The sequence below is a fragment of the Pteropus medius genome, unplaced genomic scaffold, assembly GCF_902729225.1.
Source record: "Pteropus medius unplaced genomic scaffold, Ma_sr-lr_union100, whole genome shotgun sequence".
NCBI lineage: Eukaryota > Metazoa > Chordata > Mammalia > Chiroptera > Pteropodidae > Pteropus > Pteropus medius.
This window is the reverse complement of record NW_024353909.1, coordinates 1,319,523-1,548,176: the sequence shown is the minus strand read 5'-3', so window position 1 is coordinate 1,548,176 and position 228,654 is coordinate 1,319,523. Positions and strand designations below refer to the sequence as shown.

Below are 228,654 nucleotides of genomic sequence, written 5' to 3'. Positions count from 1 at the left end.
TCCATCAGCAAAAAGACTACTCACTTTATTTCAGAGGTTTGGAACTGAACCTGCAATATCTCTAAGGTATGCCTGTATACTAATAAGTATTCTTAGTGTTTACTAGAAAATAAATGGCTCAAAGTCTGATCATTCTTTTCCTGTATTCCTAATCAGTGGTCTCAAGTGTGTCCTCCAAGTCAGCAGCAACAGCATCACCTGGAACTTATTAGAAATACAAACACTACGCCCTACCCAGACCTACTAAATCAGAAACTGAAGTGAGGCCCATCAATCTGTTTGCAGGTTCTCCAGATGATTCTGATATACATTCAATTTTGAGAACCACTGATGTAAATCATTCTTCTCCATCCTAGGAAGTAATAACTATCACTGCCGAACCGAGTTCAATAAACCTCTTCTATTATGGAGTCTAGTACCTCTTCCCTTTTTAAGCAAGAGAAGCAATCAATTGAAGGAAAAATTAGACATAGGAATACTAGTATTGAATGGATTATATTTTCTAGACATGAGATAAAAACTTGACTAGAGTAATGAGAATGAAGTAGATGGGACCCAGGTACCCAAAACATTTCAGAAATGACATCAGTAAGGTTTAGCAAGAAAAATACAGGTTGAGAGTGAGGGTGGAAATGAAGATGACTTAGATTCTTACCTCGAATGCCTTTGTTGGTAATACCTTTAATACAAGTAGAAACTCTAAAAAGTGAAGAAAGTTTAAGCTGGGGTGGGAGAGGTAATTACTTCAGTCAATACCTCTCTCCTGGGTGAAGATTCCAAAAGTTTTCAGATTGACATGCCCAGAAGGATAAGCTGGAAAATAAACAGGGATAAGACCTAAAGATTTGGGAGGTGTTCCTATAATGTCATAGCCAAAGCCTTGAGGCTAGATAGTACTGCTAGAGAGAATTTAGAAAGACGAAGGGGCCAAGCCAGTTCTGTGAAGGGTGTCTTATTTGTGAGGCAGCAGAAGGGAGTCCAGTGGGTCAGAAGCCATGAGGGAGGCAGGGGGACCAGGATGGTGAAGTATCACCAAAGTCAGGCAAGGAGAGACGGTCCAGAAAGAGGAGATGGTCAGCAATGTCAAATTCTACTTAGAAGGCAAAAAATAAAAACCAAAGTATTAATATGATGAACTCGAAAATTAGAAAGCCTTCGATCTGGCTATTTCAGGCAGGGCAGGTAGGGCAGGAACCAGAGGCTCTGGAGGTTGAAGAAACTAAATGGTAAGAACACTTGATACAGATGTCTAAGGAAGTGAAAAGGTATTTCGGCAGCTGCTGAAGGGACAGGGCACCGAAAGACTTTTGGAAGTAGGATACATAAATTATAATGAGGGGGGGCGGTTAGATTGGAATGAAGACTTGACAAGGAAGGTTTGGAATAACTCGACATTGCTGAAGATTGATGACTGAAAACTCAAGTCAACATTCAGCTGAAATTCACCAGCATGAATAGGCCAGATCTCATAATGATAGAATCTTAGATTTGAAAGGGAATTCAGAAATCAACTAGTACCCCTTCAGTTCAGCAAGGTATATTTGCTAGTAGATTGTGTCTTGCTTAGGGAAATCGGTCAAGAATACTAAGGTAAATGTCATAGACCGTTGGCCGCAAGTCACTCAAAATGAAGTGGGGATACGTAAGCAGCAGTCGGTATAGCATAATGGATAAAAAAAAAAAAAAAGTGGTTCCGAGTCAGTTTGCCTGAGTGTTAATCATGTTACAGTTACTAGCCATGATAGCTTGGCATAGTCGTCTTGAGTATCCTATTCCTTGACTGTAAAATAGTACCTATCTCATAGGCCTGTGCTCATTAAATTAGGTTATCCGTATTAACTTTTAACAATAAGAATATACACAGGTTTTACATTTAAAGTAAAAAAAAAGGCGCTAAAGAGTGGATGCTGAAGCACATTTCCTCAGGTCTCCAAGGTTTTACCTTGCCCCCATCCTCTGGGAGGGCTGCCGGAGGCGTTGCGCATGCGCGCGCGTAGCCCTGAGCCGGGAGATGCGGGTGCGGCCGCCAGAGGGCGTAGCTAAATCGCGGCTGCTCCTCCCGGCTTCAAAAGGCCGGGTTGGGTCGTAAGGGCGAGCGCAAGTTCCGTGCGCATGCGTGCTCCGGCCTCGTTCAGCCAAGATGGCGCTGGTGGAGCACGTTGTTGCGGATGCAGGTGCTTTCCTGCGGGACGCCGCTCTGCAGGTACTGGGAGCTCTGGTGGAGATGAGCAGGGTCTGGGCTGGCGGGCCCTGCGGGAGCGCGGGAGGTCGGGCGGGTGTGAGCTGGGCCGGTCTCTCTGCAGGACATCGGGAAGAACATCTACACCATCCGGGATGTGGTCAGCGAGATTCGGGACAAGGCCACTCGTAGGCGACTCGCTGTTCTGCCCTACGAGCTGCGTTTCAAGGAGCCCTTCCCGGAATACGTGCGGCTGGGTGAGGACCTCTGCCTTGGTATTGATGGCGAAGCTGGGTCCCAGGGTGCAGATGGGACCGGCTCCTGTGCGAGTTGGGGTCTGGCTACTTTATTAGTAACTGAATTAGAAACTGCATGTTCGAGGAGATCGGGATGGGAGGAGCCTCGGTTCAGGAGTCAATAGGTCTTGCCGGTTACTAGCTATATACTTTTGGGTATATCACTCTCTAGGCCTCAGTTGCCTCATCTGTAAAATGAAAGTAATAATAGTACCTACCTCAGAGGTTGCTGAGAACATCAAACGAGGACTTTGTTTCTCAGCATAGTGTCTAGCATTTTGCAAGCATTCAGTAAGCTTGTTTGGATGAAAAAATAGAAGAACCTAGGTCTCTCCAGCTTTCTTTTATTTGTTTTTAGTAGACCAAAGTAATAATTGTTTTGGAGCTCCATAGGCCAGCTTCAAGTCAGAAAAAGGGATAGCTTTTTGGCTTGTTGACATAAGAAACATTCAAACCTGTGGAGAATTTTATAAGAGTTTATTTGAGCCAAACTGATGACTTATACCATGAGCAATATCTCAAATGCTCTGGAGAATAATAGTTTTGCACCTTTTATACATTTGAAATTAAGGAAGAAACAAGGACAATTACATGGAGGTAAGAAAAGGCAAGGTGGGTATTGGATCACAGGATAGTTAACAGAATTATGTGCTTGTGTTGTCCTAAGGGTGGTTACAGCTTATTCCAAAGGTATGTTAACTTAGATGCATAGAAACAACGGACAGACCTTGCTCTTAAGGTAAACCTTTTACTAAAGAAGTTACAGGCTTGAGACATGACTACCCACCATGATCCACCTAGTTAGGAATTTATGATCAGATCACCCTGTGAGGTCACTTTCCATAGAACCCTTTTTTGTCCACAGGCTTTACATTAGTTCTGAAAGAAAACTAATAATCACTTGGTTTACAAGTCAGCATCGTTCTCTTGTTGGAGATCAAGGCGATGCTGCCCAAGAAAGATTCTAGATGATTGGAAGCGTTTTTAGGGTTTAGAGACTGATAGTGGGGGTGTTGTTAGCTCCACAGTTTGTGATTTCTGCAGCTTTCTCCGCCAACTTATTAGCTCTATGATCTTTTACAAGTTACTTAATCTTTCTGAGGAAATACTAACAGTACTTGATCCATAGGATTTATAACATAGTGCCTGGTACATAGTAAGTGCCCAGTAGCATAGCTGCTGTTACTGCTTCTTAGGATATGTGAGCAGTTTAGTTACCTTTCCATGTGGCAGTGTATCAGAAAACATATAGCAAATGTCAGCTATTACTACTGTTATTCTCCTGAGACATCAACAACATGTTTGTATCAACAACATGTTTGTTGTTGTTGATGTCTCAGGAGAATAACAGTAGTAATAGCTGACATTTGCTATATGTTAAACAGTGTGTGGTTTTTTTTTTTTTAATGCATAAGAACTGTTAGATATTTGTTACAAAGCAGCCGATAATTTGTTCTGTTATAGACTATAACAGTTACTAGTTGGATTAACTTTCCATCCCATTTTGGAATCTGGTCATATGTTTTATTAATCTGGATTGTTAGAATCAAAAAATTTTAGAACTGGGAGAGGAAACCTATTCTGACATCCCAAAGCTAGATAATGAACTTATTATTTGCAAATATTATGGTAACTTTGACTTTCTGTGAAATTTGTTATGTTCCTTCATCGCACTCAATGAGGATGTCACAGTAAACCTAACTAGCATAAATCTTTGTGATAGAGAATACAAATGTCTCAACTGTGATTAGAAAAGGATCAGGAAATAGATGATAGTGTTAAAGAGGTTTTTGTTGGGATATTGATCCTAAGTTCTTTTCATGCTTTCATTAATATCTAAGGTTGTATGGCTTTTTGCTTCTAACTGAGGTTGGGAATGTTTTGTCTACAGTGACTGAGTTTTCAAAAAAAACTGGAGACTATCCCAGCCTCTCTGCCACAGATATCCAAGTACTGGCACTTACCTACCAGTTGGAAGCAGAGTTTGTTGGAGTGTCACACCTAAAACAAGAACCGGAAAAGGTACATCAGGACTGTTTTATTATTTTTTCTCCTAGCTTTTTTTCTTTTCCCCCCTCTTTAATTCCCCCTCCCCGACTTGGGCCTGGCACACCCAGGGTATCATCTCTGACCTTGGCCTGGAGTATTTTGAACTCAGACATTGTATTTCACTGATGGATATTTCTTGATGTCTCTCTTAAAAAAAAAAAAAACCCACAAAACCACTATTACACTGTACAACATTAATAATTTCCTAATATTATGAAATAACCAGTTAGTACTCACCTTTCTCAATTATTTTATGAATTTTGGATCAGGGTCCAAATAAGGGTCATATGTTATGATTAGCAAATGTGTGCCAGTCTCTTGATCTGTAGATTCTTGGTTAAAATATGAAAATGCAGAAATAGAGTAAAACTCAACTATCTTCTCACTATTTTTTTAATAGAATTATTTTCAGAAACAAGAAAAAACATGAATGCTTACCATTTTTTTAACATGTGCTACCTTCAGAATTCTGGGTTCCTATTTTTTTAGGGACTCGCCCACATTGGCTAGGGTGAAGAGATTTAATGGATTCACGCCTGGGCCCCACTGGGTGTTTCAAGGCCAGAGGAGTTTGGAAGCCAAATAATTAACCTTATAATAATTTCAAATAGTGTTGGCAAAGAATCGCATCATCTCCTCTGCCTAAAGTCATCAAAACCATGGTGGACTCATATTCCTATACTCATTGGAACTGCCCTCAACTTGTTTTCAGCTAGGTTTAGAGCCCTCCCATCCAGAACATCTAAAAGTAATGACTAAAATATAGCCTTCTGCGTGTCACTGGAATGTTTTTGCGGGGGTCGAGGGGCCAGGTTTGGATGGAATAGTTGTATGTAAACTGACTGGTAGTCGGGTTTCCATTTGGCATCCATTGATTGCTGAGTCTTAGAAATTGTCTTTTCTAGAAGCCTTTTGGGCAGGAATTAGTAGGTATCAGAAGCTTTAAAACAGCATGTCTTTTTCACCCAGCAATTCCACTGGTAGGCATTTATTCTAAGAATGTAACCAAAGATATTTCCAGGTTTTATAGATGATGGTGTTCATTATAGCTTTATGTGTGAAAACAAAATAAGAAATGTCTCAAAGTAGTTACTTGGAGGTGTAATCACTGAATAATTCTCTGTATACAGTCGTGCGCCACATAACGACATTTCAGCCAACAACGGACCGCATGTACAATACATACCATACAGCCTGGTGTGTCGTAGGCCAGACTGTCTAGGTGTGTAAGTGCACTCTGTGATGTTTGCACAAGGAAATTGCCTGATGACATATTTCTCAACATACCCCTGTTGTTAAGTGGCACATGACTGTGTGTATTTATATTTTCCAGTTTTAAAAACATTGTTTGATTTCAGTAACTGGGGGAAAATATTTTGTTTTCCTGATTCTTAGAAATTGTCTTTTCCTGTAGCCTTTTAGGCAAAAATTAGATATTTTTTTAATTACTCTTTCGTGTTGAATTTTCAAGCTATACTTCTTAGAGCTGTCACTTTTTTATTTTTAAAGGTTAAAGTGAGCTCATCAATTCAGCACCCAGAAACTCCTCTACACATTTCTGGTTTCCATCTGCCCTCGAAGGTAATTCCTTAGATCAGCCATTCTCGTTGTGCCCTTTCTGCCACAAATCATACCTCCACAAATTGACTGTTTACAGTGAACCGAATTTACATAGGCTAACGTCATCATTTGTCCGGCTCTGTCTGATCTGACTTGTGTGTCATATTATTTCGTCCGTAACCCTCTCAATTTTTAGGTTTTAAAATTGTTCTTTTCACCTCAGCCTAAACTCCCACGAGAAACAGTAGAACATGGACACCCAGCTGATGAGCCTGAGGACCTAGAATTCAGTTCCTTCATGTTCTGGAGAAATCCTTTGCCAAATATTGACTATGATCTGCAGGAGCTGATGGTAAGGCCCTGATTTGTGATCTCCTAATGACAACACACTAGCTTCTCCCTGCCACTCCTATGGGTTGGGAGTTTGTGAATTCTATTATGTTTCAGACTGGCAGAGGTGAGAATGTTCCGAGTGAGGAAGACAAGGAAGAGAACAGATTCGAAGAAAGGAAGGACGAAGGTAGTGATGACGATGGGGGGTGGATAACTCCTAGCAACATCAAACAGATCCAGCGGGAGTTAGAACAGTGCACCATCCCAAAGGACGTGCGGGTCGGCTGTGTGACTACAGACTTTGCCATGCAGGTGGGTGGGGTGGAATGGGCCATCGGCTAGTCCCGCGCTTTGTCTCATACCTGTCATGGGCATTGGTCCCTCGAAGATTTGGCGGTGTGTACAGAGCTATTGTGTAATGGGTCGAGAAGCTTTACCTGTATTCTTTGGTAATTTTTAGTTTGTTTGGAGGCCAGAGAATAATAATATAGTGACAAAATGTATATAGTATGTTAGATTTTTAATGTTTACTATTCATGATGTGTTCATGCATTTCTTTCAGTGCGTATAGTATTCTGTGCTCAATTAAGTACTCGGAGAAAGTAGAGGTTTCCAGCTCACAAATGAGTATGTTTACTCTGACAAAATAAGTGTTCCTTTTAGACAGATTGCTAATGAGGGGTCTTGGCAAAATGATGAGCACACACCCCAGCACTTGAGTTAAGAGAAATCAGGGTCTTTGTCTTAGTTTGTGTCCTGAGAGGTATCCTAAGCTTGCTTTTCCTAGCAGAAGCCTTTTATGAGCCCAACCAGTGTTCGTGAAGTCTTTTAATTATAATTATACAGATATTAAAAGAAAATGGAGTTTTGCTCCAAGTTCAGTTCTGCTTTAACTTGTTGGTTGCAGAATGTCCTGCTTCAGATGGGGCTGCACGTGCTGGCAGTGAATGGTATGCTGATCCGTGAGGCCCGGAGCTACATCTTGCGCTGCCATGGCTGTTTCAAGTACGTAGCTGATAATTTGGACCCAGTGCCCTCTGCTGAACATGCTCCTGTTTTCCTGCGTTCTGTAAACTTTTTGAAGGAGAGCCTTGCCTTTCTTTACACCTTATTCCACTAGGGCACTATAATCCTTGGGACAGAGGGTGGCCAGTGACCTCTCACCTGACAAATCAAAGGTGATGTTTTATAGTTCTTATTTTAGTGGCATAGGATTTAGTGTGTGGGATCTGAAGCAAAAAACTCTAATCATTTAACGATAAGTACTGAAATGTGTATGGATGGAGTGATGCCTGAGATTTGCATTTAAATAGTACACGAGTGGAAGGTCCACAATTGAGCCTGAGCTGGTAGGAGAGAGGCAAGGCCTCGGAGTCTGCCCTTAGCACCCACACCCATTCAACCATAACAGCTTTGTAGTATTTTTGTGATTTGTCAATAATACAAATTATTGTATAATAATTTATAATTCTTGTAAATCAAGCAAGCTACCTTACCTTGCCTCAGTATCCCCATTTGTAAAATGGAGATAGTACCAATCTCATAGGATTGTTTTGATAAACTTGTAAAATAATGCCCACAAAGTTCAGTAAGAGTTCATTATTAATGTAACAACAACTTTCACATTGACATACTTGCTACTGGGGTCATTTCCCTTTGCCCTCAGAGAACTGCAGCCACAGTTTGCTCATGCCGTCCCCATGAGGCCGGGTGGCCTTGGTTTATGACACATACAGTATGGTTCAGCCGTTTCCCTGTTTGTTGTCATTCCCCCGGAATCCTGTGATTCACCTTGTGCTCTGGGGACGGGGCTTGCTGCTTGTGGCTCCGGTCAGAGCCTCTCCTTTCGTGTCTCTAGGACAACATCTGACATGAGCCGAGTGTTCTGTTCACATTGTGGAAACAAGACCTTAAAGAAAGTGTCTGTGACTGTCAGCGATGACGGAAGCCTGCACATGCACTTCTCCCGCAACCCAAAGGTGCTGAACCCTCGGGGCCTCCGGGTGAGTGGCGTGTCTCCCACTCCCCTAACAGCAGGGCCTGAGGTGGGAAAGCGAGACCGCTTAGCTCGAGGATTGAAATGACCAGAGGACAAAACAATATCTCATGGTTTTTTCAAGATAGTTACTGAAAGCCTGTAATCTAGGTACCAAGAGAGATGGAGGTGCGTGCACAACAGAGCTTCCGCATGAGATTTTTGAGGAGTTTGCAGTCTAATGAGAAATAACCAGTAATTCCAGACAGTGAATAGTATGGGCCAAATGCGTGGGGGGTCAAAAAAAGGGAGATCGTTTACAGTATGGTGGAGGTTAGATTTGTGCCAGAGTTTGAGGATGGGCAGAATCTCCAGAAGCTTCGTGAACCAGAAGGGAAGGGGTGTGTAAATGCTCCGCACAAAAGAGAGGCCTGGGCTGGGTACTAGCAGCTGTGTATTTGTTTCAAAGACTCAGGAGAGAAGGGTTAAAAGACAAATGAGCATGAGAGTGTAGCCAACCTGGCACTGAGTTCTCTAAGTGTGGTGACTGCCACTAATGTACAAGGTGAATTTTTTTTTAACTTTCTATTTTGAAATAATTTTAGATTTATAGGAAAGTTACAAAAATACAAAAATTCCTGTCTACTCTTCACTTCCCTATGTTAACCTTCTACCACATTGCTTTATTCTTTTATATATAGTAGATCCCCCCTTTGCTGCTGTTTTGTTTACTCCAGTTTGTTTGCCACAGCCCACTGCAGCCTGAAAATATTAAATGGAAAATCCCAGAAATAAACAATACGTAAATCGTGCGCCATTGTCCATGGTGCCATGAAATCTCATGCTTTCTTTGCTCCCTGCCCATTAGTCGGCGGCTCGGTTATCAGATTGGCTGTTGCAGTATCGCGGTGTTTGTGTTCAAGGCCCCCTTACAGTAACCTGACACCACCTCACAATCGTCATTCACCCCACTTCATCACATCACGTAGGCGTTGTCTCATCTCACATCCTCATCACAAGACGGGTGAGCACAGTACAGTAAGATACTTTGAGAGAGACCACATTTACATAACTTACAGTATATTGTTATAGTTCTTAGTTATTGTTCATCTCTTACGGTGCCAAATTTATAAATTAAACTTTATCACAGGTACATACGTATGGGTCTCAGTACTTACAATTTCAGCCTTCTACTGGGGGTCTTAGAACATATCTCCCAATGGTTAAGGGGGGGACTGTGTGTGTGTGTGTATTTTTTTTATTGTACATGATGATGCTTTGCCTTGAGATACTTTAGTATTTCCTGAAACAAGGACATTATCTTACATAACCACAACGTAATTATCACCATTAAAGAAATTAACATTGCTACAATACCATCTAATCTATGGACCATATTCAGACTTTACCACAAATTGCCTTCATAGCAAAAGGAGGAGAGTTTTTTTGGTCCACGATCCAATCTAAGATCACACATTGCTTTGTCATGTCTCTTTAGTCTCTTTTAAACTGAAGTGGTTTCTCAAGTCTTATCGTTCATGACCTTATCATTTTTGAGGTGAGTTACTTTGTAGAATGTCCCTCACCTGAGGTTTGTCCAGTATTTCCTCCTGGTTAGTGTCAGGCTGTGCATTGTAGGCAGGAACGCCAGAGGGGATGATGTGTCCTTAGTGCATTGTGTCGGGGGTTAAATGATAATCAGTTGTATAGTAAATGATAATCAGGTGATAGTAACTGATCACTTGGTTAAGGGTGTTTCTTATGTAACCACAGTATAATTACCAAACCAAGAAATTAACATTGCTATAATACTCTCTGATCTACAGATCATATTCAAACTTTGCCACAAATTTCCTGTAAAGTCATTATTTGTAATAAGTAACTTAATGGAAAGATACTCTAATACTGTGTAAACAGTATTTCTCATTAAAGTTTAATTCATAGTTAAAGTTACCTGAATGAGTTTTTACAATGATGGTTGCCAAACAGTGATTTTCTAATTCCATCATTCTTTTTGTATTCATTACTTGGCATTGGTTAACAAGGAATTTTCCCTCTGTATTTTCCCTCTGTATGTTCATGCTGTAACAAGGAATTTTCCCTCTTTATGTATTTTTCTATATGAGTGAAGTCTTGTGGATTTTTATTTTAGTCTGTAGGCTGTGATCCAATACCATCATTATTGATTTACTCAGACTATTCATGGAAGCTCTTCATGTTGGCCTCTGTGTCCTTTTGACGTGTCTCAATTATTCTTTGAACTTCCTTACTCTCCCACAACAGGATGTTCTGACTCATACTGCCCCCACCCTAGAAGCAGCCATTTCTGTGAGCATCTCTGGGTCGTCTTTTGGAGAATGGTTTTAAGAAGCGAAGTACGCTCATTGTGCTAGGCTGTCAGCCGGCAATGGACAGAGATGGGAAATATATGTATTTGTATATATAAATACATACATGAATATTCTGTATTTCTATATCTGTATTAAACATTGAATTTATAACTTCAGTTTCAGCCCAATACCACAGAGGTCATTCTAGCCCTCTCATTTATAACACCCTATTTAACACCATTTTCCATAATTATTTATTTGCTTAATCCTAGTAAATGTTACTGCTTCAGAATTGCTAACATACCATTGTGAAAATGGCACCTGCTTACTAGAGTTCTGTGTTCATATGTCATTTTTTCTGTCTTTAGCTGAGGGTACGTAGTCAAAGTGCTGCATCAGGTTCTCCATCTGGGAGTTGAGGTGAGGATCAAGTGGGAAGGCTGCATGTCATAGGCCTAGTGCATAGTAGGCAGTGAATGGTAGACCCCACTGATGTCATCTGCATCCAGAGCCATCAGGAAAGCTTGATGTTAACAGGATCTGACATGTGGAAATGGATCTTCATCCTTCTAATGGCCTTTCTTCGTCTTATTTGCAGTATTCACTTCCTTCTCCCAAAGGGGGCAAATACGCCATCAACCCCCATCTGACTGAGGACCAGCGCTTCCCACAGCTGCGACTCTCACGCAAGGCCAGGCAGAAGACTGATGTGTTCGCTCCTGACTACGTAGCTGGGGTATCTCCCTTTGCAGAGAATGACATCTCCAGCCGGTCAGCTACCCTGCAGATCCGAGACAACACCTTGGGAGCCGGGAGGAGACGGTTAAATCCCAATGCTTCCAGAAAGAAATTTGTGAAGAAAAGGTGAAATGCAAGGTCCACAGGAGCTAGGTGGCTGCCACAGCTGCTAGTGACTTAGGGTGTCTCCTTTCCCCAGCCGTGCTGGCTCCAGAGGTGTCTGCATGGGAAGAATACGCCCAGCTTCTGTGCGCTGCTCCGTGGCTCCTGCGGGGGTCACGTTGGGTTGGAGGTTGAACGTGTCATGCATCGGCCTCAGCACACCCAGGGAGCTGGGGTTCTTGCCACCAGGGGCAGAATTTGATGAAAACAGAACAGCGCCCTGGAGCAAGTCTTTGACCTTGAAAGAAGGGAACTTCCAAGGGATATTTTTCTAATAAATGTGGTTGCAAGCTTCTGTTTATTTTTATTAAAATATAGGCCAAATCTTTGCTGCTTAGGTGATTTGAAGGCCAACACTTAAGGTATACAAGATCAAGCATTTAGATTTATCTTTTTTTCAAGAAAATATACCGAGTTTGTTTTAAAGCTAAGAGCTCCCATTTTCTTTTTAACTTAAAAACATTCAGTCATTCAAGAAAGATGAGTGTAGTGAACTCCCATAGAAGCTTTCACCTGGATTCACCCAGTGCTAGCATTTCTGCTTTTTCGCACTGTACCTTTCTGTGTACACAGTGCATCTCCTAGGAAAATTATATTCTTTTATGTAACCACAGGACAATCAAATTCGGGGAATTTGATAACATTACTATTCTCCGATACATAACAATTCAAATTTTAACAAATTATCTCAATGCCATCCTTCATAGCATTTTTCTCTCAATTCTAAAGTTTCTCAGCCTTTGTCTTTTCATGAAATTGATCTTTTTAAATAATACAAGCCAGGTGTTTTAAATGTCCCTCCATTTGGGTTTGACAGATTGTTTCTCGTAATTAGGTGGTGGTTATCACTTTGGGCAGGAATGCTACATGAGTGATTGTTAGGTCCTCACCGTGTTACACTAAGCGATGTTAACTTTGATTACTTGGTAAATGAACCTGCCAAGTCCCCAGGTTTTCTTCTTTACATTGATAGAATGCACACAAAGTTGCTGTCTTCAAAAGTTCCTTAAGTTGGGTTTTTTCCTGTATGGTTATCCATTCAGTATATAGTTAATTTTTTTTGGTTTAAATTTAGTTTAAGATTTTTTTCTCTCTCTTTTTTTTTTTAATATGAAAACAGTTCCAAAAATCAAAAAAAGGTATACTGAGAACTAGGTGCCATTCCCTCCCTGTTCCCTTTTCCCCTTAACCTCTGTAGGTAATCAGTTTCATTTGTTTCTGATTTATCCTTCCATTTTCATTTGCAAAAATGAGTGCGTGTGTGTGTGTGTGACATTTCCACATTTCCTTTTCTACCAACAGCAGTATACTATATTTTCCCCCATTGGAAATCACTCCATATCAGCTCAGAGATCTGTCAACCTCATTCTTTTTATCATCTTCCTGGTACTTAATTGTAAAAACCTACCAATTCAAGCACTCAACCATGTACAGAGTCTATGTTAAGTGCGTAACCTAGGTAACCTGTAGGGACATCATTATGAGCTACTAATTCTGTCACTTCCAGCAGCCTTGGGCTACAAGAGGTTAAATGATTTCCCCAAAGTCACATAGTTTGTGAGTGTTCAGGCCAAGTTCTCAACTTTATTCATGTACCAGTTGAGACATGTACCAGTTGAGACAGAAAACAGGCTGAACACTGTCTTCCCTCACCCACTGTCTTTGTGAAACTCATATTTGGGTGCCAGTTGATGAGCTGATACAACTAGAGCCCAGGGTGCTGGAGGAGAGATGAGTAGGGTCTGGAACCTGGTAACACCACTGCCTTTGCCATTCCTCCTGCTTTTTCCTCAGATTCTATCAAACAAAAGCAAAGGATAACACCCAAGTACCAAATACCCAGGCTTGTCAAGTTAACATTTCACTATGTTTACTTCAAATTAAGAAACATTACAGATAAAAATGTAATGAAAATTTTAAAAATCAATCTCTCTTGCAACTACCCAACTCTGTCGTTGCACAAGAAAATCAATCCCAGACAACACATAAACAAAAGGTCCGTGGTGACAACTATTAAGTGCTCTAATAAAACTTCATTTATTAAAACAGTGGGCTGAGTATGATTCATACACTATAGTTTGCCAACCCCTAGTGATCTGGGTACTTCTGCCCAAACCACATCTCCCCTCCCCACTCTTCCTATCACCATTTGACATTATTTGTTGCCTTCCCATTATGTCTGCATAAATTATTGATGGAAAACAACAGCTTTCACACAAGCTGTCCTTGACCCACATAATTTGTATGCAGAATACTGTCAAGGACAGCTTGTGTGAAAGCCTTGAAATTGGGCTATATTTATCGAAAGACTTATTCACCCAAATGTCTGGAGGTTAACAACTGTAGACTGAGATCTTAGCTGCACTCGCCAGCTGTAATACTACAAGTAGCCTCTTCCTGTAGCATGGGCTTCCTCACAGCGTGGTTGCAGGGTTCCCAGGTCAGGCACCCTGAGAGAGATCTAGGCAGAGTCCTATGATTTCCTGTGACCTAGTGCTGGAATTCATGCAGCATTACTTCTGCTGCATTCTGCAGGTTGAAGCAATTACAAAATCCTCCCATATTAAAGGAAAGGGGAATTCGATTCCACATTTTGTTGAGAGAAACATCAAAGTTTTCGAAGAGCAGGTGAGATCGAAAATACTGCTATGGCAATTTTTGGAAAAGAATCTGCTCCATGGTCCATCTCCTGCTATTAGAATATCAGCTCCTTAGGGACAGGGCCTTATTTTGTCCACTGCTCTGTCCTCACCACATAGAACAGTGCCTGGAACATGGTAGATTCTCAATAAATACTTGTCATATATATTGGGCATTTAATATTAACTTTTTAAAGGGTAATTATAACTCCAGCTGCTGCCTCAAAGCGTTTTGACTAGCTGGTCACAAAGCACAAGTTTCTACCAACCGATTTAAGAACTCGTTTTCAGTTATTAAACCAGAGCCAGAAACTAGAAATTTTAGAGTTGTCTTTAAACTTAGAAGAGATTTTATAAGTAGTAAAGTTGTACTGGCCAAGGTGAAGTAAAAGGGTTCACATTTACCCTCACCTGAAACAACTTAAAAACCACATAAAATACAGCCTTTGGAGGTCAGGCAGTGCAGTAGGGTGATCCCTGAAAGAGGGAGAAACAAATGAGGTGAGTGCCACAATTGCACTAGTTTGAGATCTAGAGAGAATTTCCAGGAGAAGGCGGAGCCCAGGCACCTCCTTCAGTTATAATGCAACAGAGCTGGGAGGCCAAGATGGCTAGAATTCACAGAAGTCTTGGAGACGAGGGAGCATTGTGGAGAGAGGGAGCAGAGAGAGGGAGTGTGCTCTGGAGGGCTGCAGGGGGCCCCGTTACCTCCTCAGCTAAGTACTGATCAGCACATGTGAAGAGCTTCCCGGAGCTGGGGAAAGAAAATACCCCAAAAAAGTGGAGGAAGTACTCCTCAGAGCTCACACAGGCCAGGAGCAGTTCACATACTTTCTGAGCAGAGTGGAAAACTTCATAATTCATAGAGGTACGGTGGGTACTCAGGAGTGGGACACAGTTACCTCTAGAACAAAGGTTGCTCTAGTCCTGCCTCTAAGGGGTCCTGCTCAAAGTTCAGTGGCCAGAACTAGTCCTGTGGCCCCACCCAACCACAAGGGACCAGGAAATGCAATCCCAAAGTCTGGAAGGTGGGGTTCTAGAAATACTTGGTGAACTGCCTAAATTGACAGCCACAGCTATGACGAAACATACATGTGGCCTTGAAATGGACTTGTAAGCACGAACATTAGGATAAAGAGGGATGTAAATGCAGGCATAGCACATTATTAATTCCAGCATTTCAGTTCTTAGGACTAGAAGTTTTAAAAGCTTAGGAACTTCCAAATGATTGCTTTCCTTCACCTGCTGATAGCTTCTACTGTTTAGAAGGCGAGGGAGCTGTCTCCCAGTCCCCCGATTGCTGTATCCCAGAACCAGGATGCAGGGTTCTCTTCTATCGATTAGGCATGAGCTAAGGCGAAGCAAACACCATTCTGATCAAATGCTAGAGAGAATAAGAGCACCCAAAGTAAAGAGAAGCAGAAGAGAACTTCATCGAGAAGATGAGAGAGACAAAGTGGCCTCTGGAGTCTACCCCAGAAACACGGGAAATCAAAAACTCCTTGATTATAGTAACATGGGCCAGGTGATGGTCACACAAGAGACCAATGATCTACATATCCCCAAGCCCATTGACCTAATTCTATTCCTCCACATGACCCATCTGTTTTACTTACATGCAAAGAAACAAAACTCATACTAGAATGGCATATTGTCAAAAAGCAAACTGTAGGGAGCTTTGTTTATACCTATGCCAAAACTGGGCTTGCCTTAACACTAAAGGACACAAGCAAATTCAAGTCCTTGAGCCTACGTGAGACATATATGAGAACTAATAATAAAAAGGTAAATTTTGCTTTATAATGGTATAATAGAAAGATGCTAATCTGCCTCCTCCACCAAAAGACAAAACAAAACAAAACAAACATTAATCGTCCACACAGGAATGACCACACAGAAATAAACAAACAGTTTTATATTTTGTAGCCATATTTGAAAACAAGGACAACCTTTCAACTAAAAAATCTAACTTTCTAGCACACAATTTTTTAATTTTTTTAATTCAGAGTGACAATAGATATTATTTGGCTGAAATAAAATCTTTTATTTGGGATTTAGTAGTAGAGAGAAACTGATCAGATATATTTAACTTATTTTGAAAATACAGACAAAAGGAATGCTTGTTTATATAAGTAAATTGTACTTGAACTTTGATTGCTAGATCAGAATATTTGGGACTCATTTATCCCAAGTCTTACTAACATTTCTTTGGTTATCACTTTTAACAAAGTGATAATTCTGTACTGCTATCTTCTTTAATACAAGATACGGATAATAGTGCAGTGTTTGTTATTGACAATTCTACAACACCCCACATGGAGGCAGCACCACTGTAATTCACAGCCAAGCAGCATATGCAAAACGCTGGGACATCTAGAAAAACAGCCCCTAATCATTACTTATTTTTACCCCAGTACATACAGACAGGAAAAAAATCTAGAGTAGGAATGTTAAACATGTCTATATCACTGTGTTTGTGGTTCATGTTTTTGGAGGTAAAGTCTCATAAATGAAACGCCTTTGTATAATGAAGACAATGATGAGACTGGAATTCTGTGACCCACGATTACGAGGAAGACTGGTATATATTTACGAGGAAGACTGGTATATATTTACTAACAGCTGCTTAGACCTCTTCAAACACTGTGAACTTGGTGTTATCTTTCTATACCCTCATGAAGCTCGGTGACTGGATCTTGAATGATGCTTAAGAAATGTTTGTGGAATTGATTGCGTGACTCAGAGAAAATAGTCATGATGCAGGAAATGCTTTTTCCTTATTTTTCTCTTAGTTTGCTCTTGGAAATTACAAACAGATTCCCCATCCCTGAAGGCGCTCATGTAAAAGTTGAAGTTACTAGAGGGACGAAAATGATCAGGCATTGAAAATGGGGCCCTGGTATATCTTAAATTCTCTGATCTGGCACCAAAACTCAATTTGCTATATCAGATAAAAATCTCCTGTGCAAAAAAGCAGCCACACACGTGGACGTGGTGCCTAAGCAGATGACTAATGAGGTTGTTTGTGTTCTTTCACCAGGAGGAGGAGGGGGGACTCCTGGGGATTCTCCTCCCCCTGCTTCTTGTTGCTAGATAATGAAGGCTATCAACAGAGCTTCTTACTGGTCCTTAGTGCTAGCCTGCTCCCTGAGGACTGGGAGGGATGCCTTGAGGACACTGTTTTCAAAAGACACACAAAGCCTGGGACATAAACACTCCTGAGACAGAGGCCTGATCAGAGAAGACCATGAGAATTGTACCGTCTTAAACTGACAGCATATTAAAAGCCGGAGGGACCTTTAAGACAATGCAGCTCAAACTCATATTTTCAAAAATGAGGCAACCAAGGCTCAGAGAAAAGAGCATTAGCAGCTGAACTGGGGCTAGACTCAAGAATCCTGATAGCGAGTAGGGGCTGAGGGCTTGCTCTGGAGTCTGAGGGCCTGAGTTCAAATTCTGGACTGCACCATTGACTAGCTATACAGCTATGGATAAGTCTCATAGCTACTTGATGCCTCAGTTCTCATATATATAAAGTGATCGTTTTATTCCCTACCACACATCATACACAAAAATTAATTCAAAGTGGATCATAGACCTAAATAGAAGAGTTAAAACTACAACACTCTTAGAAGAAACCATAGGTATAAATCTTCATGACTTTAGGTTAGGCAATGATTTCTTAGATATGACACCAAAAGCATAAGCAATACAGAGAAGTTTGGTAAGTTAGACTTCATCAAAATTTAAAACATATGAGTCCAAAGGCAACACTGGGAAAGTGAAAAGAAACCCCTAAGAATGGGAGAAAATATTTGCAAGTCTGAAAAGGAACTTGTATAAAGAACTTTTATGACTCAATAATAAAAAGATAACCCAATATAAAAAGGTGCAAAGGATTTGAATAAATATTTTTCCAAAGAAGATATTTGTAAATGGCCAATAATCACACAAGTCAGTATCACTAGTCATTAGAGAAATGCAACTCCAAACCACAGTGAGGTACCACGTTGTACTCACTAGGTTGGCCATAACAAATAAGATAGACAATAACAAGTGTTGGTGAAGAGAAATTATAACCTTCATACATTGCTGGTAGGAATGTAAAACAGTACAGCAACCTTGGAAAAGTTTGGCAGTGTCTTAAATGTTAAACATAGAGTTACCAGCAATTCTACTCCTAGATATCTACTTAAGAGGAATGAAAACATACGTCCAAACAAAAACTTGTACACATATGTTCATAGTAGCATCATTCATAATAGCCAAAGTGGAAACAACCCAAATGCATATCAACTGATGAATGGATAAACAAAATGTGGTCCATCCATGCAATGGAATATTATTCCGTCATAAAAAGGAAGAATGTATTTATTCCTGCTACAATATGGATGAACCTTGAAACCATGATGCCAAGTGAAAGGAGACAGTCACAAAAGACCAGATAATGTATGATGCCATTTATACGAGATGCCCAGAGTAGGCAAATCCACAGAAACAGAAAGTAAACTAGTGGTTGCCTGGGGCCAAAGGGTGGGAACAGGCAAGGATAGGGGACAGGCAGTGAGAATGAAAAGCTGGTTAGCTTTAAAAAGTGACTCTTTTAATGGGGTCTTTCTTTGACTTATTTAACTTTGATTACTTTGGGTCTTGATGACCTTGGCTCTGAAATGCACTCCAGACATTGGGAATTAATTATCCTGCTTATAATAATCATAGTGGTTTCCCTGATGTGCTGTATTCTCTCAAAAGCTTTAAATGCATATTTGCAGCCACTAACCACCAAGCAAATGATCTAAGACTAGAACATCAGGAAAGGATCAAAGAGAATGCCTGACTTAAAGAATGTGAACTGCATGTTGTGATGTGTGAACACCACACAGAGATTCAGCAAAAACTTCAAGAACTCCAGAGCATAGCTGGGAAGAGTGTTAAAGCCTTCAATTTTTAATCACAACTCTCAGGCTGAGTGTCTGATCAAAATGGGGGAATTGCTAAAAACAAGACAACAGGCCCAAAATAGAATCACTTATGCCAACCTCCACAGCACCAAATCAAGACTTAATGACAGTTCTGGGTCTCCCAGAAATGGAATCTTAAACCAGTCAATTGGGAATCACCCATCAGCACTAGTTAGGTAATGTGCCTGTTTAGACCCCTGGTGTCCCCTAAAGGAAAGTGACTTTGCAATCATCAAGCAGCTGTTTTTTGCCTGGTATAACTTCTTTGTTCCTGCTCCCTTCTGCTCTAAGTCTCTCATTTTGTACAGCTCCTAAGAGCTCATTCTTGCCTGCTGGATTGGATGCTGCACGATTTGTGAATTGTTAAATAAGGCAAATAAGATCTTTCAAATTTACTCAATTGAATATTCTTTAACAAAATAACCAGTATTAACTGCTTTCTCCTTTTTAGATTCACTATAGCTTGCCTTGGCACTGTTATCCATCCTGTCTTTATTTAACGTTTTCATATTTTGTCTATCATGACTTTTTTCTTGACTATTGATTTTTAAAAACAATGCATTAAATAATGAAGAGATATCTTACCCTAAAGATTCTGTGTACTTCCCACCTCACTTCCCTCTGAAATTGCTCAGTTATCATTAAGCAATTGGTTACACTTTAAAGTTCTATTCTTTTTCCTTCACCTTTGGACATCATGTCTCCTCTCTGTTCCGTAGGATGAAGACTTTACTGTAACTTTTACTTTATAGAGATTTAACTTTGTGCTGTTTTCTGTCCAATTGCTCTAAGTAGGACTTTGTGTAAAGTCATTAAACTTTCATCTGTCTTGGCTATTTGGTAACCTTGGATTAACTCGTGCGGGGCATGTACACACTCTGAACCTTGCTCGTAAAGAAAAAACACACGTTTCGGGAGAACAAGTCCCTCAAGTGTCTCATCTGCCTCAGCCCTCAATTCTAAATCTGCAGTGACGGCGAATCTAAGCCTAGAGGTCCGCAGTCCAATGTACCTACCCTCCTACCATTGTCCCCACATCCGATACTTGGACAATTTCCCGGGATGGGGAAAGGCACGGAAGCCGCGACCAACAGAGCCCGGGGATTACATCAGAAACGCCCTCCTTGTGTCACCTGGTGGTTTCTTGGAGTGAGTCTAGGTGGACATGCCTCCCGCCCCTACCCAAACCCACGAGGCCCCCTCTTAGTGCCCCTGAACCTCAGGGCACCCTTCTTCCACGTCCGGGGGGCCCTACTCCATGCCCCAGACACCGTTTCTTTCTTGAAACTGCAGCCACAGTAAACTCTGCCCTGGACGCCAGGTCCAGGCGGCCGGCTCCGCCTTTGCTGGCCACATGGTTAAAGTGGGCGGGGCTAGGTATAAAGTAGCCGGAACTGTGCCTGCAGCACCCGCAAGTCTCTCAACACCTTGGCTCCGCTAGATTCCTTCACTCTGGCAACAGGCGGCGCAGCCAGCAGCTCAGACAATCAGCACGCCGCTCGAGCCATGGCAGGTGAGTGTCCCCCTGGGGAGCCTGCAGCCCCAGTCCTCATTCCTCTCTGCCGGCGTCTGTACGGGCTCGGCCCTGTTTTCTTCCTTGACTCAAAATTGGAAAAGTGAAAGCATTAGGGTCACAGGACGAGCCCTGACCAGACGCCGGGAGAGGCGCTCCTGTTTCTACCCTACTGCCACAAATTCGGGTGGACGTTTAAGAGCGAGTGATCTTGGAAGCAAAATATTCCCTCTAAAACAGGTCGGAAACCGGCTGTCAGAGGTCAGAGCTGGCCCACTGTCACACTTTAGACTTCATAGTATTTAAATCATTTTGGAATAAATTGATAATATTTAAAATAAAAATATATGTGATTTCACTTAAAGATATGGATTCCCAGCTTCTGAAGGAAAATCGTAAGATCCGACGATGGGTGCGCTGGAGCTGGTGAGGCTGCTCCCTTTAGTTCTTGGACAGAGACTAGACCAGCTCCAGGCTGCCGGGCTCAGGAGACGTTTTCAGTGGTGACCCTTGGACTGGGCAAACCTGATCAGGTATTGCCCATTTCTAGTGGCAGAGCCTCCTCTCTCCACCATCATCCTGAGAGGACCTTAGCGGTCACCACAACTTTATCAGGCACATGACCAGCTGCAACACTTTCAGGGGCTGGGAGCTGTTTTCCAGAGAGCCTCGCTCTGATGAGGTTGGACGGCGCCAAAATGTAGAGAGCTGTTTCTCAACTAGGGCTGAACTTACCTTTTTGAAATTTCCTTCCTTCTACACCTAGTTTTCCTTCCCCCAAAAAAAACACTGGATCTAATCTTGCTAAAAATAGGAGAAAGAGATTACTGTCGCAGTCGAAAGACTACACTCTCTGAAGAAAGGGCGGAGCTGGGGCCTGGAACGCCCTCCTGGCGTTTCCAGGGGCCGGGCGCAAAGGCGCCTGGGAGAGGCTGCAGGGTAGCTCACGAGGCTTCCTGCGTGCATGTTTCCCACCACTCATTCTTCAGCTCTCCGGAGGGCGCCGGCACCCCCACCTGCAATGTCAGGGCAAGAACTTTTTCCGATCCTACACAACGTTCAGTATTTATGTGTCACTTTGACGAAAAGTGGGGTGGGGGGAGTTAATGAGGGAAAACGAGAAGATTTGGAACGTCTATAAGTAACATGAGCTGTACCCAGCTAACCAAATCTTAGATTAAGTGAAGCATCCAAAGCATTTGTTTGCAACCAAAAGATGTCTGACTCTCCCACACATTCCTTGAAGAATCCAGTGAGCCTGGAGGGCAGAAGCAGGATATAGGAAACTGATTTGAGGGCCTGCCCTTATATTTCCAACAGATTTTCCTTGATAGCTTATTCTTTCTGCCCAAACGATCCTGTGGGTAATATCTTTTACTGCTAAAGGTATCTGGACATGCTTTACATTAAAGAGTCGACGTACCACAGTCCCTTCCTTTCTCTGCCAGCTCTGTCTTTATTTTGTCATTAAGTTCTATGTTGGTCATCAATGAAACAGAGGGTTGACAAAAGTACAGTTTAATCTGAAAGGTTAGTGAAAATTCCTAGTTTCAGACTGGCCTGAGGTCAAAGGCAGAGAATTATAGGAATGTCAGAGCAACAGGGCACAGAGGTCAGCTCCCAGGGGACGGTCAGGATGCTTTGGCTACTAGAATGTACTTTCCACAAAGAGAAAGATTTGTGTCTTTTGTGCACTGGAGTCTCTGGAACGCTCAGAGTAGTGCCTGGCACATAGCTCGGTGAACACCACAGTGGCAAGGATGGGTTAGTGTGAATATGAGCATTTCAGGGGGAGAAAGAAAAGTTCGCTGGCATGTACTTGGGTTGGAAATAGAAGACGTGGGATGGTGGGGAAGGAACGAGGGCCCTCAGGACACGGAGAAGTGGAATGAACTGGGAGCAGATTTTGCAGGGACTGAGATCTGAAAATGAGACAGTGCAGAGAGAGAGAAGCATTAACAAAGAGATACTTAGTTCTGTTAGATACAGTCACTTTTATTGGGTAGGCAAATGACATGCATAAGCAGAAATGAATTTTAAACTACAGGTACTGATAATATTCTCATTTGTCTTTCAAGACAAATGGCAGCTCCTTCTGAAAGTCTTTCCTAATCGGCCAGCCCTAATGAAAACAGTTTTCCCCTGTGAACTGTCCTGTGCGTCTCCTATCAGGCTAATGTCATTGGTTATTTGCGTGTTTAATTGCCTCTCTTCAGGTAAATTCTGAGACAGTTTAACGTATTGTGTAGCGAATTAAGTGGCAGAAAGGAAACTGGACACTCCAGGTCTAAAAAACACAGGTTTGTCCATGAAAAATGACCCAGAACTAGTGACTCGGGATTATTGGGTTGGGTATTAAATCTCCTGATTTACCCTTTAGCCCTGGCAAATAAATATGACTGTCTGGTAATTGCAAATGAATGTTCTATTAATTGCCTATTTTTCTTCTGGGTTGTTTGACTATTTTTATACTAGGTTGCTTTAGGAATCTATATATTCCAGATATTAAACTTTGTTGGTTATATTTCTTATTAATATAGTCTTCTTGCTTGTGTCTCATCTTTATTTTTTATTTTTTGAAGGTAATAGGCATGCTTATAGCTAGTAGATGGTGAGTTCCTTGAAAGCAAGGCATAGATAGATATCCTGACTTCCTCATTTTCTGGGAAGCACATTTGTTTTACTACTTAGGAAATGCTTGTTAATATTGATAAGTAAATAATATATATATGTGCATATAAATAACAAGCCAAGAGAATAAAAATCGACAAAGCAGACTTCAGTAAACTTTGATATGATTAATGCAAAGGTAGATCACAAAGAAAATGCATGTTAGAGCTTAATGTACTCACATTTCTCCCAGCAGTGTTAAGTCCGAGAGTTGATCTGATAAGCAAGGGGGTGAGAATTTGACACAGCCTCAGGAATTTCTTTCCCTTTCCCCAGGCCTTCCAAAGCAGATAAATCACTTCTATAGCATTTAGATTCTCATCAAATTTATATTCCACTGAATCCGAGTTCATAGAGCCAGAAACACCAGGAGCGAGCTTGGAAATCCTCTTTTTTGGTGTGCTGGGTCTTGAAACTGAAACCTGGCTGAATTTAACCTAATAGGAGCTGCCTATGCCAGGTGGGGTTAACAAAAAAAGCAGGCAGAGACTTGAAGGCTTAACTGTGCCTTTCTAGTTAATTTTCCTCAAACAAGACAAAAAAGTTGCAGGTGCTTTCTCTTCCAGCTCCACCCACAGTCGCCCCTGTTAAGAGTTAGCAAGGTATGAAATAGTGGCACCAATTATTAGGAGAAATGGTGGTAGTAAACGTCCTGTCTCTGGTACTCCCCGCTTCCCCCCACATTGTTGCATGGATTTATCTATGTCTATATATTTTGAAATTATTCCAGCTTCATCACTTGCTCCATAAATTTGGGTGTAGTAACTTTTCTGTGCCTCAGTTTTCTCATCCATAAAATGGGGATACTCGTCACGTCTACCTCATAGGATTGCCATGACAATCGAAAAAGAATGCAGAGTGCTTGGAGCGGTATGTAGCATGTAGTAAGCAGCCACTAAATGCTGTTATTGCAAAAGGAAGGCATTCTTATTCTAACAACTTTATTAAGACAGAGGAAGTCCAAGAAAAAGTTTATCTTTCCCCTCTGCCTCTACCCCCTTGCCATCTCCTACTTACCTAAGAAAACTATTAATAGTTTCATATGATCATTCCATGTGTTTCCCCCATACCAATATACTGCAAATCTACCTACATATGTGTACTCTCTTTCTTTGTTTTTTATAAAAATGGATTCATATTCACTTCATTTTATCAGTTAACAATATACCATGAATATCTTTCTAGGTCACTTTGTGTAGTTGACTCATATTCTGTAGTATGTGTGTGCCATAATCTATTCAGCTGTTCCCCATAAATACACAATTGGGTAATATTTAATTTTTGCCAATGAAAAGAATGATGCAGTAGACATCCTTGCTCATATGTCCTTATGTCCTGATGCTTTCAGTCTGTAAAACAGATTCCCCTGGGTTGGACAGCTAGATCAAAGATTTATGTGCCTTTAAAATTTTAAGATCTTCAGCCTGATTACTTTCTCCAAACACTGAGGCAGTTTATATTCCCACTGGCAATGTGCCAGTTTTCTGTAATCCTGATAGCCCTCAGCTTGTCTTGAACTGTTTTGCCAGTCTGATAGGTAAATAATATCTCATTTTAATTCGCTTTTTCTGACTGGCCAGGCCACACACTTTCTCATTTGTTTGTCATTTGCATTTTCTCCTCTGCAAAGAGTGTTCATATCCTTGACTTGTTTTTCTATTGCCTTGTCTCTCTTCTAATTACTTGTAGGCATTCTTTGGGATTTTAACTCTTTGTGATAAGAATTGTGGATATCTTCTCCTAATTGATTGTCTTTTGACTTTGTTTAACGGTGCCTTTTAGTAAACACAAGTTTTTAATTTTAACGTGGCTTTATCTGTCAAACATTTCCTTATCCACATTCTCCCTTTCCTCCCATACTATTTTAATAGTTTTATTTTTAAAAATTTAAGTCTGTAATCTGCTAATAAATTATTGCTACATGTGGTATGTCAGTAGGATAGTTAAAAATAAAAACTTATTGTGGGGAGGTAGATGGTAAAAGAGGTCAAATGAGTGGTGACAGAAGGAAATCTAGCTATGGGAGGTGAACATACAATGAAAATATATATATGCCTTACTGTTAAAATGTACTGCTGAAACTTACTGGATTTCGTTAACCAATGTCACCATAAAAAAAAAATTAATTAATTGATTGATTAATTTTAAAAAAAGAAAATGGAAAAAAGAAAAAAAAGGAAAAAAATTGGGTGATTTCTGTTTTGCGTATTTATGTTTAATTCTAAAACGATTAAATTGAGATTTGTCAGAAAATAAAAAAATCTTATTGAATACAATAGACACTGAAAAGTGCACGAGTTCTAAGCATATTTTCACAAACTGAACATACTGTGTGATCACCACCCAAATCAAGATATAGAACATTGCCAGCGCCCCAGAAGCCCCTCTGTGCCCTCCCTGATCAGGGTAGCTACTACATCAACTTAGTCTCTGTTTTCCCACCGAATTCAAATGCCTGTTACTTGCTGGACTTTTAAGGAGAAAATCTATATCTGACTGCAGTGGCTGGGTGGCATAACCTAATGTCTAACAAAGTCACCTCTTCCCTTATAAATCTCGGTTCAGCTCTCATGCAGCTGAAGCTTTGCTGGTTGGTGACTGATTTTCTCCATGTGCCTTGTGTGTGTCTAAATAGTCAGAAAGGCACTAATCATACTGGCTCATGCAGAGAAGACGTCCTTCAACTATGCCATGAAGGATGCTGCTGTAGAGACTTTGAAGAGGAAAGGATGGGAGGTCACTGTGTCGGACCTGTATGCCATGAACTTCAATCCTGTAATCTCCAGAAAGGACATCACAGGTAGGAGCAGCTCCCTGCTTTAATTAGGTCTATGTGGGACTTCTTGCCTGTGGGTTATCTGGCCTCGGCTAGGCCCCATGGCCTCAGCCTCTCTTTTTCCTCTCTGCAGGTAAACCGAAGGACCCTGAGAACTTTCAATATACTGCCGAGACTATCCTAGCTTATAAAGAAGGCTGTCTGAGCCCAGATATTGTGGCTGAACAAAAGAAACTGGAAGCTGCAGACCTTGTGATTTTTCAGGTGTGGTAGGACATCAGAAGGGGTGTCGGGACACTTGAATTCTTATTGGCCTAGACCTGTCACCTAATTAGCTATGTGTGCTTAGATAAGTCACTTACCCCCTGGACTGCATTCTCTATAAAAAAGGGTGATTACTTCAAAGGTGCAGCATTACACGAATTTACAGATATTGTGAATCTGGCTGTATTACTCTTTGAAAATAGGAATGTGACTGCAAAGATGACGTGTGAGTCTGAAGCTTTTTTTCCCCAGTGTATTTAATCTTTTTTTTTTCAATTATTGATTCTCTATGGAAGCTCTCAAAGTCTGTGATTCTCCCCATCTCTGTAAGCATCCTGACCTGTTTGTGGAGTGATGCATGCGATCAGCTTCTCTGCTGTGGGAGCATCCCAGTTGACATGCATTGTCCTGCTTACTGTGTGTGTTCCAGCAGCAAACTGTGGCTTTTCTTCTGGAAGCTGCCTCACCATTTAGCAGTCGGTACTGGGAATGTGTATACTTCTTGTTAGTCATCTTTTTTGAAAATGTCAGACTGTACTCAATGACTTTGCTTCTACTAATTCCAATTAGCTTTTTGATCTTGAACATGCAAAGTATATGACCCTGGAAATGTCCCCAAAAGGGTGATAGTGGCTGTGGTTTTTGCATTTGTTCAATCATCTGCAAAGAATCCAACCTTTGAAGTCTCAGCAGCAGTAGCAGCTTTCAATTATGCATCTCAGAATCACCATATGTATGTTAGAATTAGGAAGGAACCTAGTAGTCTTGAATTTAGTTTCTATTCGATGCCTAAGTTTTCTTTATTGTCAGTACAACCATGCGGGTTGTACACTGCAAAATAGCAACATACTGAAGGGCATTGTACACAACTGGGGATTTGTGTATTTGCTGTAACAGTTTCCTGACAAATGACAGGAAAAGTCTTATTTTAGAAAAATCAGTGTACTATGTAAGATAGTCTCTCAACATGGAAATAAAGTGTCCTGAGGAAGGAGTGCTTTAATTCATACCAAGGTGCCATGTGGGCTAACCTTCTGCTCAGTTTACTTCTCCAAAATTAACTTGAGGGAGAGTAAACTCCTAACGCCCTATAAGCTGCCCAGTTCTATTTTCAACTCTGCCTGCAGAACATGCACAGGGAAGCAAACCTGCTCACCTAAACAATGTACCTACTTTTCCTGAAAGCTGCAGATCCGGCCCCTTGCAACTGGAGGGTCATCGTGTGAGAAGAGAGGAGCTGATTGAGATCCCTCGAGCCCCTCTTTTTACAGATGAGCAAATGAAACTTAGAGAAGGTCTGGGGCTTGTGTGGCAAAGGTATCAAGTTAGTGACAGATTTAGGGTGAGAACACAACTCCCACTTTTAATCCTTTGTCTCTTCTGTTCTAAAACCCTACTTCCTTAGTCCCTTTCCTGCAGGTCAGCAACCCTTCAAAGAAAAAGCTGCCAAGTCCTAATGAGTCCTTCTGTGTCCTTGTTTTTCTCTTCTGAGTGTGTCCCAGTTGTCATTGCCTTTAAATCGTGAATCAAGGAGAAGACATACTGGTTTAGCTCTGGCTCTGCTTTATCAGGACAAAAGGCCCAAGGAGTCATGGGAACTCCTTGCTACACCTTAGTTACACTGATTATTTGTTTATAAACTTGAGTGGTTCTGTTTATTCTAAATGATAAGATTTTATGTCCGTGAGCACAAGGTACATATTTTGTATTTTTGATACCACACCTACTAAAGCAAGCTCTTGAGAAAATATTGATTTAGGCATCACACATCTAAGGACCACTTTGTCTGTGGTCCTTGCTGTTTAGACCTCATTGCTAAACGTGATTTCATAGGAACAAATCTTATTTGCATGTGGCCTTCTTCAGATCCACTTGATATTTCTACCTTTAGGTGAAACAGGAGTGTCAAGTTGACTGACCAAGGGCGATACTTTTCTTTAAATGTACTAACTAACTCCTTCAAAAGGAATGACAGGGCCAGAAGAAAGATGCGCCCCTCAGTGAGGTCATGGGCAGCGGCTAAGGGGCCTGAGCCTTCTCGTGTGCTGTGTGTGTTCCTGATCCTGCCACTCTGTCATCTGTCCCACAGTTCCCACTGCAGTGGTTTGGAGTCCCTGCTATCCTGAAAGGCTGGTTTGAGCGCGTGTTCGTTGGGGAGTTTGCTTACACATACAATGCCATGTATGACAAGGGACCTTTCCAGGTAGGTGAATGATTTTGCTTTTTCTGGGTTCTGGGTAGATTCTGTCCTGAGGCAGAGTTTTGAGCATAAGTAGATACTAAGATCAGGCTCCAAGTCCCTTTGAGAGAGATGCATAATAAAGTTTTAATAGATATTTTGACATGATGTTTAGAATTTGCTTTAAAATACTCCAGGAAAAAAAAAGGGGCAGGGGGATTAAATAAAACCAGAATGGCAAATACCGAGAGCTGAAGCTGGGTAGTGGATGTATCATCACACATTTGACCCTTGAACAACACGGGTTTGAACTGCATGGGTCCACTTACACACGGATTTTTTCATAAGTACTGTAAATGTACTTTTTCTTCCTTATGATTTTCTTAATGATATTTTCTTTAGCTTCCTTTATTGTCAGAATACAGTATATAACACATATAGCATACAAAACATGTTAATCAAACGTTTGTTATTGGTGAGGCTTCTGGTCAACAGATAGCCTATTAGTAAGTAACTTTTTGGAAAGTCACAAGTTATATGTGGATTTTTGACTGGGGGCACCCCAAACCTCTGCATTGTTCAGAGGTCAACTGTATTATTTTTTTATGTTTGAAATTTTCCATCGTAAAATAGTCTGCTTTCGTTTTTCAGAGACCAAAATATTACATGAAAACATGCTGAGACCTTCTAGATTACATGCCTGATTACATGCCTAAATACATGCCTAGCACTATGGGGAGACAGAATTAAACAGTAAACAAATAACTCCCCATAGGCACCAGCAGTCAACACCAATTTTGCATTTCCATGACAACCTTCATCTGATTTGCCACACCCAGGAGTGCCACACAGAGGTTGCCCTTGTTTACCAGTCTGTTGTACCATTCTCCAGGCTAGTATTCTTGCAGAGTCATCCTGCGTGGCTCAGAACATGAATAGCAGATGAGTGGACTTGTCAGTTGTTTTCCCTGGGGCTGTTTCATTAACTCCCTGCCACTAAGGAGATGTGGAGGGTAATGACTTTTCTTTGACAGAATAAGAAGGCAGTACTTTCCATCACCACTGGTGGCAGCAGCTCCATGTACTCTCTGCAGGGTGTTCACGGGGACATGAATATCCTTCTCTGGCCAATTCAGGTACCTCATTTTCAATGAACCTTCCAGGGGATTAATTAGATGAGCTTTCTATAGGGTCCAAATCCTCAAGATAGAAACTGAACACAGCACAGTAATGATTCAGAACTGTCGAGAGCTTCCATTTAAGACTTACCTGTCTTCCCAGGCCCCTGTGCTTACACGTGTCCACGCACCACTCTCTCCCAACCAATGACCAGTGCAGATCACCCCTAGATTTGTATGGCCATGTGGTCTGATTCTCTCCAGATGACTGACATCTCTCCAATCTTCCTGCCATTCTCCAAGTTGCTGTTACAATGTCACAGATATTAGAGCCTCTCCACCCTAAATTTAAGAAATGATTTAGTTCAGCTAGTAAAACTAAAGTCTGAAGTATGCTTTTTGGTGGTCACTTGACTTTCAAGATAATCTCTCCTAAGGAAGAGAGTTGGAGAGAAGAGCCAATGGGGTGGCCACCTATAATATTGGAGAATTAATATTAATATAGGAGAATAAATGGTAAGGCTTATTTATTAAAACTCATCTAGCTATACGGAGAGGCAGAGAAATGCACATCTGCATTCCTTGGCAAGAGTCAGCTGTCAAGAAACCAAAACTCTCCCTTATGTAATAGAACTGTTATTTTTGGCAGAGGATCTCAGGCTGGCACAGCTTCAAGGTTTTATTAATATAAAGGACACAGCTGAATAGGCTAAAATAGGTTAACAGCTAGGTAGAGAGAGCAGAAGGTGAGAGAATACAGCTCTGAACTGATTCTCCAGGAGGCCTCAGGCCTCCACATCAGTGTCATATTGGGAAACCAAGATTAACCTTTGCTGTTTGTATATGGTACAAGCTGTATAGGGTTTGTTCTGTGCCTCACCTCCTTACCTTGTATGTCTCCAGAGTGGAACTTTGCATTTCTGTGGCTTCCAAGTCTTAGAACCTCAACTGATATACGGCATTGGGCACACTCCCGCAGATACCCGAATTCAGATCCTGAAAGAATGGAAGAAACGCCTGGAGAATATTTGGGATGAGACTCCACTGTATTTTGCTCCAAGTAGTTTCTTTGACCTAAATTTCCAGGCAGGATTCTTAATGAAAAAGAAGGTGCAGGAAGAGCAAAAAAACGAGAAATTTGGCCTTTCTGTGGGCCATCACTTGGGCAAGTCCATCCCAACTGACAACCAGATCAAAGCCAAGAAATGATTCACAAGACTTGATTTCCTTCTAAAATGTAGCCAAATTTAGGTTTCTTTTGCAGGTTTGCTTTTGTTTTTGAGATTTGTGTTTTTCTTTCTTTACAAGGAATGAATAGGAGAGACAATAGACTTTATTCATACATTTTGGTATAGTTTTATTAAACATAGCTGTTTCTTGTAATTGCTATTATGGCAAAATCTGATTAGGCTCAAGAGGCCACTTAAGATGTAAAGCAGGGAAAGGTATAGAAAGATGCCAGACAATATTCTCTAAGGCCCTCTACACACTTTAATCCTTCTTTTTAGGGATAAATTTTTAGGGCTGAATCTGGCTCGAAAGCATCCAACTCTTCAATGATCTGTTTTTCTTTTAATTACCTCTCTGTGGTTTATGGCAGAAGGGAATTGCCCAGAGAAAAGAAATGACACTACCTGTCTGATCCAAGGGACTTGTTTAGTAGTGAGTAATCTATGCTCGTTTGTGATATATATTGGTTTTAATTGCTACTCAGTGACTAATATGCCTAATACGTGTTACTCTTCCTTCAACTTTATTTTTTTGTGTATAGTATACAGTAATACCTTGAAATAAAAAGCTAATTGAAGTCTCTTCTTTACCTCAATCTTCTATTTTAATGTCTGCAGAAATAAAACAACACACCTGTATACAACATCTGCTGCAGTGAATGAATTCAAGGAAGGAAATACTTAAAAACCCCCAATACTTGAAAATAGCCTTCCATAACCAATGCTTTATTTATATTTATATAACCATCTGAAAGGTTTTTTTCTATACCATTGCTAAACCGACTACTTTCCTTTTAAGCATGTGTTTTGGTTCTATAATTTTTGGGATAAAATTGTAAGCCTAGAGTTTCATTCGCTTTGGTGAACAATTTTGGCATGATATTCTAACTTTCATTTAAATCGTTGAGGTGCAGCTCTACCCACTGTTGGTATAATTCAGATAGAATATGATGAAAGACTGCCCTCTTGTGGTGCATGGGAAGAAAACACAAGAAATGGTGCAAAAAGCAAGGTTGTCTGAAACTGGGAATAGCTTTGTACCTGCCAAGGAAAAGATGGCGTCGGGCAGGAAACCCTCGCTTACTTGACAGATGCCAACAAACATTGGGTATTTTTCCCGCTACAATACCACAATGGTAGATGGCTTGGTGCTTCAGTTTGAAAATATTTCCTTTTGCCTTCATCCTCACTGCAATTCTGTGTAAATTTCTAAAAGTTCCAAACGAAAGAAAATTCATTTCTACAAAACAAAATCACACTGATTGGTTTCAGTGAAGCTAGTGATAGAGGCATTCAGGCAAAAGCAGAATCTACTGAGGAACACAGAGGGAGAGGATTCAGATTATAATAAATTATAGCCAGACGCTTATAAGGCGACCTGGCTTGAGCGTTTGCCCGAAAGGGCTGCTTCATACCAAATGGTAATGGAACGACTGATTAATATCCTCTCGGAATTTAAAGGACATTTAAAGAAATCGAGAAAAACAGAATGCAGTAAACAAATGCCAAGGGGCAGTATTTATTCTGATTTGCCCGATTTATTCAGATTTATCCTGTCAGTAGGCTAGGCACTCTTCTAAGCACTGGGAACACAGCAATGGACAAAACAAAGTACCTGCACTCATGGGGTTTGCATTCTAGTGAAGAACAATAGATGAACAATTATGTCAAGTAGTGAGAAATGCTAGAAAGAAGCAGCAGAGTAGGAAGGTCAGTGATGGGATGCATTAAGGCTACATCGGAGCAAAGACCAGATAAAGTGAGAGAGTGAGGCATGTAGATAGCTGAAGGAAGAGCATTCTGGGCAGGAGTGATGTGAGTGCACCACTGAGGCAGGGGCATGCTTAGAGTTTGAGGAAGAGAAAGGAAGTTACTAAAGCAGAGAAAGGAAGAGAAGGATAGGTCAGACACATGGCTGGAATCAGATCATATGAGACCTTATCAGCATGGTAACACTGTAAAGATAGGAAGTTGCTGGTGGGTTTTGAGTAGAGGTGTAACAATCTGACTTATGTTTAACTCTGGCTGGTATGTGAGGAATCAAGTATAAGTGGCAACGATGGAAACAGAATTGTTGGGAAGCCGCTGTGACCATCTAGGCAACAAATAGGGATGACAGCAATAGTATGTGTTGCGAAGTGGTTAGATTCTGGATATAGTTCAAAGGTCAAAGTAACCGGACTTGATGATAAATTGGATCTAGGTCAGATTAAAAAAAAAGAACATAAAAGTATTTTGGTGTAAGCCAATTAGAAAATGGAAATTCTATTTGTTAAGGAAGAATCTGGAAACAGAATTAGGAGCAGGAGTTGGAGGGGCGGGGAAAAAAATGTCCGAAGTCAAAATTTGACTTGGGACATTTTGTTTGTCTATTAAGATAGCCAAGCGAAGCTGTCGAACAGGCAGTTGGATAACAGAAACCTGGAGTTAGGAGAAATTATGGCTAGGGATGGACATTTGGGAATTTTCAACATATGGATAACATATAAAGCAACGATACTGGATGAGATCACCTAGGAATTGAGTTATACTAGAGATCTAACGATTGACATCTAGGGCTCTCCAATGTTAGGAGGTCAAGATAAGAATTAAAAAGAGTGGCCAGTGAAGCAAGAGAGCTATGTGGTATCCCGAAAGCCAAGTGAAGAAAACATTTCAAGGAGGGAGTGATCAAGTGCGTCAAATACTGCGACGAAGCCAAGTAAGGTAGGCCTGAGAACTGACTTTTGGATGAGGCCATGGGGAGGCCATCGGTGGTTTTGATAAGAACTATTTCAGTAAAGCGGTGTGATGAAAGCTTGATTGGAATGGGTTCAAGAATAGAAGGAGAGGAAGTAGAAATAGTGTGTGTGTGTGTGTAGGGGGGGTACAGTCAAAGAGTTATTTATTTGATTTTTTTAAGAGATAAGGGCCATTTATATGCCAGTGAGAATGACTCTTAGAAAAGGTTCTGATGTTGGAGAGAAGGGACAATTAAAGGAATATGTCTTTGAAAAATCAAAAGGATATGGGATCCAGTGCATGAGAGAAAGAAGAGTAGAGCAACATCAGGACTAGAAATACTAATACAAAGTAATACTTACTAGGAACTTCACACAGATTAATTTTTGCAACAACTCTAAGAGGAGAGTTCTATTTTCGTTTCCACTTTATAGATAAATTGAGGAATGGAGAGGTTAAATAGTAGGTGTAGGAGCCATAACACTAGGCAGGCAAACTCAAGGGCTACGCTTTTATATACCATATTATATTGCCTCCGTTTAGAAGCAGGAACCATGGCACCATGACACAGAGCACAAGCGTAGCAATCAATGTCTTCCTGAGAGCAAGACTATTAAGTGTTGCTGTTGAGAAACTGTACCTGCTTCATACTTCTAGAGTCCCTGTTGCGTCCTGAGCAGGAATAAATGATGTTCCAGTTCTTACAGGCCTGATTTCATGGCTGCTGAGAATTTGCTTCTTACGAAATGACAGAGTAGTACTCTTACCAGCTTGGAATAAAGCATGACGACGACTTCCCATGTTCTAGACGCTGTAACTTAAGGTATATGACCCAGGATTGCATCAGCTTTTTCTGGCAGCCACTTGTAGTCTGATCTTCAGATCAGTCTTTTGCCCACACAGACTGTTTTTTGGAACAAAATATTTTTGATATTTATACTTAATAAATTCCAGTTGGTTATTACTCCTTTCCAGTGCTGTTGAAGTCAATAAATGTCAAAAGACAACTTTTAAATATATTTTGAACAATGGAAGCATTGTTGAAAAATAAATATGTGCATGTCCCTTCCTAAAGTGACAACTTATTTACACATACGTGTTTGGATGTGTGAAAAATTCAGTCTCTTACATGGTCTATGTTTGATAAGAAGGTATAAACATTCTATCTAAAGCAGTGCTTCTAAAACTTGTTATTTATATATCATATTCATGATATCCATGTTATCTGTATTAGAATTTAATTTTTTTAATTTGACTCACATTCCTCCAAAGTCTAGCAGGTGTGCATATTATATTTTTTTCTAATGCACATTAAAACACATTATATTTAAAAATAATGTTTACCTATGTGTCATTTGAAATCATTTTAAGTACCATTAGTGTTATGAATTACAGTCTGATAAATACTAATGTATATATGTAGAAATAACTGCCTCCCAAATAAAAGAGATTGCCTCTAGAAAAGGGACTAAGGGCTTAGGGAGACTTGGTTTTCATCAAAAGCACCTCCATGCTACATGATTTGCTGCCATGGTCTGTACCATTTTACTAAGCATGAAACATACTAAGTAAAGCAAACAAAAATTCTGTCACACTAAGTCGCTTTGTACACTGCCTGGCAAAACAGTAGGGACAAAGTAACTACTTGAAAATATTTCTATATCTCATACATTTTCCTAATGATTTTATAATTTCAGCCACATTCTCATGCTGCTCAAAATTGACATTTACGGATACAAATTTATTCACAAAGTTTGAGGAAAAGAGACAGTTACCCACTGCAAAATGAAAACTTTCATATTTTATTTTTGACTGCAGCTGTTTACAGAAATATACTTGCGAGTATACAAATGTTCCAATAGAAGCAAAATATCTTTTTAATATTTAACAAGTTATCACAGATAGCTAAAAACATAGATGCAAATGAAATTCCCCCAGAGAACAAACTGAAAATATCTGGTTGTCAGTGCTCTGCAACCCTGACTATGAAAGCCATATGCACAAAAAATGCAACCCTTGTGTCGTTGCAGGACAATGGAAGAAGGCAGTTCAGTGGTTGATCAGTGTGCTCAAGCAAATAAAATAAAATTTAAAAAATTTAAATGGCAGAATGGTAGCTAAACCACTTGAGAACAGGTTAACAAAATACTTGTAATATATTTATTAGAAAGACTAAGTAAAAATTGTCAAAAAAAAGTAGCAACTACTTAGAGCTTATCAACAGAAGGGAACAAAGTGAGCAGATACATTCATTTGATGAAAAGAAATTAGCTCAATGTCACTGGAATAAGTTTGCAGCCACTAAAGTCATAAATACTTCAGTGAGGGACAGCTCTTTACTGTACACATTAGTCTGATTCCAAACCCACTCTCAAACATCTGGGGTGTGTGTGTGTGTGTGTGTGTGTGTGTGTGTGTGTGTGTGTGTTATCCTGAGGTTCATTAGCTAAAACAATAAGTGATCCCTACGAACTATTCAAACCAGGCAAATTACTTCTGGAAAAAAAAAAAAGCAGGAGCAATCTGAGGCTTAAACATGGGGCTTTTAAAGGAGAAACTACAAGTTGAAGTCGAATAGAATTGTGGTAGAATGCTTTGGGTACAGGAATAAATCAAGCAATCAAGTGAGGAAGAGAGGAAAGAGGAGAGGAAAGGGAACAAGAAAGGAGGAATGTAGCTAAAGCATCTCCCAACAGTTTGCCTAAACTTTTGCCAGCACCAAAGTTTGTAGAGTAAGTCACTTACATTTCCACTGCTAGTATTAAGCAGTGGTGATTTTTATAGAGTATACAATTGTTTTTATTTTGAAGTGAGTGCATTTTTCTTTCATGAGTTAATTAACAATTTCTAAACAGTGGAAGATTAGAACAATTATGGAGGTAATGAATTACACAGAGAGATTAAAATGAATGAATAAATCTACTGGTGGTTAGTTTATATTTACCATGATGCATACATTGACAAGAGAGAAATGCCCAAATTATATAATTCATTTTCTTGCTTAATATTTTAGTAAATAACTTTTATCTGAAGCATAAGTTCAAAGGATAGCTCTATCTCTACTGCATCAGTTCTCATACAGAGCAAGAGACTTTTAAAGAAATTTTATATATAAAAAAATTAAATAATGTGCTTTGTTGACCTAGTCAGCCATTTTGTTTAATATCTCAGATACAAATATAAATACAGGAATGACAATTTTGTTCTGAGAGGAGATCGAGCCAAACCAAAATTGTGGTCTGCTGGTAAAGTAAGAGGCAATGAAAAAAAGAAAGCTTGTATTATCACTGCCCATAATGTACACATTTTATGGATAAACAGGAGAATTTAGCACCTATCAATTATATTAGCTACTTAAATGTCATAACAATCAAAAGAAAAATAGAACATTGCACCTGTATCTTTAAATTGGTCACTTATTGTAAACTTTTTAGTAAGTAGGAAAATGCCAAACTAAGTTAACTGAATTATCAATAACTAGACTAATTGTGTATATACATACAATATACTGTATTTCTATAGGTAGTACTGAGAATAAATTATTATTGCCAATAAAGGATTATGGATAACCAGGTTAAGCCGAATTTGTATAAAGAACAATGTATAACTCTGTATCAGTGGGGTAAAGAACACTCTTCCAGATCTTACTGTAAATAGTTTACACCAGTGGCTCTCAAACTTTCAGCGTGCATCAGAATCACCTGGAGGGCTTGTTCAAACAGCGCTGGGCCCTACTCCAGAGTTGCTGATTCAGTATGTCTGGGATAGGGCGCAAGAATTTACATTTCTAACTGGTTCCCAGGTGATGCTGGGGTTGGCTGGTGGGCTGAGGACCATATTTTGAGAACCACTGGTTTATAAATACTGTATACGTAGAAAACAATATACTATAATGTTCCTATGTACATGACACAAAATATATAGGAAGAGGGCTGGTTTTAATTAACTGTCAAACAGATTAGCAAGCTTAACATTCTAATCTTTCTAAAATGATTTTCTGAAGTATAATCATTTCCCCTTATAGTCAATAACATTTCAAAGTCTTAAGTCTTACTATAGTCATTTTAGAAAATATTCACATAACACTCACACCAAGTTGTTATCCAAAGTAAATATTCTTAGTTAAGATGCATTCAATAAGAAGGAATCATCACTATACAGCATTCTCGACTTCTTTGGAATGATTAAAGTGCAGACTATCAATAGGGCATGATGAATATTGCAAAAAGGTTTGCAGTCTTCAGTGCCACAAACAAGCATGGAAATACTCACACAGGAGGAAACTACTACTGTCCTAGCCTGTTGCTGATGGCCCTTTCTTCAGGTACCGTCGCAGTGTTAAGAAGCTGGAACAGGCAGAAGTAACGAAAACCAGAGGGACGCTCAACTCAACCGGATCTGGTTGAAAGGAATTATCTTAGTTCTGGAGGGATTCAGATAGAACTTCTTCATTTCTTTTGATGCTATTTTTCATAGGTAGATATGGGTAGATCACTGAGGTTATGATGGGCAAGAAGTGCACTATTATTAATTACTTGGCCCTGTCGATTAGAAAAACTGACATTACCAGACTTTACTTAAATTATGTGTTTGTGATTTATTTTCATTCATCTAATTAAGATAATAAAAGATGCTTTAAACACTTGTTGAAATTAAACTACACACATTTGTGTGCATGGAGTCTCACAGACAGTAAAATTTTCATTAGCATTTCAGTAAGACCTATTATTAGTTGGTTGAGATGAAGACAAATTTCGTTAATTTATTTGAAAACTAAACAGTGTAATTCTGTAATCTTTTACTTATTCTCCCTTAAAAGAACAATTCTGGTAATCTTATGCCAAAGGGAGTTAGAAACTTATTGTTTCCTATGGTGATCTATAAAATTCTTCCATTTTATACAACCCCTTGTACCCTTCTATTTGCTAGATAGGATGCTGCCTGATTCATGAATTGCTTAATAATGCCAATTAGATCTTCAGGAAAAAAAAAAAAAAGAAAAGAAAGAAAAAGAGAAAGGAACAACTAAATGGAAAAGTTGAAAGTTGGGACCTATTAGAATCATTTGTTCATGTGTTTTTGGCAATAGTGAAAAATGAAATTACAAAAAAGGGCACTATTGTAGTAAAAAGGCACTTTCCATGAAGCTTTTAATCTAGATATAAAATATGAATTTAAAAATTCTCCTGAAAGAGAAAGTAGAGTAAAAAATAGAATTTTATTAATAAATGAGGTTAGAATGGTATGAAAATAAATGGGGATTAAAGAAATAATTAGAGCCCTGGGACAATCCACAAATGATATTGTAGGTATTATTTTGATAAGTTACTGCATTATGAACATTATCTCCACAGTTTAGCTCTAAGTGATACAAACAAGCAGAGGAGAAAACCTCTTTTTATACATGTTATGAGAGTCTACTAAACCACTAACTAGGGTATATATACTCAGTGTTATTTTTCTAATAAAGCTCCTGAACTATATAGTCTCTTTCTTTCATTAAGTCCCTCCATATAACCAAAGACATGCGAATGCAACGTGGCTGTCTTGGTTAGGGATGAAGCCTGTGGTCATGAAGCAGAGTAAAGCTATCAGGTCTTATGTATACATTTTCAGTAAATTTTAAAAATCAACTAGGAAACAGATATTTGAACAGAAAATTTCATCAGAAAGGTAAAAAATTCTCAACTTACTCTTAGTGAATACTTATAAATCATGTTGAATTTGAGACTTTGATTATTAAAGCATTTAATTCTGTTCTTTAATTACTGATGCATCTAAATAGATTTCACTTTTCCAAAACAAGAATCTATAATGGCTTAAATAATGAAAAGGAATTATCATCTTAGTTCTAGAGGGACTCATTTCCGTGGACACTGTTTTTCCTAGGCAGATTAACTGAGGTTCTGATGGGCAAGAAATGTTCTATAATGAAATTCCCAACTATAGGACATACAATACTACAAAAAAAGAGGAAGCGAGGAAAGAAGGAAGTTCCCTCATTAATACTGCTTCAGTAACAACCTATGTTCTATGGAGACTGGTGAAAAAAGACTTGTATTGGCTAAATAACATCACGATACCATAATTACGAAGGTAACATGATATAACTCAGAAGCAAAATATGACTTTTTTTCCTCCCACGTTGGTATGGATATATAATGGAATGACAATAAGGAATACAACACACACAGACACAGAGATAAGCTCCAAGCATTAATGTGAGTTGCTAAAAGCAAGAACAATTGAATGTAATAATATAAAGAAAATAAATGTGGTTCACAATGTATTTAGGTTCTTCTGCCATTAATAAATTTAATAAATTGTTTCTGAGGCCTTTGCTGGCTCAGGGAGTCTCTCTTATATGTAGCTAAAATTTGTAACGGTAATCTGGAAACAGCATTTAGTAGCACAAGTATCAACCACTGACCACTGAGCTAACTCTTCAATAAGAAGACAAATACTTTTTGTAACCAAATTGTATATTCAGAATGCTGTACTTGACATTGACCTTTAGGGGTAAGAAACATTTAACAATGTTAAAAAACACACACACACACACACACACACACATATCATTATTGAATAAGAATATGGTAGCATAGCAAAGCCCTTGTATAAATAACCACAAAATTTATGAAAATAAAAATTGGGTTTTCTGTCTCCATCTAATCAACCATTACAGTTCAGGTGTATGTTCTGTTCTAAACTTAGATATTATATAACAGAAAAATTGGTCCCTGGTGACTTGTCATTGGAATCAGCATTTTGCAATGATAAACCTTTTGATAAACAACAGAAGTCCGCCACCACTGCTAATTAACATTCTAATTAGAACATGGTGAACAAGACTTCCTGAGTCTCCCGTATGATCACTCAGAAAAATATTCAGAAAACCCAGAAATAAACTTATAGTATTTTATGTCTACTTAATTTTTATACCTGCTGGGTAAGCTTTCTGACATTCGTCACCCCTCAGCAGTTAGAGTTTTACATTTTAAAACTGAAGCATTAGATTGTGTGACTGGTCTTTCTCATAACCTGAACTATATTGGGTAATTTTTCACAATAGGGGTGGGGAGAGAAGAGATACATTGAAGAAAATGCTTTCAGTTTGGAGAATTTATAAAGTAGCTCTGGATATTACAAGATGGGGAAAATGTTATTAAAATTACAAACATGGTTTTTTAGTGTCTTTATAAATAAAAGGCATAGAATACAGAAAGCCAATTAATAATAACAATAACAACAATAATAAAATATTAAATATATAGTGAGCAAAGACTGAATGGCTCATTCTTGTGAAACACCATCTGACACAATGCCTAGATGGGTTTCCTTACTCTAACATTTTGCTGAGTGAAGATCCAGCAAACACACAGTAAGCTGCCTTTAGCCCACTAACAACATCAAAGAACTGCCTGATGGAATGGCTACAGATGAACAGGTCATTTGTTTCAAAAGATACTTAAATACTCAATAAAGACATAACAAACCCCCCCTCACTGTTATCAGACGCCACGTTGTGGTAGAACATCAGACAAACTCACAAATTTACCACAAAAATGTGTGGCAAAAAAAGAATAGTTTATATATATGTATATATATAAATTTCTATATTTATGCCAATGTACTCACTTAGTACAAATAGCAAAATAGTATACCATTTCCTAAATACAAAATATAGCTTTCCAAAAAAATGAAACACACATTAGATATAAACCATCCAAAACTTGAACGATTGAAAACTGTATTCAAAATTAAATGACCCATAGTAGGTCTCTTTCTGAAAAGTTCCCTTCATATCGGCAAGAAGCCTGTACTACTGAAAACGTAATTCAATGCCTCTCAATTAGAGAGAGAAAGAAAGAAAGGTTGGGGGTGGAGGAAAGAATATACGAGAACACAGAGAAAAAAAGTTAGAAGAAGGGCACATTCGAAGAACCAAGGAAGATCATCACAAAAAGGGGGAAAAATCTGGCTAGATAAACAAAACCGACACCACAATTCCACTAAGTATAACTAAATGTATAGGATAGAAAAAATAAAAATAAAAAACAAACAGAAAAGTAGCCTTCAACAAACAATTAACAGGCTATTTTTTGTACATTTAAAAAATAAATGAAACAGACAAGAATACCGAAATATCTTATCTACATATAGAAGCCACACATAATTTGGCCTTAAACTGTATTAGTAGCTTTCTACATGCCAAAAGGAAAATAAGACATAAGCATGTGTCCAGACAAGTTGTAGTGAGAAGCAGGCATCCCATGGGTGGTGAGAACACCCAAAACTGTATAACTAATGCTACAACTGCAAGTTCTGGAGTGTGTTATTTTGCTCTCCATAGATGTAACACAAGTTAATTCTTCATTTTAAGTCAATGACATGACCTTGTAAAGCCTAAGGCTTGTGGGAACCATCAGATAAGTGATCACTGCGAACTGTAAAGCACTGAGGTGACAAGTGAATTACACTCACTGCAGCTCAGGGAGAAGTGATGTTTCAAGAAATTTTACTTTGTCTTTTTTTTTTTAATTAAAATTTACAGTTTCCTATTAGAGAGAAAATTTTGAAAATTTTGAAGACTTCAGGACAGCACCGTTCATGAGGGGGGGAAAATGCATTGCTTTTGTTTCTCAGGAATCAGCTCCCCTCATTCCTGAAAGGGTACCCCCAACCTGTGCTGCAGGAGTTGTTGGGTTACCCCAGATCAAAGTGGCCTTTTCCTTTAAGTTGCTACAGGGTCCCAAAGCTAGGAGCATATTACCAATTGTCTAAAATAAAGTGAAAAGAGAGGGGAAGAATAATATAGATGAATATAAAAAGGAACACTGGCCCAAGACTGGGTTAAGAAGAAAACAGACTCAAATTACTGTGTCAGTTTAAACTACTGAAGGATATCAGAACATAATTTACCATATATTATCCCCTTCATTTCTTACAGAGCAAGATAATTATTTTTCTATGCACAGTTATGGCTAAACCCCTTAACAGAAACTCAGAGAATTAACGACTCTCTGAAAAATAAAATCAACAGCATTCCAGCTATTTCCAGTTTGTATATTGTCTGCCTTTGTGATAAAGAGGCCTCTTATCTGTGTAGAGCTCTTAGTACAGCTTCCTTGTCAGAATGTCACCCCTTCAGTTTTTCTCTCTAAAAACTGAAAAAAGATTCACTTTGGCCAATAGCTGTGCTTTTTATATTGAAAAATCACAGCCTTAGGTATTATTTGAATTTTCCTTTTTCAAAAGCTGTTACTTGACTAAAACAATGCAAGAAAGAAAATAATGATGAACAAAAGTAAACATGACAATATGGATTATTTTCTAATAGCAATAACAACTGAGCAGTCCAGCTTTTAAAATTAAACTGTACTTTTAAAGAAACAGTGCCTAGGAAAATAGCAACAATTAATTCTGTCATCTGGAAACTCAGATAGATTCTCAGTCATCACTGATATTAGGAATATAAAATATAAAGATGTTAACAATGGTGGCAATCACTGCAACAGGCAGCATGGGTGTGCTCTTTTGCAGTCAGAGTAAAATCTATCCATTTACTCAATCACAGTTTTTCCTATTTTGTTTTGTTTTTAAAGTAACAGTTCAGTAATCCTCATGGAATCACAAGATCTCAGGACATCCTGGAATCCGGATTTTCTTCACGGAATTTCTAAAAAAAGAAGACATTTAATATAACTCACTAGGGAGAGAAAGCATTTATAAAGTTCCTATTACCCTGAATGATCCCAAAGTATATTACAGTATTACAAATGATACTTTATCATATTTATACTTCTGCAGAGTTTTCTATTTATTTCTTGAGGAAGGGAGAAATGAGACATAATTATATCCAATATATAATACATACATCAGATTTCCTGTTTTTCCAAGGCAAAGAAGTTTAGAACCAGAGGAATGCCCAGTATTAACAGTACGACCATAAGCTACATAAAAAGTACCATCCTGTGAGAAAGCTGTATTTTAAAAGGTCAGAGTCTAAATAATATTACTTAACCCAAATCTGCTAATAATAATAAAAGTTATTGATGCTTTTCGAAAAGAAAGAAGCCAAGATGTAATACTTACATATCCAGTTAAAAGGATCCAGTCAAGTTGTTCCCTTGGTTTTGCAATGAAACAAGCAAATCGATCTTTTCAATGTTCTGGTTGGTGTTTATAGAGGATGCCAGTGGAGAATTCTCTGGCATTTGCTGAGAAAGAAGTGTTGTCACAGGTGGCTGGCCTTCATTTTGTGGTTGGCCTGGCTGACTTATGGCCATCAACTGATCTGGCAATGCAGCTGGTCCAGAAGTTAGAAGCTGATTACAGTCTGCAGAGACATTTAAAATACAGAAGCTACCTGATTAGTTACTTTCTGTAAGATTCATAAGGAGGTATTTATCAGCTGCTGGGAGAAAGTCATTATTGCGTTCACTCAGTAGACAAGTAAGAGTGAGCCACCTGACAGTCTTCCCCCAAAAGTCTTCTCCAAACAGTACTGGTAATCATCTTTGGTTTCCTCTAAGCAGTATAAAAATACAACTTTGCCTACTTATCATAATAAATCCTATATAATTTCCTTGGCATATAAACATTAGAGATGGGTTACTACCTAACTGGAAACTAATTTAATTGGCTGAGATATTTTCTGTCATTCTTAATTCAAGTTCATAGCTTAAAGTGGCACGTACATTTATACGCACTACCACATTTAATCCTCTCAACATCCTTGTCAAGGATGTAACATTACTGTCATTTTAGATATGGAAATTGAGGTTCATGCCAAATAATTTGCTTAAGATCTCACAGTCTGTAAGTGGTCTAGCTGGGACTTGAACTCAGTTCTGTCTTACTACAATCTGTGTTTTTAAAATGACTGTGTTTTGCTTCCTTCTAGTAGTAGTAGTAGTAGTAGTAGTAGTAGTAGTAGTAGTAGTAGTAGTAGTAGTAATAATAATGTGACCATTTCAAGCAATGACATTTAAGAAATGAGAAATTAGAAAGAGTTTCTTACTATTTTGAATGCCAAATAAGAACATTCCTGAAGTCTGTTGAGATGAGCCAGGAGAATTCTGTAGTTGGTTCATTGTGCCTCCTGTAGTGTTGTGAAATAAAGCAGCCTGTGGCTGAGGTGACGATGTGGCTCCCTGGATTCCTGGCATGCTGCTCTGAGGGGAATAAAGAGGAGACTGTTGCATGTCTTGTTGGTTTATACTGGTCTGCAATGCAGACATGGATGCTGGAGAGAGGAAGAGAGTTACTTGCTGCTCTTGAGAACTGGGTGACCCTTGGACCAACTGAATCTGAGGAGAGCTATGGAACAAGGAAGTCTGTGATGATTCAGACTGGGTAGGACCTGGGTTCTGAAGTGAAGAAACTGTGGGCTGGTTCTGAAATTGCATGGGCTGCTGCTCTTGATTCATTGGGGCCAAATTATTTTGTTGGTGAAAAATTGACTGGTTCTGTTGCTCCTGATTGGCCATTGGATTTTGACTGGGGTTGAATATCATGTTTGGTGGTGGTGGTTTCTGAGATGCCATTGTCGCCATGGTATTCTGATTACTGAATAAGATGCTCTGCTGCTGTTGCTGCTGCTGCTGCTGCTGCTGCTGTTGCTGCTGCTGCTGCTGCTGCTGCTCCTGGGATGGAGAGTTACTCTGGATGGCAACTATTGAGTGCTGTGACTGGAAGATTGTTCCTTGTTGGGTTTGAGGCATTGGATTAGGAGGGAGGGAGCCCAGGGACACCTGAGGCTGAAATAGACCTTGTTGGGAGGGTTGTGCCTGTTCTTGGGGAAGCATAGGGGCCTGGATGTGTGATATTGGAGGCTGCTGTTGGAAAGCAGCTTGCTGCTCAGTGTTTGATGTTGGCTGAAGTGAAGAAATTGAGTTCTGAGCTGCAAAAAATGAAATCTGTTCTTCTTGGGTGACTGTGTTAGTTTGAAGATTATTCATTGGACTCTGGGAAAGAAATATGTTGGCTGACTGTTGGTCTTGAGGAACAGAAGAGCCCTGGAGCACAGCCATGGTACTCTGAGAGTGAAACATTGGAGACTGCATTTGTTCAGCAGAGGTCGTAGAAGTCTGGCTGTGGACAATAGGACTTGGACTATGGAAAATAGACCCTTGAGTTTCCTGGGAAAGGTTCTGAGCATCAGCGATAGGATTTTGAGGATGAAAAAGTTGAGCCTGTGAATGAGAAGACTGCTGCAAAAAATTCCCAGACTGGAGTGATATCATTTCATTACCTTGCTGGAATAAACCATTACCTTGTTGCTGGGTACCACTACTTTGAACACTCATCATACTTTTTGTAGATGAAAAAAGGTTAACTTGAGGTTGACTGTCCCCACTGTGCTGCATTTGGACCATGGTCTGAAAGACACTGTTCTGCATCTGTTTTGCTTGTGCTCCAGTTTCTTCTCCATCTCCTGAACTTGATGTCTGAAACATGGTAGTGCCAGGAGTTGCAACCTGTTGTGTGGTGGTTGTAGTAGTTTCGTTTCCAGAAACTGCAGAAGGAGAAGAAAACAATTCACATTGCATTTGTATGTCCTCACTGGCAGATAATGCACTCATCATATGAGAAGTCTGCTGGTAAACTGGAGACTGCTGAAGGTTTCCGTTTGCTGAAGCAGTTGAAGGAAATAACTCAGACTGAATCTGGGCAGCTGCCTGGCAGATACTTTGCTGCATCTCCATCACCATTGCAGCTGATGATTCCATCACTTGCTGTTGCTGTTGTTGCTGTTGCTGCTTAGATAATGTGCTTTCGGTCTGTGGATGAACACCTTCAGCTCTTCCAGCTATTAGATTATCTGCTCTGGTATGGACTGCTGGCTCTGTTGAGGAGAACATTCCAGGGTTTACACTATTTTGAATTTGACTGACTTGTTGAAAAATGTCTGCACTAAGCTGTTCTTGAACATTCTCATTACCATCTGGAGCAGAAAATAAAACTGAAGATAACTGTTGTTGTGCCTCTAAAACTTGTTGGACCAAGTCAACATTTCCACCGCTGCCACTAGTGGCACTGCCTGTGAAGCTTCCTGCTTGCAGCTGCTGAATCGTATTCTGTAGCTGACTCACACTATTTGGTGATGGGAAAATATTTGATGACATCTGCTGCTGTAAAGTCTGTGCTTGTTCTTGTAGTGGTGACTGCTGCTGTTGCTGTGACGCCTCAGTCAGGTGTGACAAATTAACCACTGTACCATCTGACTGTAACACTTCTCTAGATTGAGTTTCTCTTGTCTGAAACTGTGTAGCTGGCTGCAGTAGTGCATCACTATTGGGCAGCTGACTAGATGCAGAAACTGCTGTAAAGGTACCAGGTTGTGAAATGTCCTGTGTTTGGATAGTTGTCAGGGTCTCTGGGTTGTATGCCTTGGGCTGAATCTGCTGCTGCTTTTCATTTTCAGAAGGTAAGTGAGAAGATGATGATGATGAAAAAGATCCATTTCCTGCTATGTTAGACATACTTTCTAGTGTTTGTTGAGTTGATCCAACTGTCTTTGTAGTCTAAAAAAGAAAAATCCCCAAATGATATGTACATAGAAACATTAAATGAGCTCATATACTTCAAAAAGTATTATTCTAAAAACACATGCATACGCAGGGACAATTTTCCACTATATTATTATTTGGAAAACAAGTATAAGATTATGATTCTCAGTGACAGCAGGTCTGATTGTCAATGAGATATTTTAAAAATAAGTATTATAAGCAAAGATAGTCAAACAAGGAAGTAAAAGAATAATCAGCTATTGATATGCTTAGGACAGTACAAACACATTAATTCTATGGTTCATGAATTAATAGCAAGTTGTGGATTACTGGTAACATCATAGAGAGGAAAACAAGTGAAAAAGGGAAAGGGAATTATAGGAGAAGAATGGAGAAGAAAAGGAAATTAAAATGTCTTTAATTTTGCAAATACTAAATCAGTACTTTCATTAATACCTTACATTCCACAGGGTCTAGCTAACATTAATTCCTTTCTTGCCAAAAATGTATATTAGAAGTCACTTTGTAGACTATTTTCCTGGAGTATAAAAGCATTTAGTCTAAAGAGCAAAATTTATTAAGTGCATCCAAAGAGAAACAAATGTGAAATAGGAAAAGTAAAAAGCATAAACACGGAAAAAGAAATCGAACAACTGAATGTTTTATATTTACATTAAGATGTGGAGCACTAGTCAATGTAGCTTACCTTAAAAATAGGGGAAGATCTTTTTTCTGCTGTTACTTCCATCGGAGTAACATCTTCACTCTTAATCATACTGCTTGATATGAGTGGAGTGATCAGAGCATTAGGAAGAATATTTACTTTATCTAAGTTACATCCAGTAGTTTTCATTGCTGCACACGTACACATACACAAAAAAGAAAAGTTTAAAATCATCAATTATTTCATTCTATAGTATGTTAACTATTAGTCATGATTTAAATGTCTATTTTTTGATGCTATGATGGTAGCATGAAACATAAAACTGGTGTATCAAAATGTGCCCTCCCTTTTTTGAAGTAGCAATGGCTTGTGTACTCCTTGTATGAGCCAGAGACTGTGGGTTAAATATCAACAAGCTTAAGCAGTTCTGTTATCAAGCTATATCCCACCTCCGCAGGACTCTTCTATGGTGCTTTGAATTAATCTTCCCAAAACAACCAGGATATTCTGTAGAATATAACTTGGAAATCTCCAGGAGGTTAAAACTACTCAATTACAACTGTTAAACTCTCCTTTTAGTATATGGCTGCCTGGCAGCACAAAAGTCGAAACTTTAAAGGCCAAAGAATTGTCTGAACATTTCTCTCAATAAAACTCAAGCTTCTCATTAGAAAATACCACCAAGTAACCAAATAAAATTTACTTGTCTAAATTAATGTCTTAGAAAACTTGAATTTGTCAAAATGACACATAAACACATCTCTCTTTTAGACAGGACTTAAATTTTTTTCTTTTCATAAATTTAAGGACTATTTTAGTCTATCAATTAAATTTCCAAAGCAAAACCAGTATTTCCCACTTCTTCCAATTCTCGTTTTCAGGAATTAGAGATTTACACCAAGGAGAAGCAATATATAGCAGATTAGGTGTGTTCTATCACTTCATTATATCTACTTTCCCCTTGGATTCTTTTTCTTTTTTGTCTATGAGTCTGCCACTGGCACTCAGTGGAGCCTACTGATATCGCTAATGAGAATCTTCTGAATTGAGCGCATACCCAAGTAATGATCTAAAAATTTCCTGCTACTTTGAGAACCTGTGGAAAGAAATACAGATTCCCCAGAAGACACAGCTGCTAAATTTCTTAAGTTGATACTGAGAAGAAATCTTGGCCACAAAGAGGAATTTTAAACGGTATATGGTATATGAGTAGGATTGCTACCTTTATAAATATTTTGACTTAAAAATACTTGAAACTTTCTGGTCTCAAACTTGTCTTCCTTAAGGTTGTCTCACAGCCAACTGGCTAGAAACAAACTGATTATACTGTGGGAGGAAAAGTACTCATTTAACTTTGGATATTCTATGCTTTATTACTCTGAGAAATGGATCATTGATTCTTGAGTTCTCTGGACCAACTTTCACCTCGATTTTACCAATACCAATACACTTCAACTTACAATCTAATTTTTACAGAGAGAAAACCAGATCATGCACAGGGCAGGCATTTAAAAGTATTCGAGACCCATCTCACAAGACTATTTGAAAGACTGTACTGTTATCTTAAGTTGATCCTGTAATATTCGACTGCTATTCTTGCTTTTGAATTCTATTAGAATGTGAGTTCCATGAAGGTAGAGATTTTGTTGTTGCTGTCTAGTGCACAGTAGGTAATCAATGAATATTTGTTGGATGAATGAAGAAATGAATGAATTAATCTAACTTTACCTTTATTGTAGTCAATTTAGTTTGCTGTGGATTGTTTGGTTAATCTTACAGTGTGGTACTGCAAATTTTCATTAATAGTATTAATGAAAATATATATCTATATCTTAATAGACCTTTAAACAACATTAAATGGCTTAAGAGATGTCACTCTATCTTTTCTTCCTACATTTTTCATTTGGTATTTATTGAACCCTTATAAAGTTTCAGGTAATGTTCTAGGTTCTGGGGATCCAGTAATGAATAAGATAGATAAAGCCCTACTACCTGGAAATTACATTTTCATGGAGGAGGAAAAAAATATAAACAAGTAAAATACAGACAACCTAGGGGTTGGGGGAAACTTTTAAACCAGTTCAGAAAATCCAGACAGTAAATAAGATAGATTTAACCATCCCAGTATCAATCTAAATTTGCGACGAATATTGATATTGATACTTTATACCAAACAACTTTTAAAGTGTTCTCTTCCATCCATGGAAATAATCTATCCAAAAATAATAACAACTTTTGAAATTTAGAACAATCTTTATTAGAAGTCGGTTTTCAGTGATTAGCATTTAGGTCAAGTACAAATATGTATGGTAAAAATCTAAATTAAGATTTATAGAGGAGATAATAGAGTGAAAAAATACTGAGTTTTGAGGGAAACCTAAGTTACAACCTCTGTCTGTTACTAGTTATGTGACCTTGAGCAAATCACTTAACTTCTCTAAGCCTTGGTTTATTCACCTGTAAAATGAGATTGAACTAGATTATCTCTATTGTTCCTCCAAGCTCCTAAACTTTTCCACATAGTAGCAACCAGTTAGAGAAAAGTATACGCTCTCAACTATTTTTCATACTCATCCAATTAACCACTCCTTACAAGCTGGAAGTTATAGAATGCAGATCAATACTTTATTTCTGAGTCCTAAACCTCCATCACAGTCTTTGAACAATCTATCTAGAGCTTATAATCACATCTACCTGTACCTATGCAAATATAAAAAACTTTCTGGAAATATTCTCAAGAAACTGTTAACAAGAGTTTACATTGCATACCTTATCTTATCATTTAATTTATATTACTTTTGTTTTAAGGAGATATATGCAGTTGGGTGAAACTAAAAATAAATCATGGTGTTTTGGCACTAGACTGAATATTTCACTGAGTAGTTGGGCAGTTATCCTCCTTCCTCCTCGCCTCCTACAAACCCTCTCTGAACAATCAGAAACTTACTTCAGAGCAAAAGCTTTCAACATCTGACCATAACATTTTTGGGTATCAAGTTCTAAATCTTATTGTAATTGTGATGGCTATTTATAAGAACGTTATTTAGAGGATTATTGCCATAACACAAATTTAAGTCATTTATGTTACTCAATCTTCATCATTAAAGTATATCTACTTAAATGTGTCAGATGGTACCTTGGTATTATACTAAAGCTCTGAATTTAAAAAATCATAAAATTAAGCCATTTGTCAAGGAAAATTCCTGATTCTGAGAGCTATTATTTTTTTTTAATTGATCAGAAATCTCCAATTGATAATATTGTATTTATAAAAACAAATGAAAATTTTAAATGGATAAGATAGTTGAGTATTCAGTTTTATATCTTCATAAAATTATTTTTATGACTTCAGTTGATAAAATCATTCAAAATAAGGAGGTATGCATTTTGAAAAATAATATGCACATGTGTTTGTTATCCATTTTTTAAGCTTGTAAGATTCTGATCAAATGACTAAATAATTTTGTTATTAAAAATTAAACATAGCATTTAAACAATTTAACCTTCAATTTATAACCTTGTATGGAAAAATTTCACACTGGATTATATTAGTGTTCCATCACCTTCATAGTCTACATGAAAGGAACATCAAAAAATTTTTGTAGAGAAGCACCAATGCTTCAAAGATGGCAAAGGATAGACTACAAATGTTCCTGACCTTAATGATTAATTATGGCATTTATCTAATAAGCATGATTTGAATTACTTTTGCTTAGATGTGGTACTTTATATACGAAGCTTAACTTATCCTTTTCTTAATCCTAGCTAAGTGACTTTAGGCAAATTATTTAACACCTCTGGAATCTTGGTTTCCTCGTCTATGAAATGAGAATAATAAATTACCTACCTCGCAGAGTTTGGAAGATTAAATGAGACAGTAAAGAGTGTGGCATATTGCCTAACACTTAATATATATTCAATACATGTTAGTTATGATTATTCATAGCACATATTTGTTAATTTTCCTGTAGTCGAATCAGATAATCTTGGTAGTTTACTTATCAGTACACATAATTTCTCACTAATCTACTCTGGAAAGTGTTCATGGTTGGAAATCATGGTTACAAGTTATGTCGAAGACATTATATATGTGAACACTAAATTTTACTACTGACAATAGAAGAAAATCCACTGTATTTGATAAAATTTATTAAGCATATTATGTCCCTTAAAAACATAAGTATTTTTAATTTGATTTAACTCATATGAATTTCATGGCAGAAAAATATAAGTAAAAGCTCAAATTATAAGAATAAATCAATGGCCATTATGTAATTGAACCTTCATATATAATGGCACAAAAGCATCATCAAGTATCATAATTATATTAGAAATCTGCTAAGAAGAGAATCAATTCTACCATATTATAAAATCCTGAAGATACCTTTATTATCTCTTGGGATTGGAAGTAAATAAAGAGGCAGAAGAAAGAAAAACAACAAAAAAACCTAAAGCAACTTTTTCAGATGCCTATAGTTCATATTTTGCCCTCTTCAGTCTCAATGTCAACTACTAATCTTATTGGTAGCAAAGAGCTTTATAAACTCGATTTTTAACACTCATTATTGTACTTTATATATACTTTTAAGACGTTTAAAATTGGGGAATGAAAAACAAAATTAAATAAAAAACTCCTCCATTCTAACATATGTTTTAAAAATGCTGTATGGTGAATAAAGGGAAATATCAAGTTGGGAGACGAGTCTCTGCATTCAGGAAAGTTAAATATTTTACCATATGGAAGATATCTCGCTAAGTGTTCCACGGACATAAGAGAAAACAAAACAGTAAGGTTTGCTAGAGAAAATATATAGGATCACCTATTTACAATTTTTGAGAAGAATCAATTTGATACCTTTCATGGCCTCTTCAAAAGAGCAAGGTCTTGCTGGACTAGATATTTCCTTCTTCACATTTACATTCAAAGCACCAGCTGCTGCTATTAAAGAAAAAAGATTAATGCATTTCTTTACTTAAATTTATTCATCTTAACAAAATATGTATTTTAAAATCCTTTAACTGGACTATTTTCTCACAAAGCATCATAAAAGTATTTGTTTAGCAGAAATTGTAAGTTGAAATGAGTTTTTATAATCACCAGTCTAAAATTCCAACTGGGCAGAAGCATGTGCTCACTTATCAAAACAAAAACAACAGCAACTTTAAAAAATCCTTCTTGTAACAGTATACACATTGATAAGATCTGATAAGTAGAAGAGTGATGAGACTTTTTAAACTTATCAAATACACTATGTAACACTAGCATGAAAAAAATTTGCCATTTACCTACATAAATGATTTATTAAAAAATATGAATTCAGAAACATGTCTATTAATGTAGCTAAATTCTAAAAAACTGTGATAAACATATAGAATCTATAGCATTATGATTATTTTTTTTGTAAAGTGTTGGATAAAAAAATCTTTGCTATTATTAATGGAAAATTGGTGGGCTATTACATCTAGTCATATCAACTACATCTATGACCACTTTAAATTTAATGGGCCTAAGAAAAGAGAGCAGCAGAAGGAAATTTACCTTTGGGTGGTGAACACACAATGCAATATACATATGATGTATTTATTACTGAACTGTACACCTGGGACCGATTTGATTTTATTAACCAATGTCACCCCAATAATTTTAATTAAAAAAGAATAGAGATCAGTTCTAAATGATAAATTCCAAATAAAGAGGTTCTTGCTTAAAATTACTATAGAATAATTTTATTTAAGTAGATTAATTTCTATTTTTCAATGTATTTATTTTATATTCCTTAACTTATTCAAAATGAGAATGAGTCGGCTTATTTTCATTTTCTTATTCTTGACATGACAATATGAAATGACAGTTATAAAGAGACTATAAAGAGATAGTTAATTGTGAATAAAGAGACAATATATATCTCTCTCTCCTAAGAATGAAGTTAATTATTTATCTTAGCATGCTGCACATGCTAGGAATTGAATGGAAAAGAAATCCATAGACATTTTTTAAGCATAATATTAATTCTAACAATTACATATTTAAAAACAGAAAACTAATCTTTTTTAAAAAAAGTTTCTATTCTAAAATCAAGTTTTAGTAATTTTATTTTAAAGCAACAAAAATATGAGTAAGTCTTACATCCCCCATTTCTTAAAAGGAATCATCACTGCAGAGTCACTGCAAAAAATACCTAATATGATTTCTATTTGTTAAAAGACGGAAGTAAAAAAAAAAAAAAATTAAGGGTCACTGCAAAAAATACCTAATATGATTTCTCTGTGTTAACAGACTGAAGTAAAAAATAATAATAATAATTAAGCAAATTTCAGTGCTAAGTGGCAATGAAACAAAGATTTTATGACTCTGCAAAGTATCTAAGTGCCTGACAGCATGCACGTGCAATGTATTTTTGGCAGTATAGACCCAGAGGGCTTTAGAGGGCTTGTGACGGGCAGAGTGTGTAGACCCTATTTATGTTCATGTGAGCCTTTGCTCCGATTCTACTTTTAGACCATGTACCCAACTACTCAAGATTCCTAAATTTTCTGCACAACTACTCTAGACTATGTGTGCAGTCTTAGGCCTAAGGGTTAAACAGTGTTTGGAAGCACTGGCTGGTGCCTCAAGGCCCTCCAGGTGTAGAATGGAGCCAGGAGTGGGAAGAGAAGAGTGGCAGGATGGGAATCCCCTTTCCTCACGAGCCATGTTCCAGCTTGGAACTCCAGTCTGAAAATCCTAAATTCATAACTGGTCTTCCAGGTTGTTATGAAGGTATCTCAAGTTAGAAAGATAGGATATATTTTATTTAACGATTTGTTTGTTTTAAATATTTAGACAAATGGTATAAGAGCTGCCATTTCTACTGACTTATGAATACTAGAGTAGGCCTAGTTTTAGCTGTTAAATGTTTAACTATAGTCCTCAAATAAATCACAATACTAATCAATTTATCATAATGGTAGTGCAAATTTTCTATAACCAAGTTTTCCTGAAATCATAGTCCCTGTCTCTCATGTACACCTGAAAAGATGTTCACATTTTATAAAATAAAAGAAGGGAAATTATGGGAAGATTCTTTAATTAGCTATATCATAAAGGCAGAAACTGAACATCAGATCTTATTACAAACTTTGCATACTGTGTATTTATTCAATTAAGAGTTTCTGAGAGTGACTGCTATCTACAATATGTAAAAATGAGTGGGGGGCCCTAAAAGAATAAACATATGTTCATAATTGCTTAAATGTGGCCAAATCAAACCAATTAGTATATGCTTTAAAGCAGAAGACTTAGAAGCTGTTTTATTTGGCAATCTATCAAAGGGAAATTCCTAATAATCAGCACTCATCACTAAGAAATAGAATTCTCAGTGCTGATGCTAAGCACTTCAAAGTCCTAAAATTCTTTAAAATTAATCAATAAAAACAAACAACAACAAAACCTCAGTATTTTCAGGAAGCAAAAACTTTAAGGCTATTCCCTGACATATAGATATACTTCTCTCTGCCCTTCCCACACATGATACAGAAGCTCATTAGGAATAAAGTTCTTTTGTATTAATTATGCCATCTTTCTCCCCACACAAACGAGCTCCTCCTCATACAAAATATTAAAGATCAATATTCAGTAACTAGTAGTTATTAAAATGCTTTAACTACCATTACTTTAAACAAACTTTCTTGGATTTTTGAGGCCTTCCTAGAAAGAAAACAATAAAATATTTGGTCTTTGGGCATACGCCAATTTTCTTTTTCCTATTTTTGTTGAAGCCAGTATATTATTTCTAAACTTGGCTTTGTTCTGTCTGAAATTTCTACTTGTGATCTTTTATTCTGAAACAAATACTAAGATGATTTAATTAATGCTATACTGTAGCATACTTTTATAGCAGACTAGTGAAAAATAACCAATGTTGTGAATTCAGACATGATTTAAAATAAAAAGGAAGCAGATATATTAAGTGATAGAAAGTAATTTATCAATACTAGTTATTACTCTGTCACAGCTGTTTCCATTATTTTTTCTTGCCAGGGCTTTCCTTGCCATCTTTTTTCATTTTGTACCTCACTGAATCCTGAACTATTTGGAAATAACAGATACAGAATCAATAAACTTACAGATACAAAAGAACTGCTAATTCTGTAGTATACCTAATGCCAGAATGAATGGACCAATGGTAAGCATGGCAGAAACCAAGCCTAGATCAATGGAACATGCAAAGAGTTTCCATTTCTAAAATATTCTCCCTACTTCTGCCAGGAAAGGCTTCTCTTCTTCAGGCAACTGAATGAATGCGAGCAAACAACTCATAATAACCAGAGTTCTAAACTTTTAACATTTCAATTGGTCTTACTGCTCTGGTTTCTAAACCATCTGTTTTACCTAATTGCTTAAAATTATATTTAAAATATTCACCAGCAGTCTTTGATATTTTAAAATACAGAAATCAGAAAACGTTAAGGCATATATAAAACTTTGTGATTTTATCACTTATCACTCCAAGCTTATCTCTCACCTCTCCAAAAAGGCATCCTGTAAGCCAGCCAGACTAAACTATTATAAGTTTCCCAAGGTTGTCACTTTCACTTTGCTGCACTTCAGAGGTACTCAATGAGTGGTATTTCTTAGTAAAGAGTAACCTGTAGGATAACTCTGGAAAGTCTAATATCAAAACATTCCTAGCTTTTTTTTTAAATTATTAAAGCATAAGGCGGAAATGATTCTCTTAAATATAAAGAATAAAAGCAGTATCTAGTGACTATCTTCTTAGGAAATAATGCCATCTCCAAAAAATACTAGTATCAATTCATCTCAGTATATAACTTTTTCATTTTGGTTGGCTGGTCTTCCTCATATCCCTCCAAAGTACTAGAAATTAATCATTCATTTTACTTCAGAACCTTTTTATTTTGACATACCTGGGTCTGGAGTGTAAGTGAATGGCTGAACATCATGAGATCTTCCAGCATTGGTCACTACATATATTCCCACTGATACTGGCAAAGTTATGTGTTGATCATGATATGGGGGGACCTTCACAATAAGATGATTCTAATTTAAAAAAAAATTACATGAGTCAGAAAAGAAGCAATACTTAAATTAAAATTAAAATATAATTAAGTACATTTCCTGTTAGCTACAAAGTTTAAGAAGGCTGACTAGAAAATAAAATGTATTTTAATGCTCAGGTTCACAGGTAGCGAGACATTAACCTTAAAACTGCTTTTAAGGTAAAATCCAAATTTTTACAAGGGCTTATATACAAGGTTCCTGCCCTGTCAACTTTATGTCATTCCTATTCTCCCTAGCTTATTACACTCTAACCACACTGGCCTTCTCAGTCCATTCTTTTAGCAACTAAATTCATTTTTACCTCAGAGCCTTTTTCTTATTGTTCTCTCTCACTGGAATACTCTTCCTTCACCCTTTCAAATGACTAGTTCCTTACTCATTTTCAGATCTTATTCAAATGTTATTTCCTCAGAGAAACCTTCTCTAACCATTCTATGTAAAGTAGTATCCTTCCCTGGCCTGATCACATAATCTTGTTTCTAAAACAGTGATTTTTCACCACCTGAAATTACTGTGATTATTTGCTTTTTTTGTGTGTCTCTCTCCAACCTCAAGAATTAAGTTCCCTGAGAATCTAGGCTGATTTGTTTTTCATTCTATCTCCACTATTAAGCACTTTACACAAAATACACACAAAATGTATTTGTTAAATAAAAGAATGAATAAATTTTAAAGAAAAAATTATGCCCACTAAGTACAATATCAGTTATCACATTTTGTGCAGCCTTGAGATGTACTTCACAATGCAGTTCACTGCTACTTAATGACTTTAATATTCATTTAGTTAGGCAACAGGGTTCAGTTTACCCAAACCCCAGTAAATCAGTTATTTTTTTTGTCAGTATAGTGGCAGGAACACCCTTATAAGAAAAGGGAAGAGTTCATAAATGCTTCACCAACTCTTATTCAAGGCTACTATATCTTCTTGAAAGATACTGCGAACCACACTAGACTCATTCTCTTCTCCCCTAGAACATTATAGTAATGGGAAGGGACGTCTAGGGATGGTGTTATGCTTTTGTACCAACGAGGTGATATATAGGAGGCCAATGTTGACAGCTAGGGTGAAGCGTGTTTGATGATATTTTTTATTTTATTAAGACTATATAGTTGGTTGACTCAGTTGAATAGAACATGTGACAAATAAGGCCAAGGTAAAGGTTTCAATTTCTGAGCACTTAATTTGTTTCTAAGTCATCTTAAAAGATTCTCTGAAACAGTCACATTATAAATAAAAAATAGCTTCTGATTTATGATATTAACAGAATGCTAGCCATCTCAGAAAAAATCACACTTTAAAGCCAGGTGGAAAAATACATATACATGTATGTATATACACAGGTATTGGGGGGCAAAAATCTTGAGAGCACATACTCAACTGCACATGAGGTCATCAAAAAATGTACCTGCACTGATCCAACTTCTAAGAAAGTTTTAAAATCTTGTCTACTCTCATTTTAACTCTTTTGTACACTTCAAATACATCACAAAGCAGTCCTACCTACAGTTAAAAAGATGGCTGAATGGATGGATGTGAAGTATCATCCTAGTCTTAAAACTATTTGGCAAACTCTGTATTGAAATTATTCTCAATAAAAACTTATTTCTGGTAATTAATAACAGAATTAGTATCTAAAAGTCAAATGAATATTTAAAGCGAATCTAATTTGAAACCTTTTAAAAAACCAAATGAACTTATTCTGATACTAATTCTTCATATTTCTTCAATCTGAATCTAGACATTCTACAAGCAATTTGAATTAAAAACCAAGTAAACTGTGCATAGTGATATAAAGTTGTTTTAAAATACTACTCGCTCAAATTAAGAGCAGTTAACTACCACTGAGCTAGGAGTGCAATACAGACAAAACATGCAAAAGGTTGGAGGCCTTTGTAGCAGATACAATGCTCTCTGGGGGTAAAAAGAGATTATTTGAATTTTAATTTCTTAGAAAAATCTTCTTGGATTCAAAATAATGATTTTATTTTCCCAGGAGATAATCCTTTTCAGAGCTTATAAGCAGTGGTGTCAGATATTTTTCACTCTCCTAAAGTGACAATTTATCATTCCTAAATAAAACCAATTTGAAAAGACATAACCTCTAAACCCTCGAGCCTTTGTTTAGTCTAGCTGTTCGCACAAATTCTGAGGATCTTTTTGGCAGTTCTTTCAAGAAATTTCTTTCCGTATTTATCTTGAAAATGTCTTCTCCAAAACTTTTCCATTTGTTTTTATTCTTATATTCTAAAAAGTGCAAAAGAAAGAATCCAGAAGACTAAAGATTGAGAAACAACAATTCATAACAATTTTCTATTTTTGGACACACTAATGCCTGTTTCACATTTTGCAAAACAAGTTATTCTTAAATCAAATTGTATACCTCTTCCTAGTTTCTAATATACCTGTTTTTAGCGTCTAGTTCCCTTTTAAAATCTCCTCTACTTTCCAAACTACTAAACTCTCCTGCTTTCTTTCAAAACCAACTTATTCTATCTATATTTATATATAGATATTTTAAATTATATTTTATATATTTAATAGGCCATTAAGGTCCTAAATAATTTATCTAAAGTTAAAATGAGAGTGCTTATAATGACCATGTGCCTACCACATATGGTATACATGAGCATGAGGCAAATTATGGCCTTGACAAGAAGAGCCAAATATTAAAGAACTGTTTTCTTAGATTTTGTTAATTTCAATTTTTACGTATAGAAAAAGTTTGATACCTGATGAACTGATTTTGGGCTCGCAAATGAATAGCTATCACAGTTTTTCATAATTGTAATCTGCAAAGTTATCTTTAAATGGTCTTTTCTGTATACTATCTTTTGGGCATTTTTTAAGATTGTAGAGGTCTTTTCAATTTTTCTGTATTGGCCTGGTATTTCTTTATTGACCACACTCAAAGTTTTGTTTCTCTTAATAGATTTTCTGATCACCCTTCTCTCTAAATGTTTTTTTTTTGTTGTTTTCTCTTTCTTAATATAATCTCTAGGGTCAATTTGTTATATCTCATCTCTGATACCACTCCAAAATACTTCCCAGAAAGCCCCTTAGGAGAGATACTCCAGAAAATTCTCTCTGAAAATGATAAAAATTTAAAAATGAACAGCAGAACCACAGAATTAATGAAAGATCATATTATAATTTAGTTTGTTTACATACTTGTTTGCAAAAACCCCAGGACCTCTAGATATAGCCACCAAATAAGGACATAATTCCTTTCCATTCCACTACATCTAATTTTTATGATTATTATTTAATCTATTGTAGCTGACATAACTGCCCTGAAAAAATGTGTTTTAAAAATTACAACCACCCCAATGCCTCAAAGGTAAAGAAAGAAGGAAGAAAGGAGGGAGAAGGTAGAAGGAGGAGGAGGAAGAAGAAGAGGAGAAAACAATAAAGATTTCTTATTAAGTTCTTATGAAACAGCAAGTTAAGATTATAAAATAACTGGGGCTATTTTATTAATATTTTGTATAATATATAAGGCAAGTCTCTCAGTCTCCAGAACTAGTTATCTTACCTATAAAACTGCATCATAGGATCAGGTAAGAAATAACAACTGTAGTAGAACATCACGAGGAAAGGACTTTACATCACTCTATCAAAACCATCAAAAAAACCCCACAAAACTACAGGCATCTAAGAACCTAGTTGAAATTAGGGGCTGAAGTGCCCTCAGGAGGAAGAACAAGGGACTTCAGATTCCAGAGTCTTCTTTTTCTTCAATGTGAATAAAATGAACTAGGAAAGTTTTTCACGAGTATCTATTAAGTGTTTAACATTATGAGAAACACAAAAGAGTTATAATACATTGCCCCTAACCTCTAAAAGACCTCCAGAGGAAGCCATTGTTGGTTCACAGGCAGTGGGAATGTTCTGACCAATAAATTATATAAGAAACTGTAAAAGGTCAGAGTTAGAAGGAGCCTCAAATAATCTAGTAAAAGCTTATTTTACAGATTAGAAAACAGGGGCACAAAAATGACTTGTCTTATTTAGGAGTAAGACAGATTGTTAGTGACAAAGCAGGTACTGGAACATCAGTTAAGATTAGTCTAGCAGAGATTGTCCAATGGTATATGTGACAAAGGAATGGCTGAGATCTCACTATTACTTTTGACAGCATGTTGTAGCATAAGGCTAGAGGAAAACTTTCTACACAGCATTTGTCTAGGTATATAGGAAGCTCCACTTTACATGAGTAGTGAAGCATTAACTTCACCCAAAGTGAGGTCTCATCTTTGCTGATGGCTATTAGGAGGTTCCTGATAGATCTCCAGGCCTTTGGAATGTCTTGTCTGGAAGGAGTATCTTTGTTTATATCTGGGCAGTCTAACAACATGATTTATGAAGGGTGGTTTGGAGCATGTCATATCAGTTCTGATGGAACTGGAGACTAAAGGTTAGCTGCATAAGCAGTATGTGGAAGAGCCCAAATAAAAATTCTGGACTCAGTGGCTTGAGTGAGCTTCCTGATGGACAATACTCTGTGTACTGTCAAACACCAATGTACTGAGAGGGTAAGGCATTCCTGAGGATGAAAGAAGTCTTGCCTTTAGGACCCTCCCAGACCTTGCTCTAGGCATCTGTCTCTTTGGCTGGTTCTGATTTGTGTCCTTTTGCTCTAATAAAACTAAAATAGTCAAATGTAGTGCTTTACTGAATTCTGTGAACTGTTCTAGCAAATCTGAGCGGGGAGAGGGAACCCTTGAATTTGAAGCCAACTGTTCAAAAGTTAGAGTGGCCAAGAGACCCCTGAACTTGTGGCTGTGCTTGAAGTGAGGGGCATCTTAGGAAGCACTGTGCCCTTAGCTTTGAGTCTAGCAATATATTGTATATAATATAATGGATATATAGTGTTTTAAAATTTTATTAGATTTTTCTTAAAACATGAGAGAGTAAAAAATAAATTTAAAAAACCACAAAGGAATTAGGAACTTTTTAAAACTGGCTTACAGATGCTCTAAATTGTTGCCTCCTCCAACTCTGCTTGCTTTCATGTGCTCTCTTCTACTCTTATCAGCATTTTACGCTAAATTTTAGGCCTTGGGTATTTTACACATTAGTTTGTTCCTGCTTCTTTGTTCTCTATCATCTACTCCTATACATAGTACTCTTCTGCATATGTCTTCTATCTGATTTGCTCATAAGTTTGTCCTTCTCTTCTGCTAGTTTATGAGTATGGTCCTATTTGCTTTACATATTAATTCTTAAGACAGTTCTTTATTCAAACATCTATGAGTTTGGTCCTATTTGCTTTACATATTAATTCTTAAGTCAGTTCTTTATTCTTGTTTTCAAGCTCTTTTTCTTTGTTATCTGAAAAACAACACATGTAAGGTCTTACGAATACACACCTTTTAATATAAGTGTAATAAATTGCACTTCTGAATGCAAAAGGTTAATAAATATAAAACATCTGGCACATAGCAGGTACTCAATAAATAAGTTTCCCTTTGATTTAACTAAATAGTAGGTAAAGATAATCCAAATCTCCAGAGCAAATAAATATTAGGAAAGAAATGTTTTATTTATTAACAATGGTAATTTGCTAATGCTCTTAAACTTTTTATTTTTATTTATTTATTTTTTAATTCCTACAGCACTTGTTATTCCTAGGTGGTCTCCCATCCAAGTACTAACCAGGCCCAACACTGCTTAGCTTCCGAGATCAGACGAGATCAGGCACGTTCAGGGTAGCATGGTCGTAGACTCTTAAACTTTTTAAAAGAGAAATGTCACTTCTAGTATCAGTGGAATAATTCTATTTCACTTAAAGAAACTTGAGAAATAAACTTTAAATAATTTACATCAATCTCATATAAAGAAGAAATTTAATGCTGATTTAGGAAAATTTCAGAACAAAACTATTTCTCGGAGAGTAAACAAACAAACTATTAAAGGGCTTAAATTATACCTGATGAAATAATTCCATGTCAATTTCAGCTTCTGATTTCCAAGAATTTTCATCTGATTGAAATAAAAACACCGATTTAAAATTAAAATTTAAAATTTAAAAGTTTTAAAATTTTTTACTTGTAGTTATGACTATATCTTTATAACAAAGTGAAACATGCGACAATCTCTAATTCAGTATTATGCCTACTTACCAGAAACATTTTCGTGGAAAATCACTTTAGTTCCTTTCAGAAAGTTCTTGCCAATTAAAAATACTTCTTCCTCTCCTTTCACTGAACAGCTATGCAAGCTTTTCTTCAAGATTTCTGGCACTCCTGCTGGTTGAGCTGTGGGTATACATAAGCATTCCATGAAAAGAACCACTAATACTTATTACTTATCTAAAAACAGCTCTCAGTTATCCAGTTCTGTAAGTTTTCTTTGCTGACCTCTGAATTTTGACTACCTTTAATCTATAACTTAACTTTTATCCTAACAGAGAACAGAAAAAATGGAAAAGTCCACATTAATTTTTAATTACTTTTGTAAAATTTTATAGGAATAGATTAATGTCTAAGATGAGGTTTTAATTATGTCATCTTTGTTTTCTCATTACATGAATAAAAAAAGTTTTAAAATATGAACTAGGTCATGTTTTGTCTTAATAATATTTTTTAAAATTTCAGTTAAAAAATATGCTTGTTCCACAATCCTAACCTTAAAAATTTCAGCTAGCTATGCCATTACAAGACTTCTGAGACAACGAGTGCTTCTGGGTGGTATGGGGCTTCTTTGAGGATCTAGATCCAAGACTCAGAGGACCCATACCAAAAGAACACCTGAACACAACTGCATCCAATTCAGAATAAGTCTTTCTACCAGGGAATCTCCCTGAACTGGGATATCCTGAGATTAAAAAATAAAATGACTTGATTTTCAGTTACAAAGACTAACAAACTACTAACAAAATTGAAAAAGAGGTTGACAAGCACTGAGGAGCCAGATCTAATGAATGAACTGTAATCACCCTACCAACTTCTTCACGCCAGGATTTTAAGAAAATTTATAGGTATTGCTTAGCAAAGTAGGTTCCAAAGTAAACTAAATCAGGGAAATACTAGGTTAAGCAAATTAAATGAACAAAAGGATTTCTCCAAGCATTCGTATTTTGATGTACACTAAATATTCAATAAGGAGATACAGTATACAGTTTCCCCAACATATCTGACTCCAGAAACATTCTTCCTTATTGATACCTAAGGGCCAGTTTTTCACCAGAATGCTTTCTAGGATATTAGTATATGTAAATAAATACCTTTTAAAGTACTCAAAGAACTGCTCCCCTTAAGGTCAAGCACTTTGACATAAATTACACTATTGGTTGTTTTAATAAACCCTTACAACATATATATTGCAAAGGTAAACTTAAATATGGCTTACATAACTCATCAACTTCTAAATTAGTGAGATATCCCACTAACTTTTAGGAAAAGCTTAAGTTTTTTCTCCTTAGATACTTACATATTTAATAGTTAATTTTATCTTTACAAGAATGTAACGTGATGCGGGACATTGTTATTATCAAAATACCCACTGCCCTTCTGTCCCTAGGCCTGTCCTTGTGGAAAGGCTGAAATTCTTGCTCCACGCGCATCAGGATTAGCCACGTGACTTGTCTGGATAATGAAATCTGAACTGCTGTAATGTGCCGGTTCCAAGCAAAAGTTTTAAGAGTTTCACATGGTTCCACTTTCTCCTTTTTCCTCCATTACAAAAATGGCAATATCCTAGATAAGAGCAGCTCCTTCAGCCTGGATCCCATAGTGAAGAGAATGGACCTGCTTCCAAACTGCACACAATATTATCATAAAGTGAGGGAGAAGCGAATCTTTGTCATTTTAAGCCACTGAAATTTTTTGTTGTTTTGTTTGTTACTGCAGCATGATTTAGCATCACTTATTGACACTAATAAGTACCTTATCCTTATTAATTATTTAAATGGTAAATGACATTTTCAGCAATATCTGAGAGTTTAAAGAAATTGTGAATGCATATATACACTGCTTGAATCCACAGGGCTAATGTATGAACAGAATGGAAACAGTTATTGGTCATACACTGGCAATTATATGCCCTTTTTACATGAAAAATTAACTGAACTAATTTATAACTTTTTGGGGCAACATTGAAACTAGATATTTGTTTTTAAAGGGCGTTCAGAACTATGGCATTTTTATTAGAAAATAAAAGGTGCAAAATTATATTATATTAACAAAATGAATGGAAAGTCTATAACTTTTCCTCCCATTTTCAAATACTATGTGGAAATTCCACTTCACTGATGGTTATCAAAACTTTTTTTTCCTATCTCATTTTTTCCTTTTATGTACTAAAGGCATAAGATGGCCAAATAAGGCCCCTCTGAAAGTACGATGTGTATTTTTCTTCTATATATATGTATTTACATTATACAAATAGTTTGTTACTGTTCAAGATAATTTAACTTTAAACTTTGACCTTAAAAGGTTTTATTTATTAAAAAAGTTTAATAGTTACCTAACAGAACAGACTTCATACTAACCAGAACGAAAATCAGGATTATTTAAGCATTAACTTTTATTTTAAAGTAATTAGTAAGCTCTTGAAAGTGATCACGATGCTTAAAAATTATAATACAAAAAAGGAGTCACCTTTCCAGTATTATAAAAACAATGTGCTTTTAGATGCTTTCAAAACATGGTCTCAAAAACAAAGCTGAAAAAAAAATTCATAAATATCTGAATACTATAAAACAACACAGCAAATATTTCAACCTTTTAAAAGAATTAGTAAAGATTTTTTAATAATATCTGTCAACAGAAGGTAAGTTTACTCAATGATATTATTTTTTTCCTAAAGTTGGGAGATAGACAGAAATAAGGGAAGTAGAAACTTATTAAATTCAGTCAAATTTAATACAATAAGCATTATAAGTAATAATATACATTATTAAATAAAGCTATTATTTGCTGCATTAAAAAATTACAAAAAAATTCGTATTCTTTTGAATACTAAAAAGTATGAAAATGGATATTCTTAATTTGATATAGTATCACTAAATAATATAAACAATATACCAAAACAAAAACCACGTATACCTTTATTGTTTGGTGAAATCTGAAGATGTTAAGAACGTAAAAGGGGATGATTTGTTTATCCCCTTAAAAAGAAACAAACAAAAAGACAGACAATAGATCCAACGCCGTTGTTAAACCAACAAGTAGAAACAGGACTTTATTTTTAAGGTCACAAGGCATAACATAAATTCTGGCATTAGGCTTTCTTTCCATTGAATGTCTCTAGATGGAATATCAAGTATCTGTTTCCTCTCCTCCCTTCCACCTCTATAGCCTTTTGGCCCCTTTTCCTTTTCTAGCTCCCTTTCATCTTCCTGTTTCCTCCTATCTCCCATTCCAATTCTATCCCTTCTTACTAACCTATTTCCTTTTCACCTCTCAATCTACTCCAATTGTTCAAATCTGCCAAAAAGGTTTTATTTATGGAAATAAACACAAATCAGAAACCTGGAATGGAACAGATATTCTTATTTTTAACTTTTTAAATAAAAACATTTTGGGGGGTCCTTTGTTTCATTATGTATTATTTATATGTTTACTTTTCTTCTCCCCTCATATAGCCCACTCCAAAGCCTAAGTTCAAACCTGAGGCTCCCTAAAGCGGTTACGATAAAAGCCAAATTCTTTAGCTCAACACACAAGTTCTCTTTATAAAAGAGATCTTGCCTAGCTCTACCAGCCTCAAATATAACCACTTCTTCATAAATATCATTTTGTTCCAATCACATTACATCAAACTCTTTTTAATCTTCTTAAAAGAAGCACTCTTTAATGGAGTATATTTATACACTGCTCCCTTTACCCAGAATGATTTTCATCTAAACTCCATTTGGCTTGGTTTACTTCTATTTGTCCTTAAGACATAGCACAAATTTCACCATCTCCCAACAGTCTGGATTAGACGTTCTTTTCTATGTTTCCACTGTACCCTATATTTAAGCATCTACTATAGTCTTTATAACATTTTATAATAGGGCGTTTACTTGTCTTTTTTCCCGCTAGCCTGCCAGACTGTAAGCTCCCTAAGCTATCATGTCTGTTTCCACAGTTGGGCACATCATTAACTATCCATTAAGTTAATTATGAAGCTTTCCCAAAACATTCCTAAGACCCACCTTTGGAGATTCTGATTAAACCGGCATGTTTTTTTTCTTTTCTTTTCTTTCTTTTATTTTTTTAATGCACCAAAAGAGTCTTTAACAGATAACCAGGATTGAGAAGCACTGCATTTATACTGAATAAATGACTGACTGACAGGCAATGAGGCACTATTTTCTTAGAATACAGTACTGTTTCTATGAACTACATTGTAGCCTCAATAAGCACAACTGTTTAAAAACAGAAAAAAACAAAACAGAACAAAAATCTAACCTGAACAATTTTACTGCCTGCCAAAATCTGCTGACTGATCCCACAAATATGAAAAATTTTAGTATATATATCACATTTTGTTTTTAAAAATAGGTCAAATAAAATGGTTGAAGAACAGAGATAAAAATGATCAAATCAAAACAAAGTCAGTTCTCTTAAATATTTCAGAAAAATGATAAGGCAGGAAGTAGAAGTATAGAAAAATGATGGTGTTGTTCTTTTTCTAAAAAACTGTCATCTACGAGTCATAAGATGGATTTTAGATCAACGTTAAACAAGAAACTGTCTACCATACGATCCAGCAATTCCACCAAAGAGAATTGAAAACATAGGTTCACACAAAAACTTTCATTCATATACTCTTAGCAGCATTATTTACAACAGCCAAAAGGTAGGAAAAACCCAAATGCCCATCAACAAATGAATGGATAAACAAAATGTAGTAAATCCAAACAACGGAATATCATGCAGCTATAAAAAGGAATGAAGCACCAATACATGCTACAACATCGATGGCCTTGAAAACATTATTCTAAGTGAAAAAAGCCAGACAAAAAAGGCTACATACTGTATGATTTCATTTACATGAAATGTCCAGAATAGGCAAATCCACATAGACAGAAAGCAGAATAGTGGTTGCCAAGAACAGAGGCGACAGGAGAATGGAGCATGACTGCTAATAGGTACAGGGTTTCTTTTTGAAGTGGTGATAAAATTGTTCTAAAATTAGATAATAGTGATGATTGAATAACACTGTGAAAATAATAAAAACTACTTAATTGTATGCTTTAAAAGGCTGAATTATATGGTATGCAAATTATATCTCAGTAAACTATTATAAAAGAAAAAAGAAGCTTCTATGGGACAGAAACCACAAACCTGATTGTATATAATCAATTATGTGCCTATATGCCAATTCTATGCTAGTAAATTATAAACTATACAATTTAAGAAGTATATCCACTATTACATTACAGTTGATCAAAATTACTATTAAAAATATTTTAAGCTATATATATAATGTTTTAAGAAAATCAGTTTGCATGAAATTCCAGTAAGAAATATGAAAGCTATTTTATCATGTAAACTTATTTGCAAATTAATTATTACTCTAGTACTTTCTCTTCTAAAAGAAATATGGGAAGTACACTGCAAAGGTACCCCTTTCTTTAAAACAAAGTACTACCCAATGTTTATCTAATCCAGTTTCTCTAAAAAGATGTCAAGTACCAAATATTCAACGAAAGGAAGAAAAATATATATCATACACCTCCATAATAAATGACATCTACAAAAGGAAATGGAAGGGATAATATAGGTATTCGAGTAAAATCTAATGTAAACTGAGATTTACTTTCTAAATTCATAAAAAATCTAAATTACATAACATAAATCTCCTAGGTAGTAGAAACAGTTCTCTAACATAATTTAATACTGTATCCATGGTCCTAACCACCCAGAGGCTATGGCTATAATGAAATGAATTGTTCAAACTTGGTTTTTCAGCACTGCAAGTTAAGTGATTGCAGTGGCAATGCAGTACAGTGGTTAAAAGCAGAGGCTTTAAATCCTGGTTTTACTATTTACTAGCTATGTGACCTTGAGGAGATTATTTAATCTCTTTTAAGTCTCAATTTCATCAACTGTAGAATGGAATCTACATATAATGTGATGGTAAGGGTTAAGTAATATACTGCTTATAAAGTGGTTAACAAAATCCCTGGCATATAGACAAGAGTTCCAAACATGGTAACTTTATTAGTATTAGCTCTATGTGCTGCCCATTGGATGTTACTGCTTCTTAGGGCTATCAAATCCACCTCAAAGACTGCCTCCCAAGGACAAATACTTTTTTTGCAATGTGGATATATATTATCATTAATGGTGATGAATTAACAAATGATAATAATTACACATGAGAAATTTCAGAAAATCATGTTTTCTATTTCTTTTGCATTTTGTACCATTTTTAGCTGGATATATTTATACTTTAATGATACCTTAACAAAATAGAAAATGAAGAAATAAATGAACAAACTAATGTAAGCAGGAGAAAAGCTGGCAACCATTTCCCAGTCCCTGCTAATGCAGTATGACTTGAATTATCTAGCATGACTATAATTTCTGAGATGAATTTAAAAAAAGAGAAAAATAAGATTTATAAAAGATAAATAATCTGACAAAACTAAGGTACAATTAAATAACAAAGGCTCTGTAACTCTCCTACAGGTAGCAAGGTCATAATACCTATAATAGCCCAACAAGAAATTCAGCAGAATGGGTCTCTTCTGCTCTTTTGACTTTAGTTATAAATTACAAAGAAGCAATGCCAAAGAAAATCACACGTGATGAAAATCTTAAGCGATGTATAAAGGAAAAATTTTCCTATTTATCACTTGTAATAATACTCATTAAAGGGAAACCAGAATATACGGTGAGGTACATTCAACGACATGGTTGAATTTAAACACAGACATGTCATTTACTTTCTAAGCCAAGGTTAGCAAAATAAAAATTTATTTCTCATTTTGCAACACTATAATACTGTAATTTGTAATCAGAACTCCAATTGCTGTATACTTACAAAATTCTGCTTATCTTCTGGTTTCTTTTTTTTTAAAGTATAGTTGACATACGATATCATATTAGTTTTAGGTGTATAACATAGTGATTTCACATTTCTATAATTTATGATGTGATCACAATATGTCTAGTAACCATCTGTCACTATACAAAGTTATTATGATATTATTTACTATATTCCCTATGCTATACTTTACATTCCTGTGACTTATTTTATAACTAGAAGTTTGTGACTCTTATTCCTTCACCTTTTCACTCATCTCCCCACCCCCTCCTCTCTGGCAACCGTCAGTTTGTTCTCTGTATCTATGATTCTGTTTCTGTATTGTTTCGTTTTAGGTTCTTCATATAAGTAAAATCATACAGTATTTATTGTTTTCTGTCTCACTTACTTTACTTAGTATAATACCCTTTAGGTCAGAAGCCCCTAACCCTTGGGCCTCAGACCAGTACTGGTCTGTGGCCTGTTAGGAACCAGGCAGCACAGCAGGAGGTGAGTGGTGGGCTAGGGAGTGAAGCTTCATCTGTATTTGCAGCCACTCCCCAGCACTAGCATCACTGCCTCAGCTCCATCTCAGATCATCAGGCATTAGACTATCATAGAAGCACTGGTCCCTAGTGCCTAAAAGGTTGGGGAACACTGCTCTAGGTCCATCCATTTTTTCACAAATGACAAGAATTTATTCCTGTTTATTGCTGAGTAATATCCCATTGTGTATGTACACATATATATACACACATACATCCTCTTTATTCATCTATTGATGGAACACCCAGGTTGCTTCCACATCTTGGCCATCGTAAATAATGCTGCAATGAACATAGAGGATGCGTATACCTTTTACCTTACTGTTTCTTATTCTCAACACAAAACAGAGTTAGGATCACAATAATTTATCACACAGTAAAGATGCTGGGAAAATCCTTTGACTTTGCAATTCACTTCCGGTAAACTATTCAAATTATTTCTTAAATCAGTATAGGATGATAATAGAAAACTAAAAAATGCTACATATCTTTTGAATTTTATTTAAAATTGCCTACCTTTAGTCTAGAAAATCTGACTATAGCTTTAAAATGTTTCATATTTTGCATAATCACAAGCTGGAGTATATGAAACATGAAATTTAGAGATGTCTGAAAGCTTAACAGAAAATGAAAAAACTTCCATATATTTAATATCTCTGTGTTTTCTTACTTACTGCATAAAATTGGAGAAGAGGGTGTTTGCAATGTCAAAGTGGAGCCATCTTTCCTTGTGATATTTACTCGAAAAACCAATCTGGCACGAGTGCTTTTTTTCTTGGAACCAGCAATTCCTATTCTGGCTTCAACATCAGCATTCCTCAGTTTCAATATCCCTACACAGTCCACCCTAAAACAGAAAAAATACATTAACTGATATTTTCTGTTGTATGTAGAATACAATATTCTTAAACAAGCTTCTTTAAAACTTTTTTTGCTTCCTTATTAATTTTTGAATATGTAATATAATCATAAGGTTCCAAATTCAAAAGGCATAGAAGGGCAAATTCTGAATATTCATAAATTCTAATCTTGGCAACTTTTCATTTATAATGGAAAAAACAGGAAAAAGGTAAAAACACTTGCAAAATCTGAACATAAGTAATGATTTACAAGAGATACTTTTGTTGTTTTAAAAAATAAATAAATAAATTTTGCCTTTTTTTGGAAGTTAATTTACATATTAAAATAGAAGAAATGAGTTTTATTTTTAAAAATATTAGTAACTGTCCCCAAAAGAATGGAACACTATGTAGCCATTAAACCATATGCTATAATATTTAATGTTATGGGAAAATGATCATGATAAGTGAAAAGGAGGTTAAAAAATAGTAGGTACAGTATTATCTCAATTTTATCAGGAAAAAAGATGAAAAGACAAATATCAAAATAGTGCTTACTTCTGGGAAGTTGGCTTTTGGGGATATGTTTTATTTATTTATTATTTTTTAATTAGTCTGTATTTTTGAATAAAAATGAATAAGTACTATTCTTATAATCAATTATTCCCTTCCTTTCTTCCACTATTTACATTCATTTTTATAATTTTCAGAAACTAAAAAAAATCAATCTTTTTTTATGAGCAGAAACAGATTATTAATTTTTGATAACTATTCTCCTTCCCTCTGTCCCCCAGGTTCTATTGCTGATATTAAAGATTAAAATGTCTAAAGGGCCATCCTCCTTCAGGATGGTGGTAAGCCTGTGATATTTGGTCAGCCTAAACTCTGACCGTAGACAAAAAAATAAATCTTTACTGAATATTTTTCGAAATTTTCTTTTCCAATCAATCTCTTACTAAGTTGTTCAAAATGACTTTCAAAAGGAAACTGAAAACCAAACAGAGAAAAGTCTTTACTTATCCAATACAAATAATTACAACATAAGTCTACTCCATACCAACATGTTTTCTGCTGTTATGGTTCAACCTTAGGATTAAAGGTTCTTAACAAAAGGATTAAGGAAAAAAAAAGTTTTTAATTTAAATCACTAACACTTCTAATTTTTAGGCAATGGAAATGCTTCAGATGAAAGATACACAGTCTCAGGACATAATTTTTTGTAATACAGGAAAATAAAAACAGGTGAAGTTAAACTAGCAATATGCTTTTTCACATCAAGATGGGTCAAGGCACCATGAATGGTCTCTGTTAAACAGTTTCTAATGCCAACACTTAAGAAAACAGAATTTAAAAAAGCAAATGAAATTGTAATTTTAATTTTTAATTTAATATTATTAATCTCAACAAATTAGTCTATTTTCTGAAAAGCCAGTATTCTGCCTGGCTTTTATTTCCCTGTCTTGGACCATGGGAATTCTCTCTAGCAAAAGGCAAAAGAGTTAATTTTAACCCATTACGATTCTATAATAATTTATTTTTTAATTTGTAATGTTTAAAACATTTTAATAAAATACTCAAAATTTTCTTTTATACATTAAAACTAAAATTTTTTCCTGTTTACACGAAAGTGTATTATATAATGAAAATTTTTTACTAAGTACTTACGCTAGTGTCATGTTGTTGCTCGGATCAAGGCCAACTTCTATAACAGTAGTGCCTTCGATGTCCACTTCTTTGCAGGGAGTTGTATTTCGTCCAGTTACCCTACAGGCCTGATAAAATCCATGTGGTTTCACTCGACCAGAGTCATTACCCACAAACACTTGCAACACTACTGGCTCATTATGGCCTTCCAGCTGGAGTGAGATAACATGAAACATAAACACTAATTAGCTTTTCAAATAATCTAATTGTAAAATCAAACATTCAATACCAAGTCTTTTATTTATAATTGTATTACAATAAAGAAATAATTTAAATTCTCAAGAAAAACAGATGTAAAATATTTTCATAAAAGAGAGTTGGCTAAGTTTCTGCAGAGAACCATAAGTTTAAATTCTGCAATAATCACATTTTAATTACAATTTTAGATATTTAATGATAAACTATCATTCATAATTAATTTGCACAAGCAAACGAGAATGACTACACAGTCCTTTAGGTATTTATAAATTATGTACTGCCAAAAAAGCATGTGGGTTACTCAGGATATACCACAACCACTAAAGAAAAATTCACTAAACTGTATTAGTGGCATCATTATCATCATCATTAAATTAGAGTACATATACTAAATTTTTGCTCTTTTAAAGTTATGCAAGTAGAAAAGTGTTCGAAGTACAGCTATATATGTAATAAGGAAAAGGAGCTCTTTTTCATAGACTAAATACATACATACAACTTCATAAAATCCTGGGCCAAAACATTATGGTCTGAAAAACTGCTAGATCAAACTAAGGTCTATGTGGGCCATTACAGGTCTCTAGCAAGCCTTCATAAATTAAATTATAATTTGTATGCTGAAGAATAAATAAATATTTAAAACAGCACTTGGGAACAAATGTTTCTTTCCAACACTGATTCTTGTTAAGGTTTATGTTTAAACATTGAAGTTGTTAATACAGAATGCAGGAAATCACAAAACAACTTGTTCAATGTACACCGAAATGGTTAAACTCATACATCTTTTCTATCCCAGTACAGCTGTATCTCTGTGAAATGATATCGTAATGAGGCAAATAAGCAATTTACCTAAATTGTTAGTGGTACCTAGAATAGTGTCAGACACATAGGGAGATGCAATATTTGTTGAATGAATTAATAAACTTTTAAGTTTTAAGGTCAGTCAACTCACTCCCTATCACAGTTAGGCAATTACCTAACGACACTTCTAATCAGACAAATACTTAGATAAAGCAAAACTGAAAGTCAGGGCATTAGGTTAAAAATATTGACCAAACTATCAAAAGTATAACTTAAATTTCTCACTTGCTTGTTACTTGTTTTGAGTTTAGGGGACTGAGGATGGTGGTGTGGTGAGTAGTAGAGAGGTAGAAATGATATGGTACATACGAGTATTAACCAATCTTATAAATGGTCATGAGTAAGTTTCCTGATTCCAAGTTTTTACCATTATTTCATTCAAGTATGAAACAAAAGGCAGTCCACTAAATATTATTCAACTAACACATTTACACAAACTGTATTTAACAAAAATGTACCATGTGATTAGCCAAAATTCCTCCCTGTTTAGTATTTTGCAAGGGGTTAGAACACTTGTTAAACATCCTCCACTCCACTTTTTCTGGTTTGTCTTCAAAGAAAAATATCGTTTGTAACAGGTAACCCAGGTGCTGAAATTTAAGCCCCCCTTTTTTCTTTTAGTCTAAGTTCTGAAAAGAACTTAGTTAATTAAGACTCAGGTAATATCCTATTTCTTAAACTAAAGACTTAAGTTACCTATCAACCAATTCTTTTCTGAGTTGAATAGTCCTGATTACATTAGCCATCTAAGAAACTTTGTTTTCCAACTTCATAATAATTTCTACAATATTTCTTTGAACTCACTTTAAATTTCTTCTTAAATATAAAGTTTAAGAAGAATCTAATATGGTTGCTACTGATGAAAAATATAAACTAAAATTCAAATTAAAATTTAAAGTAATAATATTTGGCTTACGGCTCAGTAAGATTTTTACTTTCAATTTCTATTTTATATAGCTAGCAATTCTATCCTATTTTAGGCAGCTTTCGCTGGTTAAAAAAAATAACTAATATGCAAAACTGGAGAAAATTCTTCATATATTGTGAAATAAAATAAGTACCTTTACTGTAGGAAAGCCTTGCTGTGTTCTGTCCTTTACTGAGCCACGGCTACCCTCAGTCAGGTACCGAGCTCGATGCTGGGTCTCAGGTTGTACAACTATCTTGAGCTCCTTTCCCTCACTTTTAACAGGATACTGTCCACACAACATAGGGCTCTTCTTTACTCCAGATCCTTTTTGGTTTTCCAATGTTCTGAGAAGTCAAAGCACAACATGGAAAAAGCATCAAAAAGTGTTTTCTATGAAAGTCATCAAGATAAAGGAGGAAATAGACTAGGTAATAACATTAAAAACAATTGATTATCTTACTGACGAAATAAAATACAGTCTGAGAAGATACACAGAATGCATGTGTGTGGTAGGAAGAAAGACTGAATGCAACAAATCGGGAATAAAAGGAAAGAAAACGGCTAATGTCACTACAACCTTTCATATTGTACTTCAGTCAAAATAAATTTTTAAAATTATACACACAAACACACACATATGAGTGTTATATAAAGCTAGAAGATTAACTACTATTATTTCCCAAACAGACTTGCGAAGCAAAAGTTAAGTAGTGGTAGCAAAAAGAAAAAAACAAACAACAGGCTTTTAAAAAACAACTGAAGGTACATGCAGAATATTTTCCTAGATATCCTTCTCAGGACATCGAACTGAGAAAATTATGATAAAAATCAGTGATTCAACTTTTATTGGGAATTAGCTTTACTCAAAACAATTTCAGAAGTGTAATTATTCAGAGCATTTATATTTGTGATTAATTAATCAAAGCCCTTAGCATATCTAAATTTTATAATCTGAGCTTTACAGATAGAGAATCTAACTTATTTTTTAAAATCATGTTTCTAATGTTTATTTTGTTTATCATGCATTTTCTATGTGGACTATATATCCAAAGAAAAATATTTCAAATGGTGGTTAAGACTTCAGATCAACACATTTAATCTGAAGCACTGCAAATATGTGATAAAAATAAATAGAAAATAATATTGTTAGTTTTAAAATAGATTGAAATTATCCACATACATTTTAAAAGCGTCAAGACTAAGAATATCTTCTCTATGACTCTTTCAGTCCTAAGTTTAAACACATTGAAGACACAGAAGCCAAGAGATGACTGTAGACAAACTTTCCTCCAAAAGCGAACAGGTTCCAGGAGAAATATTATGATTGCAAACAGAGAGGAGCAATGGGGACTAAGCAGCCTTAAAACTGGCTCTCATGTTTACCCTTCCAGCTCTAAGCCGTTGTTTCAATTATCAGTAACAAACAGGGGAAAGACTGTACTTTCAATGGAACCAGGGACTGGAGTGAAATCCATGGCTAAGAAGGGGACAGAAGAATGGAGGAAAGAAGGGATGTAAAGAAATGCAGTAAGACTGACAGGATAAGAGAGAGAGTTCTGAAGGCTAGTGCTCAAACATCTTCATATTCCCTGAACCTTGCACAATTCCTGAAAGATCAGGTGTGGAAAGAATATTTTTTGATGAAGGCAAACAGAAAGAAGAGAGGAACAAAGAAAGGAAAGCAGAGGAAAAAAGAAGCTTCTAAAATAGAAACAAAAAAGACTGGATCCTAACTGGTCAAGGAATGCCATTCATGTAAGTTTGACATAATTAAATCAAAGATTACCTGTGTTAGTCATTTAAAAGGCCTGGAAGAATAAATTCTATCAACAAAAGTATCGAGTTGAAGCTGGAACAATGGGCAATGGGCAGTAAGTCCTATTTTTCTTTTCAGTATTCTGGGTAGAAATTCAATGTGCATTCCCTTACACATGAAATTCTATGATATTGTTTTTTTACTCATTTTAAAATCAAAGCAAAAATATTACTGAAACTATGTAAAAATATATCCCAAATATGCATCAAAAAGGACTAAAAGAAAATACAGCAAAATGCTAATAGCAGTTATATTGGGTGACTAGATTAGGGGTTATTTATTTTCTTCTATTTTTTTCCCTACATTTTTCAATTTTTTGTAATTAATATCTATTAATTTTAAAACAAAAAATACTTCGGTTTGACATATAAGGAAAATTTAGCATATCAATTTGGCAAGATATGGTTTTTATACTCACTTACGCTAGCCTAGCTAATATTTATGAGAATAAATAGTTGATAACGAGTTTTACTATTTAGTAAAACAAAATAGCTTATTTGGGATGAAAACTATTGAACTGATAAAGCATATACATTATGGCATAAAGAAGAATAGCACAGATAATTAAAAAATTTCTGAAATGATATTTCTTAAAGCCCTTAAAACTATCTTTATTCTCTAGGTTTAAATGTAAAAATGGATACATATACATTTAGATCTCCAGACCTTTAAACCAATTGAAAACATCACCTAATTCTTAGAAAAGTAGTCATTCAAATTACTAATTTCAAAGGCATGATGGCTTAAGGAAAAAAAACCCAAGAAAGTAAAAGTTTAATTGCTTGGGATTTTACTTCTAAATGACATCTAAAAAGAAAATCCACTGTCTTGGCATATTCTATTCAGCTTTTAAAATGACATTCTAATTCATTTGTGCTTCGAAGCCTTCTGTTGTCTACGTCACAAAAATAATTTTTACCAAAAAATGCCTAAATCATGTTTCACATCCAGATAACATTATACCTTAATTTTTAGGACTATCTAGAAGAGACATGGGGCTAATGATTCTCAGGACATTTAGCTGAAGAATTTAAGAATGATATGATTAGGAATGTTTAAATACTGATTAGTTTTTTTAAAAAAAATGGTTTTGTTTTCTTAAACTCTAACTTTTATATAACATTTTAATTATACAAAAATGCTGCTTCCATCTTGAAGATCACTAAACTTCTGTACATAATATATCTGAGTACATTTCCTATCATTTAGAATATATAAATTTTAAGTTTATGGCATATTAGATCTAAAGCTTAATCTCTAAAAACATCTCTAAATATCTTTCATGTTTCTAACATTTTTCTTGTTGAAGAATTTAAGACTTTAGTTTGAGATCCTCTTAATAATTGTCTTCGAAGACCTACTTTTCTATATATTTACAAACGGTTTTATCTTTTTCTTGATATAGTTCTTAATAATTCAAAATTTAAACTTCTTCCATCATTTCCATATGCTAGAGTCAAATATTTTTCCATTACCTAAGAAGCTGGACATTTCTTCTGCTGCTTGATGAGTTTCTGTTCCATGAATTATTTCATGAGAGATTTTGTCTTGACAAATGTTATTATACTTTCCCTGGGTAACCTCAAATCATTTCTAAGATATATCTATCATACAAAAGCAGAAGCAGAAAAGATGTAGGTCAAGAAATCTTTTTAATAGCAACTACAAATTATGTGTGTTGACTAACTCTACATCAAAATTTTATTTGTTCTTCATTTGAAACAAACATTTTTCCATACAAAAATAAAAATCTCTCTACTCAAACTTAAAAAAATAACCTTCTCCATTGAAACCCACATACTCATATTTAATAAGAGATATACATGAGCCTTTTAAGTTCTGTGCTACTGTGTTTCAGAGCAATATTACATAGGTAATAGTTCTACAAATATGTTATAGAATTCTTGACTTTGCTAATGGCAACATTTTAGGAAAGGGTATGCCTAGTTTTCTTTTAGATAATTTCCTAATCTGGACTTTCTAAAAATGAAAAACATTTAAATGTGCATTTTCATTTAACTGTATCACCCCAAAGGAGTTTTAAATAAGAGTAGAGAAGCAAGTAGTGTAGAATAATTATTACTTAAATGATAGATATTACTTTAAAAATGTACTGAGAGAATATTTAAGGACAAGTTTAATATACATTAAAAATATTCTCTATATTACTCAATTAGATTTTTAACTTAAAAGATGTCAACAATGTCATCAAATAGTAAACCAATTGAAAGCTTCTCCATCACTTTTTGTGACAACCTGAAATTGTAGATCCTGGGTCAACTAAAGGACCAAACCCTGCCTCCCAAAAAAGTAATCTCTCAAAATCCAGTGAGTTAAATTTTATCAAACTATGTTTAATACACTATAGGAAAATCTAATTTAAAAGTCTAGCAATTAAATAGTACAATAAAAGTACTAAAGAAATCAAAAAGTTAAAAATAAGTCACAGTATTCTGTACTATATAGCAGTAAATATTCTGTAATATAGCTATAAAAATATATTTAGTGAGTGTTGTGAACTGGCAGAAATGAAGGAAAACTCAAACATGTACCCATGATCCTGTTCTATCACTCTTCAACTACATAACCCAGAAACACAGTAAAAAAATAGTGATATATTTTAAAAAAGAAAAAAAATCCCAAGTCAGCACAATGTATCAAAGAAAGCTTAACGTGAATCTAAATGATGAGAATCAAACCATTGACTTAGTTTTTTCTTATTTTCACCAAATTAAAGAAAAACAAAGTTTAAAATCCTCACAAAAATGGAAATGGATTGAATCTAATGGGGAGACAATGTGAAAGAGAACACAACCCTTTGTGAATGTTCTGAGTTGTTTTAGCTGGAGCTATTACATATTAGTTATTTCTATGCTAGAGTCAAATATTATGAGTAAAAATATTCTTAAATCCTTTAAAATATAAATCCATTTGAAATTTAAGTTGTTTCAAAACAGATTATTTTCATTTTCTACTACTTAATCATATACCTAATAAGATACCTATAGCTAAAAATTTATTGATATTTTTTCTCTAGTGAAACTTGGTAACTAAGTTAAAATTTTCATGTATTTCAGTGATAAAATTAGTATCTGCTTTATATGCAAACTTGAACTGAGCAATTAGGAAAAGTGGGGAATAATTTTTGTTTGTCTGTTTTGCATAATGGTGATAGAACTTAAAAAAAATATAAATACCAACCCATTTCCTGCTTTTGAGTTGCCTTTGCTGTCCGTGGTAAGCTGAGAAAGCACATAGTGAGGTGCTTTGGCACTGTCGGCATCAAATATATCCATATTAGATTCTTCACAATCTCGTCGTTTGACCCCAGGCCTCTGCTTTGGATTTCGTTTTCGTGATTTACGAGGTACCTCAGTGTTATCATTGTAGGAACTGGTGCTCATGTTACTGAAGTTGGAGGGGGAATCCTCCATCCACATACTGCAGCTCTGCTCAGATTCCAATCCACACCCCTCATCCTGGCAGGACATCCGACTGTTATCCAGCAAGTCCTCAGGTGGTGGTGAGATGTACAAGACTGTGTGCCTCTTCGGTGTTGATGGATGCTGCTGAACTGTGTTACTGGTTAACTGCTTTTCACTTACCCCTCTGTTACTTACCCCCAAGGCTGAGGAGCAGCTCTCCACTTGCATAGCCTTGCTGTCGGTGACTGAGGTAGAATAAATGGTAGGGCTGGAAGAGGTGGTAAAGGAGCTGCAAGCACCGCCCATGGAGGAAGAGGAGGGAGCTGAAGAAGCATCTGTAGTGTACAATTTAAGAGTAAATACACTATACATGTTTTCACCTATGCTGGCTAGCAGTCCCATTGAAAATATGATTTGTGAACTGATTGTTTTTCCCCAAAATGAATAGTTGGAATTTGGTTAAGTTTTAGAATATAAATGCTTCAAGCAATACAAGGCCTAAGAAATGCATTTTTTAAAAAATGCCCAAAATAGCATTATTTTATTTGTGTTATAATCGATAGATTTTTTTTAATCTAATTTAATGCTTTAAGCTGTAAAGCAAGAATAAAGCTTTTATTGCCTCAGCTGGATATTGTTGAATTTTAATCATTTAAAATAATAAAGAAAACCCCAATATAAAACATATGCTTGTGGTCCACATTCAATGCCAATTAAATAATTCATTACAGAATTTGAAAAGTGGGACTGTGCTTAGCCACAAAATATTAAAATAAGTTTCTAACCTATGAAGCAGAGAACTACAGGTCATTTTTAATGCAGACACTCCCTGCTTCAGAGGCAAATCCTGGAATAAAAATATGAGAAAATAAATGAGAAAAGAGCTGCTGATTATTCCAGATATCAATTATAAAATGAGAAATAAATAGAAAAAAATATGTAATCAACTGAATTGGAGGCAAAATGGAACTGGTATCGTCACTATGACTGTTACAAAATCTAGAAGAATAAAAGTGAAAAAAGTTTGATATGGAACATGCTGGGCTATAAAAGAAGCAAGTTAACCATTGAGGGTGTCTAGAAGTTGGAAGTGGCAGATCAAAACCATGATCTCTAAAATAAATAAATCCATCCTAAATGGCAGAATGAAAAGCAGAGTAAGGACAGATTATTGGATGGATTTCTCTTTTATGGTACTTGATTATACACTCAGCAACTGGTTACCACTGTCCATTTCCTCTCTCTTTGAAGGGACTGCTTGATTTAAACTATTAAAGGAATTTCCTAATATGAGTACTGGTAAATTTTATTAGCTGGAATCTAACAACAAAGAATTAGGCAGGAAAAAACTGGAGAGCAACAGAATTAGTTCCTATAAAAAGGTATTTTATAAAATTATTGATCTAGTATGCTTGGCAAAAAAAGATTTAAATAGATCTTTTCAAAATGTGTGGCAACTGGCAGAATGGCTCATTGAAAAATACTACTACTTTAAATCCTTAATAGCATAACCTCAGAGGCATACTATTAATGTTCAGGTTGGAAGTTGTCAGTCCTAAAATTTTATAAATACCATTTTATCTTCTAAAAGATATGGAAAGGTTTATAATTATACATATAAAAAATAAAAATAAGTGAGAGATAACTAAGATATGTTTAAATTTAAAGTTAATTTTTATCTATAGCCAAGTATGCCACTGTTTTAAAGTGGTATGATGAAACTTAAAACTGTGATATACAGTCATTGAAGTTGCAACATTCATATCAATTATAATATAAAGAGTGAAATGTAAAAATACCAGTGTTTAGATAATCAAAAGCCAAGTGCCAAAGATCTATTTTTAAATTGAAAACATGTACCGAAAACACTTAAATTATTTGAAAGAACTAAATTCACTCATAATTTTTCATTACTGTCAAGGCTAAAGAGCATTGTAATTAATATTAACATCGATAATGTACTCTACACAGTGCTGCATGGAAAGAGTTTCCCCAACTACCATTGAGTCAAAGAACCTAAAGCAATTGGATGATACCAGTTCCATTTTCCAGTTTGTATCCTTGTCAAATTCAATAGCCAAAATTGGAAAATTCAGTCATTTTAAACTGCATTCCAATTTAAAGAAAAATTTATCGATTTTGTATCATGCATTAATGCAATGTTTTCTTAATAAATAAATATTTTAAAAGATTTGTAAAAACTACAAAATCTAGATGCTAATGTCAGTGACAGTTTAGGAGCTGATTTGTAGCCACTTTGGGTTTAAATAACAAGTTTTTTCCTTGTTTTCTGAAATATACAAGAGAATTCATTTTATAAAAATAGATAAGGTATTATGGCTAACATTCCTCCATTTGTTCCAACTATTGGCAAAAAAAGAAACTAATTTTTATGTGTGTATGAGCCTATGCTCTTCATTTTCAGAGAAATACAAGTATGCAGCATGCAATGTTTGCAGTGGAACACACAAAGCATGCAGCATTAATGCTGTAAATTCATATTTCTATAAACAGCTTTCCCCCATCCATCTTTTTTGAATCTAAGTACCATGCACAAGAATGCAGAATATGAACATCTCAGGGATCCCTGTCCCTGACAGACAGAAAATAGAGTTGAAAAGTAATGATGAATTCAAAAGCAAGTTAAGTGGTGTTTATAAATTTAATATGCAAGACATTGCTCTTTGAGGTATGTATGAATTTATCGTGAAAATCTTATCAAAACAATTATGGTTATAAAACACAATTGATATAACCGTATATAAATGTCTGTTCTGGGACAGGTATGCCAAACTGTGATCTCATACTCTACATAAATTAAAATATTCTACACATTTTCCTTGGACACCTAACACACAATTTTTATATTTTACCTGCAGTTTCCTGGATATAGATATTAAATTAAAAAGTTCATTAGTACAAAACTATGACACTGAAAACATAAATTCTGTCAGATGACAGCAGTAATCATCTTTTAATTAAAAAATAGTATTACTTTTTAAAGCCTACCTCATTTTGATCCTAAATTATAAAGATTCTACTCATTTTAAGACTAACAAATGAGGCAATTTTTTAAAACTATAAAACTCTTTACCACAGTATCATTGTTGATCTGATGATGATGATAACGATGCATAATATCTTGCATATAAAGATGTTACATTCTGGTTAGCAAGACATCACCTAAGTACACTATTTGCCAGGTGAGATGGTGAAGTGGAGAATAAGAACTATGAGCCCCTTGAGAGCATGGACAGTTATCTTTCTTATCTTATACCCTCCCAACACCTAACGTAGTGCCTTGCATTGTTTTTTGTTATTAAATTCATTTAAGAGAAGCCAATATTTGCTATGTGTGTCAAGTTATATTAAAGTTAAATTGGCAAATAAATATACCAATGTGTTCATAACGGACGCATCAGGTTTCTTAAAAAAGAGTTTACTGCTAAAAGTATTTAGACTATATATGACTATAATAGCATTCTCTGATAATAGGGAAAGGTTTAGAAGTAACTTGAGAGTTTAGTGGTAACAATTTGTTATTTCTACAAAGAGCGTGCTAGTAACTTACTTTCTTGAAATTACAGGTAAGCTAAATGACCTACTGTGTATTAACCCATGAGTTCTAAAAAATGCTTACTATTATCTATTAAAAAATAAATGCATAATAATTATACCAAGTACATTTTATATTCTGAGACACTAATTTGTCATTTCTAAGGATTCCCAGAAAAGCACTAAAGAACAATCCTGGAAATACTGTAAATGTACTTAAAATATCTACAAAGACTTTTCAGTCACTATATCATTCAACATCAAGAAACAACTTAATTGACATTCTATAGCACTAAATGCTAACGCAATTCTGCCTCATATACATTCTTTTTTTATTTATAAGTTCTTACAAACAAAACATGCTAACTAACCCTCCCCAGATTTCTGGTTTTTAAGTCTCCATTTTTGTCTATTAGAAATGTAGAGACTATGTTTAATTGCTGGATATTAAAAACACAAAAACTCCAACATAAAAATGTTTTAGCAACTTTTTATTTTCTCACTTCATGGAACAGTCATAATGTATTTCTATTTTATAACTTTACAGTTTTATTTGTTATTTAAATCCCTGACTAATCCTTCATAAAGAGGGAAAATTTTCTTAAACTTATTCTCTTAAGTGAATATATTTTTTTTATTTTTTCTTTTATGAAAAAAGTTATCTTTGAGCCCAGAAGAATTTTACTTTTCCACAGTATCTTATGTGACCACAGAGAGCACGGCAAACCAAAGGGAAAACCAACAGACCATTTCTACAATTTAGTAATGTAAATTTATAATCTCAAAAGAATAGATTAATTCAAAAATTTATAAGTGAAGGGAAACATTACATCTGTAGTGTTCTAATAATTCTATTATTAGCAGTAGCCAATTACTAGACTAAATGCCAGTAATAATGGTGAACTTGGATATATGGCTTCTTTTTAAATAATTGATGGATTCATTAAAGTTTACTATGAATATTCAAAGTAGCTGAGATAAAAAGTATGACAGACAATATCTACATGGATAATTCAGAATTTGTAAGTACTAACAATCTCATTAGAAAGATGAAAATAGATTTTTAAATGGTACCATATATAGAAACCCATATATAGTTTATATATTCCTTGCTTAAACTATATTTTAAAATTAAGAACTATTAGTTCTAGATTTGTGAACTAGAAATTATTTTAATTATCCTATCACTTTAGTGCTTAAAATACTCTAAAAAGGAGATGATACTTTTTATGGAACTAAACTTTTTATAGAAAGCTTTGAAATTAGGAACATTCTTTAAAGTCTTCAGAAGAAACAAATATTTCACTGATTTAAAATATGACAGAAGGTACATTTAACTAAGCTTCAATATATTTTATAACTTTTCAATATCCGTGAAAAATCAGTTGAATTTCCTAAGAAAGTCATTAAAACAAAAGCCATGAAATTTTGCAAGTGTGCTAATAAGTAAACCAATAGTGGAACGGAGAAGGAGTAAACTATTGAATGCTCAGAAAATAATCATAATGAACAACATAGAATGTTTAGAAACAATTTCTGGTCTAAAACACTGTTCAACCTTAAAGTATTTCATTTTTCTTACTGGTAACAATGATGTCAAATCAAAACATCTTGTCTGATAAAAGTCATCATATACGAGGACATATTTTCAGATCAAAGAAGAAAGATATTGAGAGAAAAAATTATTAAGGCCAACATTCGTGTTGCCAAGGGACTGAAAAATCTAAAACACACAAAGTGGCTGCAAACCTGCTTTATCAACACCTTACATGCCAACCTTTGTTTTCTACTTTTCTTCTTATAGTATTGATGTAAAGTTTAAAACTTTACAAAAAGTTTTAGTTTCAATCAGTATCAATCTACTATTTAGAAACAAAACAAAACAAAACAAAACAATAGAAAGGAAGGAAGGAAGGAAGAAAGAAAGAAAGAAAGAAAGAAAAAAAAGACTTATGAAGAAGTCTGAAAACCGACCTATACCCTGGGTGAGATTGGATGGGTTAAGTGTCTCTGGCACTATTTGTCTTCACTATTGACAGACACTGTCACACAACCCACCACACGATGCCTGTCTCTGAATGACGAAGCTAGAATGCAAGTTAAGTGTATTAATAGAAAAAACAACTAGCATCCCAGCATATAAAATAAGCAATCCAGATTACCAAAAAACCAAGAAAACAAAAACAAAAAACAAAAATTGTAGGGTTGATAATTTAATTTATGTTTAAAACGATTTCAATTTCTCATTTGTACTTTTCCCACCCAACATAAGTTTATATGCTACAAAAAGCAGTTTTAAAACAAACTTTAAAAAATTAAATTATTAACATCCAAATAAATGCAAGTAGGGAAATTTCTTATCCAAAATTTTTGTTAACTCATATTCACCAAATTGTTCTCCTGTTTACCAATGTAGTCTAATCCATAAGCCAGAATGCTCTCTCTCACAGGTGTTTTTAGGCTGTGCCCTTATCCAAATTCTCTGAAAGAGTAGAAGAGGATGTGTTCTGACCAATACACTCAAGCAGTAAGAAGTATTTATATTTTAGCAGCAAAAAGAATCTTTTCATTTCTTTGGCCAACTTCCACATACTTCCTCATTCCCCCTCAACCAATTTACTTTTAAAAATTAGATATGCTACTATGCATAAAGTGTCTGATCCTAGAAGCTCTATTAAAAAAAAATAATTAGCACTACTGATGAAGCTGAAAAGTTTGTTACTAAATTATTGGAGTCCATTTTTTCTTCCCCAGTCCATAAAACTGCCAGTCAGGGTTCTAATATTACATAATAATTACTCTCTCCTTTTAATCTGAATTCTCCTATCTCGAATAATTTAAACACCAAAAAAAAAAAATTATACTAGCTGATAACTACATTTATTACATTGTCGAAGACTCCAGGAAGTACAGGTTTTAAAAAAAGGATAACTTTTGTACTACTTGAAAAATGTTACTTTTAAGACAAAACAAAGACTATCACTATTACCTAAAATAGGAACCAGAGAGAAAAAGTTCCGAGGGATGCTATTTAAAGGTCACTTCAATGCTTTATCATATAATACATTTTAAAATAGTTTAGATTAAATAATAAAGGTATTCCTGCCTACTCTAGTGCAATGTCTTCACATTTCTTCTTTAGAGGTGACCAAAAAAGAATAGTATTTGCATTATTAAATATTTCTGATTTAATTAATCAGGTTTTATACCTAGGTCTGGATTAGAGTATATATTAAATCCAATTGTAGACGAAATAAATTGTCTGGGCAAGAAACAGAAGATAAGTCATAAACTGCTCAAAAAATAGAAGTTTTGATAACTGATCATGCAACTTTATCATGTCAGTAAAAAAAAAAGTGGGGAGAGAATTCTAGGAAGAACTGTTAAACAGTCAACTTTACAGAATCATCCCATTAGGAACTGTCTTCTCTGTATGACTCATCATTCTCTATCAATGTTCCTTTTACATACAAGGGTTCCTATTGAGAGAGTGCCAATGTAAAAGAATAAGTCTCAGAAAGTAAATTCCATGGCCCTTGTGTGTGGCTCTATCTTTGCTGATATACAAAACTTCAAAATAAAGTAAAAAACAAACTGGGTGAGAATGGAAAGAAAGAAGCAAAACCAGGTTTAAAAATTTGTTTTTATAAAAAATAAGATCTAGGTTTTAAAACCGTACTAAAAAAATGAAAGGAGAAACATCATGTGGTAAGGAGGTCAATACATATTCAATGATCACTAATAGTCAGGTAATATTAAGTATTTCACATATTTATCTTCAAAGTAACTTTAAGATAAAGTTGGCATTGTTGCCTAGTTACAGGGGTGATAGTATTCGAAATTTAACTTCCTCAAGATTCTGTTTACATGACAGAAATGATATATCAATCAGATTCAAATTAAGTCTTTATGGTCCCAAAACCCATGCTAATTTTATTATATTTCATATGGGTAAAACTAAATAGAAATAAAACTATAATATGTGTGTATGTGTGTGTGTTTGTGTATGTGTGTTTGACCTAGAGCACGGCTGCATGGGCCTGCCATGTTGAGGTACTTTCGTGCTCATTTTCTGATTTAATTTAACTGACCATAATACCTTGTAATGAAGGAGTGACATGAGAAGAATGAATTTTACCTCACTGGCCTAAATAAATACTGCCATGAACACATACTTGTATTTATGGAGGAAAAGTTAATGTACTCTTCTTTATGCCCAAAGTAATTCAAGTATCTAATATATGCCACACCTTTGTTACTTTTAAAAAGCATAGTTCATTGGGCATTTTGTCTTATTTTACTCAACTGCTACCTGGTACTTTTTAAATTAAAAAATAAAAACTAAACACCCATGAACCCTCTGGCCATACTTAACAAATGCTAATATTTTAGTATGCATGATTTTATTTTTAAAAGAAAGAAGCCATAGAAACAGGTGAAGTCTTTTGTTATATATTACCCCAATCCATGTCTCTCACTCCTACCCCGGATGAAATATTATTTATATAACTTTGTTAGTATTATTTGTACAACTAATTGTAATAAAGCAATTAGTTATGGCAATATATTTGCTTATGATATTTTCACTCTTATAGGTGATATAAAAAGTCCGCTTCCAGGAAATTAATAATGCAAAATTGTACAAAACACATAAAAATAGAAATTGTGTCAATTTTATATATGTATTTGGCCTATCAATGGTTGAGAATCTGTGAAGTTTTAAAATGCTATTCTACAAACTTAGGGAATATAAAACCATGTTTATTCTACCAAAAACTGAATAAATCACAATATTTACAAAATTATTCCTAAAAATTATTGAGAATAAAAAGGGAAACATTTAAAGATTAAATCAATAATAGGCCATGTGTACTTTTTGTCAATGATAATTTATAATATGGATAGCGTCTTGAACTGGTAGTTGTTTCCAAATTAACTGTAATGGCCTAAGTTTGCTTATGCTTTTCATTTTAATAATGCAGATATTAGTATAAATCTATACATATGAACATATTTTAATTTGTATGAATGTATGTATCTAGATTTATTATGTAATATCAGTAAAAAGACAGAATGAGGAGTAGAGTTTTTAAACCTACTTGCAACATGTTTGTAATTAGGATCTGCCTTCCTTCTTGGAAGTGGTCTGGTTTTCTAGGAAAAGTAGAAATGGCCATAGGGAATAACCAAGATCAACTCACCTTTTAGCTCACAACTTCAATATATAGGTTACACAGGTGAATCACCTTTCCTGTTAATGGGCTTTGGGTTTACCATAATCTTAAGAACAGTATACTGCATAAATTGCCAAAATTTTGAAATATGTTAACCTTGTTAACACAGGAGAGGAATCAAAGGGAAATTTACTCCCCAAATTTTGTCCACAAGGAAGTCCAAATTACATAACTGTAAATAGTTTCTAATACTAATAAATTTAAATTGTAATAAATTCAGTGGGCTATGTAATTCTGTTGCTGTGAATCACTTCTATTAAAAATTAATATTCTTCTAGAAATCATATTCCCATTTTGTAGATCCTGAAACTTGAAGAGGAGGAATATATGGTTTTTTTTTTTCAATTTAACGTCCTACACACTGCCTTCCAAAATCTTGTTTTCCCTAATTAAAGTGATAGCACACAATGCTAAATTCCCTAATGAACAATTGCAAGGAGCAAAACACAGACCCCAGGAGAAAAGAAGAGAGGTATACTGTGTTTGGAAGGATTGAGATATAATGACATGCAAACTGCTTAGCGCAATTCCTGTCACAAAGCAGGAACTCAAAAATGACAACTGGTATTTTCTTCAACTCAATTTTTGTACAGTTTTGTTGTTATGGATGGTTTAGAAATTCCTAAAATTTTAATTCAGGTGTCTGAAATGAACAAAAAGCATAGCAGTTTTTTGATTACAGAACATTAATTTAGTTCTTGAGTGTGTTCTCCTATAGTGTAAATTGCACTCAAGTTCTTTCATCATAGAAAATACCTGTTAGGTAACTGAGATTTATTAATTGCTGGGGCACAGAATTCAAAGCACTATTTAATAAGTCTCTACTAAAAGAAAACTTTATTATATGGCTCACTTCATGTAAAGTTGTTAATGTAAATTACAGCCTTAAAAACTTTCAGTGATCAAAGTAGTGGAGATATTCAATGGAGATTTCTATCATACATGCTTTATGGGTATACATCCCTATACATGTTAAAAATTGCCACAAAGTATTAGTGTACTGAAAATAGGTTACCTCTAAAAAGAGTACTAATATATAATTTCTAGAAGTAAAAATAACAATTTTATGAAAACAACAAAAGAATTACTACCTAATTATTCTTAAGAGTCTCTCACTGAGTTATAAAATGTATGGTTTGATTAATTCGTTTACTCAAAAATTAAAAAAAAATTTAAAAGAAACTTGAAACAATCACCTTAGCAAAATCATATTTTGATATAAACTAATAAACATAATGCCATATCCCAAAATGAAGACAAATAGAGTCTAGAATAGAAAAAGAAAATAGTTTGGCTTTTAAAAATGATTAAAATTTATTGTCCTCTTCTGTCAAAGACTTACTATTATAAATAAAAGAAATCTAAAGATAAAAGATAAACATACAAGTAGATTTAAATATATATTTAACTGGTATGTTAACTATATCTCAATAAAGCTGTTAAGAAAAATACCTCCCATGTGTCTTTTCAGAAACCCCAAATTCTGGTTAACTGTTTTATTTCTCCTAAATACTTAAATTTTACCTGTAAAAATGCTTATGTTTTATAATCTATACTATGACAAAAAAAGATGCCTTTCACAATATGCATTTCTTCGTGATCAACTCCTTATTTTGCCAAAAACCGCTAGCAATTCATTTGGATAACTTGTTTTGTATCAGGAAAATGGCCTCTGGCTTAACTACTGAGAACCTACAACAGTACTGTTCAGAAAGTCTGTATTTCTAAAACTTTTATTCACTCACATACTGAATTTCAAACTCTTAACTACTTTTCCGGTAGGACAAAAACAGAGGTCTTTAAAAAATGGGGAGGAGTACAAAATTCAGACTGGTGATTCTCAACTATACCTCCCAGATTTTGACATTTGACCCTACAGAATGGGGAGGAACTGTATAGAAGTAAATCATCTTTCTCTCATCCTCAACCCTGGGATTTACTGGATAAAAAGATGTCACTGATGGGAGTATATAAAAGTGTAAGTAGTGTAGAGGCAGAAAAATATTTGAGAGACACTCTTTTGCTCAATATTCTGGAATGTGGATTAGCAGCATCATGTTTATTCATTCTCTCAATAATAAGTAAAGGTAAAATATCTAGATTGGTGAATCTGAGAAACACATTTTAATAATTAAATAATAAAGAATGTACATGAACACCTACATGCCCAGCCTCTAAATTTTAAAATTTAAATTGATTTAGAACTTGTGAAACACAAACCTTTATGGCAGAACTAGAAGTCTGTTCCCACCAGGCCCTCATACCTGATAGCAGCCAATCCGGCTCCTTCAAAACTCTGAAGAATTAACTACATCAAGAGTCATCATTTTTATGCATTTCACACTTAAACAGCAAATGCTATAAATTAAAAAAAAACTCACAGAAGCCTAAACTAACATGCCTTTCCCTAGACATCTAGTCTTTTGGCCAGAAAACACTGATAACTGGTAATTTACTCTAAATCTCTTTCTTTTGACAGTTATGTCACTAAGGATATTAATATGTCAAGTAAAAAAGTAACTCTGATGATATATACTAACTGATCTCCCTATAATAATTATTATGTAATTTAAACTCTCACCTATAATATTATATAAAAAGACTACCAATAAGACATTAGAATCCTAGAATAAGACTATGTTGCTTACTAAAAGCAAATTTATGTTAAAAAAAATTCAAATGACTTGGTTTTAGATCACAGAAACTTTTTATGTGTGAATATAAGAAAACAGTCAAGGGTATCTCCTTACTTTTCTCACCATCATTCCAAAGTCAATAATTTCTCGATCTAATACAAACATAATATTTCAGAATATTTCCTGGGTTAATTCTTTTATTTTCATGAGTTTCAACTGACAGCTTTCGATCTAATTTATCTGGAAAGGATTTTCTCAAATATATAGAGGGAGGGAGAAAGGGAGAAAGAGAGAATCAACATTCCATTAGTGACCTAAATTAAAAACTTTCAATATTTATATATAAAAATTTCTGAAATTCAGTTTGGTATTATTTAAAAGGAAGTGTTGTTTTTTCCCAAACCTAGCTAACATTTTTTCAGCTTGTAAAAGAAACTGAATTTACTGTCAACAGAGGTTAAAAAGCACAGAAGAAACAGACTTTTAGTTCTATATAGATTCAACATGTCTTGAAAAAACAATCTCAAAAGATACAAAAGAAATTGGTTAGTCAATTTCTACCTGTGGATTTAAAGTGAAATATTTCATTAAAAAATTTTTAAAAATACATTTTATTATCTGATACAAATTTTAAACTAGCCTAAAGCTTTAAATTCCAGAAAAAATATTCAGGGATATTTTACCAACCCAGTAGATGTAGAATGAAACCAGATCATCTTGCCAATTTCGTTACTAGAAAGTTCACACTTAAATCCACAGAATTGGTTAGAAACTGTCTGGCAATCCACATGAACAGTGAGCAGGGCTGATAAGGTTCTTTGCCATGTTTAAAGTTTTCCTGCCCTCAATTAGGAAGGCAGTAAAATTGTGCTGTACAGCTCAGAGGCAAGATTGGTACATAAGGTAATGGTACATAGATTAACATATACAAGAAAAATATCCGAGGTTCTACTATAGTACCAATATCCTCATTTAAATCACAACCTTCCACTTCACTGTTCTTTTTGAAACAAAAAGAATTTAGTAAAAACAATGCTCCAATGAACTTTAAGTAGCATTTAAAAAGATGAGAGGTATCAGATTAGACAAGAAACCTCTAATTATTAAAACAGATAAAACTGCAGAGTATATATATAATTTTTTTTCCTTTTTTTAAAAACAAATACACTTAGCAGTCTATAAATCCGACTAAAAGAAGAGTACAGTTGGGTAATCTAATATTTTTTAAAGCATTCTTATTAATTTATCGTGAATCAAGACTTTTTTCTGTCACCGCGTCTGTCAATCTTTTATTCTAATTCAATCAAAATTTCAGCCAGTTTTATATAATTATAATTATACATTTATAAAGTGTATGATTTGAGAGCTGAGTAAAAATAAACTTGATAAATTTCAAATGTTAGTTTCCATACTTTTTCATTGATATAAAAGTCTTTATATAAATATTACATTCAAATCTTCCATTACTTTCAACTGAATGTAAAATTAAGTATAAAGTCACATTTTAAAATGTAGAGAAAAGGTTATGCTATAAACAGAAAAGAGACTTGAATGCTTGAGTCCTTTTTCAGATTATACAAAGTAAAATATTTTTTTAAAGCAAATATAAAAATAATAATTGTTAAATGTAATTTAACAAATATAATTTTCTACCCATAGCTTGGTATTTAACATCTTTATGTGCAGTCAACAAAAGAGCTTTAAACTCATTCCCATAGTTGATGACAAGGTCCATTCTAGGAGATGGCATTAATAAGTGTGCCAATGTGAAATTTTAAGAAATAATAATTATATCGATAAAATTACATCGAATTTTTTAAATTTTAAAAGTATATATTTTAAAACCTAAAACAAGCCTCAAATCACACTCTTTTTGATATGATCTTTGCCAGCACTGTTCATGTTGGCCAGATAATATTCTAGTTTTCTTTAATAAAGTAAAATGAAATGCATACCAGCAGCAACTACGGCTGGAGGAGGCGAGCCTGCCTCACCACCACTTGTCTGACTCATTGATGCTACAGATGTTTCTCTAGATGGAGGTAACTGTAACTCCTTTGGGAGAAGATCATAGACAGATTCTGTGGGAGGAAAAGATAAAAAAATTTGAAAAGAGTATAAGTCAATAACCAAATATATCAGTACAAATATGTCTTTTCACTTGCGAGAACTATATTATTCACACACACACACATGCTCCATATAATTAAAGTTGTAAAAAATTATTAGCAAATATTTTTCTTTTATTATATAATATTATTAAACAGAAGAATAAATTTTCCATTAGTTCTGCCCCTGGTTTTCTTGGCTTTATCCCTTATGCTTAAGACAGTCTCTAGAAAGTTATTAAATTTTAAACTGGATTAAACGAGACAGAATAGAGAATGTCAAATAACCTAAGGTGTTCCAAGATCTCTCTTTGTAATAATGAGTGTAACTTACTATCTTTCACATATTGAGATAGCATATACTAGTGTCTATTAGCTTTAAATTGCCTTCTCCAATTAGACCATTCTTCTAGTCATGCATGCTCTTTTACCTAGCATCTTGTAGCAAATATTTTAATTTGCTATCATAATGTATTTTTCTCTCCTAAAGAAGCTTAAAAAAAGTCAAGGCTCAAGAAAATACTTCTTACTCTGAGAAACCTTCAACTCTAGAAACTAGGTACAAGTACAGGATACTCTTAAATCAGAAAGCATTATTGCCTATATTAGATTATGATTACTTTTGTATCCCAAATTAAAGAATACTGTATCTTTTTAATATATTTCATAATACTCTATCCATAAAATTAAATTTATAACTACTGTTTAAAAATTCTGTTATAGTTATTATTATATGGTTTTTAGATAGAAATAATTCTCAACATATCCTTTAAAGGTAGGAGAATCAATGTTGGAAGGAACTTCAAAAGGCCAAATAGAAACATATGCCCACTTTCAAAGAACCAAGGCACAGAGTTTAAGGGACTTGCCTAGTATTCCAAGAAACCTAACATTCCAGCAATCAAAGATTATTAATTATTTGCATGAGTTAATTAAAAAACCACAGGTAGCCATATAAGACATTTTATCCTTAATAACAAATAATATTTTTAGTTGACTGATTACTGAATTCATAAATACTGTGATCCTCCCAGTTAATCATTAAACTATGTATTCTAACTTTGATGTGGGTAGGGATAAGGAAGAATGTTCTGAAGGAAAGCTAAAATTAGAAGCTGTACTACTAAATGCTCTTTTTTCACAGTAAAGAATCAACTTAAAGGTTTCATTTGAAAAACTTTATTACCTAACACTTGAATTTTTTATCTTCAAAGCATTTGGCAAATTAGACATCTGTCTGGATATAAAATGCCCTGACTGAAAAGTTTTCAGCTTGTTAAAATGTTGTTAAAAGCCTTAAGTAAATTAATTCCAACTTTCAAATAATATGAGGACAGAATTAAAACAAATGTCATGTCATCGAATATTGATTTTAATATGCTTATCTTTCTCAATCCATGTTGAAAACAAGAATTCTTATACATAAAAAAAAGAAACATACTTGAGTCCTCTTTTTTTTGTCCAAACAAAAAGGAAATTTGAAAATAAAAATTGGCTTAAAAGGATATACCAAAACTCATTTATGTCAAGGGAAAAAACTTATCCTGGTAATAGCCCTATTACTAACAGTGTTTCACTGGTTGGGATTATTTCTCTACTTCTCTGGTTATTAAATAAATAAAATTAAAGCAAACCCTTTGGACTGAAACACTCTACCTTTCCCCAAGAAGGGTATAAAGTTGAGTTTACATTAGAGGTATAAAAGCAATGTTAATAAAAATACATTGAAAAGTAACTAAATACAGAACTTATTATATTGCAACCCTCCCCACAGCCTGCCCTCTAAAACAAATGGAAGTAACATGAAAGGTCAAGTGGAACGTGTAGAAAGCATAGATTCATTTCTTTATCAAAGTTATTTTCTGATTAACTGACTCAAGTGTTTGGAAATTGAAGAAGTCAGTTTTATCATACTTATCCAAAGGAAGCAGCAGTTAATACAGTGATTACCATCACAGGCTCTGATTTCAGACAGAACTGGGTTGGCTCTGATACTTTAAACAACCTAAGACTTTAAGTCCTCATTTAAACCCTTCTTTAACCCCATTATCTCAAAGATATTAGCTCTAAGCTGTAACTATATAACTTGACCACATATACTGTCTTTACTCTTTAAATCTGCTTCTCATAAGACAAAAAGATTAAAGGAACATGTATTATGCTGTTAATACTACTGTCATTTAATCTTAAATTCAATACAAATTAAACACTTTCATAGTTTCCATTAGCCAATGAAAAACCTCCTGAACAAGATCATAGGTATTTTAAATCTATGAAAATGACAAGTAGTCCTAAAAAAGGGCTAGCTACCTCATGTTAAGCTGTCATGTCTGTTTTGTGTGTGTGTTATCTTTTAAACCAGTTAGATAGATAAGGGAGGGGTGAAATTCTAGGTTTATAAACATAGAATATGAAAAATGAGAATGGAAAATCTTAATGGAAAGGTAGTTTCCCAAGGAAAGACTTCCTTAAAAAACAAAAGTAAAATCACTTCTAGATTTTCTTTTTAAAGAAGAGAATGATTACAAGGTTTCTTTTTAGGGTGGTAAAATGTTCTAAAATTAGATTATGGTTATGCACCTCTGTAAATATACCAAGAACCACTAAATTTACACACTTTAAATGGGTGAATTTTATGATATGTAAATTATACATCAATAAAGCTGTTTTTAAAAAAAGAGAAAAAGAGAAACAAGTACAAGTGAGCAATGCCTAGAACCAGCTAGGTCACTCAATGTTCCTAATAAACTTCTTGGACAAAACTATCTCTTCACATAGCTTCTATCTGTTAAAGTGAAATTATGAAGAAGGCCAAGCTGTAAACTAATCTAATTTGGTTTTTAAAGCTCTTCTAATAGAGGATCGGGAAAATGCTATAAGCATAGTTATTGTAAATTCAGTAAAATGTCTGATGAAAATCTTTCAAAGTTCTTATGAATAAGATGAAGAAATGTAGATTTAATAGACAACTCTAAGTAACAGCACCCAAAATGTGCGGTTCAACCTGGAGGGAGGTGGTTACTATATAAACAACTTGAACAACGATATAGAATTTGTGAATGACACAGGCTTAAGAGGAATATATTGTATGTCATAACCATCACAGATGATGAAAGCCTAGAATATCTGTCCAAAGGAATGAAGTGAAATTTAATAAAGATTAATGTAACAGCTCTTAAAAATTGTTCTTGTGCGATGTACTTAAATGTAGTCACTCTTTTTAAAATTTAGAAATGATTTCACTTTTATTTTCTACGGAATTCTATCATTGATCTACCAGGGTTGGGTGACTGTTGTCACATATTTTTCCTCTAATGTTGCTAATAATTTGTGCAATAATAATGTTTAATCAACTTACTTAATAGTTCATTAGGAATGTTAGCTGACCAAAATCCCACTATGCTTAACTATCTATGTAGTAGAATTAGAGCAAGTGCACTATAATAAATAACTCTATTAACATAAATTACTATCATAAGGGTATGAAAAAAGAAATTAGGCAAAAAAGGGGAACAAACTCAGCAGAGCAAGAATTTGTCTAACATTGATGCAACAGTGCAGAGCCTAGAACAATTATGGGAAAGAAAGAAATGGAGGAACGAAATCATTTTCAGATATTAAAAGTGAACTACTGCTTCCCAATGTTGGGTGGGCAGGCGAACAGTGTAAAAATGGGCTGACTGGCTGGCTTGTCTGCTTGATCATTCAGCAAACTCTAATTGATCCATTTTTGTCACTGATTATTTCTGGGTCAACTTGGTCCTTTATTCTTCAACACTGGCTATGAGGGAGGTTTCACTATACTGCACCAAACTCAAAGTTGAAAGAAATACTATCCAGCGGGCACAAGGCAGTGAAAGAGAAGGGAAAAATTGGTAACCTGATAGTGCAGTTTTTTCTCATTTGGGAACTGTGTTCCCTAACTGCTGACTGCCCAAATCCCATTCTCTACTGCTTCATTCTGCACGTTGCTCAGTTCCAGGAAACGATGAAAAGAGGACCTGAAACCCCCATATTCCTTCATTTTCCCTCGGAAGAGTCCAGGGAGATAAAACAAAGAAAACAGCTAAGAAAAGTATGCTTTTCTTGTTCTCTCTCAGCAAAATAACATTAATAATACAATTGCAGCTACCATTTACTGAGCATTTGGGGAGGGGCAGGCACTGTGCAAAGCTCATTATATACATATTCTGACTTAATTTCAAAACAATCCTGTAAGATAGGTTTTACCAATAAAGAATTTGAGGCTTGTGTAATACCAAAAAATGAAAAACACATGTGATAAAACAAAAGAAGAGAATGACAAATATAAAGTTTGGGACAGTGGTTTCCTTTGTTGAGAAGACAACAAGATAGCAGAGGAGCAGCAGAAATAAATTAGGCTGAATAGTGGGTTCATGGATGTTCTTTTTACTAAAATATATAATCTTAATCAAATCAATAAATACATAAAAATTAAGGTTATGCATGGATTGTGTGTAGCCTCAGAGTTACCATAAGATTTAAATAAAATGTTAAAAAGAACTCTGTAAATTATTTTTCTTTTTTGCAATTTTTATCCCCACCTCACCATTGTTGACTTGATAGCTAGTATTCCAAAGTTCAATTGCTTTAGGGTCAGAAAGTAAAGACCGAAATTGTCAGAGAGCCCACCTACTTTATGACTTCTCTGAAGACTATCTCATTTACTTTCAGGTACCAAAATAAATAAAAGTTGTATACAACTAAAACTATAGACTTAACTCCATGCAGAGATGAATAATAAAAAGGGGGAGGCTCTGTAAATAAGATGTTTCTGTTCAATTGTCAAGCATGCCGCTAAATAGAAATATCTGTGGTAAAAAGGATGATACTTTGTGTTGGGAATGCTTAAAAGCTTTAACAAAAAGTGAATTAATGCTTAGCACAGATATTAGTTATTCTAATAATGAATGCTCCCTGATATCAGATGCAAACACTGTAATATTGAAAAATTCATTTATTAATGTTTGAATTTTGTTTAAAAAAATGGGATTTAACTTTTTCCTTCTCCTCTCTCTCTCTCTCTCTCTCTTTCTTTCTACTTTAAATACAAAGCTATTTTAGTACCCGAAAGAATTTTAAAACTTTCAAAAAGTCCTTGCCAATGGTTTGGGAACTAATTGCCTTATTCTTGCATGTCTCTATTAACTATCTCAATAAGCTGGTAAATCCCAAGCTATGGTTTCACATCAGACATTCTAAAACAAAATGTCTGGCACCTCCACTGTGCCAACATAGTTCTGCATTGAAGAGAGACAGCATTCATTCTGTTAAAAACACTTCAGGCTTGACAGTCATCATACTTGGCATCTCCACTGGAAAAATGTACTGGCTGCAGGTTTATTGGATATTTGGTTTCTAAAAGATTATGAAGTCCAAGAATAACTGGTAGGTGATGCTCTGTTTTAATAAATTTTTCTAAGTCAATTTACTAGTCTGCTATCACATATTAATCATATCACTTCTTCCTGGCTATATTTTATTGTTTTCCTAAAACAATTTAGTGTTCTATGGCAATTTTAAAATAATATACAGAAGCATAAATTATATCAGTTTAGGGAATAAAACTAATGAGCTTCGCAATCATTTTAATATAGCACATCATATATTTTTTTCTAGTAGGTATTACTTCTTACTTAAAAAGTTCAAAATTATTTTCTAAATAACTTCTTAACATTTATAAAATACAGAATGGAGTATACTATTGAACTATCCATTCTGATGATCTACACTCTTAATTTATTTTAGATATTTTCTATAGAAATTACTTGAGTCTGTCCTAGAAGGAATAAGATTTTCAAAGTTATATCTATGACATAAACTATTGAGGAAAATATTTATGACTTATTTATAATTTTCAAAGATCTTAATAAGAATACTTTTACATTAGAATTTGAGAACTGTAGAGTTCAGACAGAGTCCAAGAGGGATGAGAAGTGAAGAGGGTATGAAGTATGAGGAATGAGAAATTTATATAGTTTCAAAGTACAGCACCACAAAATACTTATTACAAAGAATAAATAGGGTAACTTTGAAGTGAAGAAGTCTGACAGATGCCACCTTAATCAAGTGATCAGCGTATTATCAGTAATGACACAAATCAAAATCCTATGCCACCTGAGGATGCAGTAAGAATACATCATTATTTATGTGATATTCTTGCCAAAGATGCATAATTTGAATGTAATCATGAGAAAGTATACAATTCTAAATTTAAAAATATTCCACAAAATAACTGACTTCTAATCTTCAAAAGTATCAGAATCATGAAAGTCCAGGAAAGAACAAGGAGCTATTTCGAGTTGAAGAACACATGATAACTAAATGGATAGGTAATTCTAAACCTGATCCTTATGATATACAGGACATTATTGGGATAACTGGAGAAACCTGAATGGAGTCTGAAGATTAGGTGGAAAAATGTATTGATGTTATTTTTTAAATTTTGATGGTTACATTGTGATTTTGTTGGAGAATATCCTTGTTTGCTAGAAATACACACTAAAGATTTTAGGGGTGATGGGGCATAATGTCAGCAACTTTCTCTAAAATAATTCAGGAGAAAAAGTTCTTTGCACTGTACTCACAACTGTTTTATAAAGTTCGAGACTGTTCCAAAAGTAGAGGCACACATGCATGTTTTACTAAAAATTTAATAGTTAATCACTACATAGTCCAAAGTTTAGCTCTGTAACTAGTAGTTTTACTTTTAAAATCACAATTTCCAAAGAAATGCATATATCAAGAGGAAAAAAGATTATTTCATGTCTTCATATTTGTATATCTGGTCATCAAAAAATAATCTACATTGTCCTCTTACCCTCTCACTTTTGCTATCATTTTTGTCTAAAATCAATCAAACAAAACCAAATACTTTGGTAGTGCAGTAAGAATGGCAAACAGGATATAAATTTAAAGATGTTTAGTAAACTGATAGAGGGAGGTCTAGCAATTGATGATGCTGGGCACACAGATTGCTTTACTTCTGTACTATAACTTTGACACCTTCATATTGCTGTGAGTCATCTTTATGTCCTTTCTATCTCTTCAATTAGTTGAAAACTCTTCAAAGACAGAAACTATGGCATGTCTTCTTTGAATAAATAAAGTTTAGCAGTATTCTACTAATGTTTACTGACGAGGTTATCAAATACTAAAGAAAGCTACTGGGTAATAATTCTAAGTTGTGAATTAAGTTTCAGGAAAATTTATAATTTTGTATTATTCAGAAACACTGTTAATAAAAGTAATAAATAATGTATCGGTAGTAAGGTGACAACACTGTACCTGGAATGAAGCACTGTTCCATAAATATCCTCATTCATTTATTATGTACTCATTCACTCAACATATATATTCTGACTGCCTGATGTATGCCAAGCACTATCCTAGATCTTGGGGATATATCGGTTAACACAACAAACAAAAATCTGTGCCATGGATCTTCAATTTAATAGACTTAAATTATGGTGACTGACTGCATGCTTGCTAAAGAGATGAGGCTCCAATTTTCTACCCTTACTAAACTCACATTTAATCATAGTATCACTAAAATAAGTTCATTTCTGGAACATAAGCAGTAGAAAAATCTCAACATGCATGTATTTTAAACCTTTATAGTACACACTTAATATAATGAATACACACACTTATAATTTAGCTGAATGTTTACAAAACCAATACTGAATAGAGCTCTGTTCTGTTGCTTAACAGTTACCTGTATTATATAACCACAGACTTAATAGCTGTTCCTTTTTAAACTAAAATAACCATGTACTTATAAATGTAATACTCTTAACAATGAAAATAAGTGGAAATTATTATTTTATACATATTATTTTGTTTTTGATCTTGAAAGGACAGTTAATAAATGATGATTTGCTCATTCATTAAGCATATTTTTGAAGTGTCCCTTACATGCCAGGCACAACATAGCAAATAAATTAGATGGAGTTCCTAACTTCAAGGTAGCTTAGGAGTTTATTTTCTAAAAGAAGAAAAACTTAACTTTGTCACCACTAATTCATTTTGTGCACATAGGTGCAGACACTAAAGTAACCTGTGTCTCTGTTTTCAAATAGCTTACAGTCCAGTGAAGTAGACTGCAAGTTAAGTACAAAATAACCAATGGAATCAGCACCAAGATCAAGATGTTACATGCAAAAAAATAATAACAACAACAATAAATATTAAAAGGGCAAGGCAAAAATAGGGTGAATGGAATGAATGTAGTTTTACGAGATTAATCTAAAATTCACATAAAAAGCACAAAATTTTAGAGACAGAAGTGGTGAAAGTATTCAGCATAACTATTTTTACAGAGAAGAAATTATATTCCAATTAGGTTATGACTTGCTTAGCATAGTCAAGACTGGTTAAAGCTGGGTCCTGAGCAGGACACTAGCTGGCTAAAAGATCTGCTCTTTCCCCAGCATTCCTGTTTACAAAATTAGAAAGAACACTGAAGTTAGGAATTCCCTCTAATTTACTTACTATATTATTATTGGTTGGCACATAACGGGCACTTCGATAGTGTGCTTTATGAATAAATATATGAATGAGCAAATCACCTACCTTGAGTGATTCTACCCAAACAATTCTAAAACATTAATACTTGTTTTTTATATCCGTAATCTTAGTGAGGGAAAACAAAACAAACAAAAATCCATTTTGTTTTCCTTGTTATTACCAAAATGTCAAACCACTGCAACTAAAAGTATAGTTTTTCTACAGTATTTTCTATCCCAGATACCCTATTTCCCCATGTCCTATCTTCTAACTTGTACTATCATCATCACCTAAACCACCATTTTCACAATAAACAAAAATTACTTTCCATGTTTTAAGGTCTTCATTTTCAATGATTTTTAAAGTTATTTCCTGTCAAATTTCTTCTTTGCTATTAATGTAACATGGACATTTTTTCCTCTTTCAATACTGAAGAAATCAACAAGGCTCACTTTGTCTTTTCTACTCTACACAGGGATTATCAACAATAAACAGAAGAAATGTGCAAATCTCTTATTTTTAGGTATAAACTGATTGTTTACAGAGTTCAAAATATGTATTTTTGCTATCATTAATACCAATAAACAAATGACGAAGTTCATTACTTCTGCTCTTTAATTTTAAGACAGTGATAATCAATGAGGATTATCAGAACTGCCCATGGAAATATATATATATTTTTCCTTAATGAAAATGTCTGGGATTCCATCACAAACCTAGTGAATAAGGGTTTACAATAAATAGGATCACAAAATGTGTATTTTTATAAAGCTCCATAGATAATTCTGGCTAAGAGCCATTACTTTAAAGCATGAAATTCAGCCTCAAATGTACTAGCCTATACTAGTTTATTACCTCTTGAAGTATTTTTTTCCCTGAACAGTTGAGGGGGGAAAAAAAAGAAAGAGATGAACCAATTGCTTTAAATCTGCAGATTTAAAAAATTTTTACATTTTTAAAAATTTTTTAAACTTGAAAAGAAGATAATTATATTTACATATCAAAAAGGGAAAATGAATGTTGTTTATCTTTCCTAACTAAAATGACAACTGCCATTTTACATGGCAATAGATAATTTTGGATATCTGACACTTAGATATGATACATGTAGACCTGAATAATACCTAAAATCATGAAACAAATTAGCACAGTTCTTGTTATTTTGAGCCTGACAGAGATTATCTAGAATTATCTCTTATTAGCAAAAACCAGTGACTGTCAATGGAAGTCACCCACTGATAGCATATGGCAGTCCTCCAAATCATCTCCTGGCCATTCTCTAACACAAATAATATTTATTATACAAAAGTTTAATACCCTGCTTCTTGCAAAAAAAGAATAGCTTGGTTTTGATATATTAATTAGATGTCACTTTACTCATCAACAAAGCCACTCTTATTCTGATAATTTTCAGTTTTCATTTGACAACAGGTTGCTTACGCAATCTTTGTGCCATGATGTATGTGGTCTAGAGAAACTAGAGAAACTTCTCTAGAAAATTGTTCTAAAATTAAATTGTCTTATTTTTACAAAGTACTTTTATATTTATAACCATAGTACTAATAAATGTGAAAAGTGCTTTGACCTCAAAGTATATATAAATGAAAATGGGTAATTATTACTAACCTTACAGGTCATAATATCAGAACAGATTTTTTTCTACTGTTTTAACTTTTTATTAAAGCATAACATATACACATAGCAAAGTATACAAATCTTGTCTTGAGCTTGATGAATTTAAATAAGTGAATATACACCACCACCACCCAGTTGATTAAGCATCCTTCATGCTTCCTCCCAGGCACCACCCCTAGAAGTGACCAATCTTTAACTTCTATCACTACAGATTATAGTTTTATCTGTTTTTGAGCTTTATTAAGGAATCATACAGGATATACTCTTTTGTGCCTAGCATCTTTTACTTGGCTTTATGTCTATTCAGTTTATCAATGTTGTCTCTTAGAGCAGTTCATTCTTTTGCACGTCTATATATTATTCATATGAATATTTTACAATTAATCCATTCTACTGTTAAAGAATAAATTTGTTTACAGTTTTTACCTATTACAAAAATACTGTTATGAGACTCAGAAATATAGTGGACAATTTGGTGATGGACAGAGAGGAGGGGAGTTTGGGGGGCTCGGAGAATGGGGTGAAGGGTTAAAGAAGTACAAATTAGTAGCTGATGGATGCACACAAGGATGGGGAGCATGGCATAGGGAATGCAATTAGAATGAATACGTTGGCTAGGTGGAGGGTCAGGGGAGGGAGGGAGCAATTGAGGGGGGACTGTTTTACAAACTATATAGATGTCTAACCAATGTACTGTATACTTGAAACTAATTAAAACAAATTAAAAAAAAACTAAATGTAAAAAAAAAAAAATACTGTTATGAACATTCTTACATGTGCAGACATGTACTTCCGTAGAGATGAAACTGCTGAGGTCATAAGGTATAAACAGTTTCCTCAGGTGGTTGTACCAATATACCCTCTCGCCATTAGTTTATGAAAGTTCTGGCTACTCCACAAGCTCAGTCATAAATAAATGTTTTTATAACTTTTTATAAGCCATGTGGTAGAGGTGGAATGGTATCATATTATGACTTTAATCTGCATTTCCTTGATAACTAATGATTTTGAGCACCTTTTCATATGCTTATTGGCTGTGTGGTTATCTTTCCTGAAGTGACTATTCAAGTTTTTTACCCAATTTTTAATTGGGTTATCCTTAAAAAAAAAAAAATATATATATATATATATAGTGTGTGTGTATATATGTATACACACACACACACACATATTTGTAGGCATTCATTATATATCCTAGATACAAATCCTTTTTCAAATATACATATTATCAATGTCTTCATCCGTAAGTGGCTTGCCTTTCCACCCCCTTAATGGTATCTGTAATAAATGAGAATTCTTTATTTTAATGACATTTAATCCATCAATCTTTTCATTCATGGTTAGTGATTTTGGTGTCCTGTTTAAGAAATCCTTGCATACCCCAAGTACATAAAGATACTCTTTCTTCTAGAAGTTTTTTTTGCTTTACCTTTCATATTTATACATATGATCCATCTGGAATTGGTTTTATTTTATTATGAGGTTGAAGTCGAAGTTCACAGCTTTTCATATGAATATCCAATCGACCTAGCAAGTAAGGTTTGTTTTTACAGTAGAAATATGTCTCAGAACCACACTTTAGAAAGATGGAGCAAGCATACTTTTCCATATTCTTCCCACTAAGTTCAGCTAAAAACCTTGGACACTATGAACATTTTTAAAAACACACACGCATAAGACTGAAAGGTAGAGAAAAGAAGGTAGATCAGCCAAGGGTGGTAGGATCCAGGAACAATACACCAGTGAGTTCCCTGAGTTTTCTCTTGGCCTCATATATCCCAGACTGGGTATACAACCTAGAAAAGCCAATAAGAACAAACAAACAAATAAAAAAGAACAGTAATTTCTAGATCCTGAATTAATTTGATTTATTGATTTTTCTCACTGTATGTTTTAATTTTCTGCCTCTTTCTATGGCTACTGATCTTTGATTGGATGCCAGACATTGAGAATTTTACCTTGTTGTGTGCTAGATATTTTTATGTTCCTATAAATATTCTTGAGCTTTGTTTGGGGTTACAGTTAAATTACTTGGAATTAGTTTGATCTTTTTGGATCTTGCTTTTTAAACCTGTGTTAGGCAGGACCCAGAGCATGTTTAGTCCAGGATTAATTTTTCCTTACTACTGAGGCAAGACCCTTCTTAACATTACCCAGTGTCCCCTGAATTACGAGGTTTTCTACTCTGGCTGGTGCAAATAGGCATCATACTCAGCCCTCTGTGAGGTCAGAGTACTGTTCCTGCTAATCCTTTTAGGTAGTTTTTTCCTCATTCTTGGGTCGTTTTCCTGCATTCATGTAATAATCACCCATTCAACTGAATATTCAAAGACCTTCTGCAGATCTCCAGAGTGCTCTCTGTGTGCATTTCCCTCCTTTCCAGTACTCTTCTGTGAGAACTCCAGCTATTTTGGCTTCCCCAGACTTCTAGCTCTACCTCCACAACTCACGGAGACCACTGGGCTCTCTCTACCTGGATTTTCCCTTTCTGCACCACAGCCTGGAAATGTTTTCCAGGGAGTAAGACAGGATACTCTTAGGGCTCATCTCATCCCTCCCTCCCCGCCCCTCAGGAATCTTTGTCCTTCATTGCCTGATGTTAAATGTAAAAAGAACCATTGTTTTATATATTTCATCTGGCTTTTTAGTTGTTTTAGGCAGGAGGGTAAATCTGTCCCCTTACTCTATCTAGGCAAAAAGCAGAAGTTATTATATTGTAATTTTAACCCACATGAATATGTTCTTTGCTCAGAGGGTATGGAGAACTAATATCACATCTAGTTCTACTCCACAACCTTTAATAGATCTGAAGATTTTTCAGGTTACTTGATTAAATATTCAATAAATATTGTGTGTGCCCTATGTAAAATACACTGGGTTAAGTCTTTTGAGGTTTAAAAAAAACGAGAGTCTTAATCTTCTAAAAGTACAAAAATACTCTGTACACACAAGACACATACAAATGTATCCTTTGTACTCTAGGCACAAAGGAAGATATAAAAGAAATTAAAGACACAATAGTCTATGCCCTCAATGAACTGAAAAACTGGTTGGAATAAAGCAATATAAAACACTTCAAGAATAGGAACAGTTATATATCAATAATGATATCTATATAATCATTATTGACAATGTTTATAATTGAAGACCAGAGACAGAAGGCCAAAGTCTTGAATAATCAATAAGAGTCTTTAAATCTTCTCAGTCAGATCTAGTAATATAACCAGTACAAACGTATCATAACACCAGTCTATAGCAATAAGCAATTATCACAGACTCAGTATCTTGTAAAACCTAGTTTTGACTGTTCATTGCAGCAAGAGTGGAAACTAGAGTATTAAAATGTATAATTATGTGGCAGTACAGCTATAAAAATAACACAACAGAACACTAATTAAATATTTTTGAATGAATATTTATGAGTGCCTACTTTGTGAACCTGCAGGCTTATCCCTCTCCTTTGTCCTCTACCCCTCCATACTCTCGAGATATGATTTTCGATTCTTCAGCCATACATCCCCTTACCTTTATCTTTGCAAATGCTGTCATTTCTGCCTGAAACACTAACTTTCCCACAGCTTTCAATTGTTATTTCTTTCAAGAAGAATTTCCTGACCACTCTAGTCTTAGGTATTCTGCTCCTATGTATTTCCTCTATCAGGATACTTATCACACACTGTTCCACAACTGCCAGTTTATATATCCATATTTTCTATTAGACTACACATATCATGAAGACAGTGGTTGTGTCAGTCTCATTCACCCTGTCTCTTCAGCAATAGCACAGTGCCTGGCACAAACAGGCATTTGTTTGATGAACGCTGCTGTGGGAATACCTAGCACTTCTGACCGAGTATATCAAGAATGAAGATGCAGAAGAGTCAGAATGAGGAAAGAAGCCAGGAAAGAAGCTAGAAAAGAAGAGCTGGAGGAGGGCCTGGTGAGTATGGTGTCAAAAAAAGAAGTCTTGGGAGCAGACTGCCAAAAATGAAGATGCCTCATTTAGTTCAAATAAGGAAAAAACTTGAAAGAATGAATTTATTTGATGTGGCAAAAGGTACTTCTTAATACCTTTGCCAAAGAAGTATCAAGGGAGTGCTGGGGACAGAAGCCAGAATACAAAGAGTTAAATAAATACAGTGTAAGCAGAAATATAGGCTACTATTTCACAAAGTCCTTCCAAAGAGAAGGAAAAGAATATTTACGGAGACAGGGCCAAATAAAGGGTTTGTTTTATTTTACTGTATGGAAGAAGAAATTGCGAGTGCTTGACAGAATAAAGAAAATATCCAATAATGAGGAAAAACTTGAAGATCCAACAGAGGACAGACAGAATACATTTAATTAAGAAAACACCATCGGATTTGACAATTATGGAGTCACAAATGAATTTCCTAAGGAATGCTTACATGATAACAAAGGATTAAGGGGCAACAGGATGGTGAAGAAGTTGAGATTAGTATAGCAATAAATATAATGAAACAGTTTCTAGGGCATTGTTATGATTATATTACTACAAAAAATTTGTTTCCTAACTTTCTTTTTAAGTATAATTTCATTTCTTTTGAAATGATATGTGCAATGATATCTCCAAAGAAATCGAAGCTAAACACAAGTTGACAACTAGTGCTATGAGAAAACAAAAACATCAAAGAAAATCATAAAAAAGGAGAGTTAGAAAATATTTAGGTAAGGTAAAGTATGTCATGGAATCAAGTCCAGGAAGCTGAAGGTGCCTTAGAAAAAGACTGGGCATTTTTCCCACTGACGTGAGAGAAAATGAAAATAGAAAAATGAGAAAACACAAAGTTTTGAGATGAAGAGGTAAAAAAATTGAGACACTTCAGTGGGATGGCTTCAAAGTGCTGTACGAAAAGAATTCAATTATTTCTATTTGCCTGTGACTGTGTTCTAGAAGCAGTTAGATACTTAAAAGGCATATTAGAAACTCTTTGATACCTATTAACATTTAAAGGGCCAATTATATCATATAGAAGAATTAAGGATAAGACTCAGTGGGATAAAAGTTCTACTACTAGAGGGTGTCAATATTATTATTAAACAAAAGTACATGAATTCTCATTTGGCTTGATCAGAAAGTCAAACTCATGAGAGCTATATATAGCAGATGATTCATAGGCATTTCAAATATTATTATAATCTACTTTGTATAAAGGGGGATAAGGGAGGAAGAAGAAAGCCACAAGGTTCCTTAGAAATGTCTACAATCACTACACAAACAGTATGATCAGGATACCAATATTTTTTATAATAAATAAGAGGTAGGTAACATGTCATAATAAAAGAAGGTAGAGACAACTGGGCTTTCATTATAACTCTATCACTTATTTTCTGTGAGACTTTGGGCAAGTTATTTACCACACTAAGCCTTGGTTGTCTCAGTTATAATATGGTAGTAATATCTATCTACTTTGTAAACTGTGAGTGCTAGCAAAAAAATATACAATAGTCTAGAAAGAACTGTTTAGCACAGTGTAGGCATACAACATGATTATTTTGCTGGTTAATTAATTCATTCAAAGGTAATTTACTGTGAGTCAAGGATACAAAACTGAATTAAGACAAAAATGGTCCCTGTCCATATGAAGTTTTTCTGTAATGAGAAAAACAGAAAAACAAGGAAATATTTTTCTGCAACAATATGGATGGACCTAGAGGGTATTATGTTAAGTGAAATAAGTTAGACAGAAAAAGACAAATACCATACGATCTCACTTATATGTGGAAATCAAAAGAACAAAATAAATGAACAAACAAAAAAGAAACAGACTCATAGATACAGAGAACAAACTGACACCTGCCAGATGGAAGAGGGTTGGGAGGCTGGATGAAAATGGTGAAATGATTAAGAAGTACAAACTGGTAGTCACAAACAGTCATGGGGATATAAAGTACAGCATATGGAATGTAGTCAATAATATTGTAATAACTATGTAGAGTGCCAGGTGGGTACCAGACTAATTAGAGGGGATTACTTCATAAATTATATAAATGTCTAACCACTATGCTGTTCACCTGAAACTAATATAAAACACCGACTGTCAATGTTATTTAAAAATAAAAATAATTATAAAATAAAATTAAATTTTAAAAAATAATAATTTTAAAAATTCAAAGTGGAATGCTATAAAGAAAACAAATATGAATTTGTAATAAAAAATAATGTAGCAACTACTTTAAGAGGAAATACTCAAGGAAGGCCTCTAAGAAGTTCCTAAGGATAAGAAACACTCAGCAACTCAAAGAGCAGAGAAAAGCAAGACAATATGAGGGAACTGCATGTGCAAAAGTCCTTAGGTAGATAAAGACATAGTATGTTTGAGTAACTAAAAGGTGCACAGGTTGGCTAAAATAGTAATCAAAGGATTCTCCTTGCTAGCATGAGATAAGGTTAGTGGGGATAGTAGAGAGCAGATCATGCAGGGCATTGACATCTTTGATATGGTCAAGATAATGTTTTTTAGAAGAACAAAGTTGGAGGTATCACTCTACCTGGTATCAAACTATACTACAAGGCTATAGTAATCGAAATGGCATGGTACTGGCATAAAAACAGACACATAGACCAAAGGAACAAAACAGAGAACCCAAAACTAAATCCATTCTTATATGGTTAATTAATCTATGACAAAGGAGGCAAGAATATATAACCGGATAAAGACAGTTCATTCGATAAATAGTATTGGGAAAATGGAACAGATAAATGCAAGAAGATGAAACTAGACTACTTGCTTACACCATATACAAAAACAAACTCATCAGAGGGAAATGGGGTAGGTAGATAAGGGAGTCAAATATATGGTGACAGAAAGAGATTTGACCTTGGGTGGTGAACATACAATGCAATATACATAGGACTTATAGCTGAATTGTACATTTGAAACCTATATAATCTTATTAATCAATGTCACCACATTAAATAAAAAAAAAAACAAATTCAAAATGGATTAAAGACTTAAATGTAAGACCTGAAACCATAAAACTCCTAGAAGAAAAAATAGGCAGCAAACTCTCTGACACTGCTCTTAGTAATATTTTTTCTGATATATCTCCTCAGGCAAGGGAAACAAAAGAAAAAATAAACAAAGGGACTCCATAAAACTAAAAAGTATTCGTTCAGCAAACGAAACCATCAACAAAACAAAAAGATAACCTACTGATTGAGAGAAGATATTCATCAATGTTAGGGGTTAATATCCAAAATTTATGAAGAACTCATACACCTTTAACACCAAAATAACAAACAATCCAATTAAAAGATGGGCAGTGGAACTGAATAGACATTTCTGCAAAGAGGACATACTGATGGCCAACAGATATAAGAAAAAATGCTCAACAGTTGTTAATCATCAGAGAAATGCCAATTAAAACCACAATGAAACATCACCTCACATCTGTCAGAATGGCTATCATCGATAAAACAAACAAAAAATGCTGGTGAGGATGTGGAGAAAAGGGAACCCTCGAACACTATTGGTGGGACTGCAAATTGGTGCAGCTGCCATGGAAAACAGTATGGAAGTTCCTCAGAAATCAAAACTAGAACTACCTTATGACCCAGCAATTCCACCTTTGGGTATTTATCTGAAGAAATCCAAAACACTAGCTCAAAAAGATATATGCACCCCTTTGTTCACTGCAGCATTATTTACAATAGCCAAGAAATGGAAGCAACCTAAGCGACCATTAATAGATGACTGAATAAAGAAGATGTGGTACATATATACAATGGAATATTACTTGGCCATAAAAATGAAATCTTACCATTTGCAACAATATGGATGGATCTAGAGAGTATTATGCTAAGTGAAATAAGTCAGACAGAGAAAAACAAATACTATATGATTTTACTTACATGTGGAATCTAAAGAACAAAATAAATGAACAAACAAAACAGAAACAAACTCATAGATACAGAGAACAAACTGATGGTTGCCAGATGGGAGGGGAGTTGAGGGGCTAAGTGAAAAAAGTGAAGAGATCGAGAAGTACAAGCTGGTAGCTATAAAGTAGTCACATGGATGTAAAGTACAGTAAAGAGAATATAGTCAATAATATTGTAATAACTTTGGTGCCAGGTGGGTACTAGACTTATTGTGTGATCACTCTGTAAATTATGTAGATGTCTAACCACTATGCTGTACACTTGCTGTAATACTGAATATCAACTGTAACTGAAAAAAGGTAATGTTTATTGAATGGATGGATAGATGAATGGATGCATGAAACATTTCATACAAAAGTACTCAGAAGAGAGGAACAGTAATGACGTGGCCAGGACCTTTAAAAAAATAGAAACAATTAAGTTCTAGTTATTCATATTAGTTCACTTTTTATGGAAGGGAAACAAAGTAAAAAATACAGGAATAATTACTATTGTCCTAAGAAAGCTAAAAATATAGATGTGAGAGTAAACAAGAGCCAAATATACATTAACAACACAGTACTCCATCTGTTCCCCCAACCTAAAATGAGCCAAAAGTTTACATGTAAACTGGTTCTAATCTGTGATTGTCTTTACTGTAAATATATAAGCTCTGATATGGATAGAGTCACATCTGCTTAAATTTCATGCATTCATTGAGGAGTTACTAGGATCACTGAGTTCTGGATATATTAATTGGATCTACTAACATAAATAAAAGTCTCAATTCCTTTCCTCAAAAGGGCATGCAGTGGGTTATTATTAAGATATTCTATGGTATTATTTCTTTTATTCCAAAGGCAATCAGATGAATACCTCAAGTCCATTTCAAGATGACTCTAATTTCACTTCAAAATACACAACTTTTCTTTCTGCAGGTCTTGCACTTTCTACAATACATATCTGAACTGCAGAAATGTTCTGTTTGGCCTGCACAGTGTTCTAAAACATTTTGAATTAGTTGTCAACATTTAATAACAAGATTTCACATAAAATCCAGGTTTCTGGCTTCTCTTGATGAATCACAAGATCTGGCAACATTAAGTATATATTCCCACGAGGAAAGCTGGAGTTGCCTCTTTAAGTGTCCTTTCCAGTTAACTCCAAGTACCATTCAGCCAATTTCACTGATTTACATTATACTGAGTCCTGCAGACATCTGTGTTTTCACTCTCTACACCAGGGTTTGCAAGATTGAGGTCTTTTTATGAAGTGGGAGAGGGGAAAACAAAAGATGAGTTTTTCCTGAAGAAACTTTGCAAGAGCTTGAAGTCTAGAATGGTGGTCTCAACTTTCTTGATCATAAAGATCATAACTTTCTTGATCCCTTGCCAAGGGCAAATTTAATGAGAAAGAAACTGCATAAGACAGTCAAGGGCTGGTAAGTACCTGATCTTCCAGAGAGTGAAATAAAACACACAGTACCAAAACATTTCTTATTAAAAAAAGGTATAAACTTTCACAAAACTTAATCTGACTATTTCTTTATGTTAAAGATATAAAACTATATTTATATAGTTCATATACAGAGAGTATATCTATATAACATCAGAGATTAAGAACTTGCCCAAAATCAGATACTTGACCACAAAACCAGAACTGGAAAACAGTTTTTCAAAAACCAACAGTTCAATTTAATATTTACTAAGCATCTAATATTTGTACAGCTCCATGCAAGATGATATGGATACAAATATGTACTCTTTACAATATGCTGCTTTTCCATTTTGTTTTTTTGTTAATATTTTCATATAATTTTAAAGAATTCAATAAAGGCTACTTTTAAAAAACAAACCAAAAAACCCACTTTCTATACCCAAAAGAAGTGAAAACTAGTATTCAAATACATGTATATGAACATTCACAGCATGTGACTAGCAGTGCTATTGACAATAGCCAAAAGGTAGAAACAACTCAAATGTCCAACAGAAAATTAATGGGTAATTAGAATGTGGTATCCATATAATGAAACAGTATTCAGTCACCATAAAAAAAGAATTACATAATTACATAAGTATCATTAATATGATATAGTTAGTATCATTAATTAATATTAATGTCATGGGAAATTTGTAACTAACAGGTCTCTCACCAAAAGCTGTTTGTATATGATAGCACTGACAAGTAAATTGTTCGAAACTTAAGAAGTTCTTTTATTTAGAATATATACAAAAGAAATGAGAACTCTAGAATTATACATATAACAGAACTGGACCTTAAGAGAGAAATATGTTCTAAGTTCTGCAATGCATAAGTGAAATACTTATACATAAATATAAACACTGAAAATTAAAATCTATGAGGAAAAATAAGATGGTATAAAATTTTCAGTCAGAATATTCTAATACATGAAGATTCCTATTTTAACTTCTTAATGTTAAGTTATAAAAGTGATAAGACAAAAATAGAAAATTTGGAAATGTTTTTTAAGTATAAAGGAGAAAATTAAGTTGCTTTAGCCCAATTCTCAGAGATTGACATTCTAACATTTAATCTATTTCCTACTAGTCTTTTTTTTTTTTTTAAATAAAACTGGGATCACAGTTTTATATTTTTGTTTTTAAAATTTAACATTTATAATGCATTTTCTTCTATAATTAAATATTCTGATACAATAGCACAGACTTCATTTATAAACATTTATTAAACAAAAGATGATAACCAAGATTTCACTAGCTTCCCTTAACCTAACAAAGGAAAATAACATTAAAACTATACCCTGAAGGATTTTAATCAGCTATAACTTTATATAGTTTTTTTCCCCAGCTTTATTGAAATATAATAGATCGATAGTTGCTCGTATTTACGTTGTACAATTCAATGAGTTTTTTCGATTATAGTTGGCATACAGTAACATTAGTTTCGGTTGCACAGCATAGTAATTAGAGATCTATATAACTCACAAAGTAATCATTCCACTAAATCTAGAACTTCTTTTCCCCCTTACATATTACAACATTGTTAACTATTTTCCTTATGCTACACTTTGTATCTCCATGTCTATTTTGTAACTATCCATTTGTACTTCTTAATCCCTTTGCCCTTTTTCGCAGCCTGCCCCCTCCAACTCCTCTCCCATCTAGTAGCCCTCACAATATTCTATGTCTGAGTTTATTGTAGTTGTTGATTTTGTTCTTTAGATTGTCCATGTATGTGAAATCATGTGAGATAAGTCTTTCTCTGACTTACTGCCTAGAGGGCAATACCCTCTAGGTCCATCGAGGCAATATCTTTTTCCATCCCCTTCCTTTTAGTCTGTGTGTCTTTTAATCTGAAGTGAGTCTCCTATAGGCAGCACATGTAGGGGTCTTGTTTTCTTAACCATTCAGCTTCCCTATCTTTTAGTTGGAGCACTTAATTCTTTTCCATTTAAGGTACTTGTTGATAGGAATGTAGTTATTACCATTCTTTATTCATGTTCTTGATATATGTTTTTTCTCCTTAAAGAAATCCCTCCAACATTTCCTGTAATACTGGCTTGGTGTTGATGAATTCCTTTAGCTTATTTTTGTCTGGGAAGCTCTATATGTCTGTCTTTCAACTCTAAATGATAAAAGTATTCTTGGTTGTAGATCCTAGCTTTTCATCACGTTGAATATTTTGTGCCAAACCCTTTTGTCCTGCAAAGTTTCTTTTGCAAAACTGGCTGCCAGTCTTATGGGTGCTCTCTTGTAGGTGACTAACTGCTTTTCTCTTGCTGCTTTTAAGATTCTCTTTGTATTTAAACTTTGGCGTTCTATTATAATGTGTCTTTGGGTTCATCTTTTCTAGGACTGAGTTTCCTAGGTTGTATGTTTATTTCCTTCACCAGGTTAGGAAGTTTTCCATCATTATTTCTTCAAATAGCTCTTCAACTTCTTGGTTTCCTTCAGGTACCCCTATGACATGAATATTTTTACATTTAATTGTGTCCCATAGGCACCTTAAATTATTATTATAGTCTTGGCTTCTTTTTTCTTGCCATTCTGATTGAGTGTCGTTGGCCTCCCAGCCTCTATATTGGTGGTTCAATCCTCTTCCTTATCTACTCAATCTTGATCCCCTCTAATATACTCTTCATCTCAGATAATGTGTACTTCATTTCTGGTTCCCTTTTATAATTTCCATTTCCTTGTTAAAGTTCTCACCGAATTCATCTACACTTCCCCTAAGTTCATTGAGCATCTTTATAATCAGTATTTTGAACTCTGCATCTATTAGATTGTTTGACTCCATTATTCATGGGTCTCTGTTCTGTTCTCTCATATGGTTTCTGGTTCTTTGTCTTCCCATTTTGGCTGCCTTTCTGTGTCTGTTTCTATGTACTAAGCAAAGCTCCTAAGTCTCCCAGTCTTATTAGTGTGGCTTGTGTAGTAGGTGTCCCACAGTATAGTCTTGAGGGGTTCAGCTGCAGGCCAAGTTCCGCCCTAGCCTGTGCCCCTCCGGGGCCACCTGTTAAGATTCAGCAAGCAATCCACAACTGTGCTTATGGTTGTCTCAAGAGGCCATGCCAGAAACTGAGGTCAACTGCCACCAGTGAGTCTTGGAGTTGGCTCGCCAAGGACACAGTTGGATGTGGTTTGCATGGGTCCACAAGTTGGGGGAAGCAGAGTTTCAGGAAATCCTCTGGGCAGAGTGATTTCTGTTATCCAGTAAGATGGCCTCTCAGCTATGGCGAGGCTGAGTCCACACACTGGTCGGGGGATGGCTCAACAGAGGAACAATGGATACTGCCGGCACTTCTGCCCGGGAGAAAGCCTTGCCTCTGGCCCTCGCTCGGACCACTCAGTGTCCCGTCTAAGTCCCTGGCATCCCTCGAGTAGTCTACTTGGCATTGGTGCTTAGAGCAAGAAGGTCTGTCACCACAAAAGTCTGCTCACAAACAGGGCCCCTTTAAGAAGTGTCTGCAGCTACCGCAGCCTCTGTCCCACTCAGCCAATCCGACCTGCCAGCCTCATGTCTTCGCTCCCTCCTACCTCCAAATGTGGCAGAGTGATTTCTTATTTCTCTCCCTAGTTGTAGTGCTTCTGTTCATTTAGATCCTAGACGACTTTGCTTGCTGTTTGCTCCTTGTTTCTGTCACAACTTTGATTTGGTCACAAGAGAGATGAACAAAGCCTCTATTATCTACACCATTTCTTTTTTACTGTCTAGCTATAACTTTTAAAATAATTATTATTTCATCTTAATTATAAAATTTTCTCAATAAAAAACATCTTATGCTTTAAATGCCTTTAACGTACTGGAAAGCTGAAGTTTAGAATCCTACAACTAAAATAAATAGCAGCGCAAGAATTTGAATCCAGATCCATTCTGATTCCAAAGCCAAGTACTTAACCACAACACTAAATATTATAGGATGGCTTGGGTGTGGTCTTATCTAATTTTGTCAGATAGTCATATTCAGTTACTCCATTCTCAAAATAAAGCTAAAAGATGCAAGCCTTAAGCCTTCGCCTTGAAATTTAACAGAAGAAATTAAAAAATAAAAAACGTATTTAAGTGCTTAGAACAGTGCTTACCATAGAGAAAATGCTACGTTAAGTATTAGCTATTATTGCTCACTGGGAAATAGTGAAAAAAAAAAGTATGTACTGTGTTCATTACAGTGATGTTTACAACAGTTAAAAAATAAAATAATATTCCATTATCAAAGAACTGGCTGATTTAAGTATATTTTGTTATTTAAACCTTGAGATTCTTTGCAGCTATTATAAATAATTATAATAGATCTATATTAATAATATCAGTAAACAGATAAGAGAATACACTGTATAATCCCATTCATGTAGAAATATACAAATATATTTATACATACAAAAATGTAATGTGCATACGTACTCAGAAATATCTGAAAGAATCACTAACATATTAACAGTGGTCATATATAGATACAGCAGGCTTTCATGTGATTTGTCCTTGTTTTGTACTTTTCCATATTTTTAAGATTCAAGATTTAAGATACACACACACACACACACACACACACACACACACACACATATTTAAATCTTATAAGGCAGCATTAGCAGAGAAAAGTATAGAAAAAAGAAAAAGACTAATGGAGGATAACATCAAGGAAAAAATAAGGTTGTGTCTTGAAAAATTCCTTTACCCTGCCCTGTTTCTCTATTATATTCACCCTGTTAATTATGTACCATCCTCAATGACCCTAATCACTCATTGTCAACATTCTTGAACCATAGCTTCTAAGTTTTAATGAAGAAAAACACAGAGACTAGTGCCACAATGAATTCATGATATTCCTCAAAGTAACTCAGGAAACTTTTTTTAAAGTATTCTTCCTCAGCTCCCTCCACCCTCATTCCTCAGAATGATTCTGTTAAAGTTACCACCCTATATCTATCGTCCTCAGCAAATTATTTCCCCAGAGAGAAAACAAACTATAGGACATGAATTTCTCATACTTCCTTTCTCATATACAAATTATCCTTACTTCTGTCCCTTTAGGCTCGAGAGAGGAAGCAACCCTGTGTACTAGATACCCTTTTCTTCTTTGCTCCTCCAAAACTTACTTTCCCGTCTTTCATCTTCAACTTCTTCACTCTACAAGATTCCCATTCGTACTGCCTCTTTCTAGTTTCCACCTTTTGTTCCCTTCACAATCACACTTAGTACAATCACACTCGTCTTTGCTTATTGCCTTCACTTCCTCTACTCACATTTATTACTCAACCAACTACTACCCAGCTTCTATTCCCACCGCTCCATTAAAATTTCTGTTACCAGTAAACTCCTAATGGATTTATTTGAAACTTCTGATATTAGTGACTATGGCTTTCTGAAAATTCCCCTTTTCATTATCTTATGTTTCTTTTCTTTCCTCATTGACTCCTTTTTAGTCTGCTCCTTTTTTCATGCCCCTTAAATATTTTGTTTTTTTTCCCCATAGGAAATGAATCCTTAACTTTCTTTCTCCTTTTTCTCTTCTGATTGTTAATTTCAACTTCAACCTTAACTCCAATGATATCCATAACTTGATGATGATTAATGTTTGCCTCTAGTTCCAGACTTATAAATACCTACTCAATTTCTCCATTTGGATACTTATACAGACATTTCATCATTAACATGCCCAAAACCAATCTCTTGATTTAATTTCCCTCACCTATCCACCCATCCGAGTCTTTACCATCTCATTAAATGAGAACTCTATTCTTCCAGTTGCTCAGTTAGAAAATTTTGGTATTATTTTTCACTCATCTTTTTCTCTCATACTCCACACATTCAATCTAAAAGCAAATCCTGTTTGATCTTCCTACAAAACATATCTAGAACTCCACTACTTCTTGCTACTTCCTCTACTACCATCCTGGTCTAATTGTCTCACCTGGACTAATGCAGTTGCCTCTTAAGTGATTTACTATTTCATTCCTATAGTTTATTATCTACATTGCAGCCTGAATAATCCATTTAAAACTTTATTCAGATGGCATCACTCCTGAGCTCCTTACCTACTCTGCTGCAGCAACACGGGGTCCTCACTGTGCCTTTAACATGCCAAGCACCTTCCCAATCTCAAATCCTCTACACTCTGGAAAATTCTTTCCCTAGACATCCCCATAGTTTACTCAGTTCCTTCAGATCACTGTACAAATGAGGCACCACTTCTTTGAGGCATTCTGACTACTCTATATAAAATAACACCTCCTATCACTTTCTTACCTTTCCCTAATTCTGCTTTGTTTTTTCACTCTCTGACATTTTTTTGAGACATAATTCATAAAACATAAAGTTCACCCTTTAAACTGTACAATTCAGTGGTTTGAAAGCATTCACAAAATTTTGCAGTCATCGCCATTACCTAATTCCAGAGCATTTTCATAACCATCTCCCCTCACCCCCATAAAACCCACACCCATTAGCAGTCATTCCCCACTCCCTCATCCTCTGAGTCCCTGGCAACCAGCAATTTACTTTCTGTCTCTATGGATTACCTATTCTCAACCTCTGATATTTGGTAATTATTTGTTTAATGTCTGTTTCCAACCACCAGAATATAAACTGGTGAAGGCAGGGACTTTGTTTTCTTTACACCTGTATCCCCAACATCTAGATCAGTACTTGGTGCATAGTAGATGTTAACTACCCCACAAGCATCTTCATTTCAACATACCTAAAACCGAACTCATTATCTTCTGCTGTATTTTTAGCATAAAATAATTACTTTAAAGTAGCACTTACCAAACTATGTTGAAACTGTGTCTGCCCTATTAACAATGGTGACTCTCTTTATACTTTAGGCATTGGGCACAAAATATATTGAGCAAGTGTCCACCTTCCCAAGTATTTTTATATTCAATATATTAATGACTTAAATTTATGCTTAAAAATTAAATTAACTAAATACCATTATCCACCCTTCCATCCCTACTTTCTCACTGGCTTTTCTCTAACTCCTTCTTCTCTAGACAACAGATGCTAAGGTCTGGTCTAGCAAGGGTAAGCCTCACTTATCTATTCTCTATTAACTTTAGGTCCAAGACCTACCTCAGAATACTTTGGAGAATAACCTAGACATACCAGAGTAGTTCTCCCCAAGCTAGAAATGAGAGCAAAAGAATCAGATAGCCAAAGCTGATCTCCAGGGTTCACCATTTTGAATAACACAGTTATGTTTTCAACTATTGGGATTATATGCCCTTTACTGTACAAAGAAAACACAACACAGGTAATAACTGCATAAAATATCATTTGTTGACTATAATATTTCTATCACATTTATTCAGCTTTTTGTGATAGTTGGAGTTGTCGTCTCTTCATCCCAGCTGCTACTAATTCAGCCTCTTATCATCTCCAGCCTTGGTATACCACACCTTATACAGCTATACCTTTTACCTTCCTTACTCTCCTCTTCCCAAGTTTCTAGCTCTATGATCTAGCCATACTGAATTTCTTTCAATTCTCCCACATACTAAACTCTTGTTCACTTCCAAATCTTCCAACATGATATTCTCCGCTCTTCCTCTTCCAACACAGCCACTTCACCTTTATCTGACAAATTTTTATGATTTTAGGACCGAGTTTGAGTGTCACCTTCTATCAAAAACCCCCATGACTCCATGGCACACTGTTACCTTTCCATGTCCTACCTCATCAATTTGGAACTTCCCTTTTCAGAGCCCTTAGCATGCTCTGAAAAAAATCACGTTTTTGTCTTTTACAATTTTATCTGTAGTCAGTCTGTAAATAAATGATCTTGGCTGAGGTTGCAGAAAAAAGGAATGATCAGAAGTCATAATATGTACTTTTTATTTTTAACCTAGTTCTTCTATTGATTAACAGTATCAACTTGGGCAAGTCTCTTAATATTTTGGGGTTTAGGTTTTATTATCTAGAAGATGGAAATGATAGCTATATCTCTTAGGTATAAAAAAGGTTAAATGAAATAATGTATATCAAAGTACTTTACAAAGTTGTGTGCAAAGTATAATACAACACTAGTAGTGTAAGCTATCTACTTGCCCACTCTTCTATTAATATAATCTAGCTTGTTGATCATAACATATAAATCAGTCTATTAAAGTTATTAAAGTTCATTTTCTTAAAATGAAATCAATTTGGAAAATATACTAGAAATAGAATAGTTCTAATTCCAGCTCTTAATTAACAGTTTCAACAAGTAGTAGATTTTCCTGAACCTATTAAAGTGGTCAAGTGCCAACAGGTTAATGAACAACTAGGAAAACTGGAGTAAATTCAGTCCATTAACAACTACAGATGAAAGTAGCACTTGAAAAAAAAGTTCTAACATGAAAACAGGTTAAAATACAAGTTTTTATATTTAAAAATTCTGATAAGCTTATATTCTTATATTGTACAAAAAATGATAGTTTTTTGTAATGATAAACTCAAAAATTCAATTTACCATTTTCTTCCTTTAATTACTCCCTTTTCCTCACCCTATTTTATACACCCACCAGTTTTAGAATTACACTCTTTTTATCTGTATTCTCAAAATTATTTTGTTAAAAATGTAACTGTGCTGCAATATTAAAGGTGAATTAAAGTTATTCCAATAGCAAACGCCATTCCAGTTTCCTTAGATGTTTCACTCAACATCTTCTAGAAAAAGAGATATAGGAACTCAGTAAAATCACATTTTTCAACTTGACCAATTAAAATAAAATTCTAAGATTTTGTGGTTTATTTATTCACATTTAGTAAGAACATGTACATATCTATAATATTTAAAACACACTGGAAACCTAGAGCTGATTTATTCATTTGGGGCACTAATATAAGTAAAAAAAAATATGTAGTTAAACCTGGCATTTTCATGATCCCTGAAAAAAATAAAATTGTCTTTATTTTGAATTTTAAAAATGACTGTATTCTTAAATCACCCATGAAGAAAATGGATGGGAATTCATTCTTATATCCGTGCCTCCCTCATAAGTGTCAAACTCCCAAGTATAAACACTACTATACTCCAAAAGTAAATTATTCCACTTAAAAATTTCAGACTAACCTAAATGAACACTTTAAAGAAATCAACAACTGAAGAGTATACTTAGATCAGCACAGTTAGCTTTAAGGTTTACACTAATGCATCACACAGTACATTGAAATTATGATACATAGTACTGTTGAGATGATTAATATTTTACCACAAGTACCTCAGTCTCTCTCTGAAATAGCAAGCACCTAACACTGAGGCTAACAAAGAAGTAATCTATCACAATTATGAAATTACTGACAACTAAAAGAAAATTCACTTCTACCAATGATGTATACCTTTAAAAAGACAGAATTTCAAAAAATCCAAATAATTAAACTTTAATATCTCAATAGTTAAAGACTTTCAAATTTTATATCCATTAATTATATTATTTGCTTTAAAGAATATAATATCTATGGCACTTAGTTATACAATAAAATACCAATATATTGTTATTATTTATTAACATTTTTTATCTTTTTAACTACAGTGCATTTTTAAAAAGGATAACTTGAGGAGAGTGATTAAAAAATGATAAAACTATCATTTTCATAAATATTAATGCTCTTTAAAACTTTAAGCTAGTAACATTATAAGGAACCAAAAGAACTCCAGTTTAATCTTAATCCTGTGTAAAGCACAAAACTACTCAAGATCTGTGGATCTTTGGAGTTTAAATGATCATAAGCGTATAGGTACTATAATAATTTTTGATAGAAAAACATTAGTGACAACTAAGTACCACAAATCACCATAAGAAAATAATTATCATTTCCCTTTTTAGGGAACTTTTAAATCAACTGGGAGAAAATGAATACTCCAATAGAAAACTTAACAAAAGATAGGAATAGACAATTCAAAAAGATATATAAATGGCCAATATGTACATGAAAAATACTCAATTTTAATGGCTAATTAAAAGAATAAGCATAGTGTATGAAATGTAATAATTTTTTTAAAGATAATACTTGGTGCTGGCAAAAGTTCAGGGAAATTGGTATTGCTAATAGATATAAACTGATAAAATCTTTTCAGAAGCAACGAGGCAACAGCTATTAAAATCCTTTAAAATGTGTATATGCTTTTTCCCAGCAATTATACGTCTATAAATTTAAATTAAGAAAAAGAACATAGTTAAGTATGCAAACATATATATGTAAAAGAATGCTCTCTACAGCATTGTTTATAAAAGCAAAACTAGAAACATCCTAAATGTCATTAGGAGAGTGATTAAATAAATGATGGCACATTCATATTATGAAATACAATAAGCCATTAAAAATAAAGACATAGATCTATTTGGACCAGAGAAAATAGAACATACTTTTGGATGAAGGAAGCAGGTTATACACAGTATAAAATCATGTAAAAATAATCCTATTTATGCAAAATATATGTGCATAGAAATAAATAATGGTTATCTATAAGAGATGGGATTTTTTGTGATTTTTATTTTATCCTTATATTTTTACATTTGAAGCTTTTATGATAAAAAATAAACTTAGTTATGCTCCATTTATTAACCTAGAGTGGTGTGTGAAATGCAGTAAGAGAAAAAGGTTATAAAATTCACAATATGATACTATTTTAGAAAAATAAGTAAATATTTGCACAGAAAAGAAAAAGTACAGAATGATATAATGTATGTAAAAATATAAACAATGGCTATCTGTGTGGTAGGATTATGTATTATTTTCCTTTTCTACTTTATATGTCTTATACTTTTCACAATGGCCCAACTTTTTTGTAATAAGCATATAAAAGTATAATTTTATTATAATCTGAAAAAAATTTAAGCTTTCAACTTTTGAAAATTTTATATTAAAAATATCTTAAACACTCCCGAAAAATGACTTGTCCTGAAAAGTTAACCTTCTTTCCTTCAAATACATATTAACTTTTTCTCAAAATATCTAGTGCAAGTTAGAAATTCACATTCTTAATGAAAAACATTATTTCATATAAACTTCATAATAACCTTGTTAAAGAGAAAGAGGATAAAAAAATCAAAATAATTATGACTAGGAAAATGTAAAACTGGTATTTAAATATGTTCCCTAATTACAAATATGGTACTTTTTTCCCTACACAGGTATATCTCAATTAACTGAATTGCAAATAAGATACAATAGAAGTAATTTTTCCATGGTGGCCAGCCTGGAATCAACTACGTAAAGCTTTTCCCCACTTCATCTTACCCAGAATAAGAAAACCGAACCTTAATAACCAAACATCCTGAATAATACAATTATTAGTAAAAATGAGATGGCTGGCAGCATTATTTGCTCTTGCACTAGCACAAACTCTTGTTTTTAAACCCAAAGACTTTGGCACTGTTATTATTCCTACAATCAGATAAATCAAGAAACCACACAAAGGAAAATGGCCACAAACACGGAATGTCAAAGAGATTAATACTGATGTTTATTCTGCTTTATTTAAAATGTGGTATTTTCCACTTTTTCTTTGGCATTAATGATTTTAGAATAGAAGTTTTTCAACTTTTTAAAAAAATATGTAGAAACTATATAACAATAATAGCAACTTATGTAGCTTGTACTATAGGCAGCATTCTAAGTACTTAGATTAATTCATTTGATTCTTACAACCCTATGATGTAATATGCTCTATTATCAACAGCATTTTACAGATGAGAAGACTGAGGCACAGAGAGGCCGATTAACTACTCCAAGCTGTCACACAGCTAGTGAACAATATAACCAGAACCTGAACCCAGGAAGTCTTGCCCCAAGGCCTCAAGAAGGGGGATAGTAAATGTTCCTATATAGTTGGGCATGAGACCTTGTAATTGGATCTGCTGTAGAACAGAGAATAAGGTCCCACAACATGACTTCTTAGTGATCTTTTTTCAATAGAGAAATTGAGTGAGGAAATAGAGAGAGCAATTACCTGTGAGTTGTTACAAAACTCACTTTTTGACGCAAAGAGAGACTCAATGTCTTTTTACCCTTGGCCCAAAGTTAGCCATTTAAAAAATATGTTTAACAAAACTGAAAAATAATTATGTGAGACTAACCTTCTTATCCTGTCAGACTTAAGGCCAGGGGGAGGGCGGGGAAGCCAGAAAAAGATATAGAACATAATTTGAAATTTATAAAACATTAAACTTAAAATATGATTTTGTCTAAACTACTTTAGAATTTATTTTCCCCTTACAATCTTCTAAAGACAAAATAACTGTGAATGACAATTTTCCAATATTTACAAACTGAAATTCAACTGATTGAGCTTGATATTTTAATAACACAAAAAAACAGTACTGTTCTGTATTGTAAAACACCTCTCCCTGAAAAAAATCCAATGAATTTCAACTATACAGTTTGTTTTTTTTTTATTTCAAATAAATGCTCAAACCTAAAATGATTAGGAAACTACTTTGTTGTATACCATAGCCCAATTGTCTAAAACAAGATTTGTCAATTTGCTGGTTCATTCAGAATACTCATGTTTAGTCCCCTGGAACTGAGCACTCATTAAAAGCTGTACTGAGAAGTCCTACAAATGCCAAAATAAGGAGCTCTTTAGATATCTGGAGTATCAGAGTAACATACGAAGGAAGACAAAATATATAGTGAAGGGATAATGGAAAACAAAGGAACAATGTATCACAAAAAATAACTTCCTGCTGCTGATTAAAAAAAAAAAAAAAGACTTCTTTTTTAATTCCTAGGTCTGGAATTCAAAAGCCTTACCCTGAAAACTAGAAGGAGTGATCTGAATCATTCCGAGGTACAGATCTACAACCTGAAGTTTCTATTCAACTTAGTTAAATACAAAAATTAGGGATATTGTTTTTTTACTTTGTCTCTTCCTAGCTGTCTTAACTGATACATTTTTTTTACTCTCTTATTTTTATCAAATTTTATCCTTTGAATTTCTGAGTTGAAGTTTTATCTACCTTTAAGGATTTCAGCAATTCAAATGAGGAGTACTAATCCATATCCAGATTGCTAAAATGGTCTTTTTCTCACAGAACACACCATCCAGTTCTTTTATGAAGAACTATGTTTACTACAATCCATGATCTCTACAATATGCAATTAATGGACAAACTGATGAACAAAGTCCTACTAAAAATGAAGTAGGAAAAGGAGAGGTCCAACACACTGAGAAGGACTCTCCATAAAATGTTCTCATCTATATTTCTTCCAGAACTAGAGTGGTGGATATTAAAATAGTTCTTTTTTTAAATAAGATTTAGAATATTCTTTTTTTAATGGTGACACTGAGTAACAAATCCAATAAGTTTCAAGTGTCTAACAGTAAAAGATATATATATATAAATATAAGATATATATATGACATATATGTATGTATACGTGTGTGTGTGTGTGTGTGTGTTTGTGTGTTTTTTGCATTGTATGGTCACTGCCCACAGTTACATTTCTTTCTGTCATAAAATAGTTCTTGATGGAAGAAGGCCTAGAACCAATTTCGTATTTCCAACTGGATGGAATTCTCTCTTTTGAGCTTTGTTACTGGGTGAAACCTAAAATGATTTTTCCAAAAGAGCATACTTCTCAGTTCACCTTTTTTGTTTCATTTTCCTCATACAATAAAGGACTGCTAAATTTCACTTCTATTTGATTTGGGAGATTCCAAAATATAACTTGCTTCTATGCTGGTTGACAGTTGATGTTTCTGAAAAGGCCTAGCAAGTTGAAGAAACACTTCCTAGTATAGGTGTAAAAAAGAACAAAACACATCTAAATTTAAGAGAAAATGCACTTTTGGATTTATACACAAATAAGCAAATGAGTATGGTTGAGAACACAAATTACTCAATAGCTACTTTTCAGCTCTAGGTTACCTTTCTATTTTTAGAATTAGCCACCATCTCCCTTCTAAAGTTTGCCATCTCAAGCAATCCATTATAATTCCACCAAATGAGCAAAGGCAACAATTGATTACAGAATTAATCTTAAGTATTCTTAGAAGTAAGTTTGTTTCTATAATTAGAGGGCATATTTAGCTTATAAGGCAGTCAGAGTATCCATCAGAAAATTATTACTTGGTAAAAGCACTAGTCGTTTTACAAAAATTATTATAAATTATCAAAGTGCCAATTTATACCTAAAACATCATTTATTCATAAAATCTACTTATGTACAGATTAATATGCATTTACTAATAAACATACAAGTATTGGTCAAGATTAACTTTATTAAATTGGATTATGTTCATATTCTCATTTATTCTCAAACTTAAAACTTGAGTTATGGCAATAAGCTAAGAAAACATCTTTTTAAAATAGAAAGTAGTTTAGTAGTTGAGGAATGTAATAAATCAAATTAAAGAAAAAGAAATTAAGTACTTTAATGTTCACATAAAACAAATACTAAACTACCCAACAATGTCTCTTACCCAGGCCCTCCTATGAATATGATTATACCTATATTTAGTCTAGCAGTTATCCAGGATCCTCATTAACCTCTACTAATATCTAATTAATGATACAAATACAAAGAGAATACCTTTTTGAGACTTAGTAGGGTTTATAGTTTCTATATCTACAGAAGTGTGTCTTACTTCTCTAATGCAGCTTTTCTTCTTCTTGGCTCACTGCCACAATTGTGACATTTATCAGAAAACTGCAATCCTCTTGCTACTATTAAATACTATAAACATTTGCTTTCCAGAAATCAACAAAATGAATCAACCGTGCATATTAATAGTCAAAAAATTTTCCAATCTAAATGAGGTTAATGTGTCTACTTCATGAATTTTTCACAGTCATCTGTAGTCTAGTCTGGCTCATCAAAAATTTGTTTTTGATTATCCAAGATGTAGCACACTTGGTGGTGTGTAAGTCATCTCATTTACATTTAAAGCTAAAGATCTGAGGTCCCATGTAGAAAGCAAGAGGAATTATAATTTATAAAAATGGAAGAAAACCAAAAATGATTTACACTAAAATATACTCTGTTAAATGGGAAAATGAAAAAAGTCTCTTTTCCATGTGCCACTACATAAGTACCTCTGTCTCATTAACTTTACGAAAACATCTAGTATATCTCAGACTCTTAAAATTATTTTGTTTTTTAACATACGGTTTTGTGGTAAAATATACATAACATAAAATTCACCATTCTATCCATTTTTTAAAGTGAACAATTCAATGGCATTAAGTTCATTCACGATGTTGTGCAACCATCACCACTATTTACAGAACTTCATCTCAAGCATAAATTTTGTACCCGTTAAAAACTATAAGACCCTATTAAAAGAAATTGAAGAAGATACAAAGAAATGGAAAAATACTTCGTGTTCTTGGATTGGAAGAATCAACGTAGTTAAAATGACCTTATTACCAAAAGCATTATACAGATTTAATGCAAGCTCCATCAAAATCCCATCAGCATTTTTTAAAGAAATAGAACAAAAAATCATCAGGTTTGTATGGAAGCAGAGAAGACCCTGAATCGCCAAAGCCATCCTGAGAAAAAAGAACAAGGCTCTACCCAACTTCAAAGTATACCACAAAGCGACAATAATCAAAATGGCATGGTATTGGCAGAAAAACAGACACATAGACTAGTGGAACAGAATCAAGAGTCCAGAAGTAAAACCATGTTTATATGGGCAAATAATTTTTGACAAAAACATACAGTGGAGAAAGGAAAGCCTCTTCGATACATGTGCTGGGAAAATTGGAAAGCCACCTACAAAAGAATGAAACTAGACTGTTGTCTATCACCACACACCAAAATTAACTCAAAATGGATCAAGGACCTGAATATAAGACCTGAAACAATAAATTGCATAGAGGAAAACATAGGAACTAAACTCATGGACCTTGGACTTAAAGAGGATTTCATGAATTTGAATTTCAAAGGCAAGGAAGTAAAAGCAAAAGCAAATGAATGGGACTCTATCAAACTATAAAGCTTTTGCACAGCAAAAGAAACCATCAACAAGGTGAAGAGACAACTATCCAAATGGGAAAATATATTTGCAAGCAACACCTCTGATAAGGACCTAATATCCAAAATATACAAAAAATTCATATAACTCCATAACAACAAAAAAACCCCACACAATCCAATTAAAAAATGGGCAGAGGACCTGAACAGACACTTCTCTCAAGAAGACATACAAATGGCCAACGGACATGTATGTGAAAGGATGCTCAACATCGCTAGCTATTAAGGAAATGCAAATCAGAACCACAATGAGATATCATCTCACACCTGTTAGAATAGCTATTATCAACAGGACAAGTAATAACAAGTGTTGAAGAGGATGTGGAGAAAAAGGAACCCTCACACACTGCTGGTGGGACTGTAGACTGGTACAGCCACTATGGAAAACAGTATGGAGATTCCTCAAAAAACTAAAACTAAGACTTGATATACCATATGATCCAGGAATTCCTCTATTGGGTATTTACCCCAAAACTTGAAAACATATCCAAAAAGTTATTGGCACACCAATGTTCATAGCAGCATTATTCACAGTAACCAGGACATAAAAGCAACCGAAGTATCCTACAATACAAGACTGGGTAAAGAAGCTGTGGTACACATAGACAATGGAATATTACTCAGCCATAAGAAGAGATAAAATACTGCCATTTGCAACAAGATGGATGGACCTCGAGATGATCATGCTAAGCGAAATAAGCCAGACAGAAAAAGTTGTTCTGTTTATTGCTTTTAGGATATAAACCTAAAATGTTTTAGGATATAAACCTAAAAGCAATAAACAGAACAAACAGAGATTCATGGACATGAACAATAGACTAGAGGTTACCAGAGGGTGGGGGGAGGAGGGAGGTAGAAGGGGGAAAAGGGGTCAAATATGTGGTGACAGAAAGAAATCTAACTATGGGAGGTGAACACACAATGCAATATATATATGCCTTACTGTTGAATTGTACACTTGAAAATTCCTGGATTTCGTTAACTAATGTCACCATAAAAAACAAACGAACAGAAAAAACTCCCCACTGCCCTCTCCTTATAGTCCTTGGTGACCACTATTCTAATTCTACTTCCTGTCTCTTTTCTAGATATCTCATGGAATCATACAATATTTGTCCTTTTGTGCCTGGTTTATTTCACTTAGCATATGCTTTCAAGGTTCATCTATGTTCTAAAATATGTCAGAATCTCATTCCTTTTTATGGATGAATAATACTCTACTGTAAATATATACCACATTTTATTTACATATTTATCTGTTGATGGACAGTTGGCTTTTAGTAAATTCATAGAGTTGTACAACCATCATAATCATAAATTTTAGAATATTTTTGTCATCCCCTGAAAAACACCCCAAACCCTTTAACCATTCCTCTACCCTCATCCCATTCCTAGGAACTAACAATTTACTTTCTGTCTCTACAGCTTTGCCTATTCTGTACATTTCATATAAACTGAATCATACAACATGGTCTTTTGTGATTGACTTCTTTCACTTAACATGTTTTCAAAGTTTATCCATGAAACCTTGGATAAAGGTAGCATGCATCAGTAATCCATTCCTTTTTATAGCTGAATATTATTCTAGTAAATGTATATACCATATAATGAAATAAGTCAGAGAAAGATAAATATGGTATGATCTCACATGTGTAACCTAAAAAGAACAAAAAAACTGAATTCATATACAAAGAACAGATTGGTGGTTATCAGAAGCAGGGGCAGGGAGTGGGGTGGGGGCAGTGGGCTGGGCAAAATGGGGGAATGGTCAATGGTATAAACTTCCAGTTATAAGATAAATAAATTTTAGGGATATAACATATAGCATGGTGACTAGTTATCAATACAGTACTGTATATTTGAAAACTGCTAAGGGGTAAATGTTAAAAGTTCTCAGCACCAGAAAAAATATTTTAACTATGTGTGGTGATGGATGTTAACAAAAGTTATTGTGGTGATCATACCCAATATATACATATCAAAATCGTTATGTTATATATCTAAAACAAATACAATATTATGTGTCAATTATATTTCAAAAAATTTTTAATTAAAAAAAAAGTCGATCATAGAAGTAAAATGAACAAAAAATCCTAAACAAAATGGACTTAAAAATCTCAGAATTCAAAAACTAATGCCTAGCAGAAAAAAAAAATGTTTAAAATAATATTTTTAACTCAACACAATTATTCCAAAAATTGTGGTATTATACCCATGAAATCAATAATACAAGTATGGTAGTCCCAAATCAGTATTTTAGATGCTATACTGCTCCTAGGACTCTGCAGAAATTAAAAGTTAAAAAATTTCTATGTAGTGTTTCTGTATGTGAAATAAAAAATCTACCTATAAACAATATTGCTAAGTCCTACTTGGCTGATATTTTTAAAGTGAAGTTTGTTCTTGGAATATGACAGCTAAAAATTACAAGTTTAATTTAATAGTTGTGAGGGAGATCGAGTTTGACAGGAGTGATCCTTACATGTACCCACACACATACGCCACTTTACTCCACTAAAGTCCCAGGGAAAGCATGCCAAGTAAGAGTTGAGAAAGCTAGTTACGTAGAGATGGTATTGAGCAAAAAGGTCTATTTCCAGTTCCATAATCGCCTCATATTAACTGGTTCTTCTGTTCTGTGGGGCACAGACTTTTGAAAACTCTTTTTTTAGTTAAGACCCACCTCTCAAAAAATAATCCTCTCAAACATAGAGAAAAAAGTGTCCTGTTGGGAAAAATTATATTTTCTGATAAAGGCACCAGACATCTTCTATGCCATAAAACTAAGGTCACATCTCTAGCTTTCTCAATTATCTATGGCAGTCCTACCATCTATTACTTTAACCATTCTAGAGTCTTTTTTTTCAGTCTGTAACATGTAAAAGTTCCCCGAAGAGAACTTTTGCTCACTATATTACATAATCATACATTTTGCCCTAAGCTGTCCTTTCAAGGTTCAAGAGAGCTTTTTTATTCGAGTATTAGTGAACAAATCCACTTCCATTTTCATCTTAATTATCTAAATTATCTAAATCTTGATCTTTAAAGATTAAATGGCTCCAATTCTTTAAAGGCTGTTTCCACCTGTAGTCATTCTAACGCAATTGTTATTCCAGCTGAAGCTCTCCACAGGGCTGTATATAACTAGAGCACAATCTTCTCAGACCTCCAATACCATTCCTTCCTTCTTTTCTGAATGTGATAGTCATTCATTCATTTATTCAATGACTATCAAGCCCCTTTCAAATATAAAGCGCTTGTGTGAGATGTTATGAGAATGCAAGGAATAGTCATTGCCCTTGAGAAAATTATCATCTGGTATAATTTTTTAAACAAAACTGGACTTCACTAAATGTTTTTTTGTGGTTTACTGCAGCATTAATTCTGTGGCTTATTCTAATATTTTACAATCAATTATCTTATCATGGTTTGGATTTCTTTTTCTGAACACGTGGGTAATCTAGGACTTCAGTATTAAAGCTCTCCTAAGTTTTGAGAGACTATTCCTCAAATTATTTCCATAATTTTATTAACACTGAGAACAATGAATAAAATGATACTTTTAAAAAATGTTTTTAAAAAAGTGTAAAATTTATAGTCTGAAAAATACAAAACATTGTTGAAAGAAATGAAAGATGACCTAAATAAAAGGAAAGACATCCCACGTTCACAGACAGGAAAGATTTAATATTACTGAGGTTGCAATACTCTCTAAATTGACATCCCTACTGATTTACAATCCTTATTAAAATCATAGCTCATTTTGCAGAAATTGAGAAGCTGATCCTAAATTCTAACGGAAATGCAAGGGACCCTGAATAGCTAAAACAATCTTGTAAAAGAAGAACAAAGTTAGAAGACATCCTTTCTAATTTCAAAAGTTATTTCAAAGCTCCAGTAATTAAGACAGTATGACATGACCATAATGATGGACATATAAATGAATGGAAAAGAACTGAGAGTCCAGAAGTAAATCCATACATCAATGGCCAACTGATTTTCAACAAGGGCACCAACACTATTCAATGGGAAACAGTCTTTTCAACAAATAGCATTAGGGCAACTAGATATTCACATGCAAAAGAATGAAACTGAACTCCTAGTTCATACCATATACAAAAATTAATTCAAAATGGAGTAAAGATCTAAATGTAAGAGCCAAGATTATAAAACTTTTAGAAGAAAACACACATGTAAATTTTCATGACCTTGAATTAGGCAATGGTTTCTTAAATATAACACAAAGCATGAGCAACAACAAAAATAGATAAAGCAGACTTCAATAAAATTAAAAACATTTATGTATCAAAAGACACAAGAAAATTAAAAGAATCCACAGAATGGGATAAAATTTCTGCAAATCATATATCTGATAACGGACTTGTATACAGAATATATAAAGAACTCGTACAATTCAACAATAAAAAGACAAATAATTCAATTTAAAAATCTGATAAGGGACTTGTATACAGAATATATAAAGAACTCGTACAATTCAACAATAAAAAGACAAATAATTCAATTTAAAAATGAGAAAAAAACTAAAATAGACATTTGGCTACATTAGAGAATACAGGAATATATGAGAATAAAAAATATCTTATTACCCTTGCGTCCTCTAAAAAAAAGTAGCTTTCTCGTTTAGAAGTTTATGGTACTCAAACAACGAAAGTTAAAAAGAGTTTAGACTGTATAAATCCACTTATACAAAATTCTTATGAGTGTACCTCTGTAAAGATGGTTTAAGAAAAAGAAGGGAAAGAGAAAAAATACAAGTAACAGCAGAACCAACAAGCAAAATGTTGAGAGTATCATGAGAAAATGGGTAGAAGGGGAAGATTCAAAAAAAGAGGGTGGGGGCAGTAAAAGAGAAAAATCAAAGAAAATTAAGAAGGCCTTTATGCAAAGTATCACTATTCATATAGCATTTCAGTTTTCAAAGTCCTCTCACATTATTTCAGCTGTTCTTTCTCAAAACTCTTAAGTAAGCAAGACTGATAATGTCTCTGCTGAAGAAAAGGAATGCTTACATGATTTTCCACAATGTCTCAAGGCCAAGTTAGAATTAAAATTCAAATTTTTTAATGCCTAACAGAATTCTCAGGAAGTTCAGAAGCAAAGACCAATCATATCAAGAAACAGAACCAACTCTTGAGGCTCTATTTACACTGTTTTTTTCTGTTACTCATCTTTTCTCAAACTTAGGCTCTGAAATATACTAGCAGAAATAGGGTAAAATGATTTCTGTTCTTCCATAAAACTACTGCCAAACAAATCAAGAGCCTCCCAGCATCCTCAATTTCTAAAGTAATTCTCCTTAGGTGGTGGCTTGCTTATCCTACTTTTCACGTCTGAGTACCATCATCAGTCAAGAGAGAGGTGGTTCAACAAGCGATGTTCTTGAGCTAAATCTTAAAGACACTCACCAAAGTCAGGCAATGATTTGCTAATTTTGAGCGTTAAAATATTCCCCCAAAAGGTCATCATCATATTCTTTACTGTGCGGCTTACAGAATTTCTCTCATTACTTTATGAAAACTGAATCCTATACAAAATATTCTCTTTACACCATCTGAACAGTAGTGTAATCTTATTAGGGCCCAAAGTGTAAATGCCAATTATCAAGTATTTGTACTGTAAGAAAGTCAAGATAAGCTCAAAATTCTGGGGTAAAAATGTCAGGTTTCAGGTTCCAGCCTTTTCCACTAGCTATGTGACTTTGGGAAAATTAGTGAATCCCTCTGTAAATCATTTTGCTCATTTATGAAGTAGAGATATTGGTACTATATCAAAGGATTTTTCTGAGGATTAAATGTGAAAAAATAGCTATAAAATGCTGATACACATAAATTTCTTAAAAAGTGTTTTCAATTATACTAACATTGAATTCATTATTTTTTCTTCTCTTTAACTTCCAATATTGTTTCTTTGAACATGTCCTAAAAAGATTGCTTTAAGTAGATTTTTTAAAACTAAAGCTAAATTTATAAAGATAAGAATAACCAACAACTTACCTCACTATTACAAACTTTTCTGTTCTTGTCTCACCTTCAAAACCAAGTACCAAGTTTACCAAAGGACTAATCATAACATTTCTGAATGGAAAAGATGTGATAAACATTCATGGCTGGCCAGCAGTAATAATGATCATCTATTTATCAAGTATACAACATTCCCTCCTTATCCACAGGAGATATGTTCCAAGACCCCCAATAGATGCCTGAGACCTCAGATAGTACCATACCCTACATATTTAATGTTTTTTTCCTATACACTCACACCTATGACAGTTTAATTTATAAATTAAGCACAGTAAGAGATTAACAATAACGAAAAATAAAATAGAATTGTAATATATTGTAATAAAAGATATATGAATATGGTCTCTAGAAATATCTTTTGAATTGTTTATTTCTGGAATTTTCCAGTTAATATTTTCAGACCATGGTTGACTACAGGTAACTGAAACCACAGAAAGTGAGCCCGTGAATAAGAGGGGACTACTATATTAAAAATAAAAGCAAGAGGGAAAATAATCTATTTTTCAATAGTTAGTACAAATACATAAAAATAACTGAAAAATCTCATGTAGCACATCTTTAGTTCAAATTATCAAAAATATAGATCCTTTATCACAATATCAGGTTTTATCTATATTTGGAAGTTGAAATCTTTATCTGTAGTTAATCTATACAGAAAATGTCTACTTTTTCATTCAAGTACATGTTTGTAATTAGTGTAATACACCTTATTATATCTTTTATTATACCTTTTAACTTTGCTTTTTATTAAAAGAGCAATGAATCTCTTTTATGTAACTTGAAATAAAATCTCAGCAACAAGAAAAGATAATAACATAAGTTAGTAAGCAACATTTCTATTGAAGAATACCTTTTACTTCTCTAAAATTAACAGAACTATCCTGTCACTACATAATCAGCCCCAGCTGATGTCTCAGATTGATTTGATCTTTTACTTTTTCTAATAACCTGTTATTCTTAATAGAAAACAATCTGATGAGTCAACTTTTCCTAACAAAAAGTGGCTATTTTAAAATATATTATATTGATTATAATAATAAATGATTTTCTGTACTACCACTTTCAAGTTTTAGGGGACTCCTGGAATAATTACAGTACAGTCAAGAGTCAAGAGAAGATTAAGAACCGTCTGATTAAATATGAATTTCTATCGTCTAACAATAATAAACAATAGAATTCTAGCATTGAAGAAATATAATGAAAGCAGAGTTTAGGAAGAGACATAAAAACAAATGGTAGAAAATCAGAAAGACGGATCCTAGAAGAATTTGGGATGAACCAGGTTTGACTTCTGTCATACAAAGGAACTTAATTATTTCCATAATATTATTTTTAGTTTACTAGCTATGGATCAATAGAGATTAATAGATATTAAACAAGAAAATAATCCAATAGATTTTCACTCTTAAATATTTTCAAAAATCCTTTCCTATAAGTTATCTTCATATGTTTCACCATGTAAGAGTTAACAGCCTAACTACTTTAACTTACTAACACAGGCCCTAGGAAGAGAAATAAATCAGGCCTAATAGCAATTCAGAAATATTCCATAAAAACAGTAAGACATTGCTGCTATTTTTAGGATTTTCCTTTGTGAACTATAAAGTATAATTATGCATGATACCATATCAAATAGATTGACACTAGTGAAAAAACAAGTTTACTTCTCTAGCTAACTGTAATATTTCAGATTTTCTTTTTAAAATCATCCGATCTTAAATGTTTAATTCATACCATCATATTGGTGTTTAGTTCTTAATTAACCAGTTCTTTAATTTGATCCATCATATAATTTAACTCATGCTTTTAAAAGCATTTTAAAATTTTAATCCATTCTTTTTCTCTTATTTTTCCAATTTGCTTATTTTTCCTGTTTTATCTGATTTTCTACCATCTTATCTTACATCTCTATATTTCTAGAATATCTTTATATATTTCTAGAATGACTTTTTAATCTTATCTGTACATTTTCATTTAGTTTAATTTTAATCTCAGTTTTCTATTTGGCAAACAGTATATGCCATAATCAATATTTTTCAGTACAGTATAAAAAATGGTACCCTTTTCTCTGTAATTGAAATTTTTCTCTAGGTACTCCAAAGAATCTAAATACACTAACTGTAAACCATCTTACTTTTATTGATATATACAAACTATCTTCTTTAAAGAAGGTATGAAACATGCAAAAATAGAATCAAAAAGTAAAAATTTGATGTATACTTCTGTCCAGGATTTTTCTATGAGTTATCTTTAAAACAACTGCAACACTATCTCTTTTTTTTACTTAATCAAAAGTTTCACATGTAATTATGGAGACATCAGAAACATTATTTTAATGGCTATATACTATTGCATTAAATAGCTAGACTCTTTGCCCACTGTCGAGCAACCACCACATTAAATTCGAAAAGCAGTAGCAGAACTCTGGATGGTGACTTAGTTAACTAGACTTATTGTGGTGATCATATCCCAATATTTACAAATATGGAATCATTACATTATACACTTGAAACTAATATATTATATGTCAACTATATCTCAATAAAAAATAAAAAATAAAAAACTAATTTCCTATCTAAAAAAAAGGGTAGAAAGCAGGAAGAACCAGCATCAATATGCAGGATAAATACAAACTTAATTAAATGGTAAAGAGATTTTGAATCTATTTTTAAAGCTTAATAACAGCCAATTGCAGTTTTCCAACCTTATTTTCCTAAAGAAAAACTTAAATTTGGAAAAGGTATGTTCTATTAAAAAAATTTAATGAACTATATCATAATAATTAAATTCCTCTCACTCCGGGCTGAGTTTTTAATTATTAGATGGAAATCTAGACTATTAATATAAAGCATGCATAAATATTACTAGATACTTCATATTACATAACATATGGCAGTACAGCATAGTACTAGTTAAGAATACAGACTCTAAAGTGAGACTACTTGAGTTGGAATCTTGGCTCTACAATTTACCAGGGGTGTGACTCTGGATAAGTTACTGAATCTCTCTATACCTTAGTTTCCTCATCTGTAAAATGGGATAATGACCATCTCAAAGAGTTGTTATGAGAATTCAGTGAATTCATAGTCGTAAAATTCCTGGCACACAATAGGCCCTATATAAATGATTGTCATTTAAAATTTTTTAATATAGCTAACATTTTTTGAGCACTTAACTGTGTGCTAAGTAAAATTCTTTACAAGAATTTGCCTCAACAACAACCTATGATAAAGATACCATTGCTACCTCCATTTAAAAATGAGAAAATTGAAGCACAAAAAGATTAAATGACTAAGCTGAGGTCACACACAAATGTCGAAACACGGATTTCATTTGAACCCAAATCTGACCACATGATTTACAATCTCAACAAAGATTACAAATTACATATACACTAGAAGCAGTAGCCTTCTGTTGCACTCTATCTTGATAAGGGAACAGGGGAGACATGAGAGATATTGCTGAAATAAATCAGAATATGTATTTCCTGGTAAAATAGAGTATTTTAAAAATTAATGATATGTAACCATAATACAGAAATATTTATGTATTAAATGATATGTCTTGATATTTGTTTTAAAAATAATACAGCTTGGGGGAGGGGAGAGAATTATAGTTAAATAATTATTAAAGCTTAGTGATAGGTAGATGAGAGTTCATTATTTTATTTTGTGTACTTTTGTGTATCCTTTAAAATGTTCATATTAAAAGGTTTAAAATAGAAAAAGGACATATACTTTCATTATACAAGCAAATAACTTATGATACCCTGTATCAAAGATATAAAAGGATATGACATACTTGATACTTATACATTTTACATTTTATATTTCATCTGTAAAAGGCTGGTCTTACTTTAAATATATGAGAATCCTCTCAACCAAAATGAAAAATTAATATAAGTATTTAGGTACAAACATGCAAATATATATATTAAATGGTTGTCTGAATTTCCATAAACTCGTTAAAAATATTTGCTTAATTAACACTCATTTTTTTTCATATCTTTCACCTGCCTAATAATCTCTATAATTATGACACTCTGGTTTGTTGTCCAGAAAATGGATGGGTTTGTACAGACAAATAGGATTCCATTCACAACATGGTTACAAACTGACCATGAATAAAGATCAGAAATCTGCTTCACTAATAAACACGTCTAATAATTCCTTATCTAAAATTGTACTTGATTTTCTTACTAATATATATCTTTGGGCTTCTTAAAAGTATAAATATAATCAATAATTTCAGAATCTCATATGCTCTAAATTATAGTTAAAACGATTTAGTTGTTACTAAAGGAAAAAAAAAAACATTAAGCCAGAATCTATACTACGCATTTTCAAAACCATCAGTTTACTAAATTTGAGATTATACATTTTTATAGAAAGAATATTAAGGTTTCGAGAGGTAAAATCACTTGCCCAAGGTCACAGAGCTATTACGTAGCTAAACTGTTATTCAAATTTAAGCTTAATTATAAAATCCAATATTCCTCCACTATACCAGACAACTATATAGGAAGCAAACACCTACATTCAAATATTTAGGGCCTTTTTAAAGTGGATCACAAAATGTTTAAGTTACTGGTTACATATATATTTTACAGTGACAGCTTGGCTTTGAGTAAAGAGCACCAACTAAAACACAAAAAGCATTGTTTCTGCTACTATGATCTTTTTTCCCCCCAAGTCTCTTAATTTCAACCTCAGGTTATTCATTTTTTCTATAGTTGAAAAATTAATATCCTGGCTGTCTAACTCAGGATTGTAGATTCAAAGATAATATACGTGTAATCACTTCAAAAACTACAAAAACAACACAAATAGATCCTTTCTTGTCTTAAAATGTTAAAAATGACATGACATAAAGTTTTCAAAAGTAACTGTCAGTTGTTTAAATTATTCTACATATCTATTAACATTTTCAGGACTTCTAAAACCTTTCTTTCTAAGCATAGTTCAATCATCATCCCTATTACTTGGCTTTCCTCATCCTTAAAAACAATGCAGTAGTAATGACACCAATGCTTTTGTAATAAATAATTAATGTATCATTTTGAAATGCTCAGCAAATAAAAGTTCTGAATCTTCAAACTAAATATGTGTTTGGTGTCATTCTTAGTTATATTCACGATCTTGTTTGCACTTTTTCATAGTCAATTTATAAAAAGCTATTATTAAAATCTGGAATTCTAAGGTAGAACACCCAACACATAATTAACGATTTTGTGAGGTTTTTTTTTAAGGCTTCTCAAAGCAGATACAAGAGCTAACAAGCACATCAAACACAGCAACAAAATCCAGAGAAACATTCAGCTGCTCTAAAAGAAGGATCAGGCTCTTTAAGAGAAAACTACATTGTATGAGTTTGCAAAGTTTCACACTTTCTCCTTTAAACTCCATTTCAGAGAAAGCCTTTGCATACTCACACAATATGCTTTAAAATGGCACTCTGCTGACCTTCCAATAGTCCAGCTCTATGAAAATTCTGTGATGGGTGTAACTTCAGAGAATCTGAAAAACACAAAAAGCATTAAGTACTTTTTATGCTGAATGATTTTTTTTAAAGCCAAGGATAGCATACACCTCTTACATAACTGTCATGTATTTTTAAGAGCTAAAGCCTATATTTGTGAATATATTCTCTGAAAAAAAGGCTGAATTGCCTCTACAGTGGTCTCTATGATAAACTTAGATTTTCATAAAGCATTTGTTTCATGGAAAATTATCTGATTACTGCACAAACAGTGTTAATGTTTTGACTATTTTTAGCACCCAATTGTACCACATTTGCCCTCCTCTAAGAATCATTTCTTGATAGCGTCCTGAGACTCAAACCTACGATATTACCAAACTACTTCAGGTAACGTTGCCCGAAAAACGTATTACAGGATGGTGACTGCCAACTAAAGTCATCAGAGCAACAGACAATGGCTACAGTTACTAAGTAGGACTTTGTGTACAAACTCAATCGTCAGTCTATAAAGTCTAGTACCTTCCAGAGTAAACCATCTCACTCCGATTCACTTAAACAATTTAAATACACTAATGTGAAACTGAAGTCCCCCTTTTTGGAGGGGGTGAAATCGGCGAATGAATACGTCAAACCAAAAACTGAAGAAACCCTAGATTTCCCAGGAAGGAGGTTCATAGTGGCACACAATTTTTTTTTTAATATGGTGAAATGAATAACTAGTAACTCAGTTATGTCTTTTGCCCCCTCCCAGTGGTTTAAAAAGTGATGAAGAGTGCAGTGGGAGCATTTTGGTCTGATGCCCCTTGCACAGGGAACCTGTTCTAACACATTCTTGTGGTGTCCAGTATAGGAATTTAATCCCACTAGATATTAGCTCAAGTGTTAATATTTTAAATCCTGGGAATCTCCTTTAGGCTTTAGTCAAAAGAGTTTTTAAATTGGGAACCTCTATCCAATGCCCCTCTCCCTGCAACGAACCAAGAACAGCAACGAAAGAGAAAATTCTCAAAGGACAGTGTCTGTGCCTGAGCTGGCACCCCTGGGACAGGAGAGGAATAAAACTAATATAGAGAGAGTACCCCTTTCTTTGTAAAATAGAAGAAGTAATTAGAATGCCACAGAGGTGGAAAGAGAGAAAAGAGAGAATTCGGGCCCTTTTCAGCAATGAGATGACGAGGAAAGGCAGAGAGCCTGGTCGATGGGGGCCGTCCCAGCAAGGGGAGGGAGCAGACTAGGCCAGAGGGAGAAGGGGTTAGAACGACGACGCACAAACAACCTGGAGGGGGAGAAAAATGGTGACCCTGCACCCAGAACCAGCTCCAGGCCACGCCGCCCGTTTGGTGGCAACTTTACCGGTGAGGATGGTCCTGGTGAGAGGAGCCGCGGCCCCACGCATCGCGCGGGCCACAGCGCCGGGCCCACTCCCAGGTGATCCCCGAGCGGGGGAGGTCGGGGTTGGCCGCTAGGAGCGTGGTGGGCCGGACAGGCCGAGGGACCCAGAGCGACTGGTGCCGCAGAGACCCGGGGGCCGACGGCTTTGGGGCGGCCGGCAGCTCCGCGGGGGAGGGGCCGCCACTCCTCCCCAGCCCTTCCACCATCACCCAACCCCATCGGCCTCTCCCCACCCCCTTAGGACACGCCATCCCGGTCCGGGCTCGGCCGTTTCCCCCGACGGGGACCCCTCCGGCTCCTCCGGGGCCCTGCCTCCCCGCCCCCACGCCCCAGCCCCCAACCTGACTCACCTCGCGAGTACAGGGACTTGGGCGATTCCAGGTCTAGGTCCGCGCTGAGCAATGAGATGAAGTCTGAGGGCATCGCAGCTCGACCCAGCCCGGCCCGAGGGCAGCGGGGGGGGGCGGGGGGAGCGGCGGTGGCGGCGGCACCTCCTCTCCGGGACCGCGGACACCGAACCGGGGGCGGCGAGGCGAGGGCGGCTGCCACTGCCTGCTCCTCGAGGGCAGTGACTTCCACCGGGCCGAGGACCGAGGAAACGGCGGCGGGGTGGAAGGGAAACTCCACAGGGACTAAATCTCGGCGAACCAGGAGGGGGGGTTCAGGGCAGGGGAAAGGAGGGGAGAGCCAACGGTCCGTTTCTTCTTCTCCTCAGCGAAAACTGACGGTCGCCGCCGCCACCGCCGCCGCCGCTGACAGGAATCTGAGCCCCGCCCCCCCGGCGGGGCACTGCGCAGGCGCGGAGGGGGCGCCTCCGCGCGGGGAAGAGCGGGGGCGGCCAGCGGAGGGCGGAGAGGCGCGCCGTGGAACAGCATCAACAAGGGCTTCGCTTCCTGCCGCCGCAGCCCGGTTTGCTGTTCCCCAGCCGGGAAAGGGCCCCGCCGGCAGGGAGGGAGGGAGGCTGGGAGGTGTCCACGCTTGGGGCCCCAGGGAAGGAAAAGGTATTTGCACCAACCTGGTGATGGCGATCCTGAGACGGCCCGCGCAGCGCAGAGCTGAGCGCAGGAGACAGACCTAGGGGAGCTGAGGTGTCTGTGCGAAGAGGGAAAGGACCCCAGATCCGGGCGCGGCGGGGACTGGTGGCCTGAGGTCTCGCAGGGGAATGGAATTTCGTCGCTTGGACAGCCACCAGCCCTTTGGGGTTTTCATAGCAATGTCCAAATTGAGTTGGCCAAAGGGCTATCAAATTCATTTCTTAATTAGGGAATGGCAGACCATATTGTAAAAACCTCAAGTTATTGGTTGTTTTCATTAAAGTACCTTCTCACCCCTTTCCCTTTCCCTTTCCCTTCCCGGGTTCCCAACCAACGTCTTTTAGAGGTTGAAAATGAAAAACAAAAATCTTCCTGATTGTGCTCGGCTGGCCCGGTTTATTCGGAGTGGGAGATAGAAGACAGTTTAAAAATTGGATCATGTGAATCCACCTAGCTGTTTTAGAGGGGAAAAAGAAAAAAACAAACCTAAACACTCTTCCAAGCAGTTTTTCGTTTTTTACCTTTGGATTTAGGCAAGGATGGAGAAAGAACACATTTAATTGAGTTTTTGCTATTCTGTTCACAGAGCCAAAAGTTTCCATTGCAAAAACTGAAAATCCTCACCTACACCGCAGACCGTTTCCTGACTCTAATAGACTTCTGAGAAATTTTTAATCAAGTTATTAAAATATCAATTGGAGTGCAGGGTATGCATGTTGGAAATAATTTTATTCTCGTGTGGGATATTGATGCCAGCAGCCACCTGGGCAACGTTTTTAAGTTGTTTGACTTGGTTTCGTTTTTGTTATTTTATCTACAGTTGTATTTATATACAATTTATAGAGCCTTTTTCCCAGGAATTCAGGCAATCATCTGGACTTGGAGTGCTGGGGATGGCAAACTCCCAGCAAGGGAGGCCCCAGTACAGGTGTCTCTAGGGTGAGGCCCTTCACAAAGCTTTACCTGCAGACCCAGAACTTAAACTTATGTTATCAGAATCTACCTGCCTTTCTATCTGAATATGTGATTTAGATTGCTCAATTATCTTTGCTGCATTCTGCTTAGTAATCAATCAATTCTGTCAACATTTTCTTCCTGTCAGAGGTAAGAAAACTTTTTAGAGCCACCCCAAGATGGAAAAGCAGAACAGGAAACTACCTTCAAATATCCATCACCACTGTATGCTTTTGAAACGAGTCCCAAGGGAAGTCCCTTCATAACTGGTCAGAGCCCCACTTATTTAAGAGAGGAAGACTTAAACGCCACTCTGCCCAACAGGCCAGGGCCTAGGTCAAGGCTTTTGAATCCCAGTAGGAGTAAGCACCTGTTGGAGAACTACCCCCTCCATTTGTCAACATATAATGCCAGAAGAGGAAATTGCAAAGCACCAGGCAGAACCCCAATACTAAAAAAAGTTGAGTGAATCACTCTGACCATATTCCTTTTCCCCAGACCTATGTAATCATTCAACAAATTTAGGGTTTAGGAAATCCCCAGTTGCTGTTATGACCCTAATTAAGAAGTCAAGAAGTGGCAAGGCCTCTTCCTCTTTTTTTTCTTAATACAAGTGCTTCTTTGTATATGTTAATCACATTTCCCCTGGTAAGGTAAGAGCAAAGTGAAGAGGGGTACCCCAAAGTGTGACGACCTAGACTGTCAATTCTCCTATATTGGGATTCTTTGGGTTCAGGCCCCACCCCATCAGGCCCTGCAACAAGCAGCGATTATATCTAAATGGACATTTGAAAATTCAGTGGTCCCCTGCCATGTCCTTTTACAGAGACACATCTTTTGAAAAACTGCTTAGATGGATAGTTTTCAATGCCATGTTTTGCAATAGCATAGAAACCTAGAATTTCATTTTGTCCCTTAAAATTTCGGTGACTAAAAACACAAATTAATTAGTAAAAAGTGTTTTCTCATTTCTGATCACAAAATACAATATAATCTGTATGATATTGAGGGTTAACAAAAATAACTATTATGATCATTGTGTCTTTAGTAAATTACATGCTACCACTAGTTCCAATGATATTTCTTTCTGTGGTCATTAATGTCTCAATTGCCTCCCCTTATATTTGATATTTGAAATAGTATCATGTTATATTTTAAAAACCACTCCATCACCCAAACGTATACCTTCATAAACCTTTCTCTGTGCGCAATAAAAAGTGACACTTTAAGCCATAAAATTTGGAAATTTCCTCTCATTGGAAATTACAATAGGATTATGGAACAAAACATAAAGCAGCTTTAGTAGTTTGTAGAATTTCTTTGTATTACTTCCCAATCATATCACATTCCTGAGTTACTTGATTAAAATTTCACAAGAACCCAGATTCAACTACAAGGTTGTACAGATTACACAATAGGGTGGCAGTTTTTATATTGATGGCGTGTTCTTTAACCCCTCCTGGACCTGTTTCGGCACTTAGTGAATTGTGTTGCTGGATCTACCTCAAATAAAAGAGGTTCAAATATCAACCACTGAAAAAGAATTAAAGTCATACAAAACAGGAATATGTTGTCACAAGACCTACAGAATCTTTGTCATTGTAGTACAATTGAGGCTGTTAAAATTTTAGTCACACGTATATTGTAAAGAACTTGCTAAACAAATACAAAATCTGAAAGGAAAATTTCCAGAGTGACTTAAGTCATGAACAAAAAAATAAGTTTAGACCACAAATTATCTTTGCCCCACCTTGGGAGCACTCAATAATAATGGAGACTTGATAGTGGTGAGAAATAGCAGTGACTGACTGAATTTGTGCTGAAATTATAACCAAAGTCCTATTTGATTATATTTATGTGTCACTCTGCCCTTAGAACATGTTTTAGCAAATATTTCTGAGGGCAAAGTTAGTTTCAGTAGTTTTCCCATCAAGTTTAGAACATTCTTATTCCTTACATCTTTCAAAGTGCCTAAATTTGATAATCAGGCATCTAATTCACTTTGATGAAGTCCTTCTGTGCTTTATGACTTGGTCTGACTCAAAGTTTTCCTGAGGTCTTCTGGAAACCAGTTCAGTCTCTCAAAATCTAGAATAACTGCAGGTTCTGAGCTATGGTGCAATCAGCTTGGATCTGGAGGACCTAGAGGGCAGTGAGAAGGAGGTAAATACCAGAGAAACTCAAAAGTGGATTAAGAAGGAACAATTTTAATGAGAACATAGAAATCCCTGAGCCCATTAATCCAAGACAGGAAGGAAGATGTAGATCTCAACAGTGGGCAGGTTAGACTTATGCAAACTGCACACAAGTCATTCATACCGGCCTTGAGACCACCACTTTAGGTTTGCAAGATGCTCTTTCTATATCCAATCATAATATGTATTGGGTCTGGTACCCCCACCTCAGCTGTGATATTAGTTTGACCAAGAACAGGAATGAGAAATTGTTTTACAATTTCTTATTACTCTTTCTCTTAATTCAGGGAATTTTAACCTGAGGTCCATGTGTTTGTTTCAAGGCATCTGTGATCTCTCTAAACGTGTATACAAATTTTTGCAAACTGGTACTTTTATGCATCTTTTTCTTTAGAGTGAAGGTCTTTAAAGTTCATACGATTTCTGGGGAAAAATAATATCTATAACCCAGAAAAGAAAAATAATCATCCCTCTATATGAAGTAAATCCATTATTTCCTCTTTCCACACATGGGTTCTAGGAACTATAGTCGGTGCAGGAAATACGAAGATATTACAAAGATGAGTATAAGAAGTCAACTCTCAGCCTGAGAGGGGACATGACTTGTAAGCAAACACATGCATCGTAACAGGTAATGTTCTAGAGTTCCGTACTGGTATCTAGAAGGACATCATGCTTTTGCTTTCTTAGTGAGCTAATAGAAGGGAAGAGGAAGGAATCCCACTCGACACACATCACCCCTTCTTCTCTGCCCCCACAGCTGGTATCTCTTCACTCCAAACCATTTGCTGCAGTGCTTAAAAGTGCTAGACATTTGCAGGTCAAAGTTTACATACAAATGTTTACATTTGTATCACAGCTATTGTGTGTTGATACAAATATCCCAAGAAATACCTGAGCTTCATTGGACTTTGTCAGTGAATGGTCAAAGAAACACCATTTGTCCTTTTTTCAGCTTTGCTGAAGATTATGGCTAAATACTTAGGTTAAGGATACATTGATAAAATAGTTGAATTGGTCATCCACAACTAAGCCCCAGAATCGAAGAGCTAAGTTGAAGTTACTGGATAAACGAGACTAACTTTAGAAATAACATATTCCACCCAAGAAGCACTTGTTTTGGCTGAATCAGGAAATGTGGACTGCTCCAAACAGGGAAGAGGTATGCAAGGGATCTGCCCACAGGTGTTAGAATCTAATTACAAAATACGAAGCTGAGAGAGAATATTTATTTATTCATTCATTCAATTTCTCTACCTCCAAAAATCTTACTTATCCTTCAAAGTCCAACTCAGATATTACTTCGTCTGCAAATTCATCCTGAGCCTTTCCAAGCAATATGACTTGTTCTCTCCTCTGGATTTCCATAGCATTGTGTCCATACTATTGGTATAGCTATCATCACAGTGAATTACTGTTCATGGTCTCTTTCTAATATAGGTAAACACTTGGTTGTACCCGAGAAGGTCAAAAGAAATAAAATACATCCTTGCCTTAAATAACTTACAACTGATTGTGAACACATGACTTTTGCACTAAGAATGACACAAACTCTCTAAAGCCATTTTAATAGGAATTTGACTTTAGCTACAGAGATTAATAAAATGAAAGAAGAAACTGGAAAGGTAAGAAAAGGGTAGAGTCAAAAGAACTCAATCGTTATGTGAAGGATTTTATTCTTTAGTCTATAGGCACTAAGGAGACACTGAATGTTTTTGAAGAGAGAAATGACCTGCCCAGAGTTGTATTTTAAGAAAGTAACAAAGGGGTTCTGGTAAAGATAGTGGAGTGTGTCAATACCGTGCTCACCTCCTCTCACGACCACATCAAAATTACAACTAAACTACAGAACAACCATGATTAAGAATCGCCTGAAGTCTAGCTGAACAGAAGTTCTACAACTGAGGACATATAGAAGTCACCTTGAGACTGGTAGAAGGGGCAAAGATGCAAATTGGGCCAACCCTCACACCAGCATGTGGACGTTAAAAGTCCAAAGGAATAGCTCAGCTGCAGAAGACCCCCTGAAGGAGCAGAAGAGCGAGGGATCCCAGTCCTATACCAGACTCCCAAGCCCAAGGTTCCAGTGCCAGGAAGAAAAGTCTCCATAAATTTCTGGCTGTGAAAATCAGCAAAGATTGGGGCTGAAGTCTCAAGCATTCCTTTTAAAGTGCCCTTACACAGAGTTACTCACTGATGAACTCAAGAGTCACTCAGTGCTCCAGCACTGGAGCAGCAGCTCGAAAGGTGCCAGGAACATACAGGGAGAAACTAAATTGTCCGGCTTCAGGGCGAGGGCTGGAGGGGCAGCTTTCTCCCAGACAGAAGTGCTGGTGGAGGCCACTGTTCCTTTGTTGGGCCCTCCCTGCTCCCAACGTGCAGACCTAGACAGTTGCCATATCTGAGTCTCCATCAACCCGGCTAACACTAGTCACTCTGCCCTGATGATTCCTTGAGGCCCCACCCCACCAAAATTGCAGGCCCACTCAAGCCACTTACAGTGGCTCTTCAAAAAAACAACCTGTCTTGGCTCATGCTGCAGACTTACCTAAAATCACGAAACTCAAACAAGCAGCATCTGGCCTCAGTGTGCCCCATACCTCTTGCTGAGCAGCCCCAAATCTGGCACTAGCAGCAACCAGCCCTGGTTTGCAACTTGACCTCTTGTGGCACTTCCAAACCCAGCACAAGTGGCAGCCGTCTGTGGACTACTTCAGGTGGCCCCAGGCAGGGCACAGGCAGCAGGTGAACTTGGCCTGTGGCAGGGGTCCTCCCAGGAGGCCCTGGGGCTGGCATGCCCAGTGGCCAGCTTCAGACCAAGATGGAGCACCACCAGCCAACTCTGAGGACAACACACACAAAAGGCAGACTAGTCAGTCACCAGAGCCCTGCTAAAGTAAATCCTGCTTCATGGGGGTCAGTCCTTGCACAACAGCTACTCTACTGTAGTTACCAGCCAGTCCTCACAACCAATCAGCCCAAGAGTCAGTCCCTCCCATTGATGTACAAACAGCAACCAAGGATCAACTACAACAGAAGGGCATACACAACCCATACAAGAGAAATACCTGGAGCACCCGATTCAGGTGAACAGAGAGAGTATACCACTGGGCCCCTACAGGACACCTACTACATAAGGTCACTCTACTAAAAATGGGGGACAGAGCAGCCCTACCTAATACATAGAAACAAATACAGGGAGGCAGCCAAATAGGGAGACGAAGAAACCTATCCCAAATAAAAGAACAAACCCAACTCCAGAAAAAAATAATTAAAGAAAATGGAGGCAACCAATTGACCAGATGCAAAGTTCAAAACATTGGTTATAAGGATGCTCAATGATCTCAGTGGGAACTTCAACAAAGAGACAGGAAACATGAAAATGGAGATAGAAAACATAAAAAAGAACCAGTCAGAAATAAAGAACACAGTAATGTAAATAAAGAATACATTAGAGGGAATCAGCAGTAGATTAGATGAAGCAGAGGATCAAATCAGCAATTTAGAAGATAAGATAGCAGAAAACACCTATGCAGAACAGCAAATAGAAAAAAAATTTTTAAAAAACCGCTAATTTAAGGGGCCTCTGGGATAACATCAAGATTACTAACATTCAGAGCATACAGAAAGAGAAGAAAGAGCAAGGAATTAAAAACCTGTTTCAAGAAATAATGACAAACTTCCTTAATCTAGCAAAGGAAATAGACAAGCCCAGGAAGCGTAGAGTTCCTAATAAGATGAACCCAAAGAGGCCCACACCAAGACACATCAAAATTAAAATGCCAAAGGTTAAAGACAAAGAGTGAATCTTAAAAGCAGCAAGAAAAAAAGCAGCTAGTTACCTACAAGGGAACTCCCATAAGACTGTCATCTGATTTCTCAACAGAAACTTTGCAGGGCAGAAGGGACTGGCATAAAATATTTAAAGTGATGAAAAGCAACAACCTACAACTAAGATTATAATACCCTGCAAAGGTATCGTTTAGAATCGAAGGACAGATAAAAAGCTTTCCAGACAAGAAGAAGCGAAAGGAGTTCATCGCCACCAAGCCAGTATTATAAGAAATGTTAAAAGGACTTAGTTGAGAAGGAGAAAAATTAAAAATATGAATACTAAAATGGCAGTGACTACATATCTATCAACAATTACTTTAAATGTAAATGGATTAAAGGCATTAATCAAAAGACATAAGGTGGGAGAACCAGACAAAATGGTGTAGATGGTAGAAGCTTTGCTCATCCCCTCTTGTGACCACATCAAAGTTGAGATGGAAGCATGGAGCAAACAGCAAGCAGAGTCACCTGGGGGACTAGATGAATAGAAGCCCTACAACCAGGGGGGAGAAATCACCCTGCAACAGTTGGAGGTAGGAGCGGGCAAAGACACGAGGCTGCCCAGTCTCCAGCAGCTGAGTGGAACAGAGGCTACAGCAGTGGCAGCCAGCAGCTGCAGACACCTCTCAAAGGGACTGTATCCACAACTGGACTTTCGTGGTGATGGACTTGCTCGCTCTGAACACCAGTGCTGGGTTGGCTGCTCCGGGGTCACCAGAGACTTACAAGCGGACACTGAATTGTCAGAGTGAGGGCTGGAGGTGAGGCTTTCTACCAGGCAGAAATGCTGGCGGTATCCATTGTCCCTCTGTTGAGCCCTCCTCCCACCCCCAGTGTGCGGACACAGCACTGCCATAGCTGAAACGTCATCAAACTGGATAACAGAGGTCACTCTGCCCAGAGGATTCCCTGAAACTCTGCCTCCCCCCATCTCACGGCCTCACCCAAGCCACATTCAGTTGTGTCCTCTGCAAATCCAGTGCTCCTTGCAGAGCAGCGCCAAGACTCACACTGGTGGCAGCTGGCCTTGATTTCTGGTGTGGTTTCTTGAGGCAACTATAAGCACAGTATTTGTTGATTGCTTGCTGATTCTTAACAGGTGGTCCCAGAGGGGCACAGGCTGGGGCTGAACTTGGCCTGCAGCTGAACCCCTCTCAGGACTGTGCTGCTGGACACCTACTACAGAAAGCCACACTAACAAGACTGGGAGACTTAGGAGTTTTAATTAGTATATAGAAACAGATACAGAAAGGCAGCCAAAATGAGAAGACAGAGAAGTAGAAAGAACAGAACATAGATCAAGGAAAAATGTGTCAAGCAATCTCACAGATGCAGAGTTCAAAACACTGGTTATAAAGATGCTCAATGAAATTAAGTGAAGTATAGATGAACTTAGTGAGAGCTTTAACAAAGAGATAAAAAGCATAAAAATGGAAATGGAAATTACAAAAGGGAACCAGTCAGAAATGAAAATACATTATCTAAGATGAAGAGTGTATTAGAGGGAATCAACAGAGTGGATAAAGAGAATCATACCACTGATATAGAGGATGGGGAAACCAAGGACGCTCAATCAGAATGACAAGAAAAAGGAAGCCAAGACCATAATAATAATTTAAGAAGCCTATGGGACATAATCAATGTAAAAATATCCATGTCATAGGGGTACCTGAAGGAAAGCAAGACGTTGAAGAGCTATTTGAAGAAATAATGATGGAAAACTTCCTAACCTGGTGAAGGAAATAAACATACAAGCCCAGGAAGCTCAGAGAGTGCCAAGAAAGAGAAACCCAAAGAGTCCCATACCAAGACACAATATAAGTAAAATGCCAAAGTTTAAATACAAAGAGAGAATCTTAAAAGTAGCAAGAGAAAAGCAGTTAGTTACCTACAAGGGAGTTCCCATAAGACTGGCAGCCGATTTCTCAAAAGAAACTTTGCAGGACAGAAGGGTTTGGCACAAAATATTCAAAGTATTGAAACTCAGGATCTATAACTAAGAATACTTTATCCAGCAAAGCTATCCTTTTGAGTTGAAGGACAGATAAAGAGCTTCCCAGACAAAAATAAGCTAAAGGAATTCATCAACACCAAGCCAGTACTACAGGAAATGTTGGAGAAATTTCTTTAAGGAGAAAAAACATGTATCAAGAACATGAATAAAGAATGGTAATAACTATATTCCTCTCAACAAGTATCTCAAAGGAAAATAATTAAGTGCTCCAACCAAAAGATAGGGAAGCTGAATGGTTAAGAAAACAAGCCCCCTACATGTGCTGCCTACAAGAGACTCACTTCAGATTAAAAGACACACAGACTAAAAGGAAGGTGATGGAAAAAGGTATTGCCTTGATGGACCTAGAAGGTACTGCGCTGAATGAAGTAAGTATGATAAAGACAAACACCACTTGATTTCATGTATATATGGAATCTAAAGAACAAAATAAACAACAACAACAAAAACGGAAACAAACCCATAGATACAGAAAATATTTTAAGGGCTACTAGATGGAAGGGGGGTTTGAGGGGGACAGTGAAAAAAGGCAAAGGGATTAAGAAGTACAAATGGATAGATACAAAATAGTTATGGAGATATAAGTTTAGCATATGGAAAATAGTCAATGATGTAAAAAATATGTAAGGGAGAAGTAATCCTTAGGTCCATTATTACCTAAGTCTTAATGGGATGACCACTTTGTGAGTTATATAGATCTAATCACTATGCTGTACAACTGGAACTAATATATTATTGTATGCCAACTGTAATTGAAAAAACTCATTAAATTGTGCAATGTAAATATGAGCAACTAATTGTCTATTATACTTTAATAAAGCTGGGGAAAAAGAAAAAAGACATAGGGTGGCTGAATGGATAAGAGAACAAGACCCTTACATATGCTGCCTACAAGAGACTCATTTCAGATTGAAAGATACACAGACTGAAAGTAAAGGGATGGAAAAGGATATTCCATAAAAAATGGAAGTAAAAAAAAAAGCTGAGGTAGCAATACTTATCTAGATGAAATAGACTTTAAAACAGAGGCTATAAGAAGAGACAGAAAAAGAACCCAGTTATCCCACTTTTGGATATTTATCTGAAGAAACCCAAAATATTACTTCAAATTGACACATGAATCCCTATGTTTATTGCAGCATTATTTACAATAGCCAAGATATGGAGGCAACCTGGTGTTTATCAATGAATGAATAAAGAAGAGGTGGTGTATATTATTTACAGTGGAATATTTCTCAGCCATAAATAAGAATGAAATTTTGCCATCTGCAACAACATGGATAGACCTAGGGTATTGTGCTGAGTGGAATAAGTCTGATAGAAAAGGACAAATGCCATGATTTCATTATATGTGGAATATTAAGGACGAAACAAACAAACAAAACAGAAACAAACTCAGATACAGAGAACATTTTGATGGTTGCCAGATGGAAAGGAGTTGAAAAAGGTGACGGGATTAAGAAGTACAAATTGGTGGTTACAAAATAGTCATGGAGATGTAGAGTATAAAATAAGGAATATAGTCGATAATATTATAGCAACTATGTACGGTGTCAGATGGGTACTAGGTTTATCAGGGTGATCACTTCATAAGTTATGTAAATGTCTAATCACTATGTTGTACTCCTGAAACTAATATATATAGTATGTCAACTGTAATTGAAAAAATTTTTAAAAATTAGTAAAAAAAAAATAAATAAAGTAACAGAGGCAGTACTGTGAAGAGTAAATTGGCAGCTGAGGGCCTGGAAAGAGGCCTTAAAGAGTAGAGCTTGGAAAAAACGTGGAAAAGAGTTGTATATGTAAGATGTTGTAGAAGTAGAATCAAAAGAACTCAGAAACTGCTTAAAGATTGAGAGTAAGGAAGAGAGAAAAGTCTAAGAATAGTCAAGAAAAAGGAGATGGTAGGATAAAGGTTTGAATCATCCACCAACAGATTCTTCATCATTGGAGTCCAATAGCTTAACCTACCAAAAAAAAATCTAAGGAGAAACAAACACCGCCAAACATGAATCACCAAAGAGACTTTATACTTTGTTACCTGGAATAGCAGAAACTCTAACCACAAAAGAAATTAGCCTAGATTTACTTCTTACCAGTAGGAAACCCAAGAAAATATAACTTGCTGACACAGTAAAAGAGTAAATTGTTAAGAAACAAATCTACATAAGCATGCATATCCAGTTTTCACTCCAAACAAACTTGAGCATCAAAATTTAAGCTTCTAAATGCTCCTTTCATAGTAACTAAATGTGGAAGAAGTTCAAGAATGCTAAAGGCCACCAATTCTTCAGGAAAAGAAAAAGGGCTAGTAGAAAGGAAAAGCAGCCATAATGTCTTTAAAGAAGATCAATTTGTGAACCTTCCATTCATGGAAGACTTAGGTAATAATGGACCTAAGGATTACTCTCTAAGGCCTGGACCAAGGAACAAAGCATCTAAAAACCAGTTACAAAACAGCCTGAGGGAACTCTGAACTCAGCCCTGACTGCCTGAACTGGAGTCATAAGGAACAAGTAGATCATCAGCCCTTTGTAGTTATTAAGTAAATACTTTTTTGTGTGTACAAGCCTGTAGAGAGTTGCTCCAGTAGGTTTCCCTCCAAAGGGAAAGAGGAAGATGTAATCTGTGTCACTGCTCATGAGCAGGTCAATCCTAAGCCCCAAATCTGACTTGTTGTCTTCAGTGTTGGAGGCCACCTTTAGATATGGTGCCCAATGAGTTCTAATTTCTTCTAGGTAGACTTGGTATTTTCTCTACAGTAAAATCTATCTCTCATATATCTCTATGGTCAAAAGTTACCAAAGGAGCATGCAATCATTTATATGGTCCAAGAAAATAGCCCATAGATATGTATTTTTCATGGATGTCTCCTATACTTATTTACACTGTCTATTAGAGGCTATTTGACGAAGTAGAACGTGAATCGACTTGGAGCCAGAGTCCTAAGTTCTAGTTCAAGGATGCACACTCCCAGAAGGCAATCACACTTCTCCTGATCAATATCACTTTCCTCCAGGGAGGGATTTCTGCTTCCCCTCTGGACTTAATCCTGGGTAGAGTAAGGCTGGAGCTGCTGGCACTACCCTGTGACGAAGAGGAAAGAGCCTGTCTGAAATAGAGGGAGTAGAGGAAGCATCACCTAGAGGTGAGGAGAGAGAAAACCAGAATCTGAAAAAAAATTGAGTCTCTGGAAGAAGCCATGCTTTCAATTATCCGAATTGATAGATTCCCTCCCCACGCCCCACACACACACTTAAGAGGTTTAGGATGGACTTTTCTGACATTTCAAAGTGAGGAAGTCTTAATTTGATACAAGCTGCCCAAGTTTATGGAAATTTCTTGGACCTCCCTCCTCTCTGTGAAATAAGTGGGTTAGATTATTTATCAGGCAGGCATTGTGTTTGGCTGCTAGTAACAAACACCAGTGGCTCAGAGGTTTTATTTTTCTCATGCAAGAAGTCTAGATTAGGTAATCCAGGGCTAGCCTTGCGGTCCCAAGATGCCAACAGGCACACAGGCTTTCACATCTGCCAGCTTTCTAGGTGACCCTCATGCTTACAAGTCAGCTGTCACCTCTAGGCATCCTGTCTGCATTCTAGGCCCAAAGGGGAAGTTAGGCTAAACGGCCAAAGGGACAACTCTGGTCTCTGGAAGACCCATACAGTGGTTTCTACTTTCATCTCATTAGCCAGGACTGTGTCACATGGTCATTCCATCTGAAAGGAAGGTTGGGAAATGTGTGGGTGTTTTTAAATGGGTATATGGATGCTCCGAACACAATTGGGGGTCAGCTGGCAAGGAAGAGGCGGAGAACAGATGTTGGATTGACAATACATTATCTACCATAGACTACATAATAGCAGAGGTAACCTCCCTCTCTGAAGGTCTGTAATTCTAATCTTTCTATCTTGTTTCACCTAATCCTTTCTTAAAGAAAAATACCTAAATATTTCATGGAAAGGGAGCACATATTTATTTATTTTTTATTATTTTTATTTTTTTAAGGGAGCACATTTTTAAAATCTCAAATTTTGGAGAAGTCAAGGTATATTTCATAAATGAAATGATAATTGGTATATGTGAGATATCAGATTATTAGTCAAAAGCTCTTCATATTTATTATCTTTTCCTTGAAACTTTCTTCGACTTTTTAATTCCAATATTCTGGAAGCCTATTCTCAACTATTCTGATCCCTTCTTGACTAAACTAAATTACTTGGCTTTTCCTTCTAGTTTCCAGTCCTGCTCAAATAATTTCATATCCTCATCTTTTATCTCTCCAACTAAATTGTAAACTTGTAAAGAGCAGAGCCCAACACTTAGTGCAATGCTGGATTTAAAGTGAGCAATCGATAATGGTTAAGCATGAATGAATGAATAATGGAAATCTGAATTCCTATTTTTTTTTCCTCTCTTCAGAACTCTGTCCTCAATGCATGCTTGTTAACTGACTACATCTCAAGCCAATTTGTATCCTAGGAAGCCGGCTTTAGAAAGCCTTTTATATTCTATCTTTAAATCTTCTCCACCATTGTACATTCAGTTCTGCCTTAGGAGTCAGCACCCCAACCACCTCCCTTCACCTAATTGTTTCACCTAAGGCCCTTCTCATTTTAACAGATTAAAGATTTTACCTTCAGAAAATTCTTCTTGTGTCTAAATTAAATTCTATACACAGCCGTTTCCTTTTCCTTTGCCCTCTGTATTAAAAGAAAGCAGCAGGTAATATGTTTCCTAATGCTTTATAAAGTTCTGAGTGTGTTTTTTTTTTTTTAAGTTATGAGGGGGGGGTTACACAGCAAAAGCAATATGTGTTCATTGTAAAAACTAAAAATAATAGCTGCAAATAAGTTAATAAGAAGTATTTAAAAACTTATAAACCACCACATAGACAAGATTGTTTACTATATATCTTTCTGGAATTTTTCTGTGTATATTTGCATTATACATACAAAAATTGGCTTCACTCTATATACTATTATCCTGCATTTTTGATGTGACTGTGAATATCAGTACACGTTGATAAATATTTTTAATAATGTGTGGTGACAGAGGAGTATTTTGTTATAGAATATATCTTCATTTATTAGCAAATCCCTGACTTTGGGCATTTAGTTTACTTCCTTTTTTTTTTTTGAAAACCTTTGTAAATACCCTTGAGATGAACATTCTTGTAGCTAATCTGCACAAGAATTATAGCTTTCTTTGGATACACCCCTCAATAAATTTTGCTTTGATGAGCAATAAGGAGAAACAATGTAATGGGAGAGAGTGATGCAAGTCCATAGTACCTCTTTACCATTATTCTGGGAACTAATGTGTCTGGCTTGCAGGTTCCCGGGCTTACTCAGCATAACATAATGCAATGACTTTAAAATATATTCCCATAGCACAACACCTGGAAATCTGAGCTCTCTGCTGAACACTAGAAATATTGATAGGGAAACTTAAAATCATGAAACATATAATTTCATGCTACATCAGATACTATCCTATTCCAGTATCTAGTACAGACAAGCATGAGATATCTATTAAAACACACACAAACACACACACACATACACACACATCCTAGAGAAATTTTATAATTGAGAAGTTTGGCCCATTAATTATTTTTTCCCCTTTTAACTGGTAGAAGACTGGTAATATCTGCTTTGGTGGACCCCCAAAACAACTAGTACAGATGGAAAAAGCAGAATATTTCACTTTGAGTCTCCACTCTGTCACTTGTTACATGCATAAATCTCTTGATCACTCTGAAACCTCAGTGTCCTCCTCTGCAAAATGGGTTTATAACAGTATTGTTGTCATTCACAAGGGTTATCATAGGGAGAAAATGAGCTAAATTGTAAGTGTTTTGTAAAGTATACTATTATAACACAAATCTTACCAGTAATTGTTATTATAATTGATGAAGTGTTGAAAAAATCAGACTTAAACCAGAACTGAATTTGTCACAAAGATCGGACAGCATAAATTCAATTCTAAATTAAAAAATTTAATGATTTGAGAGCCCTCTATCAAATCTATCATCAAATAATTATCTTATAGAAACAAATACTTAAATCAGCCTTTAAAAGGTGGCATTATACATTCCCTCCAAGAGACACTTATTCTATGCACTTATATTATTCTTTTTTTTAAATTAAATTTATTGGGGTAACATTATTGACCTTGATCACCTGGCTGAAGAGAAGAAAAAATTTAGGATCTTAAAATTTTAAGTGTAATAAGAATAAAAGGAAAGGAAATGAGAACTTTCTTACTCTGCTGGTGCTGGTGGAAATGTAAATTGACAAAACAAAACAAAAACTATTACTTTGGCTAGAAATTTGGCAATATCTGGTAGAGCTGGAAATATCTATACTCTTGACCTGGCAATTCCATTTCTAGATTTGATAAACTCTCTCTCATATATAAAGCATGCAATGACATGCTTATTGTGACATCATTTGTAATACTGAAAAGAAAGTGGGAATAGATGTCATCATTTAAGACTCTGGATCCAGTGGTACCTGAAGCCCGGCCAGCTCTCCTGCAACCAACTCAGAGCTCTTCAGTTACATGGCCAAATAAAATTCCATCTTACATCTGTTTAAAATGATTTTTCTTTACTTGCAACTTAATTGAGTCCTGATTGATACATTTAGATAGTATCATCAAGTTTGTCTATTCAGGAAAACTTAAATGCCTAGACCTAGACCCTAGAGGATAATTAAACCACAACAACCAACATCTCTGGGGTTTACAATGGACAAATTATTCCAGACAATTCTGTTGATTGAAGTGCAAAATCAATAAATGAAAAAAATGAAAAAACATAATACTTGAAATTGAAGAAAATATTTTTATAAAATCGCACGTCTTACAAAGTTTTACAGTCATATAAATCAGTTCAAGGTGAAGTTTTTTTTTCATTCTAAAATAGAAAATACTTCAAATACATAGAAAATAAATGCCATATATCTATCACACAGGGTTGATAGATTTGATACTTTCCTATATTTCTTCATGTTTTTTAGAAAGAAATAAGATATTATATATAACTCTGAAGTCCTATTCCCCATCCTTTTTTCCTTTCTCCCTCCCCATAGTAACCACTGTTTTGAAGTTGGAGTGTGTCATCCCATGCTTGTTTTTTGTACTTATACTACATGCATGCATTTCATTGTTTGAATTTGCATTTTTCTATTTTTAATAAGTTTGAACATCTTTTCAGGTATTTATTGACCACTTAAATTCCTCTTCTGTTTGTTTCCTTTGCCCATTTTTTCACTTGAGCTGTTTGTCTTTTGTTAGAGTCTTTAATCCAGTCTGGATACAAATCCATTGATGAGTATATGTGTTGCCAATATCTGTTCACTGTCCATGGCTTGGTTTGTGGTATCTTCAGTCATACAGAACTCCCCAAGACATTTAAAAGACCTCAGACAAGCCAAGCCTTGGGTAAGAAGGGTCTTATTCCATATTACAGAGATTTACTCCAAGGTCACAAAGCACTGCTCAAGATATAAATAGACACCTGGCTTTAAAATAGCTAAAAAAAAAAAAAAAGCTTATTGTTATAAAACAATAATCTGTAAGGTATTCAAAGCTGTCTGAGAATATGATAATTAGTACATGGTTATCAGTACATATTCTAACTTATGGCATCAGAGATTTTGCAGTAGCCAGTTAAGCTTTCTTGTTTGGATCAAGACACAGAAGTGCCCAATTCAGATGCATCTATGTAATATGAGGGAGTCATACCATAAACTAATATCCCACATGTGTTCCATGTAGGACATTACTTCTTTGAGATGTTTATAGATATTAGTGGAACAAAAAGGTTTTGTGGTTAAATATATTTGGGAAATGCTAAATTAAAACTCTTTTTTACTTTGGACTTCTGTGCTTTTGATATCTTACTATGCACTGTAAATCAAAGGCTGGCTAGAATAGATGGAGTTTCCCAAACTCATTTGACCACAGATCATTTTTTCCATGGATTTATTTTCAGCCATTAAGATCTGTTAAGCAGGCTCAAGTTTAAGGTGGAAAAAATAAGGAGATAGCAATAGCTGTCAGTTCCCTAGTGCCTAATAATATTTCAGGTCCTATGCAGTGTACTTTATTATCTCCTCTCATTGTCTCAACAACCTAGAGATGTGTATAATTATTATTTGTATTATAAATATGAGAAAAGTGAGGCCCTAAATGGTTAGGTGTGTGGTTCAAGGTCACAGAAATAGTTGTAATTGGAATCCAAGCAAGCTACCCAAGAGCTTTCTGTGTTGGAGGGAAATGGGAGGGAGTGCATGTGCCAGGCACAGAGTGAGTTCCCAGTATTTATATCATTATCCAATCTAATTTAATCAGCACATCTACACTATGAGGTAGGTGCAAGTACTGACCATTCTACAGATGAGGGAACTGAGGTTTTTTTATTCTCCTATCCTGCTCAGATTCTCATTCCTGAAGAGAGACATTAAAATGCAAAACAATGGGTATAGTATCATTATCAGTACATCAGAACAACACTATACATCACCATACATTAAAAAAACTATAAATAAGAATAAATTTTTTAAAAACCCATTCATATATATTTTTATATAAAACATGTATATATAAATCTATATGTTATATGTATATATCTCTCTATATATGTACACTTATGCATATATATGTATGTTTTTCAATGAACTGGAAGGGAAAATTCCAACCTCATGACAGGGGATGGTGGTTAAATCAGCCTTTAGCTTTTTTTTTTTTTTTTAGCCTTTAGTTTCAATAGATGAAACAAAGATTGTTAGCAAATATTACAAAATGTTAATGGTTATTTCTGAGTTAGTGGTGAGAATATGGGTGTGAGTTTCATTGTTGTTGTTATTATTTGTAATTTCCTGCAATTTTAAAACTTACCCAAATATAAAAGAATTTCATTAACAAATAGGAAGGAACTATACCAAAATAGTAATAGTGATCATTCTTTTATTCTTCCTTCTGCTTTTCTATAATTTCCAAAGATTTTGTAATAAGCAAATCTATAATGGGAAGGAAACCACCAAATTATTTTATCTTGTTCTAAAGTTTTGTTTTTAGCAAACTTAATCCTAATATCTGGAGGTAGTTAATGTCAGTATTCAATCAACACTGAGCTATCTTATGTATTTTTATATACATTCTTATTGTTATACTTCTGAGTATTGAGTATCTACAACTAAACAGGTGATGGAAAAGCTCGTATTGTCCTAACACTATTTTCCCACTCAGATAAGTGGATTAAAGCCCTTTAGGTTGGACTCATACTGACATGAGTCATGGACAAGAGGTCAAAGACTATTGTATCTTTAATTTCTAAGGAATAGAATATATTATTTGCCTAATGTGTGTGTATTCTGATATCCTGAATTGTGGTTACTACCCAGATATAATAGACACATTCAAAATTAGTAGAAATGAGCTATTTACTGGAATTAGCTAGGTTCCACTTACAATCTGTTTTATTATTCATCGCACTGATATTAACAATTGGGTAACAGCAGGTGTGAATGGGTAAAATGACTCTAAATCACAATCACATGGGGGAAGTTAGAAAAATTGTGCAGAGCATGGAAACCTTTTTACTTTTGTAGCTATCTGAGCAAGCAAAGCTTGAGTTTCCAAGTCTAGTGACAGATTTATTTTAATGTAATTGAGTAACTGGAGTTTTCCATTGTCAGAAACTTTTATCCACTTCATTACTTAGAGGATTAAAAGAAAATTTGATCTGGTGTTTTATGGAGCTTTCTCTTCCCAGGGACCCAGAGAGGGAACAACTGGGAACACATGACCCTGGATATTATCTGTTTCCACTGCTTCTGACTGAGCACAGTATATACTAGAGCACTGGCAAAAGTTTTAAGTCTGCCTCTCACCTCTATTGTCTCAGAATGATTGCGTTTTAGAGCTGGAGGAGGAAACTTTAGATATCACTGAATCTCTCTTATTTTCCAGGTGAAAAAATTAGGGCATGATTTTGGTAGGAACTAATGAAATTAAACTTATGCATACACTATGACACAGCACTTCGACTTTTGAGAGTTACCAATGAGAAGCCTATGAAGACATTTAAAGGTGTTCATTTCAGCATTGTTTGTAACAGAAAAAAGAAGAAGGGGAGGGAGATGGAGGAGGAAGGAAGGAAGGGAAGGAGGAAGGAAGGGAGGAAGGGAAGGAGGGAGGGAGGGAGGGAGGAAGAGAGGGAGGGAGGGAGAGAGGCTGGAAGGAAGGAAAAGAGAATGAAACTGTCTATTAGGAGAATGGCTAATAAAACATAAAATATTCATACCATGAAGCATTAATAAGCTAGATCTAAGTGGATAAATGTCAAAAACAGAATGAATCAAAGAGCTAAGTTGTAGAAACTTGTGAAAAATATATTTATATAAAAACTAATCCAACAATACCATTTTTACATGTGTACAATATATATGATATGTGACATGATATTGAATATGAAAAGCTTCTGAAATATCTAGAATTGTACTGTCCAATATAATAGCTACTAGCCACATGTGGCTATTTAAATTTAAATTAAGTAAAACAGCACTAGCCACATTTCAAGTGTTCAGTAGCTACATATGGGTCGTGGCTACTATATTGGACTACACAGATATATAACATTTCCATAATTGCAGAAAGTTCTATCAGATAACTCTGGTCTGAAAAATACAAGCCGGATTCATAAGATTACAAAACTGGATAGTAGTAAAACTAAAACCACTACTGAAGTGTTCTTGGCATGAGAGCCCATTTGTGTCATTCACAGATAGATGGATGGATGGATAGATGGATGGATAGATGAAAGGATTCATTCACTCAGTCAGTCATTTATTCATTCATAATAATTTGTTTATTACATGTTAAATCCTGGATTCAACGCTTGGAAGACCAAGTTTAATCTTATGCCAACCTAGCTTCAGAGGAAAGACTAGACAAGTATTCGTCATCAATATGTCCTATTTCTGTGCCAAACCCTGTGTGAGGCCTAGGGTCAGTGGTGAGCAAAACAAAGTTCCTGTCCCTGTGGAACTTGCAGTCTATAGCAGGGGTTCTCTCTCAACATTATGGACATTTTCATGGGTGAGTCTTTGTTGTGGGATCCGTCTTGTGGACTCTAGGATGTTTAGCAGCATCCCTGGCCTCTACTCTCTAGGTACCACTACTGCCCATTCCCAGAGTGACAAACAAAAATGTCTTCAGACATTGCCAAATGTCCCCTGGGGAACAAAATTGCCCACATTGAGAATGATAGGAAAAGAGAAACGTTAATCAAAGTATAACAAATTATTTAAACAATGATAAGTATGTGACTGCTGTGATGGGGTTATGTGGGATGCTTTAAAAGCATTTATCAGGGGCCTGACCTAATCTTAAAGGGATAGATGAGGAATGCTTCTCTGAGGATATGACAATATTTCTGCTCTTTCAGCCAAACATAGAAAGAACCTGCCTGCCACAGTTCCGAGTAAAGAAGTCTTTGTCAATATTCTGGAGAAGTCAGATGTGAAAGTCCAGAGATACCAGGTTTCTCTAGGAGAGGTAAGGTAGGCTGGGGTTTGATGCCTAAGTATCCGTTTCATATCCAATTATCTAAAGCTCATTTAACTGGCACAGCTTAGGTAGGTTTCCATGAATTTAAGACTAAACCAGTTAGTGAAAAATGGATAACAGCTACGGATCCCATCCTCCTCACCAGAGATCCAGAGGTCATAAATAATAAAGCAAAATGAGAATCAGGATTTACTACATTTCTCATTTCTCTAAGAATTTGGACAAATACTCCACTAGGCTTCACTCCAAGCCCTCACAACAAAAATAAATCCCAGTAAAGAGAAATGGAAAGACCAATTAGATCATCAAATACATGTGTCCCCCGTGGCCACAGGAGCAAGCAGTCCCCAATTGGAAGATGTGATCAAATCATTGTTCCTTTCCTTAATGAAGCCAAAGGGGACTGCTTGGAGCTAAGACATCTATTTTAAAACTTTGAGAATTACATTTTAAAAGTACCTTTGCATCCTACTTTAACTTCCTTATTTTTTTTCTCCCCTGAAAACATTGGTCTTGGACTGTGAGAGAGGGAGCTTAGCAATCTCTTGCCCCACTCATTTATTTTATAGATGACGAAACTAAGGCCCAGAGAGGGGAAGCATCTGGCTCAGAGTTGCACAGCTATTTATGGCAGAGTCATTCTCAGTACTCCTGAGTTCCTCTTTCCCCTCCAACTGGGAACAATGAAAGAATATATATTTACATATATCAAGACTAGATATTTACATATATTCTTTTGTTGTTCCCAAATATAGGGAAACATTTTTTATATATATAATGTGTGTGTGTATATATTTTCTATTATCTATCTATCTATCTATCTATCTATCTATCTATCTATCTATCTATCTACCTGTATTTCAAAAGTGATACAGCTAAAGTCAATGTGAATGTAATCCTGGACAGGAAAAGGACATTAGTGGAAAAACCAGTGAAGTCCAAATAAAGTCTGGAGTTTAATAGTAGTAATGTACAAATATTGGTTTCTTAGTTTTGACAAATGGTCTGTGATTATATATAATATATATATAAGATGTTAAAAATAAGAAAAGTAGGTAAGGAGTATAAGGAATCTCTGTATTATTTTTGCATGTATTTTGTAAATCTTAAATAATTCCCAAATATTATTTTTTTGAAGTAATAAAGGTGCATTAAAACAAGTTCAAATAAAACAGAAGTGTTTAAAGAAAAAGCAAAAATGGGGCCTTAATTCTCTCCCTAAATTCTAACCACTTTTAATAGCTCAGCGTGTCTCTTTCTAGGCATTTTCTTTTATGTTTATTCGAACATAAACATACAGTTTTAAATATTCTATCTCATTTAACTCTTCAAACAACCATATGAAATTGACATTACAGTCAAATGAGGAAACTGAGGCTGACAGAGATTCAGTAATTGGCTCAGGGTCACAGCCCGTAAATGTCTGGTTCTATATTCAAAAAAGAATCTACCTAACTCCAAAATCCTTGCTGTTCCAGGGTCCATGAGGCTGTGCCCTGCGTAAGGGCTCTCCACTCAGGTGGCAAAGGGGTACCCATTCTTTGCTCCCTAAGTCATGTACTCTGGCAAGGGCTCCATCTGCCTGGAGGACGGGGCCTCTTTTACTTGGCATGAAGGCTCCATATGGACCGGCACCAGGCCTCCTCTTTCCTTTTCTCCTATGCCAAGAGAACGGTGATAATGGCCACGGCCATGACTGTTGCAGAAAACAATGAGTGTGACTTTGGATGGTTTTTTTGTGTTGTAGTGGTGAAGGATGGGAAGAGAGGTGTATTCTGTAAATATCAAGAAACACAGGGGCGTGGAATTTCATATGTTATAGCAAGCCCGTATTCTGCAGATGATGGGCACACATTTTGAGTCTTCTGATGTTAAACAACACCAGAGGATTCAAAATACAAAATATGTTCGGCATTCTTTCCCCAAGCAATGTGCTCTACCTGCCAGGAATGGAATTTTCACATATTTAAGGTCAAAGTGAAATTTCTGGGAGGGATCTCAGTGAATCATAAAGCCAGTCACCGCATTCAGGGGCTCTGAATAGGAGGAAATAGGAACAACAATATGCTGAGTTTTTCAACACTGGCCTGTGGGCAATCTATGATCCTGATCCCTGCGTGACCTTCCCAACAGAAAAATCACCTTTAGTTACATTAGCAGAGTGGCACCCTGAATAATTCACTGGCAAAACAAACCATTAAGTGTCGCCCCTTAGAAAAGAGGAAACTACACAGAGCCTTCACTGTATGCCAAGCCCAGCATTAAGCACTTTTATGTGCTCTCACTTTATCCTCATATCTCTCTGTGAGGGAGGCATGATTATCATCCCCATTTTACAGGCGAGGCAAAGAGGAGAGGTGACCTGCCCAAATATCACACAACTACTAAGCAGCTGAGAAAGGATTATAACCTAGGGGTCGATTTGAAAGCAAGTTTTTTGGTGTTTTTTTTTTTAAATGTTTCCAAGTAACTTTGCAAAAAAACTATATATATTTTAATTTTCTAAACTTAAAAAAACACAAATCGCTTTTACAGCATATGCTATCTCCACACTGTGGTTTATATTCAGAGACCAGATGGTAACATAAAAATCAACAGTCTTTTCCAGCGCTCTTACTAGTTTTGGTCACACTTTTCTACACTCAAGGAAGATCTGAACACATTTGATGTGGTACCCGAGGAACGGATTCCACATTCAAGCCTGGTGCAATGTGTTTACGTGCCCCTGACTTTCTCTAAGGTTCGCTCCATTCTATTGTGATCTCAACATTTTATTATAAAAACTTTCAAATATATAGACAAACTGAAAGAATTTCATAGGGACACTAATATACCCGCCACCTACATTCTACCATTAACATTTTACTATACTTTAAATTTTTGTTTTTAATAGGTGCCAAGAACTTTGCATACATTATCTCACTTAATCCACAAAAAAACTCTTTGAAGCTATTATTATTCTCATTTAATGGATGAGGAAATTGAAGCTGAAAGAGTTGTGACAATGTGTTTGTTTACAAAGCCGCTACTTAAGTTATATTCACAAAGATGGAGGCCAACTTGAGCTGAATTTAATGAAATATTATTAATTCAATTAATGTTGGAGATTTGTTTTCTGAATCAGAGAAGTAGTTTCCTGTTGTAAAATTCAGCAAAGGAGTCCATGCGTTTAGCAGGAAGAGATTTGTTCTTTTGGATTGTATAGATGGAGTATTAATTTTCTTTATTAAAAAAAGTGTATGCCAGGGATATATGCACTAAGATGTTCACTGCAGCGTTATTTAAAATGAGAAAAATTGAAACAATCTAAATTCCCCAAATTAGAAAAACAGTTGATTATGGTATGTAATACCATATGCTCAAAAGATGGCATACGATGCAAATGTTAAAATTTTTCTTTCCTTTGCCTCATAGAAATATTTGTCAATCTACCATAGGACATATGTGCCCGATCCAAATGTAATGTGATAGTGAATGATGTAAATGCTAAGAGTGCATGTCATTCTCTTTGGCATAGGAGGATAACAAATTGATATCAGAATAGAAGAAAAGGATCTGTAAAGGGCACTGTCATCTAGGACACATACTGAGTGCATTTAGCTTAGTTTTGAAAGTCTAATATAAGACACAACAAAAAAATGACCAGCGTCCTTCACTGTACACACATTTGTTGAGTGCTTAGTGGATGCGGATACTGGAGACTCACTGGTGGAGAGAAAAGTTTCCTATCTTTGTGAGGATGGCAGTCAGAGTAGGAAGTAATTGTCCTATCTTGTCTCTGGGTCACATCAAATGACTGGTTTAGGAAAGACTCCTCCCATCTGATAATACTTAGAGCAGTGATTCTCAACCAAGGGTAATATTCTCCCTCCCCACCCCAGGGGACATTTGGCAATATCTGCAGACACTTTTGATTGTTACAACTGGGAGTGGGGAGAGTGCTACTGGCATCTAGTGGGCAGAGGTCAGGGATGCTGCTACACAACCTATAATGCACAAAACAGCCAGCCATCCCCCTCCAGAAACACAGAATTATCTAGCCCAAATGTCAATAGTGCTGAGGCTGAGAAACTTTAACATACCAGGATTCTTTTTTGGAAGTTAAAGTGGAGGAGAACTTAAAGTTGAGGTGGTTGGGAGGGATGATGCCCCACAAGAAGATGGAAGCCCTGGAGGCATGTGTGTGCAGGGGGAAGAGGATTTACCTGGGTGATTATGGAGGCTGTTAGGCAAACCTATGGGTAGAAACAGCCCCAATTTACTGAAATCCTACTCCAAAAGTTAATTTGTAAATTGCTTCTTTGGCATATCTTAGATCCCCAGCCTGCCTCACTCCAGAAGGAGACCATATGGTGAAAATGAAAGGCTCTGGAGATAAAATCAGATGTGGGTTGAATCCCAACTTTGCAATAATGAAAATCCCTTTACCTTTTTGAGCCTCCATTTTCATTTTTGAGAAACGGGGATGGAAATCCTCCACCCCCCCACCCCGCCCCGCACACACTGCTGAGATGAGACCAGGTGTTTGAACATGCCTGGCTCGCTGTAGAGGCTCAGAGGTGACATTGTCATTTTTACTGTTGTGTGTTTGTTCATCATGTATCATTAACTGAAAAGAGTTCTTTTAAAATAGAACATATTGTATGTGTCTGATTTTTGTTCAATATGAATATCCGCGGAGAAAATAGTCTAGAAGTAATTATATCAAATGGCTGAGACAAATTGTCCCTGAGTAAGGAGAAACAACATCAAACAAAAACAAAACAAAATAAATACATCACCTTCGCAATTAGATAGCAAATACATGTTATTCAAACTCTTAAAAAGTTATTTTTTCAAAAGATATTTTATGATATAAGGAAATATTCAGGATGCAACTTAAGCAAAAACTAAAGCAAGATAGAACTGTGCGGCCTAATATAGTAGCCACTAGCCCCATGTGGCTATTGAGTCCTTGAAATGCGGCCAGCCCTAATTGAGAAGTGCTATAGTGTGGGGGAAAAAAAATTCAAAGAGTTAAGCAGAATGTAAAACATTTCATTAGTAAGTTTATATTGATGATATGATGAAATTATGATATTTTGGATCTATCGGGTTAAATAAAATATATTATTAAAATTAATCTCACCTGTTTGTTTTCATTTTTCTTTAGTGAGGCTCCCAAAACGTTTAAAATTACATATGTGGCTCATATTGGTGGTTAACATATTTCTTTTGAATAGTGCTGATATAAACAACATAAACTTCCTCATATAATAAAAAAAAAGTGCAGAGAAAAAAATAGAATGGGAAAATACCAAACTCATCAACACAAACGAATCTAAATGATAGGATTATGGATGATTTTTTTGACCACCTCTACATTTTTCTGTGCTTTCCAAATGTTCTGTGGGGTGCAGATACCCCTGTGATCATCTGGAAAAAGGCAAAATGAGTCTAGAATCTCTCCTGTGTTCCAGGGCAAAAACCGGTCTTTTTCAAAATGATTACATCATACGGGAACTGTTATTTTGTGGGTTGAAAAATGACCTTGTAGCTAGCTGGCCTTTCCTTTGGTCCTGAATATGAAGTGGAAGTTCTGAAATTCTGCTCCCTGCTCTTCGTGGGGGCGGGGCCTTCTTCCAGGGGCCTTCCCCACAGAGGGCGAACAGAGGATGTGAGGAGGTGAAGAGCAGCTCTGTGGATGCTCAGAACATCCCTGGGCAAGGAAATGAGTCACCCAGTGAGTCAGCCCTGACGCCCTGCTTTCATTCTTGGTATTGTTCCATCTCACTGCTCCTGTCTGTCACCCCGTCCCCCTGAACTACATGTACGGCCTTGAGACGGCCCAGGCAGAGCTGGCTGAGAAGCTCCTGGGTGCTGAGCACATTAGGTGCCTCAGTCTCGGTTTCGACTGTGGTCACCACAGGATCTCCTTTCTCCCTCATGGCTACTCGTTCCACACAGGGGTTATTAGCATTCCCATTTCAAAAATGAGGAAACTGAGGTTCAGAGAGGTTAAATACATGGTCAAGGGCTCACAGCTAGGAAGAGGCTGAGATGAGATTCAAATTGAAGTCTATCTTCAAAGACTGTACTCCCCAACCTGGCAGGACCCTACCACTCTCTTTCCTAGGGTTCTGACCTCAGTCTACCCCCACAGCAGGACAAGAAGCAATTAATTCGTGTCTTTTCATTGCCCTCTATTTCAGGTGCCCTGACTGAAATGGCCCGGGCACCTGAAATATAGGTGGTCTACTTGCCCTCTTCCAAAAGTCGTCTCTGGGAAAAAGTCTAAAAGTCTGATATCAGACATTTACATGAAGTATGACTTTAGGCCTATAATTCTCCTTCAGGGAGCATCTGTGGATGAAGTCTTAATCCAATTGTGGGATGAAAGACTAACAGGAACTTCTGCCATCGGGAAAGATATCTGGGAGAGAAAGAGGGTGTTCTCAGTTCAGCTCCCTCCTGAGAACAGGAGCCTACCTACTCAAGAAGCCACCCAAGTCTTGCCTTCAGTCTATTAGCAGGGTGGGTGGGGCCAAGACCGAGTAAGCAGATGCTCATGTGATGTAGCTGCCACAGAATGCCACCCCCTCACAGATTCTGCCAGTAGAGAGCCATGCCTAGGAATTAGGCATTTCCCTTTCTTTCAACCTTTTTGATTTTTTTGTAATTAATATTTTATAGGTAATACATTCACATAATTCAAAAATTATATACATCAAATTTGAATGTATATACAATTATATACATTATGTCATTTTTAACCATGTGAATATATTACATGTAGACACACACACACACAAAAGTTATGTTGAAAAGTCTCCTACCTGGTCCCCTACCCCACCTCCATGGTCACAGCTGTTATTAGTTTCTTGCATATATTTTCAGAGTTTCTTTATGCATATACAAACATGTACAAATACACACACACACACATACTGCCACCCTTCTTTTTCTACAAAAGTTGCAGGCTGTCTTGAGAAAGTGAAAAAGCAGGATATACACACTTTAGTGAAAAGGAGTCTATAGCTATTTTCTTCCTGGGGGCACTAAGTTAGGCCTTTTCCCTTTGACTTCACATCTTAAAAGTCAGGTTTAATGAGGCATAACTTACACACATACAGGAAAATTTACCCTTTGTAATGGACAGTTCTGTGAAATTTAACAAATGCATTCAGTCATGTAGCCACTACCATAATCAACAGACAAAACAGTTCTATCACCCCTCACCCTGCAAATTCTTTCATTCCCCTCCGTAGTCATTCACTAGCCCAAACCACCCCATCTATCCTCCCGTCTTCAGCCTCTAGCAACCACTGATATGTTCTCTATCCTTATAGACTTTTCCATAATGTCATATAATGGACTCACACAATATGTAACCTTCTGAGCCTGCCTTCTTTCACATAGCAGAAAACATTGGAGAAGCGTTCCTATTATCGTTGTGCAGGTTGTATGTATCAGTAGTTTCTTGTATTTGGTGAATCGTATTCTAGTCATATGGACATATTACTGTTTGTTTTTCCACTCATAGTCAAAGGATATTTGGGTTGTTTGCAGTTTAGGCAATATGACTAAAACTGTTATAAACATCCACGTATGGGTTTTTGTGCGAACATGCATTTTCATTTCTCTTGGGTGACTATAGAGGAGTGGGATTTCTGGGTCATATGGAGTGTATCATCTTGTTTTTAATTCTTATGACAGCCCCTTGCCCTGGTCTTGTTAGCTTCATTCTTGGAGGGGACATCTGAGGGCCAGAGAGTTTAGTAGCCTGTCTCCCACATCGCCCATCGGATAAGTGGTAGAGCTGGGATTTGAACTCAGATCTGACAGGAAAAACCTCCTCTGGTAACCATGTTGTAATTCTGTCCTTCTGTTGCTGCTCTGTTAAAATGGGTCAGAGACACCTAAGGTGTAAGGGCTAAAGGTATTAATAAAACACAGACCTCACTTTCTTTCTAATTTTGGCTCCCTTACAAGAATTCAGACTTCTGGTTGAGAGAACATCCTCCTGGGGGCCCCTCTAGGCTAGTAGTATGCTCTATTGCCTTGAGAATACCAGTTTTCCCAAAGGGAATGGTTCCTAATGTTTATGAGTAGGTATGGAATGTGCTCTTAAAAGTTTATAGTTCACTTACGATGCATCATCTCATCAGAGAAGGATTTCACAAGGGGGTGGACCCGTCTCTCCCTGTAACCCACCCACAGAGCCACCAACACCTGATGAGCATCATGCAGACGGAGGCTATTTGTGACCCTTATTATTTCACTCTATTCTGAGCCACATGCCTCTCCCTTTTTATAATGACAACCTGGCAATTTCAAACGCCCTCCTGGCACGCTTGGATTGGCAAGGCGGTGGCCTGGAAAGGGCACGGGCCTGGGACTCCAGTCCTCTCAGGAGTTTGTTGGGCATTAGGAGGGCTATATGGGTATCCAGCATGGGGCCTGGCACCTAGGAGGCATTCAGCAAATATTGGTCTCCTTCCTTTTCCCTAACAGAGGAGACAGATACCAAACCAGCAAACAGGTCTACGTTCACTAAATAGAATATAATTATAAATGTAGCTTTTCTTTCAGCCTAAAGAAGAGGGATTAAGAAGGAAAACTCCTTAATCTCCTGGCTGTCAGAGGGCCTTGCTTTCTCTGAGAAGAGATGAGGTTTTACTCATGGAGAAGTGATTGGAAGCATGAGGGAGAGACCTGAATCTTACCGATCACATGAAGCCGGGCCCATAAGGGGAGATGAGGAAATCACTGGGTTGTGGTAGAAACAGATTCTCTGCCTCACACTCGTTGGAGGAGTTTGTGAGTCTCCGTAAAGTGCAAATAACAATGGCATGTGCCTTCTTGGGTTGTGGGCATGGGAATCTGGAGGACATATGTACCTTGTTTAGCTATCTCAATGGATTGTTTTGGGGTGAAATGAGACCATGTATGTGAGCCAGAAGTCTCACGTGAGTTCTGTTTGGCTTACACTCAGGGTGACCAACTTGTCCTTGTATGCAATGAAAGTTCCACGTTCCAGAAAATCCCTAGTTGTAGGCAAACTGGGACAGTTGGTCACCCTGCTGTTAGGTAGCTGATCAGACATGAGCGACAGGGGGACAAAGGAATAGAGGCCCAGAGACCACCCAAAGAACACTGTATTGGTAGTTCGAGGATCTCTCCTGCATCCCCAGAGACAAAGGACAGGAGGGCATAATCTATAGCTGATTTAATCCAGCCACAGACACATGTGCAGAAGGTACTATCTAACCTGCCTACAACCTAAGCCTCATTATACCATCATTATAATACCATGTTTATGCCCAGAAGTTCATGAATCTAATTATAACAGACTGAATTCTGGGTAAGCACATACCCACTAGGCAAAGAGTTATAGAGCAGCCAAGTGTCAATCAAAACGACCTCATGTGCCAATCACCTAGGAATGTCTTTGTAACCACTCATCATGGCCCAAATATAATTAAGACCTTCCTACTTCTGCGTGGTGACAGCTCTCTTTGCTAAAACCACATTCCTCCCTTGGAGCGTGTTCTGTCTTTCCAAAATATACTTTTAATAAATCTTTTCTAAATCTCACTGACCTGTGATTCTTCGCTGCATCAGTGAGAAAGAACTGAGGAAAATTGCTAATTACACTTCTGCATCATTATCCCCCCCATGCCGCTGGGGCGACACCGAAGTTCAAATCACCCCAAACAGTAACACTACCTACATGCCCATTTCTTAAAACCAAACTCATAGCCAATGTTCAAAGTTTAAAAGTTCACCTTAAACATTCTGATGTCCAGAACCTCTTAAAAACTAGAGGATCTGGTGACTCTGTGGCCACATTTGCACATGGAAACAGTGGGCTGGGGCTGCGTAGAAGCAGCTTCTTTTAGATGGCTCAAGCATTTGCCACTTTGCCATAGTCCTCATCACTCTCTCTCGTATGACACCCATCCATCCACTTCACTCATTGATATTACCTGCCTGGCCCTCGTAGCATTGAAGTTTTCAACCGCTGATATAAATTTCACCTCTGAAGAGCTTAAAAATTTAAGAGATGAAACTTGAAAAAGTTGCCTCTAGGTTGCTCCTTTTCAAATGGTCCAAGATAGAAACATTTTAGTGTCTACAAAGCACCATCGATTTTCTATCTGGTCTTCTTTATTAAAAAACAAAGTAATATAAACTATAAGAATCTACATTGTTTTGCCACAAGACTAAAAAGTGTTGTCATTCTCTAATGTAAAAAAAAAATGCAAACTCAGAAGTTTTCCTCCTGAATTGACTCTCAAGCGCAAATTCTATTTGCAAGTGACAGAAATGTAATTTAAACAGTTTAAAAAGAGAGAAGGAGAGAGCAAGAGGGTGAGGAGAACAAGAGAGAGATTAATTTAATGGCTTCCGTAATCAAACTGCAAAACAGTGGGAGTGGATGTCTGGATGCAAGGTCAATAGGATTCAGAGACTCGGGCTCTGCCCCAGCTAGGACTCTATTCCAGCTTCTCTCTGCAAATTAGCTTCATTCTCTGAGGCCAGCTTCTACATATAGAGAAGGAAGGAAACAAGGGCAGCTCTGGGCTTCCATTTTTACTGTTTGAATCCCAAAAGGAGATAAAGGATGGGCTGCAAGTGGTGGTAGTATTCTTTTTTCCACCAGTTAGAAGATCCAGGTAGAAAAATTCCAGGGAAGACTTAGGATTGGCCTGGCTTAGTGTCCATGGCTGTTTCTAAACCAATCAGGGGTCTATTCCCAGAAGAAATGAGGGATGGGTACTGGGTAAGCCCAAATCATAGCTACCAACAGGTTGCTCTCTGAGGGTTTAAATGACCTTCAGGGTCCTCAGGTTGGGAAGCTCCTCTCTGCAGTCTAGTTTTTTGGGACCTATTATAGTAATCATGATTGCTCACTACATGCCAGGCACCGTTTTAATTGCTTTGCATATATTATCTCATTTAAACTTCTCATTGACCCTCTAAGGGAATTTATTATCCCTGTTTTAGAAATAAAGGTACTGAGACACAAAGTAGTTAAGTAGTTAAGCAATTGGCCCAAGTGGCAGACCTGGGCTGTAAACCAAGTTGATCTGGCCAGAAATCATATCTCAGTCACATCACAGCTGCCTATCTGGAAAGAGCTACATACAGCGGTTCCCTCCCTTATCCACGGTTTTACTTTCTGTAGTTTCAGTTACATGGTCCCAAAATATTAAATGGAAAATCCCAGAAATAAACAATTTATAAGTTTTAAATTGGAAGCTGTTTTAAGTAGAGTGATGAAATCTCACACCATCCTGCTCCGTTTGGGCTGGGACAGGAATCGTCCCTTTGTCCAGTGTCTCTAAGCTATCTATGCTATCCCCTGACCCTGTTAGTCACTTAAAAGCCATCTCAGTGTATCAGATGTACTGTCATGGTAGCACAGTGCTTGTGTTTAGGTTGCCCTTATTTTAATTAATAATGGCCGCAAAGCACAAGAGTAGTGATGCTGGCAATTCAGGTATGCTAAAGAAAAGCTGTAAAGTGTATGTACGTACGTGAAAAAACAACATATATATCTATGTGTATATATATGTTGTTTTTTCACGTACGTACATACACTTTACAGCTTTTATCTATGTGTATATATATATCTATATATACATAGATATATATATACACATAGATATATATATATATACATAGACATATCTATGTATAGAGAGAGAGAGAGAGAGAGAGAGACTGAGAGAGAGAGAGAGTTCGGTCCTATCTGTGGTTTCAGGCATCCATTGGGGATCTTGGAACATATACCCTGAAAATCAGGGGGGGTTGTGCTAGACTTTACTAGACTGTACTAGACTATAAAAGATTTGTCACGAATGCCTCCGTGCTAGCAGTGTTCAAAGGTATGACCACTAATGGTGTGGCTTTCCATTTGTGAGTGTGGGTAAGGGACTAGGTGAAAGGTCCCCCAGATTCCTGCCATACTTGCTGCCTGTGCCGGAGAAGCTGACTTTGATCTGCCGCTAAGCCACCGGGCACAGTGCTATCTGTTCATCTAGCCCTCAGCCAGGCAGCTTGGCTCAGATTCTCCTCCTGCTGCATTTTTGTGTCTCACCAAGTCTGCATCCAGTGACCCAAGCCCTGCATCGGGAAACAGAAAAATCATATTTTGATTTTTTTTTTTTCTTTCGTGTTCCTGGTCCTGGCTCTGTCCCTCGCAGAATACAAACAGCAATGTGTTTGTTGTTTGTCCAGGTTTTAATGGAATTCAATTCAGTTCAACAAATATGTAGTGAACTTCTACTCTGAGCCTGATTATGAGACCAGGGTTATAGCAATGAATGAGAAGCAGAGTCTGCCCTAAAAAATATTTAGGCTACTTTTTTTCTTTATCCTTATCTTTCAACTGCTCCATTCTGGATTAGGAAAAAGCTTTCATGAAGGTCTGGGTCCTTTCAGTTGCGCAACTTTTCCAGTTCTTCCTAAGAGCCCGCCGAATTGCTCTAACATGCTCCTTTCCTCCATAGCCGGAATGTCTTTTTTTGTTTGTTTGTTCTTTGTCCCTAGGGATAATTAGACCTTTAAATCAAGACTTGCCTATGTCCATAGCCTTCTTCCTTCTCCATCCCCACCAGATGAATTGATTCGTTCCCCGCACTGTTACCGTGTAAGAATGAGGCTTGTCCGTTAATGCCTCCCGGTCCATACCCCTTCTTTGGCATTGTTCTTTATCTGCAGTTCTTGGTAGGCTTAAACAACCCTGTTTTAATCACATGATTTATCTCCTGACCACAGCTGGTTCTGAGTGATCACCTGACCCAGGGGGTAGCCATTCATAGACTGAACTGAGCCAATCAGCTTCTGTTTCCTTGATATTCTGACCTGAAAGCTCAGAGAGTGGATGAGGATAGCTGGCTCAGGAGAGGGAAAGTACTGTGGTCTTATGGTGTCAAGCTTATACCAAGTGAAATCCTAGTAAGAGAGGGAGACAGGAGAATGAAGCATACACAGAGAAAGGGGCAGAGGTGAGAGACCATCCATGAGGCATTGCTGAGAAAGAGGTAGGGAGAAGAACCAGATCAATTTACCAAGTCAAGCCTCCTCATGTCCGTCTGGAAGTTCACTTCCTAGCCTTGAATGTCTGGTATACCTTTCAAACGGATTCTCAATTAATTTGAGCAAGTTTGACATAGTCTCAGTTTCTTGCAACCGAATAAACTGTGACTAGAGCATCGAAATATTTCATGCATACGATCATTATCACAGTTATTACAATAAGGCGCAGATATTCTGCCTATCCCCGACAGACGGTGATGTCTTCTTATTCATTTTTATGTATCCATCGCTTTTTCTTGCCTTTGTGCCTAGCACATGGTCCACGCTCAGTAGAAGTTTAATAAAGGAATGAAGAAATGTTCATCTCTAAATTTCTCTGCCTAGCTTTCCAGCCTTTCCCTATCGGCCCCACATCTAACCTCATTTCCCACTACTCTTCACTACACACCCTTCACTGTGGTTAAACCAGTCTCGCTAAGGCACAGACTCATTTCTTTGGGACTTTCCTCATGCTGGAATGCCCTCCTCCCTCTTCTTCACCTATTTATCCTTCTAATGCCAGCCCCCTCCTTCTTATTTCATTCTTCAAATATTTACTGAATGCCCACTCTGTCAGGCATTATGCTAAGTGCCAGGCTATAACAGAGGGAAAAAACAGATAGGCTTTCTGTCGCCATGTTGTTTATTGTCTTGTGAACTTTCCTCGTGAAGCCTTCTCCAGGAGCCCTCCGACGCCCACTCAACTCTCTCCGCTCTTATCTCTTGTAAGATTAATTCTTAGTACCTCATATCTCTGTATGTTAACAATTTGTCCTGAATTTCTTTTGCCTACCAAGCTTCCTCTTGCTAACTGGATTTTATGAAGCTGGAGGGCTAGAACCTGAATTTTATACTTTTTCTATTTATATTTATGTGGCTCAGCACTGGGGACACAGTGGGCACCTGAAAAATAATTCTTCACTGCCTGCCTGCTTGATTGAAAGTGTCTCCTGCCCTCTTGGCCTGGAAAATGGAAGGACAGAGAGGTATTTGTCTGTCTTTGCAATCCCAGGAATAAACATAAGCCTGGGTTTCAGCTGATCCCAATAACCCTTGCCATAAAGCACCAACTAAACCCAGGGTTGAGATGAACAAATAGAGGTTTTATTTGTTCTGTTCAGTCCCGAGTACTCCAGGGGAGGGCTTCACAGACCTCCTCACCGCAAACCCATGCTAACAAACAAGAAGCCATTTCTCTGGCAGCCTCCTGTGCAGCGTCTTTTTACCTAGGAGTCAACTCCCTTGTCTCCAGCTCTTCTGAAAGACACCTTTCAGCTCTGCGTCTTTACTAAGTGGGAGGGAAAAGAAATAGGGGTGCTAGATTTCATTCTCTCCCCAGACATAAGCAAAGGTGGTTCGTCCCAAACTCAGCCCAGTAAAGCCTCACCACAGAATTTCCCTGCATAAAGAAAGTGCCTTTCTAAAAACACAAAGTTACTCTTTCAACCCAGGAAGGGAAAAAAATAATCCACCAACCAACCCCCAAACCTGCACCTGGCCAAAACCCTGAAGTCGACGGCATTTCTCTTTGCTCTGATTGCATCAGTGACAGGCAGCGGGGAGCTGCTTGGTCCCCAGCAGAGGCTTCATGCCACGTCTGTGCCTATTTCTGATTTTCCTCTTGTTTGTGAGCAGGGCCATCTTAAACTGATGCAGGACAGGAATTAGGTTCAACCCACTGGTTGAGTCCAGAGGCTGACAGTTCTGAGAAAGAAGCTGTTGTACCCATTAGGAGCTGTTCCTCTTGAGTCAAACTCAAGACCAACTAGCACCATCTCTTTGTCCCCAGTTTGACATGCTCTACAATGCCTCTGACATGAAGTCTTAGCTTTAGGTATCTACAGCTCTACATAATAATAACAACTAGCACTTTGGGAAAAATCTTCCCAAGTACCCAGCCCTTGCTAATCTTTATTTGTTTAGTTAGCCCTCTGTATCCATGGGTTCCACATCCAGATTCAACCAACCACAGATCAAAAATATCTGAGAAAAAATGTTATGTTGTTGCTGATGTGTACTATGTAGTCAGGCCTAAGATGCTTGTGCCGGTACTGGACATGTACAGACCTTTTCTTGTCATTATTCTGTAAACAATACAGTATAACAACTATTTACACAGCAATTACATTGTTTTAGGTATTATAAGTAATCTAGGGATGACTGAAAGTATATGGGAGGATGTGTGTGGGTTATATGCAAATACTATGCCATAAGAGACTTAAGCATCCAGGGAATTTGGTATCTGCAGGGGATGGGGGGTCCTGGAATCAATCCCCTTTGGATACCGAGGGAGGACTGTATCTTGTTAGATCTTAAAAACAAAAACAACAGCAAAACCAAACAACCCTATGAGGTAGATGCAATGGTCATTCTCTCTTTTACAGATATAAAAACTGAGGCCCAGAGAAGTTAGGCAGTTTATCGACAGGTAGTAAGTGACTGAGCCAGGACTTGGACCCCAAGCCAGCTGACTTCAAAACTCATGTTCCTCATCACTATGCTAATGGTTCTCTTTTTCTTCTCACCTTTCCAAGGACTTCCCATTCTCCAAAGACTAAAGAAAATTCCGATCCTCTCAGATATGTACAGCCCTCTCTTGCCTTCCTTTAATGGACTTACTTTCTCTTATTTGTTAGCACCTCTCAGGCTATTTGAAATAAGCATATGTTCCTGCAACAAATACTAAACACCTATGTATGCAAGGCACTGTTTTAGGAAACTTAGCAGTGAACAAAACAGATAAAAATCCTTGTCCTCATGGGCTTTACATTCTAGTGGAGGGCAACAGATAATAAAGAATATAAGCATATGAAAATGTATATATAGTGGATGGCAATAAGTGCTAATGAGAAATAGGGCTGAGAAAAGAGGTAGAGAATATATGGAAAAAACGTACAATTTTAGGCAGGGTGGCCAGGGCAGGCCTTACGGAGATACCAGACTTACTATCTAATAGACACGAGCCATGTAGCGGGAAGGGCATTTGAAATAGAGGGAAGGGCAACTGCAAAGGTAGAGAGGCAGGAGGGTGTCTAGTATGTTCAAAAAATGTCAAGGAGGCCACTGTGGCTGGAGCAGAACAAGTGAGAGAAAGAGCAGTTGGAAGTGAGATGAAACAGGTACGGAGAGGAGGCCAGACTGTATGGAGCCTTGTTGGCCATTGTAAGGTTGGTGGCATTCATTCCGAGTGACATGGGAAGCCATTGGAGGGTTTCGAGAGGACTCGTATTTTAATAGTATTGCTCTGTTGTGTTGGGAGCAGGCTGAGAGCAGACTGACAGGGGACGCAATTGGGAAGCTATTGATAATCAAAGTGAGACATGATGGTGGCTTAGATGGAGGGAGTGAAGGTAGTGAGAACAGTCAGATTCTGGATGTATTTTGAAATTAACTCAACAGGATTTCCCAACAGATTGGAGGTAGGAGGTGAGAGAAAGAGAGGAGTCAGGAATGACACCCAAGTTTTTGGCCCGAGCATCTAGAACAGAGTTACCATTTACTGAGGTAACTGTGGGAGGAACAGGTTTGGAGGAGGGCTAGCAGGAGTTCAGTATTGGATATGAGAAATTTGAGATGCATATTAGAGATCTAGATGAGTAGGTGGTTAAATAAACAGTTCTGGAGTTCAGGGAAGAGATCAGGTTAGAAACACAAATGTGGAAGTCATTGGGGTGTGGATGGTATTTTTAAAGCCACAGAATTGGGTGAAATCACCCAGAGAGTGAAAGTAGCTAAAGAGCAAAGGTCTAAGGACCATGTCCCAGAGCACTCCAACCTTCAAAGGTCAAAAAGGTGAGGAGGAACCAGCTGGAGAAGACCAGGAAGGAACAGACAGGGAAGTAATAAGCAACCCAGGAGAGTGTGTCAAGGGAGAGGGAAGGATCAACTGTGTCAAATGCTTCTGACTGGTCAAATAACAAGAGGACTGAAAATTAACCCATTCGATAAAAAAGAAGATATGTTTAATTAAATAGTTCTCTTGTTTTGTTTGATGTGTATTCGTCTAGACTTCTCAACCAACTACGAGGTTGGGAAGAGCAGAGATTGTGTCACACTCTTCTATACCCTACTCCCCGCCCCCATCACACCCCTCCTGCGTTTCCTGGGGTCATCAACCCCACCCTCATCCCCAACTTTTCTGGGGTCAGGAGGTTGACTTACCAGCCAAGGGAGGCTTGGGCCTGATCTAAAGCACCAGAACAATCTTTCAGTCAAGTCACTGCTTCCCAGATTTAGTGACGAGAGTAAGTTGCTGCCACCACTTTAAAAAGAAGAGGATGGAAGAGATAAACTGAGAATGGTAGAAGGGGAGGATGCAGACACCCACCTAAAGGGAAGACAAATTTTGCTTTTAGAAAATGCCTGAAGTAATTTTTTTGTTGTTGTGAGGAAGCAAAGGAATTTCTCTTGAGACTATATGGCTCTTTGGTTTAGGTAAAGTCATTAGGGAGCCTTTTCTAGTTGGATATATCCTAGAACCTAGACTAGCGTTGGGGTTGAGAATGAAATTCCTCTGTATTGAGTTTTTCCTTGGCAGGGGAGGGAGACAGGCGTGTCAGAGCCTGGGAAATGGGAAAAGAAAGATGGGAGAAAGATGGCTGGCAAAGAATTCCCAGGGGTGGGACTAGGCTGAGGAACCTGTTTTAAGAGCAGCAAGATCTAACATTAATATTTTTGAGCTTTTAAAATTGAAATAATAATAGATATAGAGAGAAATGTGCACCACAGAAATGTAATGGATTTTCACAAACTGAACACACCCATACAACCAGCACTCAAGTCAAGCATCCCAAGAGGCCCCAACCCCTGGCGCCATGTTCCCTTCTAATCATGACTCCACCCACAGGCGATCACTATCCTGACTTTGAACGGCAGGGACTAGTTTTGCTTGTTTTTATTATATAAATGAGTCATGCCTTTTAGGATCTGACTTCTTTCATTCAACATTAGCTTTTCATAGAGTCGTACAGCTTTCATTTTTCATTGCTCTAGACTATTCCATTATATGAGTATAACACAACTGATTTATCCCTTCTACCGCTGATGGACATAAAAGTTGTTTCCATTTTGGAGCCATTATGAATAGTGCTGCTATAAATATATTTGGAAATACATAATGTTTACTTTTTTCCCCCCAAACTTTTTATTGTGAAAAATTTGAAACATAGAAAATTGAAATAATCGTACAGTTGCCTTTTAGTATTTGCGAGGGATTGGTTCCATGATACCCAAACCCATGGAAGCTCAGGTCCCTTATATAAAGTGATGTAGTATTTGCATATAACCCATGCACATTCTCCCATATACTTTAAATTGTTTCTTGATTACTTATAATACCTAATACAATGTAAATGCTATGTAAATAGTTGTTATACTTTATTATTTAGGGAAAAAAGTCTGTTCATGTTCAGTACAGATGCAACCATCACAGGCCTGACTACATAGTACATATCAGCAGCAACATGACTTATTAACAATATATATTTGATCCACGATTGGTTAAATCTGCAGATGCTGAACCCACAGATACAGAAGGCCAACTGTATAATGCACATTTATATATGAACCAGCTATATACTAAATTTACATATTTGCTTCATCACTTATCTATTCCTCTATCCATCCATAAATTCATCCTTTTTTCTCCTTTGTGTGCATTTCAAAGTAAGTTGCACACAGGGGTACATTTCACTCTCCAAACATTTCAATATACATATCATTGACAAAAGTTTAATATTTATTCATGAGTTTTCTTTGAGGGAAAATTTGCACAAAGTGAAAGACATGCAGTTAATAGTATTGTTCAATGAGTCTGAGAAATGCATACACTGTGTAACCCAAATTCCTATCAAAATCTAAAAGATTATTATCATTTATAAAGGTCCCTCGTGCTCCATACCAATTTCCCCCCACAACCATTGTGTTCTCACTTTTTTCACAGATTTCATAGATTAATTTTGCCTGCGTTAGAACTTCATATAAATGCAATCGTACAGTATGTACTCTTTGTCTAAGGCTTCTTTCACTCAGCATGGTGTTTTTGAAATCCATTCATGGTATTGCATGAATAAGTAGTTTGTTCCTTTTCATTTCATGAATATACCATGATTTGTTTATCCATCCTCCTGTTGACTGACATCTGGGATGTTTCCAGTTTTTTGTTGTTTGTTGTTGCTGTTGTTGTTTTTAAGAAAAATGCTATTACCATTTTCTACTAGTCTTTTTGTGGGCATACGCTTTCATTTCTCTTGGGTAAATACCTAAAACCAAAATTGTTGGGTTACAGGCGTAGGACTAGTTTCATACAAAACTGCCATGCTTTAATTTCAAAATGATTGTATGATTTTATGCTCCCACCAACAAGATAGGAAAGTTAATGTTGTTCAATACCCTAGCCAACATTTGGTGTTGTCAGTCTTTAATTTAAGCAATTCTGGTGGGTATGTCGTGGTACCTCATCGTGCTTTTAATTTGCATGTTTCTGATGACTAGTGATATTGAGCACGTTTTCAAGTGTTCATTGGCTATTCATTCATCTTCCTTTGTGAAGTATCTGTTCAAATTTTTGCCATTTTGTATTGTTTATCTTTTTTGCTCTTAAGGTATAGGAGTTCTTTTTAAGCCCCAAATACCAATCCTTTGTCAGATAAATGCTTTCTTTAAAGTAATGTCTCTCATTCTATGGCCTGTCTATTCCTTTTCTTTAATGTCTAAAAAAAAAAAAAAAAGCTTTGGTTATCATCAACTCATAAAAATATTCTCCTAGGCTTTTGTATAGAAGCTTTATAGTTTTATTTTCTACATTTAGGTGCATGATCCATCTTAAATTAATTTTTGTATGTAGTATGGATAAAGACTGAGGGATTTTTTTTCTTTTCTTTTCCTTTTTTTTCCCATAGGGGTATCCAGTTATTCCATTTGTTGAGACATTTTTTTTCCCTGTTAGATTGCTTTGGTATCTTTGTCAAAAATTAAATGACCATATAAGTGCATATCCAAACTCTTTATTCTCTTCCACTAACCTATTTGTTGAACCTTATGGTAGAATCACACTATCTCGATTGCAGTAGCTTTTATAGTAACTCTTGAAGTCAGGTAGTAAGTATGAGTCCATCTGATTTCCTTCTCCTCCTCCTTCTTTCTCTACCTCTTCTTTTCTTTTCTTTCAGGATTGCTCTGAACCAGCTGTCATTTTTAAAAAAGAAGTCTGATTGAATAATGAAGGAGACTTTGTTGAATCTCTATATCGATACGGGTAGAAATGACATCTTAAAAATATTGAGTCTTCCAATCCATGGCATGGTATCTATCTCTTCGTTTATTAGGTCTTCTTGAATTTCTCTTGGGAATGATTTACAATTTTCAATGTATAGGACATGCCTTTTGTTAAACTTATTCCTAAGCATAAAATGTTTTTTTGATACCACTGTAAATGAAATTGGTTTTTTAAATTTCATGTTCCAGTTGTTTGCTGCTAGTATATAAAAATACAACTGATTTTTTAAAATAACTCTGTGTCCTGTGAAGCTGCTACTTCCATTTATTAGTTCTGTTGTCGATTCCTCTGTATTTCTATATAAACAATCACTTCATCTGCAAATAGAAGTTTGACTTCTTCCATTCCAATTTTTATGTTTCTCATCTTACTGTACTAGAATCTCCAATAGTACGTGGAATATAAAAGGTGAGAGTAGACACACTAGCCTTGCTCCCAGTCTTAGGAGGAAAACATTCAATTTTTCACTATTAAACATGATATTAGCTCTAAATTTTTCATAGATACTCTTTTTTCAGATTAAGGAAGTTCTTTTCTTTTTCTAATTTTCTGAGGGTTTTAGTCATGAATAGATGTTGACATTTTGTCAATTTTTTTCTATTTGAGATTATATCTTTTTCCCCTTTCTTTTTTTTCTGTAAATTAACATTGATTTTCAAATGTTAGACCAGCCTTGCATTCCTGAGATAAGTCCCAAGGGTTATCCTTTTTATATATTGCCAGCTTTTATTTGCTAATATTTTGTTATCGATTCCGCATCAGCGTTCATGAAGGATATTGGTTTGTAATTTCCTTCCTGTCTCCTTCCCTCCTCCACTCCTTTCTTTCTTCTTTCAGTTCTAATGTCTTTTCAAGTTTTTGGTATCAGGGTTATACTGGTCTCACAAAACAAATCAGAAGGTATTCCTTTTTTTATTTTCTGAAAGAGTTTTTGTCACATTAGTAATAGATGTTTTACTAACTAGTAATGGATATTTTCTTAGATATTTGATAGAATTCACCAGTAACCATCTGGGCCTGGAGTTTCCTTTGTAGAAAGGTTTTGATAATAAATTCAACTTATTTACTAGCTAAAGGGACATTCAGGCTTTCGATTTTATCTTATTTCAGTTTTGGTAAGATATAATTTTCAAGAAATTTGTCCATTCCATCTACATTGTCTAATTTATTGGTATAAAGTTATTTATGACATTCTCTTATTAGCCTTTTAATGTCTTTAGAATCTGCAGTGATATCCCTTCTTTTATTCCTGATACAGGTAATTTGTCTTCTCTCTTATTTTATTTAGTGAGGAGAAGGTGGTCAGCCTACCTAGGGGTTAATCAACTTTGATCTTTTCAAGTAACCAACTCTTGGGCTTTGTTAAATTTATTTATTTATCTACTTTCTATTTTATAGTTTCTGTCCTTCTCTTTATTATTTCCTCCCTATAATTTACTTTAGCTTTACTTTGCTCTTGTTTTTCTAGCTTCTGAAAGTGAAACCTAGGCATTTTTCCCTAATATTAGGTTTTAAAGCTATAAATAAATTCTAAAAACTGCTACATTTCATCTCACTAAGTTTAGTATGTTTTATTTCTTTATAATCATTCAGTTCAAGATATTTCCTAATATTTCCTGTGGTTTTTTAAAGATTATTATTTAGAACTCTGCTGCTGAATTTCTAAGTATTTGGGTTTTTCTACATGTTATTGTTACTGATTTATAATTTAATTCCATTGCAATCAGATAATATTCTCTGTATGATTTTAGTCCTTTTAAATTTATTGAGTCATTTTATGGCTCAGCATGTGAGCTACCTTGGTGAATATATCAGGGGCACTTGAACTTGAAAATAATGTGCATTCTGTGGGGTGCATTGTTCCATAAATATCAATTAGATCGAAGTGGGCAATACTGTCGTTCAAATCTTCTGTGTCTTTACAGATTTTTGTCTAGTTGCTTTACAATTACTGAGAGAGGAGTGTCAAAATGTCCAATTATGATAATGGATTTGTGTATTTTTTCCTTGAATTCTATCATTCTGTCAATTTTTCCTTCATGTATTTAAAATTCTGTTATGTATGATTATTATACCTTCCTGGTAATATTCATTATTATGAGATTTACTTTTAATCTCTGATAATAGTCTCCACCTTGAAGTCTACTTCATTCGATATTAATTTAGCCATTTCAACTTTCTATGCTTACTGTGTGCATAATATATCTTTACCCAGCCATTTCCTATCAACCTCTATTTTGTGTCTCTTATAGACTTAGTTGCGTCTGCTGTTTTATTCATTCTGACAATTTCTGCCTTTTAATTGAAGTGTTTTAGACTATTAACTTTTTAATGAAATAAATTAATCTATTGATGAATGAAAGCATGAACAGACCAGCTAATCCCCAATCACAAATTATTAAATTATCTTTCTTAAACAAACAATTAAATAATATATAATAGGGGGTCTAACAAATATTTGTTGAGCAAATAAGTAAATGGATAAATGCAGACAAATTCCTTATTAACCTCCAAATCTCTGATTTATAATTTTCCAATCTGAAACCTGAGAAGTATTTTTCACAAGACGACCAGAGAAAATATTGATTCAATAGATGTTTGATTTGCAGGATTAACCTCATATTTACTCTGCTTCCCACAAGAAATTTAACACATTTCTGGTTAGACTATTAACTTTCAATCTAATTACTGATGCAGTTGAACATACATCTACCATTTTACAGTTTATTTTCTGTTTGTCCCCCGTTTTTTTGTTCTTCTGTCCCTCTTCTCTTGCCTTCTTTTGGGTTAATTGAATAGTTTTTAGAAATCTACTTTTATCTATTAGTTTTCTTGTTATACTTTATATTTTTTAAAAAGTGGTCATTGTAGAGATAATATATATCCTTAACATTTCATAGTCTATTTAGAATTTACACTTCATGTAAAATATGTATTATGTTTTACATCTATATAAGTTATAAACCTTACAATACAATGTAGAATTTTTTGCTTTAACATTTATAAGTATATTAAAGAAATGAAGAGGAAAACTTATCTCTTATATTTATTCTTACATTAACTATTTCTGGTGCTCTTCAATCTTCCTGAAGATCCAACTTTCTCTCTGGTATCATTTCCTTTTACCCCAAAAAACTTTCCTTCAGCATTTCTTATAGTGCAGATCTGCTGGCGATGAATCTCTTAGGTTACGTTTATCCAAAACGTATTTCATTTTAAATTGTTTCCTGTCCTTCTAGACTGTAGTGCCTTTTTCCATTTCCCATGAATCTTTAGGAAAAGTCTGTTTCACAAAAAGCCTCCTTACTGGTGCCTTGGGGAGCATGGGAGAGGTGTCACATCGGGAAAAAAAGCATTGTTTAGAGGGGACCGCAGCTGCCGCAGCAAGAAAGCCATCAACGACAGAGAATCACTGCGGCAGAAATTGAGGGCAGAAGACAGAGACGACGCAAACCATTCTCCCCAACCTCGGGAGTGTCCCACGGTTGATGCGATGATGATGCGCAAGCCTCTCAGTTAGATGTTAGAATAAAAGTCATCTAAATGACTTTTGGAGCATTTGGAGACATTCCAGTTACACAAAAGGGAAGTTTAATTCGATTTGACATGTACTATTATGTGCACTTTCCATCTTTTGGGCCTCTATCAGGACTTTCAGAAATCTTATTTTTCACCTGGGAAATCTGAAGATGCGGCAGAGACATCCCTTCCGCATTGGGCTGTGGGGTCAGCTGACTCCACGCCACCTGCTGGGAAAGCTGTTCGTCAGCCAGAGGCTGTCAGATCTACCCCATGAGCAAGAAAACATGCCAAACCAAAGAGAGTTGGAAAAAGCTTCCTCTCACCATCAGTGATACCAGGGAAAGGACCTTTCCCGACACACGTGTTGCTGGGCTCACCAGAGCCAGGTATGCCTGCGGGGGTGGCATGGAAGCTTCTTTCTAGCTTTCCCTGGGAAAGATTCTTGCCGAACTGTAGGGTCAAGGCCTGGGAAAGATTCTTGCCGAACTGTAGGGTCCAGGCCAGGGTGAGGCAGGAGAAGCACTCTCTCAAGTGCAAATTTTAAGGGGGTGCCCCCAAACTCAGCCATCAAGATAAATCATATTTTCCTGCAATATTTTTCTGAAAAAAAAAAAAAGCAAAAAAAAATCTAATAATGAACAAAATCTCAAAATTTTAAATAAGGCAGAACCTGACTCTGCACTCGCATGACTCATCACTTTCCACCTCCTGATCCCAGCCTGCTGGGTCCTGTCTTTACCTAAAATGTCGGTGTTCTGTTCATCATGGAGTTTGTGCATTAATTTTGATTTAAAAAAAGATATTGCACAAAAATGGCATTTATCTTGATTACCATGATTTTTGGCACCTCCTTAAATTTTCACTTGCCTCACCCTAGTACCAGCCCTGAACATCAATAAAAAGCTCTTTAAAATCTTCCTTGCGCATATCTCCATTTCAGCAAAAGAAACCCCCCAACATATTTTGATAATGGCATTTTTTCATACATAAAAACAAAAAGCTTACTAGTGACACTAATAACAGCCAAACGAGGGATTTGGGTAAGTTCTTGGCACAGTTTATTTAGCAGTTTTATGAATGGGAATTCTAACAGATTTCTGGATCCCAGAGTAAAAATTCATCAATTAAAATCCTCAATTTCTTCATCTGAACATAAGAGACTAAGAATAAGAACTGAGGCTGAGAAATACAACAATTTGAGTATACTTTATCACATTTGTTATAATGCACATTGATTTTTTGTTATGTAGTCAGGGCTTCAGTTAGATGGAATAATTAAAGCTCAGATCTTATACTTTGTGGTAGAGTATGGTCAGCATGAGTGGCATTCATAAGCTATTTAATCCCTTTTATTCAATCCCATTGCATGCTGGTAAAGGAAATAAGGAATAACAATGAGAACTCTAGATTGAGAATCCCAGTTATGATATATATTACCCATCTCAATTTGAACAAGTCATGAAATGCCCTTGGGTCTCACTTTCCTCATCTGTAAAACGGGGCTATAATTTTCCCTTAAAAACCATGCCATGGGAAAAACAACAACAACAACAACAAACAAACAAAAAAACCCATCCATTGCTCCCTCTTTTATTTATGCTAAATAATTACAGGCCATCTTGATTATCTTTGATTTCTAAAATTATTTAAAGCTAATTTTGAAAAATAAAGAATTATTTCTAAAGAACATTTAAAAAAGGAAGACGGGAATAAGTAGAAGAGCCAGATTTTGTTTTTAAAAAGTAATTATTACAGACCTATTTGGAGCCCAGCATATTGGTATGCATATGCCAAATGAGAAGCAGTGACCACGTCTACTCTGTAACTTCAGAGAGCTCAGAGTATACACTCTGGGCTAAAACATCAGTGATCTGAGTTAATAAACTAAAATGTGGGCTTAACATCTCCAAAAGGCAGAGGAGGAAGACTGCTCTTGACAATGGCCGAATGTCATTCTCACAGGATGAAGACATCACATTCTCACCAGGACTTATTTAGGTATCCAGGTTCTATTATTAATATCCTCTCTAAAGTCTAATCTTGTCAGGATTATGATTCCTGATTCTGATCGTACAGCATTTGGTAGGTTAGAATTTTTTAAAATTATTTTAGCAGATCACTTTCTTTTCTCCTCACTTTCAATTTTAGCGGTTATTTTCCACCTCGTAGCCTCTTAGGTAAGTTTCTTAGGACCTTCTCCAAACACCCACAAAAAGATGCTCATATCTTAATCAAAAAGAACAGGAACTAAACCCCTATGAGGTCCCCAGGATAGTTTGTCTCTTTATAACACTGAGCAGCTTTATTGAGATATAACTCACATATCATACAATTTACCCATTTAAAGTGTACAATTCATTGGTGCTTAGTATAGTCACGGTGTTGTGCAACCATCACCAGAATCCATTTTACAGCAGTTCCTTCACTACTCCAAACAGAAATTCCATACCTGTTAGCAGTCACTCCTCATTCTCTCATGCCCGGCAGCTGAAGGCAACCACTAATCCATTTTCTGTGTCTCTAGATTTGCCTGTTCTGGATAGTTCACATAAATGAGTCATTCGTTATGTGATCTTTTGTGTCTGGCTTCTTTCACTTAGCCTAATGTTTTCAAAGTTTGCCCATGTTACAGCATGTATTAGTACTTCATTCCTTTTTATGGCTGAATAATACTTCATTATAAGAATAGACTACATTTCATTTACCCATTCTTCAGCTGGTAGACATTTGGGCTGTTTCCACTTTTTGGCTATTGTCAATAATGCTGCTATGAACATAGTGTACGGGTTGTTTGGACATGTTTCCAATTCTCTTGGGTATATATCTAGGAGTGGAATTGTTGGGTCATATGCCTTTTTATGCTTTTCAATGGAATAATATGTCAATTATCTATTCTTGCATAGAAAATTACCCCAAAGCTTCATGGCTTAAAACCATAATCTTTTATTATCTCTCATGGTTTATGTGGGTCAGGAATTTGGGAGCACCTTGAATAGGAGGTTCTGCCTCCAGATCTCTCATGAGGTTGGCGTGAGATGCTGATCAACGTGGCAGTTATCTAAAGGCTTGGCTGGAGCTGGAAGATCCGTTTCTAAGATGGCTCACTCATAACTGGCAAGTTAGTGCTGGCTCTTGGCTGGGGGCCTCAGTTCCTCTTCACGTGGGTTTCCCACGTGGATGTCTAAGTGTCCCCAAAGTAGCTTGTCTTCCTCTAAAACGAGGCAGCCAAGAGACCAATGTGAAAGCTGCACTATCTTTTATGACTTAGCCTCACAAGTAAGTCACTATCACTTTTGCCATATTCTGTTGTTCACACGGACCAGCGCTGATTCACATAGGAGGAGACTACAGCAGAGAGATACGATGGGAGGCAAGGTTGGAGATCATCTCGGAGAGTGGCTACTACAGATAGGTCGACTTCAAAGCTCTATTCTCTGTTGTTCTTATGGAGATAATCCAAATTTGCAGACCCCAGGTCAAAAGATACACGGCAAAATTCATAGGATCCTGACAGCACTGTGATTCTCTCCCTCATTTGGTGGATTTAACAACCTGCAGTAGAGTTTCCTGACTCTCCTGCTGGGGAATTTGAGAAGGAGGAGAGCCTTGGAATGATCTCCCCGGTATTCACCTCTGGAGGAGCGAACGCTTTGTCTCTCTATCAACATCAGCAAAACCTTCCTGGAATGCCATTCGGGTTATTTAATCCAGTTGTTAATCCACTTTCTCTCCTGGCAAATCAGCAAGTATTTATTAAGCATCTACTATGGACCCAAGAGCTAATCCCAGGATCATTTGAGACTAGTATAGATGAACAAGCCAAAAATGCCCAAGCATGACCAAAATAGATTGTTGTCAAACCCACCTGTCTTGAGGCTTCAAAGGCAAAGAACCGAAAGGGTTTTGTTTTGTTTTGTTTTTTATATTAGCATTTAGAGAAGTCACAGCCACGAGCATGCTTTCAGATTTATTTTCATTTAGAAAATTCCTGAGGATATGAAAGACAAAGATAGATTGAGGAGTAATTCTAGATTAAAGAAGACTGAAGACACCTGACAACAACATATAACACTTATCCTGGATTAGACCCTGGATGGAAGAAAAATAGTTATAAAAAATATACTGTAGAGATTGGTGTAATTGGAATATGAATTGTAGATTAGATAATAGTATTAAATCAATGGTTACTTTTTCTGGATTTTATGATTATATTGTGGTTATATAGTAAAACATTTGTTCTTAGGAAATATACACTGAAATTTTAAGGGATAAATGTGTCCACAACTTACTTTCAAGCAGTTCAGAAAAAATTCTGTGTATATATATATATATATATATACACACACACATATATATGTATCTGTGTATCTGTGTGTATATATGTACATATGTGTGTGTGTATATATATATAAAGAGAAAAAACTAGCAAAATGTGAACAGTGGATCTGAGTGAAGCTATACTGAAATTCTTTATACAATGTTTGCAACTTTTCTGCAAATTTAAAATTATTTCAAAATAAAAGTTTCAAAAAAGGAAATTGCTGAAAGTCTTCACAGGCTAGACTGTGGTGTCATCGCCCCTTACAGAATATGGAATGGTAAACAGGAGTTAAGGTTAGAAGGGGGTCGATTACCCACGTGACCAAGCTGACACTGTGTCTAGGGTGCTAGAAATGGCAACTGTCTGAACTGACAACATCTCCTGGCAGCTAATAGGAACCCCAACATAACCACATGACTCTATGACCCCAGAGTCAACCCCTGAAAGTGGTGGTATCACCTTGCTCTATCTCTGACCACTGGTCTGGCGGCCATTTCAATGGCTCCTCCTTGAGGTCCCAAGCTGGGCGGTGGCACTGCTTGCCCTCTTGCTCCCCACAATTGAGCACATTCATTTGCTTAGTTGAGCCCCAGGCCTAAAGGTAGGAACCGGTCCTGCCCCCTCCAGATCAGAGGCAGCCGTAGCCAGAAAGCCACTGTGTGAAATCCCCCAAGTTTCTAAGAACATCTCCTAGCCACAGAGTTAGCCAAATGTCTTTGAGCTGACCTAGAGTAAGAGGCCTTGTTCCCATGACACCACTCAGTCTCAGACGTGAATGAAGTTGCCCATGCTAACTCCTATTCCACCAGATGGGTAAGAGGCGGCTGGGAGGTCCACTGACGTCGAAGAAACAGATCCAATCCAGGCCCTGAGGATGCCCAAGTGAAACGCATCAGCCCTTCGGCCTTCAGAGCTCACTCGATATGAACTCTACAAAATAGTTTCAATGCCAGCCAAGTCTGGGTATCACCATCTGCCTGCCAGAGCCAACCCACTGACTTCCAATTAGCAGTGAGAGGAAGTAGAAAGGCCACCAGCCCCAGGGGCTTCAAAGAGGAGGAGGTCAGGGAGATCCCTGACAAAAGAATCAATCACAGAGCCCTGGATGAGAACAACAGGAGAAGAAGGTCTTTCTAGTTTCTATGAAAAAGGTTACTAGACTGTGATGGCCCCAGGCAAGCTCACCGCCCTGTGGCCTCCTGCTGGGGACAAAGACCTTTCTCCTCCAACTCCAAGGACTCTCTGATGTGTGTCTGGTTAAGATCAGCTCCTGCTGTTCTCCATTCACAGCGGATGTTCTCAGCCTTTCCGATTACCTGAGACCAGGCAGATGAATCACAGGCTCAGCACAGAGCAAATTCTCAAGAAGAGTAAACCCTTCCATTGCAATTATTAAGTGCCAGGCACTGTCCTAGGTGCTTTACACATAACAACTGTAATTCCCCCCACCCAGTAACCCTGTGAGCATGGTACTGTTATCATTATCATCTGGCAGATGTGGAAACTAAAGCACAGGGAGGTAAAGTAACATGCCTACTGACCTAACAATAAAACCAGGATTTGAACCTCAGTGTCTGGCTTGAGTCTGTGCTTTTAACCACTTCCTTATGTGAGGCCTCCTAGCTTGTTCTTTGTGCTGCTTTTTAGCTAAAGAACCGATAAATGAGGAAATAAACTCTTGTTTCAAAAAAATGAGAGCTCTTATTAAAAAATACACAGGAAGAGATGGATAAAGGGTCTGCAAAAACAGATTGATAGATGATAGGAAAAAGAAGTGAGACTCATTGTGACCTAGTATACTTATAATCTGTACCATATCATTCATTCACTCATCCTCTCATATTTAGAATTCAAGGTCTCATTAGGTGGTAAAGTGGCAGGAAGCAAGAGAGACACAATTTAGTTAATGAAGTGAAACCTGAGCACACAAATAGTGAAATAATCAGAGGGAGGATTTTAGGTCAAGTGAGTGATGCTGACCTCAGGAGCAGGGTAAGATCAGGAAAGGAAACTTAGGCAAGTGGAGGAAGCATTCCTTTCACAGCACCACCCCTCCACAGGTTGGGGGGCCTTCTTCCCACTGCCCATAGCCACCCCACACATAGCATCCTTATTTTAGCATTTCCCACATTGGGTTGAAGTTTCCTATTTGCTTCTCTGTCTGCTATTAATTTCCGTATCCCCAGTGTTAGGCATGGACTCAGTGTTTGTTGAATGTTCTAAACAAAAGAGGCTCTGGGGAAGTACAGGTGTCCTAATGGGACATGAGCAGACAGGCTCCCCTGAGCAGTGCTTCTCAAACTCTGTGGCATATGCGAATCGCCTAGGGATCTGGTGAAAATGCAAAGCCTGATTCAGTAGATGTGGGCTGCAGCCTGAGATTCTTCATTTCCAACAAGCCTGCTGGTGATGGTTCTGGTCCCCGAACCCCTTTGAGTAGCGAGGCCCTCAATGATCTCCAGCCTTTCCCAGCTCCAAGAGAGCCTCATTCCATGCCAGGACTCCCTTCCTCTGCCCCAGTGCTTCCCTAATGCCTCTCATGTTGTCTTAGCCACAGATCCCATTTTCCTCCTCCTTCCCAAACCCAGGCTTGAACACACTCTACCAAATCCCTGTGGTTCCCATAAAGTGTGGCCCGCTGGTCCCCAGAGAGGTGGGTGAGGGGGCTCCTGTGGTCAAGGACATCTCCCAGATCACATGTCACATCTCCCAGAACTCAGGATCACAGCACACTTTAGCATCTCTGAGGCTTCAAGAAATCTGTGATGACAGAGTTTTGCTCAGGAGCTAAAGGGATAGCGGAGACTTAATGCCCCCATGATCCTCATCAGCACCACTCCCAGCTGCTCAAATCTAAGTAAAGCCCCAGTGTTTGCTACAAGAGCGATTTCCCATCATCCAGATTGCCATCCCATATGGAAACTCCAGAGCTACCCCTGGAAACAGGCCAGGTTTGCTGTCATTGGAGGGGACGAGGTAGGGGGAGCACCATTTCCCCCGTCAGTGATGCTCTTTTCTTTCTAACTCTCCAGGACCCTGATCACGAGTCTCCTTTTCCTCTCTTTCTTCTTAAAGGATCTGATGCCTTTATTTACACTAAATTGTACATGACTGAAAAAACTCCAATAGGCTTATTCTCGGTTTGCACAGCCCAGATCTATTTTCTATCCCTTTCTGTTCCTGGGAGGCTGACCGCTGAGGACCACATCACCTAGGCCCTCCCATCCTCTGGCTTCCGGTTGAATTCCGTCAATGGGAGGAACTGCCAGATCGCCTGAGAGCAAGAGAGAACATGGAGCTAGTTCATCCCCCTACAGTCTTGCCTCCACCCAGCAGAGGCTGCATCTCTACAGCCTCCATCCCCCTCATGGAGGATCTTCCATAGCTTAGTTCTCCCTGGGCTCCCTTTGGCCCTTCCACCCTAGGGTGCTATCTGCTGCCTGCTGTCACAAGTCCAGGGCATCTCACCATCTCTGCTGGTTCCTTCCATCCTGCCTACTTTACTGTAAATAGTCCTGTCTCTAATTGCCTTATTTTATTTTTCAGTTAAACCCTTTTGAGTGTGCTTCTGTTTCCTGCTAGGACTCTGACTGATAAAGGATGTTGCATTTTTACTAAGTACAAGGACCGGATTTGGCTTAAGTCAAAGAAATGAAGCTCTAATAGTAGAATTTGGGGCTAAACGAAGTCCAGAGAGACAAGTTATTTTTTAAAAATAATTTTTCTATTTTTCAGTTACAGTTGATATACAATATTATATTAGTTTCAGGTGTATAGCATGGTGGTTAGACAATTATATAACTTGTGAAGTGATTGCCCCAATAAATCTAGTACCCATATATATCCATTCATCTATTGATGGATACCTAGTTTACTTCCATATCTTGGCTATTGTAGATAATGCTGCAATAAACATAAGAATTCACATTCCCTTCAAAGTAAAGTTTTGGGTTGTTTGGATAAATACCCAAAAGTAGGATTACTGGGTCCTTCTTTGTCTCTCGTTATAGCCTTTGTTTTAAAGTCTATTTTGTCTGGTATAAGTATTGCTACCATAGCTTTTTTTTTTCCCCATGAAAAGAGATGAGGTATTTTGGGAGGGGGAAGTGTATCAGTGTTTCTCAGTGCCTTGAAATCCAACTACATTAAGGCCTGGAGGTTAACCTCCCAATGACTTAATTCTGTTTAGTAGCCATGGACTGAGAAGCTGCTGTGATCTCGACATGGTGCTCAGGACTGTGGGAACTAAGGACGACAGAGACCAGGCCCCATGTCCCAGAACCTCGCACTCAGGGACACTCAGGCACACTCAGGCCAGGGCAAGATGAAAGCCCTGGAATGGAACTGAATGTGACAGGCAGCCAAGCAGGGCAAAGCTGCTGAGATAAGAGACTAATCAGAGTTCAGACGGAGAATAGTGGCAGACAGCAGATGGAGGCTTTGTTCCAAAGCTGAGGACCTGGGAGGACCTCGCGGGGAGAAGCAGCAGGTCACACAAGACCTTGGAAGACGGAGGAGCAAGCCCATCAGCAGCACAGACCGGAAGTCAGGGCAGGCCCCTTTCTGCAGCCTCCTGGGGCTGCTTTCTTGGCTGCCCAAGCGGTTTTAGTTACTCCTCCCCTGGATTCTTATTGCACATCTACTTTCCTCCCACAGCTCCCGCTGACTGATTGAGAGCTTACTTTGAGCATGCGCTGTGCTCATTCAATCCTCCCAACCACCCTTGGGGGTGGGTGGGTGTTACTCATACCATTTTATAGTGAAGAAACTGAGGCTCAGTCCAAATGACTGGCCCACAATTTTATAGAAAGACAATTTTGTAAACAGACACTGGAGGAAACAGGATTTGAATCCAGAGTGCCTGGCTCCGAAAAGTACGCTCTCGATCACTGCCTTGATTTCTAACTCTTAGAGGATGAGCAGCATCTACTACCAGCCAGGGTGATGCTGAGCACTTTAAGGGTGTATCTAATTTAGTCTTCACAGTGCCCCGTGAGGTAGGTCCTGGTATTACCCTCCTCTTTACCCTCCAAGAGGTTGTGTCACTCCCTCAAGGGCCCACCTCCAGGTCACAGGGGAGCCAAGGTTTGAACTCAGTTGACCAACTCAGAGTTCATGCTCACAACCACTACATTCCTTGAGGGCCTAGGTTATTTATTTTCTTAACAACCTTATTTTGAAGAGTGGTTTTAGATTTACGGAAAAATTATGAATACAGAGAGTTTTCTAATCGCTCTGGCTAGGACTTCCGATACTATGTGGAATAAGAGAGTGGGCCTTCTTGTCTTGCTCCTGATCTCGGAGGAAAAGCTTTTAGCTTTTCACCATTGAGTATGATGTGAGCTGTGGGCTTATCACATATGGCCATTATTATGTTGAGGTACATTCCTTCTCTATTCACTTTTTTGAGAGTTTTTATCATAAACGGATGTTGAATTTTGCCAAATGCTTTTTCTGAATCTATTGAGATTATCGTATGACTTCACCCTTTATTTTGTTAATGTGACGTAGCACTTCGATTGATTTGCTTATGTCGAACAATCCTTGCATCCCTGGAATAAATCCCACTCGATCATGGTGTATGATCCTTTTAATGTGCTGTTGAATTCAGTTTGCTAATATTTTGTTGAGGATTTTTGCATCTATGTTCATCAGGGATATTGGCTTGTAATTTTCTTTCCTTGTGGTTGTCCTTGTCTGGTTTTGGTATCAGAGTAATGCTGGCCTCATAAAATGAGTTTGGAAGTGTTCTTTCTTCTTCTATTTTTTGGAAGCATTTGAGAAGAATTGGTATTAATCCTACTTTGAATGTTTGGAAGAATTCACCAGTGAAGCCATCTGGTCCTGGACTTTTTTTTTGTTGGGAGTTTTTTGATTACTGATTCAATCTCGGTCTGTTCAGATTTTCTATTTCTTCATGAATACAGAAAGACAAATAATGTATGATCTCACTCATAAGTGGAATCTCAAAAAATAAACAAACAAGCAAAAACCGAACTCATAGATACAGAGAACAGATTGGTGGTTGCCAAAAGTGCGGGTGGGGGTGGGCAAAGTGGATGATGATGGTCAAAAGGTACAAAAAAAAAAAAATACAGAGAGTGTCCAAATACCTCATGCCCAATTTCCCCTATTTTTAACATCTCATATTAGTGTGGTGCATTTGTTACAATTAATGCACCAGTGTTGATAAGTCATTATTAACTACAGCCGATAGTTTATTCTGATTTCCTTAGTTTACCTAATGTCCTTTTTGTGTTCCAGGATCCCATCCAGGATGTTACATTTTATTTAATCGTCATGTTTCCTTAGGCTCCTCTGACTGTGACAGTTTCTCAGACTTTTATTTATTTTTTTTTTGATGAACTTGACAGTTTTTTTAAATTGTGGTAAAATATGCATAAAGTAAATTTATCATCTTAACCATTTTGGGGGGTATTTTCAATTGTGGTAAAATATACATAAAACTTATCATCTTAATCATTTTTAAGTGTACAGTCAGTAGTGCTAAGTGCACTCGCATCATTGTGCAACAGATCTCCAGATCATTTTCACCTTGCGAAATGGAAATTCTACATTCATTAAATGACTCCTCTTTTCTCCCTTTCCTCAGCCCCTGGTAACCACTGTTCTACTTTCTGTTTCTATGAATTTGACTACTTTAGATATTTCATGTTAGTGGAATCATACAGTATTTGTCTTTCTGTGACTGGCTTTTTCATTGAGCATAATGCCCTTGACTTTCATCCACATTATAAGCATGTGTCAGAATTTCCTTCCTTTTTAAGGCTGAATAATATTCCACATTTCATTTATCCATTCATCCATCTGCAGACACTTGGGTTGTTTCTACCTTTTGGCTATTGTGAATATAAGTGTACAAATATCTCTTAGGGGCCCTGATTTTAATTCTTTTGGATATATGCTCAGAAATGGAATTGCTGGGTCACATGGTAATTGAGGACCTGGCATACTATACCATTTTACATTTCCACAACAGTGCGTAAGGGTTCCAATTGTTCCGCCTTTCTGTTAACATCTGTAATTTTTTTTAATAGTAGCCATTCTAATGGATGTGAGGTTTTATCTTATTTTGATTTTGATTTGCATTTCCCTGATGATTAGTGACGTTAAGCACCTTTCCATGTGTTTATTGGCCATTTGTAAATTTTCTTTGGAGAAATGCCTATTTAAGTCTTTTGTCTATATTTTAATCAGGTTTTTGTTGTTGTTGAGTTTTAGGAATATTTTATATAGTCTATATATTAACCTCTCATCAGATATATCCTTTGCAAATATTCTCTCCCATTCTGTAGGCTGCTTTTTCACGCTGTTGACTACCTCTAATGCACAAACTCAGCAGTTTTGAGGAGTAATGGTCAGATACTTTGTAGAATGCCCTCTATTGAAATTTGTCTAATGTTTTTCTCATAATTAGACTGAGCTTATGGGTTTTGGGGAGAAAGATCATAGAGTTCTACTGCCATTTTCACCACACCATATCAAGGACAAATACTCTCAACATGATTTATGACTGTTGATGTTGACCTAAATCACCTTGCTGAGGCAGCATCAGATTCCCCACTATAGAGTTACTCTTCTCGCCCAACTCCCACCCCTCCCCCACCTTTTCCATATTGTATTCTTTGAAAGGAAGTCACTACGTGCAACTGTTGTGGTTTCTCTACAAACTGGTATTCAAAGAAAATAACATGCCCAACTTCTAGTTTCAACAATTATGAACATTCTGCCATTCTTCTTTCATTTATATCTCTACCCGCTACCTATTCCTACTCCTTTTCATTACTATTTTCTTACAGCCCCCCTGTTTTTCAGGTAAAATCGCATAAATTAACACGTGAAAATCTTAAGCTACGCAATTTTAACACGTGGGTACAGCTGTGTAACACACACCCCTTTCGTCTCCCTCTGTTCTCTGTTCCTTCTCATCTAGTACCCTCCACCCACCCATCCAGAGACGACTATTCTGATTTTTTTCAGCTTAGGTTAATTTTGCCTGTTCTAAAACTTCATATAAATGGAATCACACAGTTTACACTTTTCTTTCTGGGGCTTCTTTCATTGAGTATAATGTATGTGAGGTTCACTCATGATGTTGTACGTATCGGTATCTCATCCCTTTTTATTGCTAAGCAGTATTCTATTGAATGTATATGCCATAACTTGTTTATCTGTCCTCCCGTTTGTGGGCTTTTGGGTTGTTACCAAATTGGGCTATTGTGAATAAAACTGTGAATGTTTTTGTACAAACCTAGTCTTTTTGTGGGTATATGTTCTCATTTCTCTTAGGTAAATACCTTTTCGTACATTTCTGTATCCACCAGTGCTTAGGACCTACTCGGTACTCAAAAAAAAAAAAAAAAAGCGATAAAATAAACCGAGTCGCAGAACTAAGAGCTGTGGAGCGGCAATAATCATTTTATAGAAGAAAATGCATTTCATATAATAAAGTTTCTACGTTGAGCGTGAACATCAGCAGCAAAGGCTCAATAAAAAGAAAGGACGGCTGAGGTACAGACTTAGGGATTCAGTTAAGAACTTTTAAAAAGAACAGGCTTTGAAGAAGAACCAAAACATGAGGACAACTAGGAAACCTTTCCTTGCAAGGGACAGAGACTTCTCTCCCACCTGCTGGCTGGACAGGGAGTCCTAAAGGGTGTCCCTGCCAGAGTTCCAACGGAGCACACTCCGGGAGAGGCGGCCCAGCTAGAGCAAAGGTTACAATGCCCGTAGTTTGTTAGTGAGATTTTCCACGATGTTTTGTATCTTAAGGAGCCTTAATGCCCTTTGTTTTTTCCTCTCTAAATCCATTCCTGAGTTACCACACTGAGAGATTTTTGTCCTGGCCAGGGATAGTCCAGAACAGGAGACAATCCAGCAATCTTTTCTCCTTGGCTCTGGAAGATGTTTGTTGTGTGTAGTTGGGAAATCTGGGTTTCTGCCATTAACTAGCCCATGTGTGCTCTTGTCTCCAAAATTCCTTCCAGCTCTGAAATATTATGACCTAGCAACTATACTGCTGTTTTCAATAAATGTTTTTCTTTTTCTTATTACAAAGGTATATGTGCTCATCATAGAAAGTTAGGAAATATAGACAAGGGAGCAGAAGAGAATATAAAATCACTCTTAATTTCACCACCCAGTGCTAACTCTTATTATCATTCACTCATTCATGTAACAAATGGATTTGTGGAGTGCCTGCCATGTACTGAGCAGTTAGAAATAGATCTTTTTTGGCTATTTATTTTTATATTTTAATGAAATCATCCTGCTTTGCAACCTTTCACTAAACAGACAGTTGTGAGCATATTCCCATGTCAGTAAATATTTTCCTACAACATTCCAGTTTTTCATATTAATAAACACTCTCAGAGCTAGATTTTGAGCAAATTCATAACCATTTCTTTAGGACCATTCCTAGAAGTAGAATTTCTAGGCTAATTAGTGATCACACTTGTGAAGCTTTTGGCACGCAATGCCAGAATGGCCTGCATCCTCTGGCTTTCTCTGCATTCTTCCATTTAATACATATGCATTGAAAAGGGTCTAGAGAGCTGCCTCGTCCGTTACAGCTAGCACCAAACACACGTGGCTATACATATTTAAGTTAAAATTAATTAAATTAAAGAAAAAATTCAGGGCCTCAATTGCACGAAGCCACGTTTCAAGCACTCGGTAGTCACATGTAGATAGTGGCTACGGTCACAGCACAGAAGTCACGTTTCCATTATTGCAGAAAGTTCTGTTGGACATCACTGATCCAGAATAATGTTCAATTGATGTTAATTACTGTCATTTTGAGGTGGAGAGATTTGGGATGATTTTCCTTTTGGTTATATTTTTTGGCCTGTTTACAATGAGCATTTATCAATTACCGGTTTACATATCTCATGTTTAGAAGCCCTTTCCCCTTTGGAGGGCTATACTTCATGCCCACTAGCCACCTGTAGATGTGTTTGATTTGGGGAAATCTTCAGAGCTTTGATGTCTAGTCATTGAGTTTGAATTCCAATTATCTTTCTAGAGATAGAGCTAAAAAATATTGTACTAATAATTTCTTTACAAATCTACTTACATACGCATAAAGAAATTCTGGAAGAGTACATAAGAAATTAGGGACATTACTTACCTATAGCATAGAGAATGGGTGTCTCTGCAGATGAGGACAGAATGGGAGGAAGATTTTCCATGTGAATGTATCACCTATTTAAAAATAAATGCAAAATAAATTTAAAATGTATTTCTTTTTTAATTACACAAATTGCATATGATTGTAAAAAAAAAAATCTAATAGTAAACAGTGAAATTTCTTTCCCTGTTATTGAGAATCCTTCCAGACTTGGGTCTGTTATGCACAATCACACATAATATCTTTATTATATAGTCAGAATCATAGGTACCTATGCTCTACAGACTTGGGTCTGTTATGCACAATCACACATAATATCTTTATTATATAGTCAGAATCATAGGTACCTATGCTCTACAGCCTCTAGACATTTTATCTCGTCAGTATGCATCCATCCATTCCTTAGACATCACCGGAGTCCTACCTCTCTTTCTGTTGATGACTGCTAGAGAAAGAGGATTGCTAAAGCTCCAGGACTTTCTCTTGCCTCTCCAGGTGGCCCTTAATAACACCTCCATGCAATAAAATACACCCATTTTAATGTAAGGTCCAGTGATTTCTGACAAAGATATGTAGGCCATCATCACCCTAATCAAAATATAGAATCCGTCCATCACCCCAAAAAGTTCTCTGCAGCATTTTTATCAACAAAATTGAATAAATAGAAAATATCAGAGTTTACCACATATACTAAGGTTATTATTTCATAAAACTTGCATTTCAGTTATATTTAAAGATACACACACATACACAATATAGGGTTGTGATGGGGCTCAGAGTCAGAAAGTTTGAAAGTCCCCATTGAAACCCAAAATATGCACAAGACACTGGTGGTAGCTGTAAAAGTGTTATGTACTCGCTCTGAGGGTTGCTCTGTGCCAGGCTCTCTGCTAAGCACCTACGTGCATCACCTCATTCAGTCCCACAGCCACCTCCTACATGGCGCTTTACACTTCATTCCACAGACGAGGAAACCCGGGCTTCACACTCTTCCCTAGACATTAGATCTATCTGATTCCTAAACGTACTGTTCTTGATGTCTCGGTTTCCTCTCGATGGTCTTATAACTCCATCTGAAATGTCAAGTCCTGGAGGACACAGATAATATCTATCTATGAACCTCGGTTAATTCATTCAAGTACAGCTAAAATAATGAGAGAAAAAGGAAGACACAGTCCGCCCTCCATGGAGCTTGCAGTCCAGTCATAGGCGTATATACCCACCAAGTCACGAACAGCACCAAAGAGAGGAACACAGTCCCAGGTTCCTCGTTGTAACCTGAGATGTAACCCTGGCTGTGATGGGCTGGCTTTTCCTCCTGCAGTCACTTGGGAATGTTGCTGAGACAGTGCTGTGCTGTCAGGCCAGGTGAAACCTGGAAGGCCCATTGCCTTCTGGCTCATTCTGAAAGACCTGAGACCTTGAGGAGTCCTGGGGGACACACACAGTCCTGAGGTTGCTGGAGGGACAGGCCCAGGGTCTTGCTGGAAAGAGCAGAGACCTCAAGAGCCCTCCTACAAAGCCCTTGACCAAAGAGCAGCAGGGGCAGGATTCAGCACAGAATTTCCCTGTCATTAGGGTCTTTGTCCCTGAGTGTACCTCCGTGATATACTACTAGCCATCATCAGTCTCTCACTTCAAAAGAGTCAAGATGATGGCACAGACTCCATCTCCCAGTTGGCCCTCATTGGCTGCACCCTGACTGACTTATTGCTGATGAGCCCGTTTATTTCAAGACCCAAATTCCTTTCTCCATTAGATTCTCTGGTATCATTAAATCTCCTGACCATTAAGAAAGGTCTTCAATCGTTATTTTTGAGCATCACTGCCCTCAGCACATCCCTATGGTTTGGAAAAGTCAGTGGACCCCCAACAGAGACCAGTTTTCATCTAAAGAGGAGGTAAAACCCCAGGAACCATGGGGCCCTCACGGCCTCCTCAGTGTGCTCACCTAATCTCACCAGCCAGGGTGGATGTGGAAAGAATCAGAATCGGAATTGAGCTTGGATCCCAGCTCTGTCACTTGCTAGCTATGTGACCTTCGGCAATTTACCTAACCTCTCTGAACTCCTGTTTCCTCATCTCAAAACAAAACAAAACAAACCAAACTAATAACATTAATATGAGTCTTGCAGGGTTATTGTGGGATTAGATGAGATCCAGGTATGCAGTTGGCACTTAATACATGTCAGCCCTTCTTCCTTCCTTGTGCCTGCCAAGTAGGTTAACATCCTTCTGAGACAAGAACAGCCGAGCAACTTTCTTTTAAGGAGGATTTGTAACTTTGTTATTGTTTTCCCTGGAAGGGCACGAACAGGAAACCTGCGACTGGCAGGAACACCGTAACTTTGGCCCTTCTAATATATAGCGAATGAAAATTTCCATAGGATCGTAACTGCTGTGCATTATAACATTTTATGTACCAAGAGTGCCCACCTGGAAAACAGTCCTTGTCTCTCCATCTGTACCACCAAGAGGTCCCAGCCACCATCACCCACTCACCTGGACCACTAGTTAGCTTGGTACCAGGGCCAACTTCCACTCTTCCTCTCTTAGAAAACACTTCCTTCCACGAAGGCCAGTTCTAACGATGCAAATCAATCCCATCAAACCCCTGCTCTACACTCTCTGTTGTCTGTCCTGCAAAGCCCAACGTGATCTATCTGCCGCCAGCCTCTCCCATCTCAGCTCCCACTTCCCCCGTCCGTGACTCCGCACCAGCCACACGTGTTTTTCTTTTCCTCAACGTGCCAATTTGTTCCAGCCTCAGGGCCTTTGCAGCAGCTGTTTCTTCCACCTGGAGCGCTCCTCCTCCAAATGGATGCTTCCTTTTCAATGTTCAGGTTTCAGGCCCGATGTCATCCTCTGAGATATCTCCTCTGATCATGTTCCGACCACTTCACCCTATATTATTTTCATCCTTGTACTTGTCACCACCTAAAACTCTCTGGTACTTTGTATCTTATTTACCATGGATCTGCAGCGGTCAGAACACTGCCCAGCCATGACAGGTACGCAGTACGTTTGTTAAATAAATGAACCTCTTTGTTCACCATTTAAACATAAATCAATGATCTTCAGAATGGTCTCTCTTCATTCTAGAGCTTCTAATATGTAAGTGTCTAGACAGTCCTTTTATTTTTGGCATTTTTGGCAAAGTGACTTGCTTCTGGAATTTAACAAAACCAGACAACGCCTGTCTCCCTAGTCTCATCCGAAGCTGTGCCACCTCTTCTAGAATCTCCCGAGACTCTCACTGCCCAACCCTCCATAACAGCAGGACACAGATAAGACAAAGTTTTTACAAATCCCGCTGGAATATTCTACTGCCTGAAAAATTGGAGTGCCACTGGACTGGAGCCTTCAAGCCGGAGGCAGCCCGAAGCTAGCAAGTGCCCCTGGCTTCTCAGTGCCTGAACACATGGGATTAATTCAGGCAGGAGCCAAGCAAGAAATGCTGGCCCCAGAGAAGGGCTAAAGAAAGAGAATTTTAAAATTCAGACGGAATAGAAAATGGGAAGAGGGGAGAAAGTGGGTAGAAAGGTAGGAAGGACTTACCTTCTTTAACCCAAGGAATCTTAACCTGCTAGGATTGATATTAAATATTAAATTTAGTGTTTGCGTGTGTGTTAGGGAGAGGGTTTATCTTTTTATCAGAGTTGCAATAGGATCTGTGCCCCAAAAGATTAAGAACCACAGATATGGAAGGCATGCAATTAGGTTAGCGAACCATCTCCATCCTAAATATGACCCAAACTGAAACAATCACGAGAAAGGAAAAGTGCTTTGTGCTCCAAAGAAAACAAAAGCCATTTCCAACAGGAATTGGCTGTCACATTCTCTGCGCTTGGAAAAAAATCAACAGAGCATCCGCCCAGCTCGCCCACGGCCCATCCCTTAAGCCCAGGTCTCCAGGGAAGGCAGCGAGCCTTTGTTTTCCAGTCTGTGGGCAACTGGCTGGGCAGGGAGCCAGAGAGGAGAGACCTCGATGAAAGAAAATACTGAGATTTGCCAGTTCGTGCGGGATAGAAGCACCCACAAGTGGGCTCTGGCTGATGCCACAAGACCCACCAGGTGAGGAAGAATGGGCTGGCTGCAGACTCAGCACTCTCTCCTGCTTTCTTGATTTGTCTCCAGCCAGGCTATTGGACCTGCTTTTCTCTCTGAGTGCTGCGGGGCACCACAGTATTAGTCATGGGCCTGGGGACTATTCTAAGTAGATTTTGGACTCTTCATCATTTGCAAGCCCATATTTCTCCTTGTGGTCTTGTGGCCTTGTGGCCCCACTATCAAATTGGAGCTCCTGCCTATATAAAGCTGTGTCACATCTGGTGTTCAGAAAGGACACTCCCTTCCCCTGGCCCTTCTTGCCTTTGTAAGAGGAGGACCTGAGACGTGGCAGAAGTCCCAATAAATGCTGGAAGGAGATGCGTGAGCAAGCAGACAGGCCCAGAGCCAGTGCGCTGTGCCAGCACTTGGTATAACCTCCAGGGAGGGCGCAGCCCACAAACGTCCCGGCTTCCAAGAGGCAGGCCCTGGGTGTCAGCCCACAGCCATTGCCTCTCCATGAGCCTCATGGATTCTCTCTCAGCCTTGAATTGTTATTGTTAGATGTTTGTAGACATTCTATCTTTACTATCTTCCAAAGGGCATTCTTGATTTCCTCTCCCAGATCTGATTCTCCTCCAAGCTTCCCCTTCTCAATAAATGGCACCTTCATCACCTAGCGACTCATCCTTCGGGACCCAGCTAAACAGCACCTCCTCCTGGGAAGACCTTTCCCATACCAGAAATGAAGCGGCCCCCCGCAGCGACCCACACACAGAAAATGCCCTCTTTCAGGTCAGCCTGTTTATCACGTTCTGAAATTATTTTGTTTTTCCGTGTGTCTTCCCACGTGACGTCCATAAGGATAAACACTCTCCATATGCATCTCCAGAGTCACTCCCCAGCCTTCTCTCCTCTCCTGTAGGTCTGAGGAAGTTGACAGATACAGTCTGTGTCGCCCGAGCTCCCCAACCCCCAAGTAGGAGATGGGAGAGTGGACAGTGGGGCTGGGGGATCTCTTCCCACCGCACCGTAGGCAGCAGCCTTCTCCTACAGCTCTTGATGGTTTCTAGTAGCTGCCTCCACGCCTTCCTCTCCTAGGCCCAGCGGTGGTAGTGCTGGCATCTGTCACCAACCATGAAGTGCCTCGCCCATCCCTTCCCCAGGGCTCTCTTAACCCTGCACACACCTGTGCAAAGAGTCCTTCCATTAAACTCTCCTCTGTGACCCCTCTTGAATGTGCTACTTGTTACCTGACAGTGATTCTGACCAATACAGGGGCCATGTCTGACTCACTGACTACTGTTTCCCCAACAATGTGCTAAGGAATGTCTGGCATGTCTTAGGTACTTAATACGTGTGTTTTGAATGAATGATAAGGATTCCGTGTTTTTCTTCACATCTTTATTAAGATATAATTCATGGGTGGTTCCACAAGAGTAGTGGTTAGCACGTCTGCTTTACACGCAGAAGGTCCTGGGTTCGAGCTCCGGTGGAGCCACGGTTCATACCCCGGGTGCGCCAGGCCGGGGGTACCCGGGTACATGCCGTGAGCACGTGGGAGGAGATGCCCCCACTTCTTAAGGGGAGAAGGCAACATCCATATGTCAGGGGGTGTTAGTGCTGGGGAGGAATTAAAAAAAAAAAAAGATGTAATTCACATACCATAAAATTCACCCTCCTAAGGTATTATAATTCAGTGGTTTTTGAGTATATTCGCAAGCCTGTGAGACCGTCATCACTATCAAATTCCAGGACATTTTCATCACCTCAAAAAGAAACCCTGTAGATAGGGGTGGGGGGAGGATAAAAAGGGTAAAAGGGATCAAATATATAGTGGCCGAAGGAGACTAGACCTTGGGTGGTGAACATATAATGCAACATACAGATGATGTATTATAAAACTAGGCACCTGAAACATATAATGTTATTAATCAATGCTACCCCAATAAATTTAATTAAAAAATGAAGTAATTATGGATTAAGGTCACTGTATAAAAAAAATCCTGTAAAGAATTAATATTATTAAAATAGCCACATTACTTAAAGCAATACACAAATTTAATGCAATGCCCATCAATATCCCAATGGCATTTTTCACAGAAATAGAACAAAAATTCCTCAGTTTTGTATGGAACCACAAAAGACCCCAAATAGCCAAAGTAATCCAGAGAAAAAAGGACAAAGCCAGAGGTATCACACTCCCTGACTTAAAACTATACTAAGAAGCTATAATAATTAAAATAGTATGGTATTGGCAGAAAAACAGGCACATGGACCAATGAAACAGAATTAAGGATATATATATATATATATATATATATATATATATATATATATATACACATACACACACACACATATATACACACACACACACACACACACACACACACACATACACATATATATATATACACACACACATACACATACATAGATACGGGCAACTAATTTTCAATAAAGGAGTCAAAAACATACAATGGAGAAAGGAAATTTTCTTCAATAAATGATGATGGGAAAATTGGAAAGCCACATGCAAAAGAATGAACCTAGACTGCTAATACCATACACAAAAATTAACTCAAAATGGATTAAAGACTTGAATATAAGACCTGAAATAATAAAATACATAGAAGAAAACATAGATACTGAACTTACGGACTTTGGCCTCAGAGAGGTTTTCATAAACTTGATCCTAAAGGCAAGGGAAGTAAAAGCAAAACGAAAGAATGGAACTACATCAAACTAAAAAGTTTCCGTACAGAAAAGTCAACAAAACAAAAATGCCTTTGAATGAGATGTACCTTATACTTTGAGTTATTAGATATGTTTGTATTAAAGAATACAACAATTTTAAAAAAAAGGCAACCAACCAAATGAGAGGAGATATTCACAAATGACATCTCTGATAAGGGGCTAATATCTGAAATACAGAGAATTCATATAACTCAAAAACAAAAAAAACCAAACAATCCAATTTTTAAATGGGCAGAGGACCTGAACAGACATTTTCTCCAAGATAATACAGATAGCCAACCTCACCAGTTATAAGAGAAACAAAGATCAAAACCACAATGAGATATCACCTTGTACCTGTTAGAATGGCTATTTTCAATAAGACAAGAAATAACAAGTGTTAGAGAGGATGTAGAGAAAAAGGAACCCTCGTACACTGCTGGTGGGAATGTAAACTGGTACAGCCACTGTGGAAAACAGTATGGAAGTTCCTCAAAAAGTTAAGAATAGAGCTATATGACCCTCCATCCCTCTTCTGGGTATCTCCCCCCCAAATTTAAAAACACTTATTCGTAAAAATATATGTACCCCTATGTTTACTGCAGCATTATTCACAATACCCAAGACAGGGAAACAACCTAAGTGTCCTTTGATGGATGAATGGATGAAGATGTGGTACATATGTAAAATGGAATATTACTCAGCCATAAGAAAAGATGAAATACTGCCATTTGTGACAACATGAATGGATCTTGAGATAACCATGCTAAGTGAAATAAGTCGGACAGAAAAAATTGAGAACCATATGATTTCACTCATGTGTTGGATATAAAACAGAAACAAACCAACAAACAAAACAAACAAATTCACACTGTAGCAGTTACCAGAGGGAAACAGGGGTAGGAGAGGATAAAGAGGGTAAAGGAGGTCAAATATATGGTGACAGAAGTAGACGTGAGGTGGTGAGCACACAATGGAATATAAAGATGAAGTATTATAAAGTATATGCATCTGAAACTTATGTATTAACCAGTTACCTCGGTAAATTTAATTTTTTGAAAAGGGAAACTTGTACTCATTAGGGTCACTCCCCATGTTCCCCCAGATCCCAACAACCAGTAATCTACTTTCTGTCTCTATGAATTTGCCTACTATGGACATTTCATCTAAGTGGAATGTTATGAGATGTGGCTTTCTGTGTCTGGCTTCTTTCACTTAGTATAATGTAGTATGTATCAGGGCTTCATTTTATTTTTTATGCTGAATAATATCCCATTATTTGGATATACTACATTTTGTTTATCCATTCATCAGTTGATGGACATTTGGGCTATTCCCACTTTTTGGCTATTATGAATAATGCTGCTATGAATATTCATGTGCAAGTTTTTGTGTGAACATGTTTTCACGTCTCTTGGGTGGATAACCAGGAATGGAATTGCTGGGTCACATGGTAACTTTATGTTTTACTTTTTGAGGAAGATACTGTTTTAAGTCACCGTGTGTCCCACAGCGCTACATAGTACTTTATCCTGTAGCCCCAGGCATCGACGTGGACAAGAACCCAAACTCACAAGGATATGAGGCAAAGGAGATCTCAAGTACTGCTGGTCCTCTCCCAAGTATACACCCAGGAGATGTTTATGTTTTTGCACTCATGCTCCAGGACAAACAAGGAGTAATACTGTTGGCCAAAAATCCAAAATAACCTACCGCCCATTAACAACGGCTTGGATAAATACATTGTGGACTATATATCAAAGAAAATAAATTAGTTATATATAACAGCATGGATGAACCTCACAAATACGATATTAAAAGGAACAAGCTACAAGGGAGTATGCATAGTACAATTTTGTTTATATGAAGTTCCAAAACAAGTGAAACTAAATCATGTGATTTAGGGATGCATATGTAAGTGGAAAAACTATTAAAAATTATTTCAACAAAAAACAGGATACTGGTTACCTCTGGCAGGGAGAGAGAGACGTCAGGAAGGGGCACAGGAAGGTCCTCTGCAAGCCAGTTTCCTAGTTCTTGTCCTGGGTGATGGATACATGAAGATTTACTTTGAATTATTTTTAACTGTACATAGGTACTTAACCTACTCATGCACTATTCCAAAAGTTTTATTTCACAATTCAAAGAATAAACAGAACAAAACTCACGTCCAGGTGTCAGGAGGCCTGGATGCCAGATCAGGTTTACCACTTAAGAGCTGTGTGACACAAATTACTTAATCTCTCTGCCTCAACATTTTTATCTCCAAAATGAGGATGATGATAATTGCCACTTATTCAGAGCTCACCGTTCTTGGGCACTAAGCTAAGTGCTTTTATATATCAGTACTCATTGTGTGTCCTTGGGGCACAAGAAACATCTTATCAAAGGTAGCTTAAGCAAAAAGTATTACAAGGACGCGGGGTGCAGCTGGGGAGCAGATTCTGGGAACTCTCTCTCCTTGTTGCTCTTCTCTCCATAACTGTTATATTCTTTCCTTTTGTTATAAACTGGTCATTTTTGCAACCCCATCCACATGTGAGAAAATGGCCACCCACAACTCTCAGGGTTGTATCTTCTCCATTCAGAACACCAGCCAGACTGAATCTGGAATCTCTCAGCATAAACTACAAAGTTCCCTGGGGAAAGAATTCCTACTGTTTTAGTTAGGAGCCAGTATCCACCCCTGATCCAATCAACTGGCAAAGGGGCAGAGTCATACCATGCAAAATGTCTGCTAGGGACAAACACCATGAAACTAAATGGGGACTATGGATGGATGGCAGTCAGCCTGTGGAAATCTAGTTCTGTGGAGAAGTACAGATGTAAAGAGCAACTGCTAGAATGGAGAGGGGAGCAGACACCCCAATATCAACTGTTAACTTAAACTATTCTTTGTACTAATGCGATGAGGTAATGTTGGTATCCCCATTTTACAGATGAAGGGACTGAGAATCAAGATAGGGCCCAGGGATTCTCAACAGCAGCACCACTGACATTTTGGGCTGAACAATTCTTCATGGTAGGGCGGGGTGGGGTGGGGGGTTGTCCTGTGCATTGTAGAATGTTTAGCAACATCCCTGGCCTCTACCCACTAGGTGCTAATGGCACTTCTCCAGTTTTAACAATCAAAAATGTCTCCATTTGTTGAAATGTCCCGACGCAGGCTAAGTAAATTATAAACCACTCCACTTGTAAGACAGCCAGTATTCAAACCCAGGTCTGACCCTACAGCCTGTTCTTAGTCACTGTCTCTCATGATCATATCTGTTACCAGCTTCACAAGGTCGTAACGATATAATGAATGTGATGAATGTGAAATCACCTTGAAGAGTTTGGTGCAACATAAATATGTCACCACATTCTTCTTAGGAGCTTCCAGTACTGTAGATCAATGTGGCTACTCAAACAGAACAGGGCTCTATATCTCTAAGAAATTTTAATTCCATGGGTCTGACCACTAACCAACCATATTACTCATTTAGTTTCATGATGTGATTCTTCTCCACATCCTCTCCCTCACGAAGGTTGATATTCCCAAGGTCTTGCTGCAACACATGTCCAATTCAACTCCCCCACCGTTTCCTTATGGTAAAATTCCTTAGCTGGTTTTCCTCTAGTGGAGTCAAGTGTTTCTCCAGATAACTTGGTCCCCAAAGTCCGTCTATTACTCTTCCACACATAACTGACTAAACATGTTACATCTCTTTCTCCATGAACTAGTGGTCTCAATAACCTAGGCTACCTGAGGTTCATGGTCACATTCTTCCAAACTCAAAATGCCTCTCTGAGAATGTTGCTCGACAGAGCCCTATATGGACAATCTCCAACCTGTTAGTTTTTGTTCTGGTTTTTAATATTCATTGCGACTGAATTCTAAAAATGATGGAGTCCCTCGTTTGGAAGGCTTTGAGTCCCTCCCATTTAAACGAGAAGGGAGGGACTGAGATTAGAGGGTTGAGATTAGAGGGTTGGCCACACACTAGTGACAGTATTACAATGAGCTTCTAGAATTTTATAAAAGCAAGCATATCCTTACAGCTTAATCTAGCTGCCTAATAAAATGACCACAATATGCCATTTGTACTTTTCCAGTCAAGATATAAACAACTTGTTTAAAGGTCTGGTCAGAATGTAATATTTTTAAGTAAACTCTTTTTACTGAAGTATAACTTACATGCAGAAAAGTACACAAATAAGTATACAGCTCAATAAACTTATCCCAAGTAAACACACCCATATAACCACCACCCAGATCAAGAAATTACCCGCATTCCAGAAGCCCCTCTCAGGCCCCCTCCCAGTCACGATCTCCACCCTCTCTCCAAATCTGACCATTATAATTTTAATCTTATTACCTCCATATTTTTTATGTATCTGATGGCACAGATAATTATCTCTGGAGGCCAAAGTTAACCAGAAGCTGGGAGAATTGTTTTCCCATGAGTCATTTCTCTTAAGAGTTTGATCAGTGAGGATCCTTCCAGCTGCAAGTAATAGAAACCCCAGTCCAGATGGCTTAAACAATAAGAACATTGATCATCTCCATATAAATGGAAGTCCTGTTGTAGAGCATGCTTTAAGGTGGATTGAATCAGCAGCCGGCTTGGTGTTTTCTTTATTCTCAGGCTGGTAGCAGGATGGCCACAGTTGTGACTTTCTCTGGAGAGGAAACTTCTTCCAGACGTCTCATTCTACTGGTGAGAACTGGGTCACTTGTGCAACCGCTTAGACCAGGGGGACAGGATTGCCCCAATTGTCTTAGACTTGTCATTTAGGGATAGGATGGATGTTGAGGAGTCCCCTCCAATGCTCCCTACGGAAAACCACGTAATAAAAATGTAAAACGTCTGGCTCAACTCATTTATAAACATGTTCGATATTGCTAAATGGTAACAAGGGTTATAAACAGTGGAGATTTGTGGCTGAACATATCGCTGGGAGATTCAAGGTTAGAGGTAAGTAACTCCCTGTGAGGAAAGAATAAATTGACCGTGGCAAAATAAACACAGCAGCTCTTGCCTCTCTCTCTGCTCAACGTCAATGATCCTTCCTCTCCAAATTGCCTATTTGGGCACTGAGTCATAAACATATTTTTTTAAGTTACTGGGATAGTGTCTGCTACCAGTTATGTTAAGCACAGGACATAACGTTTCAGTATACACTTAGGACAAATTTTACCTCTTTACAAATCACATGATGGCAGGCCAGGCACACAGGGCATGCCATTTAAATGCTACCAGGTATGTGTGTCACAGTTCCTGAAAGGACTCCAGTTCCTTCAGTTACTTTGATAATCCCCAGAAGCCATTCAGTCCCCACGGATGTTCGAATATTCTCCATATTAAAATCCCAATTTTTAAAGAAATATTATAAATGAGAGCCATAGACATACATATAAGTATTAATATTCATTTGCTCAAGGTAGTTGGGAATGTAACATGTAACATGTTCACATCCCTTTTATCAATGTGCTAGTCACATATTATTAGAACATTGGTGAATACGTATTGGAGGAATCCATCAACAAAGAAGATATGGGTAGGTGAGGTACACTCATCAGTGAAAAGCTATTATAATAGTGATTTTTTTGTGTTAAATGGTAAAATGTATAGGTCTGTGGATGATAGGACAAACAGTAGATAAGTTTTAAAGATAAGGTATTACACTTATATGTATATAAATTTTACATACATATGTATGTGTACCACTAAATTTCTATTTGTTAAAAAAAAAAGGTCTTTAAATAATTATCTATACTGGATAAATATATAACTGATACTATTCTCAGTACCAGTGAGAAAGGATGAATACAAAGACAATTCCAACTGAAGAGTAAAAATCCAGCATATCCTTCAGAAAAATATTTATCACAAAACTAACATTCTTGAGGAAATTTTTTCTCCTGTTTCTAACTTTGATTGCTACTACATTTATAAGGCAACTATTAGCACAAATATTACATCTAATATGTATGATTCTAATGAGAAAGTGTATCAATAACATACTTGATTTCAACCTATATTTCAGAAATACTTTTTTTACTCAAGTAAAAATATAATATCCTGTGATCATCAATCATTTTAGTTGCATTTTGGAAATCCAACAGTCACCCAATATCCCCTGGATATTAGAATGTTTGTCGTTAGAATTCCAGTTCTTCCTCAAGATTAACACGTGAGGCATATATATTTTACTATGCATTCTTATGTTAACTGGGAATATACCTTTTATATATAATCCAATACTACCCCAGTTTGCTTTCTGGTATAGGTTAGGCCTTTTTGAAAGAAGCTGGATATTTCACAATGGCAAGGCCCAATCCAGTCAATTCTAATGAGGACCTTAAATGTTATCAAGACGTTTCTGTTAATTTGCTTTATAAAGGTCAGATGAAGGTTGTAGAGATTTTAAGAGGAATGCTCTTTTCTACCATACCAGCAGAGGGCACATTTTCCACTTAACTGTAACTCCTCCAACCTATAAAATCCCATAGGTGGTATTAGGTCAAATCATAGAGGGTACTGAAAACCAGGCAGTGTTTGAATAAAGAATGTGCTTAAGAAAGAATAGCTTGGAAGGAATAGACATAATAGCAAATACAGGAAATGACTGGGTGTGTCCACTTTTTAAAATCCTCATTTAGAAAAGGCCCAAACCCCTGAACAGGCTTAAGGGTGACAATTCTCAATTCTCATGAAAAAGAGATGTCTTAAGTATCCTAAATCCTAAGACATTTTCCTTCAGGAGGCATTGGGCCATCAGTTCTTGTTTACAGTTCTGCTGTTGAGAAGTTTTGATATCTGGTTCCTGATTCTTTTGAGTGAACTATTTTTCCTCTTTGGAAGCTTTCAGGACAGTGGTTTCTAAACTTCACCATGACTCAGATTCCCCCAAAACAGAGATTCTGTTACATTTGACCTGTGGCAGGGCCAGATATTGGTATTTTTAAATGTTCCAAAGGTGATTTCAAGGTGATTCAAAGTGCGGCCATAGTTGATTGTTTTAGATTTTCTTTTTATCCCTTTTGTTCTGAAATTCCACAATGACATACTTTAGTGTGAGTCATTTTTCATGACTGTGCTGAGCACTCAGTGGTTCTTTCAACCTCCAAAATCAATCGTTAGTTCTGGGATGTTTTCTTGTATTATTTCTGTGATAATTTTTCACTTCTAGGTCTCCTATTGAGATAGGGTCTCTACTAGTACGAATCTGTCATTTTCCATCTTTTCCTTTTTTTCTCTACCTTGTGGGAGACTTCCTCGTTTTAATTTTTCAACCCTTCTTTTGCTTTATTTCTGCTCTCATTTTAAAAACCTTTGGAAATAATTTTAGGCTTACAAAGACTTGCAAAGATAGTACAATGTTCCCATATATTCCTCACCCAGCTTTCCCTAATGTCAACATCTTACATAACCTAAGAACAATTATCAAAACTAAGAAATTACATTACAACAATGCTATTAACTACAGACTTTATTTGAATGTCACCGGCATTTCCACTAATGGTCATTTTTGTTCTAGGAACCAATCCAGGCCCCACATTGCATTTGGTTGTCATGTCTCCTTAGTCTCCTTCAGTTTGTGTTACTTCTTCAGTCTTTCCTTGTCTTTCATGACCTTGATGCTTTTGAATACTGGTTTTGTAGAATATCCATCAATTTGGGTCTGATATTTTCTCATGATTAGATTGGAGCTATGAATTTTGGGTAATACAATAAAGTGATGTGCCCTTCTCAATGCATCAAGGGTACATGATATTAATACGTTATTGTATTACCAGTAATGTTAAACTTGACGACTTGCCTAAGGAAATGTCTGCCAGCTTTTGCTGTAAAATTACTGCTTTTTTCCTTTGTAAGTAGTAAAGGCTTTAAGGAAATATTTTGAGGCTATCTTGTTTCTTCTTAAGCTTTTGTCCACTAATTTTAGCATTTGTTGGTATTTCTACAATTCTTATTCTCTGTTCCTTTTTAAATAGTATTCTATATTTTTCATGGATACAATCATCTCTCAGAAGTTATCAGGATTTTTTTTCTTATCTACATTATCTCTTCCTCTTTTTTCCTATTTGTTTTGGTCTCTTTCATGTGAAGGCTTTCCAAAAATGGTTGCACAGTCCTAGTCTACTAAAAGCTTTTTTGAATGCTTTGCATCAGCAGAGTTTGTTGAAAGATTTCATTGCAGGTAACCATGTGGAAGCTGTACCTGGAGATCTTGTCTCCTGGACTGGTGAGTTTCTTCAGAGGGGGTTTTTCCTATATTGCTTGGGGTTATAAACTTGGCTTTTGGTATTCTAGGAGCCAAGGGGGTTGATGGAGTGGTGTCAGTAATTAGCACGAACTTCCGCTTAATCCTCACTCTCAGATCCATACTTACCACGGCCTTCAGCTTTGCCTTGTTATCTCACATCAAGGTCCTCTCAGGTTCAGCTTTCCCCAGGATTAAACTTCCAGTTTCTGTCGGAGATGAGAGGCAGTTGCTTGGCTGTGCAGGCTGGGGTTAACGATGGAGATGGGGTGAGGTCAGGGAGGTGAGTTTGTTACTGTTTCCAAGTCTGCTAGACAGCCTCTACTCTCAGAGGTGCTTCCCATTTGTGAGTTTTTCAGGGATCTGTGATGGGTCTTCATTCTCGTTGGCTTTTCCTCCTATAAGCATTTAAATTTGTTTTCTATACTCTTCTAACTTTATTGGCCTTCCATCTTCCAAAACTTTCGTGAGATCTTTCACCGACTGAAGTGTACTCTCTCATTCACTTTGTCTTTTTGGATATATATCTTTGTTTATTCCTTACTCTCATCATTTGTATGGCTTTTAAAAGGAAGCAGAGATAAACAAGTTCTTTCAGACTACGTTCAGTCAGAAACCCCTGTGAACACACAATGCAATATACAGATGATATATTCTAGCAGGGGTCCCCAACCCCCGCTACTGGTCTGCAGCCTGTTAGGAACCTGGCCGCACAGCAGGTAAATGGCGGGTGAGGAGTGAGTGAAGTTTCATCTGTGTTTGCAGCCACTCTCTGGCACTAGCATCACCACCTCAGCTCCACTTCAGATCATCGGGCATTAGATTGTCACAGGGGCACTGGTCCCTGGTGCCAAAAACATTGGAGACCGCTGTATTATAGAATTGTACACCTGAAACCTATATCATTTTATTAACTAATGTTACCCCAATAAATTAAAAAGTAGAGACCTCTGTTATTTTTAGGGTAGTCAAAAGAATCAAAATGTTAATCAACTATAAAATTCTAGGAACCAATATCCCATGAAGAATTCCAAAGAACTTAAGTAGATACTCTACCTTCAAGGATGTGGAGCTTAAGTCCTTACTCCTTAAGTGTGGGCTGCCCATAGTGACTTCCTTCCGATATGGAGGAGTATAGACAGTTCTTTCAGGAGAATAACTTTATAGTAATCTAATAAATACTACCTCAGTCTTGTGATCGAGGTCAACATCAACAGTCATAAATCTTATTGATAGTATATACCCTTGATATAATGTGATAAAAATAGCAATTTACCTCTGTAGTGTCCTCCCACCCAAACCTATAATCTCACTCTAAGAAAAATATAAAATTCCAATAGAGGGCAGCCTACAATGTACCTGAATAATACTCCTCAAAGCTATCAAGGTCATCAAAAACGAAAGTCTAAGAAACTGTCACAGTCAAGAGGAGCCTAAGAAAACATGATGACTAAATGTAATGTAGGATCCTGGAACAGAAAATACAGGTAAAAACTGAGGAAACATAAAGTATGGATTTTAATTTTTTGGACTTTAGAGGAAACTGGGTGCTGTACGTATGGGAACTCTGTACTATCTTTACAATTTTCTTATTGTAGATTTAAACTGTTTTAAAACTGTTCTAAAGAATAAAGTTTATTTAAAGCATTTCTATGAAACCAATAAACACTGGCAACTGAATCTATTTACGGAGAAAACAGGAGTGAATGGGGTTTTTGATTGTTAGTGATGTGGGCAACATTGGAATTCATCTCAAAATTCTACTTGGGAGTCCTACATAGTTCTTCAAAAAATTTGGCTAAGGTTGTTTGTCCAGACATAGCATGGCAAACCATCCTGAACCAACTTAGCCCTTCCTATGGCCCAGCATAATGCAAGATTCCCAGAAGGATGCAGAAGACCCAGCCTTCAGATAGTGTATAACCCATTAATGAAGACACTAAAATCAAATATATACACACACAAAATATATGATTATAGTATCTGCCTTGGGTTTAAACATTAAATAGTTTTCTGTATCTTACTCTATAACAATAAATAATCTGAGTATGTGCATATCTTCTTTAAAGTGAGGAATATTTCTTCTTTCCAAAGATATCTAGACTTGGCATAGAATAAAAAATGAGTATCTGCTTAGGTATACTTAGGCAGAACCCTTACAAAGAAATTACCGAGGCAGGCATTTTAAGGTCAGATAAATTGCAGAGGCCACAGTTGTCAGGATGTGTGTGTTTCAGACACCCAATTTGAACTAGCTTAACACAGAAAGCAAATTTATTGACTTATACATGAAAGGTCCAGAGGTAGAATTTCACCTTAAATGAGGGTCAATAGAGATGTCCAAACAGAACTGTACTAGTTTACATAAATGGTCCAAATTATAAACAAATCAGCTTTATTTCTTCCAAATATTTTCTAGGATGGACTAGTGGGTCTGTTTTTGTGCCACAATACTTAAAAATGAAGAGAAGCTGAGCTGAGGTACTGCCTTGTCATTTATTGAGTAAAACATAAGGCAAAGTATTTCATTGGGGGCAAGGCAGGGCTTAGGATGTGAGCTAAAGAAAAATCCAAAAGAAAAAATTAAAAAGATTCAGAACAGGAAAAGGGGTCAGAGTCTTGGAAAGACTCAATTTCCTTTGCTGTTCATGGTTTGGCTTCTCTCAACTTCTATCTCTATCTGTTCCTGATTAGATTTTGTGGGCAATTAAATCAAAGTAGACAGATTTGCGAGGTTTGTTTTTATTGTGGATATCATCCCATTGTTCTGTAAAGTAATGCCACCTGTTTCTAAAACTTAGATGAGGAAAGTACAAAAAAGATCCCAAAAGTAAGCTTCTATAAGGAAAAATAAAATTCAAACACATGGGCTTTTTCATTTTTCATTTTCCAGGTCCATGTGCTTCTAAAGTTAACATTACTGTTTCAGTCACAAAGATTAGGATCAGAAGGAAACAATAGGAAACTGCTTTGAGACTGGCACTGATGAATCAAAAATGCCATTTGTCACACTTGTAACAAACAGCATTTGTATTTGCATTATGCTGTGCTTTCTCCAATGAACTTGAATCATCTTTTCATGATACTGTATAACAATTCTGAAAGCTGAAAACAAGTTTCCAAATCTTGTGCTACATGCTCAAAGTAGATTTCCATTTCTCAGATTTCCAGGATTCATAGAGATTGGTTCAGAAGAGGCTAAGGGCAAGCCAACCAATGAACAATTCATTCTCATTAAAAATGATACATTTACATGTATAGGTCCAGGTTAAATCTTATCCAGGATCCCAGATTGGGTGAATTATGCAAGGCCTTCAGTGCCGCTTAAAGATTTCGATAGTCCTCAACTCTCTATCCTGTATGAGTTACCTTTTACCAAAAGTTGTTTCTAATAACAGTTCAAATTTAAATTCTCATTAACTGGCTTCAAGAAACTGTTTTGCAAGGGATGCTAGGGTCATTTAAACAAGTTATTTCTACTGAAGCAATGTGATTATCTTCAACAATAAGACTTCTAAGACTGGCTATTTTTCACTTATCTACTAATTAGGAAAATGATTACATTATTGATTGGTTCCATTTTGTTAATCATATACAGAAACATCTCTATATGGGAATCATTAGCAGAATCCATTGGGCATATTATTTATTTTGGCACAGCTAGAGCTTCGTTTTTACATAAAACCAACAGTGGAAATTGAATTTTAGGGCTAGATTTGGGTTTAAATACTAGCTCTCCTGTTAGCTGTGTGGTCTCAGGCAAGTCAACTGGCTCTATGAACCATTTGTAAAATTTGGATACCCCTCATCTACCATGTAAGAATCCTGCAAGGGAAGGATCAGAAATGTTTGTGGACTATCAAAGACACTGCATGGCACATAAATGATGGTATTACACCTGCATCCTCATGTTTCATCTCAAAGCAAATCTAGTCTCTCCTGAATCGTTCATAAAAGAATTAAGCTTTTTAAATGTTAATATATATGTGATTAAGCTGGGTGGGCCTGGACATACATGGTATAGATATGTGGCTACTTAAAGTTAGGTTACCAATGTTACCTACAATTACCAACAATTTGGTAGACTGTGGTATTTCTTACCTTAAATTTGCATAATTGGAGTTGCACTCTTCTACCTCAGCTTTTCAGGAAATCAACCAGGATTTGTCAAGCACCTGCCAGATACTCAGCCTCAGGAAGAACAGTGATATGAATTATTAGGATTGAAGACTAAACAAATTCAAATGCTACTAATAAGAATGGGATTATCCTTTCCTGTTAGTAACCCTCAATTCATGTGATAACCTAACAGCCAAGCCCTGATGAATGATGTCTCATTAGTAATGTTAGAAGGCTATCAGTAGGTATTAAAATTAATGAGAAAAATAATTTATTTCCCTTGTTTTATTAACAGTCACTAGAACTCCAATCTTGGTGTTTAATTTTCCCCAACAGGTTAGCAATTTCCAAGAAAAACAATCATTTGAAGACTGGCATTGCAGATAACAAAATATTAATACCTTGTACTGGCTTCTCTTTACCAGATGGTTTCAGTAAAAACAGAACTCCCAGCGTGCCTACCTGGTTGCCACTTCGCATGCATCAATACAGCAAAAGTCTTGATTTTTGTCTCTCATGATTCCAAATGAGCAACTCACTTCAAGGGAAGAGCTGCAGAAAGAATCTTGAAGAACTCCAGAACTTCCCACATTATGCTACACACAGTTATTAACGCAGATACAGGTGACTTTCATGCTTCTCAAAATCTTTTCTTCCAGAACACCTGAGGATTACAGAGCCAACAACTTCTACTTTAAGATTAAAAAAATACTTAAAAATTAAAAAAAAAAAATAACTGTAGTCAGGGTGAGGAAAGGAAAACAGTATCTTTATTGTGTGTAGTTCTAACAAACATTCACTATGCGCACATTCCAGCAGAAAGAGACAAAGATCTTTGTTCAAAATATGCTGAAATAAAGTAGGTAAACAAACTCCATTATTGAATACATGAAAGGAATGTTAACATTACTCATTCACAGTCAAGGGTGAAGTAAAAAGAAAGGAAGTTAAATAACCGTAGTAGTATTTCGCCAAAATAACAAATGTAGCATATAAATGTGGGCCAAGAGCAGCTCATAAAACTCACAAGAGTAAGATGCTAGATGAAGGGCAGGTAACTTAACGCCCTCTGCTTCTTGGAACCTCCTTCTGAGATCGCCCCACAAATTCTAAACCAGGCTCTTTCACAGCACAACAGCCGGATGTAACCAAACTTCTCATTACTTTCGTGATTATTTGGCCACTGAACGAGATGGTTAAAAAAGAATCAATTTCTTGTTGAGACAAGACATGTCTAAATCCATTTCTCCTAGGGAAGGAAGTAATGAACATTAACATTCTGCATTTTAATCTCCTAAAATTGGATTTAACCAGATAGCTAACACTTGAGATGTTCAGCACTAGATACCATGAGTAATGATGTAGCTGGCCTGAAAGCATTTTTCATTGCTCCACGTCAGAACTACATGAGTATAAACTCGACCAAGCTCTTATTTCACAACATATGCATTTATGACAACTGCTCAGAGAACTTTACACGCCCAAATAATAGGTCCCGATGGATTTTTGTTTCTGCTTAAGTGGTCACATAAGAACACAATATAAACTCTATTCCCATTACTTTCTTGTCTTTACAAACGTAGAAGCCATTTGGAAACCAAACAGGAGCTAAGAAAATTTGGAGACTCGGCACTAACATCCTTATTTTGGTGGCACAAATTTTCACTCATCTCCTCCTTTTGTGGTCCCCAGTCATTACGTGTACAGTATGGTGTGCAGCAGCAAGTAATCTTCCTTGGAAATAAACAAACAGCCCAGAGACCAGTGTTAGCGGGCACGGTCAGCCAACAGAGCCTGGCTCCACTTGCTCCAGAGGGGTTTTCATGACCTACCAATGTTGAGACTGTCAATAATTTGAGTCTACCTCTTAAAACAGAAGTCTTTTTTGATGGATTTGGCTAAAATACTGTGTTAATTTATTGTTCTAGAGAAACCTCTGCAAACTCTCACATAAGCTCTTTTACCTGGCTGTTTATGTAGGCAGCAGAATAATAGTAAATGGACCCAAAAGTGGTTTTTATAATATAAAGTGACATCACATTAGCGGTAGATCATAAGCAGCCCTGGGATTGGATGGATTTCATGGATGGTAGAGACAAAGTCTAAAAATCTTTTCCTCTGGCTCTGAGTAAAAACAAGTCCAGATATAAACAGGAAAAATCAGCCAATGTGAAATAGAAAAACACACCTTTGCATTGGTGTTTATGCTAAAAATACCAAAAACACCAATTTTATTTAAGATGATTGTTCTCTAATGTTTCTTATAAGCCAGATGTTTTTCATTCAATTTTGGAGACTGCCAATACACTTTTGATTGATCCAAGTTATCTTCTGGCTTAGTTTTAGGCTTGAATGTTCCCCTTCTATCTCAATGCTCCTTTGTTCTTTACTTCTACCCCAATGTAGCTGTAATCATGCAACCTATATTATGTCAATTATACCAATTCTTATTCAAGGCAACCCTTCCTTGTCTTCAGATGAAGGAGCATCAATAGTCACACCACTTTTGCTACACAATAACCAAAGTATTTTTTTTCCAGTAAATTATCTTAAAGTGGCATCATATAACACATACAAAACATTTTCTAATGATAAAAAGTTTGACTATATCCCTACCCCTCATATATAAAAGTCATCCAGAAATCAAAAAAAAATTACTTCATAAGGTCATATCCAAGCATGCAAATACAAGGGTAATATTATTTTGATGAATTCCGAATTCACTCAACTGCTAAATCACAGGATACAAGACCTGAGTTGAACTTTTTCTTAAATAGTTTGCCTGGGCAACTGGTTTGCTGGGCAGTTTCCTGTCTTGTCAAGTCCCTGGCAAGCAGGAATCGGGGAGGAGACACAGAGGAGTGAACATGGTCTTTCTTGAACCACACGGCTCCCTGCTGCATATGACAATGGCTCAGAAGAGACTGGTAATCCTCAAAGGAAAGGGAGAAAAATCACCACAGTTGTTAGTAGAAAACAGCCAGTGTACTGTCTCCTCAGGTACTTCCACAGGGAAAATAAAAGTAAAGGCAAATATGCCAAAGAAATTCCTGAACCAAAGAGAAACAGTAACATAATTCTAAGTAATAACCTACTCCTCAATGAAACACTCATTGAGGGAAAAAAAAATACCAGCTCTTTTTTTTTTCTTCAGTGGAAAAACGACAAAACCACAAATTGGAGTCATGGAGGTAAAAAACAGATAAAACGGAAAACATTCTTTTGTCATCATCCGCACCTTTCAAATGCCACTTGACTATGCAAGTTATTTTACAGGGCGAACAGAAGATCAAATACTGTATGTCTAATTCTAATCAATTTGGAGTCCCTTACTACTTTTGTTAAAACAAGGAATAAAAACTGTGCTAATCAATAAACAAAAAAGCAGTAAAAATCCCTGGTAAATCTCTACAGACATAAGCACAAATTTACATTTTACTAATATAAGATGGTTAGGAGGAAAAAAAAGAAAAAAGATGGCTAGAAATGGGCGCCAAACCAAAAAGTAAATGATGAAGTCTTTGGTGCTTTTTCTAAACTCCTGCCCTATAGTAGTATTTCTCAATATTTTTCAAAAGAAAGATTGCTATGAATTCACCCTATCATCCCAATTCATCTCTCCCTTTCCCTGTTCTCCATTCCAAGAAATAAAAGGGAAGCATCTCTATCCAGCACCACCTGGTGGACTTAGCAGGTGGCTAGAGTTACCTGTTACACTAGCTTAGGAGGATGGAGATAATCACATAGTTCTTTCTAGTTTTACCAAATATAAACAAGGAACAAGACCATTTGGCAGCTGTGGTTTACATCACAGGTATGCAACTTTACTTCATGAATTAAACCCCTTATGACAAATAACAGAATTAAGTCAGAATTAAAAAATACTAATATTTACTTTGAAAAAAGGAAAGCTTCAAAACCAGAATGTGCTGCCATGTTAAGAATGTCTAATGTGCAAAATATTGGAAAGCAGGCATTTTTACCAAAGGGCAAAGTCACTAGGACATATGGATTGCAATTATTAACAGAAAACTTTGTAATATAAAGGTGCTCATGGAAACATTGGCAAAGATTCATAACGATGAGCAGGTGCTTTTAGAGTAAGGCTCTGAGAAAGAAGGGCACTGTCCCCAGGTCTGAGGTGGATGTCTGTCCAACCATCTGGGCTCCAAGGGGGAAGAATACAAGTGGCAGGATTTGAGAACAGGGCACCGCTGGAGTCTCCAAACATGTCTCTAGTTTTCACTCCCAAGTAGATATGCTTTCCAGACTTCAACGAGGCCTCCTCAGGAGGATTTGCTTTCCGACGTGTAGTAGTAACGGTACAAGAAACCTAAGAGGATAGCACCTATGATGGGGAAAATCCAATACGACCAGCAACTAGAAGTTGGGGGGAAAAAAACAATAAAATAGTGAGCATTTTATACCAAATGTTTCCTATCTTTCAGCATCCTCATTTTAATATTTTTATGAGCAAAGAGTTTAGATTTACTGCTTTTACCACACAGTAATTAGAAATGAACAAATATTTAAATTGGAGTAACAACATTAAGTGATAATTTTTAAAAGATTAAAAACAGAATGTATCATAAGACACCAAAAAATATATGTATATACACACCAACATGTGTTTTTACAAAGGCATATAGTGGTTCTTTCTGGGTTATGGAATTATAGATAGTTTAAATTTTTCTTCTTTGTGCTCTGTTTTTCACATATTCTGCAATTAACATTCTTAAACCAAAAAAAAAGCCACCATTTCACATATACAATTGTAAAATTAGAAGCAATAACATCTAACACAACTATTGGCAATATATTTGCCTCACATGTATTTTTTAAATTTAATCCTCACAACAACCCTATGAAATAAATTCTACTATTATATATATTTTATACAAAGTTTTACATCCAAAAATCACAAAGTGAAGTTAGTGAAGCAGTCTGATTCCAAATCATCCTCTTAATTTCTAGTTAAATAAGAATGAACACACAGACAGGTGCACATGTGCACGCACACATACACACAGAGAATATGTTGACAGTTCTAATAAAGTTAGGTAAATGGCAGTTGGCTTAAAAAGTCCTGTATGAGACTTTCCTTAGGGGTTTCAGAATGTCATCATTCTCCTTGAAATAATTCTTCTCCAATAGAGCTTATTAGCACTGCTAGTTTTAAAGTGTAATTCTTCCATGATCCAAACGACTAGGCTGCCCCTCTACTTAAGACATGTGCAGCCTTGGTATTAAAAGGTTTTGAAGCCAATAAAGCCGGTTGAGGTTTAATAATAAAAATGATTCTTTTTGCCTAAACATGCCTAGCACTTTGTACATTTAAGTAAGGCAAAAGCTGTTCTGGACAAGTTTAGAGTATCAGCCAGGTAGCTTTGTTTAAAAAAAAAAAAAAAAAAAAAAGAAAAAGTGAGTTGGCATGTGCAACAGTAACGTGACACATGGGAACCTGGAAGTAATCTCCCCATAGAGTCATGAATTCAGAAATCTTGGAGCAACCACAAGAGACAAGAGAGTTCAAAAGCAGGATCCTTGAGAAAGCAATGAAGAGAAATTCTTTAGTACAAAAGACTGAGAATGGTTGACCACCAATCCTCACATAATCCTTCATGATACTTAACTGCCACTGAGAACAAGACCAGAGAAAATGCATTTATACTGCACCAAAGGAGATTAAGGTTCAACAACAACATCCTGGCCATACGACGAAAGAACTCTCTTCTTGGAGGCTCATCCAGGTTATTGCATGTAGTTGTAACTCATTAATTTTTATTGCTTTGTAGTAGTCTACTGTATGAATATACCAGAATGAATTAATTCATTCATTTTATTAATGAATGGTAATCTGGGTTATTTCCCATGTTTTAAGAGCTTGAATAATGCTGCTATCAACATTTTTGTATGTGCTTCCTGGTATACTTGTACGCACATTTCTCATGTACATCCCTAGAAATGGAATTGCTGGGTCAAGTATTCATATTGTCAAGCTTACTAGACAATGTCAAACTGTTTTTCAAAGTGATCGTACCCATTTATATTAGCCTAAGAATCTTGGTGATCTACTTCCTAAACAACTCTTCTGATTTCTAGAATTTTTAAATTTTGCCAATCTGCTAAGTGTGAAATACACCCTATGATTTTAATTCACATCTTTCTGATGACAAATGAAATTACACCTCTTTTTCATAGGCTTATATTTGTTTCCTTAAGGTGCTTAAGTCTTTTTCTCATATTCTACTGCTTTTAAATTGATTTGTAAGAATTCTTTACATATTCTGCATTATAATTCTTAATCAGTTTTATCTGTAGCATAAGTCTATTGCAAGCTTGTGGTTTGTGTTTCCAAATTATTTATGAAGCATTTAGCTGAGCGTAAAATAAATCCCTAATATTAAGGAAGCTGAATTTACTAACAGTTTCCTTCAAGTTTGCATTTTTCTAATATTCTGTCCATCACCTCAAATTAAAAAAGACATGATATTTTTATGGTGAAAAAAGACACATTTTCTCTCTCTGAATTGCATTAAGTGAGACATCAGAAAGATAAAATAGAGTGTTCCATATAATCTCTAGAAAGATTTTCACAAGCCAAGGACTCCATAGTCATCTCAAGTAGAGGCACTTAAAGGATGATAAATTCAAACCTTTCAGAGTTAATATTACTATATCACTGATATTACTGCAAAAGCCTTTTTGTAAGTAAACCTTTGAGAAAACCCAAATTCTTGAATATGACTGCAATATATAATTTTTTCTTCTGCAAAACAGTAATAGCACCTACCTTACAGAGTGGTTGTGAGGATTAAATGACATTTAAGTTTTAAGTGGAAGTTGCTTAGTTGAGCTGAGCTGAGCTGCAGAGACTAGGCTTGACTTAGTAACTGTTACTTGTCCATGCATACTAACCTTTTACTGAACGTGACTTTAATTTATGTCACAAGATTTAAAAATTACTCAAGGCATGAACTTTTGAGATTACTCAAAATGATTAAAACTGTAAAAATTAATTTTGCTAATACTAAGGAATTACTGAATTCACAATAATTTTGGCCAAAAAAGAACTAGCTGTCAAACTGTACTCTTAAGTTATGTCATACATGTATATTTATGGAAGAACCTCTTTTATTTATTTGTTTGTTTTTCATTACAGTGACATTGGTTAACGAAATCCAGTAAGTTTCAAGTATACGATTTAGCAGTAAGGCCCATATATATATATTACATTGTGTGTTCACCATCCATAGTTAGATTTCTTTTTATCACCACATATTTGACCCCTTTTACCCCATCTACCCCCTCACCCCATGGAAGAACCTCTTGCCGGACATTGTGTTGAGTGTAAGAAAGTGTGTTAAGGGGATACTAACCTTTTGCATGTGTTATTTTTCGAAGGCTCCTGAAGAAGATGCAT

At 36.4% G+C, this 228,654-nt stretch overlaps 4 protein-coding genes and 1 pseudogene across 22 annotated transcripts in view; 2 read left to right on the top strand and 3 right to left on the bottom strand.

Annotated features, from left to right (window-relative positions):
* The first annotated feature begins 2,051 nt into the window (after positions 1-2,051).
* NOB1 (NIN1 (RPN12) binding protein 1 homolog) lies at positions 2,052-11,917 on the top strand. 7 transcript variants are annotated; one of them, XM_039851864.1, is made up of 9 exons: positions 2,052-2,203; positions 2,304-2,436; positions 4,418-4,497; positions 6,034-6,105; positions 6,308-6,436; positions 6,532-6,729; positions 7,325-7,422; positions 8,276-8,420; positions 11,321-11,917. In XM_039851864.1, the coding sequence occupies exons 1-9, from the start codon at positions 2,141-2,143 to the stop codon at positions 11,588-11,590; spliced, it is 1,188 nt and encodes a 395-aa protein (XP_039707798.1). In that variant the 5' UTR covers positions 2,052-2,140; the 3' UTR covers positions 11,591-11,917. The 7 variants fall into 7 exon arrangements, with proteins under 7 accessions (XP_039707798.1, XP_039707797.1, XP_039707796.1 ...); XM_039851863.1 differs by having other exon boundaries at positions 4,367-4,497; XM_039851862.1 differs by having other exon boundaries at positions 2,304-2,454; positions 4,367-4,497.
* An 8,659-nt stretch (positions 11,918-20,576) lies between these two features.
* NQO1 (NAD(P)H quinone dehydrogenase 1) lies at positions 20,577-31,561 on the top strand. The gene is made up of 6 exons (XM_039851856.1): positions 20,577-20,735; positions 26,041-26,205; positions 26,315-26,445; positions 28,535-28,648; positions 29,659-29,760; positions 30,646-31,561. The coding sequence occupies exons 1-6, from the start codon at positions 20,729-20,731 to the stop codon at positions 30,949-30,951; spliced, it is 825 nt and encodes a 274-aa protein (XP_039707790.1). The 5' UTR covers positions 20,577-20,728; the 3' UTR covers positions 30,952-31,561.
* Positions 31,562-35,466: 3,905 nt separating this feature from the next.
* Positions 35,467-142,891, bottom strand: NFAT5 (nuclear factor of activated T cells 5). Of its 11 annotated transcripts, none has more exons than XM_039851848.1 (15): positions 142,482-142,891; positions 93,574-93,699; positions 80,979-81,040; positions 79,970-80,528; positions 75,104-75,296; positions 72,945-73,135; positions 71,115-71,287; positions 63,055-63,189; positions 62,862-62,914; positions 56,778-56,910; positions 52,726-52,809; positions 47,913-48,061; positions 44,716-47,221; positions 43,788-44,031; positions 35,467-43,371 (listed from the first exon to the last, which is right to left on the bottom strand). In XM_039851848.1, exons 4-14 carry the CDS (start codon positions 80,497-80,499, stop codon positions 43,796-43,798), a joined length of 4,383 nt encoding a protein of 1,460 aa, XP_039707782.1. In that variant the 5' UTR covers positions 80,500-80,528; positions 80,979-81,040; positions 93,574-93,699; positions 142,482-142,891; the 3' UTR covers positions 35,467-43,371; positions 43,788-43,795. The 11 variants fall into 11 exon arrangements, with proteins under 11 accessions (XP_039707782.1, XP_039707779.1, XP_039707778.1 ...); XM_039851845.1 differs by lacking the exon at positions 80,979-81,040 and adding an exon at positions 140,724-140,777 and having other exon boundaries at positions 52,726-52,806; positions 142,482-142,881; XM_039851844.1 differs by lacking the exon at positions 80,979-81,040 and adding an exon at positions 140,724-140,777 and having other exon boundaries at positions 142,482-142,880.
* LOC120594015 (uncharacterized) lies at positions 62,539-62,657 on the bottom strand (annotated as a pseudogene).
* Positions 142,892-221,979: 79,088 nt separating the features above from the next.
* Positions 221,980-228,654, bottom strand: part of CYB5B (cytochrome b5 type B) — a 24,208-nt gene continuing 17,533 nt past the window's right edge. For 2 of the 3 annotated variants that reach the window (XM_039851906.1, XM_039851907.1), the window contains 2 exons: positions 228,611-228,639; positions 221,980-225,611 (listed from right to left, as the gene is read on the bottom strand). In XM_039851906.1, the coding sequence (XP_039707840.1) occupies positions 225,518-225,611; positions 228,611-228,639 (123 nt within the window). In that variant the 3' untranslated portion in view covers positions 221,980-225,517. Of the gene's footprint in view, positions 225,612-228,610; positions 228,642-228,654 lie in introns of all 3 variants that reach the window. The other variant, XM_039851908.1, reaches the window with a different exon arrangement.

What these genes read in the sequence shown, in the direction of transcription:
- NOB1 (XM_039851862.1), top strand. Translation starts at nt 2,141, where the DNA reads ATGGCGCTGGTGGAGCACGTTGTTGCGGATGCAGGTGCTTTCCTGCGG. An exon ending in TGCGGGACGCCGCTCTGCAG is followed by an intron (nt 2,204 to 2,303) that starts GTACTGGGAGCT and finishes GTCTCTCTGCAG; the next exon opens with GACATCGGGAAGAACATCTA. An exon ending in ATGATCTGCAGGAGCTGATG is followed by an intron (nt 6,437 to 6,531) that starts GTAAGGCCCTGA and finishes ATTATGTTTCAG; the next exon opens with ACTGGCAGAGGTGAGAATGT.
- NQO1 (XM_039851856.1), top strand. An exon ending in ATGACAAGGGACCTTTCCAG is followed by an intron (nt 28,649 to 29,658) that starts GTAGGTGAATGA and finishes TTTCTTTGACAG; the next exon opens with AATAAGAAGGCAGTACTTTC. An exon ending in TCCTTCTCTGGCCAATTCAG is followed by an intron (nt 29,761 to 30,645) that starts GTACCTCATTTT and finishes GTATGTCTCCAG; the next exon opens with AGTGGAACTTTGCATTTCTG.
- NFAT5 (XM_039851844.1), bottom strand. Translation starts at nt 142,554, where the DNA reads ATGCCCTCAGACTTCATCTCATTGCTCAGCGCGGACCTAGACCTGGAA. An exon ending in TTTCCACGAAAATGTTTCTG is followed by an intron (nt 62,915 to 63,054) that starts GTAAGTAGGCAT and finishes TATTTCAATCAG; the next exon opens with ATGAAAATTCTTGGAAATCA. An exon ending in ACATGGAATTATTTCATCAG is followed by an intron (nt 56,911 to 62,861) that starts GTATAATTTAAG and finishes TTTTTAAATTAG; the next exon opens with AATCATCTTATTGTGAAGGT.